This window comes from Saimiri boliviensis, chromosome 5 (genome assembly GCF_048565385.1).
Source record: "Saimiri boliviensis isolate mSaiBol1 chromosome 5, mSaiBol1.pri, whole genome shotgun sequence".
In the NCBI taxonomy this organism is placed as follows: domain Eukaryota; kingdom Metazoa; phylum Chordata; class Mammalia; order Primates; family Cebidae; genus Saimiri; species Saimiri boliviensis.
Window position 1 is genome coordinate 129,266,669 of NC_133453.1, and position 256,605 is coordinate 129,523,273.

The following is a 256,605-nucleotide window of genomic DNA, read 5'->3' on the forward strand; positions in this document are numbered from 1 at the left end:
TGTAGCGATGAGGTCTTGCTAATGTTGCCTAGGCTGGTCTTGAACTCTTGGGCTCAAGAGATTCTCCCAACTCAGAGTCTCACAGTATGCTGGGATTACAGTCATAAGCCACTGTGCCTGGTCTTTATTTTTTTTAAATAAGTATTATAAGTATTATAAAACAAAAAACTGCCCACAAAGATAACACATGATTTCTTAAAAAGAAATGGTTTAATTTCATTTTTATCTGGGAAAAAACAAATCGAGTTTAAAATGAAATGACAAATGCACTGACATGTCAAGTGTCTTTTTTATGGTATTACGCTTAATCAAAGTTCGAAGATACAGAACCTCTTTATAAATTTCTGGCATCAAAGATTCCCACTGCAGATAAAAACAGGTTGGTTACAAAATGTGAATTCATTAAGCATTCCATTTTTGTTCTTTGTTTTTAATAAGAAATATTTTCTAGAAACAGTGTAAAACAGGGTCAACTTTTGGAAATTTAATTATAAAATTTTAGAAAAAATTTTTCTTTGCAAACCACGAAGAGTCTAATTTGACCCTGGGGAGTTCCCTGTGAAGTTCAGCAGACGGCTAGAGCTATTTCAGAGCTCTGGGTTCTCCACAGTAGAAGCCGCCTTCTTTAGCGCTTAGATTAAGACCCCAGCTTTTTCCAATTAGCCTCAATCAGAAAAGTTTAACATACACAAATATTTCTATAGTGCAGTAAAAATGTCATTTTATATTAATTTGCATTATGAAAATAAGTCTGTATACCCAGTAATGCATAATGAATAGGAATCATGTAAATTTGGTCATGGTATCTGAAGTTGGCTTTGGCTTTGAAGTATTTTTAAATTCATAGAAAATAAATAAAACATTTTAATAACTGATATTAATAATCAACTTCAAATTTTCTTTTTTTCCATTTGCTACTCAATTTTAAAAGAGAAGTCACTCTCAGTAGTGTTCCAAAGTGAGTGATTGCACCTTCTATGTGAAAAAGCTGCTAAAGATCCGATTGCCATTAGCCATTCCTAAGTGCTGAACATACTGAGAGAAACAGTTTGCAATGGACATGCTCTGTCACTGGCAGCAAATCCATCAATACCCTTTGCAGGGGTGCTCCAGACCTCGTGTTTTCACAGAAAGCGATGCCATCCGTGGTTCTCACGTGCCTTTCTGAAGAGCTCCTGCAGCAGGCCAGGCTATGGTGGCCAAGTCTCGCTTGACAGTAATGGCATCGGATGGTGGCCGGAGGAGGTTACTGATGTCCCTGTGTGCTTTCATGGGCTATGTGGATCAGGGGGCTGTTCTGCCTAATACTGAAAGGACCAAGAACCCTGGCTGCCCTCAGGAATTCCAAATGACCGAAGGCACAGAGCTTCAGGGCAGTGGGTGGTGTCTCCCACTATTCAGGAGGTGGTCGGAGGCTCCGCAGCTTCATTTCGTCCAGTCCTTTCCAGTATTTAAAGTTGTTGTCAAGATGCTGCATTAAATCAGGCAGGTCTACAAAGGCTGGAGAGAAAGATGGGAATGTGGTATCATTTTACAGCCTCGCCTAACAGGTTCAGGCTTTCTGCTGAGAGCATTTTAGAGAGTGACAGACAGGAGCAGGCATCTGTGTGAGGCTAAGCAGACCTGGGCAAATACACCCAGCAACTTCAACGAGCCATGGCTGACTGAAGTGAGACCCTGTCCTCCCTGCCAGCACCTCCTCTATGGCCACCTGCTGAGCTGGTAACTTTAGCCACCTTCTGTTGTATTGGCCAATCTGCTTAATTGCCATTCAACCAACACCTCTGGGCCTGGGGTATCAGAAAGCAAAATGTCGTGTGCCCTCCACCTTATGGCCTGGCCCTGTGTGCTCGCTCTCCCTCCATGCGTGCTTCACATACACCGGCATCTCCTTCCACCTGCAGCCTGGAGACGCAGGCATCTGGTCTCAGTCCCAGAAGCAGTGAGCTGCAGAGCTGGCAGTTTCCCCCAAAGCTGCAGCTATCTCCACTGCTTCAGCCCTTCTCCCTAGCCACATAACCGCAGTTCTACGGCCTCTTTGAGACACGGGTTTATGTCCTGACTGGATCTGGACATTTATCAGCCCCGCAGCCCCTCCCCCAGGGCGCAGCCCTCAGAGTGAAGATGCCCATGGAATATCAGTGGATCCTGTTCTCTGGCTTATGTGACAGGCTCCTGGGCCCCACCTGAAGTTAAAGGTGGGTGACATGGTCAGAGACAGACCAGTCCTTCTGATCTTGAGTAGAGTGAGGCTGGGAGAAGAGGGGACAGTGGAGGGCACAGGGCTGGTGGAGAAACACCATGGGTTCTGGAGCCAGCACTGTTTGCTTCTGAACCCTGGCTGCTCTACTACAAGCTAGGGGGCCCCAAGTTCAATCCGCTCATCTATGAAACAGGCGTAACGATATCTGCGCCTGCCGGGAGTGTTATGAAACAACACCCAGCCCTCCGGGGCCCTCGGGGACGGTTCACTTCTCTCGTTTTCGAAAGACTAGGCCCCAAATCATGTTCTAGAGTCAAATGCACCCTGTTGTTTCAGATGCAGTTCCCCATCAGTTAAAGGAAAATGTGCTATTTTAAGGAAGATTTCTTACCGTCCCAAGCATCAAACATGTCTGTGATGAAGTAATCAATGAAAGAGATTTGGGATTTGGGGATGCTGCAGGTATTTCTGTCAAAAACTGGCATCACCACAGGTAAGTCCTGCTGCTTCTCCTCATCAGTCTGCAAAGCGGAAAACGTCATGATCAGGAGACCCCAGCACCTGGTTCCATTCCACCTAGGGGTAGCCCCTCCCCCAGGCAGAGCTGCTCCTGGCAGCCTAAGGTGGCTTGTCTTGCCACCCCACCCAGCCAAACCATGTTTCATAGCAGATACCCAGTTCTCAGAATGTGGACCACTCCATGTCAGGGGGCTCTGAGGACACCTCGACTGAAGCCAAACTGAATATTGCAAAGCCGCCCTGCAGAAGCTCCTCAGGTAAGATCCCAACAGTAAGTGTAGTCAGCCACCACTGTCGTTCCTACTGACCTAAAGAAACTGAGTCAAAATTAGTAGAGTTTATTTGGGCCAAGTTGAGGCCAGTTGCTCAGGAAACACTGTTCTGGAGAATACAGGAGATGCTCCAGTTTTTAGGAACTTTTATTGTACTGGTTTACTGAAAGAACACTAGCTACATACTGCTGAATGATAGGATATGAACTGTGGCATTGTTAGGTTAATTTATGGCTACTGGCCTAGAGTCCACAGAGCGGGCGATTACTTACGCCAAGGTGGGGAGTGAAATGTAACTGCTGTCACATTTCACTGCCTCTCTGGGCCTGACAACTAAAATGGGCTCACATTCCTCAGAGAAAAAGCTGCTTTCTTTTCTTACTATCATAGTCCAGCCATCCTTGCACTCAGCTTGAAGCCCACACAGGGGCCACAGTGATGAGAAACACAGCCCCTCCTTCACAGGGAAAGGCCTCGTGGCTGCTTCTCATCTCAGGCCGAATTACTTATCTGAAAAGGTTCTGAACACCCTTGAGATCCTGGAAGTTAAAAACAACAAACCTCTGCGGTGAGTTTTTATATACTTTAGTCAAATCATCTATCTCTTCAGGATTCCAGAAAGACTTGCAAAACATTGAAAACATAATTAAGAACCTGAGGAAAAAGGCAGGCGTCCTGTTCTTTCTTTGATAAGGTCTCATTTTGACTCAACGGTGCTGGAGAAAGGGTGAGGAAGGCCCCTGGGGCCGGAATGAGGCTAGAGTCGTGCAGGCATGCTCTAGAGGCCCCTGTGGACGTGCAACTGGAAGCCCCGCACGATCCTGGCCTGCTGTGGCAGGGTGCCTGTGCTGGGAGTCAGGTCAAAGGGTGGGGCAGGATGAGCGGCAGAGTGAACACAGGTGGAGTGAGGTGGGAGTGGGCTGTGGGGAACAGCTCTTCTAAATGGGACCCTAGTGCATGCGTGGGGCCAGGTGAAAGGATGGTGACTGCTATGCTGACCACCACCCTTTCTCCCCAATGCTGGGGCTGGAGAGGGTGGAGCCAACCCTCTGGGGTCACTCTGGGAGAGCCTGAGGTGTTAGGCCAGGTGTGGTAAGAACGATGGGAGAAGGCTGGCTGAGCGCACAGAAGAATGACCACTAAAGTCTCATCCCACTGTTGGCCATTCACAAGATGTGTCTTCTATACTCAGCTGTACTTCCACCTCCCAAATGGCCAGCAGAGCTCACCTCATCAGAGCCAGGCTTCTGGCGACTGGCAGAACCCACTTGCAGCTCCTCCCCGTAGCCCTTGCTCCACAGGGCCAAGAATATTCCCATGCTTGCATTCATAGGCCCTCCAGGGAATGCTGTGCCAGGCCAGAAAGTTCTCTCACTGCAGCATCTCTCTACCCTACCGCACCTCTACAGAACCAGCTTCAGCACTTGCACGGGGCTTCCTCAAGTCACTGACTCCACTGCCTTTCTTCTGTGCGCTCAGCTACCCTTCCCCATCTTCCCTACTACACCGGGCCCCACACCTCCGGCTCTCCCAGAGTGACCCCCCAGAGGGCTGGCTCTACCAGTTGTGCATCTTGCCCTGTGCACAAAACTCACTCCAGCTCTCCATATGGGCTCTCCCCTTGAGGACAGCAGGCAAACCTCTGGAGGTTTTCTTAGGGTGGCACCGTACCTAGCACAGTGCCCAGAGGTACGTTTATGCTAGGTAAGTGTTCATGGTGCTGGCTCCAAGTGCCAAGAAAGAGGTCTGTGCTCCCTGTTTTCAGGTGGACAGTGCTAGACTGTGGGACTGGGCAAAAGCCAAAAGTAAGAGCTCCTGCTGTCCTAGATGGTTCAGAAGATGAAATTCATGTGCTTTGGTAAGAGGAAGAGTGGGGAATGCTGGCTCAGCAGCCACTGGCTGGTGAAGGCCCTGCTGGTGGCCACAGGCTGGCGGCCCTAGCCCTGGTGCTGTCTCAGAAGAGCGCAGTCAGCCTTACATGAGTCTCTGCCGTGGTACATATGGGAAGAGGTGGGGGCGCAGGGAGGGCTGTGAGTTCACAGCCCATTGGCCTGTCCAGCTCAAACAGCAGTGCCCTGAATGGGGAGCACTCCTGATGTGCCCTCCCTTGGCCACATTAGACCCTAAACCAGCCCTCCCTGGGCAACCATGGCAAAGGCTCAGTCAGCTCAGCCACTCATGCATCCAGAGGCTTTTCTGTCTCTTTGCTCTCAGGGCCTGCCCAAAGCAGCTGGCTGGTTGAAGGTCACTGAAGACCCTCATGCTCAGATTTCTTCTCTTTGGCCCAATGTGACAAGTGCATGGAGCTTCCAGGGACCCAGTTACCTCACGGAGACCACTGTTTGCTAAGGAGAACAGTTAAACCATGGCCCAGGCACTCACGTAAGTCACTAGTAAGGGCTCCACACCTGTAGATGCTTCCTTTCTGTGACTGCCCCCCCAACCCTCAGGGCAGGATCTAAAAGTTTCACATTTCACCCTTGTGCCCCAAGCGAAAAGAAGACAGACTGTACAACACCTTGCGCAGAACCAGGTAAGTGGTCTTCAAGTCCCATTCCCCATGAAGTCAAGCAGCCCCAGACAGAAACCAGAGATGCCTCTTCACCTCGCTTCAGGCCCTGGTGCTCTTGGTATCCACGCTCTTCAGCAGAGAGGGTGGCTATAAGGAGTGAACTTGCAAACCTAACCCAACAGAGTACAAGAAGCAACTGTGTCTCAATGACTTTCCGAACCAAAGCCTAGGCACTGGAGTAACATCAGTAATGCGGTACATTAGGAAGCTCCAGGCCCTCACTACTCCATGAAAATATCAAAAAGTGAGAGACTGGCTAAAATAACCTAGAGGAACTCTGGAAAACAGTCACAAGTCTACAGCAACCAAGCAAATGCTCATCAAGAAAAGCCACATTCACACCAGTAGGAAGCTTAAGGGTATTCTCACTTAACCTTGCCACATCATGTCCCTCCCCAGCGTGGTACAATCTTGGTCTGTAGGAGGCAGCAGCCCAGTTTCCAACTGTGTCCCTTGAACTGGAGGAAGCAGAGCAGACCTCATTTGCAACATTCTGACAAGTCTGTGGGCTGCCTACAGGACTGGTCTCTGTTTCACTTCGCTCCCAGGTAGAGAAACAATGACTATAGAGAAGCAATGACTATAGAGAAGCAATGACTACTGCTCAGGAAAGCTGCAGGGAGATGACCGACATGCATACCTGGGGACAAGAGATTAGAACGAAGACCAACAATTGATCATCTAAGGCCCTCTTTGGACAAGACTCTTTGGGAAATTCAGACATTCGAAAGCAGCTGTGGGGAATTAAGGGTATGTATAATATAAAATTAAGGGTATATATAATATAGGGGAATTAAGGGTATGTATATGCACACTCAGGCAAGACATGCTCAGAAAAATGTTTCAGAAAACTTTAAACTTTCTTGTTGGGTTAACTGCAAGGCTCAGACAGTCTTCAAAGAGTAGGAGAGGTGGCTCTTTTTAAAATGCCTAATTTTCAACAAAAACAAGGCATACAAAGAAATTGGAAAATATGGCCCAATCAAAGGAAGAAAACAAAGACGTACAGGCACTGGATAAAGAGTTGAAGATGACTGTCTTAAATATGATCAAATAACAACAAAAACAAACAAAAAAAAACCAGACTAAGAACTATAGGAAATCAGGGAAATGGCAGATGAACAACTCAGTGAGAATTGCAGCAAAGAGAGAAATTACGAAAAGTAACCTAACAGGCCAGGGATGGTGGCTCACACCTGTAATCCTAGTATTTTGGGTGGCTGAGGTGGGCAGGTCACCTGAGGTCAAGAGTTTGAGTCATCCTGGCCAACATGGTGAAACCTCATCTCTACTAAAAATACAAAAATTAGCTGGGCATGGTGGCTGGCGCCTGTAATCCCAGCTACTTGGGAGGCTGAGACAGGAGAACTGCTTGAACCCAGGAGGTGGAGGTTGCAGTGAGCCAAGATGGCACCATTGCACTCCAGCCCAGGTGACACAGCAAAAACTCCATCTCAAAAAACAAATTAAACTTCATCAGAGGGATTCAGCATCAGATTTGGGCAGAAAGAAGAAAAAACAATGAAGAAAAGTGACTAGAACCTAATGAATTCATGGGAAACCATCAAGTGGACCAATACACATCTTATGAGTCCAGCAAAGAGAAGAGGAGGAGGAAAGGACCGAGGGGTTATTTGAAGAACTAATAGCCAATAGGCACAGTAGTACATGTTTGTAATCTCAGCTACTTGAGAGGCTGAGATAGGAGGGTTTCTTGAGCCCAGAGTTCAAGATCAGCTTGGGCAACATAGACCTCACATTTGAAAAAATAAGAAATAGTGGCCAAAAACTGCCATAATTTGGGGAAAGATGTGAATCTACAAATCCAAGAAGCTAAATAAATTCCAAGTAGGATAAACCCAAAGAGATCAATCTGAGACACACTATAACCAAACAATCAAAAGACAAAGGATCTTGAAAGCAGCAAGAGAAAAGAGACTCACCACAAATAGGAGATAATAAGATGATCTGCTCATTTCTCAGCAGAAACCCTGAATGCCAGAAGGCAGTGAAATTATATAAAGTGCAAAAAGACAAAAAACTGTCAAATGAAAATTCTGATTCTAGCAAAGTGTCCTTCAAAAAAAAGGGAGGAATTAAGACATTCCTAGATAAACATAAGCTGAGGGAATTTATTACTATTAGACCTGACCTACAAGAAATGCTAAAGGAATCTTTTAGGTTGATATAAAGATCTCTGATAAAGGTAAATACATGGGAAAATATAAAAAACAGCATTATTATAATTTTGGTTTGTAACTTTAAAAAATACATAAAAATTTTAATGTTAATGGGTATATAAGGTATAAAGATATTATTTGTGACATCACTTACAAAATGGAGTGGGAAGGTAGAGCTATATAGGAGTCTGTGTATACAATTCATCTTAAGTTGATACCAATTAAAACCCATTGTTGTAAGTTTACACTGTCCTATGCAGTCTCTATGGTATCCACAATGAAACTATCTATAGAAAAAGGGAATCAAAATGTGTCATTACAAAACATCAAGTAAGCACAACAGGAGGCAGTAATGGAGGAAATGAGGGACAGAAAAGCTGTAAGACATACAGAAGACTAACAAGGTGGCCAAAGTCTTCCCCTGTCAGTAATTATTTTAAATGTTAAGTAGATTAATCTCAAAAGGCACAGACTGGAAGAATGGGTAAGAACACATGATCCAACTACATTGTATATACAAGAGAATCACTTAGCTCTCAAGACATATGTAAGTTGAAGAAGATATCTCATGAAAATACTACCCAAAAGAGAGTTGGGGTGAGTATCCTAAGAGACAAAATAGACTTCATGTCAAAAACTGTTACAGGCCCGGCGCACTGGCTCAGGCCTGTAATCCCAACACTTTGGGAGGCTGAGGCAAGTGGATCACCTGAGTTTAGGAGTTTGAGACCAGCCTAGCCAACATGATGAAATCCCACCTCTATTAAAAATACAAAAATTAGCCAGGCATGGTGGTACACGCCTGTAATCCCAGCTCTTCAGGAGGCTGAGGCAGGAGAATCCCTTGAACGTGGGAGGTGGAATATGCAGTGAGCTGAGATTGTGCCACTGCACTCCAGCCTGAAAGGACATTAATAAAAGGGTCAATTCATCAGGAAGATGTAACAATTATAAGCATTTATGTACCAAATATCACAGTTTCAAAATATATGAAGCAAACATATATAGAACTGAAGGAAGAAACAGATACTTCTAAAATAATGTTCGGAGATTATCATACTACACTTTTATACTCAATACTACACTTTTATAATGAATAGAACAATGAGACAGTAGATCAATAAGAAAATAGTTTGAACAATGCTCTCGGCCAACTGGACCTAACAGAATGTATAGAACATCCACCCCAAAACAGCAGAATATACATTTTTTTCCTCAAGTGCAAATGGAACGTTCTCTAGGAGAGAACACATTATAAGCCATAAAACAAATAGTGTATTTTAAAAGGTCAAAAGTTATACAAAGTGCCTTTTCTAATCACAATGAAATTAAACCAGAACTCAGTAATGGAAGGAAAACTGGGAAACTCACAAGTATATAAAAATTAAACAGCATATGCTTTGATATGGTTTGGATTTCTGTCCCCACCAAATCACATGTTGAACAATAATCCCCAGCGCTGGTGGGATGTGTTTGGGTCATGGGGGGAGATCCTTCATGGATGGCTTGGTACCCTCCCCATGGTAATGAGACAGATCTTACTCTGAGTTCACAGGTGACCTGGTTAGGAGTGTGGCAATTCCCCCTGCTCTCTTGCCATGTGATACATCTCCTTCCCCCTTTGCCATGATCATAGGCTTCCCGAGGCCCTCACTAGAAGCTGAGCAGATGTTACTTCCATGCTTGTACAGCTGCAGAACCATGAGCCAAAATAAACTTCTTTTCTTTATAAATTATCCAGCCTCAGGTATTTTTTAATGGCAATGCAAAGGGACCAATAACAACCAATGGGTCAAAGAAGAAATCATAAGGGAAATTAGTAAATACTTTGAGACAAATGAAAATGAAGCCCACTATACCAGAAGTTAGTGAATGCAGCAAACACGGTGATAAGAAGGAAATTAATAGCTGTAAATGTCTACAAGATTTTACATCAACAACCTAACTGAACATGTTATGGAGCCATAGAAAGAATAAATTAAACCTAAAGTTAGCAAAAGGAAGGAAATAATAAAGAACAGACGTACACGGAAAACAGAAAAATTTAGATAATTTTTTTGAAAAGATCAACAAGATAGACAACTCTTTGGCTAGATGGACTAAGAAAAAAAGACAGGACCCAGATTACTAAAATCAGAATGAAAGTGGGAATATTACTCCAGGTTTCACAGGAATAAAAAGGATTATAAGAGAGTACCATGAACAACTGTATGCCAACATAATAAATAAATTACTAGAAACATGCAACCCACCAGCACTGAATCATAAAGAAACAGGGAATCTGAATAGACCTATGACTAGCAAGGAGACTGAATCAGTAATCAAAAACCTCCCAACAAAGGATGGTTTAACTGCTTAAATTTTACCAAACATTTTGAGAAGAATTAATGTCAATCTTTGTCAAATTCTTCCAGAAAAATCGAAAAGGAAGCATTTCCTAACTCATTACATGAGGCCAGCATTATGCTAATAACAAAGCAAGACGAAGACACTACAAGAAAATTGCAGACCAATATCCCCCGTCAATACCGATGCAAAAATCCTTAAAAAAATGCTAGCAAACCAAATTCAGCAGCATGTTAAAGGATTATACACAACAACTATGTGGAATTTATTCCTGAAATGCAAGATTGGTTTTGCACATGAAGATCGACAGTGTAATATACCACATGAGGAAAATAAAGGGCAGAAAACCATAATCTAAAATGGTAAATTTTACCGCAAAAAGGAAGAAAAACGGAACTGTGAAACTGCTTCCCAAAGTGCTTACAGCATTCTACACATCTATTACAGATGCATGAATTCTAGTTGCTCCGCATCTTCAACATTTGGTGTTGTCAGCCTTTCCCATTTTTAGCCATCCCATTGAGTGTGTACTGGTGTTTTGCTGTGGTTTTAATTTGAATTTTCCAGGTGACTATTGGCTTTTAATAATAGCCTCTTTGGGGGAAGTGTCTGGACGAATACTTGTCCAGATAGATTGGGTGGTTTATCTTTTATTACTGAGTTACAGTTCTTTGTCTATCTGTGGATACAGTTCTTTCAGACAGAATTTGTAAGTATTTTCCTCCAATGTGGCTTCCCTGCTCATTTTCTAAGCTGTGTTTGAATGAGCAAACTTTGTAAATTTTGAAGAAGTCTAATTTATCAAATTTTCTTTTTATGGTTGTTACTTTCTTTTTTCTTTCTTTTTTTTTTCCAGACACAAATTTGCTCTGTCACCCAGGTTGGGGTGCAGTGGCACAATCACAGCTCACTGCAGCCTCAACCTCCTAGGCTCAAGCAGTCCTCCTGCCTCAGCCTCTCATGTAGCTGGGACCACAGGTGCCACTACCACCTGCAACTAATTAAAAAAAATTTTTTTTTTCCTAGAGATGGGGTTTCATTATATTGCCCAGGCTAGTTTCCCACTCCTGGGCTCAAGTAATCCTCCCAGTTAGGCCTCCCAAAGTGCTGAGATTACAGGTGTAAGCCACTGCACCTGGCTGGTTGTTGCTTTCTGCATCTAAGAAATCTTTGTCCACTTCCAAGTTGCTGAGGATATTGTGCTATGTTTCTTTCTAAAAGTTTTATGGTTTTAGCTGTGTAGGTCTATGATATTTCTCTATGGTATGAGATAGGAGTTGTGGTTCTCTTTTTTTGCATAGGAATATCTAATTATCCTAACACCATTTTGCTGAAAAAATTTCACATTAGTCACTGATCATATAACTGTGATCTGTTTCTGGGATTTTTCTTTTTTTTTTTTTTTTTGAGACAGAGTCTCACTCTGTCACCCAGGCTGAAGAGCAGTGGCGCAATCTCAGCTCATTGCAACCTCTGCTTCCCAGGTTAAAGCAATTCTCTGCCTCAGCCTCCTAAGCAGCTGGGATTACAGGCACGTGCCACCACACCCGGCTAATTTTTCTATTTTCAGTAGAGACAGGGTTTTACCATCTTGGCCAAGCTGGTCTTGAACTCCTGACCTTGTGCTTCACCTGCCTTGGCCTCCCAAAGTGCTTGGATTATGGGCATGAACCACTGTGTCCGTCCTGTTTCTGGGATTTCTATTCTGTCCTACAGATGTACTTGTTATCTTTATGCCAGCACCATATAACCTTATTTTAAGTTTTGAAGCCCAATAGGGCATACCTTTGAACTTTTTATTTTTTAAGTTTGCTTTTATTATTCAAGGTCTTTCTCATTTTCATATATAATTTAGAAACAGTCTGTTGATTTCTACCAAAAAAAGCCTGCTGAGATTCTGACTGGGATTGCATTGAACTGAAACACCCATTCGGGTAGAAGTAAATGTTTACACTGAGCCTTCCAGTATGTGAACATGATATGCCTTACCATTTATTCAAGTGTTCATTAAATGTTTCAGCAATGTTGTATGGTTTTCATTGTAAAGTTCTGGTCATCTTTTATTAAATTTGTTCCTAAGTAATTTTAATTTTTTTATCGCTATTGTAAATGGGACTGAGCTCTTGGTTTTTTCAGTTGTTGGCTGCTAGTATATAAAATACAAGTCACTTTTGTATATTGAGCTGTGTTCTATGACACTGCTAAATCAGATACACTTACTAATGCTAATAATTGTTTGTACATCCCTTAGAATTTTCTACGAAAAGTCATGTCATCTGCAAACAGAAGCAAAGGTATGTCTTACTTTTTGTTCTTTAAACCTTTTTCTCCTTTGCCTGTTGTAATGATGAGGACCACCAATACAATGTTGAACAGAAGATGTAAGAATGGGCACCCTTACCTTCTTTCCAATCTTAAGAATGTATTCAGTACCTCACACCATTAAATATAATGTTAGCTCTATGTTTTCTTTGAGACAGGACCTCACTTTGTTGCTCAGATTGGAGTGCAGTGATATAATCATGGCTCACTGCAGCTTCAACCTCCTGGGCTTTGAGCGATCCTCCTGCCTCAGCCTCTCAAGTAGCTGGGACTATAGGAGTGCATCACTATGTCAGGCTAATATTTAAATTTTTTGTAGGGACATGGTCTCACTATGTTGTCCAGGCTGCTCTTAGATTCCTGGGCTCAAGTGATCCTCCTACCTTGGGTTCGAAAACTAACAGCACTTTAAAGATATTCCAGTGTCTTCTGGCCTTCATAGCTTCTGATGGGAAGTCAGAGAACAGAGAATCACTGTTTTCTTGTAAGTAATGTGTTGCTTTTTCTCTGGCTGATTTCAAGATTTGTCTTTAGCTTATTAGCTGCTTCACTAGGACAAATCTGACATGGGTTAAAGTTCACTGGGCTTCGTATACATATGCATATGCCCTCTACCAAATCTGGAAAAATTTTAGCCAGTATATTTCCTAGTATATTTTTCTGCCCAAAGAGAGGTTTTTTCTTACTCAGAAAGAATATGAAGACCAGATGACTCCTTTAAAGTACTTTCAGGAAAAAAAAATCATCTAGCAAAAATATCCTACAAGAATAAAGGGAAAATAAACATATTCTGACAGAATAAAAAAAACCCATTACCAGTAAACATGCAATACAAGGACAGGATTTTGTTTAGAACCCTATTTCCTAATGTTAAGTCGATTATCTCTTATGGTTTTATGGTTTTTATCTCTTTCTCTCTCTAGAAACTTAAAAGAGGCAGCATCTTACCTGAGAAAAATATTCTTCTGAAATGCGTGCAGCCCACTCGATGCAGTACTGCAGGGGTCGGCAGGGATTGGACACATCAGCACATTTAATCAGCATTCGTTTAATTAGAGTCCGGTTCTCTGGAGTCCTAAGCATAGTATTTATGGCTTCCTGATCTTTATCAGTTTCCTAAAACATGAGTGGAATTCAAAGCAATCAAAATGGGTCCCTTGATGCCAAGCCCTCTCTTACTGGTCTGGTCCCACTGTAAGCACAAAAAGAGCACTAGTCAGGATCTGTAAGTTAAAGCTCTCACAAAACACTGCCAAGGATACTATGAGCATTGAGTTTGGCCTCTCATTTTACACAAGGCTCAGTGAGATTCCAACAGGACCTAGGAGTGGAGGGCAGCACAGGGCTTGGGGTATCCGCCCTTCCCCTTTTCCTTGCCTCTTTCTTCTCTTCCTCTCACTAAATCTTTGTCACAGTTGCCTTTTTTTCTGTTCCACTCTCCCCCCGCCCTTGGTAAGAACTCAGACTGGTTTTATCTTTTATTATATTTATTTAAAGAGTATGAGCTGAAAAAAAATCTCTGCCCTCACAACAAATGGGCTCTTGTAGCCCAACAGGCTCCTTACTTCTCAACCCAGTCCTGTGACAGGTGTGATCCTGGGAATCTGCCCTAACATTTTTGATATATAAAGGACCTAACAGTCATTTTCTGTTGATCTGCACTCACGAGATCTAATGGTAAGCCTAAAAAGTAGTTATTACATTTTACAAATCAGGACACTGCAACTCAGGGAGGTGAAGCGACTTGTCCAAAGCAACCCAGCTGAGCCAGGATAAGAACTTAAGTTCTGCCTTTAGACCCAGGCTGCCTTCCACTCACAGTACCACATGCTATCTGCATCACAAGGATCCCCACTGGCTATGGATCAATTTATGACATAGCAGAACCTCTATTCATAGGTGCTCTGAAGAGAACTCAGGTTAGAGGGTACTGGGGCAGAGGGCAATGGAAAAGACCAGAGGCAATCAAGTATCCTCAGTCTGATTCCATGCCCATCAAGCAACCTTGCAAAGGAGGCAGTCATATCATTTCAATATGCAACAACAGTGGTCTAAGAAGGCCTGACAGTCCCAGCTCAGAGGGAACAGATCTACCAGCAAGATGGGCAGGTGGCAACCTGACTCTAGGCGTCCTCGAGAGTGCCAAAATGACTACACCAGTGCTACTTCAGTAGCTCTCCTCACTCCAGGTTTCCCCTGCTGACCAGCTCTGTGCTGACACTTCTTTCTTCAGATCTGTTAATACCTGCAGTGTGACTATAGTTTAGTACTGTCAGCCTGGAAACTATTCTCTATCATCTTCCTTTCTCCTGCTCTGACCCACTGGATATTGATTTTCAGTCTCTCAGAAGTAACCCCATGTACTGACAACAGAGATGAGAACCATAATGTTAAGTGGAGCAGAAAACTCAGCTAAGTCGAGGGGCTATCCAGACTAGATGGAGAAAACCAAGTCTGTGAGGTGTGTTATTTCCTTCTGTGGCATGGGGTCAGCCAGGAGTGGTGGCTGGGTGACAAATGGCCCTATCCAGAATGGCAGGGCAGGAGCCAATAAAAGAGGCTGGTACAGGCACCTCTGTGTTGAAAGTCTGTGGAAAGAGAGTGAAGTCAGGGGCAGGCTGACAAAGTGAGACAACAGGAAAGGGTGAAGGAACAGAGTTCTCAACATCAGGTTAAACTGAAGTAAATGTCAAGGGGTAATACGCTAGAAAGCCATGGGGTAGACAAAGGCCATGGCCAAACAAATGAGCTGCAGAAGTAAAATGGAGTTAGAAGTCTAGCCTGCAAGGATGAGCCATCCCTGTGTGTGACAACTATCTCAGGATGGTGACAGAAGCTGGGGAGGAGGGTGGTAGAGAAGACTGTGAGGTGCTGCCAACATGTTCAGTAAATGTGGGCCTCAGAGGAAGAGGGTTCATGAAAGAACACATTCTTTAAGTTGCTGATGACACAACCAATCTACTGTAACAGGCTCCAGTTCTTAAGTGCCTACCATGTACCATGCTCATCACTCCTATTCCTTGAGACTTATTATTCCCATTCTACAGATAAGCAAATGGTATGGTAGACATAGGGTGGGAGCTGGAGCCTGTCTGCTTCTTCAGCTGGAGTCTCCTGCCTGGCAAGAGGGTTAATGTTATCCTTGCCCAGCAGTTAGTGTGGACTCCATGCCTCAAATGTAGAAAGGGAGCAACAATAATGTCACACTTGTGACCCAGATACAGTGCCTTTCTCAATCCACACACTCCTCTAAGTGTGGACCAAGAGAGAATAGCTGCTGCTACTATGATATATGCCCAGTGGGAGTGGCTAGAGAGAGATGTCAAGGGCTCCAACTGATCACAGAATGGCAAAGAGGACAGAAATATTAGTGAGAAAGGGAACACGAATAGTCTACCTCTTTGAAGTTAGTTTATTTAAAATCCTGATCTTCCTTTCGAGTTTTCTCATCTAGTTGGATGTGCTCATGTTTTTCCTGCCAAGTTTTTGCATTTTAAATAATTTTTTAACCAATAAAAACTAAATTTAGTGAGCGCACTGAGATGGTTAATACTGAGTGTCAACTTGATTGGATGGAAGGATACAAAGTATTGATCCTGGGTGTGTCTATGAGGGTGTTGCCAAAAGAGATTAACATTTGAGTCGGTGGGCTAGGAATGGCAGACCCACCCGTAAGATGGTGGGCACAGTCTGATCAGCTGCCATCAAATATAAAGCAGGCAGAAAAACCTGAAAAGGAGAAACGGACCTAGCCTCCCAGCCTGCATTTCTCCCATGCTGGATGCTTTTTGCCCTTGAACATCAGACTTCAAGTTCTTCAGTTTGGGACTCAGACTGGCTCCCCTTGCTCCTCAGCTTGCAGACAGCCTATTGGGGGACCTTGTGATTGTGCTAGTTAATAGTTAATAAACTCCTCTTTGTATGCGTGTGTGTATATATATATACACACTCACACACATATATATCCTATTAGTTCTGGCCCTCTAAGAGAACCCTAATACACCCACTGAGGGAACCCTTCTGTGGCTGATATCGTAGCCCATGTGTTTCCACAACCCAGTGGTACAAGGACCCCAAACACAGGTTCTCTTTGCAGTAAGTTTCCCTTACCCCATTTTCTTCTAGCGTTGCCAAGGGTTTGTTGATGCTGTTGACAAATTTGTTGACATGCTCAAAGTGCTTTGTCATTTCTGTGGCTAGGACCATGTCAATAATCCCCTGGCGCAGTGTCCGATAGTCATTCCTGTTTTCGATGACAAATTAGAGGCTGCTACAGATTACTGATCCAGACCAGACAGGTACTCCTGCAAACAATCTGTTATCCATGTTATGTGTCCTCTGAAGCTATAAGTCTAATGTCACTGAAAGTCACAAGACACATTTTAAAAGGATGTGGAAGTTATGGGTTAGTGCCTAGATCGTTAGCAAGGAGAACCCAAACGTAAGTTAAAACCAAAAGCTATAGGCAAAACTTTAGAGTTGCAGTGTTTATCTTGTCATTCTGTAGTATGATGTATATAGTTCTTTGAATAAGAATGTAAGAAAGGTGAGTGATACCAGTTCTCTTAATGAAGATAGAGATCTGTGGTTATAAAGAATACACCCCACATGAAGGTACCTTGAGACCCAACAATTTTAGGGCCAAAGAATGTGAGAACAGATCTTCTGACAGCTGAGAAAATCACAGGTAGTACTTGATACCTCTAACTCTAACCCTTGCTTTTATTTTAGTTACTTTAAAAATTCATTTCTTGAAGGGATAATCTATATAATGCAAAATTTGAAGGGGTATAAACAAATGTGAAATAAAGTGTCTGCTCAACTCCTTTTCTGCAGTTGGGTAAAAAACTTTCCCTGGAAAGTTAATAGGGTCTGATGCAGTTTTCCCTTGATAACTGATGTAACTATATGCAAATATGAAAAGAAACCACTTTAACTCCATCTCTGAAATCCTAGAATATGGCAGAAGGTAGTTTTACAAAATCAAGAATCCTCCTCTTTAAAACTCCAAATTAGTCAACATTCTTCATGATACAATGTTTTTTTCCTTCTTCAACTGATATTCACTAAGATCCTAGTATGTACCAAGCACTGTACTAGGCACTGAGGGCATGGTGACATATGACCCTTGTGACCTTACAGAGCTTAAGAATCTAATCAGACATTAAGCAAATAATTAAAAAATAATTATTTAATAAGAAATGTGATATGTGCTATGAAGGAATCTGGGATTGAATAGAGGGTTTAACTTAGCATGAGAGATGAGGGAAGACTTCCCCAAGAAAGTGACATGTAAACAGAGACAATGCCAAGGAGACGTATGCTGGGCACAGAGGGGCGGAGTGTAGTGCTTCCGGGAAAGATGTAAGATGACTGCTTCTCTGAGTCTCTAAGAGCTTAAGATATCAGCATTATACTTCATCTTGAAACATCAAGACATAAAGGGGCTGAATCTTAAAAACGTGCTAAGTGAAAGCAGCCAGTCACAAAAGATCACGTGTTGTGTATGATTCCATTTACGTGAAATGTCCAGAACTGGCAAATCTATGGACCGAAAGTATATCAGTAGTTGTCTAGGACTAGGGGAGGTGAGGGGGAATAGAAAGGAACTGCTCATAAATTTGAGGTTTTATTGAAGGGGTGACATTCTAAAACTGATTGTGGTGATGGTTGCACAACTCTATGAATTTAGTAAAAACCACTGTACGCATTATTATTATTTTGAGACAGGGTCTCGCTCTGTTGCTCAAGCTGGAATGCAGTGGTGTGATCACAGCTCACTGCAACCTCAGCCTCTTGGCTCAAGCAGTCCTCCCACCTCAGCCTCCTGAGTAGCTGGGACTACAGACACAATCATGAAGCCTGGCTAATTTTTTTTTTCCTTTTTGTAGAGAGAGGGTCTCCTTATGTTGCCCAGGGTGGTCTCAAACTCCTGGGCTCAAGTGATCCTCCTGTCTTAGCCTCCCAAAGTGCTGGGTTTATAGGCATGAGCCACTATGCCTGGCCCACTGTACACTTTAAATGGGTGAACTGTGTGATATGTGAATTATATCTCAATACAGCTGTTTAAGAAAGACAAAGAGGGATCAACACAATCCTCAATCATTGTTCTTACCTCTCCATGTTTTTAAATATATTGCATTTATCATCTCCAATGGTCAGCTGGAAGGCCAAGGCCGCATGGTGGCTCTCCAGCACAGCAATGTCATTGTACAAAATGGCCAGCTCACTTCCAGCATTACACAGGAAGGAGTTGGTTCTCCCAGGGTGATCCACATCATGAATGGTGGCTGCAATGAGTGCAGCGACCTCATCAACTGGATCTAAAGTTTCCTGAAAACAAAAGAGCTTTTAAAAACTGGGTTATGACACTGAAGGCAAGGAAGCCTTCTGTATAGTTTTCTTTCTCCCCTATTACTTTAAGGTAACAGTATTTCAGATTTCTAAGAAAAGCATACTACGTGAGCAAATCTAGTTTTCCTTTCTCCACCCTAAAACAGTTACATTTCTGCAAATGTTTGTTAGTCTCACACAAGTTAAGGACTTACCAAAATACAGGTGTTTTCAACAGATAGGAGTCACCTCCTCAGCCAGTCTTTCTCTAGACCCATCACAAAAAAAGTCCTTAGTCTGAGATATTGACTTAGACCAACATAAACTAATATTAATAGAGGAAAGAAATAATTTTAAATAAAATTTAAAATAGGCACCACTTAACATTAACTGGGAATTGGTCTAGTTTTCTTCCCTCCTCTAGTGCTACCTTTGTCAGGTTGATGTCAGAGTTTTGTGGGTTTGACAAAAGGATCTGGAAGTTTTCCATATTTTTCAAGGCTTTGGAAAGGTTTATGTAACATGGAAAAATTCCTTAAAGGGCTAAAGAATTCGCCTGTCTATCTGGGTCAGGAGCCAACTTTTGAAGAAATTCAATAATTTAAAAATTACTAAAATTACTTCCATATTATTGTCCTGTTTTTTTCCCCCTTAGATCAATTTAAGTTTAAACATTCCATTAAAAACCTATTTTAAAGCTTTTGATTTAGTACATATGTGTGCGGTACTTCCTTCTACTATTTTCTACTTTAAATGTGTACATTTTTGTGTCTTTATATATCTTAACTAGTTTGGCTAGAACTTTATCTATTTTCTTGGACTTTATTTTTCTTCCAGGAGCCACTTTGGATTATCATTTTGCTCTTCTCATGTTCTTTTCCTAAGTGATTAAGGCATTTTAAAACATAAATCTTTAAATATATAATTGGCTTCATTTTGTAAGTTTTGATAGATAAATTTCTCATTTTGCTAACTAATTCCATTTTTAGTTTTATTTCTTTGTTGATCCCCAAATTATTCAGAAAATTTTCTCATTTGTTGTAGCTGACATTTTAAGTTAACCATTAGTTATTATTATTTTTTTTTTTGAGACGGAGTTTCGCTCTTGTTACCCAGGCTGGAGTACAATGGCACGATCTCGGCTCACCGCAACCTCCGCCTCCTGGGTTCAGGCAATTCTCCTGCCTCAGCCTCCTGAGTAGCTGGGATTACAGGCACGCGCCACCACGCCCAGCTAATTTTTGTATTTTTAGTAGAGACGGGGTTTCACCATGTTGACCAGGATGGTCTCGATCTCTTGACCTCGTGATCCACCCGCCTCGGCCTCCCAAAGTGCTGGGATTGCAGGCTTGAGCCACCGCGCCCGGCAACCATTAGTTATTAAATTCTATTTTGTTGTGTTGTGGCTAGAAAATAAAGCCTATGAAGTTCAGAAGTTCAACACATTATGTCCCAGTATAAGATCATTTTTGTAAATACCCTGCAGACACTTGAAAAGAAGATGTATAGCTAATAAATCAGCCTTTCCAATTTATTTAAATTGATTTAAATTAAAATTCAATAATTTAAATTACTGAATTACATTTCAATAAATGCTTTTTTTTTTTTTTTTTGAGATGGGAGTCTTGCTCTGTCACCCAAGCTGGAATGCAGTGGTGTCATCTTGGCTCACTGCAACCTCCACCTCCTGGGTTCAAGTGATTCTCCTGCCTCGGCTGCCCAAGTAGCTGGGATTACAGGCATGTGCTACCAAGCCCGGCTACCTTTACTATTTTTAGAAGAGACAGTGTTTCACCATGTTGGCCAGGCTAGTCTCGAACTCCTGATCCATTTGCCTTGGTCTTCCAAAGTGCTGGGATTACAGGTGTGAGCCACTGTGACATTTCAACAAATGCTCTTAAAGATTGTGTTCGGTTAGCTCTCTAAATATGTTTGTATGTTGTCTATAGAGTAGTTCAAAAGCAATTTAGCAAAATTCGGTTATTTATATGCTGAGCCGTATTGACACAGACGTCCCTCTGTTATCCGTTTTCATAATTTAGAAAACAGTCCCTTCTCTGCACATGTATTTTACCTATAGTCTGATTTGATTTTTTTTTTTTTCTTAAAAAAACAACAGCAAGCCGGGTGCGGTGGCTCAAGCCTGTAATCCTAGCACTTTGGGAGGCCGAGGTGGGTGGATCACAAGGTCAAGAGATCGAGACCATCCTGGTCAACATAGTGAAACCCCGTCTCTACTAAAAATACAAAAAATTAGCTGGGCATGGTGGCACGTGCCTGTAATCCCAGCTACTCAGGAGGCTGAGGCAGGAGAATCACTTGAACCCAGGAGGCGGAGGTTGCGGTGAGCCGAGATCGCGCCATTGCACTCTAGCCTGGGTAACAAGATAACAAGAGTGAAACTCCGTCTCAAAAAAAAAAGGGAACAGAGAAAGCTCTGAGAAGGACTACCCTTCAAGGTGAGGAACACTTGTTCACTCCCTCTGTGTGCCAGATGTCATCTTCCACTTTGCTCTCTGCCAAATGCTAGTCCCGCGATACAGAGGAAGAAATGCGACCAGGAGCCACAGGGAGCAGCAGGTCAAGGGCAGAAGTTTCAGAAACTAAAGTGGTTTGGCATGGTCCAAAAGTGACCAGTTCCTGGGGCACAGGAGATGAAATGATGAGAGGAGCTCATTGTTGAGGTGAGCATGGAGAGCTGTAGAGTTATAAAGTTTAAATCCTGAGGGAGGTGGGAAGCTGCTCCTGGGAATGACAGGATCGGATGTGCTGTTTCAGAGAGTTCGCAATGGCAGTAGTGTGAGGGCATTCCACAGGAGGCAGGACAGGTAGGAGTTCTAGTTGGGAGCTGCCCAGATAGGAGAGGATTGCGGGGGGCCTCACTGGGACAGGCATTATGAGGAGGAGACAAATCTGAGATCATTTAGGTGTGACAGGAGGCAAGGTCAGATGATAAACCAGATGTCGGGGGCTGAGGAGCGGAAAGAACCAAGGATGACTCTCAGTTTCTAGCCTGGGTATCTGGTTGGATGACGGAACCCTGGATTAGACTGATAACCCTGGGTGGGAGCAGTGCTAGGAACAGAGATGATCAACTTGGCCTTAGACCCCTGTAGACTTTGATGTTCAGATGGCGGCCCTAAAGTGGGGATATCTAACCGTTACTTGGCTCTACTAGTGCCCAGGCTTGGAGTGAAACTCCCAAAAGCATAGCCCTAATCCTTTTCTTGTTGGGTTTCTCCTCCAGAACCAAATCCTGCTTCTTGTACCCTCATGGAATGGCAAGGATTTTGTCACGAATTAACACATCAATTTCCCAAAGCTACAGTGTGGCCTCACCCTTCCTCTGCCAGGCTGCACACATGAGCAGTCATGCTGTGTATCTCGATAGAGGCAGGAGCATTAGACTCTCCCCACTGCGCCTGCCCATTAAACATAGTGTGTAAACACAGCTCACCTTTATCCTCTCCTTGGAGAGAAAATAGGCAGTGGCATGAAGCACATCAGCAGAATGTGTAGAATTGTGGTAGGGATTGGAAGAATGATAATTGGCTTCAATAATTTGTAACCACGATCTTAGCGTTGATTCGGAGCAGTTTAAGAACTCACAGATTCCAAAGCGAGCAAACATTTTGAGACCAAGATAAATCAAAGGCCTATAGAGAGAAAAACACCCACAATGTTAGAACAAAGCAAACAAACAGGCCAAGTTTTTGAGGCCTGAATAAGCTCCAAGCCAAATTTCAGAGTGCAGGGCAGCAAAGTGGTGACTGCTTGGGCTGCGCTGGCCTCTTTCTGTAGGGGCCAACCAACTCTGGTTCCACTTCTTGCCCTCAGGGGACTGAGATGCACAGGTGAGAGCGGGCTGTCCCCCGCAGCAGCAGCGCTGGCCTCAGCCTCCTTGGGATTCCTGATTTGCCTGGGGGAGTTTGCTCGTTTTGTCCTTCCAGGTTCGGCTTCCTACTTGCACTACTGGATGCCTCCAAATAATCCCTTTCCAAGGCTAAGCTTGTGCCACCTTGAACACTGTCCTCTCCTTTGGACTTGCTGGACCGATGTCATTGGCCAGACATACTGCCTATAAGAAAACATTTCCTGAAAACGTCATATGATCCAGTCACTTCCGTATGCCATGGAATTTTCTCAATAATCTGGAGGTGGGAATTAAATTAAGAGGGGATTTTCCCAAAGGTGACCAGCTGGTCACCAAGTTAGGTTCTTATTTGAGAAATCAACTTGACCCAGCATCTGGCCCTTGCCTTTGAAGGCCAAGAAACTGGCTGTTTTGAGGCAGTATCCAGAGGTGATCACAGAACTTAAACTGACCTGCCTTAGCCTGATTCACATGGATGTAACGTCATTAGGATATAAACCAGGTGGTCAAAGATTCATATGCCAAGGGAGTATTCTTTTCCACTCTCCTTGGCTGTGCTGGGAGATGGGGAAATAGAATGTATCAGAAAGTTAACTCAAGGTGAGCCTGAAGAAGTCGGGGGGGCTATCTTGTGGACAGGTCATCCAGGCTGAGAAGAGACGTGAGGAGCCATCCCATGGCCCAACCGAGCACACCTCCCCCAAGACACCCTTGGGGGGCAGTGTTGGCTGGAAATCAGCTCTGTGTACCTCCCTTTCTTATGCGCCCAGCCAACTGCCAACCTTTGGTTAACAGCTCTTCTCTGGCAAGGGACAAAACTCAAGACAAAACCCCATTCCTGCTCCCACTCACTGTGATCAAACCCAGATGAGGATGACTGGGGCTTTGGGTGTCCCTATGCCTATCCGCAACACAGCAATCAAGATCTGGGGGCAGCTCTTATCACATGTGTATGTGTGTTTCTAATAAATTTTGGTTCTAGGCTCTGAGCAGATCTCTTATGTATTACCACCTACAGGAGAAATACTTTTATTTCACAGAAAAAAGTCCTGTGCTACTTGGAGAAGTCACTGGCATAGTTGCATGCTTTCCATGAATGTGCCATTACTATGGCCAGCAGACTCCCCCAGGCCCTGGTGACTCAGAGCCACCTGCTGCCTGGCCACTCCTTCCTGAGAGCCCCTCCCTGCCCAGGTACCAGCTCTGTGCACAATCCACACTCCTTAGGTAGCCTCCTCACACAGGCCCTGGAAATCCCGTTTTCACCCTGCTGAGCTCTGCATGAACTCACCTATTGTAGGTGGCAGCCTCCAGTTCAAAAATATCAAAGTCCCAGTATTCTTCATTTTCCATTGCCCGAGCTATCCGTGGTGGGACATCATCAAGGGAGATGGGAGTGATTATACTGCTTGAAACCATTTGAATGTCTGTAAGGTGATGTAATTTGGAGAACAAAATTAATAGGCTTTAGAGGATTAACTTTTTTTTTTTTTTTTTTGGAGACGGTGTCTCATTCTGTTGCCTAGGCTGGAGTGCAGTGGTGTGATCTCGGTTCATTGCAACCTCCACCTCCCAGGTTCAAGTCATTCTCCTGCCTCAGCCTCTCAAGTAGCTGGGACTACAGGCGCGTGCCACCATGCCCAGCTAATTTTCGTATTTTTAGTAGAGACGGGGATTCACCATGTTGGCCAGGTTGATCTTGAATTCCTGACCTGGTGATCCACCTGCCTTGGCCTCCCAAAGTGCTGGGATTACAGGCGTGAGCCACCGCGCCCAGCCAGGATTAACTATTTCTTAGGGAAGACAGTACTGCCTCAGAGACAGTTGCTTTGTTTCTGAGGCTTTATGACATACCAAGACACTTCTTAATGAGGTGAAAAATTCCTTAAAAACTTTTATCTGAAAAATTATTTTCATCACTTAAGCTAGACTGCAATATTATACACAGTGATCTAAAAAATTAAAAAGGAAAAACTTACTTTTTGTTGAAAGAACATATTCATTCCCTGATAGTCTTCGTAAACCATCCTGATAAAAATCAAGGAAACAAGAAAAAGTCAGAAGTATTCTTTCCTTCCTGGAAACTCCAGGTGGTCTTCCCAGAGGACAGCTCAGGGCAGCCCTCTCCATCAATCCACTCAAGGTTGCCCTGGGCCCAGCAGATCTACCCCTGTGATCATCACTGTGGTCAACCACTGACCTCAGTCACTTACTGGAGAGCACAATAGGCTACTGCTGGGAAGGACAGGCCCGGCCCTGCTCTGCTGGAAGCTAAATTCAGAAGCAGGTTCAATACCCGAGAGGTGAGCTTGCATACTTTTTATTTTTTTTTTTAAAAAGATAAGGTTTTACCATATTGGTCAGGCTGGTCTTGAACCCCTGACCTCAGGTGATCCACCCGCCTCAGCCTCCCAAAGTGCTGGGATTACAGGCGTGAGCCACTGCGCCGGGCTTGAGCTTGCATCTTTTGCAGGGCAGGTGGTCCTCAAGCCCAGCATTCTCGCCTGCGCTCCAGGACCATTTGGTTTCGTAGGACAACTCCGCTCTGCCTTCTGTTCTCCATTTTCTTGCCACCCTCCTCACTCTGAGGACACGAGGCTTTCCTGGGAACATTAGATCCTCTCTCACCTTCTAAGTGACCTCATTTCCCCCAGTTGACACTCCTGGGCTCCTCACCACTGCTCCCAGACGACCTTGCCCAACCCCGGACTCTCAGCAGCCCCCTCTTCTCCAGTCCCATGGCTATTCTCATCTGCTCACCTCCAGGACACTATCCCATCCCATCCCTCATCATTTTCACCTCTCACCTACAGTCTGAAGAAGACTCTGTCTCAAACAGGCAAGGCCACAGTTATCAACATTGGAAACCACTATACCTTCTAGATTCTGCCTGGAACCTTATTTTTATAAAATCCAGTGACTTCAGAAAGCAGGAATTGGGAGGGAGAATTTGCTTCTGACCAAGACAAAAGCTAACAGAGCAATGGAATAATGTATGCTGCACGAAGCTGTCGTTCTCTAGTCAGAGATCTACACCAGACACATTGAAGGAGGCATCAGGGCCCCTCAAGAGTCTATGGCACAAAGCCCCTTTCTAGTGAAAGATACCCAAACCCCTCTTTCCTACAGTCATCCACATGTGTGTGGGATGCTTTAAAGTCCAAACTGTTGGACACCCTGGCATCATTTTAAATACATATGGTGGAAGAAAGACATTCTTTCTGTTCTGCACTGAGCCAGTTTTCAAGATCTTTAATACAACTCGGAAACCTTTATTTACATAAACTACTATAGCAGCCCTAAGCAACACTGGAGAACTAGCTCAGCAGACTGTCAGGATTACATTCTTCCGGGCTCTGCTCCAAGCTAAGCTCTCCCTAGGAGGCAGGCAGCAGGTGGGTATTTGGCCAGAGAGTACAGAACCCAGGCAGTGAAGGAGAGTTTAGGCCTTGACTAAACCCTATAGTGCCCTGCCTGCCTCTTCAGAGAGATCTGTTTAAATCAATAACCTCTGAGAAAACAGCCAAGAACAGACAGGCTCTCGCCAGGAGCCTAGTCAAATATACTTACAGACATTAAGCCTCCAACAAGGTCACTGGCATGAGGATCATCATCCTTAACACCAAACTGTGGTGAATATAGTTCAGTGGTTCTTAGAATTTCCAGCACACGGTCTAGGGCTTCTGTCACAGGCATGGGACTGCTTTCCTGGGCAGCGTTGATAATATTGATTACCTACATTATGAAAAGAAAATACTTGAATTTCATAACCTTAAAAACAATGGGAGAGCCAGGGATGATGGTACATGCCTATAATCCCAGCTACTCCTCAGGAGGCTGAGGAGGGAGAATTACTTGAGCCCAGGAGTTCCCTGGGCAACAGAAGTAAAGCCCATCTCTAAAATAAACAATGGCAAAAACAAAACAAAAGGAAATAAAACCCAACAGGACTCAGTCTGGCCATAGTACTTAATACTAATGTAAGCTTAGTTAAAATGTCCATGTCTCACATCCTCTCTCTTCAGAGGAGGCAGCACCACACAACTAAGAGAGCATTCTCATTACTGCAGGTCCCTGTTTCTTCTCATTGGAAACAATCCTTGGGGAGAACAGGAGCATGTGTGCTCACTGGAGACAGACCACAAACTGCTTCACCTTGGTGATGGGTGCCTCAATTGTCATGGAATGTATCCGGGCCATGGAAGAGTGTCGTCTCTGGTTGGAAGCTGTGGAGAAAGGGATGCACAAATCAGGATGTGCACAGCCCTGGGCACCTGTCTTGACAGCAGAAGGCTCATTGTGCTCAGATGCATGATGAAGGGGCGGGATAGAACTATGGGTTTGCTGAGCTTCCTTCCTATGCTAATAAGCCTGGGGTTCTGGCATAACCAATTCTGTCTCCTTCAGTTCTAGGCACTAGGATGCACATATGCCCCCATGGGCTGAACTTCTGATGTCACAGGCCAGAGAGAAAACAGAGGAAACAATCTAGCAAGCCAAAGCCAAACAGCCTCTTTCTGTGTCTATGACAATAAGCCTTTATAATTATTCAGCTTGCCATTCTCTAGGAGTAAAAACGTTCTGGAAGACAATGCCACAGAATGCTCTTTGTTTCATATATGGCAGGAATAAAACATTCAACTCACCAATAACTGAAATCCACAAATTTCTGGTTAAATTTTTCAAGGTACCCTCTGGGGCTTTGCACTGCTATGTTTAATCTAGAATGATTAGGTAAATATTTTAAATGAGGCAGGCAGCAACTCTTAGGTTCTAAAGTTTGTTAATTTTTGTTGTTTTTGTCAAGATATGGTTCCTTTGGGGTGAGGAGAAGCCTGGGCAATGTCGAGGCAGAAAAAACATTAACATCCAGTCCTGGGTATCTCCATGAACAATCACATCAGGCTAAATGCTGCTTCCCAAAGACATTACAAGACCAGGAACTGTCCCAGAGACTGATGTGTCAACCAAGGAGAGACACTGTCCAAGGTTAACCAATCCAGGGAGTTTCAAATGTTTTAAATTTGGGGGCCCAACTAAACTTATAATTCTGGTGATCATAGGACTGCCAACTTTCCATTTTACCCAACGAAGTCATTAGACCAAAAATAAAAACTGCTATTTATCACTGTCATAAAAGGACTTGTTTTCATTTAAAAATAATTGACATATGCTTGTAACAAACAACAGAGATCTATTTTACCACATGGTGACTACAGTTAATAACAACATACTTTTGAAAAATTGCTAAGAGTAGATTTTAAGTGTTCTCACACAAAAAAATGAAAATGTATAAGGTAATACATACGTTAATTAGCCTGATTTAGCCATTCCACAATGTACAGATAGGTCAAAACATCATGTACATTATAAATATACATCATTAGCCTGATTTAGCCATTCCACAATGTACAGATAGGTCAAACCGTCATCATGTACGTTATAAATATACATCATTCTTACTTGTCAATTAAAAAATAAAGGAATTGGCCGGGCATGGTGGCTCACACCTGTAATCCCAGCACTTTGGGAGGCCGAGGCAGGCAGATCATGAGGTCAAGAGATTGAGACCATCCTGGCCAACATGGTAAAACCCCATCTCTACTAAAAATACAAAAAGACCCCACAAAATTGCTGGGCATGGTGGTGTGCGCCTGTAGTCCCAGCTACTAGGGAGGCTGAGGCAGGAGAATTGCTTGAACCTGGGAAGCGGCGGTTGCAGTGAACCAAGATCCCGCCTTTGCACTCCAGCCTGGCAAGAAAGCAAATCTCCGTCTCTAAATAAATAAATAAAGGAAGGAATCAGAAAAAACCAAAGTATAAATGCAATAAGGTAAGAAAAAAAGTATAAAGACTGTCATGGGCAGTGACCTCGGCTCTGCTCTGTGCTGCTCCAGGACTGCAGAGGGTCTGGGATTGTAATCACAACAACTACAGTGAAGATGACGATGGCAGCTAACACTGAGTCCCTACCCTTACTTACTAGGTACCACACATACTCATTTAATCCTCACACAATCCTCTGTAGACAGCAAATTATCCCCACTTTACATTTCAGGCATGGAAGCACAGAAGTCCACCCTTCAAGCTACACAGAGAGTAGATGACGTTGGAATGTGAACTGAAGTCATTCTGACACCAAAACCTACAGTCCTTCCTACAATCCCATACCACTTCCTCACTGACACCACCCCAACCCTGCCCTCAAAGCAGGGGTGTAATCTGTATGGTCTTTCCAGTGCAAGGAGTACACAGCATGTCATCTGGGCCACACAACAAATCTGTGAGGGATGAGACGTGGCATTTGATCCCCACCGCACAATGGTAGCTGATACCACCTTGGAAAATTTGCATTTTGAACCAGTACAACCAGCTCTGTACCTTCCTTACTCATTTCTGAGCCAAAGAAGGTATACAGATAGCAGTAATATCTGCCTCCATACTCTCTATAAGCAATGTTGATTACATTTTAAAAACTAGGTCATTCAGGCCATGCATCTACATATTCTTTTTAAAAAGTATGTTTCAATTAGAACTCAAAGTATATTTCAATTTGCTGAATAAGGGTTTTTCAATATTCCAAAATCAAGCTCACCCCTCTCTAACAGTTTCCATGGCAAACTGCAACCTGCATGGGATAGATCTTTTAAGAATTACCAAATGCATACAATTTTGGCAGATGAACTGACACCTGCTGTTAGTTTAGAAAAGCAACTACAGACTATATGGGAAATGTATCTTTTCCTTTTATTTTCTGATTCCATTAAAAAGGCTCAGAATGGAGCCCACTGGCAGGAGTCCACAGAGAGGAAGAAACAAAACACTAGTTTCCAGAAGGTTTCCTCCTCTCCCAAGAACTGGAGGTAGACAGGATGAGCCTGGGCAGGGTGGGGCAGGGCAGGGCAGGCCTCTATGTGTTCAACAGTGATCTGATCACATTTTCATGTCTTTGCACTCACCTTCAGTCGCACGGGACGCAACAGCTTTGACGTCTAGTGAGCCTTTTCTCCTGTCTTTATGTTTGCCTGTCTGATTATCTATAGAAACAAATAATAAATCACTTCTTCAAAGACATTTAAGCAACATATTAAGGAAGGGTACCAATCTAAAAATTTTTTAAAACTCTCAACTTTAAGAATTGAACATGATTTAAATGCCACAAAAGTAAATGTAAGACAGAGAGGAAGACTATGAATGGCCAGTTTTAAGGGGTTAGAGTTTCTCAAAATGTCCCACCAGGTGCACAGATAAACAAGGGCTTTACAGTTTCAGAATAGGTAGCTACAGAGTCCCAAGACATAAAGTGACAACTGACAGGAATAACCTCAGGAGAATCTCTCCTATGATGTTTCTATGTAACTGAGTAAAATGGTGGGAAAATTTTGATCCCCACCCAACTGTGCCCCAAATAAAAATCTTTTATTTTCTCTACAAAATAAGGTCTACAATATCCCAGGGAAAACATTCTTCTCTTTCCTAGGGTAGTTTGGTGAACACTATTTGAGGTATATTTCACATGATAGTTCATCCTCCTCCCTTTCACCCCCTCTTCTCTGAAGGACACACTACTCTCCTAGGCTTCAGACGGGGGCTGTCTCTGACTCTTCTCTAATCCTGACCCCCACACCAATCACTGACAAGGCAGCTTTAACTTTTCTTCCTGACTCCTCTGTGCACCTGCTAGGTACCACGCATGGTGCCGTGGCCTCTCAGACTGTGTCATGCATCCCCATTTCATAGACGAGGAAACAGGAGCTGCTTTGCAGATGAGGGCACAGCAGGGTGGGTGCTGAACTCGGCTCTTCCCACAGCCATGGAGTAGCTTCTCTATCTTCTCTTGGCTTCCTCACCCAAAACCTCTCTCCGCTCATGGACAGGAACCGAATGCAGGCCCTCAGCACTTCCTCTGCACTGTCAAGAAGCCTCTTCACCTGCTGTTTGCTTCTTTGTCCAATTAAACTACATCCTCTTCCCAATGGGTACTGAGAGTGTCAGGGTCACCAACTGACCTCCTTTTTGCTAAGTCTGAAGGCTACAACTCAATCCTTGCCTGCCCTGATTTGATTGTGGTACTAGACACAACTGATCCCTTTCTGGACACTCCGATTTGCAGAGTCCACACTCTCATGGTTTTCCTTCCATCTCTTACTATTCCTTTCTAGTTTCTTCCATGATTTCCTCTTTCTTAGCACCAAAGGTAGTTTTCCAAAGGTTCTATCCTTAGCCCTTCTTAGTCAACAAAACCTCCTGGGGGGATCTCATTCCTTCCTACAGTTCTAATTAATTCCTCTGTTGCCATCTTACCCCAGGCCTCTCCCCTGAGCTCCAAACTTAACTAACCACTTACCACCTCATCTGGATACTCCTCAGGAACTGCAAATGAATTGATTATCCACCATTAACTCTTTTTCTTTTTCCTAATCTGTTCTTTAACCCAGGTCACTGAACAGCATCTACTATAAGGTAGACAGAAGTCATCTATCACTTCTTCCCCTCCCTGCTCCTCCTTCCACTGGGTCAGCCAAATCTAAGGATTCTACCTCCTAAACACCTCGAGTCTACCCCTTGCTCTATCCCTGTCTGAGCTCAGACACTTGCCATCCTCTCTGGATTATAACGATAGCCTCCCAGATTGGTTCCGAAACACCAACCTTACCCCCTTCAACTTATTCTCTGCAGACAGCCAAGCAATCATTCTAAAACAAAAATCCAACCAGATCTCTCTCAATCAAAACACTTTAACAGCTCATCCTTGTTTTTAGGGTAAGATTCAAACTCCTCAGTGTGGCACCCAGAGTCTTCTGAGGTCTGTCCCCCTCTCCAGCCACCTTGAACTATTGATGATTTGTTAGCTTGCCTCCCAAACTTCTCTGACTTGGTACACACCACTTACTTGGGAATGTGCCTCTCCCATGCCACCTTCCCCATCTGATTACCCCAGATCTTCTTTGAAGATGCAGCTCGGGTGTCGTAACTTTTGGGAAACCTTCCCTTAAATAGCCTCTCCACACCACCCCAGCAGTGCTTTATTGTCTTGCCTTCCTTGTTAATGTGAATGACTTGAGGGCAGGGACAGTTCTTCCTGTCTTTCCTAGGTGATCGGTATTGTGCCTAGCATGTGTTAGAAGCAGCATGTGTATAAAAGCTCAATAAATACACATCTGCTTCACCAAAACCTGCACCTTCCTGTGCACAAACCAAAGTTCTGTTACATCAGCCGCTTTGATTCTGTGGCTCCCCTGCTCAAAGTCCTTCAGCGTCTCGGAGATAAAAAACTTCCTGGCATTCAAGGATAGGTACAGTCAGCCTTCAGCAGCCAGCCTTTCATCTCTCGCCATTTCCCATGAATGTGCTGTGTCAGCACAACTGGTCTGCCTTCCATCTCTGGAACAGCCTTGACACCTGCTCCTTTTCATCTGAGACATGACACTGCATCCTCTTCAAGTGTTCACACCTTCACATTTCCCCTCTCCTCGACCACAAGGAGCCGGAAGTGTGTCTCCTTCCTCTGAGCTGCATGATGAGTAATGTCCACATGGCCAAATGATGAGCCTGGGCTGGGAACTTAGCGTTATTTGTTCCTTCATTCTTCGCTTTTATTCCATTCAACAAACCTTTACTGGGCACCCACCATGTGTGATGCCCTAAGCTAGGCATTAGGGAGGTGAAAATGATAAGGTATGGCCGATGTCCTCAAAAGATGGTCAATGGGGAAAAGAACTAAGAGTTGCAGCAATAATTTTGAAGTTCAGGAGGAGCCTGGGTGGCGGCGGTGAAGGCGAGGGGTGGGAGGGAGAGTGGAGTGGCAGATTCTCCTCTGGGAGTGGGAGCAGAAAAGAGATGGATGGAGTCTTGTAGCTGCAGCCAAGATGAGGAGGAGGAGGACAGCATTTCCAGGAGGGGGGAAACTGCTTGTGCAGATGGAGCAGTGAGGCTGCAGAAGGGCAGGTAGCATTATGTATGAAGGATGTGCTGTGAGGAGTGGAGGGAGACTAAGGAGGCTTTAATTTCTACTTGACCATTTCAAAGTTACTATATTAAAATACAAGATCCTCTTGTTCCCAAAAGCCCTGCTAAGCTTGCTGCTCCCCTAGTGCCTGCAGCAAGTTATAGATGATTCTGTTAATTTTTGCCCAGTGGGTAGAGATGGACCATGTCTCCTCCGTCTCACCCCAGCGCCCAGCTCTCAGAAGCTGTCCTCAGCAAACACCAAGAGGTTGAAGACAAAGTGTGAGGCTTACATCCCAACAAGACTACCAGCTCCTGTGTGTCCAGGGCCTCATGCTTACTGAGCACTCAGAAAACACACACTCGTCCTGAAGTATCAGGCCTGCCAGTGGAGAGAACACTAAATAGGCCCCCACAACCAGGGCATGGGCTCAGGATCCCCTGCAACTTCATGTCTCTGTTCTTGGCTTCCTGTTCTGTAAAATGGGACCCATAAACTCTGCCTATCCTTTCAGTACAGAAATAATTAATAGCATTTCCTTGACCTGCTGGGTAAATCCAGGGAACTTAGAAATAACAGTGGAGGTGATGACAGGGGGTAACTAATCAAGAACCCTCACAAACAGCAGCTTCCTCCAAGTCACATTAGCCCTGTGGCCTGGAAGTAGGAGCTCCAGTTTGGGTATGAGGAAGTCCAGGCCCAAGTATCTTATGTGACTTGCCCAAAAGTCATTCTGCCAGGACCACAGCAGACTGTCAAAGCACTTCCTCAGACACTCACAACAGCACAAGCATTTGCAGAGCACTTGCTCTCCACCGGGGCCACCTCCAAACTGCCACGCCCACAGCCTCCTGTTGGCCCTCATGTTCCCAGGAGACTCTGCACATGGGCCTCTGGCAACTACCTTTTCCTCCCCAAAAAGTTCACTTTCTCCAGGTGCAGATCAAATCTCCCAAGTCTTTTCAATGATCTATGAGGCCTCTAACAATGGCCCAACCCTGGTAGCCCATGAGAACACCTGCAAAGTATACTGAGGCCTGGGCCCCATTCATACCACTTGACCAAGAACCAAGCCTGTCACATTACTGGCAAGGTCTGTCCTGACCACCTCTTCATCTCCTACATGCCCAATCCCCTGGCTTTATTCTTCTCCATAGAACTTAGCACCATCTGATACACTGTATGTATATTTGCTTACTGTCTACCTCAACCCCCAGCTAGAAACACATCTCACAAGCAGACACAGATGCTGCCTGGTGCACAACAGCTGTGTACTAAGTTTTGGCTGACTGAATGAATTCATCCTGCTCCTCCATGCTCCCCTGGCCATTCTTCAAATGTCCATTATTACTGGACTCCTTTCTTGGTAGTCTATCTTCCTGCCTCACCTGCTCTCTTCAGGAGAGTTGGCCCAGGGCCAAAAGTTTTGGTTTCTCTCTTCAGATGTGGTAAGTTCAAATCTAAACTTACTATCTACTCCTTGTTCAAACCTGCTCTTTCTTATTATCTTATTTGCACTTATTTTAATTAACGTTATCCAGAGACCAAGCTAGATATCTTGGTGTCATTCTCAAGTCTTCTCTTTATCCCAGTCAGTAAGCTGGTTCCCAAATCCTGATTATACTTAAGTAACTCCTGAATCCAGTCTCTGATTGGGCTCCTCAGGCTGGATTCACGAGTTACTTTGTCTTCAATTTCTTTTCTCCATGACTACCTTTCTAAGACCTGACCCTTTCCCATTTACCTTTTTTTTTTTTTTTTTTTTTTTTTAAATGGAGTCTTGTTCTGTTGCCCAGGCTGGAGTGCAGTAGCATGATCTTGGCTCACTGCAACCTCCGCCTCCTGGGTTCAAGTGATTCTCCTGCCTCAGCCTCCTGAGTAGCTGGGGCTATAGGCACGTGCCACTATGCCCGACTAATTTTTGTATTTTTAGTAAAGACGGGGTTTCACTATGTTGACCAGGCTGGTCTTGAACTCCTGACCTCATGATCCACCCACCTCGGCCTCCCGAAGTGCTGGGATTACAGGTGTGAGCCACAGTGCCTGGCTCCCATTTACCAATTTATAAAGATTCCCTTGGCCTTCCTCTGCTTGCAAGATGAATCCAAACTATCCTGTCCCAGCCTCACCTCTCGGTGCCTTTATGTGTGCTGCTCCTCCCACCTTGTCCTCACATGACCCCTCCTTCTCTTCCAGACACCGGCTTAAGCATCATCATTGTTGGGAAGCATCTCCCAGCTTTTCCCCAGTGTGATACTACAAACCACAGGATACTGAAATTATTTCCCCCTGCTACCAGACAGTGAACCTCATGTTCATTTTCTGTGTACCTACAGCCAGACTCAGGGCCGGGCCCAGAATAAGTCAGTTTACAGACTGGACAGTTGTCACTATGACAATTTGGTGTCCTCAGTGAGACAGTGTCATGTGAAAACAACACATGGGCCAGGGAAAAGGGAGCCTGTATTGGGATTTTATTACTCTTTGGATGCCTAGACCCTGAACCTTCCTTCCTACGTCTGGGGAGTTCTAAGTCCTCTCACTATGGAAGGGAGAAGGCCAGAGACTCCGCTGCTCCATACCCAGTTAGTGGCAGAGCAGGTGACACAGGAATAGTCAAATGAGTGCTTCCTTCGAAGAGTCTGCTTTCAAGTGAGTGAGGCAAGGAAGCAAGGTATGAAGAAGCTACGCTATCCATAGTGAGAACAGCAACACCCTATGCCCAGACCTCGACAGGGCCAGTGCTGCCCAAAGCTCAGTAGTGACAGCAGCAGCCCCCTAACCACAGTGCTCCTATGACATGCCAAGAGTAGTGGGGACAGTTGCCCAGCTTCCTGCCCCCTTTTCCAAAACCAGTACTAGAGCTTTCTTTTCAAATCTGTAAGCAATCCTATTTCCTGCAAAAAAAAAAAAAAAAACCTCCTTTTCTGCTTAAGAATTGATTTCTGTTGTGTGTAACCAAGGACTTTGGCTGGCCCCTGGCCTATAGTACCTCCACCCTGCCTTCTCAAGCGAAGATAGCCAGTTGAGACCTTTGGACATAAAGCTGGTTATGCTGCTAAGCGGGGAGGTGAGATGGGCAGGTGGCTCATCTGGGTGGGATGGGTAAAACTCCTAAGTCAGCGCTGATCAAGTGAAACGACCAAATGGCCTGGTACGAATGCAGGCTGGGAGATAAGCCCTGCCTAACATTTCCTCTGACTACATCACTGACTCTGCCTCTCAGTCCCAGCTCTGCCATATCCTGGCTACCCAACTCTAGGCTGTCACTGAACTTTTGTTTTTTCTTTTCTTTTCTGAGATGGAGCCTCGCTCTGTCGCCCAAGCTGGAGTGCAATGGCACGATCTCAGCTCGCTGCAGCCTCCGCCTCCTAGGTTCAAGTGATTCTCATGCCTCAGCCTCCCATGTAGCTGAGACTACTGGTGCATGTCACCACACCAAGCTAATTTTTTGTATGTTTGGTAGAGACAGGGTTTCACCATGTTGCCCAGGCTGGTCTCAAACTCTGGGGCTCAAGCAATCTGTCCACCTTGGCCTCCCAAGGTGCTGGGATTACAGGTGTGAGCCACGGCACCTGGCTCCCTCAGTTTCTTCCTCTGTGATAAATGAATACAAATAATAGTCATACCTACTTTACAGTGCCATTCTTAAGAGCTTAAAAAAATTCTAAAACCAAGTAAAAGCCCCCCGTGAATCTGCAGTGTAGGACGCTCCGTAACAGGCCCACACATGCTGCTTCTACTCTGACTCCTCTACCCCCTGCAATCTGGCTTCTGCCCTCTCCATTCTCCTGAAACTGCACATCTACAGGTTACAGAAGAGCTCTTGGATGCAAAGCAAAAGTTCTTATCCATCTCTGGCTCCATATCCCCCCTCCCTCCCTCTGTGCGCTTCAGCCCTCACCAGTCTTGATGCTTCCCATTCTCCCAGCCTTTGGCTTCAGCGACACCCTCCAGACTCCCTGCTCCATCTAACCCCTTTCCTGCTTGTTTCCTCCTTCTCTGAAGGTAGGTGGTCTCTAGGAATCCGCCTCACCCCTCCTCTCCTGTTCTTGCTGCTCATTTCCACTGTAACCTCAGTTTCCATTCCCCTTTACCAACGCTGGTTTCCATCATGTCCGTATCTGTGCTACCTGCTAATGCTTGGCTGGCCAGAAACATTTTCATCTCTAGTGCTAACCTCTTTGCAGAACACAGGAGCCAGCCATCAGTAGGTACTCAGCAGAAATCTGTAGAATGAATGGGCAGAGGGGTGAATAAACAAACCCACCTGGCTGCCCACCAGCACCTCACAGGTAGAGCTCTCCACATTCATCCTCCCCAGTCCTGCTGCTACTTCCTGAATATCCAGGCTCAGAAACTACCTTTTCAAGGGCTCTTTCTTGCTTCTCTCTCTCCAGTACCACACCATCATCACATCTGGCCTCTCTTCTCTCCTCCTCTTGTCATCACCGTATTATTCCCGGCCATTGTTTTCTCTCCTTTCGACCATGGCAATGCTGGTATTCTTTTTGTCTCCTCCCTTGTAATCTTACATACATGCTCTGCAAGCTTCTCACAGCTCAGGTGTCATCACGCTGCTCCCCGACTCACAAATCCTCAGACTCCCATTATACAGATGAAAATGCAAACTTCCCAATTAGCATTGAAGTATTCTTTTTTTTTTTTTTTTTTTTTTTTTTTTTTAGATAAAGTTTCACTCTTGTTGCCCAGGCTGGAGTGCAATGGTACAATCTCAGCTCACTGCAACCTCCGCCTCCCAGGTTCAAGTGATTCTCCTGCTTCAGCCTCTCCAGTAGCTGTGATTATAGGCTCCCACCACCATGCCTGGCTAGTATTTCTATTTTTAGTAGGGACAGAGTTTCCACATGTTGGCCAGGCTGATCTCAAACTCCTGACCTCGGGTGATCAGCTGCCTCAGCATCTCTAAGTGCTGGGACTACAGGTGTGAGCCACCACGCCCAGCTGGATCCTTATTGACCCAAACACTTCTTTCCCCACTGACCTTTTATACCAGTCAAAATTGAATACTTGCTTTTTCTGGAACATGCCCTGTACTCTCCCTCTTCTATGCCTGTTTTTATTGTCACAGTGCTTTTCCACTCACACCTCTTATTCAAATCCACCTCTCCCTGTCTAGAACACCCCCCACTGGCCCGCTCTCATTCCTGTGGATCATTTCTTATCACTTGCTCTGTTCCTTTGTGTCAATGTGTCTCTTTTCCTTTCAGATTAAATCTCTGATTGCTCCTGAGGCGCTGGTAAAAACCAAAAACTGCTTCAGAGCACTGGTGTCAGCCCTCCTGGATTTAGGTGCTAGTTTTGCCACTTCCTTGGAGATCCTTGGGCAGATTATTTAAACTTTCAATTTCCTTACCTGTAAAAAGGGAATTTCGCCTATAAAATGCTTACCTCCTTGAGTTAGTCCAAGGCTTCATTAAAATAAGCTGTACATAAAGCACTTAGTACCGGTATCTTGTACACAGCAAGTGCTCACAAAAAAATATAGTAAATGTTCCTAGAATGAATGAATGAACTGTTCTGGTAAGGCAGAAAGCATATCAACAGCATGAAGGGAAGTCTTCGTAGAGGCTTTTACAGACCAGCTGGTCAAGCAGAGCACACTGCTCAGGGAAAGCAGGGTGGCACACCAAGTGTCTGCATAGACACTTGACGGAGCCCCTCCTGCCTGAAGCTTCACCATCCCAGCCCAGCCCCTTCATCTGTGAGGGCCAGAGCAGGAAGTGGCTTGCTAAAGTCACGACACATTTGAAGGAAACAGGGGACTCTAAGCCAGGGAAATGCATTTGCAGTAACAAAGCTATGGAGATGAGCAGATGCTGTCCAAGGTGTGGATAAGAGACACAGAGGTGTGGCAAGTGCGAGGGGCCCAGCTACCTCCCTGTAGGCTGGCAGTAATGGGTGTCAGGACAGACAAAGATGTTCATGGTAAAGGACTATGGGATAAACACCCAACCCTGTCTGCCCCTTAAAGCACAAATCAGGTTATAAAGCCACACTTCATGAATTCATGCATTTCAGCTGACCAGTTCTTTCCCCTGAAGGCTGAGACCCGCCCCAGGGCACCTGTCAGAACGCTCACAAGTGCTCCAGTCCTTTGACTCCTAAGCTAGCCTGTGGAGTCGGTAGAGAAATGCTGCCACGGTGTGAGGAAAACACAATCCCACCATTGCACCAGGCCAGCTAGTTAAAGATCTGTTTTTATTTTTTCTCCAAAAACTCAATGAACTCTAAGAATAAATACGGCGCACCATACCTGTATGAGTGTCAGACTGAACACTTTCGGATATTTTCTCAGCCTAAAAGTGAATTTTAAAAGCCATTAGTTCTGACTGCTGCAAATCTTGCTGGGGTGTTCCTGGGGTCCTGGGGGCTCTCCTTACGTACCTTATTGTTGCCATTGCACACTCTTATAATGGACACATAGTGTCTAATTTTTCTGCAAGTGAAAAACAATGCATTATTTCTCTTCTGACTCTAATTTGATGGATATGTCATTAATTTTCCATTATGAAAATGGCACATCCCTTTCACAATACACAAAATGCTTTGAGAACATTTCTTCTTGTGACCAAGGCCACCAATAAATAAACAAGAGACCACAAACATCTTTTGGTGTCTCTGTAGAAGTAACTTCAATAAAAATGACAAAATTCTTCCCAATTAGTCACAAGAGACAATACAATATACATGTTTTAAAAAGTGAACTGCATGTTAACCAGCCAAGAGCCTTTAGTTCTTTAACATGTTTTTTTATTTTCGCAACCCTTTACATCGATGCTTTTCTTCAAGTTCCAACAAACAATCTGCTCATAGTCACTGCTGGCCATAGCCCCAGGCCACACTGGAAGCTGAGGTTCACACTGAACGTGGTTAGCTAGACATCTAAAACAAAGCAACGAGGGCTTAGCTCAGAGGCTGCTGACTCTTCTCATTTATTTATTGTTCCTTCAGTTTTTTCACTTTTTCCCCTTGATAATCAAATCCCTATATACTTATCACAAAAAATCTGGAAAGGACATAAAAGGGCAAAGAATCAGAACAGAGAACCCACACAGATCCATTTCCCTGAGGCGATCACCAACTGGCAGCAAAGCCTGGTGACAAAGCACGTGAGCCATGTGGTCAGCGCTGAGGTCTGCAGCCTGGCTGTGCCTGATGCCGGCAGCTGGACCCCGAGCTAGAAACCTGACCTCTCTAAGCCTCAGTTTCCTCATCTGTAAAGTGGAGATGATCACAGTGCCAACCTCACAGGGCTGCAGTTAGGAAGGAATGAAGTGGCATCTACCAGACACTGAGAGCTGGCCAGGAAGGGAGGGGCTCAATAAAACAACAGCAGTTGCAACAACGGCCACTGCCATACTTTCTCCTGTTCTTTTTTCCTTTGCATGATTGAGACTATACACTAGGTATCATTTTACATTTAACAGTATATCATAACCTTTACCATATTTTTTGACTTTTTTTTTTTTTCCTTTTGAGACAATGTCTCACTGTCGCCCAGGCTGGAGTGCGGTGACATGATCACAGCTCACTGCCGCCTTGACCTCCCAAGACCAAGCGATTCTCTCACGTCAGCCCCCTAAAGTAACTGATAGCGGTGTGCCACCACATCTGGCTCACTTTTAAATTTTTTGTAGGGATGGGGGTGGTCTCACTATATTGCCCAGGCTGATCTCAAAACTCCTGGGCTCAAGGGATCTTCCCACCTTGTCCTCCCCAAGTGCTAGATTAAAGGCATGAGGTAATTTAATTTTCTATGGTCATCATTTCTACTCTTTTTGGCCCTAATCTTAGAACCTGTGAATATGATTATTTCTCAAAGCTGCATATTTTAGATGTTCTATAACTCACATTCATAATTTTCATCTTACCATATTATTTCTTTAAGATAGGTTTCTAAGACAAACCATCTGAAATTTTTAGATTGGTTTCCAATCTACAGTCACATCTGTTTTATGTAAGAATGTCCATAACTGTTAGTATTTAAAATATTTTTTATCTAATTTGATAGGTCTTTACAAAAATAATACATAGGCTATCAAATTAGATAAACAATCTTTTCAATATAGGGACTCTACCAGTCAGTATTATCATACAACTTAATAAAGTGACATTCAGACTTAAACAAACACTTCAGTTTCTTGTGTATCCAGGCAGCTTCAACAAGACTAATGCGAGTATGGTGGCTCTGGGCTGCAAGTGGAGGGTCAGATGTAGACATGAGGAAGTCCCCAAGGAAACACGACTCTGGAAGGCCATTCTGTGATGACACCTGACCTTGACACTTCTGTTAGCAGTCGTTAACTTGCTAAATATTCAGAGCAAATTCTGCAATAACCCCCAACACTGTATGTTGACTGATGTTTTTGATTTTTCCACTTACCCTCCCTGTCCAATGACAGGTATTATCTTCACATTTTGCTGTATATTATCTCCATTTTTCTTTTTGGCATAGTAAATTCCTTGCCACTCCTATAAATGGAATGTAAGCATAATCATACTGTGTTGAAGACATAAACCCAAAAACATTTTCTACTTCAGTTCTGATGCACCCACATTGCTAAAGCAATTAGGATAAAAAATGATCCCAACCTCAAACCGATTTCAGGTAACGGGTCAATTCTTTCTTAGCTTCCGAAGTCCACCTCCTTCTGAGCTGCTGACAAAAGTAGGTCACCATAGTCTAAATGGTGGTATATTTTCAGTGGCCACCTGCAGACAAGAGGGATCCTGGGCCTATAAATAAAGGGCACTCCCCCTCACTTCCTCCTCTCATAACTCCCACCTGCTGAAGTAGAAGAGGGAGCTTAGCCTCTGCCCCTGTGTTTGGGAAGGCAAGAATATCCAGACTGGGCCGGAAGGGACCATTCTGTGGCCACTACCATGGTGGGCTGCTACCAGCTTCTGAGGTGAACGAAATGGCTTGAGGCCCTTCTGGGATGTGTGAAGCCTTGCATATGGGGTATGGAAGATGAGGTAACAGCCAGGACCAAGCTCAAGTAAAACAAACGATGAGATCCGGAATCTGGCCCTTGGCGGTGTGGGGTTCCACGTGGGAGCTGCCCTTCCAGGAACCTGTCCTCCCTGGGAGTAAGAAATGACCAAGATTTGGTCCTGAGGTTTTAAAACGGTATGTTTAGATGCTGGGAAGATGGCCGCCTAAGAACAGCGCAGGACTTCAGCTCCCAGTGAAAGTGCAGAGGGTGAGTGGACGCCACATTTCCAGACGAACTCTTATTGCCCACAGACCAGGAGATACCCAGGCAGAGGGGTCGCCAGCAACGCAGTCCCAGCCGCTGCGGCTGTTTTGGCCCCCGCGGGGCTGACCGCCAGCTGGGCTGATTCCGCCCGCGCAGCTGCTGTGACCACTCCCTGTTGCTGCGGTTCTCCGTACAAAAGCCACTGGTCTGGGAGCCCTCTTAGCTGCTGAGCAGAGCCCTGAAACGGCAGAGTTGCCCACTCATCTGAAATAGCGAGTCAGGCCAGGAGATTCCTAGGCAAAAAATCCGCCGGGAGCCGGCACCGCAGTTCGAGCCGACTCCGTGAGTCGCAGCACGGGAGATCCCGGCGCCTTTTCAACAAGCGACCGGAACGCGGGGTCGTTCAACTTAAAAGAAAAGACTCAGAGTCAGGGAGCCAGGTGATCAGGCTCAGTTGGTCCCACCCCTCCACCCCCAACAACAACGAAAACAAAAACAGTAATTGGAAAACCTCTGGGTTGAGCCCTTCAAACCAAGCTCAGCTGAACCGTGAGGGTCCGGCTCGGTGGGGGAGGGGCTTCCACCATTACTAAGACTCTCCACCGCTACGGAGGCAGGCTGCCGTTGCCGAGGCAACCTGCCACAACAGAGAGAGTCCGCCATAACAGAGGCGGGGAAGAGCTCAGGGCAGCTGGGCGGAGCCCACAGCAGCTCAGCAAAGCCCCTGCGGGCAGGCAGTGGCTAGGCGTGCTGCTAGCTGGGCGGGTCAGACCTGAAAGAAAAATCAAAAAAGGCAGTAGTGCAACGGAAACTCATAAAGCTCCAACTCCCTGGGACAGAGACAGACAACAGGTGGATAAACCCACAAAAATGGGAAGAAACCAGCGCAAAAAGGATGAAAACTCCCGAAACCAGAACACCTCTCCTCCTAAAAGGGATCACAACTCCTCACCAGCAAGGGAACCAGACTGGATGGAGAAGGAGGGTGATGAAATGACAGAATCAGACTTCAGAAGGTGGGTAGTAAGAAACTACAGTGAGCTAAAAGAACATGTTCTAACCGAACGCAAAGAAAAGAGGAACCTTGAAAAAAGATTGGACGAACTGCTGACGAGAATGGACAGCATAGAGAGGAGTATAAGTGAATTGATGGAGCTGAAAAACGCAACACGAGAACTTCGTGAAGCATGCACAAGCTTCAACAGCCGAATTGACCAAGCAGAAGAAAGGATATCAGAGGTCGAAGACCAACTCAATGAAATAAAAAGAGAAGGCAAGAACAGAGAAAAAAGCGCAAAAAGGAATGAACAAAACCTTCAAGAAATGTGGGACTATGTGAAAAGACCTAATCTACGTCTGAGAGGTGTACCTGAAAGTGATGAAGAGAATGAATCCAAGCTGGAAAATACTCTTCAGGATATTATTCAGGAAAACTTCCCCAACCTAGCAAGGCAGACCAATATTCAAATCCAGGAAATACAGAGAACACCAATAAGATATTCCTCAAGAAGAGCAACCCCAAGGTACATAATCGTCAGATTCACCAGGGTTGAAATGAAAGAGAAAATGCTAAGGGCAGCCAGAGAGAAAGGTCGGGTTACCCACAAAGGGAAGCCCATTAGACTCACAGCAGATCTCTCAGCAGAAACCCTACAAGCCAGAAGAGATTGGGGGCCAATATTCAACATCCTCAAAGAAAAGAACTTTCAACCCAGAATCTCCTATCCAGCCAAACTCAGCTTCATAAGTGAAGGAAAAATAAAATCCTTTGTGAACAAGCAAGCACTCAGAGATTTCATCACCACCAAACCTGCTCTACAAGAATTCCTGAAAGAGGCTCTACACATATAAAGGAACAACCAGTACCAACCACTCCAAAAACACACCAAATGGTAAAACAGCATCAACACAATCAAGAATCTGCATCAACTAACCAACAAAACAGCCAGGTAGCATCAAAATGACAGTATCAAATTCACACATAACAATACTATCCCTAAATGTCAACGGACTAAATGCCCCAATCAAAAGACACAGACTGGCAAATTGGATAACAAGCCAAAACCCATCAGTGTGCTGTATCCAGGAAACCCATCTTACATGCAAGGATACACAAAGGCTCAAAATAAAGGGATGGAGGAAGATCTACCAAGCAAATGGAGAGCAAAAAAAGGCAGGAGTTGCAATTCTCATCTCTGATAAAATAGACTTTAAAGCAACAAAGATCAAAAGAGACAAAGAAGGACATTACATAATGGTAAAAGGATCACTGCAACAAGAAGAGCTAACGATCCTAAATACATACGCACCCAATACAGGAGCACCCAGATACATAAGGCAAGTTCTTAATGACTTACAAAGAGACTTAGACTCCCACACAATAATAGTGGGAGACTTTAACACCCCATTGTCAATATTAGACAGATCAACCAGACAGAAAATCAACAAGGATATCCAGGACCTGAATACAGACCTGGAACAAGCAAACCTAATAGACATTTACAGAACTCTCCACCCCAAATCCACAGAATATACATTCTTCTCAGCACCACATCACACCTACTCTAAAACTGACCACATAATTGGCAATAAATCACTCCTCAGCAAATGCAAAAGAACAGAAATCATAACAGTCTCTCAGACCACAGTGCAATCGAGTTAGAACTCAGAATGCAGAAACTAACTCAGAACCACACAGCTTCATGGAAACTGAACAACTTGCTCTTGAATGTTGACTGGATAAACAATGAAATGAAGGCAGAAATAAAGATGTTCTTCGAAACCAATGAGAACGAAGACACAACATACCAGAATCTCTGGGACACATTTAAAGCAGTCTCTAGAGGAAAATATATAGCAATGAGTGCCCACATGAGAAGAAAGGAGAGATCTAAAATTGACACCCTATCATCAAAATTGAAAGAGCTAGAGGAGCAAGATCAAAAAAACTCAAAACCTAGCAGAAGACAGGAAATAACTAAGATCAGAGCAGAACTGAAGGAAATAGAGACACAAAAAACTCTTCAAAAAATCAATAAATCCAGGAGCTGGTTTTTTGAAAAGATCAACAAAATAGACAGACCACTAGCCAGATTAATAAAAAAGAAAAGAGAGAATAACCAAATTGATGCAATAAAAAACGATAAAGGGGATATCACCACAGATTCCACAGAAATCCAAACCATCATCAGAGATTATTACAAACAACTCTATGCACATAAACTAGTAAACCTGGAAGAAATGCATAAATTCCTGGACACCTGCAACCTCCCAAGCCTAAACCTGGAAGAAGCCGAAACCCTGAATAGACCAATAACATGGTCTGAAGTTGACGCAGCAATGAAGAGCCTACCACCCAAAAAAAGCCCAGGTCCAGATGGGTTCACAGCTGAATTCTACCAGACATACAAAGAGGAGCTGATACCATTCCTTCTGAAACTATTCCAGACAATCCAAAAAGAGGGAATCCTTCCCAAATCATTTTACGAGACAAACATCATCCTGATACCAAAACCCGGCAGAGACTCAAGAAAAGAAAATTTCAGGCCAATATCCATGATGAACATAGATGCAAAAATCTTCAATAAAATACTGGCAAACCGATTGCAACAGCATATCAAAAAGCTCATCCACCATGATCAAGTAGGATTCATCCCGGGGATGCAAGGCTGGTTCAACATACGCAAGTCCATAAACATAATTCACCACATAAACAGAACCAAAGACAAAAACCACATGATTATCTCGATTGATGCAGAGAAGGCTTTTGACAAAATTCAACAACCCTTTATGCTAAAAACCCTCAATAAACTAGGTATTGACGGAACGTATCTCAAAACAATAAAAGCTATTTACAACAAACCAACAGCCAATATCATACTGAATGGGCAAAAACTGGAAGCATTCCCTTTGAAATCTGGCACTAGACAAGGATGCCCTCTCTCACCACTCCTATTCAATATAGTACTGGAAGTTCTAGCCAGAGCAATCAGGCAAGAAAAAGAAATAAAGGGTATCCAAATTGGAAAGGAGGAAATCAAATTGTCTCTATCTGCAGATGACATGATTGTATATTTGGAAGACCCCATCATCTCAGCCCAAAATCTCCTGAAACTGATAAACAACTTCAGCAAAGTCTCAGGATACAAAATCAACGTGCAAAAATCACAAGCATTCCTATACACCAGTAATAGACTTCAAGAGAGCCAAATCAAGAAGGAACTGCCATTCACAATTGCTACAAAGAGAATAAAGTACCTAGGAATACAACTAACAAGGAACGTAAAGGACCTCTTCAAGGAGAACTACAAGCCACTGCTCAACGAAATAAGAGAGGATACAAACAGATGGAGAAACATTCCATGTTCATGGTTAGGAAGAATCAACATCATGAAAATGGCCATACTGCCCAAAGTAATTTACAGATTCAACGCTATTCCCATCAAGCTACCAATGACCTTCTTCACAGAACTGGGAAAAAACACCTTAAACTTCATATGGAACCAAAAGAGAGCCCGCATAGCCAAGTCAATTCTAAGCAAAAAGAACAAAGCGGGAGGCATCACACTACCGGACTTCAAACTATACTACAAGGCTACAGTAATCAAAACAGCATGGTACTGGTACCAAAACAGAGATATAGACCAATGGAACAGAACAGAGGCCTCAGAGGAAATACAACATACCTACAACCATCTGATCTTCGACAAACCTGACAAAAACAAGCAATGGGGAAAGGACTCCCTGTTTAATAAATGGTGTTGGGAAAACTGGCTAGCCATGTGCAGAAAGCAGAAACAGGACCCCTTCCTGACACCTTACACCAAAATTAACTCCAGAGGGATTAAAGACTTAAACATCAGACCTAATGCCATAAAAACCTTAGAAGAAAATCTAGGCAAAACCATTCAGGACACAGGTGTAGGCAAGGACTTCATGACTAAAACGCCAAAAGCAATGGCAACAAAAGCCAAAATAGACAAATGGGACCTAATCAAACTCCACAGCTTCTGCACGGCAAAAGAAACAGTCAGTAGAGTGAATCGGCAACCAACAGATTGGGAAAAAATTTTTGCAGCCTACCCATCTGACAAGGGGCTGATATCCAGAATTTACAAAGAACTAAAGCAGATCTACAAGAAAAAAACAAACAAGCCCATTCAAAAATGGGCAAAGGATATGAACAGACACTTTACAAAAGAAGACATACAGGAGGCCAACAAACATATGAAAAAATGCTCATCATCACTGGTCATCAGAGAAATGCAAATCAAAACCACATTGAGATACCATCTCACACCAGTTAGAATGGCGATCATTAAAAAATCGGGAAACAACAGATGCTGGAGAGGATGTGGAGAAATAGGAACACTTTTACACTGTTGGTGGGAATGTAAATTAATTCAACCATTGTGGAAGACAGTGTGGCGATTCCTCAAGGACCTAAAAATAGAAATCCCATTTGACCCAGCAATCCCATTACTGGGTATATATCCAAAGGATTATAAATCATTCTACTACAAGGACACGTGCACACGAATGTTCATTGCAGCGCTGTTTACAATAGCAAAGACCTGGAACCAACCCAAATGCCCAACGATGATAGACTGCATAGGGAAAATGTGGTATATATACACCATGGAATATTACGCAGCCATCAAAAACGATGAGTTCACGTCCTTTGTAGGGACATGGATGAACCTGGAAACCATCATTCTCAGCAAACTGACACAAGAGCAGAAAATCAAACGCCGTATATTCTCACTCATAGGCGGGTGTTGAACAATGAGAACATATGGACACAGGGAGGGGAGCACTACACACTGGGGTCCGTTGGGGGGAAATGGGGGAGGGGTGGGGGGGTGGGAAGGTGGGAAGAGATAGCATGGGGAGAAATGACAGATACAGGTGAGGGGACGGAAGGCAGCAAACCACACTGCTATGTGTGTACCTATGCAACAATCTTGCATGTTCATCACATGTACCCCAAAACCTAAAATGGAATTAAAAAAAAAAAAAAAAAAAAACGATGAGACCTCAAAACCCAGGGCTGAAATTACGTTAGCTGTGCTCTCCTGATCAGACACAGAACCTGGGGATTCTTTCAGACAGAAAGCACAGCCTGGGGAAGGAGGCCTATGCAGAACAAGACAACAGCAAGGAAACAGGGCTGTGGTGACTCCCCTTATCTTGGGGTGGTGGGGATAGCCAGGATGGAGCTAGGTTTTGTCACCATCCTAAAATGTTATGAATTCCTCCAAGAAATCACCAAGGTCCCTAAGCTATGGAAATCCCTAAAACCCACAGTAGGACACTGAACCCCTAGGGTATTCCATAACTTTCTTCCCCTTCCAGAGTCCCTCAGGACCTAGAGTTGAGCAGGCTGGAAGTGGAGCACCATGGCAGCCTCACTGGCTTAGCTGAAGTTTCCTATTCAGAGCCCTACTCCAGGTCAATTCTGAAATATTCTGTTTGGAACATGGCAACCTGAATTCAAATACCAATGGTAAGAGCTCATCTTCAGACTCCTCTGGGCAGATCAGAAAGAAACCAGGACGGTCTGATAGAATCAAAGGACGATTATTAATGCTTCCTGATACAATGCTGAAAACAATGGGCACCAAAAAAGGACTATATCAAAAAACAGCCAGAAAGCCCGGCTCAGTGCTTAGCTTACACTGGAGAAGGGAGGTACCGACCCTAGTACAGTTCCAAGGGGGAGCTCAGCCAGAGGATGAGGCTTGCAGCTGAAAACCAGCAAGAACTAAACAGGGTTCCCGAGGCAGATATCCATATCCACAACTTACATGTCCACCTTAGAAGGAAGGCTTCAGCAGACAGGTATAAGGGTTACTTCTGAAGCTCACTATCAAGGGGAATATGGGAAATTAATTGTGGTGACATTTTGCAAAACTGTGAATACACTAAAAACTGTTACCTTGTATACTTTATTTATTTATTTGAGACAGAGTCTTGTCCTTCATCTAGGCTGGAATGCAGTAGCACAACCATGGCTCATTGCAGCCTTCACATCCAGGGCTCAAGTGATCCTTCTACCTCAGCCTCCCAAGTAGCTGGGACCATAAGCACACACTGCCATGCCTAGCTATCAAATAGTATACTTTCAACAGGTGAATTGTATGGTACAGAAATTACATCTCAATAGAGCTGTTACATTAAAAAAAGAAACAAAAAAATTCAGTCAGCATTTATATTATATTATTATATATAATAATATAATATAAATAGTAGATATCTATATTATTATATATATTATTTATATTATATATTATATATATATTATATTATATCCTGAATATATTATAAAAATATATTCAGGATTTTCTTCTCCTTTCTGAATAGACTTGGGTGGCTGATCAATCCCATGTCAAGGCTAACAGGTCATTCCATCCGGTTCCACAGTCCAACTAAAGGTGTAGGACAATTTAGCCAATGGCTTGGCTTGGGTAACAGAGTCACTAAGTTTCCAGTCACCAGTGGAAACAAAAAATATTTACTTACATAAATATCACGTAAGATTTAGTTTGGCCGGGCGTGGTGGCTCAGGCCTGTAATCCCAGCACTTTGGAAGGCCAAGGCAGGCAGGTCACGAGGCCAAGAGTTCGAGACCTGCCTGGCCAACATGGTGAAATCTTGTCTCTATTAAAAATACAAAAATTAGCCAGGTGTGGTGGTGGGTGCCTATAATTCCAGCTACTGAGGAGGCTGAGGCAGGAGAACTGCTTGAACCCCGGAGGCGGAGGCTGCAGTGAGCTGAGATCAAGCCACTGAACCCCAGTCTGAGCAACAGAGTGAGACTCCATCTTGAGAAAGAAAAAAAAAAAGATGAAGTTCCAAAGAATAATAACACTACTACCTTAGAATGCTATCAGGAAGATTAGGGTGGGTAATGCCAGTAAACTCTCGGCAAAATCCTGACATGGTGAACATTTGGTAAATGGCCTGGTTTGGGTGCAGGTGGTCTGCACAGGCCTCTTTCTCCAGGCCGAGCTCCCCTCAGAATAGCAGTAAGACCAGTACCTCCCTTCTGTCTGGTACAAGCTACGTACCATGCTAGGATTCTCTGGCTATGGATGCAGTCCCTCTTGGTACCTATTGTCTTGAGAATTAAATCATCACCATCCAGCCATTCTATCCCCAGGGTGAGCACAGTGTGTGCACATGGTAAACTGTGGCCAAAGAACACTTGCGGCTTTTGTCACCAAATGGGAAAGGTAGGCTGAAGTCAACTACTGAATCCTGGCAGCCAAGATAAGGACTATGTGCCCTATGTTGAAGAAGTAACATGGCAAAATGATGACTTAGTAGGAATAATCATGCAGTAGTGTATGGTGGACCGTGTGGAGATGGAGGATCCCAGACAACTTAACAAGATTCGGCCACTGGAACTCCCTGAGCAAGGTCAGCCCCAGGCAAGGGATCCTCAAAGCAGAGGTTTCATTGCCATTAGCGCTTGCGGATTTGATGGAGGGGACCAATAGGCAGGAAGGAATCAAAACCATCTCAAGGATCTAAGTCAAAGCAACTGTGACATTGGTCCATGAGCAGAGACAGTAGGAGCTGGAAGGGAGATTGGGTTTTCTGTTTAAGGTAGATGAGAGGAAACCATTGCTAGACAATTAAGATGACAGCAGGATGTTGAACCAAACCTTGGAAAAGGGACTGACACTAAAACCAGAGAAGTGTGAGATTTCTACACAGAGTAGAAAAGACACTTCAACAACAAAGGAGCATTCTGAGGGATAACAGTAGTGGGAAAAGGCCAGAGTTCTGGTAAATCTGGGAGGAAATAGAAGGAAGAAACGTAGGCAAAGGGGAGCCAGTGAGAGAAGAAAGCAAAGGCAAGGAGCTAAGAAAGCTAAAAGTTTTGAAAAGCTAAAGAGTTCTGCAGCCACGTATCATCACCACAGGCATCTGAGCAGCCACCATTTATTTAGCACCCATTAAACAGCAGAAGAACAACAATACAGTTTCTGAGGGAGGGAAAAAAAATCAAAATTTCTAAAAGAGGCCAAGCATGGTGGCTCACATCTGTAATCCCAGCACTTTGGGAGGCTGAGGCAGTAGGACTGCTTGAGCCTAGGAGTTTGAGACCACTCTGGGCAACACAGTGAGATCCCGTTTCTACAAAATGTATTAAAAAAAATTAGCCGGATGTGGTGGCACGCACCTGTGGCTCCAGCTACTTGGGAGGCTGAAGTGAGAGAATCGCTTGAGCCTGGGAGATCAAGGCTGCACTGAGCCAAGACCGTGCCACTGCCCGCCAGCCTGGGTGACAGAGCAAGACCCTGCCTCAAGAAAAAAAAAAAAAGAAAGACAGTATAAAGTTTAGGTATCTGAGAAGATGGGAGACTATGGGTTCTAGAGCTCTGACAGACAAGTCTTGGGGAAGAAGGAAAAAGAGAAGAGTCAGATGGATATACATACAGGATGCAAAAAAGCATGAGTATCAGAGCTGGAAATCAACATACCTATTATTTTTACCCAAAAGAGGAGCCACTGACAGAACAATGAGCAGCAGGGGTTTGTGGAGATGGGAAGTGTTTATAATATTCCCCGCTTGAACATCATCAAAACTTCTCTTCTGCCCCAAGAAGGTCCAACTTTAATATCCAACACCTAGCATCTGACACTCCAAGGCCCCAGCTCCTGACCATCTGGCCACTTCCTAAGTCTCCATTCTGCCATGCTGGTCCCTAGCAGATGCCTGAATTCCCCTTCCTGATCATACTGCCACTGTCCCATAAGGCCTGCTGAACCCTCAACAAGCCCTGCTCCCTAGAGACAGAATTATGGATTCTTTCACCTCAAAACATAGGCCAGCTCAGCGGCCTGCCCTACTGCCACGTGGCCAATAGACCAGCAGGTTGCTGACAAAGGACAAAGGTCACTTTTCCATGCTACCCAAGAACTGGGAAACAAAAAACAAATGCCCAGGTCCTTTTGAGAAATAAAGTAGTATAGACCAGCTGCAGTGGCTCACGCCTGTAATCCCAACACTTTGGGAGGCTGATATGGGAGGACTGTTTGAGCCCAGGAGTTCGAGACCAACCTGGACAACAAAGGAAGACCCCGTCTCTACAAATAATTTAAAGATTAGGCAGACATGATGGCAGGCACCTGTGGTCCCAGCTACTCAGAAGGCTGAGGTGGGAGGACTGCCTGAGGCAGGGAGGTCAGGGCTGCTGCACCTCTGCACTCCATCTTGGGCGACAGAACAAGACCCTGTCTCAAGAAAATAAATAAAAAATAAAAATAAATCAGTATAGGAGTCAATAATCTGATGATCTTTCCTATTCTTTGCTCAAAATAAGTATAATTTTAGAGAGCAGGTCTCTTGCTATTGAAGTTTGAGGACTTTTATTACCTGGTGCCCAACAGCACAACCCCAGTGGAGGTGAGACACAGTTCACACAGAACTGGATGGAGGCCAGCACTTACAGCACAGCCCTTCCCCACCTCCACTTGGCCCTCAGTGAGAGGGACATGGAATGCCTCAACGGAAGTTCTGCCACATCAAGGTGCACAAGGCCCATCCTGGTTCATACCCAGTTGAACCTCACAACAAAACCACTGGCTTATCCAGTGGCAGCAAGGAACCTAAACAACAGGATTGAGGTGGCCATGGTAAAGCCCCCACCATGACTGCTGTGGTCTTGGAAGACTGCTGCTCTGTGGCCTCCTTCTGAGGATGCCTTTCTCAAACACGGAAAGGAATGCTTGCCCTCACCTGCATGGTACACCTGAGCACCTGAAGGTCTCTTCATCCATCTCAGCCTTCATACCTCTTTCTAGAGGACCTTCCACTTCTTTCAGTAAAAAAAAAAAAAAAAAAAAAAAAAAAAATCCTTGACAGAAAAGTTGAAGGCTAAATAGAGTAGTTCCTACTTTGTCATTCCACTGGCAGGGCTTCACTGGGCCCCTGCAGCCGGCATGTTCTTTCCTTGTTCTCACTTCAAGGCAATGTTGTATGCTCAGAGACATAGGGAAGGCAAAGAGAAACAGCCCATTCACGGTGTCTTCACAAGGCCCAAGATAAGTGGAGTATAAGCTTTGCACAGCACTCAGCCCCTGTGGTAGGCTGCTGTTTTGTGCTATAAGATGGGCACTAGCCAAATGCCACAGGGCAGAGGGTATCACTCCCACCAGTGCCTCCACAGAGCAGGCAGCATCAGTCACCAATTTTTCAAATGTTTGAAATAATCAGATTAATAATCTCTACCAACTTCCAAAAGCAAAAAAAAATACAAAAACAAAAAACCCAGCAGAAAGGACACGAATGACTGTGAAAAGCAGTAGCCTTTTCCTTCTCATCATATTTTAAAACTTGTCACAGTGATGTGCTATCAGAAACTGGTACAGAGAAATAAGCTTTCAGACTGAGCCGCCTTTCTTCTGCCTGTTCCTTCAGCACCATGATTATGTGACTTCTTACATTACTGAATAATGGTTACTTTTATTTGGCTGTTTCCAACCCTTGAACATGAGCTCTCTAAGGCAGGAATTTTTGTTTTACTCTTCTTTCCATACCGGAATCTAGCACAGTGTCTGGCTAACAGAAGGCATTTTTGAAATGCTCAATGAATGAATGAGGTTTAGAGAAATCCTGGGCTCAAGTGTCTTCTGAGAACGTGTTGCCTTACTGGCAATTATTTACCCAGAACCATTTGCCAGCATCTACAGCTAAGATGATCAATTATGAGAAAGAGCAACTTACTCACTTACTACAAAGATAAAAATAATGATTGTTAGGTGTCAATTCAAGTTAGTTTGCTTATTGGCTAATTATATTATATATTTTCTTGGCCCCAGTTTCCTCACCTGCAAAATGGGTATAACAGGGCAACACTCCCTATACTTCCCTGGGCTGCTGGGAGGAGTAAGACTGAGATTACCTGGTAGTGTTCAATGAACACTGTCTTTCTTCTCTCTGTTACATGAAAGTTAAAAAAGGTACTGACCTCTCACTTACCTTGCCTATCCTGATGCATGAATTTATAGTATCCAGCAAGTCAGCCTTTTTTTCATTTATAGGCACTTCTCCTAACTCTTTCCCTATTAATTCACCTGACTGATAGCCCATTGTTGTTTCAAACGCAGGATTTGCATACTGAAAAAGAAAAAACATGGAGTGAATTGAAAGTCATTCTGAAAAAGAGGACAATCAAAGGTCTTCAACCTAAGCCCTTCAGGTTTTTCCCCCAGAAAAAGCTCAGGAGCCTGGACCTCATCATGGCAGTTCTGAAGCCATAAGCACATAACCCACAAAGAATTCTGGAGCCCAGATGAGCTTCTGCTGAGCTTTCTGCTATGTTCTCCTGAGGCTCCAGGAAGGCAGCAGGCCCACTCCCACTTCAACAGGGGCAGAGGAAGGGATGTGCACAGGGCCAAACCAGGAGCTGCTACAGCAGGGCTGTTCAGATTGGGGGACGATGGAATAAAGCACCAGAGTGCAAAACACTCAGGCTCTCCTTCCCCTCCACGCAGACCTCAGCAAGTCACTTAATCCCTCCAAGACTCGTATCCGGATATGGGAATGAAACATTTCTCTTGCTTCTTTCATATGGTTCAAATAAACGATGTGTGTGAAAAGCAGGCTATGAACTAGGAAGTTATTACAAATGTAAGGCTTTATGGTTAAGTTTCAAACAGGACTATAAGATAAGCAGAACATGAATGGGAAAAGTGTGCGTGTGCTAATGATGATAATGATCAAACAATAATTGATATTGTCAGGGTCTGTTTTCCTCACTGGGCGCTATAGTAAACACTTCTGATACATGAACTCAAACACTGGCCCATGCTGCCCCTCAGGGCACCAACTCAATGTCAACACCATCAACTCTTTAACAAGGAAGTCACAAGTCAGATTAAAGTGAATGATTGGAGAGCCCAGAACTAAAATCAAAGTGGAGCTAATTCTCAGATTAAAAAAATGTTTTTTCTGGCACAACTCCCTTTTTTGCTGTTATCTGAAAGCATTAATCTATGTTGCCTTAAGTCACTTGTATAAACCCACTTAGATAATAATGTGTAATTTATTCAGTACTTAATAGGTACGTTATTTCTGAAACTTTTAGTTGTTTCTAGTATATTTCTGTAAGTGCAAACTATCTTCAAAGACAGTGAGAAAGGTGAACGGTTCATAGACCTTATGGTCAGAGCACTTCCCCTCCTACAACAGCACTACCCCCAGTCCCCAGCAATCATCCTTTTTAGTAAGTCTCTCCTTGTTAAGCAAACCAGTGGGAGATAATGAATGCAAATGTGGCATTTCTACAGACATTTTCTAGCACTTTAATTATTAGTATGTTTTTCTAATCTACAGAGAGCTTGTTTTAAATTACACATTTTATTGATTTTGTTCTGATAATCCTCTAAGGAAAAACTGGTCTCCTGAATTTCAAAAAGAAAAAAAAAATCATATTGGAGAGGTTCAATCCTAACCATTGGAACAAACAAAATAAGAAATCCAGAAAGACAGATTCCAAAATAACAAACCTGTATAATGTGGTCTTCACTTGTAATTTCAATTGCATCTTCACTGTTTTCTAATGCAGTGAATACTGAGTTACAAGCCCTTTATGAGTAAACAAAAAAAGGAATAATTAATGTAAATACTGCAAATCTAATAAAATCTTGGGTTATTACATTAACTTATTTAAACGTGTTTTTTGTCTGATTCATAAAGAAGGGAGAAAATATTTTAAAACATAAAGAAGAAATAAACACCCCCCTGCAAGCCCTTCCACTGTGATCATCACTAGGTACACTGTACTATCTTTCCTTTCAATGTAAAGGAAAGACACACTAGGCCAGTGGGCCAAGGTGGTCACATACCAGGGTCAAATCCAAGCTCTTCAGCGGTGGTGGGACCCTGGGCAAGTGACTGAACCCTACAGAGCTTCCCCTCTCACCACCTAGTCCTCATGAGGACTAAATAAGACAGTAGAGTCAAGAATATTGCAAAGAGCCTGGCAGAGAGAAAGCAGTCAATCATTTGTAGCTACTATTTTAACCAAATTATTTTCACAAAATTGGGGGCATCTGGAATGACTAGTTTTGCTTCTTGCTCTCTTAGCCTTCTTCTGTGAGCACCTTCTCACAACCTTTGTGTTTGAAAACATTTTTAAAATTATACAGGTAACAATGTTTATTGAAAAAAATTAGAAAATAAACATTAACAAAAATAAATGGAACACTCTATCACTCCAATTGAATAATAAAGACAGATGGTAATATGTATTAGTGAGGAACCCCCCTACACTGCTGGTGGGAATGTAAAAAAGTGCAGCCCCTTTTGGAAAACAACCCCTTTATGTCCACACATAAACTTATACACAAACGTTTACAGCAGCATTATTCAGAAAAGCCAAAAAATGGAAAAAAATCCAAATGTCCGTCAACTGATGATGGATAAACAAAACATGGTATATCCACACAATGGAATACTATGCAGACATAAAAAGACAAGGAGTCTTGATATATGCCGTAACATGAATGAACCTTGAAGACTGTAAGCCAGTCACAAGGATCACAGAGTGCATGAAATGTCCTGAACAGGCAAATCTGCAGAGGTAGAAAGTAGATTAGCAGTTGTCTAGGGCTGGGGAAAACAAAAATGTTCTAAAATTGTGGTGACTGAAGCACAACTCAATAAATATACTAAAATCCTTTGAATATACCTCAATAAGATCAAATAACCTGAAATCACAATACCTAGACATCACAGAAAAAAATCTAATTATTTTCAATAAGCACTCAAAAATGTTCTAGGCATTTACTTGTACAAATGTATACATAATATGTATGTAAAAAAAGACCATACTCTACAGTTTTATAATCTGCTTTTCTCACTGGAACAATAATCTTTCCATATCAATTGCAATTCTTTATCAGCACTTTAAATAACTATATAATATTCTACTATAAGATTATGTTATAACTTATTCAATAAATCCCCTATGACTAGACATTTGGGTTGCTTCCAGGTTTTTTTTTCTTGGATAAGGAATCTCCCAAAGAATGATTTTAAGAATCTCTGGCCTCAGAAGATGAAAAAAAAGAAAACAAGTGCCTGCTTATAAGATGCAGAGATACTACTAAATAAACTCTAAAAACAACAATGCTGGCCAGGCGAGGTGGTTCATGCCTGTAATGCCAGCACTTTGGAAGGCAGAAGCAGGCAGATCGCTTGAGTCCAGGAGGTCAAGACCAGCTAGGCAACACAGCGAAACCTTGTCTCTAGAAAAAATAAATTAGCTGGGCTGGTGGTGCACATCTGTAGTCCTAGCTGCTTGAGAAGATGAGGTGGGAGGACTGCTTGAGCCCAGGAGGTCAAGGCTGCAGTGAGCAGTGATCACACCACTGCACTCCAGCCCAGGCAACTGGAAAATATATTTGTAACAAATAGGACAGGTGTTAGGTTAATGTCCTGAATGTTACGGGAGCTTTGATTAATCAAGTTTAAAGTGATCAATTAAAATTAGAAAAATATTAAAAGAGTTGGGCATGGTGGTTCACACCTGTAATCCTAGCACTTTCAGAGGGTGAGGTGGGCGGATCACCTGAAGTCAGGAGTTCAAGAATAGCCTGGCCAACATGGTGAAACCCCGTCTCCACTAAAAATACAAAATTTAGTCGGATATGGTGGCATGCGCCTGTAATCCCAGCTACTCGTGAGGCTGAGGCAGAAGAATTGCTCGAACCTGGCAGGTGGAGGTTGCAGTGAGCCAAGATCCCCCCACCGTACTCCAGCCTGGGAAGACAAGAACGAAACTTTGTCTCGAAAAAAAAGAATCAAAAAGAAACATATTAAAAGATGTGTTCAAGCAGTTCCTGAGAGATATTAATGGCCAATGAATGTGAAAAGATGTTCAGCCTCAGTAATAAAGACATGCAGATGATGTAACATTTTAAATTTACCGTATCTGCAAAAGTCAAAAAAGAATGATAAAACCCAGATCCGTCTCCTCCAAGCTTGTTATATTGGAGGTGAGAACTTCTTATTGTTTTTTGCTTATTTTATTTTCTGATTTTTTGAGACAGAGTCTCACTCTGTCACCCAGGCTGGAGCGCAGTGGTGCGATCTCGGCTCACTGCAACCTTCACCTCTCGGGTTCAAGCAATTCTCCTGCCTCAGCCTCCCAAGAAGCTAGGATTACAGACTTAGCCATCAGGCCTGGCTAACTTTGTTTTGTTTTGTCTTTTAGTAGGTAAGGTTTCACCATGTTGGTCAGGTTGGTCTCAAACTCTGACCTCAAGTGATCTGCCCACCTATGCCTCTCAAAGCACTGGGATTACAGGTGTGAATCACTGCACTCAGTGTGTTTTTTGCTTTTTTAAAAAAATAACTTTAGTGAGCTATAATTTACATATTATCTCTTGGTTTTTTTCTACATGCTAAAAAGGAGCTAATTTTTATTGGCTAAGCTATTTTGTCTTTAGTGGGTCAGTTTAGTAATACCAGGAATAATGTAAAAGCATTGTTTGTTTGTTTGTTTAGAGACTGCCCTGTGTGGCCTGGAGGGCTTTCCACAAATGGCAGAATTACCTGAGTTTCAGTTGTGATCGCACCTCTCCAAACTCCAGCTGGCGCAGTTCATTATAGCAGGCCATGATGTTGGGGTTTTCTACATACCGCTACAAATAGAAAGAGGAATTTTGTGGATAAACAAAGGTGCTTCTTTAAATTATGTGTGCCAATAAAAATAACTCTTTAAACAAACTTCTCAACTTGGCAACTAAAATCTAAGAAATACTTTGTTATCATAAATGATGAACAGAAGGTTAAGAGAGAAAATTTATGGGAACCAAATTAGCTTTTTAAAAAGTAGGGTTTAAGGATTCAGTGCCTTCAGTTAAGAGCATTTTGGTTGTTTTCATGTCAATGATAAAGCAGGGGCTAGAATAAGTAGAGGAGGAAATTTATTAACTAAAATCCTATTTATATTAGGCTTTCAGAGCATATTCAAGAACAATATTGTGTCCTCTTTAAAGTCATATTAGCTTACAATAAACAAAAATACACTTGCATTTCTATTTGCACCTGTATTTCACAGGGGGAATCTTAACATGGGCAACACATTCCTGAACTAACCACCAACAGTGGCTCCATGAAGCCGGCAGATGATTATCTTCCACAGCAGAAGCACTGGCAGAAGCCACGGGTGGATTTGCCCAGTGTCTTTTATAGCTGTGGATATTAGGTATTTAGTATAATAATGTTTACAAAGTAGAAATATCTCACGACAAAGTGAATTACATAGTTCTGAGAAGGTGGACCCATTCCACCACCAAATTAAATACTCCATTTAGTTCTATTCATATGTAAGAATATTTGTGAACGTTACTCCCCACTGTTTCTAAAGAGCTCTTTGCTTTTTACCTGAATGATAAATGGACAACACTCTACTTGATTGAGGAGGAAGCTGATGTCTAAAAGGTGGGGCCTCTGCAGATCACTATCTATAAGCCCCAGCCAGAACAATCAGGGACAGGGGGCCCCTTGTGGAGTTCTTTCTACTACCATGGTACACAAATGGCCCCTGTTTAAACTGTGATCAGGGTCTTATCCAGCCCTTAGTTCATGCCTTAAAAGCTGTATGATTGTATATGAGGCACCTAACCATTCCAAGCCTGCTTCCTCAAGCGTAAAGCAAGAAAAATAATACTGTTCCTACCCAATGCAGATCACTGTGAGAATAAAAAGAGACAACAGGAGAAAGTATTTGAAGTACAAACTGCTGCACAAATGTAAAGAACAGCTATTGTCACCCTCACAAGGGAAGGAAAGACCTGTTGTCCAGGAGCATGATAAACCCTATGCCTATAGGCCAAAACAGAGCCCCTTTCTCACCCAGAGGTCTAACAGAGGTGACATGCCTACCAGCTCCCACTGACTCAGAGGGGAGGAGCCTGCTAGACCTGCTGTCCACATCTCCATCAGCCAAGACCCCAGGGGAACACCCAAGAACTCTGGACAGGAACCCACTTCTGACTGGGCAAGCACAGGGAAAAAAAGACTTTTTGACATAGTGCTTGTGCCACTCTGAGAGACAAGGGATGGTGTCTTGAGATAGACAGGGGTCCTTAGTTTCTCTGCAGGTAAGATCTTGGGATGGCGGGGGCTGTGAAGGGAATGTGTATTTATCCAATTCCACAAATGGATTCCCATGCATGCAATCAGATTTTTTACTGGGTCTGAATGTTACGTATTCACCAAACTTTTACCCCAAAGGCAGAAATCAAGGTAAAAAACAACTAGCAAATGTGACCAAATGTACAGTATCTTGCTCCTGCTGTTCGCCACCTCCCTCAATACTTCCGCTTTGCTATGTGTATCTAAACATTGTTCTCTGTGTCTAAACATCTCATCTTTCTGGCCCCTTGCCAACTTCCATTTCTGTCCCAAGGACCCCACAGGGTATGGAGGGTGAAGAATCAGGTCCAGGGATCCTCAGAAAGCAAACTTATTCCCTCTGCTTAAACAGCAGTTAGTCTCCTCTCCCTTAACCTCCTCCCATGAAAGGGGCTGGGACTACAAATCCTACAGACTTCTAAGCTAACTCAACCTCACTTTCTCCAAAGCATATCACACCCATGGCTAGGACCTGAGGCCATCTTTGCTAGGTCTCTCCCAGTGGTTCTCAATTCTTAGCTGCATATTAGAATTACCTGCACTTTCAAAAAAATACCTGCATGCAGGCCCCTTCACAGACCAAATGAAACAGAGCTCCTAGGGATGTTACTCACGGGATTCTAACCACACCCAGCAGTGAGTCAGTAAATGCTCAATGGCCAAATCCAACTGAGGAGGCTAGCATGTCCTCCACCTACTTTTCAATCCTGAACCATGGCTAATCCACAAAATAGCTCATACCCCTTCCCACCCCATGCTCCCTGTACCAGAGATCTCATTATGGTGTTAACTTTCAGATTCAAGCCTTGGCATCACTTACCGCAGCCATTACTGGGATAATCCCCTTCCTCTAGGTCTAACTGTTCTCCTCAGTAACCTGAGCATCCCTTTATTACTTAGCACTTGTGGTCTCTGAGGACTGGTCACCCACATGAATTCCTCACCCACAAAATGGAAAGCCTGCCACTACTTCCACAATTCCCAAGTCAGGTGCTTCTAAAGTGAGTACTGTAAAACTTCTGGGGTTCTGCATGGAAGTGTCCTCACAGGGGCATGCACCTAAAAGTGGTTCCATCAAAGTCTTCAAGGGATCCCTTGATTAAGGGGTACAGGCCATGAGGGGCAGCAAGAATGTGTGTGTCAGTTACTTTTCAAGTTAGCTCCATGATAACACAATAATACGAAGAAAATTTAAGGACCAAGGTTACTTGGCCTTCTATCAACCAGGATGCTCTTTCTGGTCCACAGAACTCTGCTGATAAGACTTCTTGGGCAGAATTTCAAACACAGCACTCACCAAACACAAATTTCCAACACTGCATCTATGTACTTTCAAAGAGACCTCAAACAAATGCAAGGCTTAATAACCTCACGTGGCTATAGGTAAGCAAATAACCAAAGGCAGAGGGAATAACATATCCCCTGGATTTCACTAGAAAGTGAAAGCTTCTAAGGTTCTTGTTAAAAGGAACAGCCAGTTTTGCAGCCTTAGTTACTGCAAAAGCAAGCAGCTTAAGGAGGGATGACGTAAAGATCCATCAGAAATAGGGGACTTCTGACTTCCAAGCTGGGACTCCTCACTGCTGGCTGAGTAAACTGTTCTCATACAATGTAACAGGGATTACCAGAGGTAAGGCAATAGAGACAGGTGCTGATGTGTGTGTTGTGGGTCGTTGTCCAAAAAGCGGAAACCCAAGAAAGCCACAACTATGTAATCAATAATAGCCTAACGTGTGCTTTTAATATAATACTGTATTTACATTTAAACTAAAATCTTAAATTCCACCTAATCGATATTAATATCAACATTTGTGTTTTTTTGTATGGACTTACTTGCTACCTCTTTCTTCCTTTACTTAAGCTCTTTTTATCACATTGTCTTACAAGTGTTATATAATTGTACTTTTAAAACCCAATCTAACAGCTCATCTTTTAAAGGAAGAAGTCAGCCCATTCATATACATTTGCTTTTATTCTTTCCTTTTTTTTTTGAGATGGAATCCTGCTCCCGTTGCACAGGCTGGAGTGCAGTGGTGCAATCTCGGCTCACTGCAATCTCTACCTACCAGGTTTAAGCGATTCTCCCTCCTCAGCCTCCCAAGTAGCTGGGATTATGGGCTTGCACCACCACGTCTGACTAATTTTTGTATTTTTAATAGAGACAAGGTTTTGCCACATTGGCCAGGCTGGTCTTGAACTCCTGACCTCATGTGATCCACCCGCCGTGGCCTCCCAAAATGCTTGAATTACAGGCATGAGCCACCGCGCCAGGTCTGATTTTATTCTATCTCACTTTGTGTTTCTGACTGATTTTACACTTTTTCCCTCTTTCTTCTGTTTCCTAATTTGATCAAGTTGCTGTAAACTCCCTATTTCCTCTTGTTAATTAGGAAGTTTTATCCAACTTTCCTGCTTTATCAATGGTTACCTTCCTTTTCATCATCTCAAAAGCGGACGTAGATTTCTTTATGATTACTTGAAAACAAGATAACAATTACCTCCAGAATAAAGTATCTCCTACAAAGTGATGCTCTACTCTGCACATTTCCCACAAAGATGCATATTTCCTGGGCTCATGCTCATTCTATCTCTTGAGTAAGCCTGTAAGAATGCCTGCATCCTTCTCAGGAACCCTGCAAACACCTAGGGTTGACTAAGTCTAGAATTTAAAACTGAGTTATTATTAAAATTCCTTTTTGGATACATCCCTTCTTCTAAAAGATTATACATTCTAGTCTATGTTTATCCTTTTGGGACTAATTTTATACATATATGCATAATAGTGGGCACATCTATAAAGAAAGACAGAGAGCAGGAGAAAGCAGGAGGCACCATGAGGAAGCAGGCACATGGCAGGGTTTATAGCTCATTACTTTTCCCTTCTCTCCTCTTCAAATTCCTGTTTTGGTTCATTTCTTACATGGTTAGAGTCCTTTTCCGAATTACTTTCCTCAGACAGAACTCTTGGGGAACTCTCTCTCTGAATTTTATGTGTATCCCCAAAAGAAAGGTAAGCAAAAACTTGGCTGGGTATATGGTTGGGTTGTAGTCCCTTTTTCCCTACATCCTCTCATCAAACTAGACATTATTGTTTCACACAGTAAACATGTATCAATATTTACCCTATACAGACCATTTTCTTTACTTATCTCTTGCATCTCAGACCTTCCACCCAGGGTTCACCCTCCTTCTGGTTGAAGTATATCCTTTAGAATTTCCTTGTGAGGATCTATTAGTTACAAATTCTCTCAATGTCCATATTTCTGAAAGTCTTTATTTCACCTTCATTTTTGAAAGATATATATGCTAGGTATAAAATTCTAGGAAGTTTATTGCATTGAAAATTTTATTCCACTGTCTTCTGTTTTCCATTTGCTGCTGCTCAGAACTAGCTGTTAGTCTGTCATTCTGTGGAAGGTAATCTTTTTCTCTGGCTGATTTTCAGTCCCCTCCCTCCCTTTTATTTATTTATTTTTTTTACAGTTTCACTATGATGTGTCCTCTTTTAAGATTTACTCTGTTAGAATTCATGAATCTATGAATTTGTTTTTCATCAGTTCTGGAAATTTTCAGCCTGTAACTCTTCAAATATTTCCTCTGTTCTACCCTTTTCTCCTGGAACTCCAGCTACACACACACACACACACACACACACACACACACACAAACTTCACAGGCTATCCTCCACATTTCTTCATCTGTCTAACTTATTTTCTGTCATTGTATTTCTGTGCTACATGTTACCTACTAAATTTTAAGTTTTTCAGTTACTGTGTTTTCATTTCTTACAATTCAGTTTTGTTCTTCACAAAACTTTGCCATGCCATTTTTAGTAGTTTCCTATTCCTCACAGATATTCCCAGCTTCTCTTTTTTTTTTTTTTACCTATAGTAAGCCTACGTGCTTTATAATTCATGTCTCATAACTAATCTCTGAGGGGTGTGAGGGTCTGTTACTAGGTTTTTTCCCTGCTAGTTTTTCCTTGGGATGCCCTGTCACCTGGTGGATTGACTGTAGCTTTGACTGACTGCTGCCGGCTGCCCTTGAGCAATTTATTTATGGAGATCCTCTGAGGTCAAAGATGAAGCTGTCTGCCTCTGGGAAGGATTTGTATTTGCTTCTGCCAGGCACTTAGGAGTCCTACTCATCCAGAAAACTTGAAGCTAAATTCACGGCTTGAGGTTTCTTTTTTTTAAGACGGAGTTTCGCTCTTGTTACCCAGGCTGGAGTGCAATAGCACGATCTCAGCTCACCACAACCTCCACCTCCTAGGTTCAGGCAATTCTCCTACCTCAGCCTCCTGAGTAGCTGGGATTACAGGCATGCGCCACCATGCCCAGCTAATTTTTTGTATTTTTAGTAGAGATGGGGTTTCACCATGTTGACCAGGATGGTCTCGATCTCTTGACCTCGTGATCCACCCGCCTCGGCCTCCCAAAGTGCTGGGATTACAGGCTGGAGCCATTGCGCCCGGCCTTTTTTCTTTTTCTTTTCTTTTCTTTTCTTTTTTTTTTAGGTTTCTTGATTACCTTGCTTATACAAAGCTGGGCTACAAATCTGCCCAAGGGTCAGCCTTACTTAAGTTCTCTCTGTATGATTCCCAAGGCCTCATTTGCAGCCAGCTGACTGAAGCCCCAAGTAGCCTTTTTGCTTACAGAAACCAACAGAGTGAAGCTGGAAGAGGAGAGAAAGAGAGCTGTGTTTGGGTTGCCTTATTTCCAGAATCCTTGAACTGGCTTAAAAACTTGCAAGTATACATGCCAGCATCATAGTAACACATCGTGTGGTATAATTTTTAGTGAATATGCCATTACAGGAGCTTTTATTATGTTTAGATGACTTTAGCAGGCATACTTTTGAGAGACTAAGAACGTGAAATGTTATAGACTAGATTAGCAGGTTATAAAGTTAAACCAAACTGTAACAGAAGGACAATTTTTTTTTTTTTTAAAGTAGGATTGAGGCAGGTTCTCTCTACATGGCCCAGGCTGGTCTTGATATCCTGGGCTCAAGAAATCCTCCTATCTCGACCTCCCAAAGTGCTGGGATTACAGGTATGAGCCACCACCCCCGGCCAGATAATAGTTTTTTTTTTCTTCAAATTAATTCAAAGCTTTTGCTGGGTACTGAACAGATATAAAATAATTTCTCAAATTGAATTATACTTGTATAACAAAGAAGTGAGTACATACCCTTGTAAATCCAGCAGCAATGAGGGGCATTACGGACAACTCTTCTCTATCCACCCTTCAAAATAACACAGTAAAGAACATAGACATAGTGTTTATCAATTACATCTCACCTCTTTTACTCTACTAATTTAAATAACACTTTGTTAGGTAATGAGTACTTTTGGATGAGTCAGATTAGTATAGAAACTTAAAGGATAAAGTTGAAAACTGTTTTCTGTTTCAATTTCACATTTAGCTTTTTGGAATGATATATTATAATACCTGAAATACAGAAACTTCATTAATTACGGGAATACAGGAGTGTCCATATATCTTTTTAATATATAAAATTTTAAAATTTAAACTAAGTTAAATTTTCTCCTATTTTCTTCTACTTCCAGTTTTGTTGTTGTTGTTGTTGTTGTTAATTCCTTTCTCCCCTACAGCTCAGGAAAAGAGTTTAAAGGGCACAGAAACATTCCTTCTATCTATAAAAACATGTAAGTTAAATAACATTAATTTGAATACTTGTCTTTCTCCTAACATATTACTCTTCTTTCTTTACCTCCAATTTAGAGATGAAATCTAAGATCCCCCTCAGTTATGTGTAATTCACAGAGATATTTGGAGCTAGAAGCCCTAGAAGATACCCCTGGAAAACATTCATACTTTTAGAAATGGAATTCTCTCATAGTTTGCCTGTTTCTAAAGTGAAAGGCAGTTTAAAATCACAAAAGTCTAGCATGAAAACAGAAAGTCCTTCCAGGAAGTTAACTGGAGAAGCAAAATAACATAACAAAGAATAAAGAAGAAAAAGCCACACTGCAAAGAGGCGTGCCTGACACAGTATTCGAGCTGTTATCTGGCTATGTGTTAACAGCAATTATTACACTGACACGTCAATTTCAACATAAAAAAAAAAATGAAAGTTTACCTCCGTACTACACCAACAATAACTGTGTTTTCTGAGAGTTTTGATGATCTGATAGACCTTAAAAGAAAACACAAAACTTTAAAATAAATATAAAAATAATCCTTTAAAAGCAAATATACTTAAACAATTACAACAATTAAAGTTGGAAGAGGGGCAGAAGGGAGAGTAAATGATGCCCTCCCTCTCTGAATTCACCTTCTTGACTACTTGATCTTTCTCTCTTTTAGGGGCAAATTCCTATTCAGTAGGCTGTGATAACTGTAAAAATTATGAAGTATGAATTAACAGTTAACTAAGATGATGTGCATTCTACTTGTTCTGATCTTTGTTAACCTGCCTTGTTTCAGGCGGAGTATTTTCCCTACTTTGAAATTGAATGAAAAAGCCATCTGTCTCTTATTCCAAAGGAAAATGCTAGTTTATGTCTATTATCACAAGGTGATGGCTACGCTTACCAAAGGGGATAACGGAGCCCAAGGGCTGGCTCCACTGCATTCTAAGGAGCACAAAGGATAAAGAGTTCCTAGGTAAAATGGAAGCTAAATTAATAACAAAAAAAAAAAAATCCCAAACTAGGAAATGCAAGATATTATAATCTGTCAGAAAGAAGAGCATCAACACCTGATAAAAGGTTAAGAACAGAGGACTGGTCTAGAAAAGTACACGAGACTGTTCCACTGAAGTTACCCAAAAACTATGAAGCTTCCCATACGGAGTGAATTCAACCCTTCTGCAGAAGCAGTTTTAGAGGCCATGGAGAATGAAAATACAGCCAAAATATCAGAGAGAGCAGAAATAAATGTGACACAGAGTAGGAGAAAGAAAAAGAAGTGCTTCACTGGAGATATGCAACAGCCTTGAACTCATCCTACACTGGGAGAAGAAAGCAGGACTCTGGAGAGGAACCAGTCTCTAGGAGAAGGAAGGAACTCACCCCAGACCCAGAGGAAGAAGACTCATGTTGTAGAGGGACATACCCAGACTGCCCTAGTCAAGTCAAAGGTGTGCTAGCCTCCTGGAGAATGTGTCTGGGATGGGCCAGAAACCAGTCAAGACTCACTACATTTGCTCCAGCCGTTAGATCAAGGAATAGAGCCACTTCTGAATCACAGAATCCAGAAAATAATTTGAGTGACTAGCTCTCAATTCTCCCAAAGATGGTACATAAAATAACCATTCCAGATGCATAAGCAACTCATTATACACGATGGATGCCCCAGTCATTTTTTGAGACAGGTTCTGTTCTCATTTGTCAGCAGACTGGTGTGCAGTGGTGCAGTCATGGTTCACTTCAGTCTTGACCTCCCGGGCTCCAGCCATAAGTAGCTGGGACCTGTGGCATGTGCCACTGGCTAACTTTTTTATTTTTTGGTCTCACTACACTGCCCAGGCTGGTCTGGAACTCCTGCATTCAAGCTGTCCTCCTGCTTTGGCCTCCCAAAGTGCTGGGATTATAGGCATGAGCCAGTGGACTCAGCCAGATGTCCCAGTCTTAGCAAACTTTTTCTGAAAACATCAGAGAGTAAATATTTTAGGCTTTGCAGGCCATATGGACTCTGCCACAACTACTCAACTCTACCACTGTAGCACAAAGGCAGCCACACGTAATACATAAATGGACGAACATGACTGTGCTCTGCTTTGCCCATTCCTGCCTGTAGGCATTCAGGCTTCATTTTCTTGTGGAATCCAGGTTGAGAAAAGCTGAATTTAACAACAAATGCAGAACAGGCTGGGATAAGGAAGTTGCTCAGGAATGGAAAAGCAGCTCTAGGGACCAGCCAGTCTCCCTCATGCTCACCTCTTCTCCACCCCTCTCAACATCTCTGCTTTTCCATGTTCACTCTGTATTCCTCTAGCATCCAACTGCCTATCCTCTCCAGAAGGAGCCAACCTAAAGGGTGCTGCATGGTGCTTCTGGAAGACCCTTTCCAGACATGCCACCTCAGGGCTTACTGGCCAGATGTCAATCTCCAGTCCAACCCTGGTCTCCCTGCCTGGTGAGAACAGGCAGGCTCAGCTTCCTGGGGAAGAGCCATAGGAAAAGCTGCTTAGGCCTGGAGGGGTCACTGACACGGCAGACACTCACACATACAGCCAGGGCACTCATCACACCTGATGACTAACAGTCATCCTAGCACTGATCTCAAACAAGGAATAAGAGGCATGACTCACAAATGATATTTTCTTCACTTCTAGTGACACTGTATCTGTTTTGTGTTTCCCATTTCTATCATACCACAGAGATTTGGAGGGAGAAAAGGCAAATTTAAGTATGTAGCTAGCCACTTCAAACCGGCTTGCAGCTTTTTAGAAGAAAAATCAAGATGAGAGTGGTGTAATGGCAAGTAAGCAAGAATATAGGTGAGCTCAGTAAGGAGCTTCGGATGCCCTACTCATATCTGGAGACACAAGAATGAGAAGCACTGAGTTAAAGATAAAGTAGAAGGGAGGACCTTGTTTAACTGGAGATAAGCCCTTAAAAATAGCTCTAAGGCCGGGCGCGGTGGCTCAAGCCTGTAATTCCAGCACTTTGGGAGGCCGAGGCGGGTGGATCACGAGGTCAAGAGATCGAGACCATCCTGGTCAACATGGTGAAACCCCGTCTCTACTAAAAATACAAAAAATTAGCTGGGCATGGTGGCACATGCCTGTAATCCCAGCTACTCAGGAGGCTGAGGCAGGAGAATTGCCTGAACCCAGGAGGTGGAGGTTGCGGTGAGCCGAGATCACGCGATTGCACTCCAGCCTGGGTAACAAGAGCGAAACTCCGTCTCAAAAAAAAAAAAAAGCTCTAAAACTGTATTAAAATAGGTAGAGACACACTGGGAACTTTTCTGGTGCATATGAAGGAAGAACGGGCTAGAAATCAGAAACGTCAGGACCTGGGTTGAAAAATAACATCCTTGCATTGGAATTCATGAAAACTAGGAAATAAATGACTTGGCATTATTGAAAGGTACACCTGGATGTTTAGGAAGTCAGATTTCAAGAAGGTCAGGAAAAAGATGGAGTGTGATCCTGTAGCATGAGATTCTGAAAGCAGTGTAAGTACTCTGTGAAGTGCCCCTCCTCCCCACCAGGCTGGAGTGTAGTGGTGTGATCATGGTTCACTGCAGCCTCAACCTCCTGGGCTCAAGTGATCCTCTCACCTCAGACTCTCAAATAGTTGGGACCACAGGCATGTGCCAACCATGCTTGATTAATTATCTGATGTTTTGTAAAGACAGAGTTTCACCATGTGGCTCAAGCTGTTCTCAAATTCCTGGGCTCAAGCAATCTGCCCGCCTTGGCCTCCCAAAGTGCTGGGATTACAGGTGTAAGCCACCAGGCTCAGCCTCACTGGGAAACTCTTAAAACCATGCTACCTGGTTTACCATTAGGATTCGCTTTGGCCACACATGAGAGAAAAACACCCAAGAATAGGGATTTAAACAAAATCTGTCTCACACATCAAAGATGTGCAGAGGGACACAATCCAGGGCTGCCATGGACTCTGGAACCTGGCTCCTACCTACGTTTCTCTACTACTGTCTGTACATGAGGTTTCTTCCTCATGGTCCAAGATAGATACTGAACATTAGCCACAATGTCCACATTCCAGACAGCAGGAAAAAGAGAATGCTCTTTCTCTAAGGATACTTTCCAGAAGATACACATGATGGGTCCACTGGCCAGCTGTAAGAAAAGCTAGGGAATGCAATCTATGTTCTAGGTAGCCATATGCCCAGCTACACATCAGAGATTCTGTTATTAGGAAAAGAATAGAAATGGATACTGGGGACAATTACCAGACTCAAGATATTCTGGGAAACTACAAATAATTCTAATGATGGTCTTGACATAACACTGGAAAAAAGGCCACATAATGGAGGCTCAGTATAAGAACCTAGCGAGCTTGGCATGGTGACTCATGCCTGTAATCCCAGCACTTTGGGAAGCTGAGGCGGGCAGATCACCTGAGGTTGGGAGTTTGAGACCAGCCTGACCAACATGGAGAAACTCCATCTCTACTAAAAATATAAAATTAGCCAGGTGTCGTGGTGCATGCCTATAATCCCAGCTACTTGGGAGGCTGAGGCAAGAGAATCACTTGAACCCGAGAGGTAGAGGTTACAGTGAGCTGAGATCGTGCCATTGTACTCCAGCCTGGGTAACAAGAGTGAGACTCTGTCTCAAAAAAAAAAAAAAAAAAAAAGTTTCAGATGGAAAAGAATGGGATTTATAATGATATAAAGGATATGCACACCAAGGTATAATTCAAGAAATTGTATAAAAGCATCTGGCATTCTGAGTTTAACGTTGCTTCTGCATTCAACATAGATTTTAATTCTGTTAATGCATTTTGGGTTTTCAAGCAGTACTATTTCCTCTAGCTCTCTTTATGAGATCTTCGCTTTTACTGCAGAGACCTACTCCTGTTGCACCAAGAAATACTGCTGTACCTCTTCTGAGTGCACTAAGCATGTATCTTCTAAAAGGTTCTATAGTGCCTTATAAAAATTAATTTTCTTAGTCTTCAGGGCTGTTCTTTCCCCCCTCATTACGTGGTGGCACTTTTCACAGGCCCCCTCTTCATCCTGTTCGCTCACCCTTGAATGCGATTCGAATCTATGCAGGCTGAGAGTCTGCCAACAAAGAGGGTCAGGCGACTTTCCTTAGCACCTCTTCACGGAACCCTTGGTCTCAGTAGCTGTCTTTCTCTAGGTCTGAGCTGTAGATCACATCAACAAGCACAGTTCAGGCCTGCAGAGTACTGCCAGCAGGCGTGCACGCATCTGCTGCAGAGTAGACTCCTGGCTTGTTCTCTCGGATTCGCAAACGAAACCTGAGAATTGACACAATTTGCTGTTTTGAAACTGCAGTGTGTGGAGAACTGTCCTCAGCTTCCTTATGCCTCTGTCCCTTCTTAAAACATAGTAGGAAAAACCATGTCTCTGTCCATGTCCCTCTCCTCTTTACCTTGGGTTTCTGAGTAGAAGCAGAAAGTAAAGAATCAGAGGGTGGCAGGGGCTGGAGTACAGGCCTCTGCCCAGCTCATAAAGCCTTGCTGCTCTGCTGCTCATCTGTTTCTCTGGTCAGAGCAACTCCAGCATCCCAGGCTTGTCAGAACACAGGGGGAATAATGCAAAGCCCATTTACACTACCTGCCTTTATGGCCATTGGTTTTTTAGCTTCAAAGACTTAAGTGTGTGAGGCACAGTTCCGAAACAGGCTTCTTTATTAGTCCCCACAGTATGACAGATACAGTTGAGATTCCTATCCTTTTCTGTTCTCAGCTTCTGACCTATCATCTTATCTTTGTGTGCTTTTATTTATTATTGCTATGGTCAATTTTTGTCTCTTTTGCCATCTTCATAGGTTTTTTGATAAGAAGTTGGGAGGACACACTGATATCAAGTACCACTGTGTGAATATTAAGCCATACTCTGTCAGAAATTGTTGGATGGCCTCTAGCAGCCTCACAAGTGATTGACTTATGTCATCTCCGGATTTCTACTTCATTCTCCACTTGGAAGCAAAGTGATTTTCTATCCCGCTCGATGCTCTCCTGCACAGAATATATCATTGTTTCAACTATCTACGGGGTAGAGTCCACAGCCTTTGACTCAGGACACAAGGCCTTCCTCATCTGGGTCATGTCTGCTGTTCCAACCTCCCCTGACACCCATTCCACATCTGTCTGGCCAGCAGCCATCCAGCACTGAGCAGAGGTGACCGGATGTCTTGCCTGTTTCTACACATGCTGCTCCCTCTACTTGAAATATTTTCTCTACCTTTCTTCCTTTCAAAACTCCTGCTCATCTTTTAAGATGCAACTCAAGTATCCTCCTGCAAGGCCCTCTTTGACACTGGCACCCACAACACTCTGCATAAATCTCCTCTGTGGGCACTTACAAGCCTCTACCAAAATCACTCACTTTCCCTGCTAACTGAAGTATTAGCTCCTCAGAGACAAGAAGTACATCTCATTCATCCACGCAGCTCTAGTACTAAATGCAGTGCCCAGACCTGAGGAGACTTGCAAAGTAGGGCTCCTAAAATGGTAGATTTGGAAATATCACAGGGTATTTGCTGTTCGCAAGGCATCTCAAATGTCCCCAACAGAGAGATACAGATGAATGCTAGTCATTTAGACAGGTCAGCAACTGAAGAAAAGCTCTTCACAGGCCGTGTTGATTAGGTATCCCAAAATGGAAGATGAAGGGAAGGAAAGAGTTCTGCAGGGCTAAGGTCCCATGAGCCATGTAAGTCGGCTCAGAGAGTAGGCAAGCTGGTTCGGGAGGAAGAGCATGGAAAGATTTCTTTAGCAGTCCGAAGTGGGCAAGTATCCTTAAAGTGGGCAAGTATCCTTGATCTTAAGGGACATAAGCCAGGTAAGGGCCAGAATGAAGACAAAACTGATTAGAAAAATAAATCAAGGTTTGTTCTTGCCTCTAGAACACTCACTACAATTAGCACAAGAACCCACCCCTACCCCACATCCTCACCCAACAAGATGAAGATGATCTGGTAGAACACAGCTTGTGAGAAAGACTTGAGATTCTTGGCCGAGGCTGTGATGTGGCCATCAGGAAAGAAATGTGATCAGGGATTACATTTGTAAAGGTCTGCTCTCTCTGGCTAGCACAGTGAAGGAGACTGTTCTGCTCACTTGTCATTGGCTCCCCCAAACCTAGTGTGAGCTTTTCGGTTCTGGAGCCATGCTTACAAGGGCTCATCAGAAAAGGGTACTCGGGGGAAGCACCCTTGATGTGGTGGGAATATGAAATCATGATCTGTTAGGAACCGCTGACAGCAGTAAGGGTGTGCTCAGTTCAGAAAAGAAAAGATGTCTTGGGGAACACAATTCCTGTCCTCGAATGTTGGAAATCCATCCTGGGGAAGAGGAATAACACATCTGTTCTAGCTACCCTGTGGGCCAACTGTGGACAAAGTTGGGTTCAACATAAAGCAGAGCTTCTAAAGCTCTGGGCTTTCATTTAGTGAACCCCGGGTCCTGAGCAGAGGCTGGATGGAGGCTGGCAGGCACTTCACAGAGGAGAGGCACACCTGACCTTCTTGGTTTCTTGTTATTTATATGAGAGAACTGTGGTTACCTATAATATTTACAGAATTTGGTATCTGTGTGCGTTTTTAACTGAGTATGTAACATTACCTTTTTTTCATTGAAATACTTTGACTCCTCTAGTCTATAAAAGACAAGAACTTCATTTTATAACTTTCAGTCAAACGTTCTCTTGCAAGCAACTCAGTAAAAATCTGCTGAATGAATTAATGCTATTTGTTTAGAATATTCCTAAAATATACAGCAACAGTACATTCTCTTTTCTTAAAAAGTGGAACATACATTAATGTTATGGTTCTTTTACCATAATTTTTAGCAGTGGAGCATAACCAATACAATTTAGCTTTTCTTTTACAATACAAGATGTTCTAGCAGTCACCTTTAAAAGTATGAATTTCCATTGTTCAGCACATACCTGTGGCTAGGTTTGGGCCAGGACAAGACTGGGAAAGAGGCCAAGTTTTCTCCAGCCCCTCACCCTGTCCTCCCTTTTTCTATCTTGGCAGCCATTTGGCCCACCTTAGATACCTTTACTGCCTTGCAACAGTCCACCAAGACTACCAAACACCATATAATTTAGATATTGTCCCCCCTTCCTTTGAGTAGTATCTATTGAAAGGCAGAGATAGAAAGAATATTGGAAACCAGGTATTCCAAGTTTACAACTGAGCTAAAACATCCCCAGAGAGGGCAGAGTTACCCAGAGACAAGCAGCTGCCAATGAAGAGTCAAATAGGGACCTGGACCTCCCTCTGCCCTGGCCAGAGCTTTCTCCATTTCTCTTGGGCTGCAGTCCCCCATGAATGTGCTGGGTGACTGGCCAGACGACATTTCAAGAAATCTGCGGTAGGCCGGGCACGGTGGCTCATACCTGTAATTCCAGCACTTTGGGAAGCCAAGGCAGGTGGATCAGTTGGGGTCAGGAGTTCAAGACCAGCCTGGCCAACATGGTGAAACCCCATCTCTAGTGAAAATATAAAATTAGCCAGGCATGGTGGTGCACACCTGTAATCTCAGCTACTCGGGAGGCTGAGGCAGGAGAATCACTTGAACCCAGGAGGCAGAGGTTGCATTGAGCTGAGACTGAGCCACTGCACTCCAGCCTGGGCGACTCTGTCTCAAAAAAAAAAAAAAAAAGAAAAGAAATCTGGGCTACAATGATAATGGCTTATTGTGAAGTCAACCAGATTGGAACAGATGAGAAACATGGGCGCACTTCAGGCACTAGATCAAGGCCACAGGAGAAACTACTGGAGGCAAATCATGGAAGGGTAAACGCTACCTAGTCTGACTACCAGGAGTGTGGAGCTCTCACGACCAAGGAAACGACCCCATGTTGACCTCACCACATACCCCACATATAATCTTTTAATATGGTGTCATTTGCTTGTCACCTTGGTTTTTTTTTTTTTTTTTTTTTTAAGACGGAGTTTCGCTCTTGTTACCCAGGCTGGAGTGCAATGGCACGATCTCCGCTCACCGCAACCTCTGCCTCCTGGGTTCAGGCAATTCTCCTGCCTCAGCCTCCCGAGTAGCTGGGATGACAGGCACGCACCACCATGCCCAGCTAATTTTTTGTATTTTTAGTAGAGACGGGGTTTCACCATGTTGACCAGGATGGTCTCGATCTCTTGACCTCGTGATCCACCTGCCTCGGCCTCCCAAAGTGCTGGGATTACAGGCTTGAGCCACCGTGCCCGGCTGTCATCTCGGTTTTTAACCCATGGGTTTAGCTTAAATCTTTTCTCTCTCTTAAAAGTCAAGATTTTAAATGTCCTTAAAATTAAAAAGCCATAAAATTTTACATTATATTTGTCTTGCTTCCATCGGCAGCAAATAACTTTCTTTAAAAGGCTTTTTAGATTTAGGTCTGCTACACAGAATTCCCTCATAATATTGACATTGTGCAAGAATTATAAATAAAACTCATTCATCTAACATTAAAAGACAATTTTCATCACAGAGTTGAGAGGGAAAAAAAGACAATTTTCAAAATTTTCAAAAATAATCTGAAAAATTCTAATTCTTATTGCACTAATATGCAGGTGATACTGGTGGTTCGTTACATTTTGAGTTTCACTTTGACCCATAGTAAGTCTTATTATCCATGTTTTCTTACTGTTTTAAGTAAAGTGAGTAAAGCAAGACAAAATGAGATAAACATCCATCCTACAAATACTGAGGTTCTAATATTTTGTTTATTTTACATGCATGGAAGGCAACTTAAAAGAGTGAGTCTAACTTAATCTATTTCTAGGCTGCATGTATTGTCACAAAGGCCAATGGGGCTATTGAGGCCCGAGTCTTGGGCTTACCTGCACAGTGCCTCTGCATCCAGCTGTCGAGGATTTCTGTGGTCTATGATGATAATGTCATGATGTTTGTCCAGGAAACAGGCAAGGACAGCCTGAGCCTCCTTGGTAACTGTACACTTAAACCCTGCTTTTTCACATGCCCTGCAGAATCCATTACATTGGTTATCTTCTTTGGTAAACACTAAAAGTACCTGAATCAAAAGAGCACAAATACTTTTTTTAAAAAAAGATGTCAGAATTGTCATTTCTTACTCTTTTTTTTTTTCTTGGATAAAGTCTTGCTCTGTCACCCAGACTGGAGTGCAACAGCACAATCACGGCTCACTGCAACCTCTGCCTCCCAGGTTCAAGTGATTCTCCTGCCTCAGCCTCCCAAATAATTGGAACCACACAGGCACGTGCCGCCATGCCTGGCTAATTTTTCTAGTTTTAGTAGAGATGAAGTTTTGCCATGTTGACCAGGCTGGTCTTGAACTCCTGACCTCAAGTGATCCTTCCACCTTGGCCTCCCAAAGTGCTGGGATTACAGGCATGAGCCACCGCACCTGGCCCAGAATTGTCATTTCTTAACAAACCACAGAAAACTCCCAAGTGTTTTCAAGGCAAGGACACAGGTATCTTTTTCCTGTGTAAAATTCAGAGACAGTATCACTCAGTTCCCCCAAATTAGTGCTATTTTCTAGCTGTTCTAGGGAAGTCCAAGTGCATAGATCATATATCTACCTTTTTTTTTTTTTTTTTTGGAGACAGGGTCTCACTCTACTGCCCAGGCTGGAGTGCCATGGTGCGATCTTGGGTCACTGAAACCTCTGCCTCTCAGGCTCAAGCAATCCTTCTGCCTCAGTGAATCAGGTGCCTGCCAACACACCTGGCTAATTTTTGTATTTTTAGTAGAGACAGGGTCTCTTCATGTTGCCCAGGGTGGTCTAGAACTCCTGGGCTCAAGCGATTCGCCCACCGCAGCCTCCCAAAGTGTTGGGATTACAGGTGTGAGCCACCGCAACTGGCCATATGCCTACTTTTTTGCTAAGAAACCCACTGGCAGAACTCAACAAAGGTTTAGTTAAGCATTTTATCTTGAAACTAAATGAATCAAAACACACTAATACTTATTTTAGCTAAAAGAAAATTGTGTAAGTTCTCAGATGGCGAATGCTAATATCTTGGTGAAATTATTGGAATACTTAAATCCTATAAATAATGTATTGATATGTTTGACTCACGATTTTATGTAATTCCTCCAAGTTAAAAAAAAAAATCACTTTGGTTAAAAGAAGAAAGATTTAAAGTAGACCAAAGCGTGACACTTCAAAGCCTGTCAGTTAAGTGACACAGGCATCAATTGCAAGAGGTGGTATCTGTGCCTCTGCCCAGCACAGATGCTGGCTGTCCAAGTGCCTGCCCCTGATCACGTCAGTACTGGTCTGGAGCAAGTGAGGCCTGTATCTACAGAGCCTCTTCCCTATCCAGCCAGCCTCCTTTCGTCTCTCTCCCCGCTATTCCCACTCCCAATCTGTCAGGAGCACCAATGCTCCATCCCTTCAGAAGCAGACTGATAACGGGGCAACAGTGGTGAGATGCAGATGGGCAATCTGTGAAACAGACTGCAAAGCTGGCAGAAACCCTCCTAAGGCTTATTTCCTCTGAGTTTACCCAACTGCAAAAAGACCATAAATGCCAAGAACTAAAAGCACACATTTCTGTCAGCCTTTTTCACATATTTTTAAATGTAATAGTGAATATAACATGTGTTTACGTATAGGGTGCATGGATAACTTGGCTAAATTTCAACTGGTTGTTTTCTGTCTCATATTTTGATTTAGATAAATTATAGATAACTTCTCTCTGATAGAGCTGATTCAGGAACATTGAAAAGACAATCTTTTTACTTTTTATATTAAAAATTTCAAACCTACATAAATATGAATGACAATGAACAACACTTTCTCTACATTCATCAATTAACATTTTGCCACCTTTGCTTTGCTTTCTTCCTCTCTCTCTAAATGCATATATGTACATACATACAATTATACACATTTTTTATTTATTGCTGAACCAATTTTTTTGTTTTGTTTGTTTGAGGCAGGATCTCACTCTGTTGCCCAAGGCTGGAGTACAATGGTATGATCACGGCTCATTGCAGCCTTGACCTCCCAGGCTCAGCCCAGCCTCCCAAGTAGCTGGGACCACAAATGTGCACACCTCCATGACCATCTAATTTGTTGTTGTAGAAACTGGGTCTCCCTATGTTGCCCAGGCTGGTTTCAAACTCCTCAAGGACTCCTCAAGCTCAAGAGATCCTACTGCCTCAGCCTCCCAAAGTGGTGGGATTACAGACGTGAGCCACTGTGCCTGGCCTATTGCTGAACCAATGAAAGTAGGCTATAAACACTTCTTTGCCTCTAAATACTGCAATGTGTACTTCTAAGAAAAAGGATATTCTCTTATCTAACTATAGTACTGTTACCAAGTTCAGAGAATTTAACATTGACCCCAATATTATTATCTAAATAGAAGACTCTTTTAAATGTGTAAATGTAGCTCCACTTCCATCCTTTTTAAGGAAAATCAGCATGTGAAAAATACAGCATTGTTCATTATTACCTGAAGTTGATCTTGATGAAATCTCATGGGGCCAAATTGCACATCAGCTACTGCTACCTGTAAGAAAGAGATCTGCTTAAAATGACAAAAAAAAAAAAAAAAAAAAAAAAGACAATAGAAAGAGAGAAGCTTGCTTAACTTTCTCTAATAAGTACCAGAAATGAAATCAAAATTTCTATTCTAGAAACAAATAAAGTAAATAGTAGATAAGTGAAATGATTATGAGGAATCCCAAGAATCTCCTTATGGCCCCCAGGAGAAGTGGGGAACAGAAAAGAAGAAATAAAATAAATAAAATGAATCAGATTCTGTCTGCCTTTTACTAGCTACATGTGACTGTAAGTGATTAATCTTCCTCAGCCTCAATTTCTCACTTGTTACAAAGGCCAAACGAGATGACAATATAGAGAGTCCCCCAGTAACAGACACTAAATAAACACCGATTCCCTCTGTGCCTATTTCTATCTTTTTCCTGATGGACAATGAAATGTTACATCCACATGGCACATGAGTAATGCAATCCAGCAGTCAGAAAGATGGAATGTCTTTGAGAAATGGTTGACACTTTTCCATATTACAGAGAAGCATAATAGCACTTACTGATAAGTACTTATCCATTTAAGAATGTAATGCTAAATCAAAGATAAATATAATATCATAATGAAACCCCAATGAGTAATAACAATCATAGCACCGATGGAAGACTCAGTGTGTTCTGGTCACTGTGCTAAGGGCTGAACATACGTTATTTCACTGAATCCCACAGTAATATGGTGAGATTTTATAGCTGGAAAACTGAAGTTCCAAGTACCCTGCATTAAGGCCATACAGTAAGTGGCAGTGCTGGGATTCCACCCAGGTTTGTTTAATTCCAGGTTTGTTTACTGTGCTGTAAACTCAGGACCACTAGAGGATTTGAATAGTCTGTGTTCAACACAAAGGGGGCCAAGGAAGGGAGAAGATGGGGCTGAAATCCAGCTCCAGGTGATGAACTCTGGCACTGGGCTGCTACCCAGGGGAAAGACATTTTGTAATTTGCCCAGACACTCTTCAGGTTTTGATGAGATCCCAATCTAGGCCTCTATGTGATGGTATGATTCATCATAGCAGCAGCAGAACTACATCCATGAGACTTCCTACAAAATGTGTTCTAACTGACTGCCCTCCTCCAAGCTCTCCCCTCAAGCAGTGATCTATTCTAGCAAACACATTATGAAGTCTGTTTAGTGATGGGAGAAAAAAAAACAACACCACATATATTTTTAACCATAAGAAGCTAATGTCTACTAATTATGGGCCACTGGCTCAGTTTCTGAATTGCTTTGTAATAATCTCTCAGAAGACATAAAAATAATGAGGGTCCCTACTATTCTAGACTAAAAACTGAGAAGAAGGATTCTTCAGTAAGGCGAAAGAGTCAGGAGAACAGACAGTGCATGGTATCACCTATCCTCTTGAGTTGTGTAACTATGGGCTAGTCTCATACTGGCGTAACTGGATACCAAAGCCAAAATTTCTATGAGGGAAGATGGTCCAAAAACTCTACAGAAGAATCTTAAAAGATGGATTTAGAGAACACAGTAAAGTAAGCAGCAACAGGAATCTGTCTCCCCACCTAGAAAATATTGTACTGGTAGATATAACTATTCTAGGAACTAATGAAGACTTGCAACTTCCAGGGGAAGGGTTGGATGGTGAACCGCAGTTAATTTCAGCTCTGAGCACACAGTAGGTGCCCAAGCCCACGGTGGGTAGCTGTGAATGTGTTCCTGAAGCAACCTGCATACAACCTGCAGGACCCGAGGAAGGCAAAAACAACCTTGTCCTCCAAATATCAGGAATCTGTGCTCTGATCACTGATTACAGAGGTGCAGACAAAGAAGAGGTGCATTGTTGTTGCACTTTCTCCCATTGTTGCAAGCCATTTCCTCTGTAGCTGAAGAGACTTCTAGGAGATGTAAAGGGCTAGTGTCCATCCTCTCCTTTCATTTTTCTCTTATTTCCCCTTTGGGTGTCAGACATTAGGGACTAAGGCATTCAAAAGCAATGAGGATAATTAGAAAGTGATTATGCAAGCCTAAGGAAAGGCTCAGAAAATGCCTGAGAAGACCTTAAGTTTACACATTAGACTGATCCTTGGCACAGAGATGGCCTACAACTTAAAAAACAAAACAAAACAGTAACAGCAAACCCTGGGGAAGACAGAGTATGATTTCCAGAGTTACCACATTATTAAATTCAAATGTCCAGTTTTCAACGCAAATTCACAAACCATACAAAGAAACAGGAAAGTACAGCCCATTCAAATGAAACACACACACACACACACACACACACACGCACACACGCACACACTCTTAATAGAAACTACCCCTGAAAGATACCTAATGGCAGATCTACTAGACAAAGACTTTAAAAACAACTTAAAGATGCTAAGAAAACTAAAGAAAGATATGGAGAAAGAGTCAAGAAAATGATGTATGAACAACATAAAAATATAAGGAGATGAAAAAACTAAAAAGAAATCAAAAATAATTTCTGGAGTGGAAAGTACAATAACTGAAGTGAAAAATTCACTGAAGAGATTCAAAGGCAAATTTGGGCAGGCAAAAGAAAGAATCAGCACACTTAGGAGACAATTGAAATTATCAAGACTGGGAAACAGAAAAAAAGCTTTAAAAAAAAAGTGAACAGAGGTTATAGTGCCTGAAGGACACCATCAAACAAACTAATATATGTATCATGGGAGTCCCAGGAGCTGAAGAGAAACAGAGAAAATGTATGAAGAAAACATCCCAAACCTGATGTAAGACATAAATATAAACATCCAAGAAGCTCAACAAACACTAAGTAAGATGAACTCAAAGAGAACCCATACCAAGACACATTATAATGAAACTTCTGAAAGACAAAAAGAGAATCTTGAAAACAGCCAAGAGCTGGGTGTGGCAGTTCACACCTGCAATCCCAGCACTTTGGGAGGTCTAGATGGGCAGATCACCTGAGGCCAGGAGTTCGAGACCAGCCTGGCCAACATGGCAAAACCCCGTCTCTACTAAAAATACCAAAAAAATTAGCCGGTGTGGTGGTGGGTGCCTGCAATCCCAGTTATTCAGGAGGCTGAGGCAGAAAGACCACTCGAACCCAGGAGATGGAGGCTGCAATGAGCCGAGATGATGTCATTGTACTCCAGCCTAGGCAACAAAGCAAGACTCCATCAAAGGAAAAAAAAAAAAAAAAAAAGGAGAGAGAAGAAGAAAAAAGAAAGCAACAACAACAGGAAAGAAGCAACTGGTCACATACAAGAAATCCTCAATAAGATTATCAATAAATTTCTCATCAGAAACTTTGGAGGTCAGCTATATTTACAGTGCTAAAAGAAAAAAATTGTCAATCAAAGATCCTATATTCAGCAAAACGTCACTCAAAAGTGAGGGAGGAATTAAGACATCTCCAAAATTTAAAATAAATAAATAAATAACTGAGTTCATTATCACTAGAAGTGGTAATGCAAGAAGTGTTCAAGGGAGTCCTGCAGGGTGAAATAAAAGGAAACTAAACAGTAACTCAAAGCTGTCTGAAGAAATAAAGATCTCAATAAAAGTGAAACAATGGATAATTACAAAAGCCACTGCTATTGTATAAATGGTTTGTAACTCCTTTGTTTCCTACATGATTTAAGAGACAAATAGTTTGGAGGAAAAAAAATTATTAGTGTAAAAGGAAGTATTATTATAACTTTGGCTGGTAACTCTACATTTTGCATTTTATTTTCTAAATAATTTAAGAGACATTTGAAAGAATTAGTGTATGCTTTGGGGTACACAATGTACAGTTGTCCTGTGGTAACTGCAGGGAATTAGTTCCAGGAACCCCCATATATGTCAAAATCTGTGGATGCTCAATTCCCTTATATGACATACTCCTATTCTCTCTTATATTTTAAATTGTCTCTACTTACTTATAATACCAAATACAATGTAATGCTATGTAAACAGTTCTTAATGCTGTATTGCTTTTTACATTTTTTTATTTTATTCTAAATAGTTTCACTCTTCAGTTGGCTAAATTCATGGACGTGGAACCCACAGATATGGAGGACCAACTATATAAAGCTTTAATTTTGTGACATCAACTGAAAAGGGTGGGAATAGAGTGGTATAGGAGTAGAATTTTTGTATGTTATTAAAGATAAGCTGGCATAATTCAAATTAAATATTTATAACATTAAGATGTTAACCATAATCCCCATGTTAACCACAAAGAAAGTAGCTATGGCATATACACGAAAGGAAATGAGAAAGGAATTTAAATACTGCACTACAAAAAATCCACTAAACACAAAAGAAGACAGTAATGAAAGAAATGGAAGACAAAAAAAAAGCTCTGTGACACAGAAAGACAGACAGCAATGGCCGGGCGCGGTGGCTCAAGCCTGTAATCCCAGCACTTTGGGAGGCCGAGGCAGGTGGATCACGAGGTCAAGAGATCGAGACCATCCTGGTCAACATGGTGAAACCCCGTCTCTACTAAAAATACAAAAAATTAGCTGGGCATGGTGGCATGTGCCTGTAATCCCAGCTACTCAGGAGGCTGAGTCAGGAGAATTGCCTGAACCCAGGAGGCGGAGGTTGCGGTGAGCCGAGATCGCGCCATTGCACTCCAGCCTGGGTAACAAGAGCAAAACTCCGTCTCAAAAAAAAAAAAACAAAGAAAGACAGACAGCAAAATAACAGAATTAAGTCCACCTTTATCAGTATTTATTTATTTTTAGGGACAGGTCCTGCTCTATCACCCAAGCTGGAGTGCGATGGCATGACCATAGCTTACCGTAGCCTTGAACTCCTGGGCTTAAGAAATCCTCCCACCTCAGCCTCCGGAGTAGCTAAGACTACAGGTACATGTCATCTCACCTGGTTAATTTTTAAAGTTTTTGTAGAGGCAGGTCCTTGCACATGAAAAGATGCCCAATAACAGTAATCATTAGAAAAATGAAAATCAAAAGCACAAAGAGACACCACCTCACACTACTATCAGAAAATAAAACAAGTACTGGCGAGGACATGAAGAAACTGGATCCTCTCCGCCCTGTTAGTGGAAATATTAAGTGGTACAGCTGCTGTAGAAAACAGAATGGCAATTCCTCAAAAAATTAAAAAAATTGAATTACCATATGATCCAACAATCCCCTTCTGGGTATATATCCAAAAGAATAAAAAGCAGTGATTCAAACAGGTATTTGTATGCCCATGTTCATAGCAGTATTATTCATAATTTCTAAAACATGAAAACAGCCCAAGTGCCCACTGACAGATGAACAAATAAACTAAGCCAGGAGTGGTGATCTGTGCCTGTAGTCCCAGCTACTTGGGAGGCTATGGCAGGAGAATCACTTGAGCCCGAGAATGAGCTCAACACAGTGAGATCCTGTTTCTTTCTTTCTTTTTTTTTTTTTTTAAAGAATATATTTTAAAATGTATATGCATACAATGGAACATTATTCAGCCATAAAAAGGAAATTCTGACGCATATGCTATGAAACAGATGAACTGTAAGAACATTATGCTAAGTAAAATAAGCCAGTGACAAAAAGACAAATTCTGTATGATTCCACTTACATGAGGTATGTGGAGTAGTCAAAATATATATAGAGAAAGCAGAATGTGTTTGCCAGAGACAGGGGGAAGGGAAGAATGGGGAGGTTCCTGTTTAATGGATATATTGTTTTAGTTGTACAAAATGAAGCGTTCTGCAGATAGACAGTGATCATTGTTGCACATTATGGATGTACTTAATACCATTCAACTGTACACTTAAAACTGGTTAAGACAGTATATTTTACGTTACATGTATTTTACTTTTTTAAAATGAGGGGAAAAAGGAGAGATCCAGTCTGTATAATCTTTTTTTTTGAGATTGAGTCTCGCTCTGTTGCCCAGGCTGGAGTGCAGTGGTGCGATCTCGGCTCACTGTAACCTCCACCTCCTGGGTTCAAGCGATTCTACTGCCTCAGCCTTCCAAGCAGCAGGGACTACAGGCGGGAGCCACCACGCCTGGCTAATTTTTTGTATTTTTAATAAAGATGGGGTTTCGCCATATTGGCCAGGGTGATCCTGACTTCAAGTGATCCACCCACCTCAGCCTCTCAAAGTGCTGGAATTACAGGCGTGAGCCACCACGCCCATCTTTATTTTATTATTTTTTGAAATCAACTTTCAAGGGCTTGGAATGGTCTGTATATCATCATACTCTCACAGTGCAGGAAGAAGAAAAGCAAGAGGCTCTGAGAGAACAATTTGAAGGATGAGTGTTTTGTTGTTTTTTATGAACAAGCTTAAAGCAATGAGCAAATGAATGAGACTAACCTGTCACCTTGAGAATGCAGTGGAACTGCTTAGGAAGAAGAATGGAAGAAAATGACAGGAAGAAGAGAAGGAAAAATCATTTTGCTGACTTTCTACAGTACGGGGCAGAGATTCATAAGAGAAAGCAGAAAAAGTATAAACTACTGGAGGGAGGCTGCTACTGCCAAGATAAAGCGGGGTCAGAGAGCCACTTGGGTACTTTATATGAACTGGCATCTCAATCTCTGACAGAATACTCACCAAATTTACTAGGAAAGATCAAATAGATAGAAAATATAAGTCTGAATGGAAAGAAAGAAAATAGTTATAAATATTAGAAAAACATGATATACTAGGCTACCAAAAAAAAAAAAAAACCCTTAAAATATATTCCTAAGGTAAAAACTGTACAGTTTTTATCCTTCAACAAAGCAGTCAAACCAGAAATTTAAAACTTAAGGTTAAGCAACAACAATAAATTCTGCCTCCCTAGAAAACTTAAAAATATTAACTCACAAAATTACTGAATCAGACAGATATGCAAACTATGCCTACAGATTACTCGGAAAATAAAAGTGAGAATATTATGTAGTAAGACTTACAGGATACTGCTAAATTATAATGAGAGGCAAAATCTATAGTCTAAAATCTTTTTGTAGCAAAACAAGAATTAAGTAAGTATACTAAGCCTTCAAATCATTAAGTTTGAGAAAGCCAACAGTACAAACTTAAGGAAACCAGTAAGAAAAAAAATATATAAAGACAATAACAAATTGTTTAAATATTAATCACCAGCATGAGAAAAAGTGTATGTTTGTGTGTGTGTGTGTGTGTGTATATATATATATGCACACAAATACATATGTATATATATGTATATATATGTATACATACATATATATATATATGTAGAGTGTTAGTCACAAGCTGAGAGAAAACATAAAAGTATGGATAGCTCAGAGCAAAAGGCTCATCTCTCCTAGGGAAACAATACTGAATACATGGTCTATACCAAAAGCTAGTGAAGTAACTTGGCTTATACGGATAAAGGGCAGCATAAATTTATGACGTGACCTTATAAAAGTAACTCACCATTGGATTTATTTTAAGAAATAAAGGCAGATATGGATTTACTTTTAAAAGATTTAAGACTATGAATTTTGCCATGGTAAAATTTTAGCAGTATCATTTTAAAACGTGCATGTTTCAGCAATTCCTTTTTACTATTGAACACTTACTTTATTTACTTAACTAGATTGCATTTAACCTTACATCCTGTCTACGGGGTATATCCGGCTCTCAGGACCTCTATGGAGCAGAGTCTCCTAACAGCCGGACAACTACTTACCACTGCTCCCCCCAAAATAACCACCACCAGGAAATCTGATGACATTACTCAGTGAGCAGACGTCAGCAGTGGGCCCTCAAAGAGTAAACAACTTCCCAACTGCTGTAGAAAAGGAGACTGGAACTACTAGAATTCTTGTATCCATCTTTTCTTTACATATGAAAATCATGATCAAACTGACCTAGAGCTTCAGGTCACAGCCCTCTTAATAATAATGTATTTTTCACATTAATATTTACAAGGGAATAGTCATTTTCAAATCAATTTAAGTAGCATAGCTTTGATTTAATCTTTCAGCTTTAAAAGCAACTGACATTTTTAAGCAATAGAACAGAATGTTCAATAGCTGTTACCAGTAATTATACACATTAAATTTAATCTTTTATACTTTTAAATACTTGTCAATTTATTAAAATTTATCGTTTAACAAAGGTTCTAAGATTAGGGTATCAGATAATATGATGGTGTCAATATTATAAAGTAAAATTTTTTGTAAATATGGTTGACAGATATATGAAACAAATTATTATTAGAAGCTCTGATTTCTTTTGCTTGCCTAACTGATCTAACATCATTTATATGTGATATTATGTTACAAATCTTGATTGGAGGTGGGTGAGAAAGAAAATAGAAAGAAAATATACGACTCCAACCTATGTACAATTTCTACTCCCCTCTATCCTCCCTGTCCCTTGCCTGCTTTGTTTTTTCTTCTTAGCTCCCAATCACCATTTGGTACATTGCATATTTTATTATCTTCTTTTTCGTCTGTTTCTCCCACTGGAATATACAGTTCTATAACAATAGGGATTTACCTGCTTTAGTTATTACTATATTCCCAACACTCAGAACAGTGTCTGGCACATGGTACAGAGTCAAAAAATATTTTGGAATTAATGTGCACTCAACAGCTAATCTTTTTAAACCAATCATTTATCTAAAACTTATACTCAAACCAGCTTATTACACAAATATATGTATGTAATACAGGACTTCCAGTTTTCAGAGTGATTTCATAGGTACTTTATTCCATTATAAAACAGAAAGAATGGCTGGGCACAGTGGCTCATGCCTGTAAAACCAGCACTTTGGGAGGCCGAGACTGGCGGATCACCTGAGGTCAGGAGTTCGAGACCAGCCTGGCCAACATGGTAAAACCCCATCTCTACTAAAAACACAAAAATTAGCCTGGTGTGGTGGCATGCACCTATAATTCCAGCTACTCAGGAGGCTGAGGCAGGAGAATCACTCGAACCTTGAACCTGGAAGGCAGAGGTTGCAGTGAGCCAAGACTGAGCCACTGCACTCCAGCCTGGGTGACAGAATGAGACTGTCAAAAAAAAAAAAAAAAAAAAAAAACAACAGAGAGAAAGGAAAGAATCTTATGAAGAGTCTAAGCCCTAGGAACTATAAAACAACCATATGATCTATCCCTTTTTTTCTTCATTCCTTTGTTAGAAACCGAAAGTTATGCTGGAATCAATTTACATTAATTGTATGCTAACCAAGGAACTACAGTAAACACATAAATCCAATTTTGGCCTGAGCCATACCATCCCTTTAGGCTTTCCATGTACAACCAGCGAACAACTATTTCTCTCTCTGGACAAAGGGAAATAATGTGATCGAGGGAAAGATGACAGCCTGGAAAGAGTCAGGAGATACCAGTTCTTAGGTATGAAAGAGTCTTAAGTCCAAACACTTATGGACCACCTATCACTGTAAGACAAATGCAGTGCTAGATACTAGGAGTACAAAGAACCTAATCCTGGCCCTTGGGTGGTAGGAGAGGAAAATGTAAATAACCACATGCTGCAGTCAGTTTTAACAGAAAAAAGCATCTACCACATAAATAATTTGGATCCAATCACATTGAAGTCCAATTTAGTTCTTACCTTATGAGCAAGGTAAGCTCATTAACTCCATTTTATTGATGAAGAAACTGACACTCAGAGAAGTATAATCAAATAGTTGGTAAGCAGCAGTTGCAGGAATGGGACCCAGTTCTGTCTGAATTTAATTCTTGTGGTCTTTTCATGCTTTATTAGGAAAGGTCTAAAATAACCTGGCCCTAATTTGTATCTAGCTGGAAAAAGATCCAGAAACTGGAAAACAGCATTTATTCATCTGACAAGTCTTTACTGAATATCCACTATGTACCAAATGGTCTCATAGGCATTGAGGATTCAACATACAGCATGACAGATAACATCTCTACTTAACAACAGGGAGAGATGTGATGGAGAGTAACTGAATCAGGTTCAAGGAAGGCTCCTGTGAGGCAGCAGTATAGAAGGTGAGATCTGAATGACAGGAAGGAGCCAACTATGCATGGGATGGAGGAAGTAGTACCAGGCAGAGGGAACAGATAGTCCACATGACCTACGGTGGAAATAAGGTGGGGCAATGGAGGAAATGAAGAGGAAGAATGTCATGAGTTGAGGTTACAGCTAGGCAGCGGCCATATGATGCAGAACTTTCTAAGGCAGGAAAAGACATTTGAATTTTATTCTAAATTTTATGAAAAGCCACTTGAAGGTTTTATACAAAGAAGTGACATAATCTGATCTCTCTTTCTAAAAAAGATGTCTTTGGCTGCCGATGGAGAATGAACTATGGGAGGATGAGAGCAGAGGCCAGACCAGAAAGGAAGCTTCCGCAGTAGTCCAAACAAGCGAGGATGGTGGCTTGGCCTGGCAGCGGCCACAGAAATAAGTAAGGATTTGGGATGTGTTTTGGAGAGAGTAATCAGAATCTGCTGATGGACAGGACACAGTTCCACTGATCGCTAGACCAGAGTTCTGATTATCTGATTTGTAGTTTTATATCAGTGTTGCACGGAAATCTGGGTTCTGCAAGGCATCCTACTAGAAGCTGACGTGCATCTGCTTGGTCCTTTCCAGATCCACCCACAAGATGGCACCAAGGCCTACTCTGAGGTGAAGTTCCCAGCTGCTCTCTAATTTTCGTGTCAGTCAAACAACAAATATTTACTGTGAACCTTTTTTATGTTACCCTGACTGACTGTGAATTCTAGTTATGTACTAGGGTGAAAACATGCACGTCCTTTTTTTCCAAAACCCATAGTGTTGGACAAAAAATGATATCTGGATTAAATGAGCTATTTCAAGTAGTTAGCACAATTTCTGACAATGACCAAGTGCCCAATAAATTCTAAATATCTACAGCAAATATTTTCCAAGAAGTTTTTGCTGTGAAATTTTAATTCTATATGCACATGCATATTACAAGGCATTTTAAAAACTGTATTTTTCCAAAGCACTATTTCTTTCAGAACACTAAGGTCATCATCTCTAATAAGAACCATTAACTTCATGATACCTTGAAATACTGTGCAAAGTCAGATCTAGTTCTTAAATATCTTATTAATGTATTAAATAAAGGGGACAAATATAAGTTTTCCTGAAATGCTAATTACCTTTGAAAGTAAAACTAGTAAGACTCAACCCACAAAAAATGAGACCAGTCAACAATAGGAGAGATAACCCACTCCATGAGATCTTCACACATGTCACTGAGATCTGAGAATCCTCAAACTCAATGTGGCAATCTGAGGTATAACATCATGGAGTCCTGATTAGAATCTACCTCTTCCCTCCATCCTCCCAAAAGATAAAACTGATCACTTGACTACTGGTGTGTCAGAATAAAAAGGAGGGTCTACAAGCTGCCCCAGGGAGCAGGGAGCCAAAGGTTGAAAACTTAGTGCTATTTAACACTCTCCTTAAGAAAAACTGAATTAGGCAATGGATGACCTGTATATGGAATCAATCAACAAATTGGCAGCCTGCTTCTCCCTTGAATGAATCTATTTCAGGCATATTTACATCTGTCAATTATGTTTCTGAAACACACCATACATTCAAGACAGCAGAGAGCCTTGTTCAGAGGCTCTATAGTTGTTTGCCTGCCTACCTGATCACTACTAGCATCCTGACTGCAAAGGCCAACCTAGGTTTTATTGGGTTAGCTAACGAACTTTAATGAGATTTAAGGAGATTACAGTAAGAATGACAATCTATACAATCAAACTATCTAGAATCACCCACAGTTCCCATAACTAGTATTCTGGAGGTTAGACAGATATAGGGTTTGAACTCTGACCTTTCCTGAAAAACTGTGACTTTTGGTGAGTTTCTTTACTTTGCTAAGCTTTACTTGGAAAATAGTGATTGTGAAGATTAAATGAGTAAAGATATGAGGCACTCTGTGCAGTACCTGGCACACAGTTAAGTGCTCCATAATGTACAGCCATTACTACTGGAAGGGGACGTGCAACCATATATAAAGCCCCTACTTTGGTTCTAGAACAAAGAAGACATCCTTGAGGAGGTATGGAGGCTAAACATGCTATCTTTATCATAGCTTTTGGTAGAAAGTAAATTTTGAGACTGAAAGCTACCTGGAAAAAAAAAAAAAAAAAAAAAAAAAAAAAACTGCAACAAAGAGTAAATTGCTTACCCTAGTCTCCTTCCTGTGTTAAACTATCAGACTTTCTGAATGCTGTCCCCAACCTGAGGCTCTAATGTTAAAACCATCTCTTGGCTGAGCGTGGTGGCTCATGCTTGTAATCTTAACACTTTGAGAGGCTGAGGCAAGAGCATCACTTGAGCTCAGGAGTTCAAGACAAGCCTGGGCAACACAGCAAGATGTTCTCTCTACAAAAAGTTAGCCGGGCATGGTGATACACACCTGTAGTCTACTAGAGAGGCTGAAGTGAGAGGATCAATTGAGCCAAGGAGCTTGAGGCTGCAGTCATTTATTACTGCACCACTGCACTCTGGCCTGGGTGACAGAGGAAGACCCTGCCCCCTCAAAAACAAAACAAAATAAACAAACAAACAAAAAAACTCTGACTCGTAAGAGGGCTATACAAGTATTCTCAGCAATTGACCTATTCTATTTTTTATAAACAACACTGGTTTCTTTAAACTTTCTTTTTGAATTTTTTTTTTTTAACTATTAATTATGTCTAACTCTAAATTTCAAATAATCATCTCAGAAAAACCAAGGAAGTCATTTTCTTATGTCCAAAAGAAAACTGAACTTTGAGTTTCAGAGGACAAACTACAGGAAATAGAAGAAAGGATATAGTAAAAGAACTAACAACATCAACAAAAAATGTGAGAACTCCCAGGGCAGATAAAGGCCTTCAGATGAAGGATGGGGGACATTACGGGTGGGGAGAGAGGTGAGGCCCTAGCCTTGGACAATCATTGCCTGACCCTTCATTGCAAATAGCAGCAACAGCCCAGGCTGAAGGTTTAGGAAACCTAACCCTCTCCTAAGGGAGTCTGTCTCTTCCCAGGGCTGCATCTTCCTAAGGGTTTAAAGGCAAAATCTTGACTACAAGTTGTCTGGTGTTTACATATATAAAAATGTGTATTTATGTCCCCCAAACTGAATACATTTTTAACAAAATGGCGGGCAGAAAGTCTCAATTATAATCCAAATACACTTATTAGAATATCGTAGTAGTCTTAAGTACATAAACACTTTGGAAAGCACAGTGTCAAAGAGGACGTGCATGTCCACAGCTGCTGGTGCAGGGGCATCCAGCACCATCTTCCGTGGGGCTGCTCTTGGCCTTTCTATGGGCAGATCATGAGACGGCAGGCGAACAGTCTTTGTTGGTGCATTCAAAGCAAACGCTTGTTAATAAGCAATGTCTGGCTAACAGAAAATGATGTTTTAAGCATTTTACATCCTGCCAGGCTAGACTGTTGTTTATGTATAGTTTTACTAAGTTTCAGTTATGCCGTAGGAAATAGGTTTGGGGTTGAGTTGACTTGTTATGAACTGTATTTTTTCCCATTAAAAATAAGAAACGACTTCTGATTGAAATTTTCATGTATAGCATTTGATGTTCAGGAACCAATTACTGAGGTTTTGCCTAAAATGCCTGCACTTGCATTACCCTACAACCCAGAAGTCATGAGCCTAGGCCTATTCACAAAGATCTGAAAGGGGACATATGAAAAGATGCCTGTCTAGGGTTATGTGTGGTGGCAGGGGGTTACAAGCATTCTCGGAATATCTAACTAGGGGCTAATATGATGAATCTTAAAAAAATGACAAATAAAAAAAAGACAATGAGATCTATAACAACATTTATACAAATTAAAAGTAAGTAGGCACATAATATATACCTTATAAGAACATATAAAAACAAAATTACATACATTAAACACACTAGAACAGGTGCCTAGAGAAGACAGAGAAAGGGAGCACAGAATCAGAAAGAAACAAAACAAAAAGAGGAAACTTAAGGCAAAAATGTTTTTTCTTTTTCTTTTTTTTTTTTTTTTAAGAGAAAAGGTCTTGGCCGGGCCTGGTGGCTCACACCTGTAATCCCAGCACTTTGGGAGGCTGATGTGGGCAGATCACCTGAGCTCAGAATTTCAAGAAGAAGTCTTGCTATATTGCCCAGGCTGGCCTGGAACTCCTGGGCTCAAGTGATCCTTCCGCCTCATCCTCCCAAGTAGCTAGGACTATAGGTGTGCACCATCACATTCAGCTTTTTTTTTTCTTTAACATATCCATCACCTCAACTATTTATCATTTCTTTATGGTGAGAACATTTAAAATACTGTCTCTTACCTATTTTAAAATATTCATTTTATTAACTATAATCTCCTTGGTATACAACGAATCACTGGAACTTATTCCCTCTATCCAAATGAAACTTTGTACCCTTTGACCAATGAATCCTCTTTTCCCATCTACCACTCCCCTCTCCTCCAGTCTCTGGTGACCATCATTCTATTGTACTCTTCTGAGTTCAACTTTTGTGGATTCCACATAAGTGAAATTGTAAGGTATTTGTCTCTCTGTGCCCTGCTTATTTTACTTAGCATAAAGTCCACTAAGTTTATCTATGGTGTTAAAAATGACATAATTAATTGCCTGCATTTTAAAAGGCTGAATAGTATTCAATTGCATGTATATATTGCATTTTTTAATACATTGTCTGTGGATCAGCATGTCAACTGTTTCTACATCTTGGCTGTTGTGAATAAAACTGCAATGAACAGGGGAGTACAGACAGACATCTTTTCAACACACTGACTTCAATTCCTTTGGAGATACATGTGGGATTGATAGATGGTATGCCAAGACTATTTTTAGTTTTTTTAGGAACCTCCATACTTTTTTTCAAAGTGACTGTATAAATTTACAATACGACCAACAGTGTGTGAGGGCTCCCTTTTCTCCACATCCTCATCTGCATTTATTTTCCTTTTTTTTTTTTTTTTTTGAGACAGGCTCTCATTCTGTCACCCAGGTTGGAGTGCAGTAGTGTGATCACAGCTCACTGTAGACTTGACCTCCTGAGCTCAAGCAATCCTTCCACCTCATAATCCCAAACAGCTGAGACTACAGACATGTGCCACCATTCCTAGCTAATTTTCACTTTGTTTTCTGTAGAGATGAGGTCTTACTATGTTGCTCAGGCTTGCCTGGAACTCCTGAGCTCAAGGGATCCTCCTTGTCTCAGCCTCCCAAAGTGATGAGATCACAGGCGTGAGCCTTTGTACCCAGCCTTAGTTTTCAACTTTTTGATAACAGCCTATCCAAAAGGTGTTAGATGATATTTCATTGTGGTTTAATTTGCATTTCTCTGATAATTAGAGGTGTTGAGTATTTTTTCATTTATCTGTTAGGCATCTGTATATCTTCTTTTGAGAAATGTCTATTCAGCTCCTTTGACTTTTTTTTTTTTTTTTTTTGAGACAGAGTCTCATTCTTTCCAGGCTGGAGTGCAGTGGTGCCATCTCAGTTCACCGCAACCTCTGCCTCCTGGGTTCAAGGGTTCAAGTGATTCTCCTGCCTCAGCCTCCCAAGTAGCTGGGATTACAGGCGTGCATCACCACACCCAGCTATTTTTTATTTTTTATTTTTTACTAGCAACAGGGTTTTCACCATATTGGCCAGGATGGTCTCGATCTCTTGACCTCATGATCTGCCTACCTTGGCCTCCCAAAGTGCAGGGATTACAGGCATGAACCACGGCCCTCAGCCCTCTGGCCATTTTTTAAACAGTTATGTGTTTTCTTGTTCTTATTAGTTTGTGTTTCTTATATATTTTGGATATTGGCCCCTTACTTGATTTGTAAATATTTTCTCCCAGTTTCTTTGCTGTGCACAGAAACTTTTTTTGTTTGATGAAATCTCACTTATCTATTTTTGCTTTCAATGAGGCAAAGATTTCTTAACTAGATACAAAAAGCACTAATCATAAAGGAAAAGACTGGTAAGGTAGATTTCAAAATTTAAAACTTCAGGTCATCAAAAGACCCATGTAAAGGAATGAAAAGGTAAGCCACAAAGCTGGAGAAAGTATTTGCAAAACATACAACTGACAAAGAATTCATACCCACAGTACAGAAAGAATGCCTTCAGATTAGTAAGAAAAAAACCACACAACCCAATTGGAAAGAGCCTTGCAGAGTTAGATGATACTAATACGCCAAGTGCTAAGAAGGATAACTCAGTCTTCTGAACTCAACTAGCAAAAGAAAGTGAGCTCATTGTTGATGAGCTCACTAATGAAAATAAAGTTTTAACAATTTTATTAAAACGTATGTCAGAAGGAAATTTGAACAGATTATTTAAAATTTTATGAAACGTAACAAATATCACTGGCTAAAGTCCCTTCTATTTCAAGAGTGTTCTTGGGAGAAAATAGAAAAAGAAGTATTTGCGTCTACAATTTGTGTATCTACAAGGGGAAATGAGTTACTTATGCAACTACTACACAGTAGAAAGCTTTGTTTCCATAGAGATTATGACACAACTGATTTAAGCCTTAAATTAGAATATTCCGATTTGAATTGAGAAATGATCTTTTTGTCTAAATGAATAGTGTATTCAGTGCAAATAAAAGCTCTGCACATCTGCTGATATCATTTCCTCTTTACTTCAGTAATAATTAAGAAGAATACATCCACACTAGTCCCAAAAAGGCATTCATACCCCTAAAATCTCACAAATGAGGTTTGAAAATAAAGGGAATTACATATTTTTACAGGATATACAAAAATACTGACCATAAAGAACCATCATAAAACATTTTGAAATATCTTTCTGCTGATTTCACATTATACTTAAGCCTCAATTCAGTAATTTAAAATGATTGACCCATTTAAATAAAGTTCAAATCAGGCAAAATTTATCTATAGTATATTTTGTGGGGTAAAGGGTTATCAAAAGGGAATACAAGGACATCTTATGGGGTCCTAGAATGTTCTTTTGTAATCTGGGTGGTTACATTTGCAAAAATCTACCAAGTTGTACACTTTTGATTTCTGCATTAACTTTGTTACTTTCATATAAAGAGTTCACTTTAAAAAGAAAGAGGTCAGTCCAATATCTTAAGAGCACTGCAATTTCTATTCGAAGAAAAGACCTCTCTCTACCAGTAGGACCAGTTGCAGGGGCAGCCTGCCACTGGGGAAGTTGTTGGGGCTGTTCTGTCTCCCTCACTTCCTCCCCAACCTGCTAGCTGCCATTTCTGAGGCAGAGAGGACAGGAAAGGACCAGAGAAGTTGCTGACCAGTGCTGTTGGAGGACGACTTCTCACTCTTGCGGCCTGATGGATGTTTAAAGCTCTTTCTCTTATGAAGCATTTTTGTGATTTCTCTAGAGATTTTTCTACTGTGTCCCTCCTGCCACAACTTCCTGAGGCAGTGCCTCAGCTGGCTTTTCATGGTCCTTTCTCCTTTTCTACCAAAGTGTAGACCCCACAGCCTTTATGGCTGGAGTCTTCTCAGCCTGATGGGCTAACATCTTGGTCAGGAACTCTTTTAAGAATGACCCCATGTCAACATTCTACCTGGATCCAGCATCTGCCCATAGCCAAAGTATCTGTGTGCTCACTGCTTGCTCTCTGAGCACTAATGTTTTGTTTTGTGGGAGGAAAGGGTAGATGTATACAGGTTCAAGTCCACTAGGCTTTAAGGTAAAGTGGCTCTGCTGCCTGGCATAGGTACTCTGTCCTTCAGTATTTCTAACTTGGTCAAGTACTGGGGTGTTTCCTGTTTATGCCCCCATTTTAATCATGGGAGCCTCTAAGACAACAGCATCACATTCAATACTCAGATACATGCTGGCAGCTAAGTCTCTGAATGGATGTAGAATACAGTAGTGCCAAGAGGAAGCAGGAAGAAGACAGGGAATGCAGTACCTGACTGCTGTTAAAAGTAGCACCCACATAAACAAAGGAATTTGGATGGCTGCCAGGGTTAAGGAGGGGTAGACCATGAGGAAGGCAGTAAGTCTTCCCATTTTCTATCAAATTGTGTATCAAATTGTACTCCACTAGGCCTGTGTTTTTTAACATTGCGAGTTTCAGCCTCAGATAATACTGCAGCAAATTTGGAAAGGTAGCATTAGCAACTGCTAGATGTCACTTAAACTAGAATCTCCATGTGTGCTATTACTGTCTGCTACATATGCACATTATTTCCATGAAACCAAGGAATGAAGGCAGCATTGGTTCTAAGGGTAGAACAAAGGAGAACATTAAACACACACATTAGGGGACTGCATATTACGACACTTCAGGAAGTTGGCCTGTTTATATTCCAAGAACTTCCAAAAAAAAAAATGTATTTTCTGGTCCTCAGGAATAGCTCTTGAGAAAAGGACTTCATCAAAAACTTCCAACATAACTGTTCAAATTAAATAATAATTTGGTCTTTTTTTAGTTTCACATTCATTTGTTGGTTCTGAATTTTTAGTTTTTTTCAGACGAGTGAAGCTAATCATCTTAAACAAAACATAAATACCTTCACTATAGTTGGTTGAGTGGAAAAAGAAAATCACTTTAAAGGGAACACCCAGGGCTAGGCGCGGTGGTTCATGTCTGTAATCCCAGCACTTAGGGAGGCTGAGCTGGGTGGATCACCTGAGGTCAGGAGTTTGAGACCAGCATGGCCAACATGGTGAAACTCCATCTCTACTAAAAACACACAAAAAATTAGCCAGGTGAGGTAGTGGGCGCCTATAATCCTAGCTACTCGGGAGACTGAGACAGGAGAATCGCCTGAACCTGGGAGGCGGAGGATGCAGTGAGCCGAGATTGTGTCGTCGCACTCCAGCCTGGGGAACAAGAGGGAAACTCCATCCCCTAGCCCCTGCCAAAAAAAAAAAAGAGTAAATACCCAGAGGTGAGGTGCTGCTCCTCCTGACCCCAAAGCTTCTGAAATACCAGGTTTTGAGTTGCCTCTTCTGTCAGAGAATCATATTAGTGGAATATAAGGTCTGACTTCTTGACGACCGAGACTGTCGTGACCCCCAACTCCCATTTATATTTACTGGTATGTCTGGTATCTGTCCATTGTTTTCGTTATCCTTTGTAGAGACTTTGTGAATGTATTTTGATATTTAAGATAATTGATACTTTTGTCTAATGGTTACTTTTATAAACATCTATCAACCTTAATTTATTTAGATAATATCTATTTAACCCCCTATGAAAATGATGAAATTAAAATATTTCTGGGCCAGGTTCGATGGCTTATGCCTGTAATCCTAACACTTTGGGAGACCAAACTGGGAGGTTGACTTGAGTCGAGAAGGAGTTCAAGACCAGCCTGGGCAACACAGTGAGACCCTGTCTCCAGTTAAAATTAATAAAACTAACTAAATAAAATATTTTCTTCTCCTGCACCATCATTCTGCTAACCATTTTTAGTCAGGTATATGATCTCTTACTGTTTAGCTTTGTAGTTTTAAATATACCCTATACCTCTATTAGTTTGTCTGTCAGCTTTAAATGGTACCCTTTGAACCCTAGCTATTAAGGATGAGGGAACAGCACTCTTACTTTGCCTCCCATCTTCTTTCCCCTCTCCTCTCATAGGTGGTTGGTTCTATCACTGCACACTGTCAAGTCATATAACCTTTACATTCTGTTCAACTGCATCTATCTCCACATTTGTTTTAACCTACAATTAGAGAGTCAATACTCATCTCCATCTGCTTTGCTGTAGTTTTTCCAGTTTTCTGTTGGTAGACTGAAGTTTGTCTTTGACTAGATTCCTCAAGAAGGGTTCTTGAGAATAATCTTTCTCGGTTTCTAACATTGAAAAATGCATTTGTTGTTTTTATATTTAAAAAAAACAATTTCACTGAACATAAAATCCTTGAGTCACACTGACTTTTCTTAAGGAGTTTCTCACTGTTGCTCACATGGGAGGTCAGTGTCCTCCCATGATCCTTAATAATAGGGAGGAGTCCAAATTTCTCCTTCCCTAAGTGACTTGATCTTTTGGCCTGGCTGCCTGAATGATTTTGAAATCTAATAACCCTACTGGAAGATATTGCAAGGCTAGCCATTCTATGTTAATTTTTCCCGAGCACAGTGTGTCTCTTCAAACTGTAGATTCAAGCTTTCTCTCATTTCTGGAAACTTCTTGATTTATACCACAACGCTTTTGTTTTGTCCATTATTTGTTTCCTTCTTGAGGGAATCTTTGTGTTTTTGTTTCTTTCTTTCTTTCTTTTTCTTTCTTTTTTTGAGACAGAGTCTTGCTCTATCGCCCAGGCTAGAGTGCAGCGGTACAATCTTGGCTCACGCAACCTCCGCCTCCCGGGTTCAAACGATTCTCCTGAGTAGTTGGGATTACAGGCGCCTGCCACATTTTTGTACTTTTAGTAGAGATGGGGTTTCACCACATTGGCCAGGCTGGTCTTCAACTCCTGCCTTCAAGTGATCTGCCTGTCTCAGCCTCCCAAAGTGCTGGGGTTAGATGTGTGAGTCACTGTATCCAGTGTTCCCGTGTTTTTCAATCACATCTACCGCTTTTAACTATTTCTATTTCACTTATCTCACTTACTTCATTCGTATTTTGGATACATTGTCTCCTATTACTTTTAATTTTGCTGTTATTTCTCTGGTGTTTTTTTTCTTCACTTTCTTTCCTAAACTCAGATTTCTCTTCCTCTCAGCTTGCCGTCTCATCCCTAAGCATTTGTATTTCCGATTTATGCTCCAGCTTTTTTTTTTTTTTTTTAAATACAGGTGGGCTGATCTGGTGAAATATTAGATCGTGATTTTCATTTGTTCTGTGCCAATATTTATCAATGTTTTTCACCATCTTTGTTTTTTCTTGTTATTTTTTTCATCATTTTTCTTATACTTGACTAGATCCCAACCTGGTCCATTTCTTTTATTGCTTATTTTTGAAGGCAGTATCTCGTGGGCAAGATTTTTTTTTATTTTTTATTTTTTTGAGACGAAGTTTCACGCTTGTTGCCCAAGCTGGAGTGCCATGGCATGATCTTGGCTTACTGTAACCTCCACCTCCCAGGTTCAAGTGATTCTCCTGCCTCAGTCTTCCAAGCAGCTGGGATTATAGGCACCTGCTACCATGCCTGGCTAATTTTTCTATTTTTAGTAGAGACAGGGTTTCACCATGTTGGCCAGGCTGGTCTCGAACTCCTGACCTCAAGTGATCGCCCACCTCAGTCTCTCAAAGTGCTAGGATTACAGGCATGAGCTGCTGCACCCAGCTTGGACCAGCTATTTAAATATTCATTTGGAAGAGGAGCCAGGACCATATTCAGGAGAAGAGGGGTCTTCTTTCTTTTACTCACAAGTGTATGTGTGCACAGAGTGGGGAAAGGTATTCTTGAGCCTCTCTACCCCATCAACCAAAAGCAGAAGGCAGCTATAGAGCTGTTCACTGTCTAGTCCCTCCTTCCTGCTACCACAAGGTCAGACCTCTCCCTACAAGTACTACTTGTCTAAGTTCTCATTCAATCCAGCATCTTCTGCATCCTGGATCAAACTAGCTGCAGGGAAGCTCCTGCCATCAGCTTGTGTGCTCATTTCCACTATTTCAAATGAAGCATTTGGTTTTGAATCCTAGGGTGTGTCCTTCACGTTGGAAAATGTCTCTCTTTTCTTGAGATCTGTAGTTCCAAGTGCCTTCAGTCTACTTCCTCTAATACCCCTGGTTCAATCTTTGAAGAACTCTTCCAACTTATTTTCTGGCTTGGGGTTTCAGACATCTCCCAATTTCTTCAAAGACAGAGTTCCCATTTCTGTTTCTTTTTCTCCTAGTTGCTGGGGATAATTTCCCTGGGGAAGATGGAGAAAGGCTGACTTTACCATGTTCAAACCTTAACTTCTACTTTTCTCCTCCAAAAACAAAATGACTTAAAAAATTTTTTTGAATATGAAGTAACACATGGTCACTCCAGAATCCAGACTAAGGCTGCAGAGGAAAACAGTAAAAAGTGATTACCTGAAATCTCATTACCCTAAAGTAACTCTTAACATGAGCACATATTCTTTGATTTTTAAAATGCATTTAAATTGACTTTTTCCCAGGCATTTTTCCATTTAAAATTGAGTATGTTCTTGAAAATACAGATCTAAGTTATAATTTTAATAGTTATATGATACTCAAGAGAACTTCCTTTTAACTAAGAGTATAAGACATTGAAATGTTTAAGCTTTAAAATAAACAATCCCATAAAACAGAAGTCATGCCCCTTAAAGATCAAATTTTCCACATTTTAGTTTCCTTGTAAATCAGAGAAAATGAGGGGTTTATTCCACAGGCTTTTAGAAACAGAAAAAGGAAACCTGGGTCTTTTAAAGCTAGGTAACCAAGAGTTCTTTTTAAAAGTTACTGTTTCCATGACCTTTGTTTCTAGTATAATAAATACACTGTATTTTCTTTTCCTGGTTTCTTATTTACAAGATAGAGAAAATCCAAACAATACTATCCAACTCTTATACTATGGATGGACAATCTCTACAGGTTATTAGGAATAGGGTCAAGAGAATTACAGACTGCTCCTTTCCCTCTACAGATGAGCTTGTACTATAGTGTCAAACAAGGGAATGTGTGCAAATTGCCTACTGTCTGTGAGTTTTCATTAAACTGTCATTTCTAGTCCATTTCCTTAATTAACACTGAACCTCAAAGCTGGCTGTGGCTGTGAAGTAGACAGAAAACATCCTGTTCTTTCACTAAGCTGACCTTAGAGACAACTTTTCAAAGTAACACCACCTATACAAATGAGCAAACTGCTACATGACAAAGTACTGGTGTGTGCCAGGGAACAAAAATCATTTAAGCGATTCCAAAATATTGATTTCCAAAATATTCCAACAAGTGTTTGAGGGTAACCTGTAGGTTAAGATGTGCCCCTTACAAAATTGACTGGGCAACCCTGGATTCAACAATAAGCAGTCAGACACAGGAAGAGCTGGAGCTAAAGGTGGCCAGTAATCAGCCTCTAGCAATTTATGAATACACCACCAATAACCGCATGTAACATTTGGATGTTTACTATGTACCAGAGAACATCTTAATCCTTACATCAACTCTATAAAGCAGGAAGTGTTATTATTATTCCTAATTACAGATTTGGAAAGATTCAGAGATGTTAATCTACTTGCGAGTCACACAGCTAGGAAGCAGGGCTGTGGACCAAGGGCTGCACTCAGTCACTGAATTGTACTGCCACATGTGCTATCAACAGCTATGCAAACTCAGAAGACATGGTAAGTGATTCTGACTGAGATGGTCAGAAAAGGCAAGAATCAGACTAGGTCTGGAGCAGCAGGGCAGGACTCAGGCAAGCAGAGAGGCAGAGGAAGGTACCCGTGAAAAAAGCATACAGGCAAAGAGAGCAATGGAAGAGTTTTTGATGACACATAGATGATGCTAATCCCAAATCTCCCTCACCCACCTGGTAGGTGGTGTTACAGAAACTAGAAGACAAGCTATGAGAGGAAAATATATAAAAGTCTAGTCCTATGTCTGCCTCTCATCACGATGTGGCCTAAGCTAGTCACTATCCACTCCAGGCCTCAGTCTAGTCTGCCAAAGAAGAAAGGTGATGATGGGCTAGCCAGTTCATTTTGGATGACAGAGTAGCTTGTGTATTTTATAATTTATAATCTTTTAATATATACAGATTTCTTACCAGAAGGATATGAAGTTGATATTAATCAACAGGTTTAAGATGCAAAATTTTCATTTATTCAACATTTATAAAGCGCCTTTTATGCACTAAACCTATACTGAGTACTGATGTTATAGAAATAAAAATATAAATCCCATCTTTCAGAAGCTAAATATACAAGGATAGAAAAATATAAACAGATAATTACAACACTTTGTGAATGTTTAACAACAGAAACTTGTACAGAGTGTGACTGAAAAGTGACTGATTAACTCTGCCCAAGGGAAAAACCACAAAAGTTTTCCAAAGGAGTGATGCCTGCTGAGGTTAAATCTTGAAGGAAAAGTAGGGCTCTGCCAGGTAAGAAGGGAAAAATGAGCATTCTAGAAAGAGAAAATATGTGCAAAGACATGGAAGTATGAAGCCACCGAACATGTTCAGGAAAAGTAAACGACTAAGTATGGTTGAAACGGATGATTCCCCAGTAGCTGAGGCTAAAGAGGGGTCAAAGTCAGATGACAGAGGGCCTTGTTGGGTCTCAGCAATTAACAGTGCTACAACCAGGCAAGCACTCAAGTGCCCAGGCACAAATACCAGGTAAAAACAATAAAACTAATTCCAGACACCAGTAGCTCTCAGGTTTTCAGAGCTGCTCCTATATTCCCCACTCTGATTATGGCTAGCACTGGAAGTATGACTAATTCTCACTTCTCACAGGAAAAGGAAACTGGTGACTGTGGCTGGAGGACAAAGAGGCTGTGACTAGGAGATCACACCAAACTGGGGCAGATGCAATGGAGGCCACAGGGGCAAGACACAAACAGGTTCCTAGAACTGAAGACATTACACAAGCAGGAGACAAAACTCAGGCAGAATCATACCCTCTGTTTTCAACACTTCTAGGACTTTACAAAAAGAATGAGAAAATGGTTGTGGGACTCTAATTAGAGTACAGCTAGAGCTGACCTATGGAAGTAACCGAGGGGAGGTGAAAGCTCAATGCAAGTGAGAATTACGCCTCTGACAGCATCTGTTGGTCACATTCACAACAGCATCTTCCCCTTTTCCCCTTGACAGCAGCAGAAGCCACCAGATGCTCCTTCTGCAACCCTCTTTGGAGTAGAGCAGAGGCACACAGAACCCCTGGCCAGTGGGACCTAAGGGGAAACCTTCTGGGGAGAGGTGGAGACTTCTTTCTCCCTGTTAAAAGAATGTCCCTTCCCACCTGCCTTAGACATTGTGAGTGACACTTGACTTCTAGACTCTAGATTTCTTATGTGAGAAAAGTAAGTCGCTTTTTAGTTCTGAATGCTATTAGTTGCAGTTGAAGGGTCCTAACTGATACCATCTAACACTCAAGAAATGAATAATGGCAGAATGTGCAGCTTCAGAGAAAAGTCCAGTCCAGCAGTGTCAGGCACCAGAAAATGTTTCTATCTGCAGGGTTTTATAGACTGTGTGTTACTATTGCATTTTCTTGTAATTTCACTTAGCATCACACATACACAAATTCAAGTAGAAAAAAGAAATAAATAGAAGTAAAATGTATATTTAGGAAGAAGACGGATATAAGACAAACATAACAGAGGTAATAAGCACAGAAAAAAGCCTTCAGTAGAAAATAACATTGTCTCTGCAAATTTGTGACTGAAGCTCCAAAGTTTAAAAAGTCATTAATTAAAAAAAAAAAAAAAAAAAAAGACCCAACAGGACAGAACAGATCTAAAGGGGTCTGAAGCAAATACAATGGGAGAAGGGAAAGGCACTGAAAATAGCAAGAGATTTAAGTTTCCAGTGGGAGCCAACACTAATTTATTGAGAAAATACCTTTTAATGTTAAGGTGGGTCATTAAAAAAAAAAAAGTCTTGGCTTCAGAGGATCCACTACCTATGGTTAATAGCAGAATATTGGCAAAACATCAGCTATTATGATGATGACGATTTTTTTTCTTTTTTTCGACACCGAGTCTCACTCTGTCACCCAGGCTGGAGTGCAGTGGCATGATCTTGGCTCACTGCAACATCTGCCTCCCAGGTTCAAGCAATTCTCCTGCCTCAGCCTCCCAAGTAGCTGGGACTACAGGTGCACATCACCATGCCAGGCTAATTTTTTGTATCTTAGTAGCAACAAGGTTTCATTGTGTTGCCTAGGCTCGTCATGAACTCCTGAGCTCAGGCAATCCGCCTGCCTTGGCCTCCCAAATTATAGGAATTATAGGCGTGAGCCACTGTGCCTGGCCTGTATCAGCTATTATTAACCAAGAATTTTAGGGCTGGGCTGCCAAAAGGAAGTGTTAGCTATAAATGAAAATGTTTCAGAAAGGAGAAGCCTTTCTTTTGGCAAATGACAATCAATTCCTAAATGAAATACTAAATGCCCTCTCCAAAGCAGCTATGCATGATCTTCGGCTTGATGAAAATATCTTTTCTTTACATTTCTCTCTCTCTCAACAGATTACTTTGTGCTGCCATCAATCCTTTTTGGTGGAATTGAATTTAACTCAATATTTACTGAGTCTTAAACATACGCAATAAAATATGCTGCATGCAAAAGATTAAAAAGTGAGTCAGGCCGGGCGTGGTGGCTCACGCCTGTAATCCCAGCACTTCAGGAGGCCGAGGCGGGTGGATCACAAGGTCAAGAGATCGAGATCATCCTGGTCAACATGGTGAAACCCTGTCTCTACTAAAAATACAAAAAATTAGCTGGGCATGGTGGTGCGTGCCTGTAATCCCAGCTACCCAGGAGGCTGAGGCAGGCGAATTGCCTCAACCAGGAGGCGGAGGTTGCGGTGAGCCAAGATCGCGCCATTGCACTCCAGCCTGGGTAACAAGAGTGAAACTCCGTGTCAAAAAAAAAAAAAAAAAAAAAAAAAGTGAGTCAGACACAATGCTTAAAAATGTCCATGCTGAGCGGGCGTGGTGGTTCACACCTGTCATCCCAGCACTTTGAGAGGCTGAGGAGGGAGGATCACTTGAGGCCAGGAGCTCAAGACCTACCTGGGCAACAAAGCAAGATCTTGTCTCTACAAGAAATTACAGTGCACTATAACAGTTCATTATTTATTTTTTAAAATGTATACATATCAGAAAAACAACAGGAAGGATATGCAATAAAAAAAAACAGCGGTAAATAATACGCTCTTTTTGTGGTAAAATAACAGGATTTTAATTTTGCTTATCTCTATTTTCTAGTTTTCTAAACATGTATCATTTTAATAAGAAACAAAAGCACAGAATTGTGTAAATTTTCTAAAATATGTGAGCAAAATGTATCATTTAATGGCCCTATTCCACAAAAACTGTTTTGCAATGCAATGTTTTATAGGCTGGCAGTGAATGCCATTGCTCAAACATCTTTGTACACTTCCTTGAAAGGGTCGGAGTTACTAAACGCAGTGTTTAAGTCACAGCAAGGGGAGAAAGGCAGACTATTTTGGCAACACCCATAGCACGTCTTCTCTAGCAGACCCCAATCTCGGTATTTCCTTTTGATTTCAACACCAAAGGTAGAAAGCCTTTCCTGAGATTGTTTTACCACAGACGCCACCTTGCTCAGGCAGGGTAGCTGTCTCTCTATTGTTAGGAACAGTCCTTCAGCTTCCAGATGTTTAAATATTTTCTGACTGTCTCTAAAAAGAAGTATGTCTCTTCATTTCACATTTGTTTGCTACTCTAGGAAACTGACTGGCACAGATTAGACTAAAATTTTAAGAAAGTTTCGACTGCTGGCCCAGTCCACAGCCCATTCTGCAGTACACTGACTCTCCAAGTCTAGTCCGGAGTCCAACAGGAACTTCAGGGAGTCCTGGATGGCAAAGAAAACAGGTCCCAAAAGGACTTTGTGTTCTTACAGGCAAAGGGCAATCAATTCCTTAGGTTTTCATCTTTATAACAAAGAACCACACAGTAGTAACCTATTAACTGAGGTATTACGAGATAAAATTTGGCATTCATAAACCAAATTAGATGTTACTACAGTTAAGCAGTGTTTTAAAAAATGTTTTTGTAGACCACAGAAAGAAAAACGTTACCTCATAAACCAGAACACACAGACACACACAACTGAAACAAGTTTCACAATGACTTTTTTGACTATATGAGGCACTCTGTTATTCTATATTCTATCTTGTTTTATTTTTTAAATTTATTTTTCTATCTTGTTTTACTTTTTAAATTTAGTTAGATTTGTTTGTTTGTTTTAAGAGACAGGGCCAGGCTAGAATGCAATGGTACAATCATAGTTTACTGCAGCCTCAAACTTTTGGGCTAACTTGTTTTAAAATGAAGTTGTAGTAGTTTTACAAACAGCCAGAAATCTTTTGACCCTCTACCTGTTGAGAGATAGGGATACAGATCTCCCATCTCTTCATCTCCCCTCCCCTTGAATCTGGGCAGGCTCAAGATGGTGTCCACAAATCCAGAACAACAGAAGTGATGCCATGTGACCTCAGAGGCAAGGTTATTAATGTCCTTGTTCTCTTGGATCACTGGCTCTCTAGATGTCTCCTCTGGGGAACCTCTTAGAATCCAGCCACCACTATTGTGAGAAGCCAAGACCACTGGGAAAGTCTACACATAGGTGCTACGGTCATTGGTTGGTCCCAGTTGATTCTAATAGCCTTCAAGGCACCCCAGCCCAGGCAACAGGATGTGGAGTAAAGGAGCCTCCAACTGATCCCAACCCCAGCCATCATGGAACAATAAGACAAGCCACCCTCCCATTGTACCCTGTCCAATTCCTAAGCCACAGAATCCATGAGCATAATAAAATGGTTACTGTTTAATGTCACTAAGTTTGGGATGGTCTGTTTCACAGCAATTTAACTGGAACAATGGTGCTAGGCGTAAGTTGCTAAACTGATGTCATGACCCATTAGCAGGCAGTTTGACAAACATGGGTTCAGAGGTCACTGATTCCATATTTGAAGCCTGGCACTCAGCAGTGCTGAGTTCCCACTGAATCTGTGCACATTCAGACAAGTTGAAATGTTTGCAACTAGGATGGATGGGACGGGTGTAGTGGGGTAGACTGCAGAGTGTTTTGCCCTATATATATGGGTCGGCATCAGAAAGGCTTGAGACTCACTGGGACCAAACCTTGAAGCTCAAAGGTGGGCCACATTGTTCTGGCCCGAGTCTCAAGATGTTCCTGGCTTCCTAAGGATGATCTGATGTCTCTGCCAAAACAGACACTTAAAGACTCCAAAGTGCCTCACAAAGACTTTGTGGTCTAAAGGTTACCTACGTACCTCTGTCCACTTCGACACTGTCAGCCCTGTCTACAGTTTCAGACTTTTCTGTTAATGAATAACTTTCATCTAAATATAAACTCAGATTAATCCGTTAAGGATTAGCAGTCTAAAAAAGGGGGTGTGGGGGATGATAAGAAACATTTCTGGTAGGTGGAGAGTGTCCAGCAGGCCTGGGACCAGAGACTTTAAGTGTAATTGGTTAACTGGGCTTTGGGTTTCTTGCTTTAAAAGTCACTATTTATGCTAATAACATAGTACTGCCTGCCCCCACAACCCTCACCCACACCCTGGAAAAAACTGGAAATTCATGAATAGGACAGGACTCCCAGGAAGAAATAATGCTGAAAATCAGGGCACTGAGGAAACTTCCCAAAGGCAGGGGAAGCTGTTTAAACACCTCAAAAAAGTAGGTCATCTCAGGGAACTGGCTTCAAGGGAGTGCCCCTTAAAAGGAAAGGAGTCCAGTTCAAAGGGGTAGTGGGAGTAAGGGCTGGGGGAGCCTCAAGTCAGAATTCAGGTGACCTCAAAAAAACACAGGTCTGATCCAGGACTTACAGTGGCCTTGGGATGTGAAGAGCATAGTTATATTACATTCTTGGTGACCACAAAAGCAAGAACAAACAACTCTGAGTCTGAGACAGTGAAAGAAAAGATTTATCTGATTTATATACAGTACGTCTACCCCAACCCATAATGAAAGAACACCAGATAAATCTGATTTGTTTGTTTTTAATCTGGATATGCTGTTGTTCAATGCACTCTTTAATGTGTAACACACAAGATCACTGAGTTTCTGAAAAGCTGTATCTGAAGCATTGCTAAGCTAAACCTACTGTTCAAAAGGACAATACCACAAACACCAGCATGAGACACACTAGAAACAGAGTAACAAACAGTCTAAGCAGTAGGAATAATAGAAGGTATAAACTAAAAACAAAAAACACCTAAGCAAGATGAAAGACTGACTGGCCCACAGAGAAATTAGTTGGTCACTAAGAGAGAAACAACCTGCAGGGAACTTGGCTAAGGTCAAACTATGAATGGGGCTTGTAACTTCAGAAAAAGATTCAAGATGGGCTGACAAAAGAAAGTCATCTACTAAGGTGAGAAATTATAAACTAGACCAAATTTACTTCATAAATGGCAACTTCATACAGTTCAACCAAATAAATGCCAGGTACTGTGCCAGGGATGCAAAGATACAGTAACTGCCTTCATCAAGGAAGTTATGGTCTAGGGGAGGGAAGGACATCAGACAGCGATGACATGGTATGGTACCTGCTAAGTTAGAGATAAGCACAGAGTAATAGGGACAGATAGATCAGAGGGTTTAAGAAAGATTTCCTGGAAGAGGTGATTCAGAACTCATTCTTAAAGGGCCAGCAGGAGTTAGCCAGGTAGAGAAGGTAAGCCAGGGAGCTACAGGAAGAAGAAATACAAGCAAAGACCCAAGGACCAACTTTTCTTTGGAAATCTGAGCAAATTCCACTCTCCGTAGCATCAAGGCATCTTTGGAGGCTGCATACAGCCAGTTCCATCAAGCCTTCAGGTGCAAACTGTCCCTGATCCCTTGGCAACCAAGAGGCCACATTTTAACGATGTTCATGCCATCTGGCATCAATAATTCATTCCTGCTCAACTCTCACTTCTTCCCTGAACACTTGGAACACTGTCACCCCCCTCCACCAATGTCTTGCCATCAACCTGGTGGTGTCAATACCCATATAAATAACCCATCCACCAATTTCAAGTTTCCTCATAACCCAGTGATCTTCACCTCACCCTGTTCCACTCCAGCCCCTCATCAACCAGAAGGGTCCCATGATGAAAATACTAAACTCCAATATCCTACTCGCTAATATTCCTGTTCTGCTAGCAATCTTGAACCTAATTCCTCCTCCAGTAATTTTCTGACCTCCTTGAGACCTCCACTCTTTCACCCACTCTCCAATTCCATCTCCCCAGTCCTGTAGAGACCACCATGGAGTCTCAAACCACCTCTCCAAACAAAGTCCTACCCTCTTGTCCCACCCTCTGGTATCCTATCTCCCTTGCCTTCCCACCACAATATGTGGCAAAATCCTATCCCCAATCAACCCAATTATTTTCTATGCTTCTCCACCTGAGCTGATGGCCACTGCTGGAGAAAATAACAGAGCCTTGCAGACAAAGGCCACCAAGAATTCATGGTCTCCACCACCAGCAGCTTAGAAATCCTTTCATGAACCCCAGGCAGCACTCTTATTCCCACAACACTTTCCCTATTGAACCACGTCCTCAAGGTCTGTACCCACTCATGCTTAGGACATAATCTCACTATTTCACAAAGCAAAATGAGGCAATTAGGCAATAACTCCTTCAAATATTTGCCTACTCATAACCTGAAAAACAGTAATGTTCCCTTCTCTTCATTCCTTCCAAATTCTTCCTGAGTGTCCATTCTCTTGCCCAGAGCTAATCCCATTACCTAGGTCTACCTTTTCAGGGAGCCCCCCTCAACAGTCCCCCTCTGTCCTGATCATTAATCTCTTCCCTACTGACTGTCCCTTTAGCATGTAAACACGTTCATATATCTTCATCTTCCATTCAACAAAATAAATACTCTCTTGATCCCATTAGATATAAATCTGGCCAGATACGGTGGCTCACGCCTGTAATCCCAGCACTTAGGGAGGCTGAGGCAAGCAGATCATCAGAGGTCAGGAGTTTGAAACTAGCCAGGCCAACATGTCTGTCTGTTCAATTACTGGTGACGGTGAAACCCCAACTCTACTAAAAATACAAAGAAAAAAAAAAGGGCCAGTGGTGGCATGCGCCTGTAATCCAGCTACTCTGGAGGCTAGGGCAGGAGAATCACTTGAATCCGGGAGGCGGAGGTTGCAGTGAGCCAAGATCATGCCACTGCACTCCAGCTTGGGTGACAGAGCAAGACTATACCACCATGCCACAGTCCGTTATGAAAAATGCAGCCTTGCCTGGTTTAATCTAGTTGATATGTTCTGTGTCAGACATCACAAAGAAACACTTCCAGTATCCAGACAAAGCTACCTGGATGGACTAGTGCTAGAGCTGGAGGAGAGCAGACAGGCAGAGGCAGGGTGCCCTATCCAGCATGGGTGAGAACTTGACACACCCAGGTCCTGTCCAAGGAGCTGGCACAGAAATGTGAAGCATCCATGTCTTTGAACCAATGCTGAGATCTCGCTGCCCTTTTCTACAATGCTGCTGTACATCTCAGCTGAAAAGAACTAAGACAAACCCCAAGTGGCTGAATAACAAACTGTCAAAACATGCTACCCATGAGTTAAAATTTGGCATTAGCTATTTCAGACAAAAATGACAAATGAATGTTAAAACTAGTTGGTGAAAGCTTAATGAGTAAGAAAATATGTATATAGTCTTAACATATTTCCCCAAAAGATATTTATTCATTTCAAAGCAAAAAACAGTAAGGAAACCTGGCAGGCACCACCTTAAGTGATCACAGTGAAAATCACCAGTAATGGAACAAACAGAATGTGACTTCTGATATGATGCACTGAGGAGGACACAACCTCCCTTCTGTGATATTCCAGCCAAACGTGCACAACCTCAATCTATCACAACAAAACACGAGACAAAGCAAACATAAGAAAAATCCTACAAAACAACTGTCCTGTTCTCTTCAAAAACAACTAACTCTCAATGGACAAGAAATAAAGAATTGCCTCAGGTTGAAGACTAGAGACATGACAATTAAATGTGTGATCCTGGATTGGATACTAGATCAGAAAATAATTTTTTCTTCTGGTATGGTCTTAGTCCATTTGGGCTCCTATAACAAAAATACCTTACACTAGGTAATTTTTTTTTCTAAGAGCCAGGGTGTCGCTCAGCTTCCCAGGCTGGAGTGAAGTGGCACGAACATAGCTCACTGCATCCTTCAACTCCTAGACACAAGCAATCCTTCCACCTCAGCACTACCATCACACCCAACCCCAATAGCTAGGATTACCAGCAAAGGCCACCATGCCCAGCTAAATTTTTAATTCTCTTTGATAGGGTCACATTATGTTGCCTAGGCTGGTCCTGAACTCCTGGCTTCGGGCAATCCTCCCCCACCTCAGCCTCCCAAATTGCTGAGGTTACAGGTGTGAGCCGCCATACCAGACCTGGATAATTTGTACACCAGAAATTTATTTCTCACAGTTCTGGAGGGTGGGAAGCAAGATCAGTGTGTCTAGTGAGGACCTGCTCTTCATAAATGGCACCTGCTATGTGTTCTTACAAGGCAGACAAAAGAACAAGCTCCCTCGATGCTCTTTTAAAGAGAACTAATTCCATTTACAAGGGCTCTGCCCCCATGACCTAATCACCCCCCAAAAGCCCCACCTCTTAATACCATTGCATTGGTGATTAGGTTTCAACATGAATTTTGGGAGAACACGAACATGGAGACCACAGTAGCTACAAAGGAAATTAGTGGGACCACGGAGACCATAGCAGCTACAAAGGAAATTAGTGGGACAACACGAATAAGGTGTGTGGATTACCTAACACTGTAACAATGATAATTTCATGATCTCAATAATGGTATTGGTAATAGAGAATGTCCTTCTTTTTAGGAATCACACACTGAAGGGATGTAAAGGGGCATCGGGTATACAACTTACTTTAAATGATTAAGAAAATAATAATATGGATACATACAGACAATAAATAGAAGCATACAGTAAAATATGATTAATAACATTTGAGCAATCTGGGTAGAGACTATACAGAAATTCTTCATACGTTTTTTGTAAATTTTATCTAAGTCTAAAATTATTTCAAAAATTTTAAAGTTTATTGTTGTTGTTTTCTTTTTTTGTTTGGTGGTTTTGAGACAGAGTATCGCTCAGGTGAAGTGGTGCAATCTTGGTTCGCTGCAACCTCCACCTCCTGGGTTCAAGCAATTCCTGTGCCTCAGCCTGCCAAGTAGCGGGAATTACAGGCATGCACCACCACGCCTGGCTAATTTTTATAGTTTTAGTAGAGACAGGGTTTCACCATGTTGGCCAGGCTGGTCTCGAACTCCTGACCTCAGGTAATCCACCTGCCTCGGCTTCCCAAAGTGCTGGGATTACAGGCATGAGCCACTGTGCAGGACCCTTGTTGTTTTCTTAAAGCCCAGAGCTATGAGAAGTATGAGGAGAACCTTGCCAAAACCACAACTATGGTGAAGGACTTCAAAACACTACTCTCCTCCTTTGGCAGAGAGAGCACATAAAAAATAAATACAGACAGAGAATTGAGAAGATTAGTAATCTTGAGCCCAAGAGAGAATACCTATCATGTGCCAATGATCGTGATCATTTAAATAAAGGGACAACCATGAGTCTCCTTCTTTGACTCACTTCTGACTTTACTGGTGGCTCCCTTTATAATGTAGATCACCAACTACTCTGCCTGCAAAGTGCCAGGAGAGAGACTAAGAAGAGAATCCTAGTCACAGAAAGCAAAAACTCCCCCAAAGTTCTCCAAAGACCCAAGAGCCTTTTTGAAATATACACAGTGGCCAGGGTCAGTGGCTCATGCCAGTAATCCCAGCACTTTGGGAGGCCGAGGCGGGCAGATCACTTAAGGTCAGAAGTCAGAGAAGAGCCTGGTCAACACAGTGAAACCTCATCTCTACTAAAAATACAAAAATTAGCTGGATGTGGTGACAGGCACCTGTAGTCCCAGCTACTCAGGAGGCTGAGGCTGGAGAATCACTTGAACCTGGGAGCCAGAGGTTGTAGTGAGATCGTGTCACTGCACTCCAGCCTGGGTGACAAGAGCGATACTCCAACTCCAAAAAACAAAACAATAGTATATAGAAGCCAAGCATGTGTGAGTGCAGTGTCAGCAGACTTAAATGTCCCTGCCTGCCAGCTCTGTGCAGCAATCTCCCAGCACAGTGCTCGAGCTCTGCTAAGGGTCAGACTGCCTCCTCAAGTCAGTCCCTGACGCCCTGTCTCCTGACTGGGAGACACCTCCCTGCAGAGGCTGACAGACACCTCATACAGGAGAGCTCCGGCTGGCATCTGTTGGGTGACCCTTTGGGACAAAGCTTCCAGAGGAAGAAACAGGCAGCAATCTTTGCTGTTCCGCAGTCTCCACCAGTGATGCCCAGACAGACAGGGTCTGGAATGGACCTCCAGCAAACACAAGCAGACCTGCAGCAGAGAGGTCTGACTGTTAGAATGAGAACTAACAAACAGAAAGGAATACCATCAACATCAACAAAAAGGACGACCACTCAGAAACCACATCTGAAGGTCACCAACATCAAAGACCGAAGCAAGATAAATACATGAAGATGGGGAAAAACCAGCACAAAAAGGCTGAAAATTCCCAAAACCAGAACGCCTTTTTTCCTCCAAAGGATCACAACTCTTCGCCAGCAAGGGAACAAAACTGGACAGAGAACTGACAGAAGGAGGCTTCAGAAGGTGGCTAATAACAAACTCCTCCAAGCTAAAGGAGCATGTTCTACCCCAATGCAAGGAAGCTAGAACCTTAAAAAAGGGTTAGAGGAATTTTAGAGGAATTCCTAACTAGAATAATCAGTTTAGAAAAGAACATAAATGACCTGATGAAGCTGAAAAACAGCACAAGAACATCGTGAAGCACAAGTATTGATCAAGTGGAAGAAAGGATATCAGAGGCTGAAGATCAACTTAACAAAATAATGTATGAAGACAAGGCTAGAGAAAAAAGAATGAAAGGAACAAACAAAGCCTCCAAGAAATATGGGACTATGTGAAAACACCAAACCTACATTTGATTAGTGTACCTGAAAGCAACGGGAAGAACAGAAACAAGTTGGAAAACACTCTTCAGGATATTATCCAGGAGAACTTCCCCAACCTAGCAAGACAGGCCAATATTCAAATTTAGGAAATACAGAGAACATCACAAAGACACGCCTCAAGAAGAGCAACCCCAAGACACATAATCAGATTCGCCAAAGTTGAAATGAAGGAAAAAATGTTAAGGGCAGCCAGAGAAGGCTGGGTTACCCACAAAGGGAAGCCCATCAGACCAACAGCAGATCTCTCTGCAAAAGCCCTACAAGCCCAAAGACAGTGGGTGTCAATATTCAACATACTTTTCAATCCAGAATTTCATCACCAGCCAACTAAGCTTCATAAGTGAAGGAGAAAGAAAATCCTTTACAGACAAGCAATATGCTGAGAGATGTTGTCACCACCAGGCTTGCCTTAAAAGACCTCCTAAAGAAAGCACTACACATGGAAAGAAAAAACCAGTACCACCCACTGCAAAAACATACCAAATTGTAAAGATCACTGACACTATGAAGAAACTGCATCAACTAATGGACAAAATAACCAGCTAGCATCATAATGACAGGATCAGATTCACACATAACAATGTTAACTTTAAATGTAAATGGACTAAATGCCCTAATTAAAAGACACACACTGGCAAATTGGATAGAGTCATGACCCATCAGTGTGCTGTATTCAGGAGACCCACCTCATGTGCAAAGACACACCTAGGCTCAAAATAAAGACATAGAGGAAGACTTACCAAGCAAAAGAAAAGAAAAAAAAAAAAAAAAAAAAGCAGAGTTGCAATCCTAGTCTCTGATAAAACAGACTTTAAACCAACAAAGTTCAAAACAGACAAAGAAAGGCAGTATATAATGGTAAAGGGATCAATGCAAAAAGAACTAACTATCCTAAATATATATTCACCCAATACAGGAGCACCTAGATTCATAAAGCAAGTTCTTAGAGACCTACGAAGAGTCTTAGACTCCCACACAATAATAGTGGGAGACTTTAACACCCCACTGTCAATATCAGACAGATCAATGAGACAGAAAATTAACAAAGATATTCAGGATTTGAACTCAGCTCTGGACCAAGCAGACCTAACAGACATCTACAGAACTCTTCACTCCAAATCAACAGCACCACATCGCACTTATTCTAAAATGGACCACATAACTGGAAATAAAACACTCCTCGGCAAATGCAAAAGAATGGAAATCATAACAAACAGTCAATCAAATTAGAACTCAGGATTAAGAAACTCACTCAAAACCACACAAATATGTGGAAACTAAACAACCTGCTCCTGAATGACTATTGATAAATACCAAAATTAAGGCAGAAATAAGTAAGTTCTTTGAAACCAGTGAGAACAAAGACATACCAGAATCTCTGGGACACAGCTAACCCAGTGTTAAGAGAAATTTATAGGACTACATGCCCACAAGAGAAAGCAGGAAAAATCTAAAATTGACACCCTAACATCACAATTAAAAGAACTAAAGAAGCAAGAGCAAACAAATCCAAAGGCTAGCAGAAGACAAGAAATAACTAAGATCAGAGCAGAACTGAAGGAGGTAGAAGCATGAAAACCCCTTCAAAAAAAAAAAAAAAAAAAAAAAAATCAATGAATCCAGGAGCTGGTTTTTTGAAAAGATCAACAAAATAGAGAAACCACTATCCAGAACAAAAAAGAAGAAAAGAGAGAAGAATCAAACAGATGCAATAAAAAATGATAAAGGGTATATTAATAATGATCCCACAGAAATACAAACTACCATCAGAGAATTCCGTAACACCTTTACGCAAATAAACTAGAAAATCTAGAAGAAATGGATAAATTCCTGGACACATACACCCTCCAAAGTCTAAACCAGGAAGAAATCAAATCCCTGAACAGACCAATAACAAGTTCTGAAACTGAGAAAGTAATTAATAGCCTACCAACCAAAAAAAGTCCAGGATCAGATGGATTCACAACCCAGTTCTACTAGAGGTAAATAGGGGAGCTGGAACCATTGGTACTATTCCTTCTGAAACTATTCCAAACAATACAAAAAGAGAGAATCCTCCCTAACTCATTTTATGAGGCCAGCTTCATCCTGATACCAAAACCTGGCAGATAGACAACTAAAAAAGAAAATTTCAGGCTAATATCTCTGAAGAACATTGATGCAAAAATTCTTAATAAAATATTGGCAAACCAAATCCAGCAGCACATCAAAAAGCTTATCCACCACAATCAAGTTGGCTTCATCCCTGGGATGCAAGGCTGGTTCAACATATGCAAATCAAGAAATGTAATCCGTCACATAAACAGAACCAATGACAAAAACCACTTGATTATATCAACAGATGCAGAAAAGGCCTTCAATAAAATACAACACCGCTTCATGCTAAAAACTCTCAATAAACTAGGTATTGATGCAATGTATCTCAAAATAATAAGAGACAAACCCATAGCCAATATCATACTCAATGGGACAAAAACTGGAAGCATTCTCTTTGAAAACTGGCACAAGACAAGGCTTCCCTCTCTCACCACTCCTATTCAACACAGTATTGGAAGTTATGGCCAGGGCAATCAGGCAAGAGAAAGAAATAAAAGGTATTCAAATAAGAATAGAGGAAGTCAAATTGTGTCTATTTACAGATGACATGATTGTATATTTAGTGTCTGTCTCAGCCCAAAATCTCCTTAAGCTGATAAGCAACTTCGGCAAAGTTTCAGGATACAAAATCAATGTGCAAAAATCACGAGCATTCCTATACACCAGTAACAGACAAACAGAGAGCAAATCATGAGTGAACTCCCATTTACAGTTGCTACAAAGAGAATAAAAATACTTAGGAATACAACTTACAAGAGATGTGAAGGACCTCTTCAAGGAGAACTACACACCACTGTTCAAGGAAGTAAGAAAGGGCACAAATGAATGGAAAAACATTCCATGCTCATGGGAAGAACCAATATCATGAAAATGGCCATACTGCCCAAAGTAATGTACAGATTCAATGCTATCCCCATCAAGCTACCACTGACTTTCTTCACAGAATTAGAAAAAAAAAACTACTTTAAATTTCATATGGAACTAAAAAAGAGCCTCCTGCATAACCAAGATAATCCTAAGCAAAAAGAAAAAAACTGGAGGCATCACACTACCTGACTTCAAACTATACTACAAGGCTACAATAACCAAAACAGCATGGTACTGGTACCAAAACAGATTTATAGACCAATGGAACAGAACGGAGGCCTCAGAAATAATGCCACACATCTACAACCATCTGATTTCTGACAAACCTTATAAAAACAAGCAATGGGGAAAGGATTCCCTATTTAATAAATGGTGTTGGGAAAACTGGCTAGCTATGTGCAGAAAACTGAAACTGGACCCCTTCCTTATACTTTATACAAAAATTAACTCAAGATGGATTAAAGACTTAAACATAAGACCTAAAACTATAAAAACCCTAGAAAAAACCTAGGCAATACCATTCAGGACATAGGCATAGGCAAAGAGTTCATGACTAAAACACCAAAAGCAATGGCAACAAAAGCCAAAATTAACAAATGGGATCTAATTAAAGAGCTTCTGCACAGCAAAAGAAACTATCATCAGAGTGAACAGGCAACCTACAGAATGGGAGAACATTTTTGCAATCTATCCATCTGACAAAGGGATAATATCCAGAATCTACAAAGAACTTAAACAAGTTTACAAGAAAAAAAAAAATCCATCAAAGAGTGGGCAAAGGATATGAACAGACACTTCTCAAAAGAAGACATTTGTGCCGCCAACAAACATATAAAAAAAAGTTCATCATCAATAGTCATTAAAGAAATGCAAATCAAAACCACAATGAGATACCATCTCATACCAGTTAGAATAGTCATCATTAAAAAGTCAGGAAACAACAGATGCTAGAAAGGATGTGGAGCAATGGGAATGCTTTTACACCATTGGTGGGAGTGTAAATTAGTTCAACCATTGTGGAAGGCAGTGTGGTGATTCCTCAAGGATCTAGAACAAAAAATACTATTTGTCCCTGCAATCCCATTAGTTGGTATACACCCCAAAGATTATAAATCATTCTACTATTCTATTATAAAGACACATGCACACGTATGTTTACTGCAGCACTGCTGACAATAGCAAAGACTTGGAACCAACCCAAATGCCCATCAATGATAGACTGGATAAAATGTGGCACATATTATACCATGTAATACTATGCAGCCATAAAAAGGATGAGTTCATGTCCTTTGGAGGGACATGGACGAAGCTGGAAACACCATCATTCTCAGCAAAGTTAACACAACAACAGAAAACCAAACACTGCATGTTCTCACTCATAAATGAGAGTTGAACAACACAAACACATGGACACAGGGAGGGGAACATCACACACTGGGGCCTGTTGGTGGGAGAGAGCTAGGGGAGGTTAGCACTAGCAGAAATACCTAATGTAGGTGATGGGCTGATGGGTGCAGCAAACCACTATGGCACATGTATACCTATGTAACAAACCTGCACGTTCTGCACATGTACCCCAGAACTTATTTAAAAAAAAAAAAAAAAAAGCAGCAGCAGCCAAATGGTAGCATGCTCTTGTAATGCCAGCTACTCAGCAGGGGCTGATGTAGGTGGATCTTTTGAGCCCAGGAGTTCTATTCCAGCCTGGGCAACACAGTGGGACCCCATTTCTTTAAAATAAAATTTTAAAAGTATTAAGAACACTCATAAACCCATCATCCAAATCAAAAATTTTCAAAATTTTGACACAAATGCTAAATCTATCTTTCTTGGCTATCGTATTTTCAAGAAAATCCCTCATATTTTTCATCCCTAAGATACTTCTATGTATGTAGACTTCTCAACCCAACCACAATTCCATCTTCATATCTAACAAAATTTAAAACTAACCTCTTAATATCATCTATCACCCATATAAATTTCCCTTACCCAGGACTTTTTAACTCCTAAGTTCCTCACACCAAAACTTTTTACCCCAGGAAGTTCAAAAAAGTGAACTGTCCTTACCTCTGAAGGGCAACCTCGTTAGAGATGGAAGTAGGAAGGCAGCAAGCCTTGACCAACTGCACGCCCCCCCCCAAGTAACTATGCTACTAGGAGAATCTATAAAACAGGACAATTTTTACATGATGCAAAAACACCAAAATCTATTTTTTAAACAGAGAAATAATATTTTCATTATACAATCAAAGAGTAAATCACCTTAATGTAAATGGTACTTACACCCCAAAATAAAAATGATCTAAGAGGATTAAAAATGGCAAAGATGGAAATATCCATTCCAAAAAATACATTTAAAATATTCTTACTACTAATCAAAGAAGTACACATTCAAAAAATGACTTACTATTTGTCATCCAAATTAGCAAAGATCTTTTTGAAAAAAGAATTCATACTAGCAAAAATGTGACTCTGCAAGTGGGTAAAAGCTTTTTGGAGAAAAATCTGTCATTATGCTCCAAAGTCCTTACCCTATTTCCAGGAATTATCCTAAAGAAATTACAAGATATATACACATAATTATAGAAACAAGCATTTCATGGCAATATTACTTATTCCTAATATCAAAAACAAAAGATAATGTGAAGGCTAATCATCTACCCAATAGTAAGAGACTGATTAAATAAATCATGGCTTGCCCCTAAGACGGATACTAGAGATTGATGTTGCTTAAAGTATGGCCTATGGATCAGCAATGAAATAAAGAGTTTAAGCCAGAATACAGATCAACCGCAAAAAATTTTTAACAAAAAGAAATCCTCAAGGAAGAAATCTGTAAATAAGTGTGCTGACTTAAATCTGGCATAGACTCATCTTGTCCTGAAACAGTAAGAAACAGTTTATCCACATGGCTATTTTAAATAGACTACAGACTCTACTTCCAAAATATATCCCAAGTTTGCCCGTATCCCTCTACATCTACTGCTACCATGAAATCCAAACTACCTCTGAAGAGCTAAAAAAAAGTCCTGTAGTTAGTTAACCTACTGTCACGTCTGTTCCTCTACAATCTATTTTCCACTTAGTAGCCAAAGCATTGTTTTGAAATGCCCATCGAACCATACTTATTCTGGATATTATAACTAGAGAATTTAGAGTAGAAAAATTTACAATATTTACCACCACCATCCTGTGTATATCTCACCCATACTTTGAAAAGAACACAAAAACTTTCCTCACACAATTTCTTCCCATTATTCCTTTTATTCAGTGTAAAAGTCTGCTAAATATTAATGGGGAAAACTAGAACTTTCCTGACAAAGAAACAAGACACACTAGCTTGTACTAAAACACTATCTTCTCTATTATTTTAACATTAGAGGTATTACCCAATGCAATTAGATAAGAGACTGCAATTAGTGGTCTAAAAATTGGAAAAGAGGTATAACTCTATTCACAAATAATGATATGTCTGGAAAACTCCAAAGAATTTATGTGCTTTGACAAATCAGAGAACTTAGCAGGCTATATAAGAAACATATCAAAATCAACAGGCTTTGTTTATTTTTCTAAAAAGGAAATTCAGTTAGAAAACATAATGGAAGAGAAAAATCCTACTTATGAAAGCAAAAAATAATGGCATACCTAGGCATAAACTCAATAAGGAACTCTATGAGAGGCATAAAAACACTCCCAAAAAGCACAAGAGTTTTAAACAAGTAGAAAGACATACCATGTTCTTGTATAAGATACAACATAACGATGTCAGTTCTCCCTATACTAATTTGTAAATTTAATACCTCAATTAAAAAAATCTTTGAGTTTTATTCCCACAGCTAGACAAGCTGATTATAAAGTTAATCTCTAAACACAAGCAAGAACAGCCAGAAGTCCCTGAAAAGGGAAAGAAAAAAAGAGAGGACTAGCCTTACAAGATATTCTTGTTAAGTCTTATAATTAAAACAGTGTGGTAGTGGCACATAATTAAACAGAGGCTAATGGAACAGTACAGAAAATCCAGAAATAACTCAATTATGAATGGAATTTATCATAAAGACAGCACATCAAAGCACTGAGGGGGAATGAACAAAGTAAATGGTGCTGGGAATAATTCTACAGCCATATGAAAAAAAAAAGATTAAACTGTATTCCTCATACCATACACCAAGATAAATTCCAAATGGGTCAGAGATTTAAGTGTGAAAAATAAAACCATTGAGTACATGGGTAAATATGTTATAACATGGAGTAAGGAAAGCTTTTCCATTACAACACAAATTCCGGAAGATATTTAGGAAAAATATTACTAGAAATACCTACATAAAAATTTAAATTTGCATGACAAGTCTTTTTTTTTGAGACAGAGTCTTGCTCTGTCGAAGTACAGTGGTGCGATCTCAGCTCACTGCACCCTCCACCTCCTGGGTTCAAGTGATTGTCGTGCTTCAGCCTCCCAAAGTGCTGGGATTATAAGTGTGAGCTACCACACCCAACCGATATGAAAAGAGTATTTGCAATACAGAAAGACATGCCAAAAATGGAAGGAAATACAAACAACCCTTTGGAGAGAGTCCAGAGTGATATGGACAGACAGTTTCATACAAAAAGGAAGGCAGAGTTTAAACATATGAAAAGATGCTCAATCAATCTCAGTCATTTTATGAGAAGTAAAAGTAAAATGTCAACTAAAACTATTTTGAGATATCACAAAATATTCTATGGCAAGGTAGTAGAGAAATAGACTTTCTGATACATTGCTGGTAAAAATTCAGAATGATACAAGCCTTATAGAGGGAAATTCAGCAATACCTAGCAAAATTCACATTTAAAAAAAAAAATTTTTTAAAAAAAGATGACTCAGCACTTTTGGAGGCTGAGGCAGGTGAATTGCTTGAGCCCAGTAGTTTGAGACCTGCCTGGGCACCATGGTGAGACTCCGTCTCTACATAAAATACAAAAATTAGCCAGGTGTAATGTGGTCCCAGCTATTCAGGAGGCTGAGGCAGGAGGATCACCTGAGCCTGTGAGGTCGAGGCTGTGGTGAGCTCTGATCTCAGCATTGCACTCCAGCTTGGGTGACCCTGTCTCAAAAAAGACTTATGCACAAGGTCATATAATAACGTAGGGAAATAACTCAAACATTCAAATGTTTACCAGCATGAGCTGGTTAACTAAGGTATAGGTAGATCAAGCCAGTGGAACACTGTGCTGCTAAAAAATGAATGAGGAACTGATTCAAACTATTAATACAACATGGATGAACCTTGAAAACATGATGTTAACTGAAAAAAAAAAAAAAACAGAAACAAAGGCCACAAATTATCATTTTATTTAAATCAAACGTTCATTGGTAAATTCAAAGAGACAGAAAATAGATTAGTGGCTGACAGAGGCTGGGAGTGTAGAAGGAAAATAGGCAGGAGGTAATGGGAATGGCCTCTTAATGGGTACAGGGTTTCTTTGATGAAAATATTCTAGGATTAGTGGTAATGGTTGCACAACTTTGTAATTATGCTAAAAAACCACTGAACTGTCTACTTTGTAAGGCTGAGTATATGAATGATATCTCAAATTTTTTTAGGAATGAAGAATTCCTCCACAGACAACTATGGAGTGATTTCAAGGATATGCTATGACGTGAGAAAAGCAAACCAAGAGTACTATGTACAGTATGCTACCATTTCTCTAAAAGCGGTACAAATATATAAATATCAATATAGATAACAAGTGCAACTGACTAAAATATATCAAATACATTAAAATCCTTAACTTCATAATGATACTAATAAAATTTAACAGGTTTCCTTTGAAGAGGATACTAGGAAGTCGAATCATTATTCTGAAAACTGGTATAGTAAATGGAGGGCAAGAAACAAGCATTTATCCTGCCTATGCTATTCAAACTTTATCACATAGTGAGAGGAGTTTCTCTTTTTAGAAGTATTCATATTAAATGAAAAAGTAATGATAGAATTAGAATATCACCATTTGCCACCATATCACCACTAATGAATGAAAGATGTGATGACTGGGGCCAGGAGCAGTGGCCCACAACTGTACTCCCAACTACTTGGGAGGCTGAAGCTATCCTGAAGGAGGATAGCTTCATCCCAAGATGTCGAGGCTGCAGTGAGCTACTATCATGCCATGCACTCCAGTCTGGCAGCCTGGGTAAAGACCTTGACTTATTAAAAAAAGAAAAAAGAGAGAGAGAGAAAGAAAAGAAAAAAAAGATGTGATCATGATCACAAGATCTTGTATCATCTCCACCCTGAGTCAAAGCTGGTCTATGTAATGCATAGAACACAGTGGAATTGATAATATGTAGTCTAGACTAGGCCAATCAGGGCATTGTAGTCTCTGCTTTGACCTCCTGGATCACTTCTCCGTGGAAAGCCACAGGGTATTTGAGCAGCCCTATGAAGCTGACACAAATGGAGAGGAATTGAACCTTTCCCCAAACCCCAAAACATTCCACACTAACTTAGTCAATCACATGAGTGAATCACCTTGGAAGTGAATTCACTGGCCTAAGGTTTTGGATGACTACAGACCAGCCAACAACTGACTGCAATCTCGAGAGAGATTATAAGCCAGAACCATTGAGCCACGCTTCTCTCAAATTCCTGACCCAAAGAAACAGTGAGAAATAAATGCTTAGTACTATTTTGAGCCAGTAAATTTTGGGGTAATGTGTTATACAACAAATACAACATAATTATACTTTTGTATGTTATAAATTCTCCACAATAAAATATTTCAAAATACTAAGTTGAGTAATTACAGACGATCCTTTAAACAGAATTCCTTTATTCTTTCCAGCACATATAATAGATTAAATTGAAGGAGAGGAAGAAAGAGCTAATAAAAATTTGTTCCTTTTCTTCTATCTCACTGCCTCTTAAATATCATTTATTACGTTATCTCAGTTAATCTCAAAAACTCTTAAGATGGAATTCATTACTCCCATTTTGCAGATAAGAAAAGTGATGCTCAGAGAAGTTAATTAACTTTTTAAAAGTGCACAGTGGTAGAGGCAGAGTACGGAGAGTCTCTATTCTTTCCACCACATCTCAAAGCCCTTCTGACCTTGTAATTTCTCTACCAAGCCTATTAGGACCAATGTTGCTAAGGTCCAAATCTGCAAAATCTCTCTCTGCTTCCCCTTTTCTCACCAACAAATACAGGGTCATTTAGTGCAGCCCTTAATTCTAAGCAACTAGAAATTGCTGAAGAAAGAAAAAAGTAGCAAGAGTACAAAGCTCCATTCAAAATCCCCAGATTTCTGTTTAACTGTGGATGGGGCTGTTCTTTAGGAAATGATTATTAGAGTTAACCGTGGATTGGGGTCTCCAAAATTCTCCCACTCCAACTCCTTTGTTTCCAGAGTAGAAGTATTCAAGTGATTATATAAGCCAATATAATAATATATTTCCTTCTTTGTTCACAAGGGTAAATTGTAGAACTGGGTATTACATAATCACTTATAAATCATCAAAATTAATTTCCACATACATCCTTAAAAAGAAAGCCCTCATCTACTTTTCAGAATCTAACAATACTGTATGTTCAAACCATTATTGTCTAACAGTAAAGCTGAAGCTTCCATTTTAGGTAACTGCAATTTATTGAGTATTTATAATTTTTCAGCCATTGACAGACCACTTTACATTCAAAAGCTAATTAAACCGTGACAACTACCACCATTTTACAAATAAGAAAAAGCTGGGGCCCAGAAAGGTTATGAAACTTGCCAAAGGTCAAGAAGCAGGGAGAGGCAGGGTTGGCATTTGGACCAGTACCATCTGGCTCCAAACCTGTCTTCTAGCCACGTTACACAAGAAGGAAAAAACCCTACAAAAATCATCCAGCAAATAAAGTCTAAATATCTTATCTTAAATTTGTCTTCCTACTGGGCCAATCTGAGCATTCATTGCTTTTGGCTTAATTCTGTCAGGTTAGAATGTAAGAAAGAAGGTGCCACTTCCCCGTATCTAACTGAAAAAGAACAACTGAAGTTCAGAGAAAATCAACATAGAGGACATTTATGATACTTGCAAAGTTGTTTCTAAGAACAGTTTGGGAGGAGGGAATGGGGAGGACAGCCAAGATTTCAATACAAAGGAGAGAAAAAGGAAATAGGGACTCTGAAACTAACTTCCAGGATGTATTTCTCACACTTAAAATAGACTTGACCTTAGGACTGTCATGGGAAAAGCCAGAACAAATGAAGTCATCATATATAAACTGTTCACTCTCAGGAACACGACACAGAACTAGGTTAAGAAACACTGATTACCCAATAACTACTTCCCTCTTTCAGCTGAGTTTTCCTACAGGTCATACTTTAAGGCTATTAAAGTCACTATTATCTCAAAAATGTTCCATGCAACCTCGCAAGGGCTTCAACTTCCTACTACCCATAATTAAAAGTTGAAATGGATGAAGGAAAAAAAGACTGTTTCCTTTAAAGTCAGTTTATTCATTTGACAAGCACCAATGAGCGTAGGCACTGTGGTGGTCCCTAGAGACATAATGACTGGCATAAACAGTCCCAGCCTCTTCTCTCCACTCCTAAAGCTTAAAGATCAGGAGAGGCAATCAAATGTATACAGAATGAACTCCTAGCTGTGGTTCAGGACATGGTGCCAATGGAGGATATAATATGGAAACTATGCACCCTCTTCTGTGTGTAGGAAAGAGAGGGTAGCAGCTTATCAGAGAAATTTTCCAAAAGGATGAGTAGTATTTTCATGAAAGGGAAGTCAAACTGTTTGAGAGTGAGGCAAAAGCACAGCTAAGTCCCGAAGACCAGAAGGGACATGTACATATGAACATGTGGCTCAAGTATAAAAAACCACCGAAAGTTTTTTTGATCGAAAGTTTTATGGAAGGTTAACATGCTTACAGAAAAGAATATAAATCATAAGTGGTGAATTATCACAAAGTGAACTCACCCATATAATTACCACCTAGGTCAAAAATAGAACATTCAAAAACCCTCAAACCTTCCTTCAAATCACTACCCCTCCCCTTCCTCAAAGGTCAGCCCTATCCTAACTGCCAACACCACAGTCCTGCCTGATTTTGAACTTTGTATAAACTAAATCATATAGTATGTAATCTTTTTTTGTCTGGCTTCTTTCACTCAACATTATGCTTATGAAATTCATTGGTGGTATTGCATGTAGCAAATGACTTTCATTTCCATTGCTATAAAATATTTCATTGTATGCTCATATAATAGTTTATTCTGCTTTTGATGAACTATGAAGTTATTTCTAGTTTTTAGCTAGTATGATTAATACTACAGTGAACATTCTAGTAGTGACTTTTGGTGAGCATGTCTACACATTTCTGCTGGCTATATAACTGGAAGTAGAACTGGTGGTGAGAGAACATGCATATTTTAAATTTCAGTAAATATTGCCAACAGTTTTCCAAAGTAATCTTGCTAATTTACATTCCTACTAACAGCATGTGACATTTGTTTTTTGTTTGGTTGGTTTTTGTCATAACAGACAAGATAACCTACCACAGTCCAGAGAAAATCTAAACTTTTGATGAAAACTGGCCAGGAAAAACACAATGACCAATGGTCCCTTCTCCAGCCTGAAATCCTTATGTGTACTTCTTTCCAAGAATTTTATTATTTACCAACCAAAATTCCTAAGTTTTACTATGGGTATTCTCTTAGGACAACAAATTCCATTACAAAAAATGATCTGTAACAACCTTATTTCTAGGTCCTAGAAAACAATGTGTAGGAATAGTATTTTGTTGGTCTGATTATAAACATTCTGTATTACCTACAGTCCAAAAGGATTTTCTAGCAGTCACTTTGAAAAAAAGAGTTTTTAGTTTTTACATCACTTATATATTAATATTAATAGGTAGGAGAGAACTAAAGTTGTTTCTATAGGTGAATTTGTTAGACTGCCTAGTCACAAAATAAAAATTACCTAACTCTATTCTACCCTTTTCCACCTTGAATATCCTCAGACCCTAAACAACAACACACCACATACACACACACACTCTCTTACACACCAGGAAGAGAAGAAAAAGGGCAGAAGTTGTGTGAAGGACACTTCCTTCTTTTTTCTTGGTGTAGGACTCAAAACTTGTACCTCCCATGTGCCCAGTGTCTGAACAGGAGCCCTGAACACAAGGGACAGACCAGGTTGGGAGAGGTGCCTGGGAAGCCTCACAAGCTTATTAAGGTGGAGTAGGTGCTGAACTTTTGAGATACAGGGAGAGGGAGGCTCCCTTTGTATCCCCAGCAGACAATGTGGGCAGACAATGCCTTAGTGAGATTCAGCAAATGCAGACGGCTTGGTAGGCAGGGGCAAGGTGGAGTAGGGTGGAATGAAGGTGGTAATGGAGAGGATTCAGGCAGACTACAGGAGGGAGGAATTTGATGTCAGGTGATAGGCTCGCATCCTTGGGGCCAGGAGTCAGAAAAGGGTTTGGCCAAATGCAAAGAAGACCTCAGCTGTGGGGAAACTGGAGTACTGGCAGGTAGCCAGGATAAGGTTTAAGAGCAAAACTTATACCTGGCAGCAGAATTTAAAATGGGAATGTGTCCACAGCCACAGGGCCAGTTATTAGAAATGTGTCCCAGAGTATGGAACTACAATGACTTAAACTTTCTTCAACTGAACTGGGGGTGTGAGATGAGTTACACAGTATGGAGGAAGGGTCTGGTGCGGGGAAACAGATCTAGCCAAGGTTCAAGGAGAAAGGCAGAAATGGAGTCTGACAGAGCATTATGGGTATCAGCAGACTGAAGGTGAATTCTGAAAATATACTGAAGCAAATATAATTAACCCGCACTTCACTATCAAAACACTGCAAAGTCCCCCACCTTCTGATCCCTGCCTGAGCCACTTATGCAGGCACAGAGACTGCAGGGAAATAGGACTTTCGGCAAAGGCCACAGGTGCCCTCCCCAGACCACTCCCTATCAGAGGAAGCCTGCTTTTGACCCTCCCACTGCCAGTCCTAGATGCTCTGAGACTCACATCACATAGCAATGCCACCCTTGCCACTTTCTCTTGACCTCTGAGTCACTCACACTTATTAAGGACCTCAGTGCTTCAAGCTCACTCCAAGTACTACCATCACCCTGGGCAAGGTCAAGGTTCCTATGGCAATACCACCACCTCACACTTCCTTCCATTTAATTCTGACTATAGCCTGCAGTCCAACCCCACTCCACTATAGGCACCACTGCATGGCCACACTAAGGATGTCACATGGCATAATGTCCATGAGCTCTCTCTGACCACAAATTCCCAATTCATCAGTTCTCCCTCATACATATTCTCATTTATAATAATCATCATTATTTTTAAAATAATAATAGGTAACACCCTGGAGATGTTTACTATGTACTAAACACTATTGAGAGACTAATTTAATCCTCCCAGCACTCCTGTGATATACGTATTATTCTCATTTTATGTAACTTGAAATCTGAGGCACAGACAAGTTAAGTAATTTGCCCAGGCTCTCACAATTACAAAGTGGCAGAGCTGAGATCGGAAAACAAGTGGTGTGGCACCGAAGTGTGTGCTCTCTTTTTATCATTTTTTACATTTTATTGAACATAGACAGACAGTACATATAGCATAACCATACTAATAGATGTATTTCTGCAAACTGAACATACCTGTATAACCAGCGCCCAGATCAAGAAGCTCAAGAAGCAATATTATCAGCATACTAGAAGCGCCCCCCCCGCCCCCCCACCCCCCGCCGTGTCCTCTCCCAGTACCACTGTCCTGAATGCAAACAGCACAGATCAGTTTTGCCTGTTTTGTGCTACCATGGCTGGCTTCTTCTTCAGTCTTCACTACTCGCCACCACCACACGCTGAACAGTGTTGAGAAGCTTCACCCATTAGGCACTGCTCTAAGCATATAATCATTTATCCCCTTTAACTGGCACTGCCTGGCCCTTACCTACCTGTTCTCCTAGTCTCCCTCTAATGCTTGTTCCTTTATCAAACCCAAACCCACATCCCACACTCTTGCTCCCTCATCAGTAGCTACTAGACATCTGTGAGATGCAAAACTCCAATTTCAGATCAATCCAACTATCTGTCTTTCACCCATATACAGAAGAATGGCCAAACACTGCTTAAAAAAAAAAAAAAAAAAAAGGGGGGGGGAATCACACAGCTGGCAGAATGACAATTAAATGCACAAAGTCCCCACCACAGCTGGGCACCAAGTGCTGCCAAGGGTGCATTCTGCATGTTCCCAATCACTCCATCTCTCTTTCTCCTAGGGACTATTCCAAATTCCAAATACTCCCTCTTCTCAAGTACATGTCAAAAGTCCCTAATGCCAGAAGGGACATCATATACGTATGCCCTAATCCCATCCTCTCACTCTCAGTACAGTAGCCTAATCGCCTCCTACTTCAGTGAGCAATCCTAAAAATGTTTACCAGGGGTAAGTTTATAAGTCAAACCAGAAAAAAATTTATCACACATGATTAAAAGATGAACATTCTTAACTTTTAAAAAACCTACACAGACCGGGCGCGGTGGCTCAAGCCTGTAATCCCAGCACTTTGGGAGGCTGAGGCGGGTGGATCACGAGGTCAAGAGATCGAGACCATCCTGGTCAACATGGTGAAACCCCGTCTCTACTAAAAATACAAAAAAGTAGCTAAGCATGCTGGCACATGCCTGTAATCCCAGCTACTTAGGAGACTGAGGCAGGAGAATTGCTTGAACCCAGGAGGCGGAGGTTGCGGTGAGCCGGGATCGCGCCATTGCACTCCAGCCTGGGTAACAAAAGCAAAACTCCATCTCAAAAAAAAAAAAAAAAAAAAAAAAAAAACCTACACAAATTAAGAAAAACTCTAATTCTCCAACAGGAAAACAGCCAAAGTAACAGACAATATTTTTTAAAATTACAAATGGTTGATAAGCATATGAAGAAAGACTAATATCCCATTTCAAATCAACTTAATGTAAATAAAATTAGCCAAGATTAAAAATGGGTAATACCACACATTCTTCCAGCTAGCTAAACGTTAATTCCCAAATCAAACTAGCTGAGCTCCTGGACCATGTACTTTAGCCCCACCTGGAATCTATGTATGGCATCCTGCTCTCAACTTGCACTGAGAGACATTCACCACATTTATGATAGCAGCATTGTTAAGAGCCTTGTCCCTCTAAAAGGACTCACAAGAGTAATTTCTTTAGGTCTGAACTCAGAAACTGTACTTCTCCTGAGTCACTTGCTAGTTTTAAATCTCCAGAATTCTGGAACTCTTCTCGTATTTGGTGAGGCTGTGGAAGCTCAGAGCTGAACATGCGATCCAGCCCCATAGCAATCATGCATGCCCTTACGGCAAGCGTTTTCACATACTGACTTGACTCCTGACTTAACTGGTCAGTTCTCGCTGTGTTCCCTTGGCCCGATTTACTTTTTTATTTATTTATTTATTCTATTATATGTATTTTTAAAATTACTTCAACTCTTTTTTGAAACAAAACGAGAGAGGGTAGTCCTAATGCTGAGGTTGTCCCCACTCTCCTACCCTCCATATTCTGAGCGAATCAGTCAGGCAGGACTTTCACTGTTTTCATTTGTCACCACAAGTGTATAAGGGGTCTATATGCTGGGCTAATGAATTCTGGTTGTGCAAATTAGCTTCTTGAGCAACAGTCCCTAAATACCAGTTATTTTTCATTGCCTTACTAAATACCATATAATTCTCTCAAAATGTTCTTTCAGGAACACCATGGGGCATATTTTTCAAGAAAGAGGTGCTATAAAATCAACAAATTTGACAAGCTATCAAACTCTAAAACAGCTTGGAATATTTAACTCAAAATATAAAAAGTTCCTATAGTAATAGCTGGGCACAGTCACACATACTTGTAATCCCAACACTTTTGGAGGCCAAGGTAGGAAAACTGCTTGAGTCCAGGAGTGCAAGGCCAGGCTAGGCAATGACGGTGAGACTTTTTCTCTACAAAAAATTAAAACGTTAGCCGGATGTGGTGGTGAGTGCCTGCAGTCCCTGCTACTCATGGGGCTGAGGTGGGAGGATCATTTGAACCTAGGAGCTCAAGTTGTGATCATACCACTGCACTCCAGTCTGGGTGACCCTGAAACAGCAAGACCCTGATTCAAGAAAAAAAAAAACAACTTCCTATTGTAATATGGAAATAATACCCAGCTATAAACCAAATGCATTTGGCAATGTGTATGATAAAAGAATTCTATATACTTCCTGGATGAAAGGACAGACTTTAGAAAAGTCAATAAAACAAAGCAAGAAATCATATGGACTATATTCAGTACCTATGATTCCATTTTGGTGGAAAATAAATGTCATAATGTCTTCTTCAAAAGAACTATGTATCATTCAATCCAGAGGGAAATCATTGTCTAAAGGTAGAAAAAAGGAATATTTAAAAATCCAATTATTATCCAATTCAAAAAGGTAGAAAAATAATCTAATTATCCCCACTCTAATTCCAGGGAATGGAGAAGTGAAACTAGGATACCTCACCTGATTGTGTTCAAGTACCCAAAGAAATATCACAGAAATGACAGCGATAAACAGAAGCAGAACTTAAAGATCCAGATTTTATCCTTTCTCTCTCCCTGTTCCTCTTCCATTTTATTAGCTGTATCAGCCAGGATGCTTGTGGTTGCAAGTCAAGAAAATTAATCTTAAAGTATTAGGGGATAAAGTGGATTTACTACCTCATGCTAACTCAGAGTCCAGGGTCAGCTCTTGTGAGCTTCAGGAAAGGTTTGGTAGGACTTCAGCTCTATGGGTCTGCAATTCTCTAAGCCTGTTCTTACCTAGGAGTTGGCTTTGTCCTCACTGTGGGGGTTGCGAGGGAAGTGGGAGGAACATCTTCTCCCAACCACTCCATAGTCTGATTAGGACAGTTTCTATTACATGCCTGCCCCTGAACTAGTAACTGGGACCAGAGGAATTCCACGTCCTGCTCAGCTTAGGCCTGGGTTATATATCTATTACTGAACCAATAAATGGGGGAAGGAGGTTGCTGGGGCCCACCCTGGAGCTGGAAATGGGCTCAATCTCACCCAAACTACACAACTACTATGCATGGCAAAGGGGAAAAGGGGAAGAACAACAAATGTTACCAAAGAAGTGTGGCAGAGACTGGCTAGCTGGCTATTCAAACCCAGTTCTTCTTCTTCCTGGGCACACAGCTAGATCATATTTCCCAGCCTTCAGTGAAGTTAAGTATGGCCATGTGGCCAATAGAAAGTAAACAAACTGACGTGGACCACTTCCAGACCTGGCTGTTAAAAACCTCTCACCCATGACCTTCCATGCTCCCTTTTAGGAGCTTGTCCATATAGACAAGCATGGCAACCTTGGCAACCATATATTGAAGATAAAAGAGCCACAGATGGAAGGAGCCTTAGTCCCTGAATCACTACTTAGAGAAGAGTCTTCCACTGATTGACAACATCCATTTGAAATTTTACATGACCAGGAAACTTCTACCAGGATTGTTGAACCTTTAGTATAGTTTTTGGTTTGTTACAGCAATCAGCCTGTCATAATAAATCACCCACAATGTTGGGTGATTTGCTCAAGATACAGGGTTAGCTGATGAAACAGAAACACAAGAACAAAGATGCAGACTGGACGCCATGGCACACGTCTGTAATCCCAACACTTCGGGAGGCTGAGGTGGGAGAACTGCTTGAGTTCAGAAGTTCCAGACCAGCCTAGGCAACAAAGTGAGACTCCCTGTCTCTACAAAATATTTGAAAATTAGTCAGGTGTGGTGGTAGGCACCTGTAGTCCCAGCTACTCAGGAAGCTGAGGTAGAAGGACTGCCTGAGCCCAGGAGGTTGAGGCTGCAATGAGCCATACTGCACCACTGTACTCCAACCTGGTCAACAGAGAGTGTCTTGCAAAAAAATTTTTTTTAAAACCAAAAAGCAAAAAACAGGATGTAATAATCTTACCACTGGTATGCAAAAACAGAATTGAGAACAAGTAGTAAGAGTAAAGGACAGGGTAAAATGAGAAGTGATGAGCAATGAAGAGTAGCTCTCTCTTAGGCAGGCTACACGAAGTAAGGAAGGTCAACTGGGAAGCCCTTTCTATGTCAAATCTTATTTGAAATTTTCCTACAAATTGCCTATTCTTCTCTTAGCAAACAGAATAACTGGAAATGCTCTCTGACAATTCAGAATACAAACTGCCTCAGAGTCAGATTAGGAATAAAAACTATAATTACACATAAAAGTAATTCTTAGGCTGAAAAGCATTTCAGGGCCAGTGCGGAACCCCAGTGCAGTGACAGCTATTGTTCTAATCAGTACCCTCACTTCCTCTGAGAGCTGCTCCCCCTCATTCCAACTACCTAGTTCTGTGAAAGTTATTACCCATCACAAAGGTCACCCACTGGCTGCAGGGCTGGGCAGGTGTTCCAAGTCAGGCCCATCTTGGTTTTACCCTAGGATTCTGGAATTAAGGGAAGAAGCTCTCTACTGAAGAAGCTATAAAATGTGAGAACAGGAGCTATTGATGGACATTGTTTCCTGTAAAATAGCAAAACGCAGCCCACAGAAACAAAGATGGCACCAACCAGAGGGAAAAATGGAAAATGAGTCCTGGTTTCATTGGTACCAGAAGCCAGCATACCCATGTCCTTCCTTTGGTCTCGTTATGTAAGCTAGAGTATGGTGATCACAAATTCCACTTCTGGTCTCAGCCAGTTTAGACTGGATTATGCTACTTGCAGTCAAAAGAAACCTGACCAATATAATCAGGTAACTTGTCTGGAAAAAAAAAAAAAAAAAAAAAAAAAAAGAGACAAAAAATATTTGTGACATCTCCTAAACTCAAAAAAGTAAAATAAAAAATACAGAAATACCAAAGGATAGCTGTGATATAATAAGAAATACATATTTTGGTCTTCCTCCACAAGGAATTGCTCACAGCTCTTTAACAAAAGTCTTTTGTCCTGAAACAGGTCTGAGACAGCTCCAGGCCAATAAAGGTGAAAAAGTGACTTCTGTTATTCCTAACGAGCTCCTTCCACGACACCAGAGTTTATGCTAATGAGGTAATTTGTAGAAAGCCCCCAGATAACCACAGGATGGAGTGCTGGCTGCCATAGGAAGCAACCATAGGATTAGAGGGTTGGAATTTTCAGCATACCTTCCCCGCTTACCCCAGGAAAGATGAGAGGAAATGGGTTGAAGACTGAGCTGATCACCAATGGCCAGTGATTTAATCAACCATGCCTATGTAATGAATAAAAATACAAAAGGATGTGTTCAGGAAGCAGCCAGGTTGGTGAACAAGAGCACATCCACATGCCAGAGGTGGTGTGCCCAACTCTACAGTGGCTGAAGCTCCTGTGCTTGGGACCCTTCTAGACCTAGCCCTGTGTATCACCTGTCTGTTCATTTGTGTCCTTTAATAAATATATCCTTCGCAATAAACTAGTAATCTAGCAAGTAAACTGTTTTCCTGAGTTCTGGGAGCCAGTCTAGCAAATCATCAATCCCAAGAAGGGGGTCATGAGAACTTCCAATTCACAGCCAAGTCGGACAAAAATTGGGGGCAACCAAAGGCCTACTACTTGCAATTGGCATCTGAACCTGGCAAGGGGCAGCCTCATGGGACCAAGTCCTTAGCCTGAAGGATCTGCACTAATTCCAGTCAGTGTCAGAATTAAACTGAATGTTAGGGCACCCAGCTGGTATCCACAGAGAGCTGAAGAGCTGCTTTATGTGTGTGGGAGAAACTCCCATACACCTGGTAGCAGAAGTGAGAATGGTTTGAGGCTGGGCATGGTGGCTTATGCCTTTAATTCCAGCACTTTGGGAAGCCAGTGCAGGAGGATCACTTGAGGCCAGGAGTTTAAGACCAGCATGGGCAACACAGCAAGACCCTCATCTCTGAAAATTTAAAAAAAAAAAAAAAAAAAAAGGTAGAATTTTGAAAAGGTGAACCTTTAAGGTAACCCCAAACCCCCTGGGTTGTCAGAGGACTTAACTCATGCACAGAGTAGTTAGAACAGTGCCTGGTACGTAGTCAACAGCCAATACATGACAGCTTCATTGTTATACCAATCTTAGTATTTGCAGGCTAATGACCCAGGCTTTAATAAGTTAAGATGTCACAGCTAGAAATGTCTAGAGCTGATCATAAAAAGTGTGTTTGTGCCACACACTCACGTTGTGATCTCATAACCCAATACTCAGCAGTGCACCATCAAAGCCAGAAGATCTTTGATTTGTAATGACAATTTATTCAGGTGCCCGACAAGGTAAAGCCACTTCAAGAACCTCAGACCTCCCCTGGAGTTCAACAAGGATACACAGTATCAGCCTCAGACCTCCCCTGGAGTTCAACAAGGATACACAGTATCAGCCTCAGATCTCCTCTGGAGTTCAACAAGGATACGCAGTATCAGCCACCATGCTCTTCCAGTCACTAGGATATCCATCCATTCTCTGCAACCTTCTCCCATTCTCCAGGTCCTCAAGACCATAGTGCAACAGCGAGGAGGGCAAATGCTGTCCCACAGCAGAACACAGGAACCTCTCCATCCTCTGAGTATGCATGACCTTGACAGCTGAAACCTTTTATCCTTAGTCTTGCCTGTTTTTGTAATGGAATATTGCATGTACAAAAAAAGGGGGGCATCTTTTCCAGATATAAAACACTTCTTTTAACACCTACCTACTTCCTTCTTAGTGCTCTGCCTTCACCGAGGTTTTTTTGTTGTTGTTGTTAATTCCACTGATTAAGTTGGGAAGAAATTCTCACGGAGGACTGGCAAGGAAACCACACTATCAAATGTCCAGAGGTTATCAAGTCCCTGGAAATGTGAGTACTTGAGGCATTCAGTGTGTGAGGCACAGTAAGAAGCTGGAGATGGGGCAGGAACCCATCAGAATGGGCCTTACAGACCAAAGAAAGGAGTCTGAATTTGGCAACTAGGAGTTACAGGGTGTGTTAGGCAAGAGAATAGAACAATCATGTCTCCATTTGCTTCCTCTGCTCCTTTTCTGAACCTCTCTCCTAGCCCTATGCATGTGGCTTCTGGTTATCTGGCAATTAGAAAAATGAGGTCTGAAGACATATTTTTTCAGAAGAATGGACAAGGTAGGATTAAAATTCCAGAAAATTGCTGGGTGCGGTGGCGCATGTCTTGTAGTCCCAGCTACTCAGGAGACTGAGGTGGAAGGATCACCTGAGCCCAGGAGTTCTGGGCTGTAGTGCGCTATGCCGATAGGGTGTGTGCACTAAGTTCGGCATCAATATGGTGACCTCCCAGGAGCAGGGGACCACCAGGTTGCCTAAAGAGGGGTGAACAGGCCCAGGCTGGAAACAGAGCAGGTTAAAACTCCCATTCTGATTAGCAATCCCATCCGACATTGCAGGGATCTCACCTGTGAAAAGCCACTGCACTCCAGCCTGGGCAACATAGTGAGACCCCATCTCTAAAAAGAAAAGACCAAAAAAAAAAAAAAAAAAAAAAAAATTCCAGAAAATTTCCTCAGGAGGAAGGAAAACAAGGCAGATTATTTTAGCTACCTGGCTCTACAGTGGTAGAGAAAGCTACGAATGCCACCGTTTAGCAGCTACTGACTCCAAATGGACCTGGTGGGGAGGAGCCAGGGCCCAGTTCACAGGCCATGCTCGAAGGTCTTTCCAGAGCCTAGTTATGGGACAGGTACACTTCTCTGATTAGCGAGGGCCTGCACACTGGAAGAACAAGCTCAGTTCATAATAGTCCTGACTAGAGACCACTTCCAGCCAGCCTACATTATTTTACTACACCAGAAACTGAGCACAGTAAGCAAAGCTGGCCCTATAAACAACTGAACCTAAACCAAAATCATTTGACTACCCAAGAAGTTCAAGTGGGATCTGAAGCTGTTCTACATTGCAGAAACATTCTTGGCCTTGCAAGACAAACACAGCTTTTGGCACTGAAAACTGTTTTTTGGTTTACAGGCCAGAAAACCAGTGCACCCTTGTTTGTTTTTCCATTATCAGTATATTCAGCAGCACTAAAAGGATTATAACAGAGCTTCCTTCTCCAGTGACCCACTGGTGAGAAAACAAAATTCTGGTTAACAGGCGAAGAAAAACAAGAAAAGTCTGTCACTTCTAAGATGCATTAACAGATTAAAAGGTGTCTTCCCATACCTTCTCTCATGTCCACATTTTACATACAAGGAACTGGCTCACAGACAAGTTATTCAATTTGCCCCAGCTAACACAACTAAATAAGCATCAAAGCCAAAGAGAGAGCCCAGAATTTGAGCCCAAGTTTTCAGATTTCAATTCCCCTGCTCTTTTTAACTGTATTGCAGGAACAATATGCTTATTTCTGAACAGGTTTTATAAAAAAGGGGCAGTGGAAACACACACAATTAGAGGCAAGTCTATCTAGTGAGCTTATCTTCTTAAAAGGGAGACCACATTTATTCATCATCACATTACCAGCAAATGTCCAACGCAGTTCCTAGCCCACAGTAAGTACCAACTGTTTGTTGAATGAATGAGAGAATACTTCATTGTTAATAAAGAATGTAGGCCAGGTGGGATGGCTCACACCTGTAATCTCAGCACTTTGGGAGAACGAGGCGGGCAGATCACCTGAGGTCAGGAGCTCTAGAACCTGCCTGGCCAACATGGTGAAACCCCATCTGTACTAAAATTACAAAAATTAGCCAGGTGTGGTGGTGGGCGCCTGTAATCCCAGCTACTTGGGAGGCTGTGGCAGGAGAATCACCTGAACCTAACAGGCTGGGGTTGCAGTAAGCCGAGATCATGCCACTGAACTCCAGCCTGGGCAACAGAGTGAGACACCATCTCAAAAAAAAAAAAAAAAAAAAAAAGAATGTGACCTATCAGGAAAATTTACCAAACTGGAGTTCTCTGTGTAGATGGAAAATTGACAAGAAAATATCTACAGTGGAGTTCAAGAAGTCTGACTATAAAACCACTAAAACAATTTCTAATTCATAGTCTCTGAAAACTAATCTCACTAGAAATTAGTGTCTAATGGAAGAACTAATTTTTGCCAATACTGAAAATGAGTATATGTTTGCTCATACAGTCAACCATCAATTATCTTCATAGAGGTGTTCTATGCCTTTTGAAAATACTGCTGGCCCACAGGGTATTATTCCTGCCTTCTTCAACCCAAGGCAAGGCTTTACTATAATACTCCTCACGGGAAATTCTTGGCTTTTTAAGACTCTATTTCTTAATTCTAGAATAACAAAAAGGGCATAATGATTTAGGGAGAACAAGATTTCCTGCTTTTATCTAAAAATGTTACGGCAGTAAACGAAGTTGATCAAAAATACAGTTAATGACTACATATTAATAAATACTGTAGGTTTCATTGCATGCCAACTCCAGCTCCAAATGTATGGGTTACAAACTGAGAAGAAAAAAAATACGTATCTGTACATGTATTTAAAACTAAAAGAGCCACTTTGCAATAATCTAGCAACTCCCCTAATGATATCCAAGTTTAGAAATTCTAGGTGTTTAACTCCTTTATTGCTTCTGATACAGTAAAGCCTGCTGGACAAGGGTACACTTTGCAAACCTGAATTAGAAGAGCATGCAGAGTCTGATGCTAGGCAATCTCAGTGAAATGACCAAAGGGAGTGAAGTAGTAACTGGGTCACTTCCCATGAATATAAAAGGTGCCATGGGATAAAGGACAAGAGTTAGCTTGGAGTTCTTCTCCCAGTTTCACCAGTACTTGCAGCGTGATCTTGCACATGTCTCCCAAATGCCTTCGGGTTTCAATTTCCTCCTCCATAAAATGGGGAAGTAAGCTGGATATGGTAAGTCAGAGGTCCCACTAAGGAATTAAATTCTTAAGAAAATGGAAGTAAATGTAACTTATCTAAAGCCAAGTTTATACATAAAAAATTTTTTAAATAAAATATAGGGCTTTTTCATTACAGACTACCCTAAAATGTTTTAAAACTTGAACCCAAATTTAAAAGTAGATTCTGTTTCTAGAAAACTTAGAAGTAGAATAAATCCAAGTCTTTGTGCACAAAGGCTTATAAAATTGTGCCCATCTTACACCTGTTGTTAGAAGATGTACATGGCAGCGTTAGAACCACCATATAAATGTTGTGAAGAAATTAATAACACAGAAAATGATTGCAATTTATTATTAAATTTAAAAATCAATGCTGGGTGTGGTGGCTCACACCTGTAATCCCAGCACTTTGGGAGGCCAAAGTGGGTGGATTGCTTGAGGCCAGGTGTTTAAGATCAGCCTGGGCAACATATCAAGATCCCAACTCTACAAAAAACAAAAACAAAAAACAAACCAAAAAAAAAACTAGCCAGGCACAGTGGTGCATACCTGTAGTCCCAGCTACTTAGGAGGCTAAGGTGGGAGGATCGCTTGAGCCCAGGAGGCAGAGGTTGCAGTGAGCCAAGATCACACCACTGCATTCTAGCCTGGGTGACAGAGTGAGACACTTTAAAAAGAAAAAAGACATTATAATGGAGAAAAGCGTATAGAACAAGTATGTGAAGAAAGAAAATATGTACAGCTATACAATGTGTTCATGTTTTAAGCTAAGTATTACTTCAAAAGTGTCAAAAGTTAGAAAAAACAAAACTTCATAAAGTAAAAAGGTTACAGTAAGCTGAGATTATTAAAGGAATAAAATTTTTTAAAACAAATTTAGTATAGCCTAAGTGTACAGTGTTTATAAGGTCTACAGCAGTGCACAGTAATATCCTAGGCCTTAACATTCACTCCTCACTCATTCACTCAGAGCAGCTTTCAGTCTTGCAAGCCCCATTCATGGTAAGTGCCTTATACAGGTGTACCATTTCTCATCTTTTTATTATTTTTTTTTTTTTTAAGACAGTCTCGTTCTGTTGTCCAGGCTGGAGTGCAGCGGTGGGATCTTGGCTCACTGCAATCTCTGCTTCCTGGGTTCAAGCGACTCTCCTGCCTCAGCCTTCCAAAGACCTGGGATTACAGGTATGTGCCACCACACCTGGCTAATTTTTGTATTTTTAAGTAGAGACAGGGGATCTCACCATGTTGGCCAGTCTGGTCTTGAACTTCTGACCTCAAGTAATCTGCCCGCCTTGGCCTCCCAAAGTGCTGGGATTACAGGCATAAGCCACCACATCCGGCCTATTTGTTATCTTTTATACTGCATTTTTATTGTATCTTTTCTATATTTAGATACACAAACACCTGCCAAGCATGGTAGCTCACACCCACAATCTCAACATTTTGAGAGGCTACTGAAGGAGGATCCTCTAAGCCCAGGAGTTCAAGACCACTTGCACAACATGGGGAGACCCCCTCTTTAAAAATCAGCCAGGCATGGTGGCACACACCTGAAGTCCCAGCTACTCAGGAGGCTAAGGTGGGAGAATCACTTGAGCCGAAAAGTTTGAGGCTGCAGTGAGGTTGCCACTGCACTCCAGCCTGGGCAACAGAGCAAGACTCTAGTTCTAAAAATAATAAAATTCAAAGAATTTTTTTAAACAAATCCAAAAAAAGAAAATACTGAGGAAAAAAAATTTGCAGTGCACATGAGAGGTCAAATTTAACATTCAAACTGAATAAAAAGTTCTTTTAAGTAATAATTTAACCTCTAAAACCCAAATAGAGATATAGGCAACTGACATAAAAAATTCACAGAAGAGGAAATTAAAATGTCCAAAACATACATGCGAGAAATAAAGAACAACAAATAATAAATGAATAAATTCAAGCTAAAATATCAATAAAATACCACCTCTCACAATCCGATTGTTGAAAACACCACAAATACTCTCACATGCTGCTATGAAATAAAAATCTGACCACAGGGCAGGGTAAAGTAGTGAATGCCTATAATCCCAGCCACTTGGGGATTTTTTAAATTAAAAAATTTGATCACATTTTCCTGGAGGGCAATTTAACAATATTTATCAGGACCTTTAAAAGTTAACCATGTAATATGAACTACTGATACAAGAAACTGATGAATCTCAAAAACATAATGCTGAGGGAAAGAAGTCTTATATAAGAGTATGTACACTGGGCGGGGTGGGTCATACCTATAATCACAATACTTTGAGAAACTGAGGCAGGAGAATTACTTGAGCCCAGGAGTTTGAGACCAGCCTGCGCAACACAGTGAGACCCTGAGTACCTGTAGTCCCAGCTACTCAGGAGGTTGAGATGGGAGGATCACTTGAGCCAGGAAGTCAAGGCTGCAGGAACTATGACCGCAGCACTGCACTGCACTCCAGCCTAGGCAACACAGGGAGACCCTGCCACAAAAAAAAAAAAAAAAAAAAAAAAAAAAAAAAGGATAGAAAGAAAAAAGGTACATACTGTATAACTCCACTTACATTAAGTTCTAGAACAGGCAAAACTAATCTATGGTGCAGAAAAAAAAAATCAGAAGGGTGGTTGCAAGAAGAGATTCTCCAATAAGGAGCATGATGAAACTTTCTGAGGTGAAAATAATGTTCTATAACTTCGTAGAGGTTTGGATTACATAGAGGTATACATCTGTCAAAACTCAGCAAATATACACTAAATATTTGTGCATTTCATTGTATGTAAAGGCTGCCTCAAAAGGAAAAAACCTAAACAAATATCAAACTCATGCTGAAATATGTAAGGGGAAGTATACTAACATTTGCAATTACTTTAAAATACATCAAAGAAAAAGGAGAATGATAGGTAGAAGAATGAATACATGGATATATGTGACAAAGCAAGTACAGTAAAATGCTAATATAAAACACAGGCATTGGATATACAGGGGTACCCTGTGAAAACCCTTCAAGATTGCTGTAAAAATGTTAAAAATACTAAAAACAGTGAATAGCCCCAGAGCAGCCTTCTGGAATGCAGGAAATGTTCTGCCTTGATTTGGGTGGTGATTACATGGGAGCATGAGGAAAATTCATCAAGCTGTACACTTGGGGATTTTGTACACTTTGCTGACTGCATTTATAATTCAATAAAGAGTATTTTTAATAAACAGCAAGCAGAATAGGACATTAAAGTGAGTATAATTAATATCCTCAAAAAGATAAGGGAGTATGCTGCAACCATAAAACATGAATAAGCAGTCATGAAAAAACAGCAAACCACAGACTGAGGGCAAAAACTCAAATTTAAAAACTCAGTGGGCTAAAGAGCTGAGTAGACCTTGAGGAATAAATTGGTGACTTAAAAGACTGAGTTTAAAAATGCATCCAGAAGATAGCACAGAGAGGGGAAATAAAAGAAAAGTGAAGAGACTTGGAGAACAGATCAAGATGTGTCTCAATCTGTCGTTTAGAGGGAGCTGCAGAAGAGGAGAAATGAGAAAATTTAAGGGAACAACATTTAAATAAATAACAGCTAAATGTTTACTAGAACTGAAACACAAAACTGCTTTAAAAATCTTTTTGCTTTTTGCTTTTTAAGAGACTGGGTCTTGCTCTGTCCCCAGGTTGGCATAATCATAGCTCACTGCAACCTCAAACTCCCAGCCTCAAACAATCCTCCTGCCTCAGTCTCCTAAGTAGCTGGGATTGAGGGCATGTGCCTCATGCCCAGATAATTTATTTATTCATTTTATTTTTTTATATAGATAATGGGGGTCTTACTATGTTTCCCAAGCTAGTCTCAAACTCCTGGCCTCAAGTGATTCTCCCATCTTGTCCTCCCAAAAGTGCTGGGATTTACAGGTATGAACCACTACGCCCAGCCAAAAAAAAAAAAAAAAAATTCAAATTAGTTATTTAAAGCAATCTACATGGATGAAAGGAAACACACCACCATTTTAGGAGACATTATCTCCTGACTGTGCAATTTGAATGACTGTACAATTTAAGTGATCCTTGTTCTTTTCTATATTTTTCAAGATTTCTACAATGAATATGACTTTCACAATCAGAAAAAGTAAAAGTTTATTTTTATAAGATGAACCCAGAACCAAAAGACAAGAAAGGTTTTTTTTAAAACTCCATAACTTCTCTTTCTTCTAACTTATGCTATTACAATGAACCTGTTTCTGTAAGTGGTCACCACAAACTTGAACAAGTCATTCGATCTCTGAATTTCTGTTTCTGTTGGCCTTAAACAGGGAAAATAAAATCCCTCCTTTCTACCTCCCCATGGTCTGGGGAACATCAAATGAGATGATGTACAAAAAAAGCTTTTGGTAAACTATAAAGCACTGTACAAATTGTGGCATGTTATCACAGTCCTTCTAAGCTGGTAAACCCCAACCTCTGAGTCACCCTCCACTCTCCCCCTCTTCACTCACTAAATCCAATCTGTGACTAGTCTGTCAGTTTTGCCTTCCCTTATTCCCTCCTTTCCCAAACCACTGCACTAAGTTAGTCATACCTGGTCATACCTTGTGTCCAAACCACTGCAACAGGTCCTGGATAGTGCCCCACCTCTAGCTTTCCCTTAACCCCCCTATTGCAATTTTAGCCTGAAACCTCATCTTCATGAACTATGTTTATCCTTTGACTACCTTGCTGAAAATGAAATGTCTTTGGGAGTTCTCTAAGGTTTACAGGATGGACTTCAAACTCCTCAACATGGCTTTTAGACCTTCCCTCCTATCCCTGGTCAGGCTCCTCATAATTGGAATATGCACCCAACCCCCACTCCCTTCCCTTATCCAGAGATATATTTTCCACTTATCCACATCCTCCCAGTCTTTTAAGCCCAAGTCAAACCTCTCCCTTTCCTCTTTCTGTACCGTATGACCAACCCAGACCAAACTCCTGCCTGCACGATCCATCCCTCAAGATGCCATCATCACTTCCAGGTCAGATACCTACCCCACCTTTCCAGAAAGGACTAATTGTTCCCTGAGAGCAGGGCCTACTATCCTTCTACAGCTTCTATATTAGGCACTCAAATTAACCTGTTAAATGTTTAAGTCCTTAAAATAAACTTTATTTGCCTAAACTGATTTTATGTTGTTTTAACACCTACGTGTACATTACTATATATTGTTTAGCTATTAATCTCTTTTTTTGTTGTTAGAGATGAGATCTTGCTATGTTGTTCAGGCTGATCTCAAACTCCTGGCCTGGACAACATAGCAAGTAATCCTCCTGCCTCAGCCTCCCAAAGTGCTGGGATTACAGGTGTGAGCCACCACTCCCATACTATTAATGTTTAAATAAAAAGAATCATAGCTTATAAATCTTTTTGATGCCACCTTCTTTCTCACCACATTGTTTTAGAGATTTATCAAAGTTAATAGCTAGAGCTGTAATCCATTTTTTTTTTCACAGCTGTAAAGTATTCCTTTCTTTGAACATATCACAATTTGTTCATCCGTTATGTTGTTAATGGACATTTGGGTTTTACAGGAACGTTAGGAATTAAAAGTAATCTGCTCCGAAAATCTTCATACATGTTTCCAGTAAAGATAGAGTTTCTAAGAGAGAAGCTGCTATGTCACAGGCTCACATGTTCAACTCCACCTGGCAATGACAATGGGTTTCCCTAGCACTTGAACTAATTTACGCTTCTACCTAATGTTGAGCAGTTCCTGAAACTACTGCCAGTCTTTTAAATGTCTGTCAATTTGATGGGTATAAAATGTTATTTCATTGTGGGTTTAATTTGCATTTCCCCAATGAGGTTGAACATCTTTTCATACAGTTATTAGCTATTTGATTTTCTCTCATTGCCATGTCTGTCCCAACCTTTTCCAATTTTTCAACTGGGCTGTTGTTCTCTTAGTGACTTTTAGGAGTTCTTTGAGTACTAATCCTTTATTAGTGTTATGCATTGCAAATATCTCCTTCCAGTCTGTAACTTTCCTTTTCACTCTCTTCTAAAGAGAAGTTCTTTATTTTAATGTAGTTGAATTTATTAACCATTTCCTTTATGTGAATGCCTTGTGTAACTTGCTTAATCAGTCCTTCCCTACCCAGAGGTCATGATGATGTTTATACTTCCTTTTAATTAAAAAGTCTTAAAATTAAAACCTTAAAAAGAAAGTAATACAGTAAATGAACAATAAGCACACGGAAAAAGTACTCAAAATCATTAGCCATCAAGGAAATACAAATCAAAACCACAATGAGATACCACTGCACAGCCACCAGAACGGCTAAAATTAAAATGCTGATTAACACCGAATGATGGGAAGGATGTAGAGGAACTGAACTTTTATTATACGTGCTGGCCTGAGTGTAATACTAGATCACTATTTTGGGAAAAGGTCAAGCAGTTTCTTAAAAAGCTACACATATACAGCTGGGTGCGGTGGCTCACACCTGTAATACCAGCACTTTGGGAGGCCAAGGCAGGCAGATCACCTGAGGTTGGGAGTTCAAGACCAGCCTGAATCATAGCTTATAAATGTTGTTAGTAGAGACATGAAGAAACCCCAACTCTACTAAAAACACAAAATTAGCCAGGCGTGGTGGTGCATGCCTGTAACCCCAGCTACTCAGGAGCCTGAGGCAGGAGAATGACTTGAACCCAGCAGGCAGAGGTTACACCATTGCACTCCAGCCTGGGTAACAAGAGTGAAACTCCGTCAAAAAAAAAAAAAGTTACACAAGTTACACATATACCTATCCTATGACCCAGCAATTCCACTTCTTGGTATTTAACCAAGAGGAACGAAAGCATAGGTCCACAAAATAATTTATATTAGACTATTCATAGTAGCTTTAGTCACAATAGCCAAAAATTAGAAACAGCCCTAGCATCCATCAACAAAAGAATGGATAAGTGAATTGTGGTTTATTCATATAACAGACTACTTTAATTAGAAAAAAGAACAAACTACTGACTCATACAGCATAGAAGAATCTCAAAAACATTATGCTGAGTGAAATAAGCCTTACAAGAAAAGAATAACCTAGACTTTAAGGTTATATTTATATGAAATCTAGAAGAGGCAAGAATAACGTATAATGAAAAAAATTCAGAACAGTGGTTGTTGGTGGCTGAGGGTAAGAACAGAGAAGGAGTACAATAAAACTTTTGGGACTAATTATAATCTTTCATAATTCTGTATCTTGATAATCAAGATTTGTAGTACACGGGCATATACATTTGTCATATCTCATGAATGGTATGCATAAAATTTATACATTTTACTTTATGTCATTTTATATTTTTAAAAAGTAAACTTTGAATTTATTTAATTTTGAATTTTTTTTGAGATGAGGTCTTGCTATATTGCCTAGGCTGATCTCAAACATCTGGGCTCACGTAATCCTTCTGCCTCAGTTCTTAAGCAGATGGGACTACAGGCATGTGCTACCATGCCCAAAGTTCACATTTTGAGCTGTAGTACTTGATATGCATAATGAAGTGTTTAGGGGTTGAGTATACCAATGTGTGGAACTTACTTTGAAATGAATCCAAAAATAAAATGGGTTGATGGATGGATAAAGGAGTAGATAGATAATGATAAAGCAAATACAGAAAAGTGTTAACTGCAGAATCCTGATGGCAGGCATATGAGTGCCTAATTCTCCCAACTTGGCTCTATGAAAATTTTCACAATGAAATAATGGAGAAAAACCAAACTATATTAAAAATGAGATCTGCTTTAAAAAAACATATATTTGAACCAAGTTTGCCTTTCAGAAAGGTTCTCATAAAAAAATGATCAATCCTACATGTGATAGTGTCCTGAAGTTCACAAAACACTTGGACACAGATTATTTTAATCTATCCTCACCAGAACCCAGATATTCTAGCCTCATTCTGTACTTAAGAAAACTCAGGGCCGGGCGCGGTGGCTCAAGCCTGTAGTCCCAGCACTTTGGGAGGCCGAGGCGGGTGGATCACGAGGTCAAGAGATCCCGGTCAACACGGTGAAACCCCGTCTCTACTAAAAATACAAAAAATTAGCTGGGCATGGTGGCGCGTGCCTGTAATCCCAGCTACTCAGGAGGCTGAGGCAGGAGAATTGCCTGAACCCAGGAGGCGGAGGTTGCGGTGAGCCGAGATCGCGCCATTGCACTCCAGCCTGGGTAACAAGAGTGAAACTCCGTCTCAAAAAAAAAGAAAACTCAGAATCAGGAGTTGCCAAATATCACTTAGCCAATGCCTGATGGAGCTGGACCCAAAACACACATCTTCTGGCTGCTCCTCCTATAGTCTTTTAACACCTCACTAGGGAGCTGCCATCAACTCTGAACATTTGAAGACAACATGGCAACTGTTGATGTGCCACCAGCCCTTTGGGTTATCCTTAAGCAAAGTAAGAAGAAGTGAAGCAGCTGCTTTACTCACTAACAGGACATGAAAGGGAGAACACAGACAGTGAAAGAGGATGATTCGAGAAGGCAAAGATGTATTTCCAACCAAGACAGAATAAAAGTACTGGCAAGGCCCCCCATCCCAAATTCTTTGAGGTCACCCTCGAAGTTTTGGGAAATGTGTAACATCCTTTCTGTCTGTGGATGGGTAAACTCCATATGGTGCCTGTAGCTAAGACATGCAATACAAACTTGTCACAACAGCTCTCTGACATAATATTCCACCACTCTTTACCAAACAGAGCACAACAAAGGCAGAACAGAAGGATGGGACCCAGGAACATTGCTCAACCCTAACTCAACCAAAATTAGTGGCAAAAGCTTTACTAATCACCCCACAGATTAATCACTGGCTTAAGGGTACTTTAGCTTTCTGTTAAAACACAGAACACACCCCAACAATTGTTGTTAAATCTAAACAAGGTGAGACAGACTCATGGAACATGAATAAAAGCCCTTTCAGCCTTAGAGACTGTTGTACTTACGCAAATATTTACTGAGTGTACCAAGCACTTTGGAAACTATAATGAAACTAGGACACAGTGCTTGCCCTCAAGCAGCCTATAATCCGGCAGAAGAATAGTCTCACAGGGACGCAGGGGCAAGTCCCAAGGGCAGAGAAAAAAGTGCAAGCCAACCAGGAGCTCAAGGAAGCTTTCAGGTGGGCCTGGAATAACTCTGAGAGGATAGGTATAGGTAGCACTGGTGGGGGAACAGCACTCTAGGCAAAGGTCAATGGAAAGAACCAGCTCCTGGGGAATTCTTGGTAAGGCAGGCTGCCTGTAACCTGAGCAGGAGAAAGGGGAAAGGAAAAAAACCCCCAAGGGATGCCCTCCCAACTCATTTCAGACAGCAAAGAGGGCAGATCAAAGGGCGTCACAAAATAGTTGGCTTCAGGAGTTAACTGGGACAGGGCTGAAGATGACTTCAACTTCCTCAAACACAGGAACCTAAGGTAGGGCTGTAACCAACTTCCTCAGTAAGTTGAGACTTCAAAATCCTGATAACGCAGATTCAGGATGCCTGCTTGACCTGTGAAATCTGTAGCTTAGCAGAAGACCAAAGAATGGGAAAAGCAATGCACATAGCTAGTTAACAGAGAGTAACAACTTAGGAGGTGAGAGCAGGACCAGAAGATTTGAATCTCAGCTTAAATGCACGCCTTTGGGCAAGTTTCTAACCTTTGGCGTCTTATCTGCAAAAGGGAAATGATACCTGCCACCTCACAGGGTTGAAAGGATTAAATAACATCTGTAAAGCATCTAATATGGTGCTTGTAAAACAGAGAGCATTCAAGAAAAGGTGGTTATTACTAACATGAATTTGCACTCTAAGAACTGCAGAGTCCATCACCTCCTACTGCCTGACTGTACTGAGAAACCAGGATGAAGCCACTGACCTTGGGTAAGACTAAGGGCTTACTCATGTCCTAAGCACTTTCCCCTCAGTTCTAATTTTTAAAAATATTCTGTCTTTAAGATTATTCTGAGATGTCTGCCTTACCCTGTGTCCTCATATCATGAACCTCCTCCTATTTAAAAACCCAATCCAAATGGGCAAGCTATCCAAGGGAAAACCAGTCTTAAGCCACTTAACAGGAAACATTTCTGCCAGAAGGGACCACAGGCCCTATCATAAACCCTGCCTTAGCAAGGTGAGGGTCAAAGCTGGTCAGGGACAGATTTCAGGTGACAGAATTATGACAACATCTATCTTAAGAATCACACTTAAAGTTATGGTGGCAATGACAGATAAGTTCTGAAAAACATATGAAATGTAAAGTATTTTGTGTATGTAAAAGGAATTCAAGACAAAAAAATGTTTAAAAAACTGGCCGCACATGGTGGGGCACACCTGAAGTCCCAGTTACTTGGGAGGCTGAGGGGGGGATAGCTTAAGCCGAGGAGCTCAAGGCTGCAATGAGCCATGGTTGTGCCACTGCACTTCAGCCTAGGTAAGAGAGCAAGGCCCTGTCTTGATGAATACACTTTGTAAGCTAGGAGCAGACAATGAATTTTATTCTATAGCTAAGTAACACTTTAAAACCACTAAACTTTAGTTGACTAACACGGCAAGAGTGGCCAGTTTTGTGCAGGAAGGTGGGCTAGCAGGAAAAAGCAAGGAGGGAGATGGAAGAGGGAGATGAGGTGATGAAAAGTAAGAGAAAAGAAGACGGAGGAAGTGAATGACAGAAGCAAAGGGAAACAGAGATGGACCAACTGGACAATGTCTGAGATTCTGAGTGAGTGCTGACAGCAGTAATACTCGATTAGAGTTTAGCGTGCAGCAGTACTACTATCACCTTGGCTGCACTAACCTTTAATTTTTTTTTTTTTTTGAGTCAGGGTTTCTGTCTGTTGCCCAGGCTGGAGTGCAGTGATGCAACCCTGGCTCATGACAGCCTGGAATTTCTTAGCTCAAGTGATCCTCCTGCCTCAACCTCTCAAGTATCTGGGACTAAGTATCTGTGCACCCCAAGTATCTATGCACCGCCATGCCCAGCTAATTTTTTTTATTTTTCGGTAGAGATGGAGTCTTGAGATGTTGTCCAAGCTGATCTCAAACTCCTGGGCTCTAGCAATCCTCCTGCCTTGCTTGGCCTCCCAAAGTGCTGGGGTTATAGACATGAACCATTGCACCCACCTCTTAAATCTTTCTTTATAGAGAAATCTACTCTGCTCGCCAGGGTAGAAATACATTATTCCCTGGGTACAGTGCTCTGAAGAGCAATAACCAGAGATTTCCACAAAACCAAATCCAAACTTCACAGCCTCTACTCTAGTTAAAACTGGTTTCTATTTCTACTTTCCATGGCTTAGGTGGATTTTCAACTTCTACACTGTAGTTCACAAAATTCTCTAATTCAACAAATGTTTATGGAAGGCCTACTGTGTGCCAGGCCTAGGGGATACAGCAGTAAACAAAACAAACATGACTGCCACCTCACAGAGCTGATTAGTGGGGGTGGGGGGAGCATCAGTCATTAGCAGTACAGTTGGTGTTTGCAAAAAGGAAGGTGAGGGGTGAGCATAGGGTCTCTTAACACTACATGCAAATCTTTCAAGGGCAACTTAAGTCCTGGATGGGTAAAAAAGAGGAAATGGGGTAAATCCAAAGACTGGCAAGAAAATATTTAAATGTTACAGTTAAAGCTCACACTGATTAAAAATAAACAAAACTCTAAGTGTTCAAACTGAACACAGCATTCATTATCCGTAACCACATAAACTTTAACTCCTGAAATGAATAAACAGCCAGGAAGTATTTTTAGTAATACTTAAATAAGTTCATACAGACAACACAGCCTAATGTATTACAAGATCTAAAGTAACTTTGGAATCATTAAGAAGCAAATTACATTCACTGAGTTTTACTGTTAAGTATATTTCTTGTACTTTGAATATTGGTATCTCACATAAAAAATCAGGTCTTAACATTTGGCCTGCCTGACATATAACTCAAGAAAAAGACTCCATAATCAAGCAAGTTTAGGAAATGTTGCACACTCGAAAAAACACTTGGAGACTCACAGATTGTTTTCAGAAATTAGGTTCTCTGACAAGTCCTGCATAAAAGAACTCTGCTGAACTTAGTCTGAGCCAATATTGGCCACATATCTCTTATCCCAAATGCTTGAGACCAGAAGTGTTTTGCATTTTGGATTTTTTTTTTTTTTTTTTTGGCTTTTGGAATATCTGCATTACATTTACCAGTTCAGCATCCTCTATCTGAAAATCTGAACTCCAAAATGCTCCAATGAGCACTCCCTTTGAGCATCATGTCAGCACTCAAAACAGACTTTGGAACATTTCTGATTAGGGATATTCAACCTGTGTTTCCCAAAACCTTACTAGACTACGGAACTCTTTTTTTTTTTTTTTTTTTTTTTTTTTTGAGACGGAGTTTCGCTCTTGTTACCCAGGCTGGAGTGCAATGGCGCGATCTCGGCTCACCGCAACCTCCGCCTCCTGGGTTCAAGCAATTCTCCTGCCTCAGCCTCCTGACTAGCTGGAATTACAGGCAAGCGCAACCATGCCCAGCTACTTTTTTGTGTTTTTAGTAGAGACGGGGTTTCACCATGTTGACCAGGATGGTCTCGATCTCTCGACCTCGTGATCCACCTGCCTCGGCCTCCCAAAGTGCTGGGATTACAGGCTTGAGCCACCGCGCCCGGCGCGGAACTCTTTTCTCGTACAATACTTATTAACAGTCCCCATATGCTCCCTGGAACACACGCAGGATACACTTTCACTCAGGGTATACACTGCTTAACCTGAAAATGCAATTAGTTATCAATCTCCCACACACACTGATAAACTGGTATTTACTAAATGCTACAGAACTATAAAAGCGTCCCCCAATGAATTTCTTATGGAAATTGACTTAAAGATACGCTGACTTACTGCATTTTTAATAAAGAAACTTTGTAATGAATTAAACTGCATCCTGAGATGTTCATATATAGAAACTAAAATTAATTTTATGATTTTGCTACATTACTATAAGTTTACCTTCTTCTCTAAACATGAATTTCCAGAGTACAATTAATACCTTAATTTAAAAGGATTCATTCCCTTAAAGAAAAAATACTAGACTAGAAAAAATGCTGACATTTACCTCCGCTCTATTATCTGACATACCTAAATGCAAAAATCTGTAAACGAGATGTGATATTAACACGTACAGTTCGTGAATAACAAGTATGGGACCATTATTTCTGTGGTTGTGGTGCTATAATTTACAATTTGACTTCTGCTCGGGAAATACTATTATTTTGAAATCTGTATAGGAGGCTATATGAAATCAAATTCCAATGACTGAAAAAGTTTCATCATTCCGCTAACAATTTTTTTAAAAAGTCAGTAAACATTTATTTATCACCTACTATGTGTATGCCACCAGGTTAGGCACTTTAAGGACGAATGTATTTTCTGGGCCTCCAACACAGGACAATGGTCTGCCAGTAGGGAAGAATGGTTGAAGTAGGTACTTATAAATTCAGGGACCTACAGACACTGTGATAGCGTAAGAGCAAGCAGCTGCTGCTGCACTGGGGAGGCTTACAAGACACCCAGGTGACTTTTAGGACACCCAGGCCACTACAAAAAAAAAAAAAAAAAAGCCTGCAAGAAAGACACAAGGGTGTCTTACTAAAAGGCCGACTTTGGTAATCTGAAAGTATCACATTAATGTGCAAAGTAACCAATGTTAGATTGGACTGAAAACCTGAAAGCTGTTAAAGTTTCCATATTCACCTGTGTAATGCTTTTTTAAAGCCAGTTAAGCAGGCTTAATGCTTAGCTTAACATTGATATTAAGAGCAGCTTGAGTTAACAAATCTAAACCATCAGAGGTTTCTTCAAAGAATCTATAGGAGAAAGAATTCAACTTCTGATAATCAGAACAAAGCTGGATTTTCACTTAGGGTATGAGAAGGGTAGGGAAATCACTTCAACTATGTTATGCAACACTGAAAAAGACTTTCCCCTTTCATACAGGAAAGTATCATGATGACTGCTAGAAATTTAAGACAAAGTACATCGAACTATATCCCTCAAACTTGGGATGTTCGGCAGTTCTCAGCAAGCAAGAAAAATCAAGAAAATTTTGCAAATTACTTTAAAAATCTGGTCGTGATGAGAGGGATGACAGCTAACAATCTGCAGCCTGGAATTTTTTTTTTTCTTTACTGCTTTAGTAAAATATAAACCATCCATACAAGTTGACAGAAATTTGGAATTTAATTAAAAAAAAAAAGAAACATAAACCAACGCATGAGTTCCAGCTTTAATCTGAAATCAGAAAACTGGAAAGCTGCAGCTGTGTGCCTTTATGACCACATTTTTCCTTTTCCTTTTTATCTTTCCTTTAGAAAACCTTAACAAAGACTAAGCCCAGAAACTTTGACAAAACATAAGCCAAGGCAGCATGCGCTAGAGATGACACGCAATGTAAAAAACAAAACCCCAAACAGTCACAAAATGTCCCAGTAAGTTTGCTTAAGAAAATACTAACTTTGTTCTCCTGAATGCCTCAAAAATCGCGTTTCACAGTATTTTCCAATTACACAAGCTTTAAATAGTCTGTATACTAATAAACATGGACCGCAAATACACGTGCAATGAAGCAAAGCTGATGTTCCAGATTACATTCTAATAGTCCCGAAGAAAATGGTAAACTGCAACCGCCTGTGCAAAGCTGACCAGGGGAAAAGAGTGGTGAGGCCAGTCGTCCTTCCCCTTCTACCACAGGAGAACAAAGTTCATACTGATTTAGCGTTGCAGGGGCGCGCTCGAGTATCATGGGGGTTTCCCTGGAACACCCGCTCATGGAGAGGAAATTGATGCAATCGCCTCCGTCAAGTTCACAGCTGGCCCCGCCGCTCCGGGCGTCGGATGTGTCCAAGGAACCGACGCCGCGGAGCAGGCGGCATCCTAAACACAACCCTATGAATCAGGGTCGCGGGATCGGGGTCAGTCCTCTCTGAACGCTGCCCGGCAAGGCGGTGGCTGGTGTCCGTCAAAGCCATCCAAAGCCGGATAAGAGGACACCGCGGCCCGGGGGGTACCCCGCCCGGCCCCTACGGGAAAGTTGCCGCCCGGCCGGGCCCGAATTTCAAGGCGGCCCCAGACTGCCCGGCGCTCCTTACCTTCTTGCCTCTGCCGTCGCGAGGCTCCGACTCCGCTAGGCCGGCGCCGCGGGTCCGGGACACGGGGGCCGTCTTCTGGCCCTGCGGGAGGTGCGGCCCGCCAGACGACAGCGGCGCTGCCGCGGGGCCAGGCGCGTCGTCGGCCTCCTTGCCGCCGTGGTGCGCCGCCCGGCTCTCGGAAACGTGGATGCTCGGGGCGCAGCCCATGCTGGCCGCGGCGCCGCAGACACGCTGGCGAGCAGCCGCGAACCGGTCAGCAAACGGCCCGCCCGGCGCCTCGGGGCCGCCGCGGGCGCCGTGTCATCGCCGCCTGGGCGGGCGGGCGGCGGCGAGCGCGGGTCTCGAGTCAGGAAGCGCGGCCGCCGCTTTTATCACGGTGAGGCCACTGCGGCGGCGGCGGCGGTGGGGAGGGGGCGCTGAGGCGGGTGGCGCGCCGCGGCCGCCCCTCCGAACATGCCCTTCCTGAGGCGGGAGCCGCCGGCCGCCTCCCTCACATCGCGGCGCTCTTTTCGGCCGCGCTTCCGGGGAAATACGGGGGAGGAGATTTGCGCTCTCCTTGCCCGGGAGCGGCTGAGTCCACGCCGCCCTCGCCACGCCGCCGTCGCCGAGCTGCGGCGCTACCCCCGAGGGAGGCGAGCTCCCAGCCGCGCCCGGCCCCGCTCCCGCGCCCGCTCCCGACGCCGCCGCCGCCTCCCTGGCCCCGGACTCCGCCTAGCTGTGGACACCCACCCCGCTCCGCCCGCTGGGCCGCCGCCCCACGGTAAAGAGCCCCCAGTCCGAGCGCCGGTGTGGGCAAGGCTAGCTTAGACGCTCTAGCTGGCCGGGGGTGAGGCGCTGGGTCCGAGGAAAGCCCTTCGGGGCGGCAGTGCCACGTCCACCAGGGTAGGGAGGGAAGCAAGTCGGCTCCAGCGGGGCCTGGGGCCGCACCGTCGAGACGCGCAAAAACGGCTGCGCACACCCGGGAGTTGCGGGCGGTACGGCTTCTAGATCCGGGCCGGGTTTTGCCGGCAGCGTGCCGCGCCCAGCCCCCAGCGATGACCTCCAGCGGGTGCTGGCGTCAATGCAAAGCAGCTGGAGCGCCCGCCGCCTCTCCGGGCGCCGCCCGCAACTGAGCATGCGCGGCCACGACCCGCGCACCGCTGCGCTAGGCTACCCAGAGGAGAGGGACTAGCCCAGGGACACACAGCCACCTCCTGCCCGAGGCCACCAGAACCCCGACTGACAACTTCGAATTCCGGCTCCATAACTTAGCTGCGTGACGTGGGTGGCAACACCATGTGTGCCTTGGAGCTGTTACCCAGAAAAGAGGCCGATGGAAGGACCTCCTTCGGGGGTAGTGAAAGTCAAACACCGGCGCTGCGCGCGGAGTCCCGGGTGGGTGGGGCCTGGGCGTCCGCGACTAGCCGCAGTTCACGTGCGCGCCCTCGCACGCCAAAACCTGGCGCGCCACGCCTCGGATTGCACAGGCACCGGGGTGGCCGCAGGCGCCCATCCTCCTCTCCTCTTAACCAAAGGCAGAGCCTGGAGAAGGGGCGTACGCAGTTCAGGCCTGGGACCCTAGAGGACGCCAGACGCGCCGGACACGCCCACCGCCAGGAGCTTGCAGAGTGAGCTTGGGCCAGTCACTTAACTTCTGCGTGGCCGGGGCTCCTCCCCCACCAGCTGGAGGGCGGCGCCCTAGGCCTCTATCACATACTCTGTAGCGGGCCACTTCGGACCGCCGCCAGTCCTCCCGTCCTCCCTGGGCCGCGAGTCTGCGGAGACTAGCGCGATGCCCCCGGCCCCTTCCTTTCCTCTCCGACCGTCCACACCTTTCCTAGCGTGGCCCTGGAGCGACCCAGAAAGGCCGCCACTCCCTCCTCGGGCCCGGCTACTCTAAAGACCCGGAGGCGTACTTTGGGCTGGAGTCCCTGCTGTCGCGCTGGGACTGCTGCAACAGGCTCAGGTGTCGGGACCCCGGAGTGTCGATATTCCTAGCCCGAGCCGGGTAACCCGAGAGCTAGTTACTGGCCAAAGTGGCCAGTTTAAACACATTAAACTATTAATATTTATGCTTCTCTGCCTTATAAAAGTACTACTGGCTCGATGAAGATGTCTTGAAAATCAAAGGAAAATATTTTTAAACATCACTCCTTATTCCGCCTAAATTGTAGAGTATTTTTCTGCCTTTGCAATTTTAAGAAGTCTTTTTTCCAGGTAAAATTTGGAGCTCTGTAAATTAAGGATGCCTCATGGAGAAAATGCTTTGAACCACCAGCGTTCATGGGAGTTTAAAGCGCGATTTCTCCTCCCCGTCCTGCGGAGAAGTCCGACCTTGACAACTCCCGGCGCTGACCTTGCCGCTCCTGTGGCTCCAGGCAGCTCCAGTCCTCTTGGTCCTCCACTCTTAGGCAGGACCTCCGGCGTCCCGCCTCCCCTGTTAGTCCTTGGGCCCTGCACTAAATGAGGGGGTTGGGGACTGAGGCTGGGGGATCAGCTGACCTGAAAAGCCCGGTGTGCCCCGCCCGACACCTCGCTGGCCCCCTGGACTGCATTGTGCTGTCCTGAGCTGGTCACTTACCCTCTCTGTTCCCAGAAAGCTGTAACTGATTTCCAGCTCCGCAATTTTGGGACCCTAGGCTTAAGAGACCTGGGGCAATGAACCCCAGAAGTAGACAGGGAAGGTAGGAGTCATCCGCCCACTTTTTCCCATATCCAGAGCCTCAGCCTGGGACATTCCAGGAGTTCACAGGCCCTTACTCTCACCAAACATCAGTTCCACCCCATCCCTCCTCCCGTGGCTCTAGCCTGCACCTTGAGATCCCTGAACACCTGTACCCTGTGATACTGGGTGGCACACGCCAGTGAGGTTTGAGTTACACCGACAGAAGTAACCCAAACCTCACTGGCGTGTGCCACCCACTAAATCATCCGCGACTCCCAGGCCCTGCAAAGAATCCTATCTCTACCAGGTGTCTAGAGAGCTCATGAACAATCCCAGTCCTGGTGAAGGTAGGCTGCCTCCACCACACCAGCCATGTTCAGCCTCACTATTCCATGGCACAAAGTGGAACCCATTTCACCAGCTGCCTGAATCCATCTACACCCCGCCCTAGCTGCTTGACTTCGGCAAGGCTCAGACTTGTAGCTGAATGCCTGCCTCAGTTCTTAATCCCAGGACACGGGTATGAGGTTAGCGGGGCTGGGAAAGGAGATAAACCAAACTGCTAGGCCCAGCCTCTCTCCTGCCCCTGGGACTGCCACAAATTTGTGGCTTACAGGTCAGTCCTTTCCCGGGAGACTCCTTAATCCTCATGCGCCCTTCACCAGTTCATCAGAGGCATGCAGATGCCGGGTTCCTCACAGCTTTGCCTGTCTAAAGTCCAAACCTACTCTGCTTCCACACCTCTTCTACTAAAGCTGAGCCTCTATGCAGCCAGTCCTCCCTCCTGGCTGGACCTGCATCTCCAGCCAGGGGTTAGCCATTCAAAGACTGTGCCACCTGCACCCGGTTCTTTGTCTTTGTTTCCTCGTCTTTCCCGTTGAACCGTGCTGGAGGCAGCCACAAGTGGGAGAGCTCCACGCCCTGAGGCCTGAAGCCCAGCTCTGTCATCACCTAGATCTTGACTTCATCTCTCCCACCCACTGTCCTCCACTGTAAATCTAGGACTAATATCTGCCTCAGAGAGTACACGGGTACACTGATGCCAAATGCCTAGAACCACCACCAAGCCCCTGTGCCTTAGCTGCCTTCTCCTGGGTCAATTTAACATCACCTTCCTCCAGTCCTGCACTCAGACTGCTGAAAACTGGCGGAAGAAATGAAATGATCATGAGGATTAACAGCCCCGCAAATCTAGGGCGTCTGACTTCATGTTCTTTTCTCAAACTTTCCAAATTTTGTATAATATGATTTTAAATTTTCATTATTTTTAAATTACACATTTTATAATTATACACATGAATACATACTAAGAAAATAGTAAAGAAAAAAAATCCAAAGTAATCAGAAGTATATGAAATGTACAGAGGCAAAGGAAAGTCTCTCTTCCTTCCCCACTCACTCTCTTCCGTAGAGGTAGCTATTGTTAACAATGTGGACTGTATGCTTCCAGACCTGTTTCTGCATAAAATATATTACACACACTTGCACATGCACAGCTATTACAATATTACAGCTACAGTGCACATCCTTTAATGTAACTTTTTCTGTAGGATGAACTCCTAAAGGTGGAATTTTGCTTGATCTAAAGGTATTTTGCCCCCTTTACCCCCTCAGTTCCAGAAGGGATGAGGGAAAATGAAAGAGAGTCAACCAGAAGCTGAGAGACTGAAAAGGAGAACTCCCTGGATGCCCTCTCTGCCCCTAGAAAAGGGGGATTCAGCCAGCCCCAGATATAAGGCCTCTCTTGGTCATCTCCAGATTCATAGGCCCCCTTGTCTTTATTTCCCTTGGTACTCCCAAGCCTTTAGTAAAGTGTTCTTGGAATGTTCAGCCTTTTTTAGATAAGGGAGGGACCAAGTGACCACCCTTAAGCAAAACTATAAGGTGGGAGCAGCGCCCCCAGGGCCAGAATAGTAGAGGAGTAAAACCCCAGGAGGACCCTCACCCTACCTCCAGAGTCAGGTGTGCTCCAGCATCCATCTCCCTCCAGACCTTGCTTTTTGTAGTTCACCTGGAGCCCTGGATTAACACCTCAACATGGACTGCCTTTCTCAAAATGACTTATTAACTGCCACAGTCTCAGACTTAACTCCCAACAAAGGGCTTTGTCCCCAGTGCCCACCCCACACACCCTGTCCTCTTACCTTCACCCCCGCTTCCCACCAGGCAAGGGATCAAATCCTCTCCCACCTACTGGATAATCAAGTCCAAGATTCTCAACACTGCTATATTTATAAATGTCAGAAACCCAATTTCACTGAGCTTAGGAAAGGTAGGTACTTAGGGGCTTAGGGGCTCTCCTACCCAAAATACAGGAAGGTCAAGATGAACTCAGCAACATGGACCCAGATGCCACCACACTCTGACAGCTTGATTTTCCTGATGTGGTTTTCTGTCACAATGAAACCAAGGCCTTTGGGATTCCCAGGCCTCCACCTTCACAACCCCATGACTACACTGTTGGTTTCCACCACAGTAAGGAAGTTTCTTGTCCTAAGTTAACAAGTAGTGTTCTGAGGGTGTCTGTTCTTACCCTAAGGAGTGGTTTCCTGAGTGTGAAACCTGTGCAGTCACAGGGCCTATGCCCAGAAAAGTCTTACTCTTGGTTTAATGCTCTGATGTCACCATCCTGAATTTTTAAAAAAAAATAGACGAGGTCTCACTATGTTGTCCAGGCTGGTCTCAAACTCCTAGCCTCAAGTAATCCTTCCGCCTCAGCCTCCCAAAGTGAGCCATGACACCTGGCATGAAATTATTAATCACTGTTGAATAAAGGGCCCCGAACACTTCATTTTGCAATGGGCTCCACACATTATTCAGCTAGTCCTGCCCATCCCCCTCCCCCTAAAACGTGCACCATTTAGGTGCACGTAGAGAAGCAGTGTGGGAGTGTGTGGGAGTAATATGGTGGCACTGGAGAAATTCACAGGGTCTGCTCAAGCAAGCCATGTTGTTATCTATTACAATAACTAGAGTCACCCAGTGGTGGACCAGGCCTCAGAGACGATCTTCTGAAGAAACAGGCTGTCCAGTGGCCCAGAGATGTGCTAAGGTCCCACAGCTGTGTGGGCATAGCCAGGACACCAAAGGTCCTCCGGTGTTTGGCCTTTCCCTGGGGGTCTCCATCCCAATCTATCCAGCCTCCCAACTGCCCAGCCTGTGGCTTTCAGCCAAATTCCAAAAGAGCACTTGGCTAAAGGCAGCTGGGATCCCTGCTGGCCACACCTCTTTACGGGAGGATCAGGGGAGAAGCCTGGGGTCTCCTGGCATGGAGGAGGGGAGCAGTGTGTCAGGACAGCCTGGGATGGGACCCGTGACAGCGATGACAGCTGCCGGCCTGATGCTGCTGGACTCCCTGCCACGCACTTTGCACGAGTTAGCTCATTTAACCCTCAACAGCTCTGCGAAGTGGTTACTGTTATTTTTGCCGCTACTCCATACCTCTCAGCTCATTTTACAGATAAGGACACAGGGTTTTTGTTTTTTTTTAAGAGTCAGAGCTGATGCCCTTAATAAAACACTAAACTCATTCTTTTCAAATACTCTTAAAAATGGAAGGATGCTTCTTTAATAAATGAAGGGCATTTATTTCCAGCTGAGAGCCTTCAAGATACTTACTAATGAAGCACCAAAACACTCCTCAGGGCTGGGATTTGGCAGGTGTACTTTTGAGTATCCTAAAAGCAATAAATACTTTACTGGAACATCACTAATGGAATTAGAAATAAAATGAGGAGCAACAACCATCGCTGCCATTATCTAAAATTGTCGAGATATTCTGAGAAGTGCAATGAGACATGACTTAGAAACTAGAGCGCAGATGTTGGGACTGGAGATAACATTCAGCGCAGGTGACATGACTTTATGCCAAAGCTACTTGGGAATTAACTTGAAAGTTATTAAGACAATAGAGTTCTCTAAAGTGGCCAGATTTGAAGTTAAAAAGTATATGTCAGTGCTACTGTATTCTAGAAATAGTCAATTGGAAAATAAAATAACACAAATCACAGTCAGTGTCAAGTGCTGTAATTCATCCGGGCCTCACCTGGGATTACTGGAGTGATCAGAACCCACATTTTTCTGACTCTTCATCTACTAACACAGGCCTCCAGCCTCCAGCAAGGTGTCACCCTGTTGTATCTGGAGGTGTCTAAGGGGCGATAATGAGACCACCTCATCACTATCCCTTCCCTGAGGCCCATACCATGTTAATGGCTGGGCCCCAGGCACTGACTCCTTGTGCTGGGAAGGCTGGGGCCCGGGAAGTTCCTCTGGGTTTCAGGCCCCAGTGGGGAAATAGCACATGTCCAGGGGACCAACTGAGTCTTGGTTTGTCCAAGACTCTCCCAGTTTTAATGCTGAAAGCCCCGTGTGTGGGAATCCCCTTAGTCCTGGGCATATGGGGCTGGTTGGCCACCCTCCACCTCTCTCACAGCCCCCACTCCCCAGCACACCCAGCCTTCCACATTGTCTCCTACGTCCTAAAGCTGGGCCCCTTGTGTCCTGTGTCTTCAAGAGTCTACATCTAGACAAAGAGCCCGAGACTTTCTCTTGAGGACTCAGACTAACACCTACACCAGGGTAGGACAAAGAGCTACCTGGGCCCTGCCGGCTTCCCTGTTCTCCCTCACATGACATGCTTCTTCCCCTGCTTTCCACCATCCCACCATAGCTTTGGCTAAACCTGGAGGTTATACTGCACAGAATCATCCCCATCTAAATCTCCCCAAATCCCTGCAAGTTTGGCGTTAGCGTCCTTACTTCGTTGAGGAGGAAATGGAGACAGGTTAAGTAATCTGTCCTTGGTCATGCAGCAGATAGCAAAGTCAGGTTGCCAACCATGGCCTGCCTGACACCAAAACCCCGAATGTCTTCATTGTGTAAGAGCTCCCTTGAAAATAAGCTTTGGCAATAATTAAATATGGGAAATGGAGGAGCCAAACATCACTGATACTTCAGAAGCAGAAAATGAAATACAATCCACCCCAGAGCAACGGAGGGCCGCTTCATTCCCAGGGTAAATGTGAGGCAAAATAGAAAGCAGCACATTGGTTACCAAAAGTATTTGAGGCTTTTTAAATGTCAGCCACAATGATCGTGAATCACTCTTTTTAAAGTTCTTAATCCAAAGTGACCCTCCTTTTCTCCCTGGCTCCCCTCCTGATTCAAGTCCCTTCTGCTTGCCTGAATCATTCACTCCATGTTCTGGGATGAAGGGCTGCCAGGTCCCATGGGAAAACTGTCATTTTCTTGTCAGGGGAGATGTGTCCTGTGTAAGTGTCCCCAAACCTGCTTGAAGAGAAGACTTGGGATGGGAAGATTCTGTCCTTCATGGCGGTGCAGCTGGAAAAGTCAGGGCAGGAGGCTGGGTCTAGTCACATCCGGGGTCCCAGAAGAATCCCTTAAAATGTGTACTCTTTATTGAGTGCCTTTTCCAGCACTGAGAATACAGTGATGACAAAACAGACCCTGACTTCACAGAGCTCATAACCTGGTGCCGGAAGCAGACATCATTCAACTTCACAAGAATATAATTACAAGATGATGAGAGCTGTGACGTGCTGGAAGCTCTGAGTGCCTACCACCGTAAGGACCAACTTAATCTTGGAGAGGGGAGAGTCAGCACAAGAGCACTTCCCTGAACTGAGCGAGACCCGAGTGGATCGCCGTCTTCATGCCCAGCACCCACTCATCCTTCTGAAAACTGTATCTGATTTTCTTCAACTCAACTTATCTGAGTGGGATATTCAGCATGTACCACATCCCCGGCCATAGCAGTTGGCTTAGAGATGGGCACATGAGCCAATCCAGAGTTGATGAATGTTGATTTCAGTGGTTAAGCCCTGATAGAGACATACCTGAAGTCAGAACTATGCTTGGACTTTTTATTTCTGCTTTTGCTTAAGTCATTTTGGGTCTGGTTTTTACTCTCTTACAACCAAAAATATCCCACCTGGACTAGGGGGATGGGTCTGAAGTAATGAGATTAAAAAATATAGGAAAGAACATTCCAGACAGAGGTAAAAGAAAGTAAAAAGGCCGTGAAATGCGAGGAAGGAGCAGGGTATATACTCAGGAACTGAAAGAGGGCCAGGATGGCTAAAGAACAGAAGACAAGGGGCCAAGTGGACAAATGAGGTGCGAGAGGTGGACAAGGCCTACAGTCGGACCACACGGGGCCTTGTCAGCCGTGATGGGGACTTTGTCCTTCACCTCGGGGGTCCACAGAAAGCCACAGCCGGCAGGCTCTAGGTGTGAAGGAGGTAGCCCCAGGTCAGAGAGGAGAGTCCTGGAAGAAGTCCATTCATCCCCATCATTGGCTGACAAGATAAGCAATGTCTCCCACAGAAAGAGAGAGATCTATTTTTCAAATGTATGCATACACCTTTGTGTTTGGTAAATTATGTGATCATTCAAAGGTGTTATTGAAGTCACAGGAGCATTTGTCATTTCACATTTTCTCAGTTGGGAGACTAGAAGCATAGCTACCAACGGAGCTCTGTGGAAACTGGAGAATGTTTTGAAAGTCCAAAGGGGTCTTAGTAAAAGATCTGTGAAAGCCCTGGCTACCCCAGAAGGGTACAGTGGGACCCTGGTGCAAGGGGGCCTAGCAGCTTGCCACAAAGGCTTTGGCTGGAAGTAGTGAGATTATTGTGATAGTGATGATGATGATGAAGATGGTAAGGAACACAACTGCAGCTGCCATTTCTTTAGCCCCTTCAAAGACCCTGGACGCTGCTGAAGTCCTCTATAATCATTTTCTTCTTGAGCCTTTACAACAATACTCTGAAATGGGTATGTCATCATGTTCGTTTTATAGATGAGTAAACTAAGGCTCACTCCAGGGCAGTGATTTGCCCAAGGTCACAAAGGACCCAAACCCAGGCCTCTCTGAGTCTGAAATCCATGCTATTAATGATCATCTGACATGTTTCTGTTCCCCGTAGGATCTGTTGGGACCTCAATCCATCCCTTTCCATCCTTATCCTCCCACCAGCTGGTTTTTAGTTGGGTCTGGCCAGTGAAATACTGAAGAGATGAGAAACCTGGAGGAAGGGAACAGCCATTCTGGCTCTGGCAGTGTCAGTGGCTCTGGCTGGATTAGGGGCTGGATTATTGTGTAGGATAGGGTCAGCCTCTCTAGCAGCTCAGCAGTGCCATGTATGGGTGCCTGGAATACAGCAGCTTCCTAATCCCTGGGAAATATCCATGTCTTAGTCTGTTTATATTGCCATAAAAGAATACCTGAAGCTGTGTGATTTATAAAGAAGAGACGGCCGGGTGCGGTGGCTCATGCCTGTAATCCCAGCATTTCGGGAAGCTGAGGTGGAATGACTGAGCCCAGAAGTTCAAGACCAGCCTGGGCAACATGATGAAACCCCATCTCTACAAAAATACAAAAATTAGCCAGGTATGGAGGCATGCGCCTGGTGTCCCAACTACTTGGGGTGGGTGCTGAAGTGGGAGGATCGCTTGAACCTGGGAGGTGGACTTTGCAGTGAGCTGAGATTGTGCCACTGTAGTCCAGCCTGGGTGGCAGAGTGAGACCTTGTCTCAAAAGAGAAGAGAGAGAGAAGAGAAGGAACGATAGGGGAACGGGAAGGGGGGAGGTGGGGGGAGGGGAAAGGGAAGTAGGAGGGGGAGGGGAGGGAAAAGGGGAAGGGAAGGGGGAGGGGGGAGGGGGAAAGGAAGGGGGAGGGGAGGGGAAGGGAGGGGGAACGGGGAAGGAAGGGGAGGAAGGAAAGGGGAGAGAAAGGGGAAGAGGCAGGGGAGGGGGAAGGGGAAGTGGAAGGGGGAGGGGAGGGGAAGGAGGGGGAAGCGGCTAGCTGTACAAGAAGCATGGCACCAGCATGTAGTTCTGGTGAGGGCCATAGGCCGCTTCCCCTCATGGTGGAAGGGGAAGAAGAACCAATGTGTGCAGATCACATGGCAAGAGAGGGAGTAAGAGAGATGGGGAGGGGCCAGGCTCTTTTTAACCAGCTGTTTCGAGAGCACTCTAAATAAAGCAAGAACTCACTCACTGAGGATGAGGATGGCACCAACACATTCATGAGGGATCTGCCCCTGTGACTAAAACATCTCCCATTCCGCCCTACCTCTGACCTTGGGGATCAAATTTCAACATGAGGTTTGAGGGGACAAACATTCAGACTACAGCACCCCGTGTCACCTTTTTGTTCCTCTGGCCCTTTCAACAACTTTGTAACCAATCCTCTTCATTAAAGCTTGCAATATCTCCAGCGGTTTCCATTCTCCTGGCTGGCCACTGACTGATACAATCTCATTGACAGGGGTGCCTGGTAGGGGTTGCTACTCTCATTCGAAGATGGTATCACTGCCAGCTGCTGCCAGAATAGTTTGCTGAGATCAACAAACAGCAGATAAGGCAGTGATGGCATTTGAACCTGCAGTCGGTCTAGAGAGCACTTGCCCACTGTGCCCTTGAACTTCTCATTGGCATTCCGCTGGGGCTGGACGCAAACAGACGTCAAAGGCTTGAGTCAGCTCTGAAAATTACATCTCAGACTGGCCATGGACTTAAGGTGATTTTATATTTTTGTTTGTTTGTTTGTTTGTTTTTCGTAGAAATGAGGTCTTGCCGTGTTACTCAGACTGGTTTCAAATTCCTGGGCTCAAGTAGTCCTCCTGCCTCTGCCTCCTAAACTGCTGGGTTTATAGGTATGAGCCATTGTGCCTGACCCTTAAGGTGATTTTAGAAGGAAAAGTTTTCACAGAGAATCAAATTCTTTGTTCCAGGCTGGAGTTCCTCTAGGCCATAAGCAACAGGTTGTGATGACAGCCTGTCCAAAAGTGAGAACCAGATTTACCCACTGACTATCACCAAGTCCTATGGGACTTGACTTGAGGAGATCGCTCTCAAGCTCAGGTCCCTGTCTATGAGCGGAGGAGCTGAGCTGTAAAAGACACAGTTTATTTTCTACCCAGCCAACATCCCTCCCCCTCTCACCTACTTCCCACTTTTCTTCCTGTCCTGTGTGGACCCTTCCCATGCACAAGGGGTCAAGGTTGATCGGTTTCAACCAACTGTGGTCACTCCTTTCCCCATGTTAGGGATTGGTTAATAACAAGCATGTGACACAATCATGGCCAGTGAGATGTATGGGGTGATCTTGGGGGATGGGGTGGAGAGGGGCTTCTGAGAAAGTTTTCCTCCTTCTAAAAAAGAGGCACAAGAAAGATACCTAACCTTTTCTGCCTCTGGAACGACTAGGTGAGAAAGCAAAGCCTGGGCTGTTTCAGCTATCTGGCCACAATGTGGGGGTGGTGCCAGCACCTGGGGATGACAAAATGGAAAATGAAGAGAATCTACATCGCTGTCCCAAGTGTAATCACAGAGCTGCTGAAAATTAACCAACTCTAGAACCACCCAGCATTTGAACTGTTTGCTACATGGTGTGATGCATCTTTGTTGTTTAATCTATTTCTAGTTAGGTCCTCTGTAACTTGCAGCCAGAAGCATTGTACTTTACATATTAGGCCATGAGTCAATTACCTCTGTCCTTTTCACATGTAACATTTTGTGATTCAAATTCTTCTCTGGACAAGATGGAAATGGTTGCAGGCTATGCCACCCATGTGTGGCAGAGCCAGGACCCCTGGGCTCCTGCATTCTCTCCCGCTGTACCCCTTTGCCCAAGCCCTTTATATAGTGATGGAGATTATTGCTAAATAGTTATTGTTTCTATTGTCTCACCTACAGCTTCTCACAGATGCAAAGGATTACAGTACTGGATACACATGACCCTGGATCATTTCCTGTAGCCTGCCCCTCTGCATGTTGTGCTTGGGACTCTCCAGTCTGCGCCCTGCATGTGTGCTCTCGGGAACTGGCAAATTACAGAAGTCTGAGTTGGGGGCAGGGCGCTCTCTTTCCCAGCACATAATTACCAGGCTTGGCAGCAATGGTGCTGCCAGCGTCTGTGGACCACCCAGCCACTGTGCTCCCAGCTGTGGCTGATCCAGAAGATCAGAAGGGGCTGAGCTCACACAGGCTTTTCTTCCTTCTGCAGTGTGAAGGCTTGCCAGGACCCACATGAAGGCAATGGAGGGCTCAGTGAATCCTGATTTTCTGACCTTTCTTTGGTAGGAGACCTAACTTGTATAAATTCAGTGCTCTCCTGGCCCACGGTGGCGACCTCAGCACTTCTCCTGGTTGATAGGAGTCTCTGCTGGAACTAGACCAATATCAAAGTTAAGCAGGGAATCTGAGAAAGGAGAAGGATTTTGTCCTTCCGCAGAGACTCAGCCACAGAGCCAGCTGCAGAAGCTGGCAGAACCAGAGTCATATCATTACTGCAAGCATTTTTCTTTTTCCTTTTTTTTTTTAAAGCTAACCATGACTTGTTTGTGCATAGAAAAGCCAGGTTTCTATCCCTTCACAGTGCCTGTTTTGGGTCCTAGAAGACCATATCAGGTTTTTGAGGATCCAAGTGAGTGTCCCAGAGGGCGCCCCAGCCCAGAGCCTCCTTCCCTTCTCCCCTTATCCAGGCTGACAGGGTGGGCTTACTCTCTAGGATCAGTCAGGGGCTTTGGTTGCAAGTCACACAATCTGACTGTGGCTACCTTAACCAAGAAAAAGAACTTTGGGATGAGATATCAGAATGCTCTCAGTTACAAGTAACATCTCAACAGCAGGAATTCTTTTTTTTTTTTTTTTTGAGACGGAGTTTCGCTCTTGTTACCCAGGCTGGAGTGCAATGGCGCGATCTCGGCTCACCGCAACCTCCGCCTCCTGGGTTCAGGCAATTCTCCTGCCTCAGCCTCCTGAGTAGCTGGGATTACAGGCACGCAATACCATGCCCAGCTAATTTTTTGTATTTTTAGTAGAGACGGGGTTTCACCATGTTGACCAGGATGGTCTCAATCTCTCGACCTTGTGATCCACCCGCCTCGGCCTCCCAAAGTGCTGGGATTACAGGCGTGAGCCACCACACCCGGCCTCAACAGCAGGAATTCTTACATCACTTAACAAGAAGTCAGGCAACAGATTGTTCCCAAGATTGGTTCAGCAGCTCCATTAGGTCATTGTGGTAGCATCCTCCAAGATGGCCCCAATGCTGCCCACCTCCTCCTGGTAGCAGGGCCTCCCATGTTAGAAAGGGTTGGCCCATATAACCAACAGGAGACTGCAGAAGTGACAGCATGTGACTTTCATGGCTAGGCCATTAAAGACATTGTGGCTTCCACTTTGTTCTCTCCCTTGGATCACTCATTCTGGAGGAAGCCAGCTGCCATGTCAAAAAGACACTCAAGCAACTCTAAGGAGACCCCATGTAGAGAGAAGTTGAGGCCGCCTGCCAACAGAAACTGAGCCAGAACAACCAGCTAAGCCACACCAAAGCCACCATCAGAATTAGTGTTTGCATCCCACCCTCACAACATCCATGAAGCAAGCGTTATTATACCCCATGCTGCAGAAGAGGAAGCTGAGGCCAAACCAGGAAGTGGCAGAGATGGGTTTCAACAAAGCCCTCTCTCCAAGGGATAGATGGGCTAGATGGGTTCTAGCCAGATGAGTTTGGGTGAGATGGCCCAGCCTTGCTTACCTGTAAAGGCTTCAGAAATCCCCTAAACTATGTCCCTTACCTGGGTGTCTTTGTCCCCAGTGACTCCTTAAGTACAGGCCTCTGCTTCCAATACCAAACAACCAACAGTGGACCAGACAGGCAATCCTGACTCCAAGCTTCACTAAATCTGAGCCCCTTTTTCTGCCCCAGCCTCTGAAGTGTGTCTGTACCTAATCCTGCCTGCGTCTCCATTCCCTGGCCTGGCAGTCTACCCTCAGACTCACCTACAAACCCAGACACTTCCTCAGCTGCACAGGTGCACCTGAAGCCAGTATTTCCAGGAACAGCTACACTTTCTTAGAAACAACAGTCACCTGGGACATAATGCAACACCCCCAGGTCTCATACATTCTCTTCCCAATGTGATGGCCCCCAGAGAGGTCCGTGTAGCAGCAAGTCCCCTACAGGGCTGCTGCCAGGGACAATGTCTGGTGCCAAGTCTCTCCTAGGAATTTAGGCTGATGCAAGTTTTTCTAGGATTTAACTTCCTCTTTCTTTTTGGTCTCTAAGTTCACCAAGACACAGGTATGAATGAATTTGTGCAGTTCCTATGCAAATTGGCAAGAAGTGGCAAAACAGCTGGGAGGGGAGGGTCGGAGCATGACAGGGGGTCAGGTCATCACTATTCCTTTAAGAACCAGTGGCTTTCAAATTGCTTTTTAGGAAGGAAACCCTTTTGCTAAAGGAAGCAAGAGCAAGAACCACTCTAGTTGAAGCCTTTGGTGAGGTGAGGGGTATAAAGTTTACCATAATGTCAGCCACTCATCCCCCAAGGCAGCCCCTGAAGCACTTGTGTGGAACACATTTGAACTTTTCAGGACTAACACCTGCTCTCCAGTGTGCACAAGTAGCACAATAACAAAGCAGATCTCCAACACCCCAGCATCCTCCAAGGCTTTAGACCTGTTTCTCTATCCGTTAGGATTTGCTGCAGCTGCATATCATAGATAATCCAAAATAACAAAAGCCAAAATGACATAGAAGGGCCAGGCATGGTGGCTCATGCCTGTAATCCCAGCTACTCGGGAGGCTGAGGCAGGAGGATCACTTGAAACTAGCAGTTCAAGGCCAGCCTGGGCAACATAGCAAGGCCCCCATCTCTAAAAAAAAACATTAAAAGCTTAGCTGGGCATGGTGGCATGTTCCTGTAGTTCCAGCTACTCAGGAGATTGAGACAGGTGGTGATATGATTTGGCTGTGTCCCCACCCAAATCTCATTTTGAATTCCCAGATATTGTGGGAGGGACCTGGTGGGAGGTAATTGAATCATGGGGACAGGTCTTTCCAATGCTATACTTATGATAGTGAATAAGACCCATGAGATCTGATGATTTCAAAAAGGGGAGTTTCCTTGCACAAGCTCTCTTTTCTTGTCTGCCACCAGGTGAGATGTGACTTTCACCTTCTGACATGATTGTGAGGCCTCCCCAGCCACATGAACTGTAAGTCCTTTAAATCTCTTTTTTTTTTTTTTTTTTTGAGACCGAGTTTCGCTCTTGTTACCCAGGCTGGAGTGCAATGGCGCGATCTCGGCTCACCGCAACCTCCGCCTCCTGGGTTCAGGCAATTCTGCCTCAGCCTCCTGAGTAGCTGGGATTACAGGCATGCGCCACCATGCCCAGCTAATTTTTTGTATTTTTAGTAGAGACGGGGTTTCACCATGTTGACCAGGATGGTCTCAATCTCTCGACCTCGTGATCCACCCGCCTCGGCCTCCCAAAGTGCTGGGATTACAGGCTTGAGCCACCGAGCCTGGCCCCTTTAAATCTCTTTTTTTGTAAATTGCCCTGTCTCAGGTATGTCTTTATCAGCAGCATGAAAACAGACTAATACAGACTAATACATACAGACGGATTGCTTGAAACCAGGAACCAGAGCCGAGAGGAAGGAGAGTGAGACTCTTTCAAGGGACTGAAAGCAGCTCAGTGAGGCTGGAGCTAGGACAGGGGCTGGGGGAGGAGGGGGGGCTGTGCAGGGAAGTGGCTAGGGGTGAAATCAGGCATCATCAGGGGCTGGATCCAAGCATCCTCGTGAGCCACCATGAGGAGTTGTCACTTTGCCTGAAGCACCAACCGGACCATCCACCTCTTAACCACCCACGTGGCCTGCATGGCTTTGCTGTTGTCCAAGTCTCATGCTGGGTGACCCCCATCATGGACTGGCCTAGTGTGTAGTAACTGATAGACAGGCTTGGGGTGCAGCTGCACCCCAGGTAAGGACCCTCCCTGGCCATGCCAGAGCTGAAGAGAAGCCAGCCCTGTCCCCTGCTGTGTTGTGGGGTGATGGGCCACTTTGTGAAAGGGTATCCCCATCCTCTGCCACATGCCCACCACTGGATATGACTGTAGTTCCTTCCGTGCTTCTGAAGCTGGGCTCCTGCTTCCCCACCTCTCTCTCTGTTCAGGGAATTTTCTGACAGCCCATTCTAGCAGGACCTCAGGATGGAAGACTGGAAGCTCCCTGTCCAAGGGAACACAGGTGGATGTCCACTCCTGGGGAGAGGGTACATAAAGACTCCCAGCTATGGGTCACATAGGGCATCTGGTGTTGGTAGCCACTGCTTGCTGGTAAGCATGAGAGTGAGGGGTGTGGTTAGGGAGAGCCTGAGTGATTGCAAGGCTGGAGTGGTTTGGCCTGTTTCTTGATTTTTTTCTAATTCAATTTAAATCTGACTCCAAGCCACTATCCCACTGAGCTGGCAAGAAATTCAATCTCAAGCATATCATTGAGTCTCCCTCCCCCATTCACAAGATTTTGCCAAGGTCCCAGGGTGTTAGGTAGTGCTGGGTCCTCAGGGTGGCTCCACTAGTCACACAAGCCACCGCAGAACAGCATCATTCCAGCCTTGTGGCACCTCAGGCTTGGTGGCTCTGATTTGGAGTCACCCTTGGGACGTGGGAATTGTGGAGGAGGGGAAAAAGCTCTGTGCTCAAGTCCATTCTCTCTGAGTGTACCAGGCAGCTATGCCCTCTGAGGCTTTGTCACCTCTGAACACTGCCTAGAATCAGGGTTTGGGACCTTGCCTTCCTGTCGGGCTCCTCTGCCACATTTTCCCTTCTGGGGTAAAAATCTCTTTATGCCCCTTTCCCTTTTAGGGTAAAAATCTCTTCTCCCCGCCGCCCCCCCCCCCACCTTCCTGCTCTCAAAGGCCCACCCTTGGCCTGCTGCAATGGCTTACACCTGTAATCCTAGCACTAGGAGTTTGAGACCACCCTGGGCAACATGGTGAAACACTATCTCTACTAAAAATAAAAAAATTAAAAAATAAAAAAAGCCAGGCCTGGTGGCATGCCCCTGTAGTTCTGGCTACTTCAGAGGCTGGGGTGAAAAGATCACCCGAGCCCAGGAGATGGAGGTTGCAGTGAGCTGTGATCAAGCCACTGCACTCCAGCCTGAGCGACAGAGCAAGATTCAGTCTCAAAAAAAGAAAAGAAAAAAAAAATCACAGGTCCATCTTTCTTTCTTTTCTCTCCAAGACACCTTACAGAATCTCTCTTGTAAAGAGTCAAGGAAGGCTGGGTGCAGTGGCTCACACCTATAATCCTAATACTTTGAGAGGCTGAGAAGGGAAGATCACTTGAGGCCAGGAGTTCAAGACCAGCTTGGGCAACATAGTGAGATTTCTGTCTCTACTAAAAAGAAAAATTAGCTGGGCCTGGTGATGAGCACTTGTAGTCCCAGCTACTCTGGAGGCTTAGGTGGGAGAATCACCTGAGCCCAGGAGTTGGAGGCTGCAGTGAGCTATGAGCACACCACTGCACTCCAGCCTGGGTGACACAGGAAGACCCTGTCTCTAAAAATAATTAAGAAATTAAAAAAAAAAATGTTTAGGTCAAGATAAGTACAAAAGACAGAAAGACCCACCAACTTCCAATAGCTTTTATGCTCTGACCACCGAAAATATCTTGCCCCAGTGGTTTGATCACTGTCACAGGTGCTACTGTTGTGAATCTCAAACTCTTCCTGGCTGTCTCACCTGGTGACTTTACCTGGCAAGAGCTTCCCTTACCCAACATCTTAAGAGTACTTGGACCACCTTACACTGTTGCTGTATTAGTTAGCTGTCTGTCATTAAATGATGCTGCAGTAACAATCTTGGAATCTTGGTGGCTTATGACCATCCAGATTTATCTCTCAGCCAGGCAACGTGGCTTACACCTGTAATCCCAGCACTTTGGGAAGCCAAGGCGGCAGGATCATTTGAGGCCAGGAGTTCAAGACCAGCCTGGTCAACATAGCAAGACCTCATCTCTACAAAATAATAATAATAATAATAAAATATTAGCCAGGTGTGATGACACATACCTATAGTCCCAGCTACTTGAGAGACTGAGGCGGGACGATCCCTTGAGCCCAGGAGGTTGAGGCTACAGGGAGCCATGATCACACCACTGTACTCCAGCTTTGGCAACAGAATGATACCCTGTCTCTTAAAAAAAAAAAAACAAAAAAACTCTCTTACTCACAGAATGAGTCACCTGAGGTTGCTGTGGCTCTATTCCATGCATTTCTTTATTCCGGAATCTAGGCTGAAAAGAGAAGCCCCTTTCTGAGTCATGCTGTTCTCAAAAGAGGCAGCCTGGTTAGATGGTTCAGAGCACAGCCTTGCATTCACATAAGGCTGGACAAAAATCCCTGCATTGTCAGAGTTAATGCTTACCAGACCCCTAGAAGTTAGGAGGCGATATTCTCATTTTACAGATGAGAAATCTGAGGCGCACAGAGGTTAATTATCTTACCCAAGGACACACAGGGATGTGAGGAAGTGGAGCTGGAATTCAACCATGTATGCGCCCGGCTCCAAAGCTCAAGCTTTCACTCCCCCAGCTATTCTGCCTCTGCAAAGCAAATTCAGGATCAGCCAGTTAAACACGCTGAATTGAGAGCACGTGTATTTACCACCGTCAACGCTCAAAGCTCCGCTAAAAAAAACAAGTAAAGAAAGAAAAGGTTTATAAATCAATAAGGACCAAGAGAATGAGAGCAGCAACAGTGGAGATAAGAAATGTTAACAAAGTTTTGGAAGTAGAGCTGAGAAAGTGGAACAGTGAAGGTCAAGAACCGGAGGCACCTATAACTGCAAAAGCAAAGGTGAAGGTGGGGTTGAAAACAGGAGGTGGAGTTGAAAACAGGAAGTGGAGTTGAAAGCCTAGAGCCCCAGGCCCACCTGCCCATCATACACACTCAGGTGGCTCCTCCTCCTCTGACAGGAAACTTGAGTTTTAGCCTATGAAGAAATTCAATCAGAAAAGCAGCCACGGGCCGGGCACAGTGGCTCATGTCTGTAATCCCAGCACTTCGGGAGGCCAAGGTATGTGGATAGCTTGACCCTGTTTCTACTAAAAACACAAAACTTAGGCTGGGCGCAGTGGCTCATGCCTGTAATCCCAGCAATTTGGGAGGCTGAGGTGGGTGGATCACCTGAGGTCAGGAAATCAAGACAAACCTGACCAACATGGTGAAACCCATTATCTACTAAAAATACAAATATTAGCTGGATGTGGTGGTGCGTGCCTATAATCCTAGCTACTTGAGAGGCTGGGGCAGGAGAATTGCTTGAACCCAGGAGGTGGAGGTTACAGTGAGCTGAGATTGAACCACTGCACTACTCCAGCCTGGGCAACAGAGCAAGACCTTGTCTTAAATTAAAAAAAAAAAAAAAAAAAGAAAAAAAGCAGGCACAGTGGAGTAGAAAATATTCTGTATTTTAAAGAAAGATTGAAGGAGAGTTTATAAACTGAATGTTGAGCACCATCTCCTCCCTCTTTGTGCCACTATATTCCCAGAAATTTTCTCCACCTTATGTGTACCCTCTCCAGGCAGGAGACCGGAAGAGTCTTCTCTGGAGAAACATCATGACCGCAGAAAAGAGATCTATCTTTAGGTACTGAAATCTGAGCGTTCCCCTCATTGAAATAGATGGTCCCAGCCCAGCTATCTCACAATTAATATAATGATAAGCCTTATCCCTCCCCAATTCCTCAGTATCTAAGCAACTCTTCAGGGACTCATTATTATGTACGAACATAAAACAAAAGGTCACCATAGATTTGAAGACAGCATCTAACATGGAAGACAGAGATCAGAAGAAACAAAACAAAACAAACAGGAATGGAGGGCCCAGAGACAATGCAGATGGACAAAGAAAAAATGCCTTGAAACTATTAATATCCTCAGAGACACAGGAAATGATATTACTCACATGAAACAGGAAGGGCATATTAGACACAAAGAAAACCCAACCGTAAGAAAAGAGCTTTTGAAAGTTAAAATTATGACAGCAGGAAACAACTTGATAAAAAAGTTGTAAGACAAGCTTAAGGACAATTTCCAGAAAGCTAACAAAATCATAAAGAAAAAACAGTAAGGGAAGAAACGTAAAAACAAATAAGATAAATTCAGAGGGTCTAACATTACCCAAAAAATGGTTTCAGAAAGAGAAAATGAAAGAAGAGAAAATTATTGAAGAAATAGTATAAAACTTCCCTGGGCATGGTGGCTCATGCCTGTAACATCCCAGCACTTCAGGAGACTGAGGTGGTTAGATCACTTGAGGCCAGGTGTTTGAGACCAGCCTGGCCAACATGGTGAAACCCCATCTCTACAAAAAATATAAAAATTAGCCAGTCATGGTGGTACAGGCCTGTAATCCCAGCTACTTGGGAGGCTGAGGTGGGAGGATGACCTGGACTTGGGAGGGTTGAGGCTGCAATAAGCTGTGATCATGCCACTGCACTCCAGCCTGGTTGACAGAGTGATAACTCATCTCTCTTTTTTTTTTTTTTTTTTGAGATGGAGTCTCACTCTGTCACACAGGCTGGAGTGCTGCGGCGTGATCTTGGCTCACTGTAATGTCCGCCTCCTGAGTTCAAATGACTCTCCTGCCTCAGCCTCCCAAGTAATTGGGACTACAGGCATGTGCCACCTCACCCTGCCAATTTTTGTATTTTTAGTAAAGACAGGGTTTCCCCATGTTTGCCAGGCTGGTCTCGAACTCCTGACCTCAAGTGATTTACCCGCCTCAGCTTCTTGAAGTGCTGGCACTATAGGCATAAGCCACCACACCTGGCAAAGCCCCATCTCAAAAAAAAAAAAAAAAAGTTCGAGATCATCTAGGACAACATAATGATATGTCATCTCTATAAAAGAAATTTTAAAATTAACCAAGTGTGGTGGTGTCTGCCTGTAGTCCCAGCTACTCGGGAGCCTGAGGTGGGAGGATGGCTTGAGCCTGAGAGATCCAAGCTGCAGTAAGCTGTGGTTGCACCACTGTACTCCAGCCTGGGTGACAGAGTGAGACCCTGTATCAAACAAACAAACAAACCAACAAACTGTAAGAGGAAGTGATTTCCAACTCTAAATTATATTCCCTGCTAAGCTATTAACCAGGTGTGATGGTAGAATAAAGACATTTGCAGATATGCAATTCTTCACAAAATTTGGTCTCTTGTGTATGCTTTTTCAGGTTCTCTACCAAAATGAGGGAATAACCCAAGAAAGCGAAAAACAAAGGATCAAAAAATAGAACATCCACCCAGGAAAGAGGTGTAAACAAGTCCCAGGGTGACAACTGAGCAGCAGGCCTGAAGAGAACCAAGTGGAATAAGATAATGGTGGGTTCCAGAAGGAACACCTCAGGAAAAGAGGAACTCAGGTATAGGACCTTATAGAAAATAGCTCTCAGGGCTTGCGGATTTACATATATAACAATTTTCTCTGGATATAAGATCAACATACAAAAATCAAGTATATTTCTACAATGAGCAATCCAATGACAAAAGAAGAAAACAATTCTGTGTACAATAACATCAAAAAGAATAAAGTACTTAGTAATAAATTTAATAAATGAAGTGCAAAACTTGTACAATGAAACCTTCAAAACATTGTTGAAAGAAATTAAAGAAGATCTAAACAAATGGAGAGGCATCCCATGTTCATGGATCAGAAGACTTAATATTGTTAAAATGGACATACCCTTCAAATTGATCTACAGATTCAATGCAATCCCTATCAAAATCCCCACTAGGTTTTTTGCAGAAATTGATGAGCTGATTTTAAAATTCATGTGGAAATGCAAAGGAACCAGAATAGTCAGAACAATCTTTAAAAATAACAACAACTACAGAAGACTCGCACTTCCTGATTCCAAACCTTCCTACAAAGCTACAGTAATCAAAACAGTGTGGGAGCAGCATGAGGATAGACTATAGACAAAAGAATTAAGAGCTCAAAAATAACCCTTATATTATGGTCAATTGATTTTTGACAAGGGTGCCAAAACAATTCAATCAGAAAGAATAGTCTTGTCAGCCACTCATGATGGCTCACATCTGTAATCCCAGAAATTTGGGATGCCTGGACTGGCGGATCACTTGAGGCCAGGAGTTTGAGACCAGCGTGGCCAACGTGGCAAAATGCTGTCTTTATTAAAAATATAAGAATTAGCTGGGTGTGGTGGTGTGTACCCGTACTCCCAGCTACTCGGGTGGCTGAGGCCTGACAATCTCTTGAACTCAGAGGCAGCTGTTGCAGTGAGTGAAGACTGCATTACAGTCTGAGCAACAGAGTGAGACTATGTCTCAAAAACAAAACAACTCCATGCAAAAGAATGGAGTTGGGGAGTGACTCCTAGGGTGATGACAATATTCTTAAACAGATTGGTGATGGCCGTACCATCATATAGACTAAAAACCATTGAATTTTACACTGTAGGGTAATTTTACAGTATACAATTTTATGTCAATAAAGTTGTTTAAAAATTAAAAATAATTTTCTTAAATTTGGGATGAATTAATGACAGTTACAAAGAAATCTAAGCAATAAAAACAAAAAAAATTGGTATATGGATTTGAAAATGCATGTATTTTTCGCATTTTAACATTTCTGATACTGAGATGCATCCTACAAACAAGGGAGCATCACAGTTTAGCTGGGAGTGTTCTTTCTTAGCGGTACATAAATAATGGCATGTCTTGTCTTAAATTAGAAAACTTATAGTGATATGTTCAGAAGAAACAAGATGTGTAGGGGGCCAGGCACAGCAGTTCATGCGTGTAATCCCAGCACTTTGGGAGGCCATGGCAGGAAAATTGCTTGAGCTCAGGAGTTTGAGATTAGCCTGAGCAACATAAGAAGACCTTATCACTACAAAAAAAAAAAAAAAATTAAAATTAAAAATTAGGCGGGTGTGGTGGAGCGTGCCTAAGTCCCAGCTACTCAGGAGGCTGAGGTGGGAGGATCTCTTGAGCCTGGGAGGTCGAGGCTGCATTGAGCCATGATTGTGCCACTGCACTCCAGCCTGAGTGACAAAGTGAGACCCTGCCGAAAGAAGAGAGAGGGAGAGGGAGGGGCAGGAAGGAAGGGAGGGAGGGAGGGAGGGAAAAAAGAATAAAAAAAGAAAGAAGAGAAAGAAATAAAAAGAGAAAAATGTACAAGAGAGGAAATGTAATTATAATGTGCTCCATGGCTCATCAGTGAACAAGACTTATAGCCATAATCAGACAGAAATATTTTAATGAAATACAGCTTTTTCTGAAAGTTGTGATATTACCATATTGGGAGGGTAAAGGGAGAAAAAATAGAATACGGGGTGGTATGAAAAAGTGAATTCTTCATCTTCCATAATGGGGAGTAAAAAGACAACATCTGAAATGAATAATTTGAGAAAATAGCAGTATGGATGCATGATTTAGAAATATAGAATTAAGTAACAGAAGTGACTGAAAGAATCTGAAGGGGAGAATTCAGGGATGGGGAAGGAATTCCTGAAATGTTTTCCTGTTATTGTTGCTGATTATGACACCATTTGACTTTAAAAATCATGTATCTGTAGTACTTTGATTTGAATGGAAGGAAAAAAGGAAACGGGGAAGGAGGAAGCAGCGGATCTCCGTGGATCCCGTCCCTTTGATCCAGAGGAGCCCCCCACCTCAGGTTCAATGGGAGGGAAAATTGAGCTGTACCCAGGCGGCTGCATTACGCAGAGTGAATTTTCCGGTCCACAAGCCTGACAGCAGTGCAGTGGGATGGTAGAGCCTGCTAGGAGAATTTGCTTTCAGATTCTATCCTCCTTCAGTGGCACTGACCTCCCCCACAAAAGGGAGAGGCTCCTAACAGCAGCCAAACCCAAGCCCTCCTGGGGCCGTGTGCTCTGCAGCCTTGCAGCCAGGGATTCTGGCTGGGGTGGGGTTAGCCACAGTCCAGCTGAACCAGAGAAACCAGCCTTCCACTGCACGCACTGTCAGAAACGGCTGCGGAGGCAGCCGCCAACGTATCCACCCCACCTGGTGGAAGAAGGGAGACCGCAGCGCGAGGCTGTCAGGATTGCTCCAGGAGCTTCTGTACCGGAAAAAGATCACTGCTTGGCTTCTTTACTGATACAAGGTGTTCCTCAGTTTCATCTTCTTGTATTCCAGATGCTTCATGGTCAGACATCTTTGATTCCCGTTCTGGGCTCTTTCAGTTATCTGTTGCTGTGGAATACACATCCCAAACCTGTAGCATAAAACTGCCACCATGATTATGCTCTTGGATCCATTGTCTCAGGAATTTAGACGGGCACCAAAGGGGATGGCTTGCCTCGGTTCCATGACGTCTGAGGCCTCCCTCAGTGGGGACAATTCATATGGCTGTGCCCTGGAACCACCCAGAGGCTTTGTCACTCGTGTCTGGTCCTTGGGCTATGATGAGCTGCAGGCTGGGTTCAGCTGGGATGGCTGACCTGGTGCCTACATGTTACTCCTCCAGATGGCTCGGGTTCTTCACAGTGTGGCAATCACAGAATAGGTAGAACTCTTCCTTAGGTGGTGGATCAGAGTGCTACGAGTGAGTGTCCCAGTGAACAAGACCAAAACTACCTGGCCTTCCATGACCCAGCCTCGGAAGTCACATGGTATCATTCCTACTAGGCAGTGTTACTCAAAGGAGTCACAAGCCTGCCCAGATTAATGGGAGAGGACATAGCTCTGACTGCTTTGTGGGAGGAGTGGCAGAAAGTTTGCAGCCATGTCATAAAACTACCACAATGACCCAATATTATTAATTAGAATAAAAATAATGTTAAGTATTTTACACATATCATGTACCTATTCACTAGGTAGCTTAATGAGGAAGCCCATGTGCTGTGATAATTGAGTGTCTGGGGTTAAAACCATACAGAACTGGGTTCAAAACCTGGCTCAACCATTGAATGTGTGCCCTTGAGCAAGCCACTTCTCTACATCTCAGTTGCCTCATTGGTAAAATGGGGATAATAATATCTACCTTATATAGTTGGTTTTTGAGGATTCCATGGATAGCGTATGCAAATAACTTGACCCACAATAAGCATTCGGAAAATGTTAGTCCCTTTTTCCCTAAATTTTTTCAAATGCTACATTTCCATTATTTCTGTTATCTCAGATTTTTAAAGGTATGAGACCATTTGAAATCCTTATAGATGACAGGCGAGCACAGTGGCTTGTGCCTGTAATCCCAGCAATTTGGGAGGCTGAGGCAGGTGGATCACCAGGTCAGGAGATCGAGCCCATCCTAGCTAACATGGTGAAACCCCATCTCTACCAGAAATACAAAAAATTGGCTGGGCATGGTGGTGGGCACCTGTAATCCCAGCTACTCAGGAGGCTGAGGCAAGAGAATCGCTCAAACCCAGGAAGGTGGAGGTTGCAGTGAACCAAGATTGTGCCATTGCACTCCAGCCTGGGCGACAGAGCAAGACTTCATATCAAAAAAAAAAAAATCCTTATAGATAAATGGAAAGAATGGTTGCTTTCATCAGGAAACAACACCCCTGATATTGTGGGAAACTGCTCCTCCTTCCCTTTCTGTTCAAGTAGGAGCTGCCAGCTTCTACCTCCCTGGTCACAGCAATTGCTTTAGGGGTGGGCAGAAGAGCCAGGTCGCACTGATCACCGTGTCCCATTTTCTAGGCCTTAATGGAGGAGGGCACATGGCCCTGATCAATCAATCGCATTCTTGAAGGTTTGCTTTATTTGCCCCCAACTAGCTATCAGGAAAGCAAGCTAATATAGGAACCCATGATTTTCTGATGGCCATGGTCCAGTCTTATGGAGAAATCCAATTCAACAGAAGGAGGTCATCGTGCAGGAAGACACAAACACAACGAAAGCAGGAAGTGAGAGGTAGGCTGAGCCCTGGGGTCACCAAGTCCTCAGTTCCAGCTGCCGCAGCTACACCCTCCGCCCTCCCGATGCACACACATTCCTCTTCTCCTAAGCTATTTGATTTGTTTTCTGTCATTTGCAAGCAAAAGAATCCTGAGTAATATACCCATCTGATTTATGTATTTTTAAGAAAGAAGGTAAATCATTCATAAACTCCAGTACTTTCACTATTTTTCTATTTTTGTTATTTATTTTTGAAACGGCATCTCGCTCTGTCGCCCAGGCTGGAGTGTGGTGGCACGATCATAGCTCACTGCAGCCTCACATTCCCAGGCTCAAGCGATCCTCCTGGTTCAGAGTCCTAGGATTATAGGTGCCTGTCACCATGCTGGACTAATTTTTAAATTTTTAGTGGAGACAAGGTCTCGCTATGTTGCCCAGGCTGGTCTTGAATGCCTAGGCTCAAGCAATCTTCCAGCTTCAATCTCCCAAAGTGCTGGGATTACAGATATGAGCCTCCTCGATCGGCCTTTCCATTGTTATAAAGGAAACAATTAATTATAGTGGCACAGCTCTAAGTGGTAAAACCCGCTAGCTGTTGAGAGCTCTTGACAGGAGCTTCCTGAGATTCCTAACAGTTTAAGTCATTGAAGATGATTCACTAAGTCACGGAACTTTTCAGAAGGAGGCCCTGTCTTTTCTATACCAGCCATTAGACTTTCTCGCCTCTGGGTTCTGTGCCTACCTGGAAGACCCTGGTGTCTGCCTGCAGCATTGGGCCACACACTCGGGCTCAAAGCAGCTGACACTGAAATAATGACACACCCCAGACCCAAAGGAGATTAGAGATTAAAAATATCTGCCCTCTGGGCACTGCTCAAGAAAGGATCCCTTGAAAGCTGTATACTTTGATGGAGTATATTTCTCTTCCAATTGATGCGTTGGCATCAAAAAGAATAGTTTGGTAATATAAACAATGGACTCCTCTAAAAGTAGCAAAGAATCTTATTGAAGAAGGAAGTTTCAAGGGATAAAAGCAATCTTTCGTTTAAAAGTGAGTTTTCTATCTCTACTTTTCTTTATTCTTCATTATTAAATTTTATTTTTTATTTTTTGAGGAGAGCTCTCATTCTGTTGCCCAGGCTGAAGTGCAGTGGCGCAATCACAGCTCACTGCAGCCTCGATCTCCCAGGAGTGGCATGCACCACGATGCCTGGTTAATTTTTTGTATTGTTTGTAGAGACTGAGTTTCACCATGTTGCCCAGGCTGGTCTCAAACTCCCGGGCTCAAGCAATTCTCTTGCCTCAGCCTCCCAAAGTGCTGAGATTACAGGCATAAGCCACCACTTCCGGCAACCTTTCTTTTTTCTTGGAAAAAGAAAAACGGACAAGTTTTGCTGGGAGAAAAATGTGTCCTTTGTCAGCTGGGGCTGAGTGGAGGAAGCAGGAAGCAGCCTGCACGGTAGCATCCCCAGCCTGGTCAAGCTCACGGTCTATCACTGACACACGTGGAGTCAGTGGATGCAAGCAATTTACTGATGCGTGGGAGAGTGTGTAGCATTTCATGTGGCTGTCAAGTGGGCGGTCGTGATCTGTGGGTTATTGCCTTCTTACTTGTAGATGAGAAATGAGTCCCACCTTGTAAAGCTAGGAAAGGCGTCTGTATGGAGAGCAGATGGCCACATGGCTTGCGTGAGGATGAGAAAGCTGCTCCAAGCAGTCCTTGTGTGATCATCTCTTCCTTGTTCTTTTTTGCTCTCGACATAATTTGCAGTGCTTGGCAGGTGGGAGGGGAGCAGGATTGGGACCTGAGAGGTCTGTCTTTCTTCTAGCTCCTGTTTCAGTTCCTTGCTGTTCTCCAAGGGGAGGGAACATGGATCGTATTGGGTACACTGGGCCACATTTACCAGTGGATCAGGTCACTGCGTGTTGAAAGGTTATACCCAGCACATGTACCTCGCTGACTCCTGCTTCTGTGAGCCTGAGGCTGGAAGCTGCTATGAGCCTCCCTTGCCTGCAGTCTCTGGTGTTTTCCCATCACGAAGCTAAAGTGGAAAACTGCAGTCTGGCCATCTGGCTCTCTTTCCACTTCTCCTTGTATATGTATCAGGATTCTCTTTTTTCTCTGAAGTCTTGGTATATTTCAGATTTAGACTTGTTCAGAAGGAGTGGGCCCACTTAGGACTCCAGGTGAATGTTACCAGCCCCATGTTACCAGAGAACCAGGAGTGCCAGGCAGGGTGATGGGTACCTCGTTACTAATCGCTTGTTCCCATTTGTTCATCGGGACCCACAGGGAAGAGGCAAATCTGCTTCTTCTTCCTGCCTATCTGATTCTTCCTGTCTATTAGCGGGCTCGTCTAAGAGATCCCAAATAGTAACATGAATGAGACAGGCATCAGGAGCCCAGATTCCCCTTTTTTTTTTTTTGAGACAGGGTTTCACTCTGTCACCTGGGCTGGGGTGCAGTGGGTTATGGCTCACGGCAGCCTCTAACTCCCAGGCTCAAGCAATTCTCCCATCTCAGCCTCCCAAGCAGCTGGAACTACACGCGCCTACCACCATGCCCAGCTAATTTTTCTAGAAGGGGTTTCGCCATGTTCCCCAGGCTGGTCTCCAACTCCTGGGCTCAAGAGATCTGCCCATGTTGGCCCCCTAAAGTGCTGGGATTACAGACATGAGCCACCGCCTCAGACTCCCTTTCACTTGAAGTTGCTTCATCTCTTGGGTGTCACCTTTGTCTTCATGCTCCAAGCTTGCTCACCTTCCCATCTGCATTCCAACTGGCATGGAGCAAAAATGTGAAATGTACCAGGAACCCGTGGGATGCACCCATTTATCTAAGGCGGGGATCAGGAACTACAGCCTGCAGGCTGGCTACTGTGATTATAAACAGGCTTTAGCGGAACACAGCCACTCTCCTTTGTTTGTCTATGGCTGCTTTCAACCATAAGTGCCGAGTTGAGTAGTTACAACAATATAGCCCACAAAACCTGAAACATTTACTATCTGGCCCTTAAGAAAAAGTCGACAGAACCCTCTTCCAAGGCCATGATGGGAGACTGTCTATTGGACTTCTGCTCACACCGCTCTGGCCAGACCATGACCACCCCTAGCTCAGGAAGGCTGAGAGATGTAGTCCTTTTTTTTTTTTTTGAGACAGAATCTCGCTCTGTCACCATGTTGGAGTGCAGTGGCACGATCTTGGCTCCTTGCAACCTCCATTTCCTGGGTTTAAGCGATTCTCCTGCCTCAGCCTCCTGAGTAGCTGAGAATACAGGCACATGCCACCACATCCAGCTAATTTTTGTATTTTTAGTAGAGATGGGTTTCGTCATGTTGGCCAGGATGGTCTTGATCTCTTGACCTCATGATCTGCCTGCCTCGGCCTACCAAAGTGCTGGGATTACAGGCGTGAGGCCACCACGCCTGGCCTTTTTTCTTGTTCTTTTGAGACAGAGTCACTCTCATGACCCAGGCTGGAGTGCAGTAGTGCTATCAGCTCACTGCAGTCTCAATCCCCTGGGCTCAAGTGATCCTCCCACCTCAGCCTCCTAAGTAGCGGGGACTACATGCGCACACCACCATGCCCAGCTCATTTTTTATTTTTTATAGAAAGAGGTCTCACTATGCTGGTCTTAAACCCCTCCCACCTCAGCCTCCCCAAGTGTTGGGATTACAGGCATGAGCCACAGTGCCTGGCTGAGGCAGGAGAATTGCTTGAACCCAGGAGGCGGAGGTTGTGGTGAGCTGAGATCGCGCCATTGCACTCCAGCCTGGGTAAAAGAGTGGAACTCCATCTCAAAAAAAAAAAAAAAAAAAAAAAGAGGGTGGGAGACTGGCAAGAGGAAGACAGCCGGCTGTCTTTCTACATGGGTCCTTCGGCCTGATGGTGTTGCCTGATACGTTCAAATTTTGAGTTTATGAATGAGATCCTTGCTATTCACTCATAGCCACGTTGATTTCTGTTGTCACCTCTGCCTTTCCTTCCTCACTAGAATATTTTTCCCAGCAGAGACAGGGTTCAATTCAAGCGCTGCCTTTCCTTGCAGAGTCTCTTTCCTAAATGCCTTCATACGCAAGTGTGGGATAAGCGCCTGGCCCTGCTGCCTCCCGTCCCTGCCAGGGACCAAGTCTCTGTTGGCAAATTGCTCCCACGCTACCGTTCCATATCTTTGTCAGAACTTCATCCAAAGCAACAATTTCTTTCTCTCGAGAAATGGAAAGCAACCTCCAGGCAAGGTGGGAACTTGTTGGACCCCTTGATGGTGAGCAAGTAGGATGCCCCCATAGATGAGGTCCTTCCCACCCCATTGCTACTGTGTCCTAGAGATAATGCCTTTGTGATCCAGGCCAGGACTTTCTCTCATTCTCTCCTAAATGACAGCTGCTCCTCAAGTGTTACATGTAAGCCCTCGGATTTGAGGATTCTGAAGCAGGCAGGTGGCTTCTTAACACACTTCCTAAGGCTGGGCACAGTGGCTCAAACCTGTAATGCAAGCACTTTGGGAGGCAGAGATGGGCAGATCACTTGAGGCCAGGAGTTCAAGACCAGCCTGGGCAACAGAGACTCCCTGCCATCTCTATAAAAATAAAAAATAGCCAGGCATGGTGGCATGCACCTGTAGTCTCAGCTACTTGGGAGGATCCCTTGAGCACAGGAGATCAAGGCTGCAGTGAGCCCGGATTGCACTACTGCACAGAGGCCTGGGCAACAGAAATCCCACCGTAAACAAAACAAAACAACAAAGCAAAGCACCCTTCCTAATAAGTCTGCCTCTTTCGAATATCCTCCTAAGACCATAGCCAATCTTTAGTCTCATCACATCATCTTGGTTACACCCATGAGATCATATTTACCATGCTGTGTTCTGGCTTCATCTTAGACTTGCTCATGACTCACCCACTGTCTGCACACAAATGCAGGACAACTTCGAATCAGAGCTGGAGCACATTTTGAAACCTTGCTATGTGTTACATGAGAAACAACTGAAAGACCTAAGGGTGCCTGCCTCAGAGAAGGGAAGCCTAGGTGGGCACCATCTTCAAACGGTTCAAAGACTGTCATGTGGAAAGGGGATTAAAACATTTCTGTAAGGTTTAAGATTTGACTTTTTAAAACTAACGAGCAAGTATTACTTTGGTAAGTAGGAAAAAGGACAACAAAGAGATACATATGAGATGAGATCCACTCACAGTGTCCCAGAATGGCAAAACCGGGATGGATCAAAGTGAAACACTTTTTGATGCAAAATCAAAAAAGAACCTTCTCAGAAGTGCAGCTCTCCAATATGAAGTGAGTAGCACTAAGAGGCGTGAGGTTCTTCTCTTGATGAGATTTAAGCAAATGATGAATGACCACTTGGTATCAAGCAGAAGAGGGGGTTAACAAAGTGACTATCCTCGGCAATGTCCTTCTCATTACAAAAAGGAACTTTCTCAATTAGCTTAGGTTAGAGGGGGATTTCTGGAATGAATTCGGCTCTCACAGAATCCAAGGAAAAGCTGAACAACTGGGCTGCAGGAAGGGAGGGAACGAGATCAGCTCCAAGCCATCACCCCACTGTGGTGACTCAGCTCCCAGCTCTGTTTCTGGGTTTTATAATTCATATTCTTTCCTGAGAATCTGAAAGGCCACTGGCAATATTACAGATTTGGCCTGCCCTGAGTCAGGCGTTCAGTCCTGGTTCAATAGCAAATCCCTCATGGGAATGAAGTCTCATGACTAAAACATAAAAACATGGTGACAGAGGCCATCCATGCAGTGGGTGTACACGCTCTCAGAAAAGCTGGGTGGGGAGGTACACACCCTCAAAATAATGTTTAAGGTCCTGTCCAACCTCAGGGTTCACTGATCCCGAGTCAAAAGTAATTTCAAGCAGATGATATTCTTCATGTGGTTGCAAAGAGCTCAGGATTAATTAACATTCAGCTGAAGGCATGAGTTTGAATTAAAGTGAAGGGGTAGTGGAGGTGAGAGCACGACCATGGGAAGAAAGGGGCAGAAGTGGGGGTCAATGTAGTCCACTGGTCAACTCACAGACCTTGGTGGGTTGCCTACTGGGCATGCATTGTCTAGGACAGAGCTACCCTCGGGCTGGATTACAAGTTACACGGTATCTGTGTCCACAGTTTTTTTTTTTTTCCCCATGCCATTTACAAAATAAACTTTTCAATTTTTCAATAGTTTAGACTTAAAAAACAACACACCAATACCACAGAGCTCTTATATACCCCACACCCATTGTCCCCTCTTGTTAACAGCTTATACTGCTATGTGCTATGTTCTGAATGTTCATGTCTCCTCAAAATTCAGATGCTGAAATCCTAGCCCCCAGGGTGAAGATATTAGGAGGTGGGGCCCTTGGGAAGAGATAAGGTCATGAGGGTGGAGCCCACATGAATGGGATTAGTGTCCTTAGGCCAGAGGCCCCAGGGAGCTCACTGGCCTCTGCTGCCAAGTGAGGACACAGGGAGAAGGGTCACCTACCAGAAACAGGCTCTCACCAGGCACCACATCTTCTAGCACCTTGATTTTGGACTTCCCAGCCTCAAGAGCTGTGAGAAATACATTCCTTTTGTTTATAAGCTATCCTGTTTATGGTATTTGGTTATCAGCCAAAACTGACTAAGACACAAGGGTACACTGTGAGTCTTATATTCAAGGGGCCTGCAGTCTTCTAGGAAAGGCCACTGGACTCCCTGCACCAGAGAAGGAGGCCAAGGACAGTCCTTGGGCTGTTCCATGACCCAGCTGGTAGAGCTGAGGCCAACAGATGGGCAGGGAAGGGGCGGAGGGCCAATCCTAGGAGAGGACTATACAGTCCACAGCATTAGGGCACCCTGCCCACAGTCCAAGGGCAGCTGGAGCAGGTGGCAGGGACTGAAGGAGGGCTGCAGAGAGAAAGCAATAGCCTAGCTGGAGCTACAGGAGGCCGCCAAGCCTCCACTCTGCAGAGCTAAGGGAAGGACACAGGTCCTGAGGATCGGGACCCAGGTCACCCTGTGACGCTGCTGCCCATTGGAACCAAAATCTGTGGCAGAACAGAAGTAAGACCTGGCTCTCTGGGACTGAGCTGAAAAACTGCCGCCCAAAGCTCCATCCTCCCGCTGCCCTAGGCCAAGGCCAGCCCGAACTGGGAAGGAAGTTGAACCTGGCAGGTAGGGGTGAGGGTGCAGGGACCCAGCAGCCACAGGGCAGGGAGCATTGCAGGTCGAAGCCAAAGCTGCAGTGGGAAATGAGAATTGAGATTGGAGCAGGACAGGCGGCAGGGAGATGGAGAAGGCACACTGGTGACAGGAACTCCAGAAACACAGGCAGGGGAGGGACGTCAGGCCTCTCCTAGTGGCACACAGGCCTTGGGGTGGGGAGGAAAGGCAGGGAAGGAGGTGAGGGTGGGCCCCACGGAGGGTTCTCTGAACACCAGCAGCCCAACAGAGAGAATCCAGATCCCAGTTTGTGTTATGAGGACTTCAGCTCTGACCTGAAAATACCGAGGATGCATGAGGTGGGGCTCCCTTCAGATGGGCCCAGGACACTCCTAGCCCACCCAGAACTAGGTGGCATGGCTCCAATCCTGCCTCTGCCTCTTCCCAGCTGTGTCCCTTTAGGCACATGACTTAACCTGTCCACGCCTCTGATTCCTCAACTAGTGAAATTTAACATGTGCTTCAAGGAGTTGTAAGGACTGAGTTCAAACATAGAAGGCTCTGAGAACAGTGCCGGGCACACAGTGCCACATAAGCATCTGCTAATATTACAGCTATGTAGAGTAAAGCAGTTTGAACACTGGCCAATATTTCCCAAGTTGTATTCCATGAAATCTTCAACTGAGATACTTCCATCAAAAAGCTTCTTAGGGGCCAGGTACGGCGAGTGATGTTTGTAATCCCAACACTTTGGGAAGCCAAGGTGGGCAGACCACTTGAGTCAGCCCTGGGTAACATAGCAAGATCTCGTCTCTACTAAAAAGCAAAACAAAACAAAACATAGAAATTAGCTGGACATGGTGGCACGTGCCTGCAGTCCTTGCTACTTAGGAGGCTGAGAAGGGATGATTGCTTGAGCCTCAGAGGTTGAGGCTACAGTGAGCCACGATCACCCCGCCACACTCCAGCCCGAGTGACAGAGTGAGATCGTGTCTTTAAAAAAAGGTTCTTTGCTCCTAAGTTCAGTGGAATAAAAATAAATAAATAATTTTAAAAAGGTTCTTACGGTTAAATAATTTGGAAAAAGCCTCTTATCCACACCAAGCACTGACAAGTCCACAGTTAAAAAACAAAAACAAAAAATAAATACAAGGTCCAAATAGCCCGCTCTTTATTTGACCCAGTGTTTCCAAATCTAGTGGATCACGGAACTCTCTAAACGCCTCCCGGGAGTGTGCCGTGGGACCTCAGCTGGGGAAGCGCTCTGAGGGAAGGTGGGAAGGGAGTCTCTGAAAGCAGAGAAAGGGGCCACACCACCTGGCAGGGGAAGCCACAGATAGACCCTGGTGCCCAGGTGGGGAGGGGAGGAGGCTTTGGTGTGCACCCACAACAGAAAGGAAGGGGCATGTGAGGGACCCCAGGAGAGGGGGAAAGAGAGGACCAGGGTGCTGCTTGGATGTGGAAGGGAAGGGGGAGGAGGCAGAGGTGACCCCGAGAATTCGCACTGGGGGAGGTTGAAAATGGGGGAGGAGGAAGGAGGTGCAGTAGGACATGTCCTTTCTGATGTCCCCACTCACTCTCTGCACGCTCACTCCATGACCCCCTTCCCAGTTGTGGGACTGAGCTGGGGCCGAGTCTCGTGGCTTCCCTGAGGAGGGCCCTGGGAAAGGGAAGGTCAGAAGCACAAACAGGTTCTGTCCGCGCTACGCACAGATCGTGTGGTTGTAAAACCGGCAGCAGTTCTCTAGGGCCTCTGGGCTGAACTCTGGGTTGATGCTAAAAAAAAAAAAAAAAAAAAAAAAAAGCAAAGATTGCAGTGTGAGCTCTCCAGGCTGGCTCTGCTGGCCACGGCCAGGCTGTGCAACGCTGGGAATATTGCTTCAAGTCTCTGATCCACCCTTCCTCCACTGGTCCTCGAGCCTTCACTTCCCCATCAGCTGCAGCCATAACATTTTTACCCTCACCCTGGTACCAAAGGCATCCCCCCCAGCACTCAGGCATTCTGTGCCCCATCGCCGGATTCCCTGCAGGCCCCATAGCTCACGCCCTTACCTCTGGAAGGCATCGCGGCAGCACTGATATACCTCAAAGCTACTGCTGCTGAGGGTCGTGTTCAGGAGGGACATGCAGTTGACTTCAGCCCCCCTGGGCACGTAGAGGATGCCTGTGATGGGAAAGCGGTGGGTTGGCAGGGCCCCCGGGCTAACCAGAAAATCAAGGTTCCACATTCTGAGCCTGCCAGGCCTGCACTCACCTGCCACGCAGGCATTCACCAGGGACACACAGGCCCCCGTCAAGAGCGCCCGGAGCACAATCTGGGAGAAGTCGCTCTTCCGTTGGGGGACCATGGATGCTGCAAGGGGACAGAAGTGCTCAGGGCCAGGGAAGCTGTGCCCATCTCTGCCCACATTCTCTAGCTCCGGCGGCATCTGCTGACCTCCCTTCCTCTTCTATTAATAGATGGCCAGGGGGGCCGGGCGCGGTGGCTCAAGCCTGTAATCCCAGCACTTTGGGAGGCCAAGGCGGGTGGATCACGAGGTCGAAAGATCGAGACCATCCTGGTCAACATGGTGAAACCCCGTCTCTACTAAAAATACAATAAAACTAGCTGGGCATGGTGGCGCATGCCTGTAATCCCAGCTACTTAGGAGGCTGAGGCAGGAAAATTGCCTGAGACCAGGAGGCGGAGGTTGCGGTGAGCTGAGATCGTGCCATTGCACTCCAGCCTGGGTAACAAGAGCGAAACTCGGTCTCAAAAAAAAAAAAAAAAAAAAAAAAAAAATAGATGGCCAGGGGGACAGACGCTGTCCTCCTAGCCACTTGCTGAGCTCAGGAGCCCTCTTCAGCCTGGCCTGGAGGCAATACCCACACGTCCCCACACACCATCCGTGGCAGATGCAGGAAAAGAATTTGAGTTTGGAGCCAGGCAGACCTGGGATGAAATGCAGGCTCAGCCACTCGCTAGCCGAGGGACCTGAACCACGCTTTACTTCTCCAAGACTCAGTTTCCTTCTTTGTAAAATGGGGTGATTTCACCAGCAGGCAGGGTAGCAGCCGGGAGTGGAAATGTTATTTGTAAAGAACTAAGAACTGGGCAGACTCTTTGACCCTAGGCCCCACCAGGCCTGCCTGCCTGTCCACTGTGGGTGTGGGAAAAGGCAGACCATAGCCTTGGGGACAGGCCAGCACCATACCTCCCACTCCTGAGCCAGGCTTGGCCTTCAAGGCCCAGGTGCTGACCTCCTGGGCCACCACCAGCAGCAGAGAATCGGAATTCTAGGGCTAAAAGGAAACTCTCACTCTGTCGCCCAGGCTGGAATACAGTGGTGTGATCTTGGCTCACTGCAACCTCCACCTCATGGGTTCAAGCATCCTCGTGCCTCAGCCTCCCGAGTTTCTGGGATTCATAGGTAATTTTTGTATTTTTAGTAGAGATGGAGTTTTGTATTTTTGTATTTTTAGTAGAGATGGAGTTTTGCCATGTTGGCCAGGCTGGTCTCGAGTGACCCACCTACCTCAGCCTCCCAAAGTGCTGGGATTACAGGCACAAGCCACCACGCCCGGCCTCTATGGCCATCTTGCTTGGGCCCTGCTTTAGAAAAATGAGACAACTGAAGCCTCCATGTCCCCAGCAAGTTCTAGTCTCCGGCTCTCCCAGACACTGGTGAACCCCCATTAGACTCACTCAAGCCTCCCAGCATGATCCCAATAGAGCTGAAATTGGCAAATCCACAGAGGGCAAATGTCGTCAGGACTTCAGCTCTGACCTGAAAATACAGAAGATGCATGAGGATGGGCTCCCCTCAGATGGGTCCGGGGTGGCCCTATAACACCCAGGATCCCTGGCCTTAATTTTACCCACTTCTTACCTGTAATGGATCTTCAAGCCCTCTGTGCTGCCCCTTCCCCAGCCTTGCAATCTCACCTCTATGTCAGCTCAAATGGCACCACATCAAAAACATAGCCCCACTCTCTCATCTGTCCTTCAACCTTTTAATCTTCATTACCGGCCTTTCTAGATGGGAGTCAGCCTTTCTTAGTACTCTCGCTTTGGCCCTACTAAGCTGTTTCCTGGGTGCCAGTTTCCCTGTCTGGAATGGGGGATAACAATACCTGCCTGGGAGAGCTGTCAGAAGGATTATGTAAAGTACAGGAAACCCCATGCAGAGAGCAGGTGTTTAAACACGATAGTTATTCCTTTTTGTTCTTAACAACTGTCCTATTTCCCAGAAAGAAGTTTTAAGGGCCAAAGTGAAATAACTTGAAAACAAAATTGATTTATGGGTACAAAAAAAGGTAGAATGAACGAATAAGAGCTACTATTTGATAGCACAACAAGATGACTATAGTTAACAATGACTTAATTGTACATTTAAAAATAAGGCTAATTGGATTGTTTGTAACACAAAAGATAAATGCTTGAGGGGATGAATACCCCATTCCCCATTCTCCATGATGTCATTATCACACATGGCATGCTGGTATCAAAGCATCTCATGTACCTCATAAATATATACACTATGTATCCACAGAAATTAAAAATTTTAAATTAAAAAAATTGGTAGAGAGCCTCCCCTCACACTATATAAAAATTAATTCTAGATAAATATTAACATTTTAAACATGAAATGATAGAAAATATAGGATAATAAATACAGTTACAAAGTAGTATTATTGCTCTTATTTTGGAGAGGAGCAAACTGAGACTCAGAGAAGTTAAGTAACTAAGGAAGTTCACACAGCAAGAAGGTAGTTGCATCAGAATTTGAATTCAGTTCTGACTGCAAAGCTTATGGTCTGAATTATCACATCACATTATTTCAGGAATTTAACACTTTCCAGAAAACATTCTTTTTCTTTCTTTCTTTCTTTTGGAGAACTTCCACCTCCTGGGTTCAAGCGATTCTCATGCTTCAGCCTCCCAAATAGCTGGGATTACAGGTGTCTGTTACCACACTGGCTAAGTTTTGTATTTCTTGTTTCACCAAACATGGTTTCCCCGTGTTGGCCAGGCTAGTTTCAAACTCCTGGCATCCAACCTCCTTGGCCTCCCAAAGTGCTGGAATTATACGCATGAGCCACGTGCCCAGCTGCATTTTCCAGATAACTTTCTAAGTTTAGAAATAATAGAAGAAATCACAAAAGAAAAGATTTGGCATAAAATCTGTGTTTAAAAAAAAAAAATCCCAAATGCTGGGTCAAGTGAGAGCTGACAGACACTGGGTGACCCTGTGCCTCACTGAGGAAAAATAACTAAACATGGGCAGAGGAGACTCTGAGAAGCCAAGAGGCAAAACGTCATCATAGGCACTCCCTGTCCAACAAGCTTGTCGAGAGCGGCACAAGAAGCAGCACCCACATGCTTCAGGCAACTCCTCAGAGCTTTCTAAGAGAGTCAGAGAGGTAGAAGACCATGTCAGCTAAAGAGAGAGGAAAATCTGAAGATGCAGTAAAGGCGGACAAGGCTGGCTAGGAAAGGGAAATGAAAACTTACATCCTTCCTACAGGGAAAACAAAAAAGAAGTTCCAGCAGCCCAATGCATCCAAGAGGCCTCCTTTGGCCTCTTCTTGTTCTATTCCAAGCATGACCCAAAAAATCAAAGGAGAACATCCCAGCCTATCCATCGGTGATGCAGCAAAGAAAGTAGGAGACGTGAGGTTATAAAACCACAGAGGAGGACAAGCAGCCTTAGGAAAAGACATCCGCAAAGCTCAATGAAAAGTACAAAAAGATATTGCTGCACACCGAGCTAAAGGGAAGCTTGGTGCAGCAAAAAAAAAGGAGCTCTCAAGGTTGAACAAGCAAGAAAAAGAAAGAATGGGAGAAATGTGAGAAAGAGGAAGAGGATGAGGAGGAAGGAAAGATGAAAACAAAGATGATGAATAAACTGGTTCTAGCAGTTTGTTTTTTTCTCATATATAATGTATTTAACTGTCACCACCCCACCTCCACCAATACTCAATGCATTCCTTTTAAAGAACTAAATTAAAATATAAGGCCATGTAAGATTTGTTTTTAAACTGTACAGTGTCTTTTTTATTTGTTTGTTTGTTTTTTGTATAGTTAACATACTACCCAATGTGTCTTTAGATAACCCTGTCCTGGTAATATTTTCAATAGCCACCAACCTTGCCTGGTGCAGTATGGGGATTATAAATTGCCATGGAAATTTAAAGCATGCTCTTGTTGGCGCACAGCACAAATTAGTTGTGTATGTGGATGGTAGTGCCTTCATACTTAGTTGTCTCTGATGCAGCTTACACAAATAATTGCTGATACAATGAACTAAATACCACTTGGGCCGGGCGTGGTGGCTCACGCCTATAATCCCAGCACTTTGGGAGGCCAAGGCAGAAGGATTGCTTGAGGTCAGGAGTTTGAGACAAACTTGGGCAACATGGCAAGACCCCATCTCTACAAAAAATACAAAAGTTAGCCAGGAATGGTGGTGCACATCTGTAATCCCAGTTACACAGGAGCTGAGGGAGGAGGATTGCTTGAGGCCGGGAGGTGCAGGCTACAGTGAGCTGTGATTGTACCACTGCACTCCAGCCTGGGTGACAGAGACCCTGTCTCCAAAAATACATACATACATACATACATACATATCACTCTGTAATTTTTTAAAAAGTTACAGCTGTTTTGTTGACATTCTGAATGCTTCTAAGTAAATACAATCTTTAAATTAAAAAAAAAACAACAACAGCAAATTCCTGTATTTCTTGTACACATACACTAAAACTTCAATGACGCAAAGACGATTAGCATGGCCCCTATCCAAGGATGACACGCAAACTCATGAAGTGTTCTACACTAAAAAACCAAAAGATACATTTCCGTATACAACATAAAGGGCAAAAAAGGAAAAGTATATGTAGACAATATAACAAAAAAGTTAATGTCTTTATAACATGAAGAGTTGATACAAATATTATTGGAAAAAATAAGTATCTCTGCTTGCCCACCTACAGCTGTGTTCCACAGGGCAACCCCTCCCTCCCTTCTTTCCCTCCCTCCTCCCTCCCTTTTCTTCCCTCCTTCCCTCCCTCCCTTCCCCCCTTTCCCCCTTCCCTCCCCTCCCTTCCCCTCCCCTCCCCTTCCCTTCCTTTCCCACCTTACCTTACCTGACCTGACCTGACCTGACCTGGCCTTCTTCCCCCTCTCTCTTTTTCTGAGACAGGGTGTTGCTCTGTTACCCAGGCTGGGATGCAGTAGCAGAATCATAGCTCACTGCAGCCCCAGTCTCCTGGGCCTAAGTGATCCTCCTGCCTCAGCATCCCAAGTAGCTGAGACCATAGGCGTGCACCACTACATCTGGCTAATTTTTAAATTTTTTTAGAGACGGGGTCTTGCTTTGTTTTCAGGACTGATCTTGAACTCCTGGTCTCAAGTGATCCTCCTGCCTTAGCCTCCCAAAGTACTGGGATTATAGGCGGGAGCCAGCACACCTGGCCACCAGTCATCTTCTTAAAATTCAAAAATGTCAAATCTTCAGTGATTTCTGACTGTTCTTTGGCCTGTGATTACCGCCTGCTCTAGCTGTACTCATTGCTCTGTTCTCTAAGCATACCAAGTGCTCAACCTCAGGGCCTTTGCACGTGCCTCTTCCTTTGGAATGCTTTTCCCAGCTTGTCCTAGCTCGTCCCTTCTCCAAGTCTTGGCTTAAATGCCACACCTCAGGGAGATCTTTTCTGACCAGTCCAGCCAAGGAAGACCCTGCCCTGTTTTTTCCTTCAAATAACTCACCACAAATTGTAGTTATTTTAATTTTTGTTCTTTTGCTTTCCTGTGTTTGCCTGTGTCTCTCACTAGATGCCGGCTCCAAGAGACCAGGGCCATGTCTGTCTAATTCTCCTTGTTATCCCCAATGCCTAGCTGGAGGCCTGCCACCCAAGTGGTCTCAACGAATACTTGCTGAAGGAGTGAAGTTCATAAAAAAGATCATGAAGTGCTTCAGCAGTACACATACTAAAATCAGAATGACACGGAGGAATGCAGCACGACCCCTGGGCAGAATAATGTGCAAATTCATGAAGCATTCCATATTTTTACACTGCGTGCCTGTATCAGAACACCTCACGTACCACATAAACATATGCACCTACTAGGTACCCATGAAAATTAAAAATAAATAAAGAATAGAAAGGGGTGTGGCTAGTGCCGAGGTTGAACTGCTGGCGAACGGTCGTTTCCATCCCAGCAGCAAAAGAATGGAGCCCAGAGCTTGCAGGGGCCACCAAGAGGAGCCGGAGAAGGGCAAACACAGTCCATGGCAGGATGGAGACGGAGAAATGGTGCCGCTTGCCTTGTAGGAGCCCTGAATGCAGCCACCTATGAAGCCAGCTCCACCCTGGCGCCTATCTGTTTTCTCAGCAAAATGAAAACTCTACTGTGGACAGGTGCATCTTTCCCCAGCCCCCAGTCAGAAAACTGTCTTCTTGGGATGGGCAGGACAACAGCATCTCTCCTTTTGCCTTCAGCTACCTGTTCTAAGGCTACCTTCCAGGGACAGAGTGAGATCTGGGCTGGTTCAGAACTCCTGGCTTCTAGAGATCCTCCTGCCTTAGCCTCCTAAAGTTCTGGGATTACACGTGTAAGAGTCACTGCACCCAGCTACCAGTTAATTTTAAAAACCAAAGAGAGACTCTTAGAGAGATACATGGGCAATTATGAGCCAATGAAACATATCAGATCTCAGCTTCCTAGGAGGCCTACCCAACCCTAGACTCTGCAGGAGCCATGTCACCACTCGCTCAGCTCCTGGGCACATGCTCCAATCTTCTATGCCCCATCCTCCCGCCACCTCCCTTGGACGAAGACACCTGGAAAGTGCTCCATCATGTCAACTCATTGACTTGCTTAGCCACACCTGCGAGGGGAACAGCTGCTCTCCAGGTGACATAACCTGCCCAGGGACAGCCATTAGGGCTCCACAGACAGGGGCAATCACAGACCGCTGTTCACAAAGTTCTGTGAACAGAGTGTAAATGAAGTTGTTGTAAGCCATATCTTCCTTCAAATGCACGTGAAGAGAGTCCCGTTAAACACACCTCTAACAAAATCCTTTCCTAAAACAAAACATTATGTTTGCAGTGAGTCAGCTCTTCCTATTGTATAGAAAATTCAGAAATTTGTATATGGAATTTATTGAAGGGACCCCCTTCACCCTGACCCCCTTATTCTAGTAGCTTGACTTTATCCCTGGCCTTGGTTCACTTCATTCCTTTGCCATACATTACCCCTTTGCCTTGATCTCTTTTCTATTTTAATACTATTGTGCTGTATATATTTTTGTCATCTGCATTAAATGCTTTGGGAACAAAAAAAAAAAAAAAAAAAAGAAAGGGGTGTGCCCTATTAACCTCTGAGGATGGGTGAGACCAGAGGCAAGAGAAAGCAGGGAGCGGAAACTTGAGCTTTTTGACTCTATACAAACCTTTTTTCTTTTTTTTTTGAGATGGAGTTTCACTCTTGTTGCCTAGGCTGGAGTGCAGTTACACAATCTCAGCTCACTGCAACCTCCACCTCCCAGGTTCAAGAGATTCTCCTGCCTCGCCTCCTGAGTAGCAGAGATTATAGGCACCTGCCACTAAGCCTGGCTAATTTTTGTATTTTTACTAGAGACGGAGTTTCACCATGTTGGCCGGGCTGGTCTCGAACTTTTGACTTCAGGTGATCCGCCCTCTTTGGCCTCCAAAAGTGCTGGGATTACCGGTGTGAGTCACTGTGCCTGGTCTTTCTGTTTGATTTGTTTTGTTTGTTTGTCTTTGAGACAGAGTCTTGCTCTGTTGCCCAAGCTAGAGTGTAGTGGCACAGTCTCGGGTCACTGCAACTTCTATCTCCCAAGTTCAAGCGATTCTTGTGCCTCAGCCTCGGGAGTAGCTGGGACTACAGGCGTGTTCCACCACACAGGCTAATTTTTTTATTTTTAGTAGAGGAGGGTTTCTGCCATGTTGGTCAGGCTGGTCTCAAACTCCTGACTTCAAGTGATCTGCCTTCCTCAGCCTCCCAAAGTACTGAGATTACAGGCGTGAGCCAGGGTGCATGGCCACACACTTTCTTTTTTAAAAAACCTAAAGAGTCCATTCCTTTACAATTTAAAAAGGAATTTAAAAGACAAGAAAAAGAACTTCCTGTTGAAAGTTTTCAGTCACCCAAGTAATGCAGATGAAAACAATGAGCTATTACTTGCTCATTAAAGTAGGGAACCTTGTTTTTAAAAAGAAGCTACTCCAGGCGGTTTAGCCATGTGGTGAAATAAATGCTCACGGGCACAGCTGGTGCTGGTGATTTCAGCTGCTGTAGCCACATGAAGACGCGTGTGGGATTCAGTCAGCCCACACCTGGGAAAGCAGCAGAAACGCTCTGAGAGAAAGGAAGAGCTATATGCACAAAGAGACTCATTTCAATATGCGGATAAAAACCAAATAATAGAATTGTCTGAATGGCCCAACAGCAGGGGATTGGGTATGTTAGGACACGTATATAAAAAATGATGCTTATGTTATAATACTAAGTAAAAACACAACTGGCTACAGCATAGCATGGCTGCTACAGCAGCAACTATGTTAGCTCTCTCTTTCCTTTTTTTTTTTTTTTTTAAAGATAGGGTCTTGCTCTGTTGCCCAGGCTGAAGGGCAGTGATACAGTCCTAGCTCACAACAACCTCAGACTCCTGGGATCATGCTGTCTTCTTGCCTCAGCCTCCCAAGTAGCTGGGACTACAGGCATGCACCACTGCACCTTGCAATTTTTTTTTTTTTTTGAGACAGAGTTTCACTGTGTCGTCCAGGCTGGAGTACAGTGGTGCGACCTTGGCTCACTGCAACCTCCACCTTCCGATTTCAAGTGATTCTCCTGCCTCAGCCTTCCAAGTAGCTGGGATTACAGGCACCTGCCACCATGCCTGGCTAATTTTTGTATTTTTAGTAGAGATGGGGTTTCATCATGTTGACCAGGCTGGTCTTGAACTCCTGGCCTCATGATCTGCCCACCTTGGCCTCCCAAAGTGCTGGGGTTACAGGCGTAAGCCACTATACCTGGCCTGCACCTCGCAATTTTTAAAATTTTGAGTAAAGACAGGGTCTCACTATGTTGCCCAGACTAGTCTGACCCCAAGTGATCCTCCCACCTTGACCGCCAAAGTGCTGGGAATACAGGCATGGGACACTGCACCTGGCCTAAACTCTCTCTTAAAAAGAATGGAAGAAAATGTAAGAAATAACAATAATTACTATTTGGGATGGTGAGATTACAGGTAATTTTTTCATTCTCAAAAATTTTATTATTCTTTTAGAACGGTTAATCTTAAAGATCTTTTATAGAATTTAAAAATAAATTTTGACAGAAAGGACCAACCCCTGCACTGAATCCACTATATTAACAGTGAAGGTGACGGCCGAGTGTGGTGGCTCACATCTGTAATCCTAACACTTTGGGAAGCTGAGGCGGCTGGATCACTTGAGATCAGGAGTTCAAGACTAGCGTGGCCAACATGGTGAACAGCTAAAAATACAAAAATTAGCTGGGTGTGGTGGCAGGTATCTGCAGTCCCAGCTACTGGGGAGGCTGTGGCATGAGAATCGCTCAAATCTGGGAGGTGGAGGTTGCAGAGAGCTGAGGATGCGCCACTGCACTCCAGCATGGGCTGAAAAAGCGAATCTCCATTTCAAACAAACAAACAAACAAACAAAACAAAACAGTGAAAGTGTTAGTGAAGTCTCCTGATCTCACTCACTCTGAGCTTGTTAGATGCGCGTGGGTATGCCTTTGGAGTAGAGGTGGCAGGCATCTTACCCTGTTTTCCACAGAAGAGGAAAGGTGCTGTGGCTGGCCCAAGGCCACAGTGAAAGACGACCCATCTAGACCTGGGTCTCAGACATCCCACAGGGCTCTCTCCTCACGCCTCAGCCTCCTAAGGCCCTCGGGAAAGATGGCAGCGAAGCCGGAAGCCGTCCTGTCTCCCGGGACTATAGGATGCAGCTATATAATAGTGAAGCATCCCTCCAGCCAGGCCCAGGAAGCGGGAGAGCAGCCGCCAGGGGCCCTTAGGAGCAGCTGTGCCATGGCATCCCCTGCCGCAGGGAAGGGACTGGGCTACTCACGGAGATCCACTGCTTCCTGGCGCCGACCCACTCCTCAACTCCTGCCAGGCGGCGTTGCTTGTACTTGGAGAGTTCTTGATAGGCCACGAACTCATTCAGAAACAGCTTGATCCCCAGCAGCTCAGCTACCACTGGGCAGTCCTCCCAGGCCACACCCATCAAGAAGGCTACAGGCCGCAGGATGTAGGAGCAGATGAGCTGAGGGGACAAGGGTGTGGCTGGCACTGAGCGCTGGGTCTCAACTCTGCAGGGCCTCCAGCCAACACACACCACCCACCCGGGGCCATCCTCTCTACAGACGGAGTGTGGTGACCAGAAACGCACCTGGAAGCTGAGCCCCTGGATGTCCACCATGTCTCCCAGCCAGGAGAGGGCAGCATTGATGAAGGCCAGCACGGCCAGGAACGCAATCAGATTGGCAGCAATGTTGGCAACCACCTTCACGGAGATGGCGGCCCCGGTGCTGGCTGCTTCTATGAGGTTCTGAGCATCTCTGTCATTGGGATTGAGAACAATCATTACTGGCCTGTCTCCATAACCAGCGAGGGTCCCTATCTTACAGGTGCAAACAGGAACCCTGGAAGAGCACTTCAGAGCAGGAATTCCTCATTTTCCCTGAGACCCAGAGAGAAGAAGGGGCTGGCCAAAGCACTGGGACAAGGTCCGGGTTTCTAGCATTGAACTGTCCAAGATGGAAGCCATTAGCCGAATGTGACAGGAGGCTGTCTGAATTGAATTCATGGTAAGTGCAAAATATAGACCAGATTTTGAGGATTTAGTACCGAAAAATGCAAAATCTCTCAATAATTCTTATACTGGTTACATGTTGAAATGACAATACTTTTGGGTGTACAGGGTTAAGTAAAATGGGTTACTAAAATCACCCATTTCTTTTGACTTTTTAAAGGACAACTACTAGAAAATGACAGGCGCAGCTCACATTACATTGCTTTGGGACAGCGCTGCTCAGTGCTTCAGAAGGTTGTGAGGCTGGGGTGTGCCCAAGCGTGTGTCTGACGTGGTGCCTTTTCAACACTGTTTAAGGTTTAAGTGTTACCTAACAGTTATTAAGACTATGACAGGATATTAGGAGGTGAGTGAAATCAAAGTTGGCACTCAGCATGTCCATGGATGGTTGATACTCTATGTGGTCAGAGCTCAGGCACATAGAGATGGTGGCATGGGGCTTTTTGATGACCTCCTCAACATGCACACACGACAGGCCACAGCGCCAAGAACCAGGCCACGCTCCCAAGCCTCGCCTGGTCCATTGTTTCCTGCTGGTCAGAGACTGGAAATTCAGATGTGAGAACTGGAGTGTGCATTTTTGCAAATGCCATGGTCTGAATGTTTGCCCTTCGGAAACTCATTGTTGAATATTAATATTCAAACATCATGTTGAATATTAATCCCCAATGTGGCAGTATTGAGAGTTGGGGCCTTTAAGAGGTGATTGGGTCATGAGGGCCCTCCTGAATGGATGAATCCATTCCTGAATTTTGGATTAATGGATTATGGGATAATGGGCTATCACCAGAGTAGGACTGGTGGCTTTTTGTTTTGTTTTGTTTTTGAAACGGAGGTTTGCTGTGTTGCTCAGGCTGGAGTGCAATGGTGCCATCTAGGCTCACTGCAACCTCTACCTCCTGGATTCAAGCAATTCCCATGCCTCAGCCCCCCAAGTAACTGGAATGACAAGCGTGAGCTTCTACGCCCAGCTAACTTTTGTATTTTTAGCAGATACAGCCTTCACCATGTTGGCCAGGCTGGTCTCAAACTCCTGACCTAAAGTGATCTGCCTGCCTCAGCCTCCCAAAGTGCTAGGACTACAGGCATGAGCCACTGCGCCTGGCCTTGACTGGTGGCTTCTTCAGAGTAGGAAGAGAGATCTGAGCTAGCATACTCAGTTCCCTGCCCGGCACCCCTCAGAATGTGACACCCTGTGCCACCTTGGGACTCTGTAGAATCCCCAGCAGCAAGAAGGCTCTCAGCAGATATAACCCCTCAACCTTGGACTTCTCAGCCTCCATAACTATAAGAAATAAATTCCTATTCTCTTTTTTTTTTTTTGAGAGGGAGTTTCACCCTTGTTACCCAGGCTGGAGTGCAATGGCGCGATCTTGGCTCACTGCAACCTCCGCCTCCCGAGTTCAAGCAATTCTCCTGCCTCAGCCTCCCGAGTAGCTGGGACTACAGGTGCACACCACCATGCCCAGCTAATTTTTGTATTTTTAGTAGAGACAGGGTTTCACCATGTTGACCAGGATGGTCTCAATCTCTCGACTTCATGATCCACCCGCCTCGGCCTCCCAAAGTGCTGGGATTACAGGCATGAGCCACTGCGCCCGGCCTCCTATCTTTATAAACTACCCAGCTTCAGGTATTCCGTTACAAGCAACAGAAAACAGACTAAGACAGCAGATGAAGCCAAACTAGGGCAGGGAAAGAGGAGCGACTGGCCTGAGCTGGTGGAAGATGGTGACGAACAGAGAGAACAGGAGCCCCTGCTTTGCCCCCACACCTTATACCACTACGCCCTCTGCAGGACCTCCTGCTGTGCTCACCCGTAGGTCAGTTTCACTTCCTCCCTCCCAAACTTGGACTCCTCCACCTCCGGGTAGACCAGCTTGGAGAGGGCCAAGGCACAAGGGGCAGCCATCACGGAGGCTGCGATCAGCGAGGTGGCGTCGATCTGCAAGTGAGAGTGCGGGTTCCAGGTGGGCAGCCAGCAGAAACACTGGTGATCAAGAAGTGAGGCCCAGGGCAGCAAGGGCACATGTGTAGTCTGTCCCACTGGCATGTCCTCATTGTCACAACTGCTATCATCATTATAATACCTTTTATGCGTAAAAGCTCACAGGCTATATGTATAGCACCTTCTGTTTCTTCCTGGTGCTTCCCTAACTTAGGAATGGCGAATATTGTTATCCTCATTTTACAGACAAGGAAACTGAGACTCCAAAGGATTCAATATGACTCGCCCAAAGTAAAGGAAGAGAAGGAATTAAGAGCCCATCACATCTTTTGGCTCCAAGTTCAAGGTTCTTTTTTCCTTTTTAGGCCGTCACTGTTGACCACTAGTCCCCGTTAGCTGAGGTTTCCCCCTTAGTGGAAGAATTTGTGATCGTTTCAGACAAAGATCTAGAACCTGAGAGTGGAAATGAAATGGACTTAAGAGCTCACCCAGTTCCACCTTCGTGGTGTATGTACCATATAGGAATGTACCCCCTCTCCAGGTTCTTTCTTTGAATGCTTACTGGGATGGGGAACTCACCAGTGCACGGCAGCCCATCACACCCAATCCTGCAGTGTGAGAACTCCTTCTCAGGAAATCTGCCTCCTAAACAACCACCATTTGGCCCTGAGTCTCCTTCTGGGACCCACGCTGTAAAAACCCTTCCCAGCAAGATGGCAGAGCAACATCGGCCCCTGTGATTCTCCCTTCCTGAATTTTTATCTTCACTGTGACCCCAAACCCCTCGCTTCTCTGTTCTTTTCCACAGAGATAAATGACACGTTTCCCCCACATCACTGCGTCATTTACCAAGCAGGGAAATTAGAACCAGCTCAGACATCTACCAATAAAGAATGGCTAAGCATCGTCCGGCTGTCATTAAAAATGAAGGTCACCAAGGCCTCACAGTGACGTGGGAAAGGGCCTACAACATTGCAGGTAGAGAATGACCAAAACTGGGGGCAGCGGGGAAACAGACTCCAAACGGATGCGTGGAAAGAGCAGAAAAAATACACCGAACTGCCAGTGAATTCACCGTCCCTGGCTGGTAGGGCCAAGGGTGATTTTCTTTTTTCTTTTCTTTCTTTTTTTTTCCCCCCCGAGACGGAGTCTTGTTCTGTCACCCAGGCTAGAGTGCAATGGCACAATCTTGGCTCACTGCAACCTCCACCTCCAGGGTTTAAGCAATTCTCCTGCCTCAGCCTCCGGAGTAGCTGGGATTACAGATGAGCACCACCACACCCAGCTAATTTTTAAATTTTAGTAGAGATAGGGTTTTACTGTGTTGGCCAGGCTGGTCTCAAACTCCTGACCTCGTGATCAGCTTCCCAAAGTGCTGGGATTACAGGTATGAGCCACCACGCCTGGCCGATATTCTTTTCTTTCTGCATTTTGGTATCTTTCTTTTCTTTTCTTTTCTTTTTTTTCTGAGACGGAGTTTCGCTCTTGTTACCCAGGCTGGAGTGCAATGGCGTGATCTCGGCTCACCACAACCTCCGCCTCCTGGGTTCAGGCAATTCTCCTGCCTCAGCCTCCTGAGTAGCTGGGATTACAGGCACGCGCCACCATGCCCAGCTAATTTTTTGTATTTTTAGTAGAGACGGGGTTTCACCATGTTGACCAGGATGGTCTCGATCTCTCAACCTCGTGATCCACCCGCCTCGGCCTCCCAAAGTGCTGGGATTACAGGCTTGAGCCACCGCGCCCGGCAGCATTTTGGTATCTTTCAAAATGTCCACAGCAATATATTTTTTAATAAACAAAAAAATAAAGTTGGCTGGGTGCGGTGGCTCACACCTGTAATCCCAGCACTTTGGGAGGCTGAGGGGGGAGATCACAAGGTCAAGAGATGGAGATCATCCTGGCCAACATGGTGAAACCCCATCTCTACCCAAAATACAAAAATTAGGTGGGCATGGTGGCGCATGCCTGTAGTCCCAGCCACTTGGGAGGCTGAGGCAGGAGAATTGCTTGAACTCAGGAGGCGGAGCTGGCAGTGAGCCAAGATCACACTACTGCACTCCAGCCTGGTCAACAGAGCGAGACTTTGTCTCAAAAGAGAAAAAAAAAAAAAAAAAAAAAAAAAAAAAAGAAAGAAAGAAAAGAAAAGAAAAAAAAAGTAAAATAGACGTTTTCGTCTTAAAGTTTGTAATAAGCCAACTGTCTTCTCAAGTGTTAAAGAAAAAGAACAAGGAGGAGAGAAGTAAGTTGAAGACAGACACTCAGGCTGATAAAAGCAGAGGGGAGGCTGGGCATGGTAGCTCACACCTGTGATCCCAGGATTTTGGGAGGCCAAGGCAGGATGGATCATTTGAGGTCAGGCATTCGAGACCAGCCTGGACAACATGGTGAAACTCCATCCCTACTAAAAATACAAAAATTATCCCAGCGTAGTGGCACACACCTGTAATCCTACCTACTTGGGAAGCTGAAGAACAAGAATTACTTGAACACGGAAGGCAGAGGTTGCAGTGAGCTGAGATTACACCACTGTACTCCAGCCTGGGTGACAGAGTGAGACTTTGTCTCAAAAAAAAAAAAAGCATAGAACAGAGCATGAGGGCCCCTTATTACCATCTCAGGGGAGTACCAGGCCTGCTGCTGAGAAGCCAGGCTGGAGACCCTCTCAAGCTCTGAATCCCAGGTCTTTTGTCCTTTTTTTTTTTAATACCCCAGTTGTTTTTTTCTTTCTTTCTTTCTTTTTTTTTAAGATGGGGGTTTCACCACGTTGGTCAGGCTGGTCTTGAATTCCCGACCTCAGGTGATCCGCCCGCCTTGGCCTCCAAAGTGCTGGGATTGCAGGCGTTGAGCCACCACACCCGGCCCCCAGTTGTTTCTTTTTAAGCACCAACAAAACCCCTTAAAACATGAACAAGAATTGGCAGCTGCCTGATACCTCGCCAGGGCCCTGTGTGGACGCTGGGCATGCAAGCCTGGGCCCCTGCCTTTTGCTAGATGAAGCCCACTTGGGTCAGGTGTCCTTTCTGGACTTTCTGGGAGGGGCTTTGGGACTTCACCTGCTTCCTCCTCAGTCGCCCAGCCCCAGCTGGGATGGTGCCTCGCCTGGAATCCTGGGATTTTCCTTCCACCAGTCAGGACCCTGACCCCTCCTCTGACTTGTAGATCACATCTGGTCTGTAAACCTGAGTCACAGTAGGGAACACACCCTGCAGTTGTCACGTTCCTGGACACTGTCCCTTGGGTGGGCCAGCTGTGGTCACTGCCTCAAATGCTGCAGTTGGTAGTTTCCAGCTTATCATGGAAAGGGCTGAGTCCTGCACAGACAGGGCTCCCTGGACACTGCGCCAGCCCACACCCACCTCCCCACTGCCAGCTACTCCACTCTGTGACGTTCCCCAGCCCTGCCTCCCAGGCACCTGGTCAGGAGAGCCTTCCATCCTAGCATCCCAGGGCCCACGCCTGCCCATGGCCCTTCTCTCTCTGACCAGAAGGGTCTCACTTGTCACCCAGGCTGGAGTGTAATGGTATGATCATGGCTCACTATAGCCTCGACCTCCTGGGCTCAAGTGATCCTCCTGCTTCAGCCTCCCGAATACCTGGGACTATAGATGTGTGCCACCAAGCCCAGCTAATTTTTTATTTTGCAATTTTTTGTAGAGATGGGGTCTCCCTATGCTGCCCATGCTGGTCTCAAGCGCCTGGCTTCAGGCATCCTCCTGCTTTGGCCTCCCAAAGTACTAGAATTACAGGTATGAGCCATGCGCCCGGCCCAGTAGCCACATTTTAAAAAGGAAAAAAAAAGAAAGTTAAATTAATTTTAATAATGTTTTATTTAACCCAATATATCCAAAATATTTTCTTTCCATGTAATCAATATAAAATTATCAATATGGATGACAAAATAAAGACTACAAATTAATAAAACAACTTAAAAATTTTTTGAGTATGACTAGCCACATTTCAAGTGCTCAATAGTCGTGTGTGGTTGGTGGCTACTGTTTTGGACAGTGAGGTCTAGAAATATCCAGATATTAGCAATAGGAGGGATGCGTGAAGAAGGAAGCCAGAAATGGAGCTACAAAATGGTTTTATGAATGTGGGACTTGGAAGCCAGGTACAGTGGCTCATGCCTATAATCCCCAGCACTTTGGGAGGCTGGGATGGGCGGATCACCTGAGGTCAGGAGTTCAAGGCCAGCCTGACCAACATGGTAAAACCCTGTCTCTACTAAAAATACAAAAATTAGCTGGGCGTGATGGTGGGCCCTGTAATCCCAGCTACTTGGGAGACAAGCAGAACTGCTTGAACCTGTGAGGTGGAGGTTGTAGTGAGTCGAGATCGAGCCACTGCACTCCAACCTGGGTGACAGAGGGAGACTCTGTCTCAAAGAAAAAAAAAAAGAATCTGGGAGCTTGGAGGAAAGAGCAAGAAAGACCCTTCTGGGATTCAGGGGCTGAGGACAGAACCAAAGACACTGAGGAACTGGCTGGGGAAGGAAGTTAAAGGAGGGAGTGCCTTGCAGGAGTGGTGCAGTGACTGTCATGAGCCAGGTGGGGGCAGAAGAGAGCTGCACTGGAGACAAGACTAGGGGCAGATCCAGAGACTGAAGGGAAGGAAGGTTTGATAGGCTGTGAGGCGACTTTCCTCTGGGCCAGCTGTGGTTGTAGCCCGGGGCTTCCAAACTAAAGACTGTGAGTGGAGGCTCAAGGGCCCCTAGGGCTGATCCTGGCTGCCTCTGCCCATTCTGTGCAGGTAAAGGGGCATGGGTACCCAGGCCCCGCCAATGGGGAAGCCAGACGGCCCAGGGCTGGGCCTGGACTTTTGCCTGAGAACGGGAAGGAAGGAGGGCTGAGTCTGAAGCCAGACTATGGAAATGGGCGAGCGCTCTTCCAGTGTTCAAGTTCGAAATAACGACTAGGAAGAACACCAGGGTCATTCTTTTCGTTGGCTGAGGGGACCAGAGCCAGGTTAAGACATCTAAAGCCCTAAGTTCTGAGAATAGTACGGCATCCCCTCCCCCAATATCCTGTCATGAAAAAAGTTTCAGGAACAAAGTTTTGGGTTTCCATTTTTGAAACATCAAATTCCTTCTGTTGAGACTCTGAAAACAATACCCAAAAATGAGGGCTTCAGAGGCAGCCTTGGAAGAAGTTTTTCCTCTCCGGCTCTCCCATCTTTCAGTCCGGTTCTTCCCCAAGGCTAGCCACAGAAACCAGAATTCCTCTTCCCCAAGGCAGGGCCCGGAGACCAGCAGCTCTTTTACCCAGAGCCAGCCATAACGCCCCAAACCAGTGCTCTACCTTCCCTCTGCCTTTCTGGGTAAAAACTGGCCATAAAGAAATTATCTACCTTCCTTGTTTGATTGGAGGTCCTAAGGCCCCCTTCCGACGACGATCTTGCCCCCTACGCCAAAGGAACAAAAGCACGTTCAGAGAGCCAAGAAGGGTCTGGACAGACTGGCTTTGCTGTTTCTCCTCCACTGAGTCCATTAGTATTAGGTTACACTCTGTTTGTCCACTTCTATTTCTATGCGGCTGTCCATGCTTTGTTGAACCTGAGCATAAAATGATTTTCCCTGTATCTCTGGGTCTTCGTTCTGAAGGCTCACGTGTGTATATGTTAAATAAATTCGTGTGCCTTCCTCCTGTTAATCTGCCTTTTGTGAGTTGAGTTTTCAGTGACCTTCAGAGGGTGTAGGGGAAATTTCCCCTTGGCCCCTACACTTCCGAAAACAATCGGTGGTGGGGAGTGCACCAACTCTAATGAGCCCTTTCTAGGCCTCAGCGAGTCAGGTGCAAACCAGAGGAGAGTCTCTAGAATTCTAGATGGGAGGGTGCCCTCCCAGAATCCAAAGCCCCTGAGCACAGGAAGACTTCTTGAAAAGTCATGCAACAGCTGGCCCTGCCAGACAGCTGGGAGGTAGAGACAGTGAGGTTCTTGGTGTGGCCCAGGTGTCTGGAGTGAAGGAGAGGCGGAGGGGCAGGCTGGCTGCCCTTTCACCCATCCCTCGTCATCCCCATGGACAGAGATGAGAGAGACAGGTAGAATCTGGGATGGCAGAAGGGGACAGTGTGGGTCATTCTGTGGTCACCCTCCACCACACACAACATCCAGAGAGCCTGGGGTGGGGAGCAAAGGCAGGGTGGGGTCACTCTCCCACACGCACAGCCCACCTCACTTTCACGATGAATGCCACCGCCTTTTGGCAGCAACTTACCCAGCTCATGACTGTACGGCTGGCCATTTAGGCTCTCCAGTGTTCTTGCTTTTGCAAATAATGTTGAAATTTTGCATTTCTTGAACATTTGTGAGAATATCCCTATATCACAATCTTTCTAGCTGGATCAAAGGAAAAGAGTATTTCTAAAGTGATTGAAGCTGGGTGTAATGGCTCATGCCTATATTCCTAATATTTTGGGAGGCCACGGTGGGAGGATTGCTTGAGCCCAGTTTAAGATCAGTCTGGGCAACGTAGCAACATCCCATATCTACTGAAACAAAGAAAAAATAGGCAGAGGTGGTGGCTCACATATGTAATCCCAGCTACTCAGGAGGCTGAGGTGGGAGGATTGCTTGAGCCCCGGAGTTTGAGGCTATGGTGAGCTGTGATCGCACCACCGTACTCCAGCTTGAGTAATAGAGGGAGACTCTGTCTCAAAAAATATATATAAATATATGTTGGTGTCATGTGGGAAGTTAAAAAGGAAAAAATAAGTAAAATATTTTAAGTGATCTATATAATAAAATATAATATTGTATTATATAAATAAAAATTTAAAAGTGATATATGATAAAAATAATAAAATATTATATCTATAATAAAATAAATAAAAAATAAATTGACTGATAGGTGTTCACCAGAAAGGTTACAGTAAATTAAACTCTCATCATGAGTGGGTGAGTACCACACTCTTGCCATTTGGAGACACGTAAAGGGTTGCATATCACTTAGAAGAAAGATAAGTTATTACTGTCTTTTTTTTTTTTTGAGATGGAGTTTCGCTCTTGTTACCCAGGCTGGAGTGCAATGGCACGATCTCAGCTCACTGCAACCTCCGCCTCCTGGGTTCAGGCAATTCTCCTGCCTCAGCCTCCTGAGTAGCTGGGATTACAGGCACGCACCACCATGCCCAGCTAATTTTTTCTATTTTTAGTAGAGACGGGGTTTCACTATGTTGACCAGGATGGTCTCGATCTCTTGACCTCGTGATCTACCCGCCTCGGCCTCCCAAAGTGCTGGGATTACAGGTGTGAGCCACTGTGCCCGGCCCAAGTTATTATTGTCTTAATTCCTTTAAACAACGGTGAGCTTGAATATCTTTTTATAATTTATGAGCTATTTTCTCTTGATCAATGATTCTCATCTTTTATTAAAAAAATAAAAATAAAAGAAAGTATGTGAGTACTCAGGCATATATACCTAAAAGTCTACTTACACAGACAGATTTGGAATGACATTTTAGGTCCGTAGGTTTCAAATTGAGTGAGCATCAGAATCACCTATGAGGCTTGCTGCCACCTCACCCCCACTGTTTCTATTCTTTCCTTTTTTTTCTTTCTTTCTTTTTTTTTTTTTTTGAGACAGAGTCTTACTCTGTCGCCCAGGCTGGAATGCAGTGGCACAATCTCAGCTCACTGCAACCTCCGCCTCCTGGTTTTAAGTGACTCTCCTGCTTCAGCCTCCCCAGTAGCTGGGATTATAGGTGCCCACTACCATGGCCAGCTATTTGTTTGTATTTTGAGTACAGACAGGGTTTTTCCATGTTGGCTGGGTTGGTCTCAAACTCCTGACCTCAGGTGGTCCACCCGCCTTGGCCTCCCCCATCGTTTCTGATTCAGCAGGTCTGGGCTGGGCCCAAGAATCTGCAATTTTAACAAGTTCTCACGTGATGCTGACTATGCTGGTGACTTTGAGAACAGCTGTTCTAAGCCATTAAAAGCAGTTACCAGGCCAGGCATGGTGGCTCACGCCTGTAATCCCGGCACTTTGGGAGGCTGAGGTGGGCAGAACACGAGGTCAGGAGATCGAGACCATCCTAGCCAACATGGTGAAACCCCATCTCTACTAAAAAAAAAAAAAAATTAGCTGGGCATGGTGGTTCGTACCTGTAATCCCAGCTATTCAGGAGGCTGAGGCAGGAAAATCACTTGAACCAGGGAGTCGGAGGCTGCAATGAGCCAAGATTGAACTCTCTCCAGCCTGGAGAGAGAGCAAGACTCTGTCTCAAAAAAAAAAAAAAAAAAAAAAAGCAAAATTACATTAATAAATCAATAAATAAAAGCAGTTACCTGTGGGAAGTGGGGTTAAGAGATTTAAAAACTTACTTGCTTCTGCAATAAGCAAGAATTTCTTTGACAGTTAAGGAAATAAAATTGAGACCTTTGAAGATTTGCCTGTGAAAGCACAAGGTGTTTTACGAATGTAAAGCATTACTACTGGGCATTTTGCAGGGGATGCATTTGAAAATTCTTCTCTGCCTGCCATGCAGTAGCACTGAGATTGCTTTAAGGGCCTAATTCACACCACTGGAATTTGACCTACAAATGCGTTGTGCTGCATAAACCGCATAGGCAACAATTTAAGAGCAGAGGCAGGACTTGAGCCCAGAGAGCGTGTGGGGAAAGGGAGGAGGGGACAGATCTCTAGGGCCCGTCCAGGTGTGAGACTGGAGAAATGAGATGAATTTTGCAGTCAGACAGATCTGGGTTTGGGCATCTCAACTTACACTTGAACCTCAATTTTCTCCTCTGGAAATGGGGATATTAAAACCCTAGCATATTCCCTGGTACCTAGAATGCACTCAGTAAACAGAACACCAGGATGCTTTCCCCTAGGTGGCCATGTGTGAAACTTGAGCAAATGGTCCAGCCCACTGGTCTGCCTGGCTCAGGGGAAGCCGCTCCTCTGACCAGCACAGCAGGCCCAAGAGAGAAGATCCGAGGCCTGCTCTGGCCAGGAGCTGTGTGGGGCTCCCATAAAGGTGGGCTTCAGGTCCTCAACATAGCCAAGCAGAAGGAGGGCTCTACGTACCCCAAAGGAGATGTAGGCGCCCAGCAGGCTGCCCGCAATGGTGGCGTAGCCTCCGGTCATGACAACGTGGACTTCAGAGATTGTCATGTCTGCCAAGTAGGGTCGGATCAGTAACGGAGCCTCGGTCTGCAAACAGGAAAGATGTCAGACAAGCAGGGTGGGGGTGGTTGGGCACACCCTTCACCTCCACAGGTCACAGCGAGCGCCTGGGAGTCCCATGGCAAGAGGCAGCAGGATGGGGTAAGGACCAGGGTCTATGCGTGGCTGAGCCTCTCTGCACCTCAGCATGGCCTGCAGAAGGATCCCCGTCCTAATGTCCCAGCCTGACAATGCTCCCCTGTGTCATCGGCCCGCCACAAATCAGGCACCCCACTAAGCACGTCACCTTCATTACTCACAACCTTCTGAGATAGAAGTGGGTATCTCCATTTTCCAGGAGAGCAAAAGAGGCTCAGAGGAGTTCCAGGAATGATGCCTGCTCATGCAGAGGGATGGGGAGCAGGTCTGCAGCCACAGGGGTGGCCGAAAAGAAAGGGGCTGGGGCATTGGATAGGGGGTGCATTTCTGGGCATCTGGGCAGCCTGAAGCCCTTCATTATTCACTCAGTAACTAGTTATTGAGCGCCTACTGTGTTCCAGGCACTGTTCTACAGAATAGGAACATAGAGTCAACAAGATAAAGTCCCTGCCTTCATGGGGCTTACATCCTGGGAGCAGTGGAGGGCGGAAGGAGGGCTTTAGCAGTGGTGGGAGAATACAGATAATCAACAAGGAACCAAGCAGGTAAGCAATGTCCTTTCAGATGGTGACGAAAGCAATGATATGTGTGAGAATGCCTACTGGTCAGGGGTGTTTAAAACTGAGTGGGCCAGGCATGGAGCCTCATGCTTGTAATCTCAGCACTTTAGGAGGCCAAGGCGGGCCGATCACCTGTGGTCAGGAGTTCGAGACCAGCCTGGCCAACATGGTGAAATCCCATCTCTACCAAAAATACAAAAATCAGCCGAGCATAGTGGGTCGTGCCTGTAATCCCAGCTACTAGAGAAGCTGTTCTGCCTGAACAATCCTGTGGAAGATGTTCCCACCTGCCAAGGGGAAGGGCTTGAGACAGAGAGGTGTGATGGGGGAGGGGAGCAACAGTTCAGGTTGTTTGGGCTTTGTGTCTTAATGTGAGACACCCCTTAGATCTCCAAGTGAATGGTCAAGGGGCCAGTTGACCTGTCAGTCCTGAGTTCGTGGGAGGCCAGGAACGCAGAACAGACCTGGGAGACACTGAAAGAATTTAAAGCCATAGGCTAATGTGATACCACAGGGAGGGAGTGCGGACGGACGGACAAGGGACAAGAGGAGAGGGCCAGGCCTGCCACATATAGAGAGGTTGAAATGACGCCACTGACCCCTGAAGGCCCCCCATCCCCTCCTCTTGCAGGAAATGAGGTGCAGACCCAGGCACCTGGGTCAGCTTGATCAACTTGTCGGAGTGAATTTACCTTGGTAGTGCTTTGCATCACCCAATGTCACCTTCACCTACATATTTTCCCAGCAAAACACACAGAACACATTTGCAGCCTTTCATATAAAATAACTGCTTTGCATTTCAATATTGTTTTCCTCTTTTGCCTCATTTTGAACACCTTAAGGGATTTTTGTGACAGTTTATCTCAGAGCACGTCTATCTTCATTGGCTAAAAATAAGATAAAAAGTAAACAAAAAACAACCGGAAAAAAACTTTTGAGATCAACACACTTGCACCATAGCAAAAAAGATACAAATATTCTCCAAAGCTTCCTAAACTGTCCAGTGAAATATGGCATCTTTTGACAAGTGTGTTTCTTGGTGACTCAAACGTTAGGCAGATGGGCCGGGACAGACCAAGGCAGAGTCTCCAGCGGGCCATCCTCCGGGGAATCAGGCTCTCTGAAAGGGACTCCGCTAAGGGTGCGTTCAGAGTCACATTTACTTTGGAAAACACATTTTCGGAAAGACAGAGAACAGAAAAGACAAAATGATGCAGTGGAAAAAACTCTGACCAGGAAGAAGAAAACCTGGATTCGAACCTGTGGCTTATACATGTGGGATCTTGGCCAAGGGATACCCACACCCTAAGCCTGTTTCTTCATGAATAAAATAAGAAAGTGGACTCTATCTGTAGGATTTGTGAGTCTTTGGGGTGATGAAGACTGCCTAGAGTGGTGAGAAGTCAGACAGGTGACATCCTCCCTGGCATGACCCAGGCATCCCCAAACAGAGTATCTCTGGGCCAGCAAGCCTTTGATGACCCTGGGAGAAGGTTCAAATGGCTCCTCCTCAGACTGAATCAGAGCCCTGGGGACTAAGGGCACCTGCCCACTTTGTGGAAGCTGCTGATGAGCATGAGGGCAGGAGGCTGCCATACCCACCTGGCTCACAAAGATGTTTCCAGCCACACTCAGGGTCTCAGTGGCTGTGGTGCCCATGGTGACTTGCATTAGCCAGGCAATCTAGGAGGAAGCAGAGTGTTCTTTGTGAGCTGATGTCAGCAAACCCCAGAGTCAGCGGGGGCTGGAGTGGAAGAGCTTAACCATCTTCCTTTCAACTCCCAGTCCAGTGTAGGACCCCTCATCTGCATTTTCCCAAAAGGTCCATTTATCTTCTTCCACACCTTTGTTGATGGCTTACCACTTCCCAAAGCCACCCATTCCACCATAGGAATACAGAAAGGATTTCCTGGCCAAATATATTTGAGAATTGGGAACTGCACAGACACAGATGCACACACGTACACACACAGACCCCTTGGAGATTACCAATACACATTAGTTTAGTAAAGGTTCTGAGAAGTCCGGCATTAAACCTGTTTAAATTTGTGTAGCATGATATCTAGCTTAGTTTCCCCAAATTATTTGACCACGAGATCAGGCTACCTTTACCTGGTAACATTTATTAACATGCTGTGGAACTACAGTTTTGTGGAAAAGGTTTTGGGAAACACTGTACTAGAAAGCTTAGCTTTGCTTTCCCCTCCCCCTCCCCTCTCCCTCCCCCTCCTCTTCCCCTCCCCCTCTCCTTCTCCCTCCCTTCCCGCTCCCCCTCCCCCATTCCTTTCTTTCTTTCTTTGACAGAGCCTCATTCTGTCACCCAGGCTAGATGCAGTGGCACAATCTGAGCTTACTGCAACCTCTGCCTCCCAGGTTCAAGCAACTCTCCTGCCTCAGCCTTCCAAGTAGCTGGGATTATAGGCACATGCCACCATATCCAGCTAATTTTTTTATTTTTAGTAGAGATGAGGTTTCACCATGTTAGCCAGGCTGGTCTCAAACTCCTGACCTCAGGTGGTCCACCTGCCTTGGTTTCCCAAAGTGCTGGGATTACAGGTGCGAGCCACCATGCCCAACAGAAAGGTCTTCTTTTTAATCAAAATGAAATCTGCTTTCCTGGAATTCTCTCCACTTCTGGTGTCTCTCAGGCTGCCCTTTCCCTAAACTCTCTTCTGTAAGTATTTGTACACAGCTGTCCTTCCCCTCACTTCCTCTTCTCCAGGCTCCTCATTCCTTACTCCTGCAGTCATTCTGCAGAAGGTATGGCTTCAGGCCCTTTCACTCTCCTGCTTATAGTTCAGTTTGTCATAGCCTCTTGGTTGAACACATTCTCCAGATCTGGGAGTAATCACCTCCTTTATGCTATGCAGTCTGTGCTCTTAACATAACTGCTACGGTTTGAATATCCCCACCAAAACTCATGTTGAAATTTGATTGCCAAAGTAAAAAAAAAAAAAAAAAAAGATATTTGATTGCCATTAAAACAATGTTGAGAAGCATGACCTTTAGGAGGTGATTAGGTCATGAAAGCTCTGCCCTCATGAATGGATTAATGCTGTTATTGCAGAAGTAGTTTGGTTATCATGGGAGTGAACTCCTAAGTTCGGCCCTGATCTCTCTGTGTCTCATGTGCTCACTCTGCCTTCTGCTCTTCCACCATGTTATGACACAGCAAGAGGGCCCTTACCAGATGTCAGTGCCATGCTCTTGGCCTTTCCAGCCTCCAGAACCATGAGCCAAATAAATCTCTTTTCTTAAATTACTCAGTCTGTGATATTCTGTTACAGCAACAGAAAATGAACGAGGACAATAATCACAGGTTGTTTTTGCATTTCTGGCAGCCATCTGATATTGCTGATTTATTCTGAGCTCAATCAGTTAAATTAAAACCTCAGAATCTTTTGCCAGGCCCAATGCTATCCAATGCTGTCCAATGCTGTCTCCTACATCCTGGTTTTGTGCAGATTTTATGAACATAAGCACAGGATTTGACATTTATACTAGCTAAGTCTGGCCAGCATGACCCACTGCAACAGTCTCTCAATATCTTTTTGCTATAAATTACTTTTCTCTTCGACACCTTCTCAATGCAGCCTCAAAACTGCAACCTTTCCTCCAGCAAAGACCACATTAGACTTTGAAGCTATTTCTCCTTAGTATCATGACAGGAGACTCTGGGAAAGGATATTTGGTCAGTACTAAATTCTGCAAGGGTGAGGATCCTGGAAGCAGAGCATTCAGGGAAGGTATGGGCCTCAGGAGCAAAGGCTTCTAGGAAGGTGTGAACTCTAAGAGCAGGGGATTCTGGGAAGGTGTGGACCTCAGGAGCAAAGGCTTCTAGGAAGGTGTGAACTCTAAGAGCAGGGGATTCTGGGAAGCTGTGGACCTCAGGAGCAAAGGATCCTAGGAAGGTGTGAACTCTAAAAAGCAGGGGATTCTGGGAAGGTGTGGGCCTCAGGAGCAAGGGATTCCAGAAAGGTGTGGAACTTGGGAACTGGGAGTTCTGGAAAGGTGTAGGCACTGGGAGTAGGGGATTCTGGAAGGGTGTGGGCTTGGGTAGCAGTGTATCTGGGGAGATTTGGGTTCTGGGAGCAAGGCATTCTGGGAGAGTATGAACCCTGTGAGCTGGTGACTCTGGGAGAGCCCAGGTCATGGGCACCGAGAACTCACCTTCAGGATCACCCACTGCATGAGGCCCACATGGTAGAGAACTGATATGACACAGCTGAAGAAGATGATGATGGGCAGAACCTGCCAGGAGGGAGAGCACAGGACTCCAGGTTAGAGGCAGGCAGGAGCCAGGGTGTCAGGCAGGGCTCAGGAGACCCCAGGCGGCCCACTCCCTCGCAGGCCTTGCCTCTCCAAGGCCTGCCAGGATTCGGGAAGCTGCTCTGGGACCGGTGCATGAAGCCCCAGCTATTCCACTTGCAGGCCCTCCTTGGAGGCAGCCTCATCCTCTCAGATCCCCTGTAAATAGTGACAGCCACCAGACCGTCCTCTCTCCTCACACAGGCAGGCCCGTGCTGTGGTGGGGTGGGGCCTGAGTGCACCACCTTCATCTCCTGCTTCTCTGCCTCTAAAATGGGGGTAAATGCCCACATCTGAGGGGCATCATGAGGGTGACAGTGTGCATCCTTCTCCATGAGCTCAATGCTTGGCCTCAGACTCTGGCCCTAACCTCTCTCCCACGTTTTGGGCGTGAATGAGGGAACCCTCATCATTCTGGTGTTCCACTTCTGCTCAGCACCAACAAGCTCAGAATTAGGCTCATCATGGACCCAAGCCAGCATCTCCTCCCATCACCCTGTTTCCTATGATTAATACCCGGCTAAAATGCCCTTCTTCCTTCACTCCAGGGCTTAGGCATTCTCCCTTCAGAATTTCTCTCACACCCACTCCCTCCTTTCTAGGCCCATGGAAAAGGAGGTTGCTTTTCTGCACCCTGGTCTTTCTTTACTGCAGTCTAATTTATAACAATGAACTGGCAAAAATGGAGAGGTCTGTTAGTGGGGGACTAGTTTCATCACCTACGATCCAGACAGACACCAGAGCACCAGGGGTCAGGAAACAAGAATGCAGAAGGTCTCTATGGGGAGTTGTGGACAGATTCAAGACATACTGTTAAATGCAAAAAGGGAAGGCGGACCACAAGAGCGTATGCTATGCTGTTATGTAGGTTTCAAAAGGGGGTGGGACGCAGCTGTGCACTGTGGCATGTGTCTATAGTCCCAGCTCCCCAGGAGGCTGAGGCAAGTGGATTGCTTGAGTCCAGGAGTTCAAGGCCAGGCTGGGGAACAAAGTAAGATCCCCTACCTCTCCAAAAACACGTGTGAGGGGCATTGTGTGTGATCTTGTATGGGCGTGGGGATCATTAGAAGAACGTGCAGGAGGCCAGCAACAGCAGGTGCTTTGTGTAGGGAACTGGGTGCCTTGGGGGTCAGGGATGAGAGGAAGGTTATTTTTTTACCTTATACACTTTTAGGTTGGAATGTTTGCTCTATTCTGTGTCATGTGTTCCCAACAGTTTACAATTGTCATGCAGAACTGGTAATAGCATGGGAGCATTCTTAAGCTACAGTGTTAAGTGGGAAAATTGGAATATTCAAATTATAGAAAGAAACACTACCAAATAGTCAAAGGGCTTGTTTCTATGTGCTGGGGCTATGGAGATTTTGTTTACTTTTTTCTTTATTTATGAATTTCTTCTCTGTTCCCATAATTTTTTTTTTTTTTTTTTTTTTTTTTTTGAGATGGAGTCTCACTCTGTCACCCAGGCTGGAGTGCAGTGGCTTGATCTCAGCTCACTGCAGCCTCCGCTCCCAGATTCAAGTGATTCTCCTGCCTCAGCCTCCCAAGTAGCTGGGCTTACAGGTGCCAGCTGCCATGCCCACCTAATTTTTGTATTTTTATTAGAAACAAAGTTTCACCATGTTGGCCAGGCTGGTCTTGAACTCCTGACCTAAAGTAATCTCCCTGCCTCATTCTCCCAAAGTGTTGATATTACAGGTGTGAGCCACCGTGCCCAGCTGTTCCTATAATTTTCAATAATAGGTGGGCATTTCTCAAGGGAAAGAGTATAGGCAGGAGTGGTTTGTGGGAAAATCAGTTTGGTTTTCAACTTTGAATTTGAGATGCCTGTGGAATATCAAGTGGGCAGCTGGATAAAAGGGTCAGGAGCTGAGAGGGGAGATCTGGGCCAGGCCTTGGCTTGGGACTCTCATAAGAAGTACAGGTTGGCCCAGTGTGGTGGCTCACACCTGTAATCCCAGCACTGTAGGAGGCCGAGGCAGGAGGATTGCTTGAGTTCAGGAGTTTGAGACTAGCTTGGGAAACAAAGCAAGGCCCCCTTCTCTACACAATTTTTTAAAAAAATAGCTGGGCATGGTGGTACACACATGTGGTTCCAGCTGCTCTGGAGGCTGAAGCAGGAGATCACTGGATTCCAGGAATTGGAGGCTGCAGTGAGTCATGATCATGGCACTGCACTACAGCCCAGACAACAGAGTGAGACTCCATATGGTGGCTCACACCTGTAATCCCAGCACTTTGAGAGGCTGAGGCGGACGAATCATTTGAGGTCAGGAGCTCAAGACTAGCCTGGCCAACATGGTGAAACCCCAACTCTACTAAAAATAAAAACAAAAATAAAAATAAAAAAGTTGGGTGTGGTGGTAGGCGCCAGTAATCCTGGCTACTCCGGAGGCTGAGGCACGAGAATCACTTGAACCCAGGAAGGGGAGTGAGCCAACATCACGACACGACACTGCACTGCAGCCTGGGGTGACAGAGTGAGACCCTGTTAAAAAAAAGAAGAACACGAAGAAGACATAGTAGTCGTACAGGCTGAGGTGGCTGGTGGGTGCAATTCACTGTGGAAATCACCCTGAGTGAAAAGAGCAGGGGCTAAGGATGCCCTGTGCTCAGTGTGTCACTGAAGGGTGAGAGCGGAAGGAGGTGCCTGTGAAGGAGACAAAGAAATAGCCAATGGCCAAGGCAGGCTGATCACCTGTGGTCAGGAGTTCAAGACCAGCCTGGCCAACAAAGCGAAATCCCGTCTCTACTAAAAATACCAAAAATTAGCCAGGTATAGTGGTGGGCACCTGTAATCCCAGCTACTCAGGAGGCTAAGACAGGAGAATTGCTTGAACCTGGGAGGCAGAGGCTGCAGTGAGCCGAGATTGCACCATTGCACTCCAGCCTGGGCAACAAGAGTGAAACGCCATCTAACAAAAAAAAAAAAAAAAAGAAAAAAGAAATAGCTGAGGGCTGGAAATAGCCAGGAGACAGGCGGGATGGAAACCGTGGGGCAGCTTTTCAAGAAGGGAAAGTCACTGGCAGCTGTTTCAGGTGCGTCAGAGAACTCTGGAAAGGCAAGGACTGAGCCAGTCCCCTGGGACTTAGCCACCTGGAGGTGCCCGTGATCTAGGTGACAGCAGTGTCAGAGGAAGGGTGGGGACAGAGGCTGATGTCAATGAGCCCAGGTGGAAAGGGGACATGAGGAAGGAGAGATGGCAAGCATGGACAGTCCTTGCAAGACGCAGCGCTGTGCTCACCGCTGGACCCTGCTGAGGGCCCCGCAAGGGCTGCTTTGGTTTTTTAAGGAGGGAGAGTCTTGAGCAACCAAATTTAGGCTCTAGTTTAAAGTGAACTGGGATTACAGAATGGCCCTGAAGAGAATGGAGATTCTGCCCCAGGCGGCTGGGAAGCTAGCTCTGCTGGCCTTTTCTTTCTCCCGTTCCCTCCCAGACCAATGCTACAGGCGGTATCTGGACTTGCTCTGCTGTTATCTGTCACCAGCTTCACTGAGGTGGGGAAGTCACCCGACAAAGAACACCAGAACTCAAAGAAACCCTTCTCCTGGCCTGTGACTCCTCCTCCCGCCTGGGGCTAGAAACACACCCAGCACGGGTGTGATGACATCATTCCACCACTCCTGGGACTGAGACAAAGAGAGGGTCACGCACTGTCTAGACTGCTTGTCCAGTGGGTCCTGAGAGAGACTGGCAGGCCTGCAGGGATGGCCCGTGCCAGGGAGGAGAGTGCCCAGGACATTGGGACCCCACTGCAGCACTGGGACTTTCTCCTGCCAGCCATCAAAAGAGATTTTCTATTTGTGAGATGGAGATTGATGGTGGAAGAGAGGCTATGTTTTGGATTAAGTGTCGACTGTCTAGGGAGGGGAGGGGAATGAAAGAGAAAACAGTGGCTCCAATTTTCTAAGGTAAGATAGAATACTAAATAAGGTCCCTGCAGCCAATGCCATCTCAGCCCAGGAAACAGCTCTGGGGCGCTCCCTGGCAGAATGTGAGATGGCAGAAGAACAGGGCAGGCAGCTCAAGGCAGTGCTGTTATGGAAGGGGGAGGCAAGTGCCGGTAAATTCCACTGTGCACCAACCACGAGGGCCTGCTCTGGGCCAGGTCCCTGATGTGTGGGGACTCATCAATCCTCACAGCAGCTGTGGTGGATGTAACAGTCCCCACTTCACAAATGGGCACACAGAGGCTGTGAGATCTTGGCCACCCACCTGAGGTCATACACCAGCAAAGAGGCAGATGTACCTCCCAGCCACCAGGTACAATGCCAATGTTCTGCCATTCCCCTCGGGAGGTTTGCCCTGGAAACAGTCCTGGAGGTTTATTTCTCTGCCTTCAGGGGCAGCATGCATCCCTGCTGGAAACTGAATATCTGTGTCCCCCCAAATTCATATATTGAAACCTAATTCCCTGGGTGATGCTATTAGGAGGTGGAGCCTTTGGAGTGATTAGGTTATGAGGGTGGAGCCCTCATGAATAGGATTAGTGCCCTTATAAAAGAGGTCCCATGCCAGGCACAGTGGCTCACACCTATAATCCCAGCGCTTCAGGAGGCTGAGGCCGGAGAATCCCTTGAACTCAGTTCAAGACCAGCTTGGGCAACATAGTGAGACCCTGTCTCTATTAAAAATCAAAAAAATTAGCTGGGCATGGTGGCATGCACCTGTAATCCCAGCTATTCTAGAGGCTGAAGCAAGAGGATCACTTGAGCCCAGGAGATGGAGGCTGCAATGAGCAGTGATCACATGGCTGCACTCCAGCCTGGGCACCAGAGCGAGATCCTATCTTAAAAAAATAAAAATAAAAAATAAAAGAGGCTCCAGAGAGCTCCCTCACCTCTCTTACCATGTGAGGACACAGACAACCAAGTGGATAGAGGGCAAAGTGGGCCTCAACGGAACTCAACCTTGCGGGCACCTGATCTCAGACTGCTAGCCTCTAGAAGTGTAGGAAATAAATTTCTGTTGCTTGTAAGCCGCCCAGTCTACGGTTTTCATTATGGCCTCCTGGATGGACTAAGGCAGCCCCCTTCAAGGAAGACCCAAGTAAGCCCGGACCACTGCCTTGTAGAAATAGCTTTGGAGGTGGGTCCTGCTCGTACCATAACTCAAGGAAGAAGGAAATCTAGCTCTTCCGGGCCAGTGGTTGTCAGCACATGGACCAGAAGCATTCTCTGAGAATGTGCTCAGAATATTTTGGACTGAATAGGTCTAAGGTGGGGCCTGACGTTTGGCCTTTCCAGATGCTGCTGGTGCAGCTGACCTGGACACCACGCTCTGACAACCACGGCCCTAGAGACTGGATTAGAGGCTCTGAGCAGACTTCACCACCTGGCCAGGAAACAGGCTTTGAGGACCGGACAAAACCCACTAAGGACACAGCCTGCTCCCTTCTCTCCCTTGGGGAAGCTGGGCCAGGGCTACTGCTGACTTCCTAAGGCTGTCTGGGCAAACCCTCATGTCCCCAGACCCCAAGGCCTGAGCACTGTAGACCGTGCCCTGTCACCAGTCCCAGGCCACAGTGAACCACAAAAAACCCGAAGATGGAAGATGCTTGGGGCAGCAGCGGCAGCGTACCCTGCCAACCGCCAGAAAGCGGAAGGGACGCGTCTCCAAGTCCAGAGCAGCTGCATTTCTGGCTGTCCCCTAGCTATGCCTCCTGACTTCCTGTCTGTGTCATCCCTCACCCAGAATGGCCTGGGCACTCCACCCCACATGCCCATCTCTGCCTGGATCCCGGGTTTTCAACAAGATGCCTCCTACCTCAGCGGTCCCATCTCCCTTCTTTCGGCCATCCCACCCCAGGCTTCACTGATTCCCATTCCCTTCACCAAAATCCATGCTTCTAAAGTTACCAGTTACCCCTTAATTACCAAACCCAATGATACCTTTTGGTCCTTATTTGATCTTTGTGTGTATTTGTGTGTGCGTGTGTGTGTGCGTGTGTGTGCAAAATTTGGCACTCTTGACCACTGGGGATTGCATAGTCTGTGTCAGACACCCCAAAACTCTCAGGAGATGAAGACATTTTCCTTGACCCTAGGGGTTCCTCCAGAGAAAACGTGAGCAGCACTGCGGAGCTTAGTAGTGGGTGCTGGTTCCAGAGGCTAGAACAATAGTGAAAAGAATGAGTGTGCTCCCGGGTCAGCCAGACCCAGGGCTGTGCTCATGCGGGTGGAAAGTTACTAGGAGGGAGACGGAGCCAAGGTGGGGTGACTAATCCAGCTGATATAGCCAAGGGGTGACTGCCACGGCCATGGCCACCGTGCCGGACTCCAGGCCAGGGCAGGCTGAGGGCTGAAGGAGCCCCGGGGAGAGGCTTTATTTCCCCCCCAGAAGAGAGCAGCTGGAACATGGCCAGCAGGAAGCAGCTTGGATTCTGAAAATCTGCGTGAGCTCAGAGAAGACTTCCCCAAGCTGAAACTGGCCAAAGGCCTTGGACTAGGTCTGTGTGATTCACAGAAAGAATAGACAGAACTTCCTGAGTCTCCTGTTCAGGTCAGCCCTACCTTGAGGGCAAATCCCAAGCCTATGGGTGTGATACAGGAGAGGGGGGGAGGCTGAATACAACATTGTGGTTAGTGAGAAGAGAATTATTTCTCAACATTTGCCACGCATCTTTTCTGGCATTGCTAAGGATGGGGCGTCAGCCGATACACTGTCCAGGAATTTGTCCAGAGGATAGGGCCTCCAAGGGTCAGGAAACTACAGTGTTTGTCTGGGAAATGCTGGTCAACGATAAGCCCACCCCACTATTGTTTCTGTCTTAACTGAACATTCATTTCCAAGTTTTTTGCCACCACTGATACAATTTTATTTTACTTTTATTTTCTTTTTTGGGGATGGAGTCTTACTGTGTTGCCCAGGCTGCAGTGCAGTGGTGCCATCTCAGCTCACTGCAACCTCTGCCTCCTGGGTTCAAGTCATTCTCCTACCTCAGCCTCCTGAGTAGCTGGAATTACAAGTGTCCACCACCACGCCTGGCTAATTTTTCTATTTTTAGTAGAGATGGGGTTTCACCATTGGCCAGGCTGGTCTCGAACTCCTGACCTCAAGTGATCCAACCACCTCAGGTTCCCAAAGTACTGGGACTACAGGCAGGAGCCACCATGCCTGGCCTAATTGACACATTTTTAAATGATCATTTTTGTTATTCAGAGTGTTTTTGTGTTTGGAGGAGAGACATGAGGCCACTGATTTCCGCTGACAGTGTGAGGAAGAATACATCCCCTCACCGGAAGTCCAGTGGAGGGGTCTAGTTCTGGCTCTGCCCTAACTCACTGTGCCACCGCAGCCAGTCCACTGCTCCCCTCTGGGGCCTGGTTGGACCACCTGTAATACAAAAAGGAGGCCCAAACACCACCGAGCTTTCTCCTGGTGTACACGGTCCAGGAATCCATGATTCTAAAGGGTGATTCGGGAAGAAATGCAAGCAGCAGGTGTGCACACATCCTTCCAAAGAGGGAGGCAGGATGTGAGGAGACACAGCGAATGTGGCCAGGGGCCAGACACAGAGGCCAGCCCAGCAATGACGCAGAAGAGACACCGGCTGAGGGCTCCGGCGGAGAGCAGCCACGTGGCCTGCTCAGCACCTCTTCCCCGCCTCTTTGGCTAACAAGGCTGTCATTTCCCTTTGGGAAACAGCTTATATGCCCATCCACTGAACTGCACCCTGTATCGGGGACAGGCCAACACGTTCTCACCTCCATGCTTTGCCCATCCCATTTCCTCTTCCTGCCTGGCTCCGTGTGTCCAAATCTCTTCTGTCCTAAACTCTATATCAAATGCCACCTCCTCAAGGAGTCTTCCTCACGGTCCCTTATTAGAACAATCTCTCCTATAGGTACTCCTCAGGCTTCTCCATTATTAAACTTGAACACAGCTGCCTGGGGAGATTGAACTGCAGAGTGTCAGATGTATGTGTGTGTGTATGTTTTTTTTTTTTGTTTTTTTTTTTTTGTTTTTTTTTTTTTTTTTGACACGGAGTTTCACTCTTGCCCTGGTGGAGTGCAATGGTTCAATCTCTGCTCACCGCAACCTCCATCTCCCGGGTTCAAGTGATTCTCCTGCCTCCGCCTCCTTAGCAGCTGGGATTACAGGCATGCTCCACCACACCCAGCTAATTTTGTATTTAGTAGAGTCAGTGTTTCTCCATGTTGGTCAGGCTGGTCTCGAATTCCTGACCTCAAGTGATCCACCCACCTTGGCCTCCCAGAGTGCTGGGATTACAGGTGTGAGCCACCACCCTGGCCGGGTGTATGTGTTTTAAAGTGTGAGAAGCTGTGGGAGCCTCCCTGCTTGGGTGGACATGGGAATTCACCCTGAAGCAGATCTTACTGCTCTTTTCTGAAACCTTGGGTACCCCCACATTGATTATGTCAAGGTAAGGGAGTAGTGCCTGTTACCCTAAAGGAATATGGTATTAGGGACCTTTTCAGAACTGACAGAGGCTGCCCCTCCCAATATCCTCCCTGTGCAGAACTGGTTTCAGAAAATATGATGGGCAAATTCACCCAGGGGGGCAAGAAGACTTCAGAGAAGACAGGAACCTGGCCTCCCCCACTTTCCTCTTAGGGCTGACAACGTTAGACTGAATATCCCCCAGGGAGTCCGCTGGCACAACAGATGCTAAGGCCCCAAGGGGAACTCGCCAGAGGTCAGGGTCAGGGACCTGGCTCAACGCCAGCCCAGAAGTCCATAGCCAAGTCCATGGCTTAGGCCAAAAGTCTTCTGGGTCCAACACTCCCAGGAGGGTGAGGAGGCTCTGGGAACAGTGGCCTGCATAATGAAAATAGCAGAAACCTCTGGAACCTGCACACAGGGTCTTGCATAGCAGCTCCATGGTGATGGTGGTCCCGGATGTACCAGAGTGAGCTGCCCTGATTTCCCTCTACGTGCCATGCGTTGGTGGCAGAAAACGGGGGCCAGCTACTGGGTGAGTGGGGCCCCAGGCCTCTCTCTCTCTCTTTTGCCTAGCCACGTGGAGCTTAAGCCTAGAGCAAGCCTCAGGGTCTTAGACAATTTGAGTGTAAGGCAGGCAGAGGAGGGCTCCCCTATAGTTCTTACTAAACAAGACATTTTGGTGCTTAAACAGTTAACTGGGGAAAAAAGAAACACAACCACAGCCCCACCCAGAACAGTGAAGTGGGTCCCCCCACAGCATCCCGGGCACAGGCTGCTCTGTGTTTAAATTAGGGCTGGGGCTCCACCATTAGACAATAAGCTCTCTGAGACAGAACAGTGTCTTTATCTTCATTTCCCCTGTAATATTCTGCAGTGCTGTAAATGCACAATCGATTTTTGTTGGAAGAAAAAAAGGAAGGATGGACGGAAGCAGGGAGGGAGGGAGGGAAAGCGGGATCCTACCTCTAGGAGAACACAGAGAAGGGAGCTGTCGCTGCTGGACTAATAAGGGCTGGCTTCCTGGCAGAGGTGGCCTGTGAGGAGCCCTGAAGGAGGAACGCGCTCCCCCCCCCCGCCCAACCCCCAGAGGATCGCAGGAGCCTAAGCCTTCCCGGAAACCGCTCGTCCTAGGCCCAGAGTCTCTGCAGACTTCAGGGGCTCAAGTCTCAGCGGGAGCTATCCCCACAACCCCTCCCCCGACTTCTTATCCTCAGCCACTCAGTAATTCTATAACCTGGAGGTTCCTCTCTAAGGAAGAGCACACAGAAATATCTTACTTTTGCAAATTTTACAAAATATAGCGAAAAACATCTCATGAGGTGCACATTGCTGTGCCCCTCCCAGGGCCCCAGGCTTAAGCTTCGCTAGCTTCCCAGTACAGCAACATCTGCTCACAGGACCCGTCCCCTCCACCTGGGCACCCACCGTGCCCAGACTCCCCTCTTGCTGGAGGCGCTGGGCAGCGGCTGCTAAAGGCCTCCGGGACCCTGAGTCAAGCTGACCTGAAAGGCAAAGACATCCTTGACCAGGGCCTCCCCAAACACGAAGCTGGAGCCGGCCTCCGTGTAGCTCAGGAAGATCTGAAAGAAAAAAGCAAAACAAACAAAAACAGGCAGTGAGGCTGGGAAGGGAGGAGGGAGGAAGCAGCAGCCAGAGACAAGCAGGTTGGCCCAGGGACGGTCCCCTAGGCCATTATCGGGTGGGTACCACCTGGCAAGGAGCGTTAGAGCTACCGTCAACGAGCACTGGCTTCTAAGCACATTTACCAAAGAGACACCGTGTCAGTCAATTTTAAAGAAATGCTCTGTAGGCCAGGTGTGGTTGCTCACACCTGTAATCCCAGCACTTTGGGAGGCCGAGGTGGGCGGATCACCTGAGGTCAGGAGTTCGAGACCAGTCTGGCCAACATGGTGAAACCCTGTCTCTGCTAAAAATACAAAAATTAGCCAAGCATGGTGGTGGGCACCTGTACTCTCAGCTACTAGGGAGGCTGAGGCAGGAGAATCACTTGAACCCAGGAGGCAGAGGTGCCAAGATCACACCACTGTACTACAGCTTGGGCAACAGAGCAAGACTTCATCTCAAAAATAAATAAATAAATAAATAAATGCTCTGAGAGTTGTTAGGACAATGAAGAAGAGACAATGGAAGCCACAAGACCAGGAGACATGTGAAGAAGGCGGTGCCTTTTGTGCCTGCTCAGGCCCCTGACAACCAATGGCAAAACATCCCCTCATCTTGTCCCCATCCCCAGCTTGTGGCCTTGGAGTCTGAGCCCAGCCATGCTTCCACAGGAGCCCTGTGTTATATCCTGAACTTGCGTTGTGACTGCAGGGCCAGCGAGTCACTTCTCGTGTTCAGCCTCAGTGTTCCCATCTATAAAGTGGGGACATGATCAGAAAAGCAACTCTCTGTCTTTCCCTCCACACCCCATGGAGTACTGTTAGTGAGGCCAGCAGGTGTGCACAGCCTGGGACCGGCAGGTTCTCATGCTCCACCCTGCACAGAGCACAGGGAAATGCAAGCTGGTGAGAGGGAGGTAAGTAGATTAACCTATTTAACCTATGTCCCTGACAATTCATATTTTTTAAAGTGTTAAAAATACAAAAATTAGCTGGGTGTAGTGGCCCATTCCTGTAGTCCCAGCTACTCGGTAGGCTGAAGTGGGAGGATCCCTTGAGTCCAGGAGGCTGAGGATGCAATGAGCCAAGATCACCCCACTGCACTTTCACGGAAGTGAAACCCTTTCTCGAAAAAAAAAAAAAAGAGGCCAGTGTGGTGGCTTATGCCTGTAACCCCAGCACTTTGGGAAGCCAAGGCAGGCAGATCACTTGAGACCAGGACTTCGAGACCAGCCTTGGCAACATGGTGAAACCCTGTCTCTACCAAAAATCTAAAACTTAGTCAGTTTCATAATAACCTGGTCTCAAAATAAATCAACAAACAAATAGCTTTTCTAAAAAAAATTCTAAGCGTTAAATAATGGAGACCGCTGGTTTGGACTGAGCTCCTGTACTAGGCCCAACAGACCAATCAAAATGGAATCGCTCATGCCACAAAGTTCCACACCACAAGTCAAAACCAAGTTGTTTTCTGACCTTCCCAAAATTCAGGAGGATGAGAGATAAAGCCGAATCCCCAAATGTGGTGTGACAGCCAGTCCCTCAGCTTTGACCTTTACAGGGAAAATAACCTTGAAACAACCAAGCTGCTTTCTGTGTTTTGTTTCTGCTTTCTTCAGCCCTTCTCTGTGTATAAGGCCAGCCTCGTCTGCTCAGCTCATCGGAAGGAACACTCACTCTATTTTTATAGAATGCGGCATTGCCTGGTTGTAAAATCACAAATAAAAGCCAATTCGGATCTTTAAACCAAATTTGTTGTAATTTTCTTTGGACAAAAGTAAATCATGACAGTGTGCATGAATTTGATGACACTTAAAAATAGTTCAAATGGTCGATTTTATGTTATATAGATTTTACTACAGTAAAAAACAGAATTGGCTGGGCACCCTGTGGCTCAAGGTGAGAAGATCACTTGAACCCAGGAGTTTGAGACCAGCCTGGGAAACACAGGAAGACTCTGTATCCCCTCAAAAAATAGTTTTAATTAGCTTGGCATGGTGGCTCACACCTGTAGTCCCAGATACTCAATACTGCGGAGGTCAAGGTGGGAGGATCACTTGAGCCCAGGATGTCAAGGATGAAGTTCACACCACTGCACTCCAGCCTGGATGTCAGAGCAAGACTGTCTCAAACAAAACAAAACAAAATGGGGCTGGGCGCAGTGGCTCACACCTGTAATCCCAGCACTTTGGGAGGCCGAGGCAGGTGAATCGACAGAGGTCAGGAGTTCGAGATCAGCCTGGCCAACACAGTGAAACCCCGTCTCTACTAAAAACACAAACATTAGCCAGGCATGGTGGTGAGTGCCTGAAATCCCAGCTACTGGGCAGGCTGAGGCAGAGAATTGCTTAACCCCAGGAGGCAGAGGTTGCAGTGAGCCGAGACTGCACCATTGCACTCCAGCCTGGGCAACGGAGAGAGACTCTGTCACAAAACAAAACGAAAACAGAATAAAAATGTATAACTTCAATAAACATTATTTTAAAACATACATATACACAAGTAAATCATTTGCAGATTTTGGGGGATTTTTTTTTTAGCACTTTTAATTATTACAATTTCCAAGTCATCGCTGACTACAGACCCAGCCTCTGAAAGGATTACTCCACTGGGTCCTTGGTGCCAGGCATGAGGGAAGTGGCAGCTGCGATGCCCAGCCACCCACTGCCCACTGGGTCTGGGGTCCCGGTCCGCCCCACCCTCCCGGTCCCAAGCCTTCTCTATGGCCTCACCACCCACCTTTTCCCCTGCCAAGTGGCTTCTCCCCTGCTCCCAGGAACTAAGATGCTCTGGGCAGCCAGGCCCCATGTACCTACCCGGATCTGCTCGCCCAGCCACTGGAATGCAATGAATCCTGGTTCTGTTCTGATGACGAGGAGTCCAAGTACAAACTGCAGTCCAAGTCCCCAAGACACGGCCCGCCAGGACACCTGCAACCCCACCCCACAGAAAGGTCCTGGTGAGCTCAGCTCCTTGAGGGATGGGCAGAGAGCAGGGCAGGGGTGAGGGCAGAGGGCACCAGCTGCCAAGGGAGCGCAGGAGCACTGGCCTGCTCGGAGGATGGGGCTGGAGCCAGACAGAGCACTAGGCTTGTTGCCAGTGGTTACAGCCTCACTGGGATTCAGAACAGGCCACGTGCTGGGCAGGAATGAGCCTGAGCAGGGGGCAGGGGTGGGCCAAGATTCTAACCAAGAACTTAGATGAAACCTCACCAGCCTTGGGCACGTCATGGCACGTCGTCTCCTGGTCCTCACTGCCAGAGCTGTGGCCTAGGATTCTGACCTCAGGATCGGCACCAGACTGCTCCGGGCCCAGCTGCCCTCTAGCTAGCGTGAACGCAGTCTGCCTGACCCTCTCCGCTCTTTCCTCCATAAGCTGGGCTCTGTGCCCACACCCTTTGCCCCTCGCCCCCCACTCAGCAGACGAGAGCTGGGCTCCTCAGGTTGCTCTTCTCTGGTCAGCATTTAATTCCTTAGCAGTGAGTCCAAGCTCAGGCATGCATCAGACACTCCTGGGAGGCTTGGCTGTAGCCTGGGGAAGGGGGTGGCCACAGCGTGAAACTGAGGGATCCTGATGCCACAGAGGCAGAGAGAGAGAAGGTTCCTTCTGCATGGCTGCCTTAGTATACATCAGAATTGAGTACACATCAGAATTGAGTATACATCAAAATTGAGTACACATCAGAACTGAGTACACATCAGAATTCTGCTTGCTGGCAGGATGATTGCCACCCTTGCCCCTGAGTTTCTAATGCAGTGGGCCTTGGGTGGGGCTTAAGAAATTACATTTCTAATAAGTTCCATGGAGGCGCTGCTGCTGCTGGTCTAGTACGCAGATTGTGAGAAGCACTATTTTAAGCTAATGATTCCAGGAAACCCTTGGCTCTGCAGACAGACTGGAGCTCTGGCCTGTGTTGTCTGTGGTTGGGGGTGGAGATGGTTCCCGAGACGACAGACCTGAAGACCAGGATTAGACTGACCAGAGGACATGTCATCAAGGAAACAAATGTCCCGCTGGCCTCTGAGTCAAGAGACACATCCCTGCTGGGGAGTGTGAGGACTTCTGTTTCACAGAAAGCCTGTCCTGATGCATACAGGTCTTCTCCAGGCTCTGAGCCTCCAGGAATCTGCCAACAGGAGCAACTGCCCTTACCCCAGCTCCCAGCTCCAGCCTCGGGGCGGAAGAGAGAGACAGACACTTCCAGTCCTGGGCCCCACAACCAGCACTCACTGCGCAGTGATGCTTTGAGCAGGCAAAGAGGAGGACGATGAACACGCAGATTCCTGCAAAGGACACCAGCTGCTCCGGCCGCCGGGAGGTGTCCAGAGACAGCCACAGGACCAGGCCCAGGAAAGCAGCAAGCGCTAGGGCCCTGCAGGCGAGAGGCAGAAAGCCATCACCCTCAGCACTGCACCCCTGCCTCACCATACACTACAGTACCCAGGGCCCCAGAGATAATGGACTCGGGGCTGGGAGGAAGAGACAGAGCACAGCACAGTGGAAAGAGCACCAGCTCTGGATCCACATGCTGGGAAGGGCTGACCTTGCTGTGTGACCTAGCCTCTCTGAGTCTAGTTTCCTCATGGGTCAAATGAAGCCAGAGACCTCTCATTTCTCAAGGTTGTAGAGACAATCAAATAAGAGGTTGTATGTACCAAGCTGAGCATAGTGACGAGCACCTGGCTCCCTCTAGCTACAGGAATCTCACCACTGCAGTGATGCTCAGCTCCACCTCTGACCTTGGGAGAAGAAGGGCCTGTGCCGTCCAGGACTCAACACTGTCAGCGGTGGCTGCCAATGCCAAGAAGCAATCATGTGAGTCTGGACCTCTGAGCTGAGCACCTGAGACCAAGGAGTGGATCCAACCTTAACAGCAACACTTTTCTCCCCGGGGCTGGGATTTGTTTGTCCAGGATGTGCCTGCAGGGTGGCGGGGCCCGGGTTTTGGCATCAGGTGTTCAAGATCTCACCCCAATCCGGTCATCAACTCACTGGGAACTACTAATGATGGTTAATGTTCACCAAGCACCTATTACATGCCAGGTACCACACCGATGCTGAGAGACCTGTTCTTTTCATAGAGATGAGGAAACTGAGGCACAGAGAGGTTAAATAACTGGCCCAAGCCCGCTCCCTAGAAAGTGGCAGAGCTGTGATTTCAACCCAGGCACTCTGGAAGTAAGGTCTGTTCACTTAACTATGGTTTTATCCAGGCCGGTCCTAGCTGGTAAGAGAGATCCGAACTCAAGCAGGCTAAGTTCAGAGTCCACGGCTTTTATTTCTGCTCCCGTTTCCAAACCTTCTCATCCCAGTTTAACGTGCACAATTTTTGCCTTGTTTTTCTGTCCACTGTACTTCTCTTTACTTACTATTTTTCTTGAGGGTATAACTGACTTTATAAAAACTTAAATGGGGCCAGGGGCGGTGGCTAACGCATGTAATCCCAGCACTTTGGGAGGCTAAAGTGGGTGGATCACCTGAGGTCAGGAGTTCAAGAACAGCCTGGCCAACATGGTGAAACCCCGTCTCTACTAAAACTTCAAAAATTAGCTGGGCATGGTGGCGGGTGCTTGTAATCCCAACTACTTGGGAGGCTGAGGCAGGAGAATCACTTGAACCTGGGAGGCAGAGGTTGTGGTGAACCAAGATCTTGCCACTGCACTCCAGCCTGAGCAACAGAGCAAGACACCGTCTCAAACAAAAAAAAACCTTAAATGCTTGTTTCAGGTTTTTTATTTTTAACAGCTTTATTAGAGGTATGACTGATACATAATCAATTGCACATATTAAAGGTGTTCAATTTGATATGTTTTGGCGTATGTACACCCCTTGAAACCATCATGGCAGAATCAAGAGAGTGAACATACCCGTCACCCCTTTGGTAATTCCTTGCCTCCCTCCCTGTTCCCAGGCAACAGCTGATCTGTTTTCTGCCACTAGATTAGTTTGCCTTTTTTTTCTTTTTGGAGATGGGGGGTCTCATGGTGCAATCTCAGCTCACTGTAACCTCTGCCCCTTGGGTTCAAGAGATTCTCCTGTCTCAGCCTCCTGAGCAGCTGGGACTACAGGTTCATGCCGCCACGCGAGGCTAATTTTTTTTTTGTATTTTAGCAGAGATGGGGTTTCACTGTGTTGCCCAGGCTGGTCATGAACTCCCGAGCTCAGGGAATCCACCTGCCTTGGCCTCCCAAAATGCTGGGACCACAGGCATGAGCCACTGCGCCCAACCTAATTTGCATTTTTTTGAGACAGAGTCTCACTCTGTTGCCCAGGCTGGACTGCAGTGATATCATCTCAGTTCACTGCAACCTCCACCTCCCAGATTTAAGTGAGTCTCCTGCTTCAGCCTCCCAAGTATCTGGGACTACAGGCACACACTCCACACCTGGCTAATTTTTGTATTTTTAGAAGAGACAGGATTTTACCATGTTGGTCAGGCTGGTCTTGAATTTCTGACCTCAAGTGATCCGCCTGCCTCAGCCTCCCTAAGTTCTGGGATCATAGGTGTGAGTCACCATGCAGTCAAGCCTTTTTTTTTTTTTTTTTTTTTTAAGGCAGTCTTACTCTGTCAACCAGGCTGTAGTACAGTAGCCTGAGATCTTGGCTCACTACAATCTCCACCTCCTGGGTTCAAGTCATTCTCCTGCCTCAACCTCCCAAGTAGCTGGGACTACAGGAACCTGCCACTAATCCCAGCTAATTTTTGTATTTTTAGTAGAGGTGGGGTTTCAACATGTTGGCCAGGCTGGTCTTGAACTCCTGACCTCAGGTGATCCCCCTACCTTGGCCTCCCAAAGTGCTGTGTTTACAGGCATGAGCCACTGCACCTGGCCTTGAGCCCATTTTTAAATTGGGTTATTTTTCTTATTAAAGAGTTATGACAGGCTGGATACATGCTGGATATCTCCCAGACTGGGGTACAGAGGCATGATTTCAGTTCACTGCAACATCCACCTCCCAGCTTCAAGCAATTCTTGTGCCTCAGCCACCCAAGTATAATAGCTGATACTACAGGTGCGTGCCACCATGCCTGGCTAATTTTTTTTTTTTTTTTTTTGTATTTTTATTAGAGACAGGGTTTCACCATGTTGCTTAGGCTGGTCTTGAACTTCTGGGCTTAAGTGATCTGTCCAACTCAGCCTCCCAAAGTGCTGGGATTACAGGCATGTGCCACCACACCCAGACGCTCTCTTTTTTGTTTTTTTGCCATAGCATCTCCCTCTATCACCCAGGCTAGAGTCGGTGGTGCAATCATGGCTCACTGCAGCCTGTGCCTCCCAGGCTCAAGCAATCCTCCTTTCTCAGCCTCCCGAGTAGCTAGCACTACAGGTATGCACCACTGTTTTGGAACCTCTTACAGCGTAAGTCTGCTTTTTTTTTTTTTTTTTTTTTTTGAGACGGAGATTCGCTCTTGTCACCCAGGCTGGAGTGCAATGGCGCGATCTCGGCTCACCGCAACCTCCGTCTCCTGGGTTCAGGCAATTCTCCTGCCTCAGCCTCCTGAGTAGCTGGGATTACAGGCACGCGCCACCATGCCCAGCTAATTTTTTGTATTTTTAGTAGAGACGGGGTTTCACCATGTTGATCAGGATGGTCTCGATCTCTTGACCTCGTGATCCACCCGCCTCGGCCTCCCAAAGTGCTGGGATTACAGGCTTGAGCCACCGCGCCCGGCCAAGTCTGCTTTTTATGCCTGAAAAATTATTTCAGCCTTTGTAAAACTGAAAGAGTTCTTATTTCCTCTTCTTTTTTGAAATGTATTTCACTGGTAATGAATCCTAGGTTGACAGGCTTTGAGGTGTTTGTTATTTTGCTGTTTACTGTTCCACTATTTTCTCACTCAATTTGAGAAGAAATCAACCGGCAATCCACGTTTTTGTTCCTCTGCACGTATCTTTTTTCTCTAGTTGTTGCTAAGGTTTTATCACTGATTTTAAGCAATCTGATTATTGCCTTAGTGTAGTCTTTAGGTTTCTTGTGCTGGAGGTTCATGAAGTTTCTCGAATCTTTGGGTGTCCAGTCATCATCCTATTTGTAATTTTTCTGGACATAATTTCTTCAAATATTTTTTTCTGCCCTCCTTCTCCTCTGGAGACTTCAGTTGTGTATATTAGCCGCTAAAGTTGTGCCATGGTTAACTGATGCGCTGTCTGACTGTTTTTCAGGTTTTGTCTTTAAGATGTGTTAGGCAGGGCTTGAGAAGCATTTATTCTAGAATTGCTTTTTCTTTTCCCCTGCCACTGAGCCAAAACCTAAACAATACCCTGTGAATTCTGAGGTTTTTCATCTGACTGTCAGGAACAGACACTATTCCTGGCCCTGTGTGATTCCAGGCACAAATCCCTCTTCTCCTTTTGGGTGGTTCTTTCCCAGGCCTAGGGTAGTTTCCTCATCTGTATTCTCTGGGCAGAACTCAGGTGCGTGTTCGGGGAGGGTTCTCTGCATAGCTGAGGGCTTCTCTCTGTGTATCTCTCAACTGTCTTTGTAATCTGCAACGTGAACTCTACCTGTCTTGGCTTCCCTGGATTTCCAGCTCCGTCTCCTCAAGGGGAATCTCCTGGTCCCACCTCAGCTTCCCTTCCCTGTGCTGTGGTCTGGAAATGCTCTCCAGGCAGTCAGCTGGGGAGATCACAGGGCTAACCTCATTTGTTTCCTAATTCTCAAGGATTAGCGTCCTTTATTGCCTGATGTCCAATGTCTAGGAGCTCTTGCTTCACGTATTTGTTCCAGTTGTTTAGCTGTTTCAACACTTAGGGTAAACTTGGTCTCTGTTACTCCATCTTGGCTCGGAGGCAAAAATCAAATGTATGTATTTTCTAACAGCTTTATTGAGTCAAAATTCATATACCATCCAATTTTCCCATTTATAGTGTATGGTTCAAGGATAGAAGTTCCTCACAAAACTAAAAATAAAAATACCAAAGGATTCAGTAATTCTGCTACTGGGTATATATGCAAAAAACAAAATGAAATCAATACACTGAAAAGACATCTGCACTCCATGTTTATTGCAGCATGATTCACAATAGCCAAAATATGGAATCAACCTAGATGCCCATCAGCGGATGAATGGATAAAGAAAATGTGGTGTATATGCACAATGGAATATTACTCAGCCATAAAAAGGAAATCCTGTTATTTGCAGCAACATGGATGGAATTGGAGGTCATTATGTTAAGTGAAATAAGCCAAGCACAGGAAGACAAATATTGCATGTTCTCACTCATCTGTGGGAGCTTAAAAAGTGGATCTTATGAAGACAGACAGTAGTTTGGTGGTTACCAGAGACTCCGAAGAGGAAGAGGGAGATTGGATGAAGAGAAGTCGATTAATGGGTACAAACATACAGTTTGAGGGAAGAAATAAGACTCAGTGTTTGTTAGGTCAGTAAGGTGGCTACAGTATACAATAATTTATTGCATATTTCAAAATAGCTAGAAGAGGAGAATTTGAATAGTTCTAACATAAAGAAAGACAAATACTAAAGTTGGCGGATATCCCAAGTACACCAATTTGATCTTTACAAATTACATGAGTGTATGAAATTATCACATACACCCTGAAACTATGCACACTTATTAGGTTGGTGCAAAATTTATTGCATAATGGCAAAACCACAATTACTTTTGCACCCACCTAATATTATGTAGCAATTTTTAGACATGTATGGTTTAATTGTTTTTAGTATAGTTACAGATTTGTGCAACCGCTACCATAATCCCAGGATATTTTTGTCAGCCCAAAGAGAAACCCCACACCACTGGTGGTCACCACCACCTCTTCCCATCTACCCTAGCAATCATTAATCAACTCTCTGTCTCCACAGATTTGCCCATTCTGGACATTTCATATAAATGGAATCATGCAGTATATGGTTCTTTAAGACTGGTTTCTTTCACTGAACATAATGCTCTCCAGGTTGGTCATGATTGTAGTATTTGCCAATGCTACCTTTTCATGGCCAAATAACATTCCATTGTATGGATAGATTTTCTTTATCCATTTTTCCGTTGATGGACATATGGGTAGTTTTCACTTTTGGCTATTGTAATTAAGGCTATATGAAGATTTGTGCACAAGTTTTTATGTGGATATATATTTTCATTTCTCTTAGGGATATACCAACGAGTGGAATTTCTGGGTCATATAAGTTCATGTTTAACATTTTGAGGAACTCACATTTCCACCAGTAGTGTCTAAGCGTTTCAATTTCTCTACATCTTTGCCAACACTTGCTATCATCTGTCTTATTGATTACGGCTATCTGACTGAATATGAAGACCTAGGTATCTTATGTGGCTTGGCTTCGCATTTCCATGATGGCTAACGATGTTGACCACATTTTCAGGTGCTTTTTGGCTGTAGAAATGTCTATTCAAAACCTTTTATCATTCTTCAAATGGGTTGTCTTTTTATTGCTGACTTGTAATTCTGCATACAGGTTCTTTATGCAGACATATGATTTGCAAATCTTTTATTCTATGGGTTGTCTTTTCACTTTTCCGATAGTGGGAGTTGCATCAAAAAGCTTTTAGTTTTTAGGAAGTCCAATTTATCTGCATGCATTTTTTCAAGGAAACTTCATAGCAATCCCTCAAGTGGAAAGCCATTATCAATGACTTGTCATAGATAGAAGACCATCGTAAAAATAAATCACAAATCTACTTAATAAAGAGAAGTCAAAGGTAACAGTAAATGTATTTATAAATAAAATTGTAAATGTGTCATCCACAGGCTGGTCGTCATTTTGCTGTGTGGTATGTGGGTCTCACTTTGGGAACATCAGACCCCCTGACTTAGTCTTTGGGTATCTTTGCTCACCAGCTTCTTCATCAACAAAACAGACTACTGAAATAGACTGGTGAGCTTCAGACTTTTTTGTAAGCCATAGAAACCATTTTTTTCCTAGCCAGTTTTCTTGTCTGCGAACCTTGGCTTATAAAAACATAAATTGAGAGCTGCCTGGTGAAATGGTGGGTTGGGCGGGAAGCCTGAGGTTTCCCTCCCCAACCTCCCTCTCCTGCCCTATGGCATCTCCGAGATTTCCAGAGTAATCCACTTTGAAAACCTGGGGATCTCAAACTGTTGTCCAGGGACACTGCTGGCTACATCAGAATCACCTGGAGGCTAATGAAAACGCCTAGCACCTTGACCCCGATGGCGCCTGCTGAATCTCACTCCAGGGGTGGTTTCTGAGGCTGTTTCACCCCCACCAGGTGATCTGAGAGAGGCACTGATAGTGGCCCTCCCTGCTGGATGGGCTGGGATCCCTGAATGGAAGAAACTGCTGAGGCCAGTTCTCATCCACCACAGTCACCTGCTGTCACTGGTACTAAGAACTGGTGAACTACCACAAAGACGCTGCTCCCTTTGAAGCAACCCAGCAACTCCTGCCCTGGGGCCCCAGAGAGTTCTCCATGACACAGGAGGCTTCCTCCTCCTCCAGCCCTGGCCGTAACCCTGGGGTCAACCCCTCAGACCCCTCAGCTCACAGGCCCTCCCCTGCCCTGCCTCGGGGTTGTGGGCTCACTCACCTCTTAAACCAGAGCCTCAGGCGGGGATGGCCCTGAGGCTTGAGAAACCTCCTCAGCTTTGGCCCCAGAAGCCGTTTCAGCAGGCGGTGGCCCAGGAAGACGAGAACCACACAGGTGAGGACAAACAGAGCCAGGGCCCGCTGGAAATCCAGGAGGCAGGCCACCAGCAGGAAGCCGGCGAACCCTGGGGGATGAGACAGGGGAGGGGTCAACAGCGAGGGCACTGCCTCTCCAGGGCCCTGAAGCCCCACCCACCGACTCCACCTTACCCCACCCAGAGCATGGAGGGCAGGAAAGTCACCCAACCTCACTGAGCCTCAGTTTCCTCATCCGGAAATGAGAACAACGATCCCTACTGTGCCAAAAACTAGTTAGGAGTTGCCAGGCAGAAGGCATGTGAAAGGGCTTTGCAAACTGTGAGGTGCTGACCAAATGGGAGGGAAATGTGTAAGGGGCCGTGAAGCCAAACAGCAAGAGTCGCTGGGCATAGCGGAGCACCTGCTGTGGTCCCGTGCCACGCTAGGTCCCACGGAGGGAGATGAGCACATCAGCTACTCCATGAAGGAGTTCACACATGTGTGCCGGGACCTGGATCTGAAATGTTCATCAGTGACCATGCTTCCTGGAATTCCCTTTCCCCTTTTGCCCTTCTCTCCTTTGAGCCACTCACCCAGCCCGCACTTAGGCATCAGGAAAGTCTGAGAATGAATAGCAGCTGGGCGCGGTGGCTCACACCTATAATCCCAGCACTTTGGGAGGCTGAGGTGGGCAGATCACCTGAGGTCAGGGGTTCGAGACCAGCCTGACCAATATGGTGAAACCCCATCTTTAAAATTAATTAATTAATTAATTTAAAAAAAAGAGAATGAATAGCAGAGGAGGGATGCCTCTCCATAGATTTTTTTTTTTTTTTTTTTTTTTTTTTTTGAGACAGGGTCTCACTCTGTCTCCCAGGCTGTAGCACAGTGGCATGATCTTGGCTCACTGCAACCTCCACCTCCTGGGTTCAAGGGATTCTCTTGCCTCAGCCTCCCAAGTAGCAGGGACTACAGGTGTCCACTACCATGCCCAGCTAATTTTTGTATTTTCGGTAGAGACGGGGTTTCGCCATGTTGCTCAGGCGGGTGTGGAACTCCTGGGCTCAAGTGATCCACCCACCTCAGCCTCACAAAGTGCTGGGATTACAGGCGTGAGCCACCGCGCCAGGCCTCTCCCTGGCTTTTGAATTTCAGAATCCAGCATCCTCGAAGAATGGAAAGGACTCACAGCCATGGATTTAAAATGTGATCTAAAAGATCACAAGCAAAGGTAAGTTCTACCCACCCCATCTGCTGCCAGATGGTGACAAGGACACTGCCATCACAGAGAACGCACCTGAGCCTGGCAAAGCCGCCAAAGCTGGGTGTGTTTGTGGTGTTGCAAGCAGTGATGGCCTGTGCCTGGCTTCCTGGTGGAGCCCCAGGGAGGTCCCGGGACTGCACAGGGAGGAATGCCCATGTGGTGTGTGGCAGGCAGGGTCCTGGAAAGCCAGTGAGGCTCTGCAGGCACCTAAATAGCAGAAGCGGTCCCCACAAGAGGCCTGAGGAGGAGAGAGGCAGGAGGCCAGAATGAGCCAACCGTGGAAAAAAGGGTGTCGCCAAGGGCACCTGCGAGGATAGAGCACCCAGGACCAGCTGGGGAAGCGGACAGGTCAGGAGGCACTGGAGGAGTGATCACAGATAAGCCTCCCTGGTGATCCCCAGAGGAAGGGGAGAAGGGAGATTCCGACTGGACAGAAACTGAGTTCCCGTCACTTGCTGGAATGACAAGATTGAAGGAGAGAGTAAGCTGAGTTACAGAAAATAAAATGACCATTCTCTCCCATGGAAGCTTGTGGGCTGGAGTTCCTACCCGAGCAGGTGTCATTGAAACACACAGGTGGAGCCCCGCAGAGTGGAGCTGGGGCTGCTGGTGCCAGCGGCAGGGCGGGGGAGGTGCAGGAGAGGGGGACCTGGCCTGGCCTGGGAGAGACCCCGTGGTCGCCAGGAGCTGAGCTCAGTGCTTTCACAATTAATCCTCACAACAACCCCAGGCGGGGTTCTATAGTGATGTCCATGTGGAGAACGAGGCCTCTGAGGCCAGCAGGGCTGGGTGACTCCCACAGGGAGGGCCAGCGGCTAGGAGTCCAGTAAGCTCTGTGTGCCTCAGGGCCTTGTGTCCTGGTCAGGGCAGGCCAGGACTGGGACTCATGGAGAGGGGGCTGTGTGGAGGAGTCCTCCAGGCAGGGCAAAGGGAGACATGTGCTTTTGGAAGCATTTTCATCATCTGGGGTGCACTCACCCTCTGGTGCGAGGACATTTCTGTTCCATTTGGACACAGCTTCCCCCCTCTAAGCCCATGTAGTTCAGGGGTGCCTGACCTACATCAGGAGTGGGGAGACTACCACGTCCCCCTGGGCACAGGGATTCGTTCAGGGACAGGCAGGACTTGAGCTAAGGTCCCTGAAGACCTCACTGGAACTTCGGCTGGAACAGCCGGCACAAGGCACCCTCCTCTTCTAAGACTGGGGACACCAAGGCCATCCTTGTTAGTCCAATGGAGCCAGGCTGTCGCTGCACCCCTGGAGAAGGCCTAAGGTTTGGAAGCCACTATCACAGCTCAGGAGCCAAGTCCTGAGAACATGAGCTTCATTTCTCTATCACAGCTACTCCCACAACGCCTCTGAGCAGCCTCCCCAGGAAAGAGGGGATGTCCTAAAGATATTGAAAAGCTAGAGAAATCAAAGTCACCCAGAAACAGAGTCACTACTGACCACTGCAAGGAATCATTTAAGGGTTCAGACTGCATTCCCCACAGCCACGGCAAACGTGGAAACAGGATGAGAGGGGGAATTTTCATTCTCTACAGGAGAGAATTCAATCGTTCTCCAAGAGAAGCAAATCGGATCTGAGCGAAGGAGGCAGCCACAGAAGCAGAGGCAGCCTGGCTTGAGACTGTGCCAAAGGTGGACGTCACCACCGCAGACGCACTGCCCGGGAGGAAGCTGTGAGGGTCATGGACCCCCCCATCTCAGCAGATGACCCTACTTTCAAGTTCACCAAGCAGGTGGGGTTGTTGCGGTCATCCCTCTCACTGCCCGTCCCCTCCAGAGCACCTATGATGAGCTCTCCATCTATACTCATCCTCCTTTTTCTTTTTTTCATTTATTTTTATTTAATTTTTTTTGTAGAGCTGGGGGTCTTGCTGTGTTGCCTGGGCTGGTCTCAAACTCCTGGGCTCAAGCAATCCTCCCACTACAGCCTCCCAAAGTGCTGGGATTGCAGGCGTGGGCCACCTGCTCTGCCTGGCCCTCTTCAATTCCAACCTGTCAGCGGGAGGTGAGCTTGCCCTGCGAAGACCCACCCCTCCCCATGGGGTGGGAGCTCCTCCAGTCGGTGCCGGGGGACCTCCCTGCACCAGCATCTCTTCACCTCCCGCTCCTTCTGCAACCCCCCTCCTCGGCTCATACACAAAGTCTCCCCTCCCAAACTCATCACAGGCATCCTTGAGACTGGGCCACCTCCTGCCCATTCATCCTCCCTGCCTTACCTCATAAAAATGGATCCAAAAAGCCCTTTACACCTGCTGTCTGCACAGCCTCATCTCCCATTCGCTCCAATTCAGTTTGACTACACCCTAAGTCACCAGAGGCCTCCTTGTCCCTAAATCAGGGGACATGGCTCGGGTTTTGTCCCACAGGTCTTGCAGAGATGCTGCCGATCTTCCCTCCTTGAAACCCTTGCCTCCTTGGCTGCCTCCAGCCCTTCCATGTGGCTGGTCTCCAGGCTTCTGTCCTTGACCCACTTCTCAATTCACTCTCCAAGTGTGCCTGGGGAGCCTCCCCTCCCTCTCAGATGGCCTGGCAGTGGTACCTCCAACAAACTGTCCGAATTATTGCCCCTCCTGCCAAGACTCCCTCCTGCATGTGTGTTCTCTAGCTCTGTGGAAGGCACCATCATCCTCCCCAACCCCGGCAGGCCCCTGGGGCAGCCCTGATTCAGGGTCTCCTTCGTGCTGCACACCCAGTGGTTCCCAAGTGCCGTGGGCATTGCCTTCCTAGGACCTCTCCCATCACCTGCCGATTTTCCACCACCTCGTTCTCACACAGGCACTGCAGCCCTCAGTGTCTGCTTCTCCCCATCTTTCCTGCCCTCTGTCCAGGTCCCACAGTGAGAATTCCACCTTGATGCTTCCCTGTTCAAACCCTTCAGAGGCTCTTCAAGGCCCAGTGGCCTTGAGGGCAAAATCCAAGTCTGTGAGCATCCTCCCATCTCCCTGCCCACTCCCCATCCTGGGCCCTTTCCTATCCCTCCAGCCCCATCCCCTGGCACTCCTTGTCTAGAACTTTACCCTGCAGACCTTACAGGGCAGACATGGGACTTTATCGAAACCCACACCCTGCCAGTTTCACCTTTGCTCCTGTGACTCCTCTATATGGAGCGCCTTTGCCCTCTTTAGCGTCCTTCCCCTCCACCTGGCTAACTCCTACTCATCCTGTGAGGCTCCAATGTCACCTCCTCCTGGAAGTCCTCCCTGACCATCTCCCATCCCTCCTTGGTGCTCCCAGATAACTTGCTGCATTATGTGGGAATATTTCTTCCCCTTCCCTTACTGAGGAGGGAGTGCCTTGGGAACAAGATCTGGTCTGGCTTAACTGATGTCTCAGCACCCAGCAAGGGAGCTGGCCCTGAGCTGGTGCTCAACAACCATTTGTTGGGTGATTGGGTAAGTGAATGGCCCCACCCTGAGACCTGGGTAGCTGAGGCAGGAATCACTGTGTCCAGGGTAGTGCCGGCCCCGGGCTCACCTGTGCAGAGCAGGCCTGTGCCGATCCATCGAAACAGCTGCGTGTGCTCCCTGCAGAAGCTTCGGGCTCTCAGGGCAGGCTGCAGCTTCCTCCTGGGAACAGAACCAGCAGGGTCTGTGAGTGCATGAGCGGACCCCACCTGTGGGAGATCCTCAGCACCTCCACTCACGCAGGGGTCTCCCCGGTTAAGTGGCAACAGGGACAAGCCAGGGCTTGCCTTGACATCCCCACGGGGCTGCAGGGCAACCCCAGCCCAGGACAAACGTAGAAATGGTTCAGCCCTTCCTGCCTCTGTGGCAGAACAAACTGAGCAGCACCCACAGGCCCCACTAGCCTGGTGATGATCCCCGCTCCCGAGCTCGGGAGGAAGTCTACTGAAAAGGCAGAACCTCATCACCATACCAAAATGTGGCGGCGAGCAAGGTGGCTCACACCTGTAATCTCAGCACTTCGGGAGGCCCAGGCAGGTGGATCACTTGAGCCCAGGAGTTCAAGACCAGCCTGGGCAACATGACAAACCCCATCTACCCAAAATACAAAAATTAGCCGGGCATGGTGGTGTGCACCTATAGTCCCAGCTACTCAAGAAGCTGAGGCAGGAGAATCGCTTGAGCCCGGGAGGTGGAGGTTGCAGTGAGCCAAGTGGTTGATCGGCCACTGCACTCCAGCCCAGGCAACAGAGTGAGAGCCTACCTCAAAAAAAAAAAAAAGAAAAAAAGAAAGAAAGAAAGAGAAAGAGAGGGAAGGGAAGGGAAGGAGGGAAGGGAAGGAGGGAAGGGAAGACGGAAGGGAAAGAGGGAAGGGAAGAGGGAAGGGAAAGAGGGAAGGGAAGGAGGGAAGGGAAGGAGGGAAGGGAAGGAGGGAAGGGAAGGAGGGAAGGGAAGACAGAACGGAAAGAGGGAAGGGAAGAGGGAAGGGAAAGAAGGGAAGGAGGGAAGGGAAGGAGGGAGGGAGCCAGACAGGCAGACACAGGTGGCCGCCTCCCCCACTCTGTTGTTCATCCATCTGCCCATGGGACAAGGTGGAAGGGCTCCCAGCTCTGGGTTCATCCCCTCAGGACCTGAGACACTTAGCAAAACAGTCAGTGGCTCCCTTTCCAGAGAGAAGATGCTTGGAACAGCCTGCCCCTGCCCGGTGGTCACACACCCCCACTGCCTTTGGGGCCCAGCCAATTCTTGCTGGGTCATTGGGTCACGGTCTGTCTCTGGAGGAAAGGCTGGGACCTCCGTAGCCTCTGGGGTCTCACAGGCTGAGCATCTAGTAGATGCCCACTCAGTGCTCATTGGAACCCACCAGGTACCATTTTAAGGAGCCTCTCATCCCCTCTTAGTCCCCACTTCCCACCTCCTAAGAGTCTGGGGGAGGGATTCTTCCCATGCCCCGTGCCCAGGCAGAGATGGAATCCCTCCCCCCTCCACCCCTCTGCCCTTCATGCTGTCCTCAGCTCCAGATCTGAAGGACCCAGGGGGCCCAGGCAGCAGGAGGCGGAGTTCTAGGCTCACCTCAGCCCCTCGTTGCCTGTTCCATCAGGCTGGTCCCTTCCCCTCTCTGGGCTTCCACCTCCCCGTGGAAAATCAGATTTTTTTTTTTTTTTTAAAGACAAGGTTTCACCATATTGGTCAGGCTAGTCTTGAACTCCTGACCTCAGGTGATCTGCCCACCTCAGCCTCCCAAAGTGCTGGGATTACAGCCATGAGCCACCGCGCCCGGCTAAAATCAGAATTTTTAACCGGAGTCTTGGGACTCCCAAAGGTATCCCAGAGACTGAATGGGGGTAGAAGGCAGAAGCTGGAGTTTGAGAGGGAGGCCTTCCTGGTTCAGGGCAGGCCCACGATATTTACCGACGGGATCTCATGCCAGCTACTCAAAAGCAGGTGGGGAGCCTGTGACTTGGCTCACCTTTTAGGCTCATGTGTCTGTGCGTGTTGGCTAAATCTCCTTTATTCCTTCCTTCAGCAAAGGTTCCCGTACCCCCACCCCCATCCTCCAGTAGGCCCAGCTCCCCATCCTGTTCCCAAGCAGCCTCCCCCGAAGGCCGCCCTTGTCCTTCCAGAGGTCACCTACCATCTGGAGAAGGTCTGCGGCCCCGCCTCACTCCGGCTGCCTCTCATCTCCGAGTTGCTTCTAGGGAGCTGGCCTTCCTCCTACGGCCAGCAGGGAGCCGTCAGGTCAGGCTGTCCCTTACCCACCCACAGGAACTTACAGCTGGGGGCCCTTGGTGAGACCCTTGCTGAGGAGGGGCCTAGGCTGGAGCACAGGGAGGAGTGAGAAGGCTACTTAAGTGAACCCTGCGAGGCAGGCCCAGAGCAGCTACTGCGTGCAGAGCTGTGCCGGACGCATCCTGCCCTCAGCGAGCTCAAGATCTGCAGAGGGACGGATACCTGCGACCCAGCTGTGGCTGGTAGGGCCTGAGAGGAGGCCTGTAAGGGAGGTCCCAGGCAGGGCACCTCATCACACGGCCCCAGGGCGACGCACCCCCCAGTCTGTGGAGCTGTTTTGGGTCGGGGGTGGGTGGGTATTCTTGCAGATGATAGCATAAAAGAAGCGCCCCAAGGGACAATGGCAGTGAAGGGGAGGGGCTTTGTCAGAGGTGGCTGGAGGGTGTCCTAAGAGGCTCAGGTTCTGGGGGGTGGCCTACCTGACCTGGCCACCTGAAAGCAAGGACAATACCGGGGACTCCTCGAAGGCTGAGTTTCCTCAGAGACCCCCTCCCCCGTCATCTGGTTTTGATCCTCACTCTGTAGGTCACACCTCCAATGCCACTTCCTCATTGGGGCCTGCCCTGCCCTTTCAGACTATAGTGCACACAGTACGTGCTCAGTCAATGTTTAATGAGTGAAATAAAGGGGGCTGAGGAGGCGGGCGCATTGGGAGGTTCCTACCTGTACAACCAAAGAGGTGAGCAGGGGGCAGAAGCATGGGGTGTGAGGGAAGGTGGTGAGCGAAAGCCCCACCAGCTCGGCAGCCGGGCTCAGGCCGAAGAGGCTCGGGGTGGGGATGGGCAATGGGGAGGGCACAGACCAGGCTTTCCAAGAACTCAGCTCCCATGTTCTCCAGCCCCTGGGCCACAGGTGTGAGAGAGATGGACTCTCTTCGTCTTGAGGGGTTGTTCTCCATGGGCCAGACCTTCCAACTGAAAGACAAACCAGGCAGGGCCCAGGTCAGGGGCCTGGGGAAGGGGAGAGGGCTGGGTGGGGGAGCAGGTGCTTGGCACAGCCAGAGCCCCGCCTGAGGCCACCTATACCATCCAAGAGCTCACCCCTCCTTGTGCCTGGGACTGCAGCTTTGGCTCCCCAGGACATGGAGGAGGTACCCCTTCCTTTGTGTAGAGATTGGGTCTCCCTATGTTGCCCAGGCTGGTCTCGAACTCCTGGGCCCCATCAATCCTCCCACCTCGGCCTCCCAAAGTGTTGGGCTTACAGGCGTGAACCACCACCCCAGCCTGCACCCTCATCTGAACCTGTGAGAGGAAAGTCCTTGTCAACTCTGGCAGTTCGAGGCAAAAACAGCAAATTCTGTTCACTTCGTAGGGAAGGAAAGTAAGGAATTGTCTACAGCAGGCATATACACCTGATACAGGTACTTTTCTAAGAGAGGCCCTAGCTTTCAGCACTCCCTACAACAGCTTCAAGCTATTACCATTAAGAAAGACCTTTATAGTATTCCACTGTGCCATCTCTGAAAGTTGGACATTTAACATCCTTAAAGACATCATTCCAGTCCCTGGATCCAACAATACCTGAAACCAGTCCTACCCCTGGACTCTTCCATTGCAAGAACCAATATAGTTCCTTTTTTGCTGAAGCTCAGCTCATAGGTTTAAGCTCAGGTGTAAATAGGAGTGCTAACTAACACCTTCTCTCTCCCCACTCTTGATCCCGCTCCTTTTTCCCCACTTGGGGAGTGCCCTACTCTATCCAAATGCCAGCCCAGTTAGGCTGACATACTCAGAGGCCCGTGCACGTGCACACACACACACACAGGCAGAGGCTGGAAATGCCCCGCTCACCCACAGACGCACAGCGGCGCACACGGAGGCAGTGCCCTATTTCTACTCACGTATTCGTGGTTAACAAGTCGCTCTCAAAGACAGAGGGAAGCACACGTCTCTGTGGGGACAAGCTGGGTCCAACCTGATTTTGCCCTGACCTGCCTTGTCACTTCCGCAGAAATCCCTGGGCAGAGTCCAGGGTCGGAGTAGGTTGGGCCTGCCACCCAGTTCTGGCCAGCACCTCCCCAGAGGTCAGGGCCACAGCCAGGGTGGGGACCCCAACCCAGCCTCAGGGATACAGGAGGCAAGCTGACTTGCAACCTGGCTCCCTGCAGCTCCTGCCCACTGGCTGCTGCTTCTCCATCAGAGATGCCCTTCTCTGCACTCTCCCCACTTCCCAAACCCACCTCTTCCAGGTCTGCTTGGGCACCTCTTCCAGGAAGCCACCTATGTGATTCCTTCCCTCCTGTGGCCTCCTCTCCCCAGCCAGGCTGTTAGCTTTCTGCATTTATCTTTCATTTTGCATCTTGCTCTGTCTCCCTTTCTCACTGGATCGGGATTTATCATAACAGCAATCGATTTTCCTAAGCTGGAAAATGAGGAAAGCAGTGGAGCTGTCAGAAATAGTAAAAGTGTTTCAGGTATGTCAAGAAAACAATACAAATAACACCATTTCCCCTTCATTTCGTCTTTGTTAAATGAACACCTTAGCCAACAGTGTGCAAAGGGAAGGACTGAACGCTTTAGCTTTTCAGTCCTCAAAGTAAACATTAAACTCATCTGATGGGACTGACAACCTCTCTTTAATAATTAATGGTACACGCTCAGGACAAAATCCTTTATGCTGCATAAATACTTCCTGGTAGTGGCACATCCTGGTTGTTTTGGAAGTTTGGAGAGGATGGTGGATGGATACCTACTGTCTTTGAAAACATTTTTTTCTTCATCTGTCATTTGAATTACCAAAGCATTACAAGCGCATCGTTAAACATTTAAACATTAGAGAAATACAGGATGAGGGAAGTTAAAATCCCCGGAATCTGAGCCCCCAGGGATGACCATGGCTGAGTTTGCGGCAGTTTTCTCCACTTTGTTTCCTAAATGTATATTATGTTATTCATTTTCCAACAGGAGATCACACAATAACTGTTCTCATAATGTGATTTTTCTAGCAGAGTTCCACACCCTATTGAGAGCCCCTGTGTTACCTTGGTTGAGAACTAGCCACGGATCAAGACTCCATCTTAAAAAAAAAAAAAAAAGATCGGGGGCCAGGCACAGTCCTTCACGCCTGTAATCTCAGCACTTTAGGAGGCCAAGGCAGGTGGATCACTTGAGGCCAGGAGTTTGAGACCAGCCTGGCCAACATGGCAAAACCCTGACTCTACAAAAAAAAATACAAAAATTCGCCGGGTTTGGTGGCAGGCGCTTGTAGTCCCAGCTACTCGGGAGGCTGAGGCAGGAGAATCACTTGAACTCGGGAGGTGGTGGCTGCAGTGAGCTGAGATTGCACCATTGCACTCCAGCCTGGGTGACAGAGTGAGACTCTACCTCAAAAGAAAGAAAGAAAGATGGAAGGAAGGAAAGAAAGAGAGAGAGAGGGAGGGAGGAAGGAGAAGAAAAGAAAAGAAAACTAAATGTTTTCTCTGAGCAGGTTCCCGTCTCCGTCTCCATGGGCGGCCACCACGGGGATGGGCACGAAGCTGTCCTCAGAGGGTCTTTACCAAGCCCCCGTGAAGGGAAAATGGACGCTGCCTGCCTCTCCTCTCTGCCCTGTGCTACCCGCTTCCCCTCCCTCCTCTCATGGCCTTTCCTCTCACCCTTGGTTCCGTCCGCGCCCAGAGGGACGCCGGGAGCTCAGCACTTCCGGCAGCAGCCATACTTGCTTCGAAACGTTCCCGACATTGCAGCTTCCAGCCCTCACGTGGCTGTGGGCTCTACTCGCTGCAACAAGGATTTAATGCGCTGTGTGTCTTGGGACCAACCTTGAGCTTGGAGCCCAAAGGTCTCCATTCGGGACTGTCAAAGTTAACTTGCTGCCTCCTCCGGGGGTGGGTAATAGGACCTATGAGGAGTCCATGCGCTCCTGCTTGGGAAGAGGCTGGCAGGTGTCATCGCTGTCCTGTGTCCCTTCTCCCGTGGGGGCTGTCCTAACACACTGCTCCCTCCTCCAGGCCAGGAGACCCCAGGCTTCTCCCTTGCCCCTCCCCTCAAGGAGGCGTGGCCATCAGGGATCCCAGCCCCCATAAGTCAAGTGCTCTTTTCAAGTGGAATTTGGCAAAAAACCACAGGCTGGGAAGTTGGGAAGCTGGATTGATTGGGGTGGAGACCCCAGGGAAAGACCAACAGCTGGAGGACCTCAGGTGTCCTGGCTGTGCACATCCAGCTGTGGGACCTCAGCACGTCCTTGGGCTCCTGGGTGGCCTGTTTCCTAAGGAGACAGTCTCTGAGGCCCAACACACTCACTGGGACCCTATCGACGAGACCACGCTGAGCCCGGCCAGGGCAGAGTGAGGAGAGGACGGTATAAAAATGCATAGATAATTTCCCTTGAAATCCCACAAAGCTCAGAACTAAAACTTTTCTGGTTTTAGTTCTTCTGCAGGCCACCTCCTATTTTAGGAGGATTATTGGTCAAAGAGTTGGCGAGAATCCCTTCTTGCCAGGCTCTCACATAACAGGTTATTTATTTTATTTTATTTTGTTTTATTTTTAATTTTTATTTTTTCATTTAATTTTTTATAATTTTTTTATTTTATTTTTTATTTTTTAATTTTATTTATTTTATTTTTGAGGTGGAGTTTCACTCGTTGCCCAGTTTGGAATGCAATGACGTGATCTCGGCTCACTGCAACCTCCACCTCCTGGTTCAAGCGATTCTCCTGCCTCAGCCTCCAGAGTAGCTGGGATTACAGGCATGTATCATCACACCCAGCTAATTTTGTATTTTTAGTAGAGACAGGATTTCACCATGTTGGTCAGACTGGTCTCAAACTTCTGACCTCAGGTGATCCACCCACTTCAGCCTCCCAAAGTGCTGGGATTACAGGCATGAGCACTGGGCGCATAATAGGTTATTTTATAAGTAGTGAGTGAAATGCTCAAAAGCACAAGGGCTATCAATCATAAGGGTTGCTCAGCACTCTATTTTTTTCTCACGATTCTGGCCACACTCATTTCTTGGCTCTTCACAAGCGAGGTCTCTCATTGCATTGATTCACATATCCAAGCACTAGAGAAATAAAGAGGCTCATTCCTCATCAATTTCCCTGACCATGACCTCATCATTCTTCTCTCCTAAACCTGGGATGATTGGCAGAAAGGGCATCCAATGACAACTTTTTCTTCTGCATTTGTCATTGAAAAATGGACTTCCTGTAGTCAATGGTAGAAATAGTTGAAAGTAGCAATAATCCTAGCACTTTGGAAGGCCAAGGCGGGTAGATCACTTGCACCCAGGAATTCAAGACCAGCCTGGGCAACATAGGGAGACCCCGTCTCTCCAAAAAAATAGAAAAAATTAGCCAGGTTTGGTGGTGTGCACCTGTAATCCCAGCCACTCGGGAGGCTAAGGCGGGAGGACCATTTAAACCTGGGAAGTCAAGGCTGCAGTGAGCCATGATCATGCCACTGCACTCCAGCCTGGGCGACAGGAGTGAGACCCTGTTTCCAAAACAAGAAACAAAAAAATTTGATGACAAAGAGCTAAATACAAAGACTAAAGAAAATACCTTGTGCTTTGATACTCTTTACTTGCAACTATTCTAGTTTTTCTGTGGGAACACACTAATCCAAGTGTTAGAGTACAGTGCTCTCCTGGCCACTATAGAGCCAGTCCAGCTGGTCCCAGGGGAAGAGAGCATTCCAGCACCCCAAAGCCTGGAAACCCCCAGCCTGCTTGGCACGATTATCCGAGTGTCTCCAATATAGTTTCCCCCTTGACCCCCTCTACTCAGTGGGAACATCTGGGCAAACATGGTCATTATCCAATACAAAATGACAGGCTGAGTCCGGGTCTCAAAATCTCAGCAACAAGAGGCCTGGTAGAATTAGGATGCCTGCTCCCACCTGCAAGAGTGCTCAAGGCCACCAGGCAGGATGAATTTTACCCAAGCAGTTCAGATATCACTGTTCCCAATTCTTTAATATTTAATTGGTTGTCCTTATAAAGTGTATGTCTCCTTTTGTTGTTTACCTTTTTTCTTTTCTTTTTTGAGACGGAGTCTTGCTCTGTCGCCAGGCTGGAGTACAGTGGCGCCATCTCGGCTCACTGCAATCTCCGTCTCCTGGGTTTAAGCAATTCCCTTGCCTCAGCCTCCTGAGTAGCTGGGACTACAGGCGCGTGCCACCACACCCAGCTAATTTTTTGTATTTTTAGTAGAGATGGGGTTTCACCGTGTTAGCCAGGATGGTCTTGATCTCTGGACCTCGTGATCTGCCCGCCTTAGCCTTCCAAGGTGCTGGGATTACAGGCGTGAGCCACCAGGTCCTGCCTGTTGTTTACCTTCTGTTTCTCTCGCTTTACCAGCTCGTATGAGCTTTTTAAATTTATTTATTTATTTATTTTGGAGACAGGGTCTCACTCTGTCTCCCTGGCTGGTGTGCAGTGGCATAATCTCACCTCACTACAGCCTCAACCTCCCAGCAATCCTCCCACCTCAGCCTCCAGAGTAGCTAGCTGGGACTGGGACTACCTGTGTGCACCACCACACCGGCTAATTTTTTTTTCTTTTTAAAAAAATTTCATCCCTTTTAAATAAGGGATGAACTTTTTAAAAAAAAAAAGTTCTAATATTTATTTATTTACTTATTTTGTAGAGACAGGGTCTTACCCAGGTCTAGAACTCCTAGGCTTGAGTGATCCTCTTGCCTCTGTGTCCCAAAGTGCTGGGATTATAGGCATAAGCCACTGTGCCAGCCTCATATCAGCTTTTCATGTAGTGAGAGATTGAGATAGTTCCTTTCCAGTTTGATCCAGATCAAGATGTTCTGCAGACCAAGGGAGGTCTTAATTCACGTTATGCTGTTGGGTTCAGAGATGATGTCCTTGTCTACTAGTTTTATACCAAAGGCTATATCTTTGTTTTTTGTATTGTTGTTGTTATTGACACAAAGCCTTGCTCCATCGCCCAGGCTGGAGTGCAGTGGCGCGATCTTGGCTCACTGCACCCTCTCCCTCCTGGGTTCAAGATTCTCTGCCTCGGCCTCCTGAGTAGCTGGGACTATACGTGCATGCCACCACACCTGGCTAATTTTTGTATTTTTAGTAGAGACGGGGTTTCGTCATGTTGGCCAGGCTGGTCTCAAATTCCTGATCTCGTGATTAATCCATCGGCCTCCCAAAGTGCTGGGATCACAGGCATGAACCACTGCACCCTACCATCTTCTAAAGTACACTGTTTTCCTCCAGCCATTGGCAGGTGCTGTGGGGACTATAAATTTGGGTCTCCATCACCTTATTGGTCAGGTCACAGTGGATAAGCTGGTTCACTATACAGGCAAAAATGATTCCTTGATTGTTCCACCTTCTCCCCTGTCAGAGATATGGTCTGATGTGGCCCTCACTGAGCCTTCGGGCGAAGCCAGGTATTTCTACAGGAGTAGTCAAGAAGACTTAAGGCCTCCTGGGAGGAGCCAGGAAAATGAATCTACCAAAGACCAGCAGTGTGCCCACGGAAGGTGCTGACAGGTAGGATGCCACAAACTAAATACAACTGTTAGCTGGAGCAAAGACGGACACCTGTGAATGTCCCATCTCACATTCAGACATTGAAACTTTCCAAGCATATCTTGCCCCCACACCCCAGGTGGAGTTCCACTGATAGTGTCCGGCCACGGAGTCAAAGGCGTGGCTGCGTCTCTCACTCTACTCTTACTGGTTCCCTCTGTTCTTCCTACGGGCCTGCCAATCAGATACCGTGACTCACTTGGGAACGTTCCTTTCCATTTCACTATGCCTGTAGAAGCAAGTTTCCTGGTTCCAAGGCCTGTGTCCAGCTCCCTCAGTTCTGTGGCCGTGGGGACTGGCCCATCACAGAAGCTCATTACTGGCCAGCTCATGGGCTGAGAGGCTCAGCTGTAGCATTTCCTGTTGGTTCCTGCCAGTCTCCTTCCCCAGGGCAGTGAGGGTCCCCACAGGGATGAGGGCTGGAAAGGCAGTACTCAGGGGCGTGGCCAGAGACCTTTGTTAGTCACCCCACCCTCAGGAAACGGAGAGGCACCGCTCCAGGGTTGGAGGGGACAGCCCTGAGATGTTCCAGGAGATGGTGACAACAATGGTTCCAGCTGGCACACTTAAGAGTTTGGCAGACGCCAGATCTATGATAAGAGCCTTACCTGTCCTATCTCAACGAACCCTCACAATAACCCAGTGAGGTAGGCACCGGCCACCATTTCCCCTACCTGTCCTCCCTGGAGGAGTGTGACGGGGGAGCCAGTACCAGAAAGGGAGCAACTATTGAGAAGTTCACCAGCCTGAGGCAAAGCCAGGGGCCACTGCACTGCGTGCTGGTATTGGGAAGATCTGAGCTGGCCCTTGAGGTGTCTGCCCCATGTGACCGTCTCACTGGCTGCGTGGGAGGCAGGATGGATTCCGCACCCACACCTGGACTCCACTGCTGTGGACTGCGTTCTCTGGTCGGACACTGTGCCATCAGTGATACCGTGTCTCTGAATGACTTGCTGGGTAAGACCTAGTGTGAATTCTGCTAGGGTTGATTTACTGGGCAGTCGACCCCATATCCTGAATAAGAATCCAGCTACTCCAAGGATATACGTTTGGCCATGATAGAAAAGATGAGCCCCCACGTGGTGGCTCACACCTGTAATCCCAGCACTTTGAGAGGCTGAGGTGTGCAGATCACTTGAGGTCAGGAGTTCGAGACCAGCCTGGTCAACATGGTGAAACCCTATCTCTACTGAAAATCTAGAACCTTAGCCGCTCATGGTGGGCCTATAGTTCCAGCTACTCGGGAGGCTGAGGCGTAAGAATTGCTTGAGCCCAGGAGGCAGAGGTTACAGTGAACTGAGATCGCGCCACTGCACTGCAGCCTGAACAACAGAACAAGACTCTGTCTCCAAAAAAAAAAAAAAAAAAAGAAAGAAAGAAACAAAGAAAAGATGAGCCACCAGCACAGTAGCACATGCCTGTGGTCCTGGTGACTCTGGAGACAAAGATGGGAGAATTGCTTGAGCTCAAGACTTCGAAGCTGCAGTGAGCCATGATAACACCACTGCATTCTAGCCTGGGCAATACAGCAAGATCCTGTCCAAAGAAAAAAGAAAGAAAGAAAAGAAAAAAAAAAAAAAAAAGGAAAGTCCCAGTGAAATTTCTCTGTCAGTGAGAGCCAACACAGCAGGATTCCTGATGGATCTTATGCAGATTCCTTAGCCGTGATGAGGATTCTGTTCAAGGGATTTATTGGGGGAGTGTTCTTGGGAGGAGGTAAGGGAGGCAGGATAGGGCCAGGGGAAGCAGCAGCAGTGTGGTCTGGCTTTAATCTGATCCCACAGGGACGCTCTAGAGCCCAGACTCTCCAATGGAGTTAGTCCCACTCTGAGGTGAAGCAAGGACAGCTTTTGGAGGCAGTGCCAGTCGTGGGCCAAGGATGGGGGCATGGCGTCAGAGTGGAAGTGGGGATTGCTTCCCGGTGACGTGGCTTCCATTTGGCTCAGGACAATGCTTCAGAATGTATGTTCTTGGAGCGGTCGATTCTTATTCTCTGAGCTATGCCAGCAAGCTGCAGAGAAGGGGGAGCTGTGAGTTCCTACCAACTAACAACGCCTGGGGGATGGGTTCCCTGAAGTGAAGGGCATCTGGGCAGGGCACCAGCGGCATCCACTACAGGTAAGAACCGATTGCTTCTGTTGGCTGGAAGCAGGGTGCAGGCACCTGTGGACCATCGCAGGCACAGCCCATGACCAGGCAGGGCCTCTCCCCAACAGGCATTCTGCCTGCCTTGAAGGGGTGCATCTCAGGGAGGACCCTGGCTTTCTCCGCAGCTTTGTTCCAATGAGAATCCTTATCTGGGGTTGGTGCAACCAAGGCAGCTTAGTGTGAAACCACGGTATTTAATTTGGTGAGAACTGTCAGCTGGCTGACTCCACAGGAACGTGTGCCATGCTGAGCCTGGGTGCACTACACCAACCACCCAAAAGCCAGTGGCCATGCCGGCCACAGTGGCTCACGCTTGTCATCCTCACACTGTGGGAGGTTGAGGCAAGTGGAGCACTTGAGGCAGGAGTTTGAGAGCAGCCTGGCCAACATGGTGAAACGCTGTCTCTACTAAACATGCGATAATTAGCCAGGTGTGGTGGTGGGCGCCTGTAATCCCAGCTACTCGGGAGGCTGAGGCAGGAGAATCGCTTGAACCCTGGAGGCAGAGGTTGCAGTGAGCTGAGATCGTGCCACTGCACTCCAGCCTAGGTGAATAGAGCGAGACTGTCTCAAAAAACAAACAAACAAAAAAGGCCAATGGCCAGTGTGGCTGACTGGCCACTACCTCAGCCCAGAAATCCACATGGTCACGTCCTTTTGAAACTCTACCATCCAGGTATGTGTCTCAAGTTCCAGGGCCAGGGTCCTTCACCCTCGTGTGTGGTGCGCCCTTGAGGCCCCTTGGAAATAATAGGGAGGGCCATCTCTGAACCCCGTCAATTCAGAGATAGACAGTGTCTCATGGGAAGTGAGGCTCACAGCCTCCGGGTGTCAGTAGGGGGCGCCTCCTGTCCAGAGGTAGCTCCAGCCGGAACACCAAGAGCCTCCTCGAGAGACACTGCCAGCCCACTGAATTCCAGGCATCTCACAGCTGCCACTGAAATGTAACGCAGCTGGGATTTGCCTCAGTTGAGTTGGACCCAATCCGCTCAGGCAGCTCCTGAAGCAGAAGTTGGAGTCACTCTGTTGGCCTGCCCACTTCAAGAAAGATCCAGCAAAAGAAGTTGAATGGAAGCTCACCAGTAGACAGGCCTGGGGAGCCAGAGGCCAACCCCGTTGCCCCCCAAATCCCACCCAATTACAAACGAGTCATTTTTCACTTCTGGTACCAACCTCCATAAATAAAATAGATAACAGATACATAGATGACAGATTGTAAAATATCAATATAGGTACTATTTTTATCTATCTATCTATCAATCATCTATCTATCTGCCTATCTAGCTATCTATTCACTTGCTGTTGCCCCGGCTGGAGTGTAGTGGTGTGACTATGGCTCACTGCAGCCTCAATCTCCTGGGCTCAAGTGATCCTCCTGCCTCAGCCTCTCGAGTAGCTGGGACTAGAGGCACGCACCACCATGCCCGGCTAATTTTTCTATTTTTAGTAGAGACAAGGTTTCACCATGTTGGTCAGGCTGGTCCCAAACTCCTGACCTCAGGTGATCCACCCACCTCAGCCTCCCAGAGTGCTGAGATTACAGGCATGAGCCACCATGCCTGGCCAAATTTAATTTTTTAAATAAAGACAGGGTCTCACTCCTGGGCTCAAGCAATCCTCTCATTGAAAATTAGCAAGGTGAGTTTTTCATGTGTGAGTTCCATTTTACCGTAAATTTAACCAGAATGAGATAGCCTCCCCGAGTGATCAGCTCAGGGGTATGGGAAATATCAAGTTACAAAACTGAAACCCAGACCCTGACCCTGCCCTGGGATAAGTTTACCAGTTTAGTGCCACTCATCAAGGCCTCTTGTGCCCCAGCCTGAAGGCCTCTCCACGGCACTAACCCTTGTGCTGAGAGCCATCTTTCATATTTCCAGTGGCTGCTCTCTGGGGTCAGAATGAGCTAGGACTCTCTTACTTTGTATTCTGTACTAACAATTCTTCCAGTAACGTTACCACCCACCTCCGGTTTTTTGGTGTGTGTGTGTGTGTGTTTTTTTTGTTTTTTGGTGGGGTTGGGGTGGGCAGAATTCACCACTTTCTCACAGTACTCCTGCTGTCCCAGGCCTCAAGGATACATGTGACTCAAGCCAGGCCAATCAGATTGCCTTTCTTGAGTGGAGGCACACAGTGACAAAAGGCAGCTGGGCTGGAGTCATGAGAAGGGTGCATTTAGGGTGATGGTCAGCAAGTTCCTCAGGCCAAAGTCCTCAGAGCTGC

At 44.7% G+C, this 256,605-nt stretch overlaps 2 protein-coding genes and 1 non-coding gene across 4 annotated transcripts; 1 reads left to right on the forward strand and 2 right to left on the reverse strand.

Moving 5' to 3' along the window:
• Positions 1 to 277: 277 nt before the first annotated feature.
• Positions 278 to 154,032, reverse strand: PDE8A (phosphodiesterase 8A). The gene is made up of 22 exons (XM_010350074.3): positions 153,688 to 154,032; positions 78,051 to 78,107; positions 75,444 to 75,634; positions 66,060 to 66,116; positions 65,147 to 65,201; positions 58,368 to 58,456; positions 55,316 to 55,394; positions 53,787 to 53,924; positions 40,978 to 41,066; positions 38,979 to 39,030; positions 38,848 to 38,890; positions 29,581 to 29,658; positions 26,777 to 26,847; positions 26,192 to 26,356; positions 24,601 to 24,649; positions 23,913 to 24,048; positions 22,205 to 22,403; positions 18,530 to 18,747; positions 16,525 to 16,657; positions 13,363 to 13,530; positions 2,595 to 2,724; positions 278 to 1,500 (listed from the first exon to the last, which is right to left on the reverse strand). Exons 1-22 carry the CDS (start codon positions 153,892 to 153,894, stop codon positions 1,394 to 1,396), a joined length of 2,511 nt encoding a protein of 836 aa, XP_010348376.3. The 5' UTR covers positions 153,895 to 154,032; the 3' UTR covers positions 278 to 1,393.
• A 34,305-nt stretch (positions 154,033 to 188,337) lies between these two features.
• Positions 188,338 to 248,386, reverse strand: SLC28A1 (solute carrier family 28 member 1). Of its 2 annotated transcripts, XM_010350052.3 has the most exons (18): positions 246,575 to 246,690; positions 245,537 to 245,648; positions 244,580 to 244,659; positions 242,516 to 242,607; positions 237,691 to 237,874; positions 230,387 to 230,528; positions 228,973 to 229,086; positions 226,037 to 226,114; positions 215,989 to 216,069; positions 213,421 to 213,501; positions 211,022 to 211,147; positions 201,860 to 201,987; positions 199,620 to 199,788; positions 199,296 to 199,493; positions 190,876 to 190,957; positions 189,445 to 189,543; positions 189,243 to 189,354; positions 188,338 to 188,966 (listed from the first exon to the last, which is right to left on the reverse strand). In XM_010350052.3, exons 2-18 carry the CDS (start codon positions 245,630 to 245,632, stop codon positions 188,894 to 188,896), a joined length of 1,935 nt encoding a protein of 644 aa, XP_010348354.3. In that variant the 5' UTR covers positions 245,633 to 245,648; positions 246,575 to 246,690; the 3' UTR covers positions 188,338 to 188,893. The 2 variants fall into 2 exon arrangements, with proteins under 2 accessions (XP_010348354.3, XP_010348360.3); XM_010350058.3 differs by lacking the exons at positions 188,338 to 188,966; positions 189,243 to 189,354; positions 189,445 to 189,543; ... (8 more) ...; positions 228,973 to 229,086; positions 230,387 to 230,528 and adding exons at positions 236,801 to 237,426; positions 248,327 to 248,386.
• Positions 193,905 to 194,009, forward strand: LOC120368291 (U6 spliceosomal RNA). The gene has a single exon (XR_005582475.1). It is a non-coding gene; the product is annotated as a U6 spliceosomal RNA (small nuclear RNA).
• Positions 248,387 to 256,605: the final 8,219 nt, after the last annotated feature.

What these genes read in the sequence shown, in the direction of transcription:
- PDE8A (XM_010350074.3), bottom strand. Translation starts at nt 153,894, where the DNA reads ATGGGCTGCGCCCCGAGCATCCACGTTTCCGAGAGCCGGGCGGCGCAC. An exon ending in GTGAAGACCACATTATACAG is followed by an intron (nt 53,925 to 55,315) that starts GTTTGTTATTTT and finishes TTTCTTTTTCAG; the next exon opens with TATGCAAATCCTGCGTTTGA. An exon ending in TGTGCAATGGCAACAATAAG is followed by an intron (nt 38,891 to 38,978) that starts GTACGTAAGGAG and finishes ATTCACTTTTAG; the next exon opens with GCTGAGAAAATATCCGAAAG.
- SLC28A1 (XM_010350052.3), bottom strand. Translation starts at nt 245,632, where the DNA reads ATGGAGAACAACCCCTCAAGACGAAGAGAGTCCATCTCTCTCACACCT. An exon ending in AGGATGTCTTTGCCTTTCAG is followed by an intron (nt 216,070 to 226,036) that starts GTCAGCTTGACT and finishes CCCTCCTGGCAG; the next exon opens with GTTCTGCCCATCATCATCTT. An exon ending in GCGCCTACATCTCCTTTGGG is followed by an intron (nt 201,988 to 211,021) that starts GTACGTAGAGCC and finishes TCTCACTTGCAG; the next exon opens with ATCGACGCCACCTCGCTGAT.